At 42.3% G+C, this 270,978-nt stretch overlaps 13 protein-coding genes across 23 annotated transcripts; 9 read left to right on the forward strand and 4 right to left on the reverse strand.

Annotated features, from left to right (window-relative positions):
* The first annotated feature begins 3,271 nt into the window (after positions 1 to 3,271).
* ebf1a (EBF transcription factor 1a) lies at positions 3,272 to 58,778 on the forward strand. Of its 5 annotated transcripts, none has more exons than XM_035911046.2 (17): positions 3,272 to 4,204; positions 5,118 to 5,274; positions 6,406 to 6,469; positions 7,188 to 7,243; positions 8,541 to 8,614; positions 10,081 to 10,149; positions 32,805 to 32,886; positions 34,753 to 34,894; positions 37,266 to 37,396; positions 39,390 to 39,516; positions 46,539 to 46,627; positions 49,995 to 50,060; positions 50,637 to 50,799; positions 52,280 to 52,459; positions 54,055 to 54,252; positions 54,494 to 54,562; positions 55,750 to 58,778. In XM_035911046.2, exons 1-16 carry the CDS (start codon positions 4,071 to 4,073, stop codon positions 54,559 to 54,561), a joined length of 1,800 nt encoding a protein of 599 aa, XP_035766939.1. In that variant the 5' UTR covers positions 3,272 to 4,070; the 3' UTR covers position 54,562; positions 55,750 to 58,778. The 5 variants fall into 5 exon arrangements, with proteins under 5 accessions (XP_035766939.1, XP_006781764.1, XP_035766946.1 ...); XM_006781701.3 differs by having other exon boundaries at positions 55,753 to 58,778; XM_035911053.2 differs by lacking the exon at positions 54,494 to 54,562.
* A 32,161-nt stretch (positions 58,779 to 90,939) lies between these two features.
* Positions 90,940 to 103,185, forward strand: clint1a (clathrin interactor 1a). 2 transcript variants are annotated; one of them, XM_006781700.3, is made up of 12 exons: positions 90,940 to 91,114; positions 95,080 to 95,184; positions 95,923 to 96,019; positions 96,461 to 96,569; positions 96,927 to 97,091; positions 97,244 to 97,418; positions 97,598 to 97,817; positions 97,947 to 98,037; positions 98,598 to 98,657; positions 99,181 to 99,485; positions 100,474 to 100,693; positions 100,800 to 103,185. In XM_006781700.3, the coding sequence occupies exons 1-12, from the start codon at positions 91,074 to 91,076 to the stop codon at positions 101,120 to 101,122; spliced, it is 1,911 nt and encodes a 636-aa protein (XP_006781763.2). In that variant the 5' UTR covers positions 90,940 to 91,073; the 3' UTR covers positions 101,123 to 103,185. The 2 variants fall into 2 exon arrangements, with proteins under 2 accessions (XP_006781763.2, XP_006781762.2); XM_006781699.3 differs by having other exon boundaries at positions 99,178 to 99,485; positions 100,800 to 103,184.
* Positions 103,186 to 105,338: 2,153 nt separating this feature from the next.
* On the reverse strand, positions 105,339 to 107,435 carry lsm11 (LSM11, U7 small nuclear RNA associated). The gene is made up of 4 exons (XM_006781696.3): positions 106,901 to 107,435; positions 106,284 to 106,423; positions 106,126 to 106,209; positions 105,339 to 105,842 (listed from the first exon to the last, which is right to left on the reverse strand). The coding sequence occupies exons 1-4, from the start codon at positions 107,433 to 107,435 to the stop codon at positions 105,516 to 105,518; spliced, it is 1,086 nt and encodes a 361-aa protein (XP_006781759.2). The 3' UTR covers positions 105,339 to 105,515.
* A 231-nt stretch (positions 107,436 to 107,666) lies between these two features.
* Positions 107,667 to 113,922, forward strand: thg1l (tRNA-histidine guanylyltransferase 1-like). Of its 3 annotated transcripts, none has more exons than XM_006781697.3 (7): positions 107,667 to 107,722; positions 107,944 to 108,141; positions 108,228 to 108,404; positions 108,502 to 108,671; positions 108,755 to 108,843; positions 110,506 to 110,613; positions 112,561 to 113,922. In XM_006781697.3, coding segments are annotated over exons 1-7 (906 nt in total). In that variant the 5' UTR covers positions 107,667 to 107,720; the 3' UTR covers positions 112,723 to 113,922. The 3 variants fall into 3 exon arrangements, with proteins under 3 accessions (XP_006781760.2, XP_035765594.2, XP_087708916.1); XM_035909701.2 differs by having other exon boundaries at positions 107,692 to 107,722; positions 108,028 to 108,141; XM_087852790.1 differs by having other exon boundaries at positions 107,703 to 108,141.
* Positions 113,923 to 115,384: 1,462 nt separating this feature from the next.
* Positions 115,385 to 131,857, forward strand: adam19b (ADAM metallopeptidase domain 19b). 2 transcript variants are annotated; one of them, XM_087848375.1, is made up of 20 exons: positions 115,385 to 115,674; positions 115,912 to 116,024; positions 117,555 to 117,625; positions 123,768 to 123,846; positions 124,037 to 124,113; positions 126,391 to 126,592; positions 126,672 to 126,737; positions 127,094 to 127,165; positions 127,267 to 127,433; positions 127,561 to 127,645; positions 127,767 to 127,906; positions 128,027 to 128,204; positions 128,292 to 128,381; positions 128,835 to 129,030; positions 130,048 to 130,156; positions 130,265 to 130,481; positions 130,708 to 130,785; positions 131,174 to 131,282; positions 131,387 to 131,516; positions 131,597 to 131,857. In XM_087848375.1, the coding sequence occupies exons 1-20, from the start codon at positions 115,539 to 115,541 to the stop codon at positions 131,718 to 131,720; spliced, it is 2,439 nt and encodes an 812-aa protein (XP_087704501.1). In that variant the 5' UTR covers positions 115,385 to 115,538; the 3' UTR covers positions 131,721 to 131,857. The 2 variants fall into 2 exon arrangements, with proteins under 2 accessions (XP_087704501.1, XP_087704507.1); XM_087848381.1 differs by having other exon boundaries at positions 115,915 to 116,024.
* Positions 131,774 to 133,314, forward strand: LOC148106123 (uncharacterized). Its single transcript, XM_087848386.1, has 3 exons — positions 131,774 to 132,128; positions 132,215 to 132,306; positions 132,408 to 133,314. Exons 1-3 carry the CDS (start codon positions 131,886 to 131,888, stop codon positions 132,412 to 132,414), a joined length of 342 nt encoding a protein of 113 aa, XP_087704512.1. The 5' UTR covers positions 131,774 to 131,885; the 3' UTR covers positions 132,415 to 133,314.
* A 4,454-nt stretch (positions 133,315 to 137,768) lies between these two features.
* gpr151 (G protein-coupled receptor 151) lies at positions 137,769 to 139,993 on the reverse strand. The gene has a single exon (XM_006782056.3). It carries the CDS (start codon positions 139,415 to 139,417, stop codon positions 138,062 to 138,064), a length of 1,356 nt encoding a protein of 451 aa, XP_006782119.2. The 5' UTR covers positions 139,418 to 139,993; the 3' UTR covers positions 137,769 to 138,061.
* Positions 139,994 to 141,819: 1,826 nt separating this feature from the next.
* On the reverse strand, positions 141,820 to 184,410 carry ppp2r2ba (protein phosphatase 2, regulatory subunit B, beta a). 2 transcript variants are annotated; one of them, XM_006781691.3, is made up of 10 exons: positions 183,311 to 184,410; positions 155,144 to 155,241; positions 153,797 to 153,962; positions 151,829 to 151,941; positions 149,352 to 149,529; positions 148,901 to 149,065; positions 146,881 to 147,050; positions 146,195 to 146,286; positions 145,969 to 146,092; positions 141,820 to 143,678 (listed from the first exon to the last, which is right to left on the reverse strand). In XM_006781691.3, exons 1-10 carry the CDS (start codon positions 183,387 to 183,389, stop codon positions 143,523 to 143,525), a joined length of 1,341 nt encoding a protein of 446 aa, XP_006781754.1. In that variant the 5' UTR covers positions 183,390 to 184,410; the 3' UTR covers positions 141,820 to 143,522. The 2 variants fall into 2 exon arrangements, with proteins under 2 accessions (XP_006781754.1, XP_006781755.1); XM_006781692.3 differs by lacking the exon at positions 183,311 to 184,410 and adding an exon at positions 162,727 to 163,629.
* A 13-nt stretch (positions 184,411 to 184,423) lies between these two features.
* Positions 184,424 to 187,970, forward strand: rpl26 (ribosomal protein L26). The gene is made up of 4 exons (XM_006781693.2): positions 184,424 to 184,522; positions 185,188 to 185,359; positions 185,462 to 185,602; positions 187,805 to 187,970. The coding sequence occupies exons 2-4, from the start codon at positions 185,192 to 185,194 to the stop codon at positions 187,931 to 187,933; spliced, it is 438 nt and encodes a 145-aa protein (XP_006781756.1). The 5' UTR covers positions 184,424 to 184,522; positions 185,188 to 185,191; the 3' UTR covers positions 187,934 to 187,970.
* A 2,575-nt stretch (positions 187,971 to 190,545) lies between these two features.
* On the forward strand, positions 190,546 to 192,439 carry atp6v0e1 (ATPase H+ transporting V0 subunit e1). 2 transcript variants are annotated; one of them, XM_006781689.3, is made up of 4 exons: positions 190,546 to 190,764; positions 191,264 to 191,311; positions 191,883 to 192,006; positions 192,098 to 192,439. In XM_006781689.3, the coding sequence occupies exons 1-3, from the start codon at positions 190,661 to 190,663 to the stop codon at positions 191,974 to 191,976; spliced, it is 246 nt and encodes an 81-aa protein (XP_006781752.1). In that variant the 5' UTR covers positions 190,546 to 190,660; the 3' UTR covers positions 191,977 to 192,006; positions 192,098 to 192,439. The 2 variants fall into 2 exon arrangements, with proteins under 2 accessions (XP_006781752.1, XP_006781753.1); XM_006781690.3 differs by having other exon boundaries at positions 192,101 to 192,439.
* Positions 192,440 to 192,524: 85 nt separating this feature from the next.
* On the forward strand, positions 192,525 to 196,410 carry bnip1a (BCL2 interacting protein 1a). Its single transcript, XM_006781688.3, has 6 exons — positions 192,525 to 192,817; positions 193,752 to 193,844; positions 193,960 to 194,051; positions 194,133 to 194,237; positions 194,689 to 194,807; positions 194,987 to 196,410. Exons 1-6 carry the CDS (start codon positions 192,737 to 192,739, stop codon positions 195,181 to 195,183), a joined length of 687 nt encoding a protein of 228 aa, XP_006781751.1. The 5' UTR covers positions 192,525 to 192,736; the 3' UTR covers positions 195,184 to 196,410.
* Positions 196,411 to 197,511: 1,101 nt separating this feature from the next.
* On the reverse strand, positions 197,512 to 199,749 carry nkx2-5 (NK2 homeobox 5). Its single transcript, XM_006781687.2, has 3 exons — positions 199,496 to 199,749; positions 199,046 to 199,380; positions 197,512 to 198,567 (listed from the first exon to the last, which is right to left on the reverse strand). Exons 1-3 carry the CDS (start codon positions 199,747 to 199,749, stop codon positions 197,954 to 197,956), a joined length of 1,203 nt encoding a protein of 400 aa, XP_006781750.2. The 3' UTR covers positions 197,512 to 197,953.
* Positions 199,750 to 259,899: 60,150 nt separating this feature from the next.
* Positions 259,900 to 265,045, forward strand: stc2a (stanniocalcin 2a). Its single transcript, XM_006781686.2, has 4 exons — positions 259,900 to 260,212; positions 262,205 to 262,347; positions 262,940 to 263,151; positions 263,363 to 265,045. Exons 1-4 carry the CDS (start codon positions 260,071 to 260,073, stop codon positions 263,724 to 263,726), a joined length of 861 nt encoding a protein of 286 aa, XP_006781749.1. The 5' UTR covers positions 259,900 to 260,070; the 3' UTR covers positions 263,727 to 265,045.
* The last annotated feature ends 5,933 nt before the right edge of the window (positions 265,046 to 270,978 follow it).

A 270,978-nucleotide genomic window follows, 5' to 3' on the forward strand; every position in this document is an offset into this window, starting at 1 on the left:
GTCTTTAAAAAAAATAAAAAATTGCTTTAATTGTCTCTGTGGGGTTTACACTGTGGCCAACATATCCACGGAAAGGGATTTTTATAAGCAAAATGAGGAATGATTATGACTGCTAGAAGACAAGGTCATCCTTACTGAGCCCATCAATAGCAATGGGGGGTGGGGGGGTGGGGGGGGGCTATTTCAAGGCCAAGGTCATGTTTTGGTACACTGAGTGTATATTGTGTGCACATAAAAATATTGTTTCTTTCTATATTTTGAACAGTTTAACTTTTAAACACTTGGTTTAAATACACAACGGGATTAGATTAGATTAGATTAGATTAGATTAGATTAGATTAGATTAGATTTGCTTTCATTCATCGCTGCCGTCTTACTGACCTTATCCACTCATTTCCTGACTATGACAATCATGGTACAGAAATACAGCCACATGGACATGCTATGCAAGTGCTGCTGAGACTTGATGGCCCTCTTGCGTCGTGTGATGTCTTTTTTACCCCACTAGATGGCAACATTGCACCTGATACGTGTGCTTTTCATAGGTCTTGACCTGAAATGAAACGAGACTGGGGATTGCTAGAGATATGTAGCCTAAAGGACTGAAAAATGTACAGCACTCATTTCTCATCACAGCAGTTTATTAAATTTCTAGTCAATATTTGCTGACGCTATAAAAGCACTTTAGGAACAACACTTATACTTGTTTTTATCCTTTCATATTTTATGCTGATATTAAAATGGATCGAGTCTGCTGGTGGCTTGACACGTTTTAAAAGGCAAACACCTATATTTGTCCACTTTATGTCGACTGGCGAGCATATTGTAAGACATACGCTCCGCTCTCATAAGCATATGCCCTGATTTTACAACTAGTGATTTTTACGAGTCTTCCGTTCAATCAGGCCATTATTATCATCAGCCCAACCTTTTTGATTTACAGGAACATCTGGCTGTACAAGAGACGGACTGCAGCGCCTACAACTCCTTTCTCATCAGTTACTTCAAAACGTCTAATAGAGATATCACGCAGGGAATTTTAATAGCCTTCCCATATGTGGACACTTGAACATGAGTCCTCGTCAAGTGTCCTATACACACACATATGCAGACGCACCTTTACATCGTTTAAATGGCGTGCGCATTCCTGTTTGCGATTAATGACCTGAGATATTTCGCAAACCTTACGTCCGGGTGCCAAGGAGTTAGTGAATCGCGGTATTAGCGTGGCTGGGAGATCGGGGCCCAGACTGTTTTTGGATACTGGGACAGTGATATTTGGGGTAACCGTGTGCGTTGGTGTTTGGGGATATAAATATACGCCACCCCGCAGGCCTCCAGTGTTCGCGCGGGCCTGCATGCCGATCAAGGCAGACAGATCACTTTGAGGGAGCCACAATCAAACAAATGTGCTGAAGGATAGATATGAACTTGTGCGTGTGTGTGTGTGTGTGTGTGCGCGCGCAAAAAAAAAAACTGAGTCAGTACGAGCGTGAGAAACTTTTTATCACTATTTATTGTATCGTGTACTCACGTGGTAGGGTGCTCACATTTCTCCTCCCACAGCAGGAGACATAAATAAACAGCTACAGACAATGATGAGATGATTGCCGCGCGTTTGGTGTCTAACCTTGACCGTTTATGGCATTTCTCGGCGGTTTGCTGGTCGCTTATTATGCCGAAATGTCACTCAAAAAGTAATAGTTAAAAACAAAGTAAAACTTGTTTGGGGTTATTAGAGTGCCAAAATATATAACTTCATAATTCCAAATAGTGTGTATTTTGTTTTAATTATACGTGAGCTTTTTTTCCTGAGCCCGCAACGGCCAGCATCATCGTGTCAGACTCTTTCATTTGAGCCGTTTTGTGATAAAATCTTAATTTTTCAGATATAGCCTCCTGATAAAAACAACAAAACCAAACGACTCTTTCATCCTTTCCATTTCATTATAATTAAGCAAACAGTACTTAGTGAGCAGATGCCTCCCTCGGACAATTCAATTTGACAATTTAGAAATGACTCTAATGATCGGAGGAAAACCAGGACTGGTGAGCAAAGTGGGGAGAGCTGCAGCAGCATCCTCATTTCCTGCTAGAGCTGCTGGATTTGTTCGTCCGGTCTTCGTGCATGTGAGCTCACCGCGCAGTTTCATGGCTCCGTGAGCAGCCATGCAAATTTTTTGTCACACATTTTTTCTTCATTTCTTTTTTTGTGCTGTTATTGTTTGTGAGCAGTTCCTTTTGAGTGACTGCAAATTTCTTTTTGGGCAGCAGGACGCAGAACAGTTTAGCTGTAATCCTCATATTTATGTTGGATTCAGCATTTAGTCCCGCAAGATTTATGTAATGCATCTAATCAAAGCTAATTTCAAACCACCGGGCTGTAACACAAAATTGTGCGCAGCGGCTGCCAGGCTCTGTTTTTTCTTTTTTCTTTTTTTCCTTTGGTGCGCTGAAACTTTGTTAAGCCCATAATCTGCCGGAGTTGATACTCTGAATGAACACTTGGACTTCTCCGTGCAGTTGATTCCGAATCTCGTGTGAAAACAACAAGACGGAGCTTCAGTTTAAAAAAAAATACAAATAAATGTTTGAATAAAGTCCTTTTTCTTCATAGCACACGCGTGCAGAATGTGGACAATTAAAATGTTGGTTTTTGGTTGTTTGATGTTGAATTAATCTGAGACATATACGCATAAATCTGCGCGCAGATGGTGAGTGCTTCTCGGATTGTTTCACTCCACTAGTGCATGCTTTGTCACATAATAACGAGACAAAAACGAAAAAAAAATGTTTGTATATGATCCTCATTAGAACATTTAATCAATATCTGTTTGGGCTTTTTGCAGATGGATGCGGGGATATTTCGTGGCGTGTCGTTTCTCTCGCTCTTCTCTTTGCTCACAGACGGAAAACTATATGGATCAAACTAACTTCGTCCCTGGAGCTGGTGTTTGATTGCCATGAACATATTAACTGTCAGCTCTAAACACTAAACACAAAAAAGATTTAACACGCACACATCACGCACGCATACAGAGAGAGAGAGCGCGCGCAAAGCTTCAGGCTAAGTGGCTGGGGCGGGACAGTGCGCGGAGCGAGGCGGGGACAGAAGGCAGGCGGGCGGGCAACGTGGTGGTCGGGTTGGTGGACAGATGATTGTCCGCGTTATTAACTATGTTTGAGGCGTGCAGACCACGCCTCCTTCACCTACTAGTCCTCCCCTATGCGTGCAGACCACGCCTCCTTCACCTACTAGTCCTCTCTCCTGTTTGGCATCCCAGAGATGGTCCAAAGTGATTCCTCAGGGAAGGAAAAAGAGCGCAAATCACCCGAGCGGGAGATGAGGAGGAGTTGAGCCGCTGCTGCCCGGGACTGCCTCTTAATTGCGCGTAATCTTCCGTTTCATTCATCTGAGCTGAGAGAGAGAGGAGGGGAAGACTTTGTAAATAAGGAAACGGAGCTAAGGAAAGCGAAACGCGTTTTCATCTCCTCGTTTTTCGTTTTCTCTTTGGACTGTTTGTTTGCAAGGGAAAAAAAGAAAAGAGAGAGAAAGAGGGGGAAACTGACATTTTTGCTCGCGTTTGTGTCAGCTGCACCTTGATCCCGGGGACTGTCGCCAAATAAGTGCAGCCTCTCATCCTGCGCTTCCCCCCTCTTTCATCGTTTCTCACGCTGTTCATCTTCACACAGCTGCTGCTTCCCCACTCCGTTTTCCTTCTGGAGTCGCTGACACGAGGTGCAGCTAACCTCGGATGCTGACAGCTCCCGGCCTCCCTTTATTCTTTCTTTCTTTTTTCCCTTCCACATGTCGCATCTTTTGTTTACTTTGAGAAACACGCCGCAACTAAACGCCGAGTGAAACAGACCACGCCACTTTGCTCGTTCTGACAGCGCGATCAAACAGACACGCAAGAGGAGGGGAGGCAGGAGGGGAAAAGAAGAAGAAGCAGAAGAAGAAGAAGAAGAGAGAGAGTGAAAGGAGGGAGCCAAGGAGAGGAGGAGAGAGAGAGGGGGAGAGGGAGAGAGTGAGTGAGTGAGAGACAGAGACAGTGTGAAGGTGCGTTTTGATGTTTGGCATCCACGAGAGCATCCAGAGGAGTGGGAGTAGTATGAAAGAAGAGCCCATGGTGGCCGGGATGAACGCGGTTCGGACATGGATGCAGGGCGCCGGGGTGCTGGACGCCAACACAGCCGCCCAGAGGTGAGCCCGAGGCGGCCTTGGCGGTGCGCTGACTGCGGGGCGTGGAGACCGGGGATATGGGGGGGAGAAAAGCCGCTCAGATCTGCGGTGTTAAAGACGGGAGAGCGGCTGCATCACTTGGGGCAGCACGAGTCCCCAGAGGACGCAGTTGTGGGATAATCACCGCTCCCCCTCCAGGCATTTCAAGCCCTTTTTTCCCTCATTTTTCTTTCTTTCTTTTTTTTTTTTTTTTAGCTCAAAGTCCGACTTACTAAAATATTGTATGTGCCTTGAAGTTTTGTATTTAACGGATTTCAGGAAGAAGGGCTGTAACAGTGACTAAAACTCCAGGGCGTGCGGGGTTTAAATGTTCCCTCAGCATAACTTTAGTTTGAAAAAGTGAGCGCTGAGTTTTGCTTAGACTTTTCAGCTCACTTTGTTGTTTACTCCTCCTTTATTATTCATATTATTATTAGTAGTAGTTGTGATTTTGTTGTGATAAAGCCGAGTAGCTTATGTGCATATAGAATTATATTTTTCAGGTCTACAATTTCGCAGTTTTCCCACAAAATAAAAGAAAGTGAATTTGATTTCATTAAAGCTGCAGTAGAAAGTAATGACGCTAACATGGACGACAGGCCTACCATCGAGAGAGCAACTGACGTGTCCAAATTATGACTTTAATATTAAATAGTACGTCGAAGCAATTTAATTTTGCGCTTTAACATTTAGCCATATTTCTGTAATTATTGTTGATGAAACTGCAGCTTTTTTTAAAATTCATTTTGCCACCGATGAGGCTGAATCTGAGGGCAGGTTTCTGTCGTGCTGTGATTCTATTTTCTTTATTTTATTCTATTATTTTTTATGTATATATATATATTTTCAATGGCCGTCGTTTTGGATGCTAGTTGGTCTGTGCTTGTGTCCGCAGCGGAGTGGGTCTCGCTCGGGCACACTTCGAGAAACAGCCGCCCTCCAACCTCCGCAAGTCCAACTTCTTCCACTTCGTCCTGGCTTTGTACGACAGACAGGGTCAGCCTGTGGAAATAGAGAGAACCACTTTCGTCGACTTTGTAGAGAAGGAAAAGGTGAGTTTGCAAATTAAATATACAAACATATATATATATATATATATATATATATATATATATATATATATATATATATATACACAAGCCTTATTATTTATTTTCATCGTCTCACCGCGTGTAATAAAATATTCAAAGGAAAGAGTACAATGTTTAAATTGCAGCGAAGCATCGACTGACGCCTGACAATATAGTCAAAGTGATAAATTACCAAACGCACACAGCAGGGATTATTACTCCCGAAGGCTTCCCTGATGTGATTTTTAGACGTGGGTTCCTAAAAAAATATAATACTTGCAGACTTCTGATTATATTTGTCATTACTCTGACTTTCTTTATAGCTGCAAAATAATGAATATTACACATATTTACGGCAACTTTTGCGCTCATCTGCCGAGAACCATATTGACTTTTATATTCTGTGACAGCTCAGCACAGCATGCAGCCCATTCCTGCAGGTGCTCTCCTGACAAGCTTCTTCATTTTCACATGTTTTTTTTTTTTAATTTCTTTAAAAAGGGAACTTTCAATATTAGTCTTTGAAGTCACATCGATATAGGAAAATGTTTTACTTATTAATAAGTGCTGCATTTATTAGCATTTAACACCGACTTCTTTATAATTAATTATAGTCAAATGTTTTTGTGCTGCCCAGTAAGAACACGTTACACATTGCGCGTTGTTGTGTTGGGGGGAGATAATAAATGTGTTGGAAGTTGTATCATTTTAAAAATAGGAAATAAAATAAAATGAACCTGTGGGAGAACAGTAGAATAGTTTAGGTTACAAAGCTTAAAAACAAATTTAAAAAACAGTGTTTTAAAAAAAACCTAAAAGAACAATTAATTGTTAAGAAGTTGGGTTTCTTATTCTTTGTCAAATAGCCTCATTAAAAGTTACGGATTCTTTTTTTTTTTAAATTTTCTAACTCTTCTCTGCAAACTCGAAACGAAGAGGTGAGAGAGAAATGAAAACTTAATTTCACTGTAGATATGAAGTTATGATATTTCGCTGATGTAAAATATATATACATATATATATATACCAAGTTGTAGACATGCAGTCGAAGTCCCAGGACGAGGTGGCTCGCTTGCCTGCTTGCTTTTACCGGGTCTGGTTTAATTTTCATAGGAAATGACTGGGGAAAAGACCAACAATGGGATCCATTATAGACTTCAGCTTCTCTACAGTAACGGTGAGTTTGGTTTCCATAATTTCTATGGAGCAATAACAGAAGCAGCGTGTCAATGAAACGTCAAACGCAACTGAGAAAACTCTGGAAATAAATGTTTTAGGTGGTCACTTGGTTGAGCTTCGGTTTAGAGGTTTTATAGTTTTCTTCTATGGATTTATTAGCTTTCAGCCAACATGAAAGATGATAACTTCAGATATTTTTAAATTATTGCATTATTACTCATAAATGAAAAAACAAAAGCCTGTTTTTTAATTATTATTTGTATTATTTATGTGTTTATTTATTGCTGTTGCTGTTGCTTCTACCAGTAAACGCAGTGTATTCCTCGTCGGCTTGCTTTAGGAGTAAAAAACTCCAAGCTGCAAAATAAAACGTCTTCCTTTTAAACTTTTTTTTTAAAAAAAAGTCTTCCTTCCTTCGTTGAACAATTAAGTTGTATTGATTATATTTTAGTAGACTCTTGCTGTGCTTATTTTCACTATTAAGTTGTTAATAAATATTTATGCAGATAAAATCAACACAGTAAAGACAGCAAATTGAATTTTCAAGTTCCAACCAAACTGACAGCGTGCAACAAATACTGAAAGTCATTATTAACAGTTTAGACTCATCGTTTCCATGAAGTGCCTCGCAGGGGAAATCAGAAATAATACATTTTGTGCTCAGAGAGATTCCCCAGCCCGTAAACGCTTTGACTTTTTAACGTGTGTGTCTGCAGGGATCAGGACGGAGCAGGACTTGTATGTTCGTCTCATTGACTCTATGACTAAACAGGTAAGACGTGCTTCCTTAGACTAAAAAACAACAAAAAATGAACTCTATGATGGTTTGCTGGCTCTGTTCTGATCTGACTGTTGCCCCCCCACCCAGCCACCCAAACCCAGCCACCAACCCCCTCCTCTTGCCCCCCCCCCCCCCCCCCCCCCCAACCTGGCTTTGCTGCATGCCTGTGTCTGAGACCCTCAACTTCAGCACAGCACAGCCTGCTTGATAAACGACCTGTCTTACCTGTGGAATACATTTACAGAGGCCCAGAAAAGTAGAGGACATGTGTCCTCATATTCTACCTCTGCACAGCAGCTAGTAAGGGTGTGTGTGTGTGTTTTAACAGGCAATATATAAGTGTGTGTTCACATGAATGTGTGTGTGTGTGTGTGATTGTGAGTGTGTGAATCTCTCGGTCGTGGCGATGTGTTAGTGTTTGAGAGAGACAGTGATGCATGCCAGCTCACTCTTTGAGGACCTTGACCCTCATTTCCTCAATGTGAAACAGAACAAACTATCCCAGAGTGTGTTATTGCCAATTCATTCGCACAAAGAAATACAGAGCAGCTCATGTGGGCTGGCGCACTACTGAGGGATTTCACCGCTCGGATGAATTAGACAACGAAGAAAGTGAGCCTCTTCAGCGCTGTTTTGATATCAGGTCTTTTGTTTTGCCAATTCTTCCTCTGGTGCCATTAGGCTTGAAGAGAGTTTGTCTGAGATTGAAAAGAGTAGGAGGAGATGTTGTTTGTGCGAAAGCGTGTGTGTTTGCATGTTTATCGGCGCCCGCACGCGTGTGTGAGATTGTGGGTGTGTGTGTGAGATTGTGTTTGTGTGTGTGTGTGTGTGTGCAGGGCGATCACAGCCCTGGAGAGCATGTTGAGTGGGGTTGGAGGGGTAACCAGACTAGATTTTTGGACGCTGTGCTGTATGGACCAGATGGTGCACTATACTCCAGTCTGGCAGTCCAACTGCTCACTGTACACCACGTTTAAACATACGTGCATGCACAAACACATATGCACGAGCAGTAGTACACACACCAACAATTTTGCTCTTACTGTCTCTGTCAGAACAGAGAGTTCCTGTTCAGGAGGACTGGATTCCCACGATACACAGATTTGCCAGATAGACAAACACTACTCCCAGATGAAAGACACACACACATGCACACACATCTTTCTGTTTTTTACTTGCCCCCTGCATCGTAGTTTGACTTTTTTTCCTCTCTTAATACACCACTGAAAAAAATGTAAACTACAATCATTTTAACTTTCTTTCATCTTTCCCCCTCCCCTTTCTTTAGGCCATTGTTTATGAGGGCCAGGACAAAAATCCAGAGATGTGTCGGGTGCTGCTGACCCATGAGATCATGTGCAGGTAAAACGCAAAGCATTTTATACCACATTTCTCACTCCGGAGATGTCTTTGTTGGTGTAAAGAGGGGGCAAGGACATGAGGAGCGCTGCTAAATTGCAATAGAAATCTTATCATTTTCCTCAAAGTGGGTTGGGGAGACGGGCCCTGGCCTATTTCTGTTGTGCGTGTATGTGTCGGTGTGTATGTGCGCGTGTGCATCCCTCTCATGTTCAGCTAATTAGGACAAGGAAAAGCTCATTACTCAAACCCATCCTCCTCAGTTTGTGTAATACATGCAGTTTGCTGTGTCCTGACAGTGAGCTATGTGCAGAGGGAGACAGACTCAAATTACACATAAAATACAGACACACACACACACTCAGTCAAAAGTAGTAAGCTGGGAGGACTCTCACAGTCCCGTTGCATGCATTCACAATCAATAAAGGCATCATACAGCGTGCGATTGTCTACAAAACCAGCCATCTAGAAGAACATGTAAGAGTTGCATGGAGAAAAATGGCTAGTGGCAAAGTGTAGACACTTCCTGGTTATCACACAAGGCAATTTAGACCACTTGTTTTCATATGCTGCAGGAAACGGTCGAGATCAGAAATCTGATCTGGCTCTCCAGTCCTCTTGTCCTGGGGGACTTGAGAAAGCAGGGGGAGGGTCAGTCTCTCTCCAGCCTTCTCTCACTTGCTTCGATGTCTTTCTCCATCTCCTCGCACACACACACACACACATACAGTAGATGCACACATGTAGTCAGACACAGGTACACACAGACATGCAAAGGCTCAGGTGAGCAGACAAGAGAGGGAAAGGTAGACGCAATGATACTTTTTTGGGGGGAATACAGAAGGGGGGGGGGGGGGGGGGTGTCGACGACACACAACACGCTGTTACATAGCGGTGCAGTCAAATGATTCAGAAAGGACTCGTCACATCAGTATGCAACCCCCTTCTACCCGGCATGCACTACTCTCCAGGTCCAGTGGGACCACTCTGTGACCCACTTCTGAGAGAGAGAAAGAACAAGCGAGAGAGAGAGGGAGAGAGGCGGGATAGAGGGAGGGGACGAGCACTGAGGAAAAATAGAGAACATAAGATGTCTGGTTTTGTGATGTCTGACAGAAATGGAGCTAACCTGAGCCCTGGAGGCTAATTCAAGTTTTTATCCAGTCCTATCCAAGCTTGCCGCTTTTCCCGTTCTCCTCCAAACTTTGCCTAAAAATCGCCCGGCTGATCTCGCCTACTGTAGTGCAAAAGCCCCGGTCTTACCTTGACAAGCTAAACAGAAATCCAAGCCTTGCTTCCTCTTGAACTCCACAAAAGTCTCACGCCCCCTTTACTCCCACATCCCTCTCCTATATGCTCATCTGCTTTCTTCTCCCCCTAATGCTGCACCTTATCCTGCTCTCGCTGCTGTTTGCATCCAGGTGACTAACCCCCCATCCTTTTTTTTGTCTCATCCCCATCCCCTGCAGTCGATGCTGCGATAAGAAGAGTTGCGGCAACAGGAACGAGACCCCATCAGACCCTGTCATCATCGACAGGTAAGCAAACTTTGCCCTTTGACCCCCTTTCCGCACGATGATGCGCTGTCACCGCAAACACAAGTGCAGCAGGTATAACTGTGGAGGGGTGTGTGAAACAAGCGCTGTGGGCCAAGTACAGGGGCAGTAAATAATGCTGGAACATACAAAGCATGACGAGAAGCCATTTAAATTTTTAGCGAAAGAAAGCAGTTGGAAGGGGTCTTTGACATGTGATTTGGCTGAGAAATTGCAACCTGCAGGCCTAATAAAGCAGCCACAGGTTGTTTTCTGTTTTTTTTTTTGAGCAGCCATAATTGTCTGTGTAAGCAGAAAGTGTGAAACGGCAGTAAATTATATTCCAGCTGTATGTTTGTGTTAGTGTGTTTGCGTGTGTGAAGTGGAGGAGCAATCATGGAGCAGTCGAGCTCTGCTTCAAGTGTGGTCAAACAGCATTTGTGTGGTCGTGCTGATGACTTAGCTGATGAGCAGTTAGGGTTACAGCTACTACGCTCTGGTGTGTGTATAAATCTCACTCGTGGATGGCTGTTGTTAGCTGGGTTGGTTTTTTTTTTACACACTCACAGTCTTTTGCCTTTCTTCTGCTGTCATAAACTACCTCTGACTGATGCAGCAGCTTGCAGGATTTATAGTCAGAGAGATTTACTGTCCGGCCTCTGCCGCGTGCGTGCGTGCGTGTGGCACACAGGAGGACGAGGGAAGGTATTTTGCTCGTACTCGAGCTGTTCTTGTTCGTGCAGATTTAAGGTGGTTCTGATCAGGACTTAAAGAGAGCTGAAGAGACTTTCCATGAATGAATTTTGAATGTATTTTCTGATATTCAACTTTGTCCTAGCCACTGCGTCATTGGGTAAAATGAGGCAGATTGTAGTCTATCTGATGTCTGATTTGAATTTGTCACATTTGAGTGTATTTGTGTGAGTGTTAATGAGGCAGTGACCTGTGCTATCTGATGAACACAGCTGTCCCGTTCTCACTGCTGCTCTGTGGAAAGCTACTTTTTTACCTGTGCGAGTGTGTGTGTACATATATATATATATATAAATATATATATTTATGTGTGTTCAAGTTTGTGTGTGTGCATGCGCCACCCTTGTTCCGCTCCACTGAAGCAGAAGGCCTCACCTCAGCGCTCCCTGAGACAGCTGCACCCCACCACGTGGCCTCAGACAACACGCCTGCCCATCACTCTGTGCCATATTTCTGATTTTTGTTTTTCATGTGTGCATACTTGTTGAATTTCTCATCTGCGCGCTCCGTTGCTCCGTCTTCACGGACGCCATGTGAAAACTTTTTCTTTGGGTTTGCCGCGGTTTGAGGACGACCAGCCTTAAGTGAAGCGGCCTGATCCTCCCGCCAACAGCTTTTCCAACACTGAGCATGTGTTGTGGTCGCTCGCTGGCGGTATTCCCCCGACGCCCGATGGCTCAGGTGTGAGGGCAGCATTAACGAACAACAAATTAGAACAGGGGGAGGGAAAACAACAGCAATATCTCTGTTTTCCTCTCCAGCGAGCACTCTTTCTGGACAGCAAAATAGGTCAGGTGAGAGGAGAGCAGTTAGGAAAGGTTTGGGGGGGAGCTAGTTTTTAAAAGGGGGGGGGGCAAAGGGGAATAAGCAGAGGAGGGTTTATACGTTTGCTCATTTAGTACCAATATATTCTTGGCAATTGTAATAATCAGGGATTCATAAACAAACAAACAACTGTGAGGCTGAAACTGACTCAATTACCATGAGCTCCCCTCCTTCAAATTCATAAAGAAATACCATCAGCAGCCCCTCTCCACCCTTGAAGTTATTTAGTTCGTTAAATAAGGGCTCGTTAGCCCTCTGCTGTTTCGCAGAGATGATTAGATTTTACAGCCCTAATTAGCTGGGCTAGCTCTAACTCTTCTGGAAGAGTAATGGGTCTGATTGCCTAATTAGCTCTCTCTCGTTAAGATTGGAGAAACAGGCCACTGCAGCAAAACCACGGGAATGAGGAAAAATAAAGTCAGCTAATGAGAAACTTATTTGATTGTTAGGAGAACAAATCTGGTACAGTGTGGATTGGCAACGCTTTTGGGTACTGTACTCGCTCAACGGGAGAGTCTCAGCCCTTTCTTTATCTCGCCCCCCACCCACCCCCTCTGTTGAAAAGAGAATTTGTTTGGGCTTTAAAGCATCTACGAGGAGCAATATGCTTCAGATTTTTTGTTAAGAAGCGTATTTGTTTAGGCAGGAGTCGCTTTAACGCGACGCCAATCTGTACCGCTTTCTTGGCTGTTTTGATTTAGGACTATCGTGGCTCGCGTTGTCATCTCTCTCTGCTGTCTGATGTGGATCAGCGCTGAGGAAGGAGAAGAAGAAGAAGAAAGCAACTCGTGCCATATTTTATGTATTTAACCTCAGTAGCAGCGAGTTCTTGGAAATTCAGTCAGTCCTTGGCATGACACATTGAGTCTGTGCTTGACACTGGGCAGGAGAAGCATCTGAAAGGTGTGATGCTCCTGTGCTTCTGCTCCCCAGGGAAACATGTGTGGTCCACTTTAGCCTCTTACAGAGGCAGGATAATATGAGGGGGAGCCCTTAACCCCTAAACCTCCATTTCCACTTCTCCCCATCACTCTCGGTTAGCATGGGGTTAATCGTATTCAGCCACAGTGTATGATCGCTCTATCACGTGCCCTGATGGGCCCCAAATCACAAACACATTTCCCTCTCACCCATGTAAAGCTTTTTTTCTCTCCCTCTCTCTCTCTGAGTCTTATGTTTGTCTTCTCACTGAACTATTTTAGTATATGCACTTGGTATAATTGTGGACAAATGTGTCAGCCCTATTCGCAGTGGAGGGGGTATGGCAATCCCTCCAGCACCATGTGTCCTCTCCTGCCTCTTACCACCTGTGTCCTGTAGCCCTTTCCTGCTCATCCAGCTCCCATAGGCCTGCTGCAGGGTGTCCCCGAGGCTGGGAGAGCCTCTCTGGAGGGGTGGGATAGAAACACTCTGTGACCAGCGATAAGAATCCACTGGTTATCACGCGTAGCCCGCAATCCCTCTTCCGTTTGCAATGCCAGGAGGGGCACAAAGGGGTGTCAAGTTTACATGTACAGACAATGTTATTTCAGGTTTATTGCTGTTTTTTCTTTTCTTTTTTTGAGGGTGTGTTGGTGTGTGTTTGCCTTTGCACACACTCCTGCAGCCCGCTGTTGATGTGGCCCATTTCCTCGCATGCGTGTCTGTGCTTGTGTATCCGCATCAGTGTTGGTTATTTCCCCAGGAGCGAGTGTGTGTTTTGATAGAGGCCATTTCCTGACAAGTGTGTGTGTGTCTTGAGTGAAGAATGTCGGGCAGGAAGTGCTCCTCCCGGGGAGGGTGATGTCATGGCCGACAGCTTCCTGTTCTCTGAGCCAGTGGAACAGGCTGACTCCTCAGCTTCACGGTGGGTAGTTAGCACTTGTGAACCAGGTTTTGGTTCACCTATCAGCTGTGACGGGTCTACACCTTTGCTTAAAAAAAAACACAAATAAACATTGGGTCAGCGTTTTTTTAAACACAACATTTTTCCAGTCTCATGTATGGCTAGTTTATCTCAGGTCCCTCTCTTGCAAGCAGGGAACCCCCTCATTGTTTTGGTTGTTATGTTTGGATACACTTCCTGGGGTGAGAGGTCATGTGTTGCCTTGGCTGGGCTAACGTGCACTAGTGAATAATGTATGTCATTGACTTTATGTCAGCCCTGCCAGCCCCCCAAGCAGAGCCCACCCATGTTTAATTCATCCATCTCATTTGTGTGTGTGTGCGTGTGCCTGCAAATATGTGTGTGTGTGTGTGTCATTTAGAGGCCCAGTCTGCACCTGTCCAGCCATTAGCCCCCTTCTCATTTGCATTTGATGCTAATGCGGTTTACTGGCAGTGCCTTCCGTCCCCGTAGCTTAGTTTCATTTTCATATCCATGACTGTGTTAGTGAGAAGGTGAAGGCTCACACATGCACCGCAGTGATCCTCTCACTGTACACGCTGACACCTGAAGGTCTTTATCATTTGCTTTTCTTTTCCACATCTTGGGTCAGTTTTATTTTATGCAAGATTGTGATTCTTTTTTTCTTTCCCTTTTTTTTCTCACAGCTGGTTTTCTGTTGTCCACATGACCACCTATCAGTAGTTTGACATTTCTCTAGGAGGGAAAGAGAAACTAGAAACACCCTGGGAGTGACACTTGCACGTTCAAGTTGTCTTGCACTATCTTCCCAGTGACTTTTTTTGTTTCCTTCATAACTTTTATGATCTCGCCTTGGCTTGATTTGTTGCCTTTCTTTGGTAATGTGCAGTTTCTTTTTTGTGCAGTCCTAAGCAGGATGCTATGGGAGGCTTTGAAAAGTACTGGCCCATAGCTGGATCTGGTTGTTTGCAGGGGGCTCGGGGGCAAAGAGGCAAAGTTGCCGGCTCATCGATATGCAAGCAGAACTCCCCTACCTCAGGTGCTAACGGCCTCGCAGAGCTGCCTGAGCTGCCTCCAGCCCAAGTGCACATGCAGGCATACGCATGCCCAGTTGCAAGGAATCCACAGGCGTTCAGAAATATAGCGTGCACGGATGTACACTGACCTGCAGCTTTTTGCATCTGTTTGCTTGTGTTCTCTCTCTCTCTCTCTCTCTCTCTCTCTCTCTCTCTCTCTCTCTCTCTCCCCCCCCCCCCCCCCCCCCCCCATGCCAGCATTGGAGGAAAGCATGTCCCCAGGGTACGGACAGCTACGCTGATTGACAGCAGGGAGTTTGGAGGTCGAGGAGCCTCTAAAACAGCGCTGCCACTTTCTCTCTCATCCAAACCTACAACCTCCCCCCAAAAGCTGTCTCACTTTTATTTGCGATAAATTACCACGCAGTTCTCAGAGTTTATGCCTGGGAATTGTTCTGGGGGGGTGAGTTACTTCATATCAAATTAACCCTGGATAAGTTCGTTTTGTGGAAAGGAAACAATTAGGTACATGTTGAACATATTATTTTATTAATGCTTTTTGTGGGCGTGTGTGTGTTTGTGTGTTTTTGTTTGCTTAATTCTTTCCCCCAATAAACTAAAACTGAGCTGCAATCCCACTTTATAGGTATTTAAGCTGATTCTCTCCCCCCTGCTGAATGAAGGTAACAGCCAGTTTATTAGTCCATATAAAACGTCATTTACAAATGTCATAACAGTGAAAAGTTCATAGTTTCACAACACCAGGGTTTTGGGATTTTTTGTTTGTTTTTTGGCCGGAGCCACATAGCACCGTTGTAAGCTCTATTTTCTCTCCAAACTGCTTTGTCATTACTGCTTGACTTTCCCCGCTTGACCTGGCTGCTCTCCTTGGCTGTTCCCTCTGCCTTTGTGTCAGTGTTTGTTCTGTCCCAGAATGGAGGGGTTTGGCTGGCCAGAACTGACCCAAATGAGTAGCGTCCTACTTCTCTGAGAGCTATTTAAGACATTTTTTGGTGTTGGAAATTGCAGGTTAGAGAGATAGAGATAGAACGGGAGTGAAATAGAAGGAAGATATATTTGCACATGCAAAGGACCTCATGTGCGAGTGTGTGTGTGGTGTCCTGCAAGTGAGGAAAGAGTAACGTTTTCCAGGATTTAGTCCATGATTCGCCCTAGAAGATGCGCTCAATTTGCTTTTCAAATGAGGCGTGAAGAGCACGTGTGTGCGCGTGCCCCTCCAAGTGTGATGCTATATATTTGGACGTGCAAAGCTGTGTGTGTTAGTGTGTGAGAGGCTTTGTTTTCCCCGTGCTCTGATGTGCGCAACCCACTAAGTGCTCTCTCACAGCCAATGTGATACACAGCTGCCCGTGTTGCTGCTCTTAATTGAATAGACACACCAGCTCCTCTCAGTGAAGGATACTCGGGCATCCTTTCGTAGCAGGCTGAGCCAGCGTGTCATCAAGCAGTGTAGCTTCAAGCTGCCCCGATTGCAGCCCTCACTGATGATTCATTGTTTACTGATTGTTTCTGCTAAGTGAGGACACAGACAGTATGTCTCATGCCAGCTCCATACACCTCCCCAACCTTCCTGATGTTTCACTTCCTATCAGCCAGTAGTCCCTCCTCTGGTGTTTTACCTCAATGCCGTTGCCCAGGATGTAAGTCCAGGTGTCCAGGATGAGCGCTTGTGACACGCTGTGCCCGAGCAAGATGTATATTCTGTTGATTGTTTTCCATCAATCTGTCCAGGAAGAATGGATCGCTGGCCAGGCGCTGCGAGCGGTGCTCTCAGTTTCACATGTCACAATGGAAGGAAAACCTGCACGCCATGTGGGAGATTGGGGGGGTGGGGGTTGGGTGGGGGGGAGATGTGTTCTGTGATATCGTCCTTGGGATCCTGCGACAAAGTTACAATATTAAAAGTCATCTTCTGATTATTCTGCGCAAGATTTGCTTTTAGGTCCAGCGTTTTCAAAACCATAAAAAGAAGAAGAAGAAAAAGCAACCAAAGGCTATTTAGTTACTATGTCATCCTCTCCCAGTTAAACCTCTTCATGTCTGCTCTTATATATGAGTTGTGTGACACTGAGCTTGACTAATTTGAGCTGCGATGTTAAAAGACAAAAGGAAATCTTCAAAGTGGCATCTCTGCCATAATTAAATGTAAAGCAGTGGACGTCAGTGTGCAGACAATTATGGTCAACAGCTCAGTTCGATCAAAGGGATGATATATTCTTACATTCCTAATATATTCTTTTCTTTTTAACTTTGCATTAATCAACAACAAATGAGACCTAAGCACATGTCACTGTTCCACCTCAAAAAGCAGAGCTGGATTTAAAGGCCTTTGTTTGTGTTTATGTAACTCATGTGGGGAGACAAAGTAAGGCGTAGGCAATCGACTGAGGCACTTTGTTGTTTTACACCGCCTTCACCCCCCCTCTCTTCTGTGCGCGCCTCTATCGTTGTTTGCTTGTTTACTGAGTGGCTTGACCTCACTCGGAGGAATGTTCACTTGTTTCCTTTGCTTCTGCGTCTCCTTCTGCGATCTGTGTCGCTCCCTCTGCTCTTCTCCATCCATGTGTCTCCCCTATCTTCCATCTCTCTCCCTGTCTGTCTGCCCCTCTGCCTATGTGTCTTTTTCTCTTTGGTCCTCCCACTCAGAACTCCAGATTTAACTCCGGAGGCTTTTCGGTTAATCACACTTGGAATCTTCCTCGCTTTTTGAACGCTTCTTCCTCGGCAAACGCGTTCCTCCTCGATCTGCTCCTCGGCTGCAGGAGAGACTGCGCGCTAATTATCCCCCCAGTTATTGGCTTCCCCAAACACAGGAGCTGTGATTTACATGAGGTGACATTCAGTTCAAACACACAGACCTTTGCAACCTTTTTCTCTGGAAAACAATTAACAGTGCCGCTTTCTCTTCTGCCTCTCTCTCTCTCTGCCGTACCTTCTCTTTTTTCCCCTCGCGCGACACCGCTCCCTCCCTGCCTCCCTCTTCCTCTGGCTATTGTCTTCGCACAAACAGACAAGATTTACTGCCAAACGAATGAAGGGGTGTGTGAGGTGTGACTGGCAAAATTGCTGGTGTATTTTTTATTTTCTTTTTTTTTTTTTTTGTCTTAGCAGGCAATTACTTGCTTGTTAATTTACAGCTATTCTGTCGAGGTAGCTTTTCAGAGAGGAGTTTGGAGGAGCCTTCGAGAGAAACAGATAAGGCGCCAAGTTTAGTTTTGTAGAGCTGAAGCGGACTTAAATTAGGTCACGTTTTTACAAAAAGAAAAAAAAAGATAAAATAAAAGCACTTTATCAGATTCGTCTGTATTTCCTCCATTGACCTGAGTAAATATGACACACGCTCCCTCACACGCACACACCTATGAAGAGACGTATAGCCTACACAGGCACGTTCAAACACAAAGACAAACTTACAAGCGTGCCGTTAATGAAGCGCATCTCTCTTCTGTCATGACGCCCATGTTAGCATGACAAGATGTTTACACACACGATCACGCCAGCACCTCTGATGTGGGCCCGGATCAAAGAGAGATAAGAGGAGAGAGAAAAGAAGAGGCAGGGACGCGACGGTGAGCGTCAGGTATGGGATGCTTTTCTCTGTTTGACAGGAGGACGGTTGTAATAGTACCCCACTGAGAGGCTGAGAGTGAGACAGATAGACAGACAACAGAGAGGGAGAAATGCATTCTGAAAAAGGGAAGACTTTTCTTCTTATTATTCTCCTTCTTCTTCTTCTTCTTCTTCTTCTTCTTCTTTTTCCACTGCAGAAGACTTCTCTGAACTCAACCTCATTCTCAAATCTGGAGGAAAACAATTAGATCCACCCGCTTCCCCTCGTCCCGCAGTGTAGATTACAAATGAGCAAACCTGGCATTTATCACATTACTACAAACATTTATTAAAGCCGGTTCCCCTCTAAAGCTGCAGAGATAACAGTGGGTAATTGCAGAGACTGGCTCTATTAGTTAAGTATGCCTAATGTCACTGCCTCAGAGCATTAATGGACGCCGTAGTATTATGTTCCTGCACTCATTACCACCCCACTCCCCTTCAAACAGATACACACACACACATCCACACACCATTCTCTCCCCCCTCTCCATTGACCCTGCAGCAGGAGTCTGTGCCACTCTAATGAGAAATGGAAAACACCACTCCGCGAGCTCCAAGACACGCACACACACACTCACTCATTCACACATATACACGGACACACGCACGCTCAATGGGAGACATTACAAGGGGACAGAGGGGTACACTATAATCACACACGCCCAGGGAAACAATTGTGCCGTTATCAGAGTGATCACATTATAAAAGTTTAATAAACACCAAACGGCCTAATGGTGAATTAGCCCGCATCTGCCCCGTGTTGTGCCAGGCTATAATTAGTGATTTAACGGAGACAAACAAATGTTTTTTAACCAGAGTTCGTCGCAGCTTTTCACAGTTAACAGATTTTTAGTCAGGCATAAATTATCGAGTTTGTGCCGAAATTAAAGGGAAATGAAGGTCTTTATGCTGCGCTCCTCTTGACTCCAAGACACTAAAAGTCTCACACACACACACACACACATACATGCGCACACACAGAGCCATACAAACACTGAACCACCAAGAGGAGAGTTTGGCTCAAACCCCAGTCTGGTTTTCTAAGTGGCACTTGAGATGTGTATGGAGAGAGGCGGATGGGTGCTTGAGATTGTTGAGGAGAAGAAGAGAGAGAGAATGAATGGGGGTGGTGGAGGGGGTGGAATGGGGAAAAGAAACAGGAAGAGATCGTGGTGAATGACGTGGAGTAAGTCAAGAGGAGGTGGGGGGGCACTCTCTTTCTTTCCTCCCCGGGCAAATGCAATTGTGTGACTGTTTTAATACGTGTGTTTTTGCGTGGACACATATGCATGTGTGCATATGTGGGCAGGGACGGGAAATCGATGACAATTTATAATTTAACAATCACAGGGACCTATCAGTTTTTATACAGCCTCCATACTCATTCATCAATATTACATCAGGACTCAGACTCTCTGTGTTAGGGAATAGGAGGGTGAGAAAACAGCTGAGGAGAGAGAATATGGCTTTGGTCCAGTGTGTGTGTGTGTGTGTGTGTGTATGGTGGTCTTGGGGGTGTTGGTAAAGGGGGGAAGGAGGGCATCTGCTGAGGTTGTAGAAAACATGGCTTCCAGCATACACAAATGTGCAAACGCACACCCCAAGCTGCATGAGTGTATGTGCGTCTGCATCTGTCCGGCTGCTTTTGTGTGTGTGTATAGGTGTGTGCGTCGTTGTGTGTGCGTGCATGTGTGTGCGTGTATGTGTGTGCTTGCCAGCTGAGTGACAGCTTACTATTGATCTGTGGGAGGCCACGGTGTCATTAGACCCAGTATGGACCAGCAGGCACACGTGGAGGTCAGGGCACAGAGTTTGTGCATAAGTGCATGTCTCTGTGTGTGTGTGTATGTGTATGTGTGTGTGTGTGTATGTGTGTGTCTGTGTTTGAGTGTGTCTGTGTTTGAGTGTGTGTGTGTGTGTGTCTGTGTGTGTGTGTGTGTGTGTCTGTGTGTGTGTCTGTGTTTGAGTGTGCATGGAGGACTGGGGGACCAAGTGTTCAGTAGTGACAGGCTCAAGCCTCTGAAAGAAAATCAATCGTGTCATAAGAGGAAGGTTTCCTCCAGCCTCCTTCTCCCTCTTTCTTCCCTCCTCCTCTTTTTTCTCTCTCCTCTTCTCATCCTTTCTCCTCTTTTCTCCCTTTTTCTCCTTTTCATTCTCCTCATCTGAGAGGTCATCCACCCACTGCTCCATTTATACCTTTATCACACCCTTTTTTCTCTCTCACTTTTTTTTTTTTGGAGACTGTTTTTCTACCACATGCTCATACACAGCACTCCCCGTGTCATGCATGTGTGACATACGGATCAATTCAAGAGGTTAACCTAGCAAAAACTGAGCAATTAGTGAGAGAACTAATCCTGGATCAGCCCTCATTAACTAAAAGGGTACGCAAACTGTTTGTCCAGATAAAAGAACTGACACCCCCACCCAAACCAAGGCCAATTAACCGAGAGGGCTGAGACTAGTTGAATTGATGGCACGCCTTGTTTTGTTTAACAGAAGTTTGGTTGTTTTGAAAAAAAAAAAAAGAAACTGATAAGACTTTCTTTTATTGTGAATTTAAGATGTCCTTCAGTTATTTATCATTAAGGATGAGCACACACAGACACACACACACACTCTCGTACACATAGGGCAAGCATCCACCTGTTCTCCTCTCCCCTGTCTCGCCTGAGGGGACTAGTGTGGTAGATAACAGTTTGAGTGGGCCTTCTGCAAAACACTAATCAGACCTAACACTGCCTAATTAGCACAGAGTCCACTGATTGGCTTACAGCAATAATTAACACAGGTGAGAATAATTAGCTCCCCATAGACCTGTTTGTGGCTGCGTGTGTGTGTGTGTGTGAGAGAGAGAGAGAGTGAGAGAGAGAGGGAGGGAGTCTGTGTGTGTGTGAGTGTGTGTGTGTGAAGGATGTTATTATGCAGTCTTGGTCCCTAGTGAGACTGAGGAGGCAGAGAGAAGAATCAAACTCATTACTGAAACCAGGCCAACCTGTGTTAGGTGCTCTGCTTTCCCACACCCAGAGAATTAGCCACACAGAGATCCACCTCGTATTTCTCCTTCTCACTCACTCTCTCTCTTTGTATGCATGTGTGTGTGTATGCTTATACTTTTTCCCTTTTCTTCTTCTTTCTGTCTCCGTCCCTTTCCCTACCAACCTCACCCCTCCCCTCCACCCCCTCCCCCATTCCCCATTGCTGATGAGTGAAGGTACGTTTGAGGAATCTCACCGCTAGCTGAACCTGCTAAGATGAGATGAAACGCAGACGCGGAGCATCTTTCGATCACATCCTGTCTCACCGGTGGTCTGCCTCTTTCTTGTATCCCGCACCCAACCCGTCTTTCAATCTCTCTTTTCGAATAGCAAGAACGTCAGTGACTGCCGCGCGTTCCTCGTCATATAAAAAGCTTTATCATGCGCTTCACCCTCTCCACAACACGCGAAATACCGCCAAGCCGCTCAGCTGCATAAAGAGGGGGACTGAAGAGCCTCATGTTTGTCTTACAGAAACAGAGAGCGAATGGGATAATGAGGTAGACTGGGGAGGAGAGACAAAGAAAAAGAGGACGTGACATTGTTTTGCTGCAAGACTGGCCGTCGTTCATCAGTCTGCGAGCAGCGTGGTGTCCTCCATCTCACTCTCCCCAGTTATTTTTACCAAAGTGCTGCTGCTTTGATCAAGCCGACATCACAGAGAAGGAGATGGGCATAAAGACATTGAGAGGGGGGTTAATATTGGAACACAATTGACGGCTTGTCACTTTTTAGCTCCCAGGCACCAACATCGCCAAGTAGTTAGTTAGAGAGAGTAAGATAGAGAGGGGGTAACACACATATACACCTCCAAGAGCTTTTTGTGTGCTAAATAAATAACAACCACTGATGTAAATTGGTGTTTCCTGTAGTGTGCGGCTGCTCCCGGGATGTATTTTTCATGTCGAGGCATTTTAGAGTGGTTTCGGAGCGCAGCATGTACAACTAATGAATTTAACCCCCCGAAACTGAGTGTAAAATCACACAAATGCACAGTTTCGCTCTCATGCGCACATGCTCACTGGGAAGGGAGTCAACCATTTACCTGACCACAGGTGAGCCACGTACCAGGCGGCTGATTGCCACCCACGTCTTCCTCTTCACACAACTGTTCTCCACCCACCGGGATCCAAGGGGAGGCGCAAGGGGCAACATCAGGCTGTAATGGCAAACTATCAGAGACATTGAGGGTGCAGGAAGCTCACTGCTGGTCGACTGATCTCCGGCGTTTCATTGACAAGGCCTCACATGTTCACTAGATTTGTTTTATTGGGGGTTTTTTTTGTTCTGTTTGCTCGTGGTAAACACTCACCTCTTGTAACAGGCAGCTACTGCCTCTGTCACACCGAGGCTGTCAACACAACATTCAACCTGCAACGTAATCCCCATCACACTGAGCTGCACAGCATACAGATACACACACACACACACACATGCATGCGAGATGTACTGTATGTATGAGCAAAATAGATGTACTCAGAGGCAGCTTAAATGCATATAAGGGCTGTTAAAGCTGTGTTTATGGGAGGCATTTGCATAGTGTTCACAGCGCGTTCTGTTTCCCATACACACACAGGCGCAAGCACACACTCCTAAGAGGCACTTCTCTACCACAAACACTCTCAATACGCCTTCCTGACTTAAAAAAAAATGAAAGAAGCTTGATTGAGGCAAAACAAGAAAGGCTGTTTTTTTTCCCATATTTCCTGTTTCAATAATTAATATGCATGAGTTTTATGGCCGCTTAAGATGCGATCAATTATTCATTAACAGCATGTTAATTGCATCCACAGTCGTGAATATTTAACCAAACACTAAATCAATGAGGTCGAATGAGCAGCAATATGGACACTTTATAAGCTTTGCCAAAAAATTAGGTTAGGCTTTAATGAAAAACAGGAGAGAACAGATTGAAAAGGGACAAAAAAATGTGAAGAAAGAACCAGCTTCACAAAAGGAAGGGAAGTTTGTGTTAGAAAGCAAACAACTGGAATAAATGCATGATCGTTGTAATATTATAGTCAGTAACTCTTAGCCTTTTCTCCCGTTTTGTCTCTTTTTTTCTAATCTCCTTTTTTAAATGGAGAGGATGTAATCTCTTCATCTTTGCCCACTGTAGCCAGCCTTTTTTTCACTCTCAAAGACTCCAGACTCCTTTGTCCTGGATCTTTGTGTGCTCGTGTGTGTGTGTATGTGTGTGTGTGTCTGCGTGTCACAGCGGTGTCTGGACAGTGACATTTCTCTGCTTGGATAACCATCGCGCCCTCTGTCCCTCTGTCCGTCCAGCCATGACGCAGGGTAATGTCACCTGTCAGTCTCAAACTCCTACTTACAACCGCTGTCCCCCACCCCTCCTCAACTCTCCCCCCACTCCATCCGCATGGAACTTCACCACCCGTACACCACCTTCTCACTGCGACCCTAACTGCCCCTTCCCTGGACCTCACCTGGGGTACAAAGCCCTCACCGTCTTCCTTTTCCTGCTCCTTTTGTCCTCTTCTCCACTACCTCATATGACTCCATATCCTCTTGGTCTTTCATTGCACATATCCAAATGGCAACCCCACCCCTTTATTCCCCCTTATTTGCCCCCCTAGGACCCCAAAATATGGCATAGGAAGACAGCACATATAGCACTAGTCAAAGTCAGGGGGGTGGGAAGTTGACTTTTTGACTGGGCCCAGTTGCATTCTGCGCCTGTTTTCAATTATTCTCCTGGCACTGGCAGGGTGGAGGTTTATGCATTATATGGGAATGTAATTGACTATAACTGCCCTCTTAACATTAACCAGGTGTACTAGCTGAGTGTGTGAGATTAGGCCCCGGGACTTGGCTGTTATGGAGTGTTGGCCTGTCTGTGAGGTTGTGTTGTTGTTGATGTATTTATATCCTACTCCTTTGCGGTGCCGCCCATTACCACCGCATTTAGATGTGCCTTTCCCCAACTCTGTGCGTGTTTCTGTGCATGCCTGTGTTTATGCGTGCGTGCACTAAGCTCCCGCTCACTCCTTTTTGTGCAACTTCCATCATGCATCTGCCTGTGTGCGTGTAAGAGTGAGAGGGAAAGTAAAGAAAGAGGCAGGATACAGATACAGCCTGCTTCAAGGGGGGCCTGACTTTACAAGGACAAAGTCAAAATGGGCCCATTCACAAGGCTGACATGCTGTGATTTGTATGTATAGTGGTGTGCAGCCTGCAGGGCACTAGCCCAGGGGCTATCACAGACACCCAGACCAGTACACCAGCAGGGGGAGGTGATGGAGGCGAATCGAGAGTGTGTGCGTGTGTGCGTGCATCAGTGTTTGTGTAGAGAAAGAAGGGTGTGTGATGGAAAAAAAAAAGAAGCATCAACAGGCTGTCAATCAAGCCCTAGCCACAGCTTGTCACTCCTCGATAGAGCTCATCCGGGGGAGAATGGGAGTCCCTGGGACCCCGAGAGGAGAAAGGAGCAGGTGCTGGAGGGAAGGCGGAGGCAGGAGGGAGGAGGTGACTGTCTGCCTGTCTCAGTGACTCAAGCTTGATTTGATATTTGATACCGAGCATGTGGCATTTGAATGCAAATCTATTTTGATTGTCTCACCGTCTGATAGGGTTAAAAGGAATCTATAGGGGATATGCATGCGTGCATGTGTATCAGAGGGGCGGCTGGAGACATTCACATGCACAATATAAAAAAGAGAATTATTCAGATGGATTATATTACTGACCATTTTGCCTGCATCAAGCAATCCCCCCTCTGCTCTCAAAGTGATATACAGATATTTAATAGAATAAATACAAAAGGTAAAAAGGTCAGAGGTCACACAAATGGGCCATGTAGTCATCATCGCCTCCTTGATGTTATAGCAGAACTGAAAAAACTCAACTGTGTGCACACACATGATGTGCACGTGTACATCTGAAAATCTGAGCCCGTGCAGGATAATTATTTTTCCTGTATGCACGTGGAGGATTGTGTTTAAAAGCAAGCATGCCAAGTAGGTAGACAGACGGACAGATAGATCGATGGATAAAGTCGGTATTACTGCAGTATGGAAATCTGAGGCTCAGTTCCCCTCCCAATTAGAGTAGTGACTTCTGAAATGCCATAATACCCATTAATTAGCAGGCTGCTATTTTCTCAGTGATTTGGCTAATTAGTCTGCGAGGCTCTACACTATCTGGACCATTATTATTGGGCTGAAGCCATGCAAGCACACTCGCGTGCACGCCCGCGTTCGAGTTGGTGCACAAATACGAGTGTACTCACTGTGTACCTTACAACTGGTAGCGCAGTTGAGACTAATTTAAGTGGCATCATTATTTGCTTGCGGGACAGCATAAAAGAGTTTTAGCTGAAGAATGGTTTGATGAGGAGGCAGACACACACAAACACGCACATTGCCCTCATCGTTAGCTATATGGTCTTCGTAACATGGTACTGATACTGGCAAAAGCCCATCCTACTGTTAGAAACATAAGGAAAGCTTTTCAGCCCTCTGTAATGACTTGGCATGTATGTGTGTGTGTGTGTGTGAGAGAGTGTGTGTGCAGCTCTCTCTCTCTCTCTCTCTCTCTGCTTCGACAGTCCATCAGTGTCTCCCACCGGACAGACAGGCCACTGACACAGCACCACAAGGCCAGGAAACCTCTTCAATCACTCCCTCACTTTTCCTTCTCTGTCAGGCAGCAGAAAGGCGTGATTGATCTGTTGTTTCATCACCACCATGATAAAAGAAAGAAGTTGCTCTTCTTTCAGTGTGTGTGTTTGTGTTTGGCATTCACCTTCTTAAAACTTTATTAATCATCTTCATCAGTAACACAGCCCTAACATTGGTCATCTTATACTTTGCATGTGTATGTACGTGTGTTTGCGCGCACGTGTGAATGTATGCTCGCACCCCTTGCAGCCCGGTGAACTTCATAAGTGTCCCATCACCACTTTAATCAAATTACTTATGAACCAAAATTGACAGTTTTCATTAATTATAAAGGATTATTCTAATTGCGATTCAAATTTATTCATTTAGAACAGACGGCATTCAGTAATGTTTCAGGAAATTTGCATATTAAATGGAGAGGGTAGGCGATTAGCTATGCTAATGTATGCATGATTCCTTATTTTGTGATTGGTGGGCCATATGTAGCAGGCTGGGGGTGTGCAGGTGAGGAATCTAGAAGGAGCTGTAATATGTTTGATAAACACAGAAGGATGCAAGGCCAAAACATACACGTGCACACATATTTGCACACACACACACACACACACACACACACACATCTGTGTTCAGTATCAGTCTCCCTCCGTCACACACTCTTTCTCTGTCTTGCATTTTCTCGGTCTCACCCCGCTCCCTGTTTCCACATTCCTCCCTCAAGACCCATTGGAGGAAACAACTTTTCACCCGAGAACAAACATGGCACACTAATTACGTTTCTGATTTCTGATCCTGCTGCATTTAGAAACATAACCTTGAGCCTGTGTACAGTCACAGTCACAGTTATGATTTAATGTGGTGTTTAAATGGAACAAAAAGAAAGAACTTTTGCGAGCGGCACATTCATCCCCACAATGTATGGGGCCGGTCCAGGGTTGACACAGTGCTCTTAATCAAGCTATATATAGTCGATGCATTATGCATTAAGTTTAACATGTGCTTAAATCAACAGTATTCAATATGAATGCATCAGTCTTTAAGTAAGGCAGAGGGGAGAACAGTTAAGGTAAATGACTGCACGGGGAGGTACACAAAGCAGGCTGAAGGGCCCGGTCTCACACACACACACACACGCACACACACACGTGCGCGCATGCATGCATGCGGTCACACACACCCTTCGGCTGTGTGGCGGTGTCAACCCAGGCTGATGACAGGGCCATTATTCACTGGTCAGTCCCACGAGGGCAGGGTTTGGGCTGGACAGCGTAGCAGCGCGTCCCAGCATGGCAGGACAGCGGTGAGGTGAGAGGGACCAGGACCCTTCATTACTCCTGTGGTTGGGGGCCTGGAGCCTCTCTTTCTCTCTTTGTCTCTGTCTCCATCAGATTAATGGGCCAGGCCCGACAGAGGAAGTGTTTCAATCAGTGCCGCCTGCCAAGATTGTCCATCACCTAGACAGCCTGCTATTCATCATGGCTTTGATACACAGATGCACATACACACACACATGCACAGATGTTTATTTGGTTGCATTTTTCTGTGGGTGGTTGTGGCGTAAAGCCAGCCCACAGGTAGCGATCTTATCCGGCTACAAGTTGTCGAACCGGGCGCTCTTTTCTCCGTCATCAGGAGGGCTCTCATTTCCTTGTGTCACAGCGCTCGGCGCACAACTTCTCAGCTGAATTTTGAATGATCTTTTTCGGATGAAATGGATGAAACACAATTGGTTAAGTGTCTCTGGGACTTCTGTCCCCAAGCTGGGACTTGAGCTCCGGATCCAGGGGGAAGCAAGGAGAGATCTTTCCCCAAGCAGAGCCTCTCCCCGAGCGGCAAAGGCACAGCGTGGATCCCCCCACGCTCCCTGACCCGTCGTCTCCCTCCTCCTGGGTCCATTTGTTCTGAGAAATATTTAACGACAGGGCAAATTCAACCGACATGACGTGCACACACATCGAGCAGATAAAGAGGAGGATGGGACGATGCGTGGAGTGAGCTCGAAATGAATTTTTCAGCGCAGTGAGATGTTCTATTTGAATAAATCATGACACTTAAGATAGACATGAGGGCAGTATAGAGGTGCCCACCACTACTTTGAGGAGTAGCACTCCAAAGGAATGAAGTGCGTGTGCGTGTTTGGGAACGGGACAGAGAAAAATGGCCTCTCTTTGTCCATTTACTTCAAAGTTTTTGTGTTCAGTATTATTTTTTTTACATATTTAGTTAAATATTTTCTGTTTTTAGTCAAGTCACATCACTTTATCTTGCACTGGGTGTTTCTGTCACTGTCTATCTAAAGTGGGCCATTGCAGACTATTACAGGCTGGTGTCCGAGACTGAGGGCCAGGCCCAGAGACAGACCTGGTTCTGGATTATTAATGTCCCCCCAACCCCGTGGAGCCAGGCCGCCTCCTCCACCCAGTGCCACCCCCCCTTCCTCTGCACTACACCCCTGGGGTCAGCCTGCATGGCTCCTGGTGCAAGGCCCCCCTCATAAATCTCCCTAAATTAGTGTGTGTATGTGTGCACGCGCACGTGTGTGTGCCTCCATGCTTAAACATATACTGCAGGCAGGGAGACAGGTCACCACAAAAACAAGCCAGTCAGGCTCTCGGTTGAAGTGTCAGTGATGCATGGCGGAAAGAGTGCAAGAAAGAGTTGCAGAGGAAAGAAAGAAAATGAGAAATGAAACACGAGGGGAGGAAAAGAAAATATACAAAACAGGAGTTGAAGAAGATATTTGATTCCGTGAGAGCGCCAGACTTCGCTTTTAGTTTGGTTGCCTATTTATTGCTCCTTTACTAGTTTTTTGTGCTGTAACATTATATTTGCTTACAAATATTTACACTTAATTTGAATCTGCCTCTGACTTCATTAGGATTGATTTCCTGAGCAAATCTTAATGCTTAATTGCTGAAGTGCAGGAACTTCCATCCTTCTACCTGCCTAGATTAGTTCAACATGTCCCACGGTGGTAACAGGCATGGGGAAGTGCTGTTGTGTCACTTAGTTAACCCCGGAGACAAATGGCTCCCCTCCGGAGCACAGTGAATTACACACCTCATGAAGCATATTAGGAGCCAGACACAGGGGCTTTTCTTCTGGAGATGATCTGTACAGCAGAAATGGATGGAGGGAGAAGAGAGGGCTGAGTTATGGTATCACCCGCAGCCATTTTTACAGCGCATCAGCATCAGAACAAAACAGAGAGAGAGAGCGAGAGAGCAGCATGTGGAGGGGCGAGGGAGAAATAAACAGCAAAGAGATGTCCAACAAAAGGTGGAAAAGATAAATAAACCAGAGCTGCGGAGGAAGATAAAAAACCCAGAGTTTCAAAGTTATCTGTGTTAGATTTGACAAGGAAAACAACTCTTTACCTCATTTGTGGTTAATGTGGCAAAATTATTAGAAAATATAACAGCATTGTCCCTCGGAGGCTTCATTGCTGTTAGCTAATCACTTAGACAATCTTTATCACCACAGTAATAATATTTAGATGCTACAGGGATTACTTAAAAGTTGTGTTATAATTGCTTTTCCTTGTTTTGTTTTTTATGGGCAGAGGGTGAGTTTGTGTTTAATTGCTCCAAAGTGACAAATAATGCCCCTTATGATATGATGAAAGTGTGAGATCATTAAATTACTACGCCGACTGGCTGCGTGTGTTTATTCGTTCAGGGTTTTTTTTTTTTTCTGCTTTTACAAATTTATGCCATGAGGCTTCAAGAGGCCAAGCAGTTATTTTCACAAATTCACTTCCACAGCCATTTCTAGATTTGGAGAGGGGGTAATTACGTGAAAGCAAAATGGTTTTATTTCATTTAATCCAGCCGGCGCAGCAATTTGCACTGGTAATATTTGTAGCTGTGGAGTCTGCACAGTAAAACAGCTGAAACTCACAAGAGTTTCAAATACAAACAAGGTAGAGGGAGGCTGTAATCGAAGCACGACCGTGCGCGGGAGACAAGGGTGCGTGTAAAGCAACTGAAAATTGATGTCTTCAGAGAAGATGCTGTTTTATTTTTACATTTACTATGTGTAAGATTTAAAAAACATCATATGCTGGCCTGAGGAATATAAATACAGAAGTAAGGAGGCAAAATCCCCAAACACACACACAAATGAGTTGTCAGGTTTTCCAAGTGCTTTTCGGCGTTCAGCTTATTTGTTTCATTATTTTCTATAAATCTTATACACCTACATTCCCCTACGTCTCCCTATAGTAAAAAAGTAAAGAATTAAAGATACTGACTTTGGTAGGACTGACTGTGTGGGTCCTGAGCCTGATAAGATGTAATGTGACCATGATTATTTTGCTTGGTGTTCCCATTTTCTTGGACCAAACTACTCTCACACGCCGCCATGTGCATGGAGAGAGTGAGAAGCAACAATTGTTAAACATCAAATGGGTCCCCTATTGATCAAAAGGCAAAGAAAACAGTATAATAGGGAGCTGAATTGAGCAAATGAGAGAATTACAGGCTATCTGTCCATATTTACCGGTCAGCTGTCAATCAGATTATCCATAAATCCGTATGGTAATCTCCTTGCTAATGCATATCCACCCCCCACTCCTACAGCACACACCCACACTCTGTTGATCCATGTAAATGTGTGCCAGTGGTGATTCTAGTTCCCTCGGCTCTCCCTGGGAGACGAGATGGAGCACAGAGGAACCAGCTCGCTGCAGTTTTGTAATGTTTCCACACGGCTGACTCGAGACACCTTAAGTCATGTAAATAATGAATCAGATGATGCGCGATTGTGGGAGATCCGCATGCTGACATATAGAGCAGCACATGAGGCGCGCTGACTTTCTCTCGCTGTGTTTCAGGAGCAACCCAACCCCCTCCTCCAAACTCTAATATTTAGCCCTCTGATTTGGTCACCTCTGACTCGGCTGACCCTAACTTTTCTCCTTCCACTTATCCATCATCTATCTGTCATGAATAGCAGAGCAAGAGGAGGAGGAGGGCAGTTGAAGAAAGCGTAGAATCGATGAATTAAACAGGAGGCGCAGCTAGGAAGGTGGAGTATGTTGGACAAGTGGAGGTAGGCCACAGCTGTCTGTGAGGCTGCTCCCTGACCTCGAGGAGACAAGAAAGTTGGGAGACCCTCAGTCTGTGGGGTCTAACAGCCACTGTAAAAAAAAAAAAAAAAGGGGGGGGGGGGGGACTCCATCTCTCTGCTTCATGAATTATTGAGATATTGGCCTACAGCTTCTAAAATATACAGGAGGGTGGTCTGTCTCTCCTTTCAGATTTCACATACTGTCTACCTCGTCTCTCTGTCTATGTTTCTATCAGTTTCTCCTCTCACTTTCTGCCTCCTCTGTTTTTTCCCCTCTTTTTCTCCCCTCCCCTTCTCATTTCGATTTGGCCGCTCGAGCCAGCGAGACTGTAAATCAGAGCACAAACAAAGCCAAAGAATAAAACAGAGCATCAGAGAAAGACAGTTTGTTATTGAGAGCACATAAGAGTCTTTTTTTTTTTTCTTCTTCTTCTTTTGCTTCAAGAGGAGCATCTACCACTAACCAGCTGTCACGCATTTAAAAGTTGTCAGGGATAAATTCACGAGTTCTTGTGTTACATCAGATGCTTATAATGCACACAGCAGTAGGCTGGCCCTTGGAATGAGACATAACTCCAGCTTGTCCATTTATCTTCTTTGCTCCTTTCTCTCTCTCTCTTTTTTCGTATCCCTAGATGAAGCAATTGTCCAAGGCACGCTGCTACTTACAGTGTTTCTCTTGACATGTTTCTGTATGTGTGTCTGTGTGTGCCCGTGTGTATGTGTGTGTGTGTGTGTGATGCGCTCACTTGTGCATGATTATATCTGAGGCGGTTGGCTCCAAACGCGCTGCCCAGTGCAGAATCCTAGCCATAACAAATGAACAGAGGGGAGAAAATAAGACATATGAAAGAAAAGCTGAGCAAAGGAGTGATTCTCTCACTGGCTGGTCGAGATCTGTATTGTAAGCAGTTTCAGCTGTCAGCACTTCTTTGAGCTACCTCAAAGGGAAGTGGGGGGGGGGGGGGGGGAATGGGGGGCGGGGGGGTCGGTGGTGGTGGCGTGTGTTGTAGTTTCATTTTTCCCCTTTTGAGGGTTCCTGTTTATTTGTACACGGCGCTGTTTATTTTCGCGGCTCATTTGATTTCGGTGTTTTTTGTGTGTTTTTGTTGTTGTTGTTGTTTTTTAAGACAGACAGACAGCGCAGAAGGGAGAGTGACGAGACGTACAGTAGTGTAGGTTCAGTTAAAGAAGAAGTTGTCAGGCTTCGAGCCCTGAGGTGGGGCTAGGGAATAAATTGTCAGCCGTCCCCCTTCCTGCTTTTCAGCCCACCCCCACAACTCTCCCCTTTACTCCTCCGACCCTCCCTCTCTCCCCCTCTCTCCTTCCCCTCCCTCCCTCCTTCATTAAGTATTGATGCGGGTAGCCATACTTGCCATCTCAGCCTATTAATAATGCATGGCAGGTGCTGTTGATGTGGTCTCTCACACTGAGATTGAGAGAGGCAGGAATGACAACACTATGCTGCAGAGTAGCTACAGCACAACCTCCGTCACACGGCTGTGCAGCTGTGGGGGGGGGGGGGGGGGGGGGGGGTGGTTCTGCGTCTGCCCTGGTGAGTTTATGGCAAGCTGTGACAGCAGCTCCAAGAGATGGATATACAAGGTAGCATCTTACTCAATATCCCGGAGCTGTTTTTACATAGAAAAGTGCCTTTGTCATAAACAACTGATGGATGATGGTGGGATAGTGTATGAGCCTTGTCTGCCACTGCTCTTTTATTTGTTTTATTTGTGTTGTGTGTTTTATTGAAGGGAGCTCGCACTGTTTCAGTGACTCACAGGTGCTGTTGCAACAGCTCATTCGGTTCTCTTGCTGTTTGTTTCTCTTGCACGTGCAGGTTCTTCCTCAAGTTCTTCCTGAAGTGTAACCAGAACTGCCTGAAGAATGCAGGGAACCCTCGAGACATGAGGCGTTTTCAGGTGATACATAACTGTCTGAATGCCTAGCTCAGTATTTATAGTGGACAGGAGTAACACTTCTGTCTGTTTCTTCTTCTTCTTTCTTTTAAGGCTGCACACACAACCACAGCAGAATCTCCTTCCTTTCAAAGAATAACAGAAAGAATTCAAAAGATCTCTTTCTAGTAAAAATGTCCAGAAGCCACAGAGCATAAATGTTCGAAAGTTACAAAAGAATTAATAAACAAATGTCCTGAGGACTCAGAGAAAAGCATCACAACAAAAGAACGTTCAGTTCTAAACCCACATATGGAAACGCCACAAACAAAGCTGCAAAATGCCTCATGAAACGATAAGTAGATGTGAACCCGTTAGGAATGATAAACCCAGCTTTCTATTTGAAAGCTCTTCAAAGCATCTTTCTGCTCTTTGCTTTGACAACTCTACAGTTTTGGATGACTCCTACTGCTCTCACAGCTTTGTTTTTGGTGGCAGCCACTGGCTCCTTTAAGGGAAAAAGCTCTGAGAATCCACTGTGCACACACTTCCTGTTCCTTCTGGAAGAAAGGCTCGCCACTGGCAGCCATCTTGGCAACAAATTTGGTGGTTATTTTGAAGCCCCTGTCTAAGTGAATGAGGAAATAGCAATAACTTTAATTTCAAAGGGACATAAGTGTTGCATGTCTAGAATCACCAGTGAATCAGTGAAGTTTTCCTAACAAGTTACACTTTAACTATTCATGTTATAATAAAAATACAAAATACTTTGCACGTGCATTTGTGCATCTAAACTGGCTAATAGATGTCCAGATGTGAACAACCTCCATATATGCATTCAAGGAATTCTCCTATGAATTTCTATTACGGATCATTGGTGTCATGTGTCTAGTGCAGAGAGCTGCTGGTAAAGGTAGAGAGGTATTTAGCAGCTAAAGAGCACGCCATTTCTATCAGAGGTTGGTGGAGACCAAAGCGTAGCTAAAAGGAGAGTGCTCCACATCTACAGGATGTGTAAGTAGGCAACTGTAGGCTATGGTTTCCTAATACATCACCAACACATACTGTCTGTTCCCAGCTATTTTCTTAAGTGACCAAAGTGGGCTTTTTTTTAACTAAACAAGCACCACAGATATGGTAAAGCAAGCAACATAATGTCAAATTAACCCCTCTGGGACAAAAAATAGTGGAAGTAAAACTTAAAAAGTGTAAAACATACTGGTCATAAAAAAAAACCAAGTCCTTAAAGTCATGAACGTGTGAGACTATACGAATAAATATTATAATGTAAATAGGAGTATTTGTTAAACGTGGGTTAAAGATTATGTAATGTGTGTAAGCGTGTGTGTGTGGGTGGGAGTGAATCTCAGGGTACACGTATGTGTAGCGCAGGTGACTGGCAGGTCATGTGAAAGTAAAATATTGCTGTCATTCATTAGACAGGAAGGAGCATTAGGGTCATATAAGTTTATACTACTTCCTACTCACGTTCAAGCATAAAACTTGACTTACTTATATACAGATGATTAATATATTTGGGTTTTTTAATATTCATATATGTCAGTCGTGCTTTATTCTTTTACATGTTTAAAATAAAAGTATATACAAAAATAGTGATTCATATGTTAAAACCCATTTATTCCTAGAAAATATATGAACCAGTCTTCATGAAGTGTTTGGTGAATTGTAGATATAACAAAAGAAGTATAAACATGTTTACTTCAGTGTGAAAGTAAGTTAATCCACATAGCATTTTTTACTCCTAATGCTTGTCCGGCGTAATCACGACAGCGTTCAATTACTGAAGATTTGTAAGCACCCACAACAGGGTGCTGTTTGTTGTTTTTAACACCTTGTTTCTCACTTTCTTTTGGTTTTCCTTTTTCTCAGGTGGTTGTGTCGACTACGGTGAGCGTGGAGGGTCACGTTCTGGCCGTCTCCGACAACATGTTTGTGCACAATAACTCAAAACACGGGCGCCGAGCTCGGAGGCTGGACCCGTCAGAAGGAACGCCATCCTACCTGGAACACGGTATTTAAAGCGAGAACAAAACACCTCGGCTCTCTTCCCCATCTTTCTTTGTCTCCTTCACTTTATTTCTCTCTCTATGACTCCACTCCTCTCCCTCCCTCTCTCAACCCCTTCCCCCCTGTCTGGCTCCACACTCAACCCTTCCTCTGTCTCCCACTCCACTCCCCCTCCAACCTCCTTTCTTTCTTATCTCTCTCCTGTTTCCTCCTGGATTCTCACTTTCCTCTCTTGTAGGGTTTCTAACTCGAGCTAAGAGAGGAGTGAGTGGTAGCTAGTGAGTCTCTTGTCTCTCCCTTGTGGCTTGCTCCCCTCAGGTCTCTGCCTCTGGGCCTTCTACTCTGCCTCGCATAAGCACTATGTGTCTTATGAGGTCTGTTCTGCTTAAAGCCAACACTGGCTTTATTTCCTCGGAGACCTGCTTTTATCCTCCAGCCCTCCATCACTCCCCATCCCTCAGGTTTTCAAACACACCCATACACATACTGAAAAGCCCCTTGCACACACATACATACACACCCCCGCATGCACAGTCAAACCCAAACCTTTAATACTTCATAATGACATGTGCACATGATTTAGGAGCCTGCACTGATTCCCAAGTCCCTAATCCAGTTATTTTCTCATTTCGATTTCCCAGACATTGAATAAGAGAAACATATTTTTTTTCTTTGAGGAAAGTCAACCTCAGGGATGATAATGACAAAAAAATAAGCGGGGATTTACATGATGGCCTATAGTAGATTGCATTAAGATTGAATGTTATGGTTAAGTCTTTCTAATGACTATTCTCCAGAGGCAAGGTGGACCACTTGTCCCTGCGACTGGTCTCACAGATGATTAGAAAAGTTCACAAAGATGAGACATATTGGAGACGTCAGCGAGGCTTGGATCTTGCACATAAAGAAGAGTGCACACAGGACACCAACAGATGTTTCTCGTGTCGTAGAGATTTGTTTGGGAATTTCTTCCCCTCTGATTTTCAGTTTTCCCGGTGATGGGAGTTAAAAAGGAGGAACAAGAGGAATAAAAGGAACAGAACAGGTTACAGGGAGAAATGTAAATGTGATGAAAGAATGGGGGGAAAGTGCCCAACAGTGTAAAGAATAGAGAAATAATTTTTTTCATTAAAAAGAGGACAGTAGTTTCCCATTTCCCCCCACCCCCACCCCCCTTTCTGGTGTGGGTTCAGTTTGTGTGCAGGATGCGCAACTTTGGGGCCCATTTCAGGCGGTAATAGATGAGCAGTGCATAGAGTTGAACAGATGGCACCGAGGAACACCCCAAAGTATAATCCTATCACATGGATTCACGTTCCACCATCTGGTTAATCCACACACACACAGATACACACATAAACACACACATGCACATCGAGCGCACATAATATCAGCGGCTGTGAAAAGGAGGCATCTTAGGCCATGATTACGGCCACAGATTGCTGCTTGGTGAACGCTGATCTCTGCAGGCGTATCGGGGGGCTAAATATCATTCCAGCTTGTTGGGGAGGATCAACAGAACAGGGAGTCAGGCAAAGAGCAAAGGCTAGGCTGCAGGGAAAAAAGTCAGCCTAGTCTAAAGTGGATTATGCCGCTTTACAGAATTACAGCATGTCTGACAAGCTGCATATCTGTTAAGGAGAGGAGATTTAGCTTGTATAAACATGTATTTTCCCAATGCTGTTCTTTTCTTCAATCACATCCAGCAATCATAACACCAAGAGATAAGGTCAAAAAGCACACTGAATGGCAGTTATTGAAAATGCTGTTTATTGTTGTGGTCCCACGTACTTTGTCCCATAAGATGCGAAGAATATGCTTAGAAGGAAAACACTGGGAGCTTAGAAAAATCCATTACAAATGTACCGGGCAGAAGCTGGAAGGAGCCCATGTGGTCGTGCTCTGAGACACAGGCTACTACACAGATATATGAAACAGGCAGCTGAGCAAGAGCTAAGTGTTTGGCTAATGAAGGCAGTGTATTCAGAGGGCAGAGCTACTGTTGGCTCTGCTGTGTTCCCCGGTCGCATGGCCTTTGATCAGACACTGAGCACACCTGACATTTACACGCCCGCACGCTTTGCCACGTGTCATAAAACAAGTGCACCGCCGCTGCCCTCACATGCGGGGCAGGGGTGATGTTTAATAACGGGGCGAATATAATCACTCTGATTAGTATTCCTCACTCGCCCCCCGACCCCTGGGAGAGAGGCGATAGGTGATATATGTGTATGTGTGTGTGCATGTGTGTTAAAGAGAGGGAGAGATGGAAAGTAGAGGGGACTATGCATGCTGCCAATAGCAAAAGACCTTCTAGGCTTTCATTAGGATAGCAGCTAATCTGTTTTATATATATTTTTTCTTTTTTTCCCCAGCAACCCCCAGCATCAAAGCCATCAGCCCTAGTGAAGGCTGGACCACAGGGGGCGCAACAGTCATCATCATCGGGGACAACTTCTTTGACGGCCTACAGGTCATCTTTGGGACAATGCTGGTCTGGAGTGAGGTTAGTCACAATTTAGTCATATTTGTGTTTTTTTTTGTTTGTTTGTTTTATTTTTATTGGCTTGGTACACTTCTTATATAGCCAGTGTGGGCAAACAGTCTTTTAAATGCTTCATTTGGGAACCATTATTTTTACATTAGATTAAATACATAATTGTGATTTAAAAGTGCTCAAAAGTTTTGCAAAAAAACTTGTAACACTGTAGCATCACACTTTTGATAATGTTGTAATTATTTTATAGACAAATAATATAATCACATAAACCCTTGTTACCCACACTGCATGAAATCAATATTACTAAACAGAGAGCAACCATCTGCAAATAGCCTAATTTAAATTCCACCAAAACTACATCAAATGTTGAAAATGAGGCTTGTTAAGTTGTTTCCAGCATATGGAAAAGCTGGGCAAATACATAAATAAAGATCACCTGGAGGAAAACATGGATCAGTGTGTGACGCTGTTGTCGGATAAAAACCAGAACCCTTAAAAAACGATTTTCCTTTATTTGAACAGAACAAAGCATATGTCGTTGTTGAGTCATGTTCAGCAGTGCTGATCATCTGAAGTCCCGCATCAAGCGAGAACAGGACAACATTTGGCTTTCACAACTACTCGGTTCCCAAACACTTGCATCGTGTTGTTAAAAGAAAAGGTGATGCAACACATTGGTAAACATGTCCCTGTCCCAACTTTTCTAAAACGTGTTGCTGGTGTTAAAAAAAATCTGAAATTTGAGATTTTTTTTCAACAAAGCAAAGTAAATCCTTTTAGTTCCAACAAATCATATCACATGTTTATGCAATTCCTACATTAATACAGGGTTTAGATGAATGGGAAAGCACAGCATTCTGTTTTTGTTTGCATTTCACACAAAGTACCAGCATTTTTGGAAATGCTTTTTAATTGAAATAGCAGTCATGATTAATAAATGATACTATAAGAAAAAACTGTTTGCAGGGCTCTAAATGCATGTTAGAAATACTTAACAATCTCAATAGAAGCCTATTGTTGCTTTTCTCTCTGTCAGCTCTCACTTCTGTCATATTGCTATTCACCTCTCTTCCTGTCTTTTAATACGGTGCTATCTTCCGTCTTGAAATATATTCACATCGTACAGTATGAATCCCTTTGTAAGGAGCATCTGCTACATGACTAAAATGTAAATGGAGTCTATGTGTGAAATTGAAGGTCAGTGAGCAGCGCAGCTAAACAGCTTTCTCTTTAGTAAAGGAATAATTCTATAAAAAGCTCCTATATTATCTCGCTGAGAGGTGAGTGGGGCCAAACAATGCTAGAATGAAAGCCTAGCTAAGTGAGCAATGAAAAGGACAGCTAGAACAACACACACACAGATGCACACATACATGCGCACATACACAAAGCGCTGGCAGCAGCAGTGATAGCTTTTGAGCACTGCTAGTTTTGAGTGCTCGTTCACTACAGCGTGCAGGAAACGAGCACTCAGCGAGGTCTCATCTGTGTTTTGTCTTGTTACCGTTTTCCTTCAAAGACCCTTCAGCGTGAACACACGTGCGTGGCGAGCGGGCTCATCAGCCGCACTAAGTGAGCCTGTTTAAGACACAATTGTGCTTTAATGTGACTAACGGCAGCTTCAGCTGACAGACACGGAGACAGGGGCGGCAGAGGCAGGCGCATTATACATTAACTCGCATTGTTCAATAGGCGTACGCAGAGGAAAAGTGTGTTTTATTCATAAACAGATAACTGCTTTTGAACCCCTCTTACAGAGTCCGTGTCAGCACTGATAACCATCCCAAGCCTCACAGTGACATTGCCTTAGGCTACGAGGCCACCTGAGGGCTCGTAGCCAAGCGCATCATTTTCAGGACGATTATACAAAGAAAAAAAGTCAAAGCTGCAGAGGAAAGGTCCGAGATGAGCCGAGAATACCCCCACCCCCACCAGTGCACATGTTTAGATATGAAGTATCATCGCATTAATCTGCCTGGCCTTTCTGCTTTTCCTGTAGCTCATCACCCCCCATGCCATCCGCGTCCAGACTCCACCCAGACACATCCCCGGGGTGGTGGAAGTCACACTCTCCTACAAATCCAAACAGTTCTGCAAAGGCACACCTGGACGCTTCATCTACACAGGTACCTTTACACTAACATTTACCAATCTGCTGGCTTTTCTCCCAGTTTCTCTCAATTCTACACACAACTCATGTAGAATAAATTTAAAGCTATAATCACATCAAAATCTTCACACGCTGACTTTAAATTTTATAAAAATCTCACTTTAATGTTATATACATATATATATATATGTGTATTCCTAAAGTTTTGTCTTTCAGTTTATAAGCTGTCATTTCTCTGGACGGTTTCTGGTGAAAAATGTGCACGCTAAGCAACTTAAAATTCAATAACAGAACTCAATAATTCAGTGGAAAAAGCCTGCTGATCAGAGGAGGAAAAGCATTTGCCCTCTTTTATGAAGCAGGTGAAGGTCAGGAGGAGGTTTAACCTTTTGATTGGTGGGATTATTGAGAATTGACCCTGCTGAAGACGCGATTCAGAAAGGAAGAGGTCCGTGTGGAGTGTGTGATATTTATTTATTTATTTACTTTATTTTTTGATGGTCAGCACGGGGGCATGAATAGCTCGGGTGTTACATCAGAGCACGCTGGTGCAGAGTGAAAAACGCGCCGCGAGAAGAGCGGCACAGAGAGAGTGAATGTGAAGCTGTGATTAACCAATGCAAGGCCACAGGTCCTCTGGGAGACTGTGAATCACATAAATCTGTCTGTAATCTCAACCACTGATAGACTTAGGCCATAAGCCCCGGCTGGAATTACCAACATTTGACAAAATCACAATTGAGAGAGAGCGCGCGTGCGTCACATTGCTAGCGTTTCCTGCATCTTGTGTGTTCCTATGCGTCACATTTATGACTGTGTTTTGTGTACTTGTGGGGAAGACTGCAATAGGATGCCTGTGTTTGTTTGCACGTAAGTGTGAACATAGTCCAAGCGCACACATGCACGCTGACAAGTAACTGCATTACTAAGACACAGGGCAGATGGGTGGGCAGCCTTTGCCATGCCAGAGCTGTCCAACAGCCCACACTCTGCCAAACCCATAGAGCTATGTGTGTGTGTGTTTGTATAAGTGTGTGTAGGTGTGCATATGTGTATACGCAGCCTTTTAATGTGCCAGACATGTGGCAACCGCATGCATAAACGCCCTATCGCTTCCTAGTCCTCCAATCTTTCACCTTGTCACATTCACTTATTCAAAACTCGGCTTCTTTGAACAAATTCATCCTTTCCCCGCTTTCTGTCCCTCCATGCTCGACTTCCGTGGAGGCGCATAGAAGAATCTCAACAGGTGAGAGGTAGCAAGAGGTCATCCGCTGGGTGCCGAGCGCATGCGCCACGGTGCCACGTGCCAAGAGCTGGCGGTGACAGAGTCAACTGTGTCGAGGCACATACCCCAGTTCTACTTTTCACACACTTCATTCCAGCCACCCCCATGGGCAATTGTACGTCTCAAATATAGGTTTTTGTCATTTTACTTTCTCCCAGTGAGGAGGAAACCTGCTCACGTTTAGCGGCGGGAAAAAAGAAAAAAAAAAGAAGGGGAGGATGAGCAGGGCATTTGGAGCAGAAAAGCAATCGATGTGAGTGGAGAGAGAGAGAGAGGTGGATGAGAAAGAGGAGAGTGGAGAAAGATGGGAGCGAGGGATGGAGGATTACCATGGGCCATGTTGCCCTCCTGGGTCTGTTTGGCACCAGTTTGAGCCCAGTTGCCAGTGGGTACTAATCATGGAGGATTGGCAGCGCTGCGTGGCAGCTGGCAGCCGGCACATACACACACATCAACACATCCCCACACTCACAGACATGCATATACTCCTATATTACATGTGCATGCACGATCACACACACATGCACGCTCTGAATTACATTGGGGACAGCTGGCATTGCTAATCAACTTCTGCTGAGGAGAGGAAAGCGAGCAGCTCACAGACCTAATTAAGTCAACACATACCCAATACTGCTGCTACTGCTGCTTTGCAAACATACCCGACACACACACACAAACCTACCCACATAGCCCTACCTATAGGTTTATCCCTTCCGCCCTTCTCTGCATCATTATCGATACTCTAGAACCAGCCGCCACCAAAATGGAAAAAAAAAGAAGAGACGAGAACTTTTGGTGCAGAGAAAATTCGAAGAGAAGCTATTACAGTAATGTGTCCTCTGCCGTCTCTGAGGACTCCTGTGCCATTAGACTTCAGAAAGCTCCAATTAGACTCATCAAAGGCAATTAAGCTATCCACTGATAAGAATAGAAGAATGTTTTTTTTTAATTCCCTGCTCTTCCTCTGTCTTTTTATCCCCTTATCCCCCTTCTGTTCCTCTCTTTGCCCTCTGCCTTACCCACCTTTGGGGCTGAGAGCTTTCCCTAATCTCCCTCACTTTCCTCTGCTCTCTCTCCCTCTCTCTCATTATCAGGTCAAACCACCCCCCCCCCCCCCACCCCCCCTTGTACAAATGCATCTCCATGTTTGGTTGTGTATCACCTTTTACTAGATTGCTGTCTTTGTAACATTCATCAAGGAAGCTCTCTCTTTTCTTTTCGCCATGCAACATAAAATGATAATACCCAACCAGTGCGGCCTATGTGTGTGTACCTGTACTCATGTGTGTGTGTTTGTGTGACACAAGGATGCCGGCCATAGATTGGGGGAGTTGATGAATCACCCTTGTCGTTCAAAAGGCAATCCCTCCCTCCTCAGTATGCAGCCTTGTCTGCTTAGTGCTTCCACTACAGCTTCTGCTGATATTAAAAGGCTCTGCTGGCTCACATTAAGCCTGGCACCGCGCACGGTGACACGCATCCGCGCACGCACAAACATTAGGGGTAGTTTTTCAGCGCTCAGTGCAGATTAGGTGTGTAGGAAACATCACTCAGTTGCGGCAAAGAGGCGCGGGAACAGTGAGGGGGGGAGAGAAAAGACAAAAGTCAAGAGCAGAATTTAAACCAGCTGCTGCTGACATCTCTCTCCGTCTCTGCACGCCTGCCTGTGTGTTCCAAATTAGTTTTAGGACTGTCAGTTGTCTCTCATTTTATACAGTACAGACACTGTATTGTAAAAGTGTGACACAGGTAAGTGCTGCAAACAAGAGTCTGCAGTTTAAAGTTAGTGCTAGCTCTAATTAAACTGGCCCGCACTGTGGTGAAATCTGCTGGTGATGCACACTGAGAAGCACTGCTTTAATTACAAATCGCCAGAGTGCTTTAAATTCCTAAGTATATGTGATCCTGGTTGTGTTGATATCATAATTTTGGAGAAGCGTGCATGATAATCAGCGGGAAAATCTCCCGCACATGTTGCTGCATAAACAAACTTAACATTAACATAGACAGACGTAGTCTACATTCATATACACACGTGGATCACCGCACGCATGAGCACGTTCGCACATCACACAGATGCACGAATGTGGCACGAAGTCATCTGGCAATAAAAGTGGGGTGCAGCCACGAGCTGGTCAATTACTTGTCTTGCTCCTGTTTGTGAATGCTGTCTTTTATTGAGCCTGGGCGGGATGCCTGCTGTTGATTAAAACGGCTGGTCTACAGCTGGAGACAAGGCCAGCTGAGATAGCTGCATACATTCCCGTTTACGGCGCGCAGTCTTAACTGCGAGGAAATTCACACCTCTATTTGAGATTGAGATTAATTTTCTGCACCATGTGGCTTGTCTTGCCTCTTTAGCATGCTCCGTTCTTATTACGGGAGCATCTGCTCCATGATGATGATGTAAATGAATTTCGAATGTAGATTATTTTGTTCCCCGCCGAAATGAGCGGCGCTCACCGGAGGAAATGATTTCTCGTGTTTTCTTATATCTTAATTCAAGCGCACACTTTTCATCTGGATTTTTCAGAATTTGCATTCTCCCAGCGAGAAGCCATGCTGTCAGGTATTGTTAACTGTCGACATGCACTTTTTTTTTTTTTTGCAACAGATAATTAGAGCTTAGGTTGTAGTAGTATCCACACCTCCATTGATTTGTAGAATCTCTCTGCACACACAAACACACACACACACACACATTCTTTCCCTCCTTCCAGCCCTCTCTCTCAGGCTCAGCCTCTCCTCTCCAAAAGGCTCTACTCATCTGTTTTCTGTGTATGAATTTCCAGCCATGCATTAGTCTCCCTGACATGTTCAAGCGATGCTTTATTTAGCTTGTCGGATTCTGCAAATAAACGCAATCTCAGGGTTTATGGAAAAATGGATAAAAATTAGATTGTAAGGTATTGATCTGGATTGTGAGTAGTTGGTGGGGGTGCTGTGCGTGTATGTGTGAGAGAGGTGGTGTTGGAGGTGGGGGGACGGGGAGCTCTCATTTGTGTGTGTGTGTGTGTGTGTGTGTGTGTGTGAAGAGGGTGGGGCGTGGTGGGGGTGAGCAGAAATGAAGCCGTAATTCAGGGCTATTGAACCCCCTGCCACTGGCGGCATCGATCGCCAGGCAGCGGTTATGAGATCACACCTGAGCACTGGAGACTGCAGAGGGGAGGGAAGGACGGGGGGGGGGAGCTGTGCGGGCGGGGGTGGGGGGAGACGAGGGAAGGGGGAGACGAAAGAGTAAGGAGCGAGGAGGAGAGAGAGAGAAACAGAAGGTTGTGATATGATCAGCTCCTTACCCGCTGTCTGAGGGCCTGTTAAGGTGTTAACATCAAGCCTCAGAGCCAATTACCTAACCCTGCAAGTACACTACCCACTCACCTCCTCACACTCACAGTGTTGTGACACAGAAGGAGAAGAAGACAGGGCAACTGGACGCTGGCTGTTGTTCTCCCCTCCTCCTGCTCTGTGTTTCCAGGACAACTCCACTCTTCTGACCTCTCAATTATCCCTGATTCCCCCCCCCCCCACTCGACCTTCTACTCTTTGCACGCCAAACATCCATCCGAACCCCCCGCCCCCCCCCCCCCCCCCATTCACCCTAGCCCCCCATCCACCCCTTCGTACACACTCCCCCTGCGGCTCTGTGGGTTATTATAGTGAAATATGAAGCGATGTGGATTCTAGGCTTCATGAAATTTCCATGAGCATTGATCTGATCTGATGTGGGTGATTGCTAGGTGAATCCCTCCAGTCCAGAGCTGTTGCTCATCTATTCATTTATTTATGGCAGTTATGTTTTACTGGCTTTGATTTGCTCTTCTGGAGAGCGACAGCTAAGGATTATAAATATACCTGAATAGGAGAGTGTGCTTGGAATCCTGGAGGGCAGCAGCACACCACTCCTCTTTCCAACTTGGAAAGTTGTTTTTTCTTTTTTTTTTCCTTCTTCTAGCATTAATTCTTGGTGTAAAATGTGAGATATTGAGCATGGATATAAGGGCATAAAAAATAAGACAATCCCCAAAGAGGCACAGGCAGATAGTTAGTGATGTGCGTTGTCCCCCACATACTCGTCTTCTGCTTTATGGTCCTTGAAAACGAGCAGAGACAATATCACTTCCTCTCTCAATTACCAAAATTGTCTCTTTATTTGTAATAGGGGTATCTATGTATGTCTTGGGTTTTTATGCTATTGTTCACTCGAGGCTCATTTGGCACATTGTGGGGAACTGATAAAAAATTCATCATAAAAACAAAAGCCTCTGAGACGAAAGAGAGGATGTTGTCGGAACAATCCCCTCCTCAGACTGAAGGCCTAATCCAGGGCAAATCCTCCTTAAAGCTTTAGAGAGATCAGAGAATAGGGAAGTAATGTCAAATATTTGTCCTCGGAAATAATTCATACTTTATTTGTTGCATGTGATCGCCTCATTGTTTTGGCTTATTTTATCAGCAAACCAGCTGGCCCTGTAATGTGTGTCATTCTCTGTAAGCTGAGCCAGCCTCTGGCATCTCTACTTCGACTTTTCCATCTCTTTGCTGTCTTTGCTTCTAGCTATTCACCTTTCCTTTCATTCACTCTTATGGATCGCTGGAACACTCCACTGGGAGAGCTGTCCAAATACATTTGTGTTGCCAAAACAGAGCATCACCCATTCTCGCTCCCGCGCTCTGTTTTTTTCGGTCCGTGTGTTTGAGCGGGCGGGCTCAGGAGGAGCCGTGGTGAAGTCACTGGAGGTCCAGCAGGACAGCTTGTACTCATAGCCTCTAGGGGCCTTTTTTCTGGGGGCCGCCTAGTCAGCCTGGCTGCTCAGATGTGAGGCGAGCAGGGCATCAGCCCCCAGGAAACGTCCAAGCTGCGACCCACAGGGGAAACAGACGGACGGCACAGACGCATACAGGCGATTCTCACGTGTAATGGCGCCTTTTCTTTTTCTTCCATACAAGCGCACATTTACTGTTTCAACCTTGGTCCGGAAGCAGCGTCTTAAAGGCTGTAGCGCAGGAAAGTTGTCAAGACTGTGCCCTGACCCCCCGAGGCAGCCCGCAAAGACAGGAGAGGGAGAGACAGTACATTAGGAATGAATTATGTGGAGAGAGCACTTATCCAACAATCCTCCTCTGAAGTGTTTGTACTATAAGCCTCAGATCTTCATTGTATTTATTCTAATGTTTAAATATTCATGGTAAACCTTCTCATATTCAATTACCGAAGCACGACCACAGCATGCAGAGAGTGCTTTCTCCCTGCTGCCTGGATGATCTGACTGTGTGTGTGTGTGTGTGTGTGTGTGTGTGTGTGTGTGTGTGTGTGTGTGTGTGTGTGTGTGTGTGTGTGCATGTGTGTGTTTAGCTTGTTCCCTGGAGCGATCAAGCCTTTGTTATATTGGAACCAAGCTCTGTAATTGCTTATATTAGTCGCTGATCAACGCAAGACCACAGGACACACACACACATTCACTTTCCCTGATTCCTGACAGTCTTTTTATTAACCACCAAAGCGGGCGACAGAGAGAGATTCATTACATCACAGGCAAACAAAGACACACACCAGACCTAATAGAGAAAACCCACATTTTTCAGCGTGGTTAGTTTAATATTCATGGATTCAGTTATGTCTGCTGTCACTTGCTTCTCCCGCCGTACCTTCTCTGGTGCTTTTGAACATTAGGTGTGTTCATCATTAAGGATCAAGCTGTAAATGTTTTTTTTTTTCTCTCTCTGCCTGCTTCCCTCCACTTCCTGCTCAGCGCTGAACGAACCAACCATAGACTACGGCTTCCAGAGGTTACAGAAGGTCATTCCCAGACACCCTGGAGATCAAGAGAGATTACCTAAGGTACAGTGCCTCTGCTCCTCTCATGTGTCTGCTCACACTAGTTGCCAAGCACAATAAATTCACAAGAATCTGTCTTGGTAACACTGGTACAAAGATGTATTGAAAACCTCTTGAGTTTCATAGTATGTAGGATATACATGGCACAAGGACAGCATGACCTCTTAGACAGAGGAACAAACCATGCGCTATAGACAGTAGGCCATACATGACACTATGCACTATGCACATAAACATTTAACCACATGTTCATGGTCATTTTCTGTTCAAACAAACACTTTATTTGTGCAATGAATGCACAAGCGACTCTATTCATCCTTCCACTGAGTATAAGGTCATTTGGACTGGCAAAGTGGGAAGAGGAAAGGGGATAGATGGAGAGAGGAAAAGAGAGGGAGAGAGAGAGAGAGGAAAGGAGGTTGAGGGGAGAGAGAGAGAGGAAGAGAGAGGCAGAAGCAGGTTAGGTGATCCATCATAGCTGTCCAGTCTTACCTCCTGCTGGGTCAGTGGATCGAAGTCAACCCCGGGTGGACTTTATTACTTCCAACACACACACTTATCCACAATGCAGCACACACACACAGAAATGCACACAGACTTCTCTATGCCTTCATGCGCACGCACACATACACTCAGTGGAGGGAAGTCACCACGAGGCAGAGATGGAGAGCACAGGTAGATGCAGAAGGAAGATAGAGAAATCACTTGTCCTCACTGTGTGTCATGTCTGGTGGATACAAGACTTGTCCCGGTGAGTTCTGGTCTTTAGCCTATCAACCCCCCGTATCTCTCCAAATATCTTTGTATCCATCCATCTCTTTTCCTCTCCTCCTCTTTCTCCCTCGCTTGGCGGTGTCTCTTTCACTTCTAAATGAACAGCGGTAGCTGGCAGGCCTGGTTGTTCATTTCAGCTCTATTGATTTGTGCCTTTATTGAGGTAATAACAGTTTGTTGACCACGCTTCTCTCTCAACTGTTGGCCTCAATCATTAGAGAGGGGCAGGAGAGGGGCATATGCTGGCAACTTCTTGAGCTACAAATGTCCATTCAAAGCTACCTTGGCACAAGCCTCTGTGTGGCTGTTCTTTGGTGGGTCTTTAAACTAGATTCAACTGACTGGGACTATAATATATTCCAATATATTGGCACTTTGACGAACCCGCCCCGCCCCCAATACACATACACACATACACCGTGCAGAGAATAGGCAGGATATATGCCAACCCCTGTTCTATCTCTGTATGTTGCGATAATGATCCAGTGATCCAGCTGAAAACAGCCCCATACTGTGCTGTAGAATAGTCAGGCAGTCAGACTGAGCGGGGACTGCTGGGTAGCCAGACTGCAGGGTGTTTAGCTAAGGCTGCGGTGTGGCTGGGGGTCTGGGGCTGGCTAATGAGTGACCGCCCTGCCAGACGAGGCCAGGCTCTGCTCTGGATCAGGTTCCCCTTCCTGTTGACGTCTCTGTGGGTCTGACTTTACGGGAAGAGACCCTGCGCCCAGGAAATGGTCTCCCCTTACAGCAGCAGGGCTAGGGAGGCAGCACGGCGCTAACCACATTTATCTGTTTATCAGAATGACTCTGGAGCGCTGCCTAATCGCGTTTAGCTACTGGACAGATCCCTTCGCTAACGAGAGACTGATAGGTACAGACAGGGCACAGGAGCATGAGAGAGTGATTAATGGGGGGTGGGGGGGGGGGCAAGTGAAAGTAGTTCAGAGGCTCAGGTGAGGGGAGAGTGAATTATAAATGAGGAGATGCACGCACATAATAGACCTAAGGAGAACGAGCAGAATGGCTGGTGCAGAGAGGGGCAAAAAAAAAAAATTAAATAAAGAGACTGAGGTTGCACGTGTGCTCCCGGAACACCGTTACACTCCAACTGCAGATCTGTTCGTGTCCTAATGCCTCGCACTTCCTTCATTTCCCCTCCTCCCCCGCTTTCTTTTCCTCCTCCTCCTCCTCTCCTTTTCCTTCATCCATCCATCTAACTATCTAGCAATCCCTGGGAGGCATGGGGCGTCGAGGAAAAGCAGAGAGAAGGAAGCGAGGAGCAGTGCATACATACTAAAGAACCACTTACCTTCCTAGGGCCTCTACATCTCTCAATCACCTCAAGCAGGCCTCCTTTCTGGTCTCCCCTCTTCCCAGCTCTCACCCTCCTCCTCCCCTCGCCTCCTTTTCTGCCTCCCCCAGATAGTGCTAGTAATGGGAGGTTAACACAGAGGCAGCGCTCCCATTATTGAGTGAATTTAGCACCTCGGACAGCGCTCTACAATCTTTATTGCTTTGCTGACCCTCTCGTCATGTCCTGGGCGTGCTCGACAGCCTCCACATGTGCATGGCTGCGTGTGCGGTTACATTCGTGTGTGTTTGCGTGTGTGTGCGATATGAGGTCTGATTGAAAGGCGGCGTGTCACGGAACAGAGAGCACACATGCTCCGGGGCTTGTTCACAGCGAGGGATACACTCAGGAGAGTATAACGCACAGCGTGAGTGTGCGCGAGTGGAAGAGAAAGAAACGAGGAGAAGGTTGGAGGGGAGGGGGCTGCAATTTTCTGGTTGTCGCGCCTCCAGCATATATCCTGGCCCCGGCACATTAACTTTTAAAAAGGGTTTTGTAGGACTGTAGGTGTCTACATCACACACACACACACACACACACACATATATATATATATATATATATATATATATATAAAGACTGCCTGGAGTCACACACTCATACACTCAGGGAGGAAAAAAGAATAGAGACAGAGAGAGGAGGGAAAGGGTGGTAAGCGGTGGAAAATGAGTGCGGAGAAGCTGCGTTAGGATAAATGTTTGATGTGGGAAATTCCACTCGGCGGTTTTCACCTGAGCAATGATGTTCTACATTTATCACACAAAGTGGATACAGGGCTATTCACTCGGATCATTACCAGGGTTAATACAGGGCAGGAGACGGGTGTGTCCCGGCTGACGAGGAGAGTTGTATAGCCGTCAACCTGATGATATGTTGTGTTAAATGAGATTGATGCGTGATCATGTGCGGCGGGTTCGTGATCCATCAGCGACTGAGGAGAGAGAGAGTGAGTGAGAAGATGTGGAAGATAGTTGACTGATAGAGAGATATAGGCTCATGTTTTATTCACAGATAACAGTATCTTCCCTCTGCTCTCCCAAACTGCCCAGCTAGTAACAAAGTGCCGGGATGGGCCCATTTCTCTTCCTCTCCCTTCCTCTGTCTACCCCTTTCCTCTCCCTCACACTCTCTCTGTTCTGCATTCACAGCATAATGCAAGGAGTGAAATGTAATAAAAGTGACTGAACTCTTTGAGCCGCCACACTTGTGATCAATCCCCCTTCCTCTGTCTGCGCTTGATTGCAGGAGGTGATTTTAAAGAGAGCGGCAGATCTGGTGGAGGCCTTGTACGGGATGCCTCACAATAACCAGGTAAACTCTCTCTTACCCACACACACAGACAAAAACACAAACAGCAATATCTCTTATTAGACATTATTATGTTTGTGGTTCGGGCCAAGTGGCAGCATCAAAGGCGCTTATCTCTGCTGGCGATGTAGCACCCTGCCGTGTTCGCGCAAGATCTGGGACCCACAAACATGCACGCTAGACTATGTTAGAGCTTTTTATCAATGCAGAGGGTGGAGATGAGATTAGAGGGAACGCAGAAGGCAGTTGAAGAGGAGGAGTGGGATTAAGGCTCGAGTCTGAAGGAGGAAGAATGGAAACGCAAAACAGGGAGGAAGAGGCAGGCTAAAGATCTGATGAGTCTGTTTAATGAGCCTTTCCTCCATTTACTGAACCAATCCCACCACTCCCAGCGACAACTGATAAAAACCACTCAGCTCTGCTAGATTTACACGTGTAGTATCTTGAGTGGAGATCTAGCATTCTTATCAGGCTATAAAGTCAACATCAAGGGTATATTTTCCCACTTCTCTTCTCTTCTCTTCTCTTCTCTGTTACTGACCACCACTCTTTTATTTTTTGTTCCTTTCTCATCGTCAGGAGATGATTCTGAAACGAGCAGCGGATATCGCGGAGGCCCTCTATACAACAGTCCCAAGAGGGCACAACCAGCTAGCCAGTCTTGGCAGCAGCTCTGTTCATGCTGGCATGATGGCAGTAAACTCCTTCACCGGGTCAGAGGTGGCACAAACAGCCAATCAGGGTGAGCAAACGCAACAGGAAACAATTCTGGCCTATTGTCATGGGAAAAGGAAAAGGAAAAAATGTTTATTTGCTGGGGAGGGGGGCAACTGGCATTTTATTTTTCATGTGGGAAATTTAGAGATAGTGATTTAAGAGCATGGAGCAAATAAGAAAGTGTGAAAAAGGAGGACAGGAGGAGGAGAGGTGACAGTAAGAAACGGGGAAAACTTGAAAGAAAGATGGTGAGAGAGTGAAGAATGGAGAAAAAGAAAGCCGTGGATGGAGTACGATGGAGAAATATGAGTGGGTCCTAGGGGTGTGTATATTAGACTGGGGTCGGCCCCTGTCTGACAGAGAGAGATGTGGGTGCAGTCAGTGGTGATTCATCACATGTATCGGGGGAACCAGAGGAGAGTGGATGGACCAGCCTCTGGATGCATCTCAATAATTCCAATGAGCTTCCTCTGCCCTTCATTTTCATCCGGAAACATTTTTAAACTATCGTTTGTTTCACCCTCATATTAGATGAAAATGTAAACTTAATCAGGGAGGAGCAGAGTGGTGAAGAAGTGAGACAACACTTGTGATGAGTAGCCTTTGTTACACTAGAGCAGGGGTGTCAAACATAAAGCCCGGGAGCCAGAATCACCTCAGCGAAATCGGTTTTGACATCCCCACACTAGAGAGTGGAAATTCCAGATGTTCAGTTCCAGCCATTTTTTCCCTCACCTATGTTATCATGTTGTATATTGTATAGATATTGTGTAGGCTCACTTTGTGTCTTCAAAGCAGCTCTGACCCATGGGTGCCCTGTAGTGTCTGGTACTGGGATGTTGGCAGTTTGTGATGTGGAGTGATGCATCCATGAACAGATTGGGCACCATTCATGTGCAGGCAGGGCACACCGTCCTGCAGGGCAATGTGCAGGTGGGCGTTACCATGTCACATGAATGGCAGTACCCGAGGCTTCACAGCAAAACACTGCAGTGAAACAATGATTTTCACTTTGCCCGTCAGCGGTTTTAGTGTTGTAGCTGATCAGTGTGTATTTATAGTCTTCCATTTTACATTGTTCTTCTGTTCACTGCCCCTGTAAAGCATGAAAGGTCCTGTCAGAAATACTAGCTTCATTCTTTGTAAATTACAAGAGAGCCGCCAAGGCCTTTTACCGTTAATTGCCTTATCAATATATCTAATTCTGAAGAGGAGCCAGCAGGGTGATAGTCCTCTTCTTTCAAGCGTGGGGGGGGCTGCATCTAGATCCCTCTCATATCATTCTTACTCCACTCTGTTCATTGCTTTTTTTTCTCTCCCATATGCTGTCTAAGATTTTTCTAAGAAAAAGCAAAACATTTCTTCTGGCTTGTAATGCTATGTCCATTAGTATGAAAAAAGGAGCATTTAGCAGCAGCTGCATGTAGGCTTTCTTGTTTTGGTATGTCTGCCATCTGCTATACCTCTAACACTCTCTCCATCTCCCTTTCTTTCTCTGTCTTTAGGTTTCAGTAGGAGTACAAGCAGTGTGTCCCCTCATGGTTATGTCCCCAGCTCTACTCCCCAGCAGAGTAGCTACAGCTCTGTCTCCACTAGCATGAATGGCTACGCTAACTCTGGCATGGCAACCTTGGGCACCTCGCCCAACTTCCTCAATGGATCTGCAGGCAACTCGCCCTATGCTAGTGAGTAAATACAGTGCATACTAGAGCTGAAAGTTTGGGTTGGGATCAGCATTTTGTAAATGACAGAAGACATCTCTGAGAGGAACAGAGAAGCACGGCAGGAAACAAGAATCGACACGACAGGAGAAAGTATTTCAGTTCAGCTGGCTCATCTGTTTCTTTAAGAGCAGAGTCAAACACAAATCCCCGCTTTATTGGCCAGGGGAGGAGATCACCTAGCACGTCCCAACACCTCCTCGACACACACGCGCGCACACACACACACACACACACCACCTCTGCTCACACACACTCACCCTCTACATTAAAGACTCTTGATTAAATCAATAAACTAATTGCTAGAGAAGCAATTCCATTTCAGCTCTTTGATTCCTGGGTGTTAACAAGTATTTTAACAGGCTCATCGGCCCCACACAGACACTTTCAATCAATGGCCCCTCGGCCTGCCTTTGTAGGTCCAATTTTCATTAATTGATTAGTTAGGCCCCTTCATAAATGGATTATGACTTTATTGCAAGGATTTGTCAGGAAGAGCCATAAAAGCTAAGTGTTGGATAATAACAACAATAAAGGCAGAGGCAGATATCACAGGGCAGGTGAAATACGGCTCAGCTGATTGTAAAATCACTGAAGGGGGAAATGCTCTTAGTGTATTAGCAGACAAAAGACAAACCCGGGAGAAGTGGATGGATGGGATGATGTCAGAGGACATGATTTGGATTGTGAAGAGTTGGGTCATTTGGCTGTGTGTGCCTCTCATGAGGGTGAATTACAGTGGCCACAGTAAATCCAGCTAACGGCTATCTTGTACAAAGCTTTTGATTTCATTTCTGAAGCACTGAGAATCTCTTTTAGATATGAATATGTTCAAAAAGTTTCTCTATCTTACATTTGAAATCTTCAATCCACCGTTCCAGAGGGGATGTCCCAAAAGTACAAATCCACATCTAGCCCTTAAATTACATGACATATGGTTAACAACTGTTTGGAGTGCTTTTAAGGTGGTGAATGATGCCTAATGTGCAGTTAAAATGCAAAGAGCCAGTGGGCAAGCATATTGCTTATGTATTCTAATTTTTTAAAACCTTGTTAGTTAAAACCTCTAGCATAAATATCTGTGATAAAGTAGATGTGTGGGAGCTTTGTTTGTAAGTTGCCCTGAAAACAAATTACAGGTTGCAGCACCTAAAGTTGCTGAGGAGATGTTTATCACCCCCTGAGCACAGGATGAGTCATCAAAACAGATTGATCAGAAGGGGGGAAAAACGACCTCAGGCCATTTTCAGCATTTTCCAACTAAACATATTTTTGTGTAAGATATGGAAAATCTCGTTGCCAAATAATTGCTTAACAGCAGAACAGGTAGCAAAACAAGTCTGAGCCAGTTGATCTGAGACCAACATGTCACCCCTCCTGCCATCATCCATTGACCAGTCCCCTTCTGTTCGTCCCGTCTGCCTGTCCTCTGCCCTCGGCCCTCTCTCTAACCCCCTTTCTGCCATCGCCGTCCCTTCCTGTCCTTCTTCCCTGACATACACCTATGACGCCCCTTCCTAAAACACCCTCTCCTACCCGTCTCTCTCTCTTTCCCTCAGTTGTCCCGTCCAGCCCGACGATGGCGTCGTCGACCAGCCTGCCCTCCAACTGCAGCAGCTCCTCCGGCATCTTCTCCTTCTCTCCAGCTAACATGGTGTCTGCAGCCGTCAAGCAGAAGAGCGCATTTGCCCCCGTTGTCCGACCCCAGAATTCCCCTCCTCCCACGTGCACCAGCGCTAATGCTAACAGCCTGCAAGGTAAGCCGCTAAATAGCCTCACGCTAACTTGCTGATGAATTTGAAATTTGCAGTATGAGCACAGTAAAAAGTTTTAGTAAAAATATTTGCTAGGAATTGTTCACCCTCAAGCTTTAATCCTGCTTTTCCTCACCTCTTATGATAACGTCTCACTTTTACTCCTTCGATTTTCCTTTTTCTTCCTCCACTCCTTTTTTCCCCCCTTTCTTGGCCCTCCCTCCACTCTCCTTCCTCACCATAGATCAGTCTTTTGTGGACTCTAGCAAGTACTCATCAGCCAGCTCTCTGCAGGGCCTGGCCTTCTCCTGAAGTATGTTACTCCTCGCTTTCATTTTTCTCTTTCTCCGTTTTGGCTTTCCACTCCACGCTATCCCAGACCGCTCATTTGCACCATCCTGCCCTGCCCTTCCTTCTCGTTTCTGTTTTTATTTGTCACTCTTGACTTGTCAGATAGTCATCATGCTACCCCATATGTGTTATATTTCCTGTTTTCACTTCCTGCTTCCTGCCCGTCCTCTAGTTGGTGCGTCTGCGGGGGGAGGGTGTGAAGGGAGGTCGTTATGCCACCACGGGTCACTCTGTTCTCTCATTTCCATCGAATGCGGCACGGGGTCTGTTCGTCTGGGCAGGATGTTGTATGGTGCTGAGATCCTGAGAGAGAGAAATGATGGATGGGAATCTTTATCAGAGCCCCAAGCTAAGCACTTCCTCACTTCCTTCGTCGGCGTTGATGAGCTCTGACCACTGTGACCTAAGGGCCAATGGCCACTATGCTCTGATCACACTGACACGCGCACACACACACACATGCACATGCCATTCTGTTAATCCCAACAAGCGGGAGACACTTAGGAAATAACCTGGGAATTAGTGGATTGAAGAGTGGGGGAAATCAATAAGGAGCCAATATGTTATATGAAAAATTTCTATCTGTGATGGTTTCTGTGTAAGAAAAAAAACAGGATAGAGGGAAGGAGTGATGGGGGGAGGTGGCTTGTGGGGAGGCGGAGGTGCAGGAGTTGGTGCTATAGGGAGGTAAAGATGTGAGTATATCTCGTGGATTTCATTTCCATGTTTGAGCCTAATTTTCATCACCTCTGTCACTCCGCATCAGTTCATTCTCTCCCCACCCCTCTTGTTTGAGTCATTCTCCATAATGCACATAATAGGCTTGCACCATGTAGCTGTTAACAATTAACAGCGGCAGCTCTTGCATGAAGCTGTTCAGGAGGCCTGTGAGAAGCTGAACAATGTTGTCGATGCGCGGCCAAGTCAACGGCAGCGGCGGAGGGAAATGTTTTGATTCCTGGGGCCTCGGAATGAAGAGATAATGAGGGAGAGTCATCTTTGTTCGCCAGATGCTGGAGCACATTGCTGTTATGTGACTGTTGTGATGACAGATGAAACCCAGCAATCACATGACTGACCTTTCTCTCTCTTTCTTTACCCCTCAATCTCCCATTCACTCCTTCTACCTCCCCCTCTTTTCCCACAAAGCAGCGATTCCCGGGATGATCGTTCCACCCATGTAGAAGATCTGGGATAGCTGGAGATTTGGGAATGTTGAGAGGGAAAAAAAAGACAGTAGCGGAGTCTGGTGAGTCTCTGTTATGCTGCAGAGCTAAACTGAAGGAAGTCAAGATAAAGACGCAGGACTCTGTTAAACTCAGGCCTTTCCATTGGGATTTCATCTGAAGGCGATAGGAGAGAAAGAAAAAGGGGACAATATGAACCTTTTGTGATGTTATTTCCCTCTTGGTTGAAATAGTGTAGCTTCTCTGACACCATGTTGGATGGAGTGTATAGAGACTGATAGTTTGCCCACAGTGTGACACTGACCTCATGAAAAGAGCATTTATTTATCTTTGTGTTTATGCCTGTAAGGTTTGGGTTTGATTACTGGAGGCACCCACGCCGCCTTGCAATCCATAACTCGCACAAACAACAGTGAAGCGTTGGTTTGGCCATGAAGTTTACAATAACTTCTGTCACAAATAAAGGAGCTTTCCTTAGCGTTTCCATCTCTGTAAAACCGCAGAGCGACACAGTGGCCAAATGGAGAAGGAAAAAAAAAATTTCAGCAACACAGAAAAAAATAGAAAATCAACCATTGATTTTGCTGCTAATTTTCCAATAAATCTTAAAAATTGTCTAGCAAAACTGCCCTAAGCTGTTTAAACATCACGCCTTGCTTTTCTTTTCTTTTTCTTTTTTTTAAATCTCTCTCTCATTTTGGTTGGTTTGTTTGAATTTTAATAAAACTGTGAGGATAGAGCTGTTTGCAATATGCTTTTTCTGCTTGACATGTGAAGACAAGGTGACGATGAGAATTTAGCCAAAACTGACGAGGTTTTTAGTGAAGACTTGAAAAGCCAGAGGATGTGTGTGCGTCCAGCCAGCACTGTAACTGAAGGAGCCTAGCAAATATCAAATTAGAATAAATGCGTGATATATGTGATATATTTTTGTATATAAAAAAAATGTTCATTTTGGGGTTTTTTTTCACTTCTTTACTCTTTTTTTTTTGCGATAGCTCTAGTTTGAAATGTAAACATTAAATGTCTTAAGGCAGCTTCTCAGTACAGAAGATAGATTTACTGCGTCTTGTCAATATCTCATTTGCTAAACATGAGAAACATGGGTTTGGATACAAAAAGGGGATCCCTGTAAAATACCCTATAAATAATGTATTTATCCCTTGTATTTGTACATTGACTCTCACCCTCGTTTAGTTGTGTTGTGTAAGTTTAATACAGTAAGTGAACACTTTTCGCAGTGTTTTGTTTCATTATTTGCTGTTGTCTCTCACTATTTAAATGTGACTTTTTTTTAATCTTTGTTCCTTTTTGTTTTTTGTATGTTGTTTTGCATCAGTATGCCATGCTTCTGTTTGTTGATTCAAAACATGCCATTGTCTATTTTTGTATTATTTGTAAGTTAATAAAAAAATCTTTTTTTTTCCTTATGAAAATGTTTATTGTACGGCAAAAAAAAGTAGCATCCTATTCAGAGTATTTCGTTGAAGTAGATTTTTTAAGAATATAAACACACATTAATATATACTGTAAATCTATATCTTTTTGTTTGAACTCTGAGGCTTTCAGATTGATACTGTTCTTGAACTGATAATATGCATGGGTTCTTCTCTTGAGTGACTCTTTCTTTTTGTGTGTGGAAAACCAAGAGAACAAACAAATTGCTCTGTTTTTCTTTCTTTGTGTTCCTCTTTTTCGCCTCCCTCCTCTTCCTCCTCCTCCTCTGTTCTTCCCTATGTTATTTATGCCTGCTTACATACTGTATCTATATACTCTTTCTTTTATTTCTGTCACTGTAATCTTTACCAGCAGTCTAGATGCCTTAACAATGCAAACCCATTCTTCATTCAATCATGTGTACAGTTTTTCTACCCTCACCACAATTGTCTGTTGCCACAGAGGAATTCATGAGAACTTGGGGACAAAGCACAAACCCACTCTGTTTGGTGGTAAAGCCAGACTAGAATACAAAGAGCCATAATTCAACAATCACACACACACACACACCCCGATGTACTATAATACTGCAGCAATGGCACGCTTTGAAGGACAAGTCGGAGCGGCCTTTCTCAGCTGTGCTTCCTGCACGTTCGGAGAAACACTTTTTGTAGCAATTATGTAGCTTTTTTTTAATGATTTTGACAGCATGATAGTAACATTTCTCATCAACCACAGGATCACAACAGTACGACAACACATGGCTGTTTTTATTGTAGTACAGAGGGGCGCACAGTGAAGACAAGCGCTGCCACAGCACAATTTTAATCTCTACACGGAGTCGTAGGTCTGACTCCAGTATCCGACAGTCAACCCCCCCAGTCCTTCTCCGTCTGTATTGGCCTTTGGACAATACAGCTTCATTTCAAGCTAAACAAGACTAAAAAGAACATGTGATGAACCACAAAAGGGAGCTCCTTGGCCCATCAGACATTTCTGTAGTCTTTTTTTTTTTCTTTTTTTCGTGTCTGCCGTGTGTCTTCAAGCTGTTGCTGGACAGAGAATAGGGCTTTTTCTCTCTCTGCTTTTTCTTTTCTAGAGCCTGGTTTTGTTAAGGGGGTAGAAAGGACCGTTTTAACAGAGGCGCCTGCTGACAGACGAGTGTTTTTCAGGCACTTGTGTGCCTGTGCCGGTCTGGGCCAGGGCGGGAGGGGCCGCAGCATATCTGTTTCAAATGAACTACAGAGGTCTGTTGTCATACAATGGCATCTTTGTAAGCAAAAGTTCCATCCCAAATATGAGTATCAGTAATGGGTGACAAAGTTTTTGTATTTAGGTAACAAACAACAAAAAAAGAAGAAGATGCAAACCAAATAGCTGGTGTCTATTTTTTCCTCTGTTTGTCTTTGACTGCAAATACACTGAACAGCTCTATGATATAAGGGAAGAAAAAAAATCTACTGTATAGATTGTTATTGTTTTTGATGAAAATTGAGCTGTAAGATAACTTTTGGAATCTCACAATGTTGAATTAAAGTTACCTCTTGTCTGTGACTTTGTCAGGTGTCCTTTTATTTCGAAATATGCCTCATTCCTGATTTATTTTATGTTACCGGTTTTCTCTGGGTTTTTTTTTTTTTTTTTGACTGAATATGCCTTCTCCAATTAGCTGACAGGCAGCTGACTAAGAATAGAGGAGGAACGGCGACGGCTTATTCCACAGGTCAGAAACAGGCCTGCATCCTTTCCCCTGCTCGGCTCCTTTCTCTAATGAATCTAATTCATTAATGCATTACTGATGGCATGGTGAACATGGTTAGCCTGACAAGTTTCCTCCTAAACATATTAGTTAATGATGATTCCAAGGTTATTAATTGCAAAGGCACCAGCCCACCATAATTGAGTCATCATTTGCATACCCGGTCATCAGCAGAAAATTAATTTCTTTTTTATTTTTTGCATATCTAATTTAGAAGGCTGCGATTGGATTAGCTCGTGAAAACAGCGGATCCCAGGATTCTGCTGACCTCAAAGTATTCCAGGGTCTCCTCGGTAACTGGAGGCTTCCGCAACACCAAGGGGGGAAAGCAAGACGACCTGGAAGTACTGATGAAATAAGGGCTCGTAAACACTGCGTGTGCGTGTGTGTGTTTGCCTCCCTAATTGCCTAAAGGTTCATAACAACACACAGTCTTTTTTTCCTCTCTCTACTAAGTCTAATAACAGAGTTGATAGTTTGCTGACAAACAGTAAAGTGGGTGGCGGCGTGCATGATTTAGCAGTAAGAGGTGGGATATTGAATTATGGAGGTTGCACACTTAGTCCCGAGGAAAATGAGTCCTGGAGCCTAATGTTTTTGATTAGCAAGCCGAGCACCAATGCCGCGTTGCGCCGAGGGATTCAGCTTCCCCTAAATGTAGCTTGCAGTGCAGCACATATACGCACCTACACACACTGAAACACGCACACACTCATAAATCATAAATACACATAGACAAAAGGTGAACGCATTTTGCTCTTTATTTCCAGCTGCTTTTCAGGCCCCAGATAGACTGGTCAGTGTGGGAGGAGGACAATAGGAGTGGGAGGCCGAGGGCAGCGTGGAGCCAGCAGACCTCAGCCCTCTGGAGACGTAACATTAAAGACGCTATTCCTGGAGAACTACTCCAGTGGATAGAGCTGGCAGAGCCCTCGCACATCAAGAGAGGTGCTGTTCAGGAGCTTCTGTGCTACTAGTACCCTAATGAAATATATTAATGCACACATTCCTCGCTCTCCTACTCCACCTCCTTCTTTTTTCCTCATTCTCCTCCCTGCATGGACACATGAAGGGAGGAAGAGCGGAGAGATGTATTTGAAAGAAAAAAAGGAGTCCCCATGGGGATCTCGGATAAAGAAGAGGAAAGGAAAGAAATGGAAAGGAGAGAGGATGGGAGTGTGTGAGTGTGTGTGTAGGGGGATATTCAGAATGGAGGCAAGGCTTAGACAGCGAACAAAATACAAGGAGAGGAGGGATGAATATTAATAATATTCTGTGTTGGAAAATAGTCACAATGGACATCATTGAAAGACGCAGAGAGGCAACGGGAAGCGAGATCCATCCCCGGCCTTACTTACTGAGCGCGTGCACACCTTCCCGCATGCGCACGAACACGCCTGCCAGTTAGACGGAGCATATTTGAGCACACCTCGAACAAGTGTGTACTCACAGTCGGGTTTTGCGTGCCCGCTTGCGAGGGTGTGTGGTCGTTTCCCACAGTAATTATCCCGATGACTGTGGGTGTCTGTCTATGATCTGTGTGGTACCTGTCAGAGGGAGCCCAGCAGAGCCCGTGCTTTATATTCCCTGTAATTGCTGCTGCTAATTTACTGTGCGTTGGCCTAATGAGTAGGGAGGTGAGGGGCTGGGGTATGTAATGGATGTTAGAGAGATAGAGATAGAGAGATGGATTTCACTACTGGCAGCACACAGAGAGGGAAGAGGGGAGGAGGCCGGCGAACTGTGTGTGTTAAGCAAGCATGTAGAACACTTATCTTTATTGTTCTACTAAAATGAAAAAAAGCAAAAAAAAAAAGCAAAAAAACAAAAACAAAAGATAAGCTATTTGCCCCTCCACCACCACCCTCCTCCTCCTGCTTTCCCTCTCCCTCTTTCTCCCCCCTCCAGCCTCCCCTCCTCAGCTGACGGTACAGTGGCGACTACAGCGAGCGCATTAGACGAGCTTTTTGTTATGTTGATTAATGATAAAAGCAAATCCATAAATAATATAGATTATTTATTCCATTTATTCACATGCTAATTAGAGCTAGAAACAGATACCTCAGAGAGATGGCCCTTTTTTTTTTTTGTACACCCCCCTCATCTGTTCCGGTGCAGTCAGATAGATAGACCAGCTGACATTCACCCACACGCATAGACAGTCACACGTTAATGTCATTCACACTTTGAAGCACCAATGGTATCTTGTGATGGGGACACGTCCACCCTTCATTTCTCCCTAATGAGGTCATGATAGAGGCCAGCGGTTTCGGCACGCCGCACACACCCCTCTGTTTTTCCAGGCGCACACATTCGGCGAGCGCTGGATTGACAGGGTCGTCTTTGATTGATGCACCGCGGCTCTTCCACATGTTCTACAGCTCACTCATTTAATTATGTTTCCTAAGCATCATTAAGTACCATTATATTCTATCATATTGTAATGAGAGAGGTGGCCAGTCACAGGACAAGCTAATTGGTGATTAATGTTGTGTATCAGTGAGAGACGAACGCAAGATTGGCCGTTTAATGACAAAACACTGTATTTAAGTGCTGAATGTGTAAAAAAACACAAACAGAGAGGGGAAATTAGAGAGAGTGTGATTGAAATCAAAACAGATATGGCCTCTTAGAGGTCTAATCTCTCACCTTTCCCTTCACACACACTCAAACACACACCTCCCTCCCTTCCCTCCTACCTTAAACACACACACACACACAAACTTCCTGCATTATTCTGAATTGTTCACCTCTTAGCTGCATTAAGGACACTTACTCAGGTAATGCTGGAGCCTGTCTCTGCAGACATAACTTACCTGCTCCTTGAGATTAACCGCTAACTCAGTATTGATGCACTGGCTGCATCACAGGTACACACACACACACACAGAACACACAGATACAAACATCCTCATCTGGTATTGATACGCCGCGCGGCTGTAGGTGTTTCCATTTAAGGTCAGTCGATTGCCTTAAGTATGTAATGTTAGGAGGGGGGTCCGTAAACATGTCAAATTAGCAGTAATGAATGACCAGGCACTGGCAGGGGGAACTGTCAGGGTGCACGGCCAGGACAATACATTACCCTGAGTTATCCTAGTCTGTCCTCATTGTAACACACCCACAGTGACTGAGCAGACACGGGGTGTAAACTAGTGGGACCCATTCAGCGGTCACACACTCCGCTTTAATGGTCCGTGTGGCTGATTGGTGCCCAGGAGATGAAAAAGACTCGAAACAAGAAGTAGACACGTCACCAGAGCACGGAAAGTTCAGGGTAAAATATTCTCAAAGCAAAGTTTAAAGATTGATGGACACAACCAGGAAGGTAGAAGGGAAAAAAAATGCATGAAAATAGATAGAGAGATAGATAGAGGACTAAGCTAGAGGGAGAGAAAACAAACTGTGGTATTTATTTTTTCTTCTCAGTGTTGAAACAGGAAAAGGACCTCTGGTTTAATAAACCATGAATCCTTTCACAGAGGGTTTGTATGTTATTCTTCGGAGGAACAGATACGTGAGGAGGAGAGGAGAGCGAAAGAGAAGCAGGGAGCAGCAGGGGGGGAAAAAGAGAAAAAAAAGATGCTCTGCAGCCATATGAAATTTGCTCTCCCCACTTTACCAACACACACACTTATACATCCACTCTTCAGCCCACTTCCAGGCTGTATGTTAGTTTTGGGTAAGACGTGTGGGATGAGGAGGGAGGGATACACATCCTTTCCCCCTCCTCCTCCTCCTCGGACTGGAACTGAAGAAGCATAAATGAGAAGTAGAAGATATACTTTCCATCTGTAAACACTTAAATTCCTCTCTCTTCTTCCTCTCTGCATTGTGAAAACGACCTTCTAACATATCCTGTCCACACGGAAAATCATCTGTTCACCACAGCAAAGCGCTCGCACCAGTATGTGGCACATACGCACAACAAGACTGTCCACTTGAATTTCTGAGCTTGTCCCAACTATATGCACAGTACTGTGGCAATGGTGATAAATAAACATGTACACAAGCGTGAACCTACTGTTTCTGTATGTTGTCTCCTCGCCTCCCACACTCCTCTCCACGTCTTCTCTCTCTCCCTCCCCTTCCTGTAACAAAGGTTACATTGATCATGTTTCTAAAAGAGTCTCTGTATTTCCACATGGCCCAGCCTCTGATATGTTTTTCTTGGCAGGTCCGACTTCTACTTTTGTCATTCACTCAGCATATTTTAACAAATTAGAAACATTAGAAACCGGGATCGCGGCAATGTTTTGGTTTGGTTTCGAAACTCTTACAGTCCCCACAATTATATTTCAAAACACGGCCGAATTGTTTGACAGCCTGAGCGGAATAAAACCCCTAAAACAACTTATTCATTAGAAACACATGCTCTCGCAATTACAGCTTAGCATTATGTTAATGTGTGTTTGCACTGGTTCATTTGTTGTCGTGTGAAAGGCTACGTCGCCAGAGTGCGAGCTCGGGTTCGAATGTGTGCCTGCGTACACGCGCGTGCCCTCTTGCGCGATTGCGTGCCGCATGTGTGTGCGTGCGCGTGTTTAAGGGACAAAGGGACACAGTGCTCCACATAACAGCATTACAGATGGCTGTTGTGAGTGGTTGTGACAGTGAAAGCGAGTGAGTTCCCACTCCATACAGATGTACTCTGAGTGACCTTACAAACACAGTGGAACTAAAACAGGCCCCCTACCTCTCGCTCTCACTCTGGCACACACTGTCAATTCTCACTCAGCCCTTGCGGGGCACTAAAAGTTGTTTCCTGAGCCAGGAATACATCAAGGGCCAAGAATATATAAGCAGGGAGCAGGAGAGATGCATAGCTAGGGTCCAGGAAAGCATAACTTGGACTAAGTAAATATTGGACTGAAGGATTAGTAGCTTTTGCCACCTATAAAAGCAAGGCTGCTATGCCAGGCTAAGTTAACGACCACACGCTCTGACTTTACCGTGGATTGTTTTACCAAGGAGCTGCTGTGGACAAAGAGGACATTTCAACAAGATCACGTTATGGAGGAAAAGAGGAAAACAAGAAATGACTTCAACAATCGCCCCCTTCCTTTCACTGACTTTGAGACAATTCAAAAACGACTCGAGTCAGGAGAGGGGTGATCTTTATATTTCACTTTGTGAAAAGCCCAGGTCCACCACTGTTGCTGCTACTTTTAATTTTCTTTTGGATCCTCCTCTCAAGTAAGAGAAAAATATAGCAACATTATTTCCAATGATTACAACAGGTATACGTAAAAGTTAAAATGGTGCTTTTCCATTTTTAATGTGTGTTCAGAGGTCTTGTGGAATACTTCTACATATTGGTTGGGGGAAAAAAAAAAAAAAAATATATATATATATATATATATATATATATCATTTGGTATTTTTTGACAGAGCTGCTTAAACTTTGATAAATTCCCAAGCTTCTCAAATGTGAAAATGAAAAGATCAAAAATCAGGGGATGTGTAGAAAGAAGGCTGCTTACGAGATTTAGCTAGCACCTTGAGGCTACATTCAGATCGGTTAACACTCACTCGTCGTCTCTGGTTTCTTCCGTGTTTTGGGAACATCTCCCAGTGCCCTTTCATTTTGCTCTTTCTTCTGGAAAACTCGCTCAGTTTGCATGACCCCTCAAACTCTATTATGAACAGACCGTTTAGATGCAAAACAAAATAGCTTGCTATCTTAGCTTTTATTTTCACCACTTTTTCTCCTTGCAGCAAAGACAGCAAAGATTAAAGAGCAAGATTTTAAAACACCAAAATAAATAATGGAGTTGTCTAATGTTTGAAACGGAGTTGCACTCTTTGGTAAAGTTTGGTAAAGGAAAGAGTTTTCTAAAATAATAACTTTTTTTAAAGAAAGAAAAAACTGCAGCTACCACTAAAATATTAAAACAAACAGTTATCCTGAGACATGGACAAACAGCACTGGTATCAGGTACTACGACCAAATTTAAAACTTGTTTTTTTAAGATAGAAAATTTATTTTACTTACCCAGACTGCACCCTCCGTCACCATAATGTCAGCGTTACAGAATAAAGCACAGCGCAGCAACTTGCTGTATATATGTACTGTGTGGGTTGAGGTAGTCACTATGTAGCGGAGATGTGTGTTTGTTCACTGGGAAGAGGTCATTTAGCTTTGCCTATGTTCTACCTCTTTGTGTGACCCACATAGAGAGAGATTCGGTAGTGCTGATGTAGCTTGCTTGTTGGCAAAAAGTCAAGGCTGCATTGCTTGCCTCCACTTTTCTGACCCCACCCAGGATGCAGTGGGGTAGCTTGGAGATTGTTTGGGGCATGAGTAGTGTAGGTGGGTAACGTAATGCCAAAAACTACCATCTTTAAGGCCTTTTCAGATTGGGCTTTGAATCCCAACAAGGGTCCCTAGGCTAGCCCCTCAATCCTAACATGGAATATGAGCGAGAGATAATTGAAGGATTAACAAGGTCTGCATCCATATGCATCAGGTGTTTAGGAGAATATAACAATGGGAAGTAGTCAGTGTTGGGAAGGTTACTTTTAAAATGTATTCCATTACAGAATACAGAATACATGCCCCAAAATGTATTCTGTAACGTATTCCGTTACGTTACTCAATGAGAGTAACGTATTCTGAATACTTTGGATTACTTAATATATTATCATGCTTTTTACAACTGCTTTCACAGCAATGTACTATTGCTGTGATTTATTACTGTTACTGAAGGTCCGCGGCTCCGAACCGTAGTAAAGGGACCTCTGGCTAATACGTCGGGTTCGTGTCGGGCTCGTAGCCGAAAACTAGCTTTACTTTGTTGTCTGGGTCAACTCTGCTTGCGAGAGACAGAGAGAGGCGTTGAAAGGCTGCTCCAACGGAACACATAACACATAACGGGTATGGTCCATTCTCCCTGCAGCACGGACTACGCTGCCCATGATGCTACATTCTTTAGAGCTATACCTGTAGCATTCTGCCTATTAGCTTAGCACAACAACAACAAAAAGGCCTCTCTCACCCAGGAAACACAGAGAGAGAGAGAGAGCGTCACCCTGTAACCATGGCAACCGTAACGCTGCCGCCTGGAACAACAGAACGTAGCTGTCAAACAAAACCCAAACAGTCCTGACCCGCGACAATATGAGACAGGGAAGTACCGCCGTGTAATCCATTTATTTCAACAAAGTAACTGTATTCTAAATACCACCCTTTTAAACGGTAACTGTAACAGAATACAGTTACTCATATTTTGTATTTTAAATTACGTAACGGCGGTACATGTATTCCGTTACTCCCCAACCCTAGAAGTAGTACACTCGAACAAGGTTACATGCAGAGGAGTTATATGCAATACGTGAAAACTACTGATGGATAGATCATTTTTTAATATAGAGCAGGCGTTTGTGTTAGCCTATGTATTAAATCTTAGCATATAAATATTGAAGTATATATTTCCTTATTTGTTCGCTATTTATTCTATTTAGTAGGAGATAGAAATGCTTGATACATTCTAAAACATGCAATAGACCACGGTTTGGGCGAGACACAAGTGTGTCTTACGAACATCGCTTGGAGAGCAGTAGGAAGTGGCTAAAGCAGCGGTCAGCTACATCGATGCTACATCTTTTCAGCGAGAAAACAAAGTTCATGCTACCTAATGTCAGATCATTAAGACAGAGAACAACCAGTGGTTAGTGACATTACCCTGATGTTTTACTGCTGAGAACGCTACATTAATGCTAGAGTCACTGTCTGTGTGGGTCACCCAGAGACAGTTGGAACCATTGACTATAGAAAACATGGACGACGCGACAGCTCCCCAAAAATGAAGCCAAAACGTCTCTATCGCCCCCTGGTGTCTGGCTGCAGTATAGGTCATAAACCCCGCCTCCTCCATGTTAGCAGATGGGACTGGGGTCAGACTAAAATTAATCAATTCTCCTTAGATAATTTTTTTCCAAAGATTCTTTCTTTTGTTTTCAATAGTTCTCATCACGCTGATTGATGTTCAAGGGGTCTCCTTTCCCATAAGTTTGATTCTAATTCCTACCGCGGTGATGTTAGATTGGGGTGAAACGTCATCATAAGAGCTTTGACTGACAGCTGCAGTCACGGAGAAACTTGCGTATCTCTGTTCGCGAATAGCAGATAGAGCGTAGGCTCTGAGAGGACGCCCAGCGTTTACGCTACGAAAACACGACCGAGTGTTTTAACCTGACAGCCTGAGGTGTTCTTCAGTAAACTGGACTACCCGACAGAAGGACCCGAGGCCCCGCTGCACTTTTTCGGTAAGTTAAATGTATTTGTAAGCTAATCCGTAACTACCGTCCTTAGCTAGCTCCTGAGACCTAGCTTGCTAAAATGACCACTCGGCTGTTAGGGTTCGTTTAGCTGTGCAGGGGAATGAATTTGCTAAAGAAATCAAAAGAAACGCCCCGGGCTGCTCAGTCACTAATTACTGTTACTGTACTTTTATTACAAGTATTATACTGTAAAAGCAACAGGCTGCACCCTGCTTCAATTCCTGTGCAGAGCTGAATATTAAATATGTGCAAACAACAGCATGTTTTCAGTCTCTTGCCACATCTGTAAAGACAGTAACAATTTTTTTAAAAGCTTGTACTTCAGTAACTCCTCATTAATCAGGAACTATGGATTAAAGTACTGTAGTGTAGTGTAATACTGAAAAAATGTAAGAGAAGAACTTCAGATCCTGAGTGTGTGAGGACAGAAGAATCAGCTTTATTTCAATATTGAGGGATAAAATTTATATCTGAGTTTGATGGTTCTGTTGTCTTTGTGATTACAGGAGCTGCCCTCAGATTCAGACCTCAGCACCACCCAGTGACAGCAGACAGATCATCCAACATGTTCACATGTTAACTGCAAAATGAACTGATGGAAGCGGCTACCACTACCCACACAGCAGGTATATGTCAGCATTACATCACTCTGCTGTCTGGGTAGTGTACCTTTATCAGTTAAATCTCTTCACACATCACTGATCCCCTTGATTACACCTTGTAGATTAGTTTTTTGGGGAAAATGGGCTTTTTCACACTGGAAAAGTCACTATCACAATGTTTCACCAAAATCGTTTCACGTATGTCTTAAATTAGGTGTTCCTAGCCTTAACGCAGCTAAATCAAACACTAAACCATTGGTGGATAAATTCTTAGTGGGTATAGAGAAGGACAGAATTATTAGACCCCTTATGTAATTTAAAGTTTCTGTCAAAAAATTTTCCAAATGCTTTTTTAACAGCGCAAGGGAATTTCAACATAACACTCCTAAACATACTATGAGCAGTGATGTGCTTTAACTTTGTAATGCTCAGACCTTGTAAAATCAAGTTAAAACTGAGGGTTGGCTTCCAATTTACACACAGTGTAAAAATTCCAGCAAGAGTTTGAGCTGTAACATGAGAAAGCAAGAAATCAGATTAGACTTCAGAAAAAGAATTGTTGATGCTCTCCAAGCAGGAGATGGATGTACAAAGTTATCGCAGCGAGTGTCAAGAACTGGAGTGAGAAGCCACACAGTATTCTGTACTGTGTGGCTTCTCACTTCTCACTCCTCACTCAAACCTGAGGTAGGAAGTGAAAGATTTCGAAGAATGTGGAACAAAAGCTAGTGAGAGATATATCTAAAGACTCCATAACAAGTGCCAAGGCACTAGTGAATGACTTAGCCAAGCTGGAAACTGTCTCAAAGAAGGCAATTACTAGAAGCGTGCATACCAATGCACTGAGAGGTTGCACCCTAATAAATATTTTAACTTCTGCAGAAAAGACACTTTCAAGCCAGATTGAAGTATGCTAAGGACAACCTGGAGAATGATTATGGATGCTGGAATTGTTTTTTCTGGTCAGATGAGACAAAACTACAGCTTTTTGGCCACAGAGTTGTTGCTTATGTTTGGAAAAAGAAGGGAGAGACATACAACCCAAAAACACCATCCCCACCGTGGAACACGGTGGTAGGAGTATTATGCTGTGGGGATGCTTCTGTCCATCTGGAACTGGAAATCTCAACAAGGTGGAAGGAATCATGACGGAGATGGATGTGTGAAGTTTTTTAAAGAAAAACTCAAGCAGGCAGTAGAAAAACTTGTTGATCTCAGTGCTGCAAAAAAATATGAAAACTGGTATCTATTGGAAAGGGCATAAGCTTTCTGAGAACCCATCAGAATTCTCAAGTTAAGGCTTGCTTTGTGTATTGTCCTTGCTCATTCTTGTCTCTTATTCTAGAACCAGGAGTACTTGCATCCATCTGATCTGGTTCACCTTCATCTAATTGTCTTCTCCATGTATATAAGCTTTTTCCCCCATGTACTTGCCCCTGTTTTGTCTCCTGGTTTTTGCTTCTGCTTGCTCTTTTTGGTTTTGCTTGCCAAATGAAATTGATCAATTATGTCCCTTTCCATGTGCTTTTACTTCACACAAATTGCAAACTCTAACCTAGTCTGTAGAATCGTGCATTTGAGTGCATCCTGCTTGTCATCACTGGCTGAAAATTAGTTGACAGCTACTTCCCTTGTGCTACATAATCAAAATGGTGATCATGCAGCATATGGAGCACTGCATATTTGGAAACAATTAGCACTCCATACTGAACCATCATGGATCTCATATTGTTCTAGGAGTGCAATGAAAAATGTCTGTTACAATTATGATTAGTCATGGCATATGGCTAAATACACACAAGGGCCATTTAATGTGTATCTTCTTGAAGACTCTCCCAAGACAAGGATAAAATAAACAGTAAATGTAAGTAGAATGAGGAAAAAGACGATTCCATACGTCCCTAAGAGTTATGACTCTTGGTCTCCATCAAAGTACAAAAAGATACTTTTCCAACCCCCTGTCATTTCTGTGCAGTCCCTCATTGTGCCTCTCTGTTTTCTTTTTAAATACAAATATATTTTTAAAGGGTATGTCTTGGAGCACTCTTCTGCTTGCTGTGATGTTGAAGCTGATTTTGATTTTTGTTTTTTTTTGTCTTTGCTTGCTCATTCTTTTATTCATCCTCTGAGCCAGCTCTTTTTCTGGTGGTGGATTGTGAAACAACAAGAATGTTTTTTATCTTCGTGCGGTCTCACCCGCAACATTTGTTTCCAATTTGACAGATTTTGGAACAGAAATTCTTGGGAGAGAAACTGATGGTTGCATGATGGTTCAAAAATAAGCTCTTTGCAAAAGTCCTCCACCTATTCCTCAAATCTCCCCCCCCCCCACCCCCCCCACCCCCACCCCCTCTCATCAGCGCTCTAAGGCTCTCTCCACTTTACTTCCTGCAGCCCTTCTCCGCTTTCCTCTATTGGTTTAAGTCCAAACAAAGTCACCTCATCGTGTATTGTGGGAGAGATTGTAAAGTTTTCATTGAGTCCATGTGGAAGTGATTTGGCTGTAATCTCCAGTAATTGTGACTGTAACACAGAAACAAGCTGGAACAGATTGGCCTCATATTTTTTCTTCAGGGTCACTATGGGCTTATCTCAATATTTAGCGACTTGCCTGATTGAGTTATCATATCACATTTGCTGTTAAGAGCTGAGTGATGTCAACAAACGTAACTAGAGAGTGCAAGATGTTGCTTTAAATCACAGAGAGGAAGGTTCCTGTTTGAAGAAAGCACACACATCAATGTCAGCATGACCCGCGGAGACCCGGCTTTTTAAAATGCATGACATTTAAGAGCGTTGGTGGAGATGTGAAACAGAAATGCTGTTAAAAAAGGCACCATTACAGCATGACCTATCCTAGATCTGAACCCAGTTTCCCCCGACCCATGTCACACACACACACAGAGAAGTCAAGAGCACTCTGCTCAGTTGCTGCTGAGGTGCAAATGGTTTGCCTCTATGCATCATTGACCCAACGCTGCTCCTTCACCTACTCTCACTCCTCTGCCTGCTCCTTCTTGACTCTGTCCATCAGTGCTCCACCTCACTCACCCCTCTCTCTTCATATGCACTTTTTGTCTCCTGTGCCCTCTTCCTCCTCTTCTCCCCATCATTTGTCTCTTTGTCCTCTGTTTGTGGTACTTTTTTCTTTTTGCCATTTTTCCAACTCATGAATTGTTTTCTCTATGCTCCCTCATCTCAACAGCTCTCAGTCACACGTCCTGATGAATGAGTAATCTTGTTTCATTGTACTCAGCCATGCCTTGCCCGTGTTCGATAATGGCTCATTTGATTCTTTCCCACTAGCGTTTGGTGGATGGCAGAGACTGGGAGCTGGGAGCCGTGCAGTTATCATAAAGAGCATGTCAACTGTGAAGCCACAAAGCCTGCGAGTGATTAAAACCCTTCAACTCAGGGTTACTTCATCACAATCATTAGTCTTTTCTTGTCCTACCTTCTGGCTGTAAAACCCACACAGCCTAACCCTCCCCGTCCGTTAATAATATTCACTCAGCTTCTGATACATTAGCCAGTGAATGATAGGGCAAAGCCCTGGCCTAATTGCTTTTCTTCTTGTAAAGTCTCAATTCATTTTTGCTGAGATGTGTGCCTATAGTGTGCACACGTATGAGCCAACACACACGCACGCACAACCTGAAGCGCATACTTTCACACACTTGCACTTACACACAACCCCACCTTCCCACTGCTGTTTTATGATGGATGGGGCTGAGGATGCACGGGGGAAGGGGTGGGGGGATAGACTGTAAGGCTGCGTGTATGTGTGTGTGTCTCTGTGCACGAACAAGTGTGTGTGTTGGTTGGAAAGAAAGAAAAAAGGAGAGGGAAAGAGAGAGAAGCTGAGCTGAGGAGCTCTGATTAACGACACAGAGAAGAGGTCCCAGAGGAGTTGGGGGAAGAGCAAAACTATCTGGGGCCAGCTGAGAGAGAGAGAGAGTGTGTGTGTGTGTGTGAGAAAGATAGAGAGAGAGGGCACAAAAAACAGGTATAAAATGGGGGCGGGTGGGGGTGGTGGGGTTGAAGATGTTTTCTTTTCATGCCTTTCATTACAAGAGACTCACAAACACATGAAACTCTGCATATCCGTCATGATCATCTGCAAACCGGAGTATCAGCTTTATCCACTTTAGCCCCGCTGCTACCCGGTGCGTTCCTTCTCTTCTACCTACTAGATTCGACACCCACCCATCAGATTAAATCTTCTCACTTTACCTTACTTAGGATCCTGCAGCCCAGCGCCTCCGGCTTCTGTCCACACAGCTGTCAGAAGGAGAAACAGGGTGTGTGTTGCCAGAATACAGGCCATCACCTCTCTCTGATTGCACATGAGAGTAGAGGTAATGGGAGTGTAATAGCACCTTAAGTACCCTGCTCTCACTGACACTGGCTGTATAGCATTACCCCTTGGTCTGACTGTGCGGCAAAGTCTATGTGTGTGTGTTTGCTTGAGGGGGGGTGTATGCATTGGCATATGCACAAGTTTTTCTTCTGTCAATCCATTTGTCTGCTGTGGATATGTGTGTGTGTGTGTGTGTGTGTGTGTGTGTGTCTCTGCTAACACAAGTCTGATCCAGGTTTGAGTGTGCTGTGTTTTCCCTGAGGGTCGTCTGAGCCGTAGCGATCAAAGAGAGAGATGGAGGTTAACTGACCAGACCCGAGAAGCTCCACAGAAGGACCGGAGGGACTCCTCTCTGTTAGCCCAGGTACCGATCATCTGACACATAAACACACACAATCAGTAGAGCGGTGAGTGTACAAGGGGGCAGTTTGAGCGATCCGGGGGGATTTTAAAAAAATCTGTAAGGCCCAAACTAACTTTGTCACTTCACTCACGCAGCCGTACCCTTTCACACAGTATCCATTACCTCAGATACGTTTGCTACAAAACATCAAATAGCTTTATCCCAACTCCTACCTCAGTTCTTTCACAGAGAGATGCCTTCCACTGATATGGAAGTCCTGTAAAGTGAGTATAAGGTATATAGCAGTGCTCCCTGGAGAAAAACTCAACGACTAGTCTTGTACTAGAAAGTTAGACTGTATTCCCGAGCAGCTCAAAGTGACGACTTGTGCTGAAGGACTAGGGAGTGGCGCACTTCTGCTGGAAGTTAAGCTGGAAGTTGTGTTCTTGAAAAAAGAAAGAGGGAGAAAAAGAACAATCGCGTTCGTGTGCGCGAACGTGTGCAACCGTGCAAACGCGGGTGCGCAAACGTGCGTTGGGTGTGGGCGTGTGCGCGTTTGTGTTTGTTTAAAAATGAATGAGAGATAACCATCACAGGCAGCTGCCGCAGTGAGGAGAGACGACTAGCACCAGCTATGCGGCAGAGAAGTTTCCGTGGAAATAACATCGGCTACTTGTTGATTCCACGGCTGCTTACATGTCTCGTACATTTTTATCGCAAGAAGGCAGATCCTTTAATTGCTCGCAGCACTACAGTTTAATGCTCTGCTCTACACAATTTAAAGTTCTGCATTTTCAAAGCATGCTGATAAAGTGCAGAAGTGGTTGCAGCAAAATGCAATTGAGTATTAAAAATAAAGCACTCATTAAAGTCCTTTTCACACTGAAGTGATGCACTACTGAATTCCACATCGCAATGAACTGTAGTAACAGTATTGGTCTGTGTAATCAACACTGTTTACTCCGCTGTCCCACTCAAACAAAAATCATCAATAAAACAATAATGAGCCACACTGTTGGACTGGGTGGCATTTTTTCTTTATTGTGAATAAATATAAATATTGACGAATACAGACATTTGTTTGATTTAATTCTGCTCATCTTTAAAATTTTATTCTATTACATATGTGTATGAGTTGGCATACACAATCAAATGATGGGGGAAAAAAAGCTACACAGAATTCAAGCCCAATGAGCCTGCATGTCATCACAAGAGCCACAGGAAATAACTTTTGCAACTGTGAAGGTGGCTACAGTCAGACAGAGATTACACTAATTTATTTTACATAGCACAAAAGCCAGGAGAAAACTTTTACTGTCTGAAAAAGAACATGAGATGAAGAATCCAGGCTAAGAACAGACATTTATGAATAAAGGTCAAAGATTTTTGGTCACAGTAACAGAGGATCTGCTTGGCACAAATGAAAGGTGATTTTTCTGGATAAGAACCTCTATCCATATCCAAATATGTCAAAGAAGAAGCCACCTCAACACAAAAGATCAAAGATGCCTTATCCAAAGATGAAAATAGTCTTCAACAAATGCACTGTTTAACTCCATTTTAGACAACTCGTGCAAACGCTACAGTGGCCATGTTTGCTTTATAAGAAAATATATTAGTCAGCTGTATGACAGTAAAAATTAATATCTTAACTCTTAGAAAGAAAGAAATTTGCTTTGAAAACCATAGGCAAAGCAGAGAAGTTGTGATGGAAAGTATTGAGAGACAGATTAAAGTCTTTTCATGGAAAAGAAAAAGAAAAATATAAAATAATGCCAACAATAACAATGTGGTTTCCTTGAAACTAATTCAGATGCACTATAATGTATTTTCCAACAACACTCAAAAATGTACCTATTTCGTGCAGCCACATTCAAAGATGGGACTTTGTGCGGCTCGTTATGGGTGATGTGAAGAAGTCTCTTTCTCTGTGTCTGCAATTTACGAAGTTGCAGACACACACACACAAAAAAAGTAAGTTGTAAAAAATAAGAATGAGAGAGAAATACTATGCTTGCTTTTACTTTCATGCCTCCTCATACCCTGTCAATTGCTCCGTAATGTGAGAACGGATGAGGTCTCGTCTGTTTCAGAAAGTTGTTCAAATTGCTGGATCTGGCACCACCTGCAGAAGCTGATGAACAGAGACCCGCCGAGGCTTTTGACTTGTAAATTTTAACATTTTCAAATAGATTGTTAGCCTCAATGTAATGCTTTTATGACGATATCTAAAAGTGCATTTAAAAGTGTACCGCAACTTGAGATGTCTATATTCAGAAAAACAAAGAAAAAATACCAAATTAATTTGCCCATTATATATAAATAAAATTACTTTTCTGGCACTGCTGTGGCATAACCTGAATATTGCTGTCCCGTGCAGATTGCATATTAGCTGTATTTCCTGTATGTGAGGAATTGTCAACTGTCCTTTTCCTGGAATAAACAAAGTGTATCCTTATCTTTCAAGTTAAACATGACCCTAATGGTGGCATTGGAAGCCAGGTTCTTTGAGTAGGTGATGGTAGTGTGTGTGAGAATTCCTGTGTGTATATGTGTACAAAGAGGGGGGGCGGGGGCCACAGGATCCCGCTGCTGGGTAACATCTCTGTCAGGACGGCTTTGCTCCATCACCACCCCGCTTCCACGCACACACACACGCACCCTCCATCAGCACCCGCTCAGGGCTCATCAGTCGCAGTGGCGCACATGTGGCCGGAGTATTCCAAACAAAGGTTTATAAAGAGCTCAACTAAGACTGGCCGACGTGACAGTCAGAGTACTAATGACGCCTGGAGACCGCTAAATACACTACTGACAGACCAACAGCCTGCATGCCATACACACACACACATATCACACACAAGTTTTCATTTTGGCATGCAGCAACAAACTTTTGCAATCACTATGGCAGGATGGAACACATGCTCACTGTGGCAAATACACAGATCCACACAAACCCATACAAACACACACACACACACCTTGTGCCCAAGGGCATCTGTCCGCAGCCTAAGAGCTCCCAACTGTTGAGGAGAAACAGCTCAATTAGCTCAGTGAAGGAACTAACGAAACACATCTATCTGTGCACACACACACACCATCCACCCACCCACACACACACACACTCGGAATCGCATTGATCCTTTCCCAGTCTGTGGCTCTAATTGGTGTGTTGATGATACTGTGAGAGTGTGAGATCCTTCAGGCATCTATAGAATGACTTCCAGCTCTTTATTTCTCATTTAAAGTTAAAAATACACCCACGAACCCTTCCAGTTACATGCTGCAAACTATATTCTCCCAAAAATTCCTTCTGAGAATCTTTTTCTTATTGCTGGGTTTAAATCTAATTTTTCTGGTATGCACTAATGCCATATCTGCGATCACAAAAAAACACACACAGTGCAGCCAAAAGAATCCATTCCAATGCCATAAATATCTAATGGCTTGATGACTTTGTTGCTCCCAGTAGATTGAACAGTTGTAAAAACCATCTATCCATTATGTGCATGTCCATTAAAATTACGCACGCAAATGCTCAATGAGCACCTTCGATTCAAATACACACCACCCACACCTACCGGCGTGCACACATACACTGCTACGGCGAGTTATCGAGAGCAAATGGGGTAGAGTTATTTCCATAAAGGGTCTCAGTGGGTCTCAAAGATCTCTATTCCTGCCGACTGGGAGCGATTTAGCGCACCACTCTCTGGTATATTAGTAACTAAAGACGTCTGGGGACAAATCTGCTCTCTCTAAAACCCTATCCCTCCACTGTGACCTCTAGAGCATTCACAACTGGGACTGGGAGCCACTCTTCATCTTTTACCTTCTCTTTTCTGCTGACTATCAGTGTGTTTCCTCTTTCTTCTTGACTTTTACTTCTTGTTTTTTGTTTTGTTTTTGTTTTTGTTTTTTTTTTTTGGGGGGGGGGGTTTACTATCTTCTTCCCTTTTTGAGTGGAGAGTTTATTTTTTACCATTTTATATATATAATAAAAAAATATTTCTTTCTCTTTTTTGCATTCCACTCATATTCAACCCTATTTTTCCACATTTCTTCTCTCTCTCTTACATCTATCCCATCTCTCTCTCTTTTTCTCACTCTCTCTCTCTCCATCTCCCCCTCCCTCCCTCCTTGGCCCCAGGGACGGACTGCTGATAGACTGTGTACACCAGCTGCCCAGGGGCTATTTTTAAGGAGCATTTGTCCTTCTCTTTCTCTCTGGAGACTGACTCAACCCAACAACATCTCGTCCGTGCACATTCACATGTGCACACAAACACACACAGGCATTAACACATGCACTCATTAGCCCATGAGCATGCATGCCCCACACTTTTTTCCTCTCGCACACATCCTCCGTCCAAGGGCATTCTGTAAATGTAGGGGCAGCTTGTAGAGCTGTAGCCTACTGCTTAACTGCACAGGAGCCCAGGCGCTCCCCAGCCAGCCTCAGAGGGCTCATAAAGCTTCCCTCCTCCCAGGGCCTGGCTAATATTCTCCCTTGTTCTAACCCTGCCTTACAATAGTTTGTAAAACAATACTGTAAAACACTGTTGCCGACTATTGCGTCAGGCTGCTTTCATCACTAAACCCACAGCAGCCAATAGAAGCCCTTGAATAATGCATACAGGAAGTCGGAAGATTCAAGTTCCATGGCGCCTGGCGTACTGCAGCTTAACTTTGCTGTTGTATGTCTTATTTGACCCTGCTTACCTATCATTTATGCAAATAAAAAGTGATATTTAAAGCTAAAAAATACAGCAAAAATAGTAGTTGGGTCTGTAGTCTGCTTACTCCAAAAACAGTCCTAAAAAATCCAAAAATGATTTCAATTCCCATTTGTAACCTTGGTAATAATTGTAAAGGAATTTGTTAACAAGCTACTAAATCATGTTCAAAGCATAAAATCTAGGCTGTGAACCTTGCTTTTGTGTTGTGTTCAACCACTCCTGCTCAAAGCGAATGTAAAAGATAAAATGAATCCTCAAACAACTGCTCCAGCAACCTCGTTAAGACATTATTTACTTTCATCGTTAGCCAAAGAAGAGGACACTAAAAATCTGTCAGCAGCCTGAAACGCCTGCTCGAGTGTCTGAGCACTGTTTAATTGTGCCATTTATCAGCCAAAAAAGCCTACACACTCATAAATAAACACAATGCCTGTGCTAAGGAATTATAAAAATGTCACGCCAAGCCCACAAGTGAGGCCAGCGTTGATGCATATTAAGCGATTTAGTCAGTGAAGGAGTGGAGCAAAAAAATATGATGGTTAATTTAAGAGTCATTAAAATTGTATGAATGCGCCTGCTTAGAGTGGGATTTTCTCTGATCGGTAACGAAGAGGGAGAAAGAGCAATACAGGCTGCCACACAATGTGGTGTATAAACCCGCTGATTGACCATGGAAGAGACAAGCAAACCTGAGAGAAGAGGTCCAATCAATGTTTCTGGAAGCAGGGAGACAGGCGGGTGGGGGGCATGTGTGGGTGCAAGTATGCATATTTATGTATACTTACATGCAAGTGTGCACTGTTTTGCCTGTATATGTTTACAAGCTTGTGTTTCATGCATATTGAAGCGCATGCTTGTGTGCGTGTTTGTGTGTGCGCATGTGTGCAAAGAGACTGTGTGCTTCCCTCATTTGAGGAAAGACAATGTTCTACATTCCACAGGGGAACAGAGTCATTACCGAAGCAGGAACTCAAGCCTGGAGGCCACGGCTCTGCATGTAGTGTGAATAGATCGAGCTAGTTTCTCGCTGAGACGTGCTGTAGAACACTCGCTCCGCCATTACCAGTGCCCCGCAGTTCAAACCTCACTCCCACCTTATTTCAGCTGGGGGAAAAAAATAAAAAGTTGACAAAAACAAACAAGTGTCTCACCGTGGCAGCTCTGAGGTGGTTTTATCGTTTCTTTACATGCAAATACTAACTAAATCATTTGCATTTCATGTAAAATGACTGTTTAGTGGACATTTTGGAGATGGCATGCAGATCTAAACAGTCTGATTCACCATGAAGCAGAGCTTCTTTGGCCTGGCCTCTGAGGGATACGTTGGCTCTGAAGCCCTCTGCTGCCCTCTGTTGGCGGCTTAATCTCAATCCTAACCACCATTCATTCACACACAGAGTAGGTAAAGATGGACATATGGCAGCTGCCTGTCAATAAATAACAGGTATGGGAATGACTCTTTGTTCTCACACTCCGCTTTTGTCCGTTTCCCTCCTGACATAAAGCAGACTCGGGGTTAATTTCCCACGTTGCTGATACACTCAGGTCGTTAGCATGCCCCACAGGAAACTATTGTTGCCTCATAATAGACAGTAATCAGAGGTGAGGTCTGATAACGCCTGCTGTCACCTGATGCTCCGTCTGTTTGTTTTTCTCATCCTCTTTTCTTCTCAGTTTCTTATAGCATGAGGAGCAGATGCTGTGTGATGCAGTCTACTCGCACTTACAGATCTATTCTAAATGTACATTTCACAGCAATTTGTAGGTTTTTTTCACCCCTTTTTTCTCCTGTACTCTTAGCCACTTAATTAGGCGTGACATATCTGGGTTGCGATAACCTTATAACACATCTATACGATGCTGAATCTCTTTTGATAACACAAATACACGCATATGCACACACACTTTTAAAAGAAATGTCTGTTTCTTTCTAAACCTATCAGTGAACTTCTTTTCTTACATTTATCCAAACTTTAGGACCTTTTCCTTCTTTGGTCCAGATCCCATTATGCATTTTCGAAACTAACTCTAGCACCAGCATCTGGTCCAGGACCTTGCAGTCATAAACATTGTTGTAGACTTTCAGTGCCCTCACAGTATAGGCACAATAGCGTTGATTTTGATTGACACCACGGGTGATGTGCAGAAAAAAAATGAATATTTACAGTATTAGTATTAGTCATGGTAAAAATTCCAGTCACATCACATACATACGCTTAAACCACCCTTGATCTATAAACAGACTGAGAATGAAGGGCCTTGATTGGCTGAGAGAATGATTGACAGTTGAACGAGTGGAACCTTTGAATGTGGAACTCAAAGGGAAGATGGGAAGCGTGTTTGTGCAGGTCCCAAGGGGGGAAAAGCCTGGATTTCACACACACACACACACACACACACATGCGTGCATGCATGCATGCGCACACACATATACACACAAATGCACACACATTGTGATCTTGCTCTACTTTGGGCTGTGCTCCACATGAAAGCATAGATGCTTCCTGCTGTTTGAGACGAGCTGTGTGTTGCACTGCAAAAGAACATACAGGTCTGTATATACATGTAGACGGACAGGTCTGCGTGGAGACCAGAGCAGGTGAGATTGTATCCATCTTGTGCTTTGTGGAATATCTCTCTTCCTTTACCTCTCTCCATGTCTGTTTTTTTTTTCTTTTTTATATATTTTTTATTTATTTTTTATTTGCCTCTTCCTTCTTCTTTTTCGTCCTCTTCTGCTTCTTTTTTCTTCTTTTTATTCTTCTCCTTCTTCCTCTCCTCTTCTTTTTCTTCTTCTTCTGCATGTCCCCAGAGAGTAAAGTAAATGAATTTCCTTCTTCCTTCTTCAGATCAAACAGCAAATATCATTTCTTCTGTCAGTTTCTTTTCTTTACTTTTTTTAAAGAGATTTTTTTAATCTGGAAATTTAAATGAAATACAAGCATAAAAAATTCCAGGTTTCGTTGTAATCATATTTTTGCTTTTTTGAGGGAGTGATGCTCCTGACTCATCACTCCCTCAAAAAAAAAAAAAAAAAAGCGAATATAGAAAGAAAATGTATCATTGTGTTCTACAAATGGCACTCCACAAATGTGGAGGCACTGTGCCCTTGACTATCCCCCTGCTGAAAGTAAGTCTTAGCCAATTAACAACGTCTTCCACTAGGTCTACATGTGCACACGCAAACACACATGTGCGTGCACTCAAACACACCCAAACCTCGCAGCTCATGGGACTAAACCTCATTAACTGCTCTGAGACAGACACTCTCTCTTTAATCAATCCTTTTCTAAGACTGCGTGCGCACAGAGGAGCGTTGACAATACAACGTGCAAACGCACACTCGCACACAAACACATATATTTGGGAAGGGGGGGGGCTTAGATACATTTCCACACTGGTCTCCCAGAGAGAAAAACATGGTCATTTGCCAGGGTGATTCAACTCTAAAACACCCTAATTACATCGACAAAGCCACTTTGTTTTGGTGCTGGATGAAATGTGAATGATTTTGCATATTATTATTATGCCTCTGAAATATTAACCAACCCCAAGGGAGTTTATCTGCTCTTTTAAATATATGCAAATTATTTTATTTTGGTTTGGTTTGTTTCCAATGACTTTTGTGAATTGTGTTTGGATAATTAAATGAGTGCGTGCAGATGTAGAATCGCAGGCAGTACCTACATGATATGATGATCCGCCAGATTAGCATACAAATTAGGAATGTTGCACCTCGACTGCTAATCGACTAACTTTTGTTTTCGCTGTAACCTTGACCTATTTGAAACATCCACCCAGTGCTTCACCAACCGAGAGGGAATGTAAACACTGCTCCCCCAGCTTATGAATTGATAAGGCTCGTTTGATATTGTCCTTCATCCCAAACACTCCTCGTTTCACGTGTGTCAAGCTCCTTCAATTATGACTTGGCCTCCTATCTCGCTGATTCGCGTAGCTCCGCTGGACTGATGCTGTGCAGGAGATTTACTGCGAGCACTACAGGTACTGTGGCTTTCAAATGACGTATTGGACCTGGAAGAGTTGATGTGCAGAGCGCCAACATTTCAGCTCTGTCTTACCTCACTGATTGCCTTGTGAATCCCTGATGGGTTCCGCTTCGTACATAATCATTTCCCTAACATGGGATAATTTGATTCTATTACTCTAACAACAGCGCAAACAAATTGCCTACGTAATTTATTGTGCCAATAATAGCAAAAACAGATGTGGTAATGGCACTGCAGTTTTCCAACCCCACATTTATATGGACTTAAACCAAACTGCATATAATTGTTAAAATACATTTATGAACACCCACCCAACATTTTCATTGTCCAAACATGTCTAATTATGGTTTGGCAGAAAGGGGGTAATCTCCAGCCCCCGTTTCTTAATTCTTTTATACTTTTATACAGCTTTCCAAACTCCCCCTAGGTTTGTTTTTTCCACAACTTCCCCCATCAGTTCCACAGACTCGTCTCTCCTTGTCCGAGTCGATTCCTGGTTAAAGGTTCAAGAGGCAAAACAACCTCAGATACGCTGTCTTTACTGTATCTCAATCCTCTACAGTAGGCCTTGCCTCTTGCTCTCCTCTGCACGCTCTACCTCTCCTTTCACTGGTGTTCTTTATGCCCTCTAAAGCCCTCTGCTCTGTCCCATTTCTCCCATTGCCTCGGGTCCTTTTTGACACCACTGGCATGTTAATGGCCCAATCAGAGCCACTGTCCTTGAGAGTCTCACTTTGGCTCATTTTCATACACCTCACCACCCCACCTCCCCTCTCAGATTTATAACCTCTGCTGCTTACTGCTCCAGATGTTTTGTTCTGTTTTTTACTCTCTGTAATTGCTAATTCAATCTGGCTGTAAAGGAGCAGATGCTCTCAGGACTCGAGCATACCTGTGTGGGTTTCACTCTGTGTGTGTCTGCGTGCGTATGTGTGCGCGAATGCTTTCCTGCCCGTGTTTAAAGCAACACGATCGACTCTAACACCCCTGACTCATAAACATAACCCCCTCACAATTACGTCTAGCTCACTTATTCTTGCAGGGAGAATAAGACAACAGCAGTTTTAACTTGCACACAATTGCACACTGGCATCAACTTCCATTACACCCTGCATTACTGTCACCCTTAAATCACCACCGCTGAGGTTATGCTGGTTTTGCAGGACTGACAAGTTGGCTTTGGAGGTCTAAACTGCGGTGGGAGCCTTCTCATCAGCCTCCTTGTATTTTTTTATTTTTTTTTATCATCTTCCATCCTCTTTCTCACCAGAGAAAGTGGCAATCCACTCCGGTTTAGAGAGAAAAATAAACAGACTGGTTATCCACAGGAATGCGAATGCTACTCTCGTCCCATTAGGAACATCTGCGAGTGTGGCTTGAGATCACAGCGGGTTGTCTGTACGACTTTGAACATGTGACAAGCGGCCTCATTGTTTAAGCATATTCAATACCTACACACTGTGCCAGATACGCTCTGTGCACTTGCATAACATATCTATGCAGGGCACACATATTTACAACACATTTACATGAAAGCAAACACCCACATAAAAGCGCACACCCATCATTCCTTGCTCACATACCCACACGCACACACACACACACACATGAACACCACTGTGGACCTGTCATGTGTCATGCAGACAGGGGTCAGATACTGTGTGATGTGTGTGGGGGTTATATCGCTTGGGAAAAAGGACTAAAGATCTTACCGGGGCTGCAAGAGGGCCAACAATAACAGCCTGAAATATAACAGCAGCAAAAGAACCCTCGCAGTGACAGGAGGAAAGCCGGGCCCCAAGCCAAGCAACTCCACAGATCAGAAACTCTTCCACGGGGCACAGAGATGGGCAGGATCACTAATTCATTGCTAATGTGCAAAACAAAGAACATTGTTTTATAATGACACTGTAAAACAGCAAAAGAAAAAGAGCGCCAAGTGTTTCTGCAGATTAGAAGCACATGTTTGAGAAGGAAGAATAATGGCAGAGCTGTGCGAGTTTTTCTGCGCGCATTCCCAGTTCAAGATGATGCTCTGACCACATTTGTCATGGGAACTTCAGCCATGTAAACACACAGCCTTGACTCCCAGTGGTTGCACCGACTGACACACACACACATGCACACACACACTTGAACAGCACTGAGCACACTCACCCATGTGCAACACACAAGCGTTCTCCAGTACCAGAAAAGTCAGAGTGCCCCCTAGTGCTGCTTGCTTTACCATTACCATGTGTTTGTTTTCCCCAGTATTTCATCTCCTAAAACTCACAAGTCGTTAGTGACAACTTGGTCTCAGTAGACCAAATTGATGATCAACTGAGGAGCAAGATGATGAATAGAAGACATGGTTACAAAATATGAAATATAATCAAGAAAGGGTTTCCTTTTTCTTTTTTCTTTCTTACTTTTTTTTAACATTTTCCAATGAGCTTGAACCTGCAGGTGACCATCTTCACTGACCACACCATGTGTGAGGGAGAATGTCTACACAGATTCTTGCAAAATATGTTTTTTTTTTCCTTTCTTTTTTGAACTTTGAGTCTGTGCAAAGCTTTCTTTGGCATCACCTCTCAGCCATGAATAATGCTCAAGATTATACTTTTACAATTAAGTCTTCTGCCAGTACCTTTTTTTCCCTCCCTGTGCTGCGCAGCATTGCACTGTTTTCACAACAAAATTCTCAAACACTCACATTCACCCCTTCATACGGGATTCTGATCTTTAAGGACACGGGGCTTTTTCAATCAAAGCTTTGATTGAATACTTTGCCATCCTCAGCACTCGCACAAACGCAAATACACACCAGTTGTTGACAGAGAGTGTCTCGAGCAACATCATTTACCACTTAGGCCCCTCCCCGAGGACCATGCCATTCCTAATGCGAGCCAGATAGTTTGATAGCCCTGGTTTCTGTCGAGAAGTGCACGTCAATCAACAGCTCGTGTCAACGTCACCAAGGCAAAGTGTTTCTGAAAGATCTTTTTACTGAGTGCCTTTTTAGCCATCCCTTTCCCACCACACCCCACCCTACACACAGTCACACACACAAACAAAAACACACTCAACACATCCACAAACATACACACAGCCATTTCCATCTCAGCAATCACTTCTCCTAGAGTTCTCCTTTTTCGGACGTGTAACAGTAATTGAGGTTTTTCCCTTGGGTGCAGTGCATTCTGGGCCGTTAAGTGCTGTTTCTTGTTTTTTTTTTCCTCAAATGGGTTGTATTTTGGCTATTGTGTTGTTTCTTTCTGCTTTCCTATAGAAGTGTAAGCAGTGGGCCATATTTACATGTATCATTAGAGAATAGAAGCCCTGTCGAATGCGGGGCATGCGTGGGTTTATCTTGCCCCGTGGAATATCAATCAATACGACAAAGAGGCTTAACACTTTTTGCACACGCCCAGTCACTGGAGAATCAAGAAAAAAAAAAAAGATGTTTCAGATAAAATGACTACTGCCAATCATTTAATTCATCCCAAATAAAAACTACCCTCTGGAATACATATACAGGTAACTCATGAGCCAACTGTGTCTATTAAATATAATACACAGTCTTTCAAGGGTGTTCACTTGCTATGCTGACCTCCCTGCACTCCACATAAGGCCTGGCTTGAGTACACTCCGTGACCTTTCTGCACGTTGATGACGTTGTCCGTCCAGAAGAGGGAGTGATTGATCTGGATTGACACAAACAGCCAGTGCCCTGCCTGGCCTGTCACACAGCATCACTGGGTCACTGTAGCATGCCTGAATGCCAGATGAGGAGGGATGGTGAACACATGGGGTGGTGACCCGCTGTCTGTGATGCAGCCCATAGTTTGGGGGAAGCTGGAGTTCATCTGGACAAAGAAGAACACCCATTCCAATAGTGCAGGAAGCTGTGTGAAGTCAAAGCCAAAGAATTCCACTATGAAATAACAATCTGAGGAAAACGTGTTATAGAAATGGTAACTCTAGACAGTATAACATTGTATTTTGGAGATGTGTGATAGCATAAAATATCTAATACTGAACAATATATTCAAAGATCTCTTACATCCAGTTTCATCTTCATGTTTGTTTTTGAGTTTGTTTTTTTAAGGAACTGAAATTGTTTGATTCTCAGTGCTCTCTAATAGGAAAAAAACAACATTTTGTCACTACTATGGCAACACTGGCCTAATGCAGCATAATGCATCTTGTCTCAACTTCCTGTGAACCTTAATGACTATAACCTGAAAGCACAAGTGATATAGAAGAACACATCTTTATAGCAGGAATGTCAAACTAATTTTAAATTGTGGCCCACTTTCAGTCAATGTAAAAAAGTATACCTATACAGTCTTGTCAGTTTTTTTTTATACATGATAAAGCAATGCTGCTGTAGCAACAAGGAAATCTGTTAGCATGATTCTTTGGGCTTAAACTATAAAAAATAAATGTGTTTTTAAAAAGAAGCTCTGGTAGCTCATTGCTCAGACTGCCCTGTAATTATTAAAGTTTTTGTTAATTCACAAAAAAATGTGTGTGACTCAGAAAAACCCCCCATAGACATTTCTATAGTTGATCGAAAAATACTGCTGGCTTCCAGTGTGACCCCTCAGGCTCCTAGTAGATGCAGACATGTTATCAATTTGAAAATCAAAGGTGACTTTTTTAGTGATTTATCATATTCACAAGATTTTCAGAAAACTTTACCAGTGGCCTTGACCTTGAGCTCACGATCACCCGGATTCAAATTTGCCGAAGACTTTTAGTAAATGCACCTATGGTATGAATGTGAAAATCCTAGGTGACTAAAACCTGACCTCTGACCTTCATTGGGTGTCAAACTTGTCCGCAAGCTTTATTAGATGCGCCTATGGTATGAATTTCTACATCACCTTGTTCTCAAGTTATTGCATTCACAAATTTTGGCGTCCACTCCACACACCTGGCTGACAACAGACAGGCTTGTTACACACTGTAAAATGTAATATTGTGTTTAATTAAAAATATTAAATTGGCTGAAGTCAATTTTTATCAATTTGTTATTAGAACTCAATTTAAATAAGTTGCAAGACGTTGCAAGTTGCAAGTTGTTTTATGCAAAAACGCTGATAAACTCAATTTATTTGAGTTGTCTTAACTTAGAAAAACTAAATAAGCTGGAAGTTTTGCTTCTCAGGGCGGAAGGATGAAAGATGTGTTTTGAAAATGCCACGTGACTACCGTCCTCCTCCCTCTCGGATCAGTCCGCATGTTCATGGTGCCAGCATTTGTTATGCAATATGTTGAGCAAACCTGGAGAAGCGTCAGTTCAAGAGATTATTGTCATTGCTGTGAATCTTTACCTGATACACTGACTTGGTGAGTAAATGTTTACTCTTATTAAAACTGATTTTGTGGCTTCTCTTAGTTTAGCACCAGGTTTATAATCTTGCTAGCTAGTTAGTGTTAGCCTAGCGTTGCTGCTGCCGCTGGGCTCATGTTACTTAAAAATTAACACCACAGCCTTAAAAACCTTACATAACACTATGTCTGTGAAATTTTCTGTTGATTGTTTGAAATAAAAAAGTGATATAAGAGCCAGACAAAATTCTTCAGGGGTGTGGTGTGGGGGGTATTTTCAATCCATAGCCATAACTAACTAACTAACTATATATATCATGTTTAACCTGAGTAGCAAAAGACCGCAGGGGGTTGAAAACAATAAGCCGGGAGTTAGCTGTGCTCCCGGACTCTATCGAGCCTTGACCTCCCGGTCAGCTATCCACTGGTGGATAACAGAGCTCTCCGAAAACGTGGAAGCACTTTTGCAAATATGTGATATTTTGATAAATTAAGTAGATATTTGAGCATTACACAGCTACATTCTCGCCTGAAAATATCTTAAAAGGTTATTTTGTGACCCAGAAAGGGTAGTTTGGGGAAAAGGAGGATCGCATTTGTGGGCTGTGCATACTTGTAAGCGCTGCAATGGCGAAGGAGCGCGGCTAAAAAACGTATTACTTTTTCTGGGTCACAAAATAAACTTTTAAGATATTTTCAGGCGAGAATGTAGCTGTGTAAAGTTCAAATATCTGTTCAATTTATCAAGACATCACATATTTGCAAAAATGCTCAGACGTTTTCGGAGACGTCCATTTATTTCATGCTTTGTGGCAGCTTTTGAACATCTGTGGGATCTATTAATGTCAAATCTAGCCTTTATTTAACAACATAAGCAAACTCTATGTTATAATGATTGCACAGCCATTAAGGATCAAATTAGTTACTGAAAAATGTTCTGTTTTTTCTCCCTCTGCTTGCTTCTTACTGTCTTTGAGGCTCCGGACCAGCACTCCTGCTGTTGGACAGAAAGACATCAGTAAGTATTTTGGTTTTCCAATATATTAGCAACTGTCAGTGACATTTATATTAATCAGGCTGAACTTTAATCACACTTTAGATCAGCCTGTTTTACTTATTGTTTTATTTGTGCTTTGGTTTGGGGAAGTTGTTTCTTTACTGATCTTTTCCTGTCTTCTGTTATTAGACTTGAGATATGACTGCGCAATGCTGTTGCTGGTGACTCCAGTTAATTCTACAAGACATGCTGTGTAAGTAAACAAACAACAACAGTTTGGTCTGCATTTCTTGAAAGATCACATCCCCCTAACTTAGTTTAGAGGGTCTACACTGTATATAGTGAAGTCTGCAAGTTTTCTAACAACAAAATTGGTTTTGTTCCCAAATCATTTTGCACATCATTAGAATGAAAGTTATTGGCCATGTTTGCATAGCCCTTTTTAAAATAATGCTTTCATGACATTATTGTGTGTTGAGTGGTGGTCAGGGCTATCCAGACTGACAATTGGGACACTGAATGTCACCTCTCCGGTGGGGAGGGAGCCTGAGATTGTCTAAATTTGAGTTTGTTTATACCAAATGCAGAAAAAATGTTTTAAGAAAGCAATTAAGTTCATGTTCCAAAAAATATGATTGTTTGCTTGCAGGACAACAGGAGAGATGAGTCCTCCCTCACACATGGTGTGGTCAGTGAAGATGGTCACCTGCAGGTTCAAGCTCATTGCATCTCCAACCCACATCCACTGACACTGTACTTAAGGGAAGTTAAAGACTTTCTTCTGCACCTACATTTGGATCACCTCGATCCATGATAGTCATTCAGGCAGTAATGCCTGGACTGGAAACAAGCCATCCTTAAAATAATACAACATTCCAGCTCATGTGTTGGAATGCAAAACAAATGTGTTGTTTAAATCAGAGACTGCACTTGTGACAGAACAACAAATATTTTATTTTGATTATATAAGTAATGTAAGTACAAAACAAACTTGTGGTAGGCCTAAACTTATTTTCAGAATAATTACATCTGAGACTTTGTTTCATTGTAAAATTATAACAGTGATAGCAATATAATTGTTTGTTGTTCAGCAGAACAGTGTCCAGTATGTTGGCTGTTATACTTTGTTGTGTTTGAAAATAAAAGTTGGGCTGATTTTAACATCATTACAAAAAGTGTTGTTAATTGTTTTTAATCATATTCAGGTTACCACAAATTGTTTTTTCATTTAGTTGAACTTGAAATGTTTGTCAGTGGGTAAACAATTATTATTGTACAGTCAGAAATATCAAGTTATTCTTAATACTGTAGACTTGCACTGTATAAGTTGTCCTAACAGTCATCTTAAGTAAGCTTTACTTAGTTTTTTTTGAGGCAACGAGTTTCCTTAATTTTTTTGAGTTCTCTGAACTAACAAGTAGAGCTGGGCGATATATCGAGTTTTTAAAAAATATCGATATATTTTTATACGAGATATAAGATGTGACAATATCCTTTATATCGATATAGTCTATGTTACGCTATAACTATACTTGTGGAGCCGCAAGTTTGCCTCTCTCGTCCACTTTTGTCTTTACGCAACATTACTCGGCCTCGCCCCTCCTTCACTGAACACAACTCCCCCTCCTCCCCCATCGCTTCACCTGCAGGAAGCGACAAGATGGACACGGCAAATCTCCGTTAACGAGTTACTGCGCATTGCCCCGTGCGTGGGGCTGGACACCGTCAACGTGTTAGCTAGCTAACCACGCTAACGAGCTAACCACGCTAACGCCATGCAGCCCAGAGGCGCTGCACAGCCTAAAATCCTTTCATTTTCTCAAAAGTTGACAGCGCGCCTTATGTATGAATTCTGGTTGTGCTTGATGGCCGCGAAGCGATTTTATGTGGTACACAGCGCTCAGCAATCTGTCAAAAAATGTTTTAGTACGACTTTGGTAAGCTACGGTGCTGCACCGGTTGATGGATTGTCAGAGCATTACGGCTACCGAGGACCCTCGCGGAGTGATACGTACTGTGTATAAGGACCATAAATGGCACCTATTAAGAGACGTGGTTACGAAGAGGATTTCAAACTCAATGCTGTCAGTCACACAGTAGAAGTTGGGAACAGAGCAGCTGTGAAATCTATCTTTGTTACTATGCTCTGCGTCTTTTAGTTTACATTTTGACTGCACAATTGTGAGCTTTTTGTTATGCACAAAAACAACATTGTTTTCTTTTATTTATGGAGCATTATTATTTAATAAATGCTCATAATTTATTTTTGAGTAAATTTTATGTACATCTATGCTCTATGTTAATAAAAGTGCCCGTGTGACATCTGGGACACAGCTTTGACTAAGAACTCTCTTTTTGTTCTTACTTTATGGCTTAAAAAAAAAAATCAAGATATATATCTTATATCGCCGTCCAGGTAAAATATATCGAGATATGAATTTTGGGTCATATCGCCCAGCCCTACTAACAAGGCTGTACAGTGTACTCAAAATGAGTAAGTTGCCCTAACTTGGTCATCTTACGTAAACTTGATCCAATTTTCTTGAGTTCTGGGAACAAATGAGCTTGTACAGAGTACTCAAAATAAATAAGTTGTTCTAATTTAGTCATTTTTAGCTAAGCTTTACTCAATTTTTTTGAGGCAACGAGTTTCCTCAATTTTTTTGAGTTCTGGGAACTAATTAGATTTTACAGTGCAGCTGATGGGCAAGAATTGTTATTTAATTGTTATCTGTTACTTAATTACTTTGGTGTAGTATGAATGGTGATTATGGGGAAGGTCTTTATTAGTAGAAAAAGTTGTGAAAATACACTTAAAAGTCTAAAATATATATCTATATATATATTCTCTTTTTTCAAAGAGAATATCAGCAGAATTCCAGCTGATTTGTTGGCCCAATTCTGGCCCCTGGACCTTATGTTTGACATCACTAATCTATTGCTAAATCCGAATTACTATAGGTACTTTATATGGGGTCTTAGTGTGTTTTACTTGTTATGTTTTGTTTTTTAACTTTACTGTTTAATTTAACAATTTCTCAAATTCAGTGAGAGGTCCTTATTCTAAAAATATGTCTACGTCCTAGAACGTTTTTCCCATTATTTAAATATCCCCGTAGTCATTAATAGATGTGAATAATTTGCGAAAGCTCCTTCTCTAACTTTATATAAAGGTTAATGTAATTATGTATCAAGGTGGTGTCCGAATACATGCTATAAACTACAACTCCAATCCTGCTTTACGCAGTTTTGATGACGTTGCACGGGCATTTCCCGTAGTAACCTTTCCTGTCTGCTTGCTGGTGCGTTTGCGCCTCCTGTCTTGAAAGCGAGGTGAAGAATAGTTTACTTTCCAGAGTTCAAGGTTTGGTGTCGGTGTTCGTTTGGAGTAAAGGCTTTTGCCGAGGCGTTAAGCCCCCTTTCTCAGAGCCAACATGCTGAACATGTGGAAAGTTAGGGAGTTGGTTGACAAAGCGTGAGTATCTTCTAATCACAGTACGGCTGTAACGAGTTATTTGTGCTTGTAGTTTACCTGTTTGAAAGAGACACGTACCCAAAACTTTGACGTCACGTCATTCTTTACAAGTTAGCTAGCCTGTATGCTACTAGCGAATTAGTTAACTGACTTTTACAAACACCATACTTCTTGTTTTAAGTGTGGGTGTCTTGTTTTTCTTACAGTTCTTCTTGCCTTGTCGTTCAGCTAAACTGTAACTAAAAGGATATGGTGTGACTGCGCGTGTCATTTGTTCGTTTTCTCCGAAAGCGCATGCTAACCTGCTTGGCTAACAAGCTAATTATGTAGCCTGTTGACTGGGTGGGTAGCTAGCTGACCAGGCTAGCCAGCTAAGCTAGTTTGACAGCTCCCAGGCTGAATAATTAAACAATGGGTGTTTTTGGAGTTATGTGAAACAGACTTGTCGACCAACCCCTTTTTAGCTGCTACTGCCTGGAAATACATTTTAATTAATTAATTTAAGGTAGAAGTGCTTTACTATCGTCTTGACACTTGTAGCTAAGTTACACACAACGTTGTGGTAGTTGCACGAGAGTCCTTGAGTTGTAAGTTAAATTGTTCGTCGTTATACAACAACAATACAACAATTGTCTAGATTGTTGTAGATTTTCCACCAGCGTCACGCTAGCATACACATAAATACATAAATTAACACATCGTGTTAGTTTTCCCCCTTTTATATTTAGTTTAGATTCCGTTATCTTCGTGTGTGCCTTCATTTCAACATGTATTGAAAATGTTTAATTTTAAGTTATTAGTTAAGTTGTTGTATATTAATAATAATGATGGTGATAAAGTCAATAAAACAATGAGGGATGTTTTTCGGGGCAGGAAGAGCAGAGTGTGTATTAAAATAAAAACGCACCCTTAAAAAAAAAAACAACTACCTTTACACTTTTGGCTTACAATCATGTTGGTGGCAACTAGTTGCCAGTAAACGTAAGTGTGTGTTAAGAAGTTTGACCACAACTTACGACAGTTGTTATTTGAGTTGGCTTTACTGTTATTGAGGGTGCTTTATGTTTTTATTTATTTTTCTACTTAAAAGAGCCACTACACAGCATTTATTGAGTGACCAGTCATCTGCTGGGTTTTGTAACTTGTTGGTGGATGTCAAGCTTTCTCCCTCTCTCTCCCCCCCTCTCTCTCTCCCTCTCTCTCTTTTGTTTGCTTCCGGTGCATTTTTGCATAGTTTGATGGGAGTGTTGGTCAAAGCTTCCATGGCAGTAATTTATTACCTAGCTTTATCAAAGAGCAAGCCAACACCTTTGTTCAGCACATTTGTTCTCCTTTGGCTGCTGGTTTATTTTCAGCTGATGACTGTACTCTGAAGCTTTTGTAGGCTATTGCACGATTTTCTTAAAAATGTATTTTTATTTTTTGTTCTTTCAAGGGCTTAGTGGCTTATTGTGCACAGTCAGACAATAGTGTGTTAAGTCTATCCAAGAATGCAATCCTGTGGATGCACTTGACTCCCCTCTGTGTGTGACCTCTTGCAGCATGTTTTACTTTTGTTGGAGCGAGTCAGACAAAGAAGGCAACATTTACTTTACAAAATTTAACTCAGTAATTCCACATTTGAAAGAACTTAAGTCTCAATTGAGATAAAGGAGACGAGGCATAGATGTATAAAGATGCCGCAACTTGTAAAAACAGTGGTCATGACGTGCCAGACACATTCATTCATCTACACACACACACCCAGAAGCATGTAAATTATTTACTAAACTTAATGTTATATAGATCACACTATCCTGCAGTATTGTATAAATACTGTATATTGTTGCATATATTTATTTTCTGATGCATCTGCACCATTTTTATTTTAACTTATAATATAAAGCAATTTGAATTGACAGACTAAAAGAGATTATTTTTATGCCTGAATGAGTGCGCCTTCATTCTAATCTGGCTTTTTTTTGAAATACTGGGTGGTGTAAGAGCTTGTGTCTTGAGACCTTTTAAATTGGGAACTTGTTGACTTGTTTTCATAAAGTGTCAATAAATGCTGAGTCATTAAGACTGATTGTTGCATTCTTCCTCTGATTAATCAGAGGGTTGTATGTGCATTTTTTAAATATGAGTAAAATGCTGATTTGTTTTTGTTATTTTTTTTTTAAACTTTTGTAATGAGTAAAGTTAACACTAATATGAGAACTAAAGTGCAATTGCACTGAAGAGCAAGGGAAATGCTTCAGCAGTATAGCAGCGGAAATATGTGTGATTGTGTGTCACTGAGAGTATCACAACTTCCGTTTTATCTAGCTGATATCTAGAACAGCAGCAACCTCTGTGTGAAGATAAGCAGTTGCATCAGTGCCTTTTATTTTTTGTCTGTCATTCATGCATGGCAGGTTAGCATTTTCCCTAACTAGCTAGAGAAATTCTGGATATATAAAGTTATAACTACACATGGAGTAACCAGAATCCTTTGAAAACTCTTGGATATAGAATGTTTGAATGTCTGTCTGGGACTTCTCAGCAAATGTTGACTGTGATCCATGGTTGGGCCCAGAGGCTTATTTTAATTAGCTGTGAAATGACTCTGGCATGGTAATTTTCAAATACTTTTCATGGCTTAAGCCACATTTTACAAAAGAAAGTATGTTGTCAGAGTTGTAACCATACCCTGCAACTTTTAGCAATGCAGTCTGCCTGAAAACCACAGAGAGGGTGTATCCTTGTTAACAATATGGCATCAAATCAGTGTTGCTCTGTCAGGCGCTGTGCTGTTTATTGCTGATGTGGCAGTAGTGAAGGAGGAGGTTGTAGAAATTTCAAATTGCTTATTTGCCTTGCCACATTTTACTGCTAAAGCTGCAGCAGGGCATGCTTACTTATTTTAAAGACGATGCCTGTATGATTATTGATCATAGTTCTGCGGTTCTGCAACAAACAAGTTTATGTAAGTTAATACACTAAATGTGAATAAGGTCTCAGGTTATGGCTCAGTTTTACATTGCATATACAATTTGAGATAGTGGCTATACTGCTTCCCTTAATGAAAACACTGCAGGAATTGTCTAGATAACCAGTTTATCCAGTTATGACTGAATAGATGCCAAATGACATGTTGAATTAAATCCCCTTACACAAACGGCGATTAGTCAAATAAGGATGCAAAATCTCAATTAAAAAACACAAGGACACCATTGTCAAATAATGCACAGCAGGTGATGTAAATAGAAATTACTGAAGCAGAAATGAACTTGAAATGAACTGAAAAAAAAGGTAAAGAAGAACTTATAAAGTCCTTTGCTTTTTTTCAAGATCTTGGTGCAACCCTTATACACACTGAAGCTAAGACGTGATATTTTTTTCTTTCCCTTACAGAATGCTGGCTCTATTTTTAAGTAGAAACAAGATTTGTAGACTCTAATCCTGGATAAATATAAGGCGGAGTTTGATTAGCCTTTGTTAGTTCTGTACTGATTGTGATTGCATTTTTTTATTTCTTTAGTCTTTTATAATATATGAAGTCCTATAGATTTGGAACACAGATTTTAGCCTGAAATGCTTAGAGAGATTAATTGTTTTGATTTCTTCCCATTTGAGTCTCTGATTCCCGTTGTACTAGTTTCTAACTAGAGTTCAAAATCAGTCAGCAAACTCTTGTTTTATTCATTGCCATTTTAGCCTGCATGTATGTGTTTACACTGAACGCATTGTGCATTTGCCTGTGTGGTCAGCTGTTTTAGGTTTTGACAAGCAGTTATAGAAAACACGTGATCCTTTTGTTCTTTTAGCCTTTAAAAGGGCACTTGTGGTTGGCTTAAGCACTTTTAAGTCTCTGATTTTATATGATTTTTGTACTGTCATTCATGTTGTTCGTCTTGCTGGGCTGAGGTGCAGGTGCATATTTTGAGCAGAAATGACAAATACAATGTATTATAATTGAAGTTTGTTTTTGTTTGTTATTATAGAACCAATGTGGTGATGAACTACTCCGAGGTGGAGTCTAAGGTGAGAGAAGCCACCAATGATGACCCTTGGGGACCATCAGGACAGCTGATGAGTGAAATTTCTAGGTAAGGTTTATTGTTTATTTCATTTATGTTTTACTGAAAAGCACCCACTGTAAATAAAAAGAAAACCTTACATCCCTTTATTTGCATGTCCATGAACATTATTTTTTAAAGATCAGGCTTCTATGACAAATCCAGCTCTTACTGGATTTTAAGCCTCCTCGCTCATCAAAACAGGAAACAGGGCTTCTTTGAAAGTCAGCAGAACGTTTCTGAATAAACAACCATAAACAATTATAGTTTAAAAGTTAAGCTGTAAATTACCTGCATCTGAATGTCTAAGAACTCCCGTGAACTACCTCTGATGTGTCTTACGTGACTTTCTTTAAGTGCAGAAAGCTTTGTCAAAAACGTATGAGCCCCGAAGTTATGAGTGACACGGAAGTTTCTAATGATTCATTTAGAAGCTATTTTTAGCCTAAGCTAAGTTTTTACAAAAAATGGTTTTTGATGTTCAAGCGTCCCGTTTGACCTCTTCAAGTCTTTTCCTGCACAGAACTGCAAACAATGAGAATATTAAACCCCCAAGTATACATTGTTGATTATTTATCATATTCAAAGTGGACATCAGTGTTTGAGTTCATCTGGCTTTTACTGTTCTTGCTTTCTTGTTATGCAACTATGCATACACAGATATGCTTAAATGCAGATATGCTTCTTTTTTTTTCTTTTTTTTTTTTCTTTTTCATGAAAGTAAAAACTCTAATCTCCCCCCTCCCCCCTGAATGTTTTTATAAACAGAGCCACCTTCATGTATGAACAGTTCCCAGAGGTGATGAACATGCTGTGGGCCCGCATGCTGCGGGACAACAAAAAGAACTGGAGGAGAGTCTACAAGGTCTGCCTCAGTGCTGTTGCAACATGACACAAACCCATGTTCTTGCATTAATTGTGAAACAAGGCTTGAAGACCTAAGTGCTGAGAACATTTTTCATTATGTGGAACACTTTGGACTTGCTAAACTGAAATTAATAGATTTGATTTAACTTTAAAGTCCTTTCTCCTTACTTTTAGCAATAATCGGGTATCAGCAAGAACTTTAAGATTGGGTTAAGCTTTTTTACAAATAACCTACTGATGGATTTCACTCAGCAAGAGATGTGAAGACAAACCACATTGTTTGAAACACTGTGATTGAGAGTAAACGAAAGTCTGACACAAGAATCACAACTTGAACAAACTGGGTTAACTCCAAACTTGAAGTTAAAAATAAAATCCTAAGATTTTTTTTTTTTTTTTTAATTTCCCATTTCGTTTTTTTCTTCCCCCCTCCCTTCAGTCTCTATTACTGCTAGCCCATCTCATCAGGAACGGGTCTGAAAGGGTTGTGACTAGTGCCAGAGAACATCTGTATGACTTGAGATCACTAGAAAGCTACCATTTTGTAGGTAAGGTATCATTCTGGTCTTTTTTCTTCTTTTTTTAAATTTAGATCTTCTCTCAGAATGGCTAGCCATTTTGTTTGCTGAATGTTTTTGTAATCAGGTGAAAAGTTCTGTATCAACAACAGCTTTAATGTGAGCTGCAATGAATGGAAGGAGGCCCTAAGCAGTGCTTAGTCCAGAAACTCTTAGCATACTACTGTAAAGCTGCTTTCAGTGTCCCAAACCGAGTGTGTATTTTAGGTTTTGTTTACAAGGAAGGACACAATAATTATTATTCTTTGTCTGTATCTGGAATTTGTGTATTACTGTTTTTAAGTTAATCAGTTTTGTTATTCTTTCTCTTTAAATTGCTACCCTTAGATGAGAATGGGAAGGACCAAGGTGTGAATGTACGTCAGAAGGTGAAGGAGATGGTGGACTTTGTTCAGGATGATGACAGGCTTAGGGAAGAACGGAAAAAGGCAAAGAAGAATAAAGACAAATACATTGGTGTATCCTCTGACAGCATGGGATACAGAGGCTACTGTAAGTCCACAGATGTGCACATATTGTAGTGTGAAAATAGAGGTGTTGGGAAAAGAGCAGCTGGAACTGATGTGATTACTTTTTGGTGCGGAAGTATAACCTGATATCCTATGATGTCCAACTCATGTTTGCTTCTCTTTTTCCACTAATAGCGGGGGACAGGTATGACTCTGGTGATAGAAAGTGGGATGATGACTGGGAGAAAAAAGGGCCATTCCCCTTCAGTGATAAGCTGGGGGAAATCAGTGACAAAATTGGCACCACCATTGATGACACCATAAACAAGTTTAGAAAGAAGGACAGAGACGACTCACCAGATCGATTCAGGTAGGATACAGCCTCCGATCTGATGCAAGGAAACTAAACGCAAAAGGAAAGTTTCTTGTTGCTATTTAGGACAAAGACATTTGAAGATATGATCGCAGAGCTTTGTGTTTCTTGATGTGTAGAATGTGTACAATGATTGTGTCTGGTCACCTTACCTCTCATGTTGTTTTTGTCCCTAGTGACAACGAGGAGGACAGGGGTCGATCGTCTCACAATGGCCAGCAAAGAAAAGAGTTCAAAGATGAAGAGGAGACTGTTACCACAAAAAGTCTACAGATTGTCCAAGCAACAGAGACGACAGCAACACGGAAGAGAGGAGGGCTGCCATCCAAGAAAGTAGACCTTGGGGCCGCAGCCCATTACACAGGAGACAAGAGCCCAGATACCACCGCCAAACAGGTAGCAATAGCGCTCTTCAACAAATGAAATGAGAGAAGATTTTATTGATATGAGGCTGGTTATGTTTACTCTGAGTCTTGAGTTTTTAGCTTTCTTATTTTATTTTTTGGTTGTTTGTTTTAATTCCAGATGCAGCCAGCCGCAGCCCCTCAGCCAACCAATGCTGCCCTTGCTGATCTACTGATGGTGGACACAACACCTAGTCAGCCTGCTGCCACAGGTATAATGTCGCTAAGTTTGAGAAACCTTTTGTGAAGCACACTTATAACCCGTCTTATGAGAAGATTGATGAGACTATTATCAGTAAAAAAAAAATTTCCAGTAGACAAATTGGACAGGATTTTTAAAGAAACTCCTGGTCTCTGCCCAAAATGAAAAATACCTTTCAGTCGCTGCAATTGTGACATACCAGTAAATCCAGGACTAACCTTTTTAGTTCAGCGTTACAGTACCACAAAGAAAAAACTCCAGAGTAGCTGCACGAACACACTAGACTCTACTGAAAGTGTGGTGCCCAGCTGCTGATAGCAGCTTCCCATTTTTTGGGGACAGCAGGAGGAGGGAGTTGATGTATAGGAACTAAGTGCACCAGATGTTTTTGGAGGAGTCCCTAGGGAATGGAGAGGGCAGAAGCACTGAACAGATGTTTGGTCCCCTCCACCTATTCACTGCTTCCCCCTCCCCTCCCTCCTACACTTCTGACACTAAGGGAATGCTAACTATGGTGGAATGACACCTGGAGCTCACTTGTTTTAAATTTATTTCTGTTTCTCAATGCAGGCCTGATCGGTGGATTTGCCGACTTCTCCTCACCTGCTGCCTCTGCTGGACTGTCCTCGGGTTGGTTTTAAAAGTTTTTGGAGAGTGTGTGTGTTGTTGGTGTGTGTGTGTGTTGTTGGTGTGTGTGTGCATGTCTATGCTGTCCTGTTGCAACCATACCACTAGAATATTCAGAGGGATTCTGGGAGGGAGCCCTGGCCATATGGAGCCTGCTACCTGCTCTGCATAATAAGAACAGACACACATCAACTCCTGTTATGGATGACAAGGAGATGGGGACAGAGGAAGAAGTTGGTGGGGGTGGAGAAAGATGAGAGAGACTGAGAGAGGGAGAGAGACATCAGGCCAGGCCAGTTCAATAAAAATTTAAAAAGAGCCATCAGTGGTCACTGAGAATGTCCTCAAAAATATAACCTCTTAAGATTTAGCTTTCTATTGTTTACTGTCAGGCTCAGATTTGTGATTTTGCTGAATCATATATTTGCACGGCTCACAGTACAAATATCACTGTTTCGATGGCAAATAAAGACACTCATGCAGCTGTCTGTTTTTGGTTTTTTTTCTGCCTTTCTTGTTGCAGCAGCACAACCCAATAGCCCCAATGGAGACTTTGGAGAATGGAATGCTTTTCCTGGAGGTCAGATGCCAGCATCTGCTCAGACTGGCAACATGAGTGGAAATGACCTTTTTGCACCCATGAATGCAGGTCCTTCTGTTACCACCCCAACTGCTGCCCCGGCCCCAGCTTCAGGCTCTGGTCTTGCCTCAGCAAACCTGTTTGACTTGATGGGGCCAACACAGTCTCTCACCTCCTCTCAGAGCCTCAGCTTTAGCATGAGCAACACACAGAGTGTGAGCACCACGGTCCTACCCCAGTCTAAGTCACAGGTATGCATGATTGGTCTCATTCATACACACATCCTTGTTAAATTATTGATTGTTCTACATATCTATACAAGACTCCTATTGGGTGTAAATAGAATACAGGTGGAATCAAAATCTCTTGGGTCACAGACCTTCAGGCTTCATGGATACAGAGCTAGAGATATGGATTAGTGTGTGGTATATAAAGCATAGCATGAGATATGAGACATTGCTAGCTCCAATAGTAAGTTCGAGTGATTAGATCTGGATTTTCCTCAGCAATATTTTTAGATCTTGTCAATGCCGAAGCTGAATTAAGCATGTTTTTGTGAATTCAAAATGTTTACCTTTTATCGTACCACATGCTTGTTTGCTCTTGGCCTTCAAATTCAAATGCTGTGCAAAATTTCTTTCACATGCTGTTTATAATAGATTAATGCCAGATGTGACAAGCTAGATAACTATTATCACTAAGGTTCAAATACTTCCATTTATCCTCTTACTCCCACTTTTTAACATTGCACCTTGACCTCCTTGTGTGATGGAGACATACTTCATGTGATTGAAAGACAAAGGACAAGCGGGATGGTGGAGAGTTAATGTGCAGCCACTCCAGATGCTCATCTTCCCCTGAGACCTTTTCATAACCACCCACTCCTCATTTTACTGACACCGAATGAGAAAAATGAGATTTGAGTCACAAAAACATTAAAAGTCCAAGAAAAGCTCACATATGTTGACTGTATCTTCATGTAAAAAGGGTGTTGACCTACTTTAAAGGGAGGAAGACATTCACCTCTTCCATTTCCTCTATTTATTTTAAATGTTATGTTTTTATTGAGTTAAGAAAGAGACTCGGTTAGATTTCCCTCTGTCGAGGTTAAGTGGGTTATGCTAAAGGTTTAGAGGCTTGAATAATGGAGTAAAAACTGCATCTCTTAATTTTTTTTTATGAATTTGGCACAAATGAGCTCTTTTTCTAACATTTTGCCTGCTTGTTTATCTGTGCCAGCCCCTCCACACAATGGGGGGTCCTCTTCAACCACAGCCCATGCAGTCTATGCAGTCTCTCCAGCCTGTTCAGCTGGGAGTGTCATCTCAAGGTGCAGGAGCCAAAGCATCCCTTCCATCCACCTGGTCAGATCACTCTGTTAACATCAGCCTGGACTTCCTAGGCCCTGGAATGCAGCCCCCCAAACCAGCCCAGCCCAGTCTCAACACTCTCCAACAAGGTGAGAGGATTAGTACTTCAGATCTGACATGAATGGCAACAACCTCACAGTCCAGGTTCTGGCTTAAGTCTTTTTAAAATTTGAATTTGTCTTTTGTTATTTCCAGGCAACCAGGCACCCGGCAACATGCTCTCCCAGGGATTTTCCAATATGAGTCTGGGACCTACAGCTGTCCGACCTCCTGTTAATCCCATGATGCACCCTGGTGCTGGCATGGGAATGGGTATGGGAATGGGCATGGCCCCCAATCAGGGCATGATGGGAATGGGGATGAACATGGGGATGCATCAAGGTGGGATGAACATGGGGATGCCACAGGGAGGTATGACCATGGGGATGCCTGGTGGGATGGGGATGGGGATGAACCCTGCGATGGCCCAGCAGCCCAAACAAGATGCCTTTGCTGACTTTGGAAATTTTGGAAAGTGATGGAACTGGAGAGCAAAGATTATAAGAGGAGCAGTGGCAGTCTCCCTCTCCGTCCACTGGTGAAGGATTGTTAAGAGCTGCAAACAAAGAGTACTTGAATGTCAATAATGTCAACTATCATAATACCAACACCCTGCAATCTCTTTTTTATAGTAATATGATTTGGATCTAAGTGAATGAGTGTGTGCGTGCGTTTGAACGAATGATCTGTCAGGTCTGGGTTCATGGTCAGGCACTCTGATGATGGTGTGCCTTGTAGGTTAGTTGTCTATCAGTGAGCAGAAAGAAGAAAGTGCCACTGAGAGAATGTCGGGGGGATTTGCTTTATAACCTCAATCAAATGAAATCACCAGAATTGCAAAAAAACACGACTAGCTGCGTTTGTTTTCCTTTTTTCCTTTTGCTATATAATGTCGATAACTTGATGAATCATGAATTTCGATAGCTTAATCTGCCATTTTAACTTCCTAACAAACATTGAAGAATGTCAGGTTACCTCTTTCTTTCTTTTTTTTTCTTTAATGTCATCGTTCTTCCTTCAACGTGTAAATAGAAATCTGAAGCCCTAACAATAAGTTATGAAGCTCATATATGAGAGGCAGTGACAATGTGAAGAATTGCATCATGTAGACCAAATCTGATATGAATTAAGAACTATAACAAAGCACATTGACACCTTCTCTTTGTACATAAGTATCCAGACTTCAAATGTGCCTGCAGCTTTAGTAATTAATTATTTGCAGTGAACGCTATCAATTGAATTTGAGGAGTTGCACCTGCAAGACCATGAATTTGCCTTTCTTATTGGTATATAGCTATATATTTTTCTTCTGATAATTATAATCAGTTAGCATCCAAATGAGATAATCAGTAGGTAGAAAAGCCTTATACAGGAGTACAGAGTGCCTGAAAGACCTTTGCCTTTTCTCTTCAGTCAACCTCTTTGAAGGAGACAATGTGACTGTGCAGTGTTGAAAATAGCTGCGAGGATGGAGTTTTTGTGCTTGGTACAAATATGCCTGTGCCTCAAGCCAAGTGTACTGTCTGTTCAGATGGCGGGTGCAGTTGTTTCACTAGTTCTGTTTGTTCATCTGATTCAACTTTTTTTTTTCTTGTTTGTTTGTTTTGTTTTCAATCTGTTAAGGCCAGTGAGAACTTCAGAGCTACAAAACACCAAGATAAATTCATTCAAACCTCAAGTGTTGATTCAGACTGTTAAGATTGTAAAATGCAGCTGTCTGTTAGATGTTCATCAGTGCATTTTGGTACATGACACCTTCCATGTTGAGTAATGTTGCACATTAAAGCAGGAGCAGGAGTCCTGAAAAGATTTTCTGTCATAGCCACCATCAGTCCGAGTCTGTGTGTTTAGTGACTTATCAGGTACAGACGATTGTGTGAGAGGAAGCCCTAACCTGCCATGTTTCAGATCAGCGTGTTGGTTGGATTTCATTTGTATCATCGGGTAGCACATCATGAACAGTCCCATCCAGCTGTATGCCAGCTTCATTATGCTATAGATGTACACAACGTTGCACTTCAGTGGTTCAAGTGCCTGCGGGTGGTTGCCTCCTGATCCTTGTGATGAGTGATAGATAATCAAAATTGAATCTTGACTGCCTGACATTTTTGGTGTGTCGACGCTGAGATAAATAATTCACTGACCAGAGGAGAAGGCGGTGGATTCTGCAGCCTCAGGAGGATTTAAGTTGTGTTTTCTACTCTCCACCCTCCTCTCAAGGGCTCATAAGGCTGAGCACACTAACACATAGTAGCCTTGCATCGGTGTCTGAAGCATTAAAATGACCAAAATCTGTTTGCTTTTTTTTTTTTTTTTTTTCCTATTGTATACAAATATATATCCGTAGAGGTTTGCTTTACGCATTTTCTTTTCTACTTTAAATCCTCTTGGTCCTCTCAAAAATGGGATTGTTGAAACACTAGTATATGCAAATGTAAGATCATGGAAATCCTTCTAGAAAATGAAATTTTGCATTATTCCCATTTTGATTTGATTTACACATCAAGATTCTTTATCTACAACATTAAACAGTTGATTGAAATTTGCTAATGGTGTGTGTTATTTGGTGTGTTGTGTCATTAGCCTCATTCAAAACTGCTTCAAGCAGCAAAAGTGAAGCATCCGCACTTGGCTTGGAAATTACATTTACTTGATGGGAGTTTAATTTGTGCCAGTAACGAGACGGTGTTCAAAAGGCCGTCTGTAAATCAAAGAGAAAAGTTACACGCTGCCAGATGCATTATAGCTCAGGTAGATCCCCCAGCATTTAATCTTTTTTGCCGGCCAGTCACAAGGACTCCTGTACCACTTCAAATCTTTATTATGGATCTCTTGTAACACTGATATAATGTTAAAAAGGTCTTTCAAAGTTTTTCTCTGGACACTTGTCTGCTTTTCAACTCATTTTCAGTCCAGTACCTGACCATTTTCAGAGGAATGTTATTTTTGCCTCTTGTGGTCAACAAGCAACTTCACAAATAATCAGTATAAAATTAAATTTTTAAATACAGTTTGAGAATTTTTTTTATTTTATTTTTTGCAACAACAAGGTAATTTTCACAGATCTATAGGTGAAAACCTGACATCGCAGCATAATGTGTCCTTAAAAATTTTAAAATGAGAAAACTGCCCAAGTGGAGGGCAAAAGGAGAAGTGGAACTAAACTATAGATTAACAGTATCTGAAAGTCATGTCCTTAAAAACTAAAGTCTGAGCTCTTATGCAAGCAGTCCTCTGAAGCGTAGAAGTGGTCATACCAAATATTTACCTTAACGCTTGTTATAACTGTGCAAACTCTGATTTACCTTGCATATTGTAACCTTGTATGTTTGCACGTTTGAATAAACCTGTTTCCAGGTTTCTTAGCAATATATAAAGAAATGAGGTGACTCAAGACTTTTGCACAGGACTGTATTTCAATTGTTAATCCGAACTTAACAGTTATAACTCTAGCTCTAATTTTAGCCAGTGAGTTTATCACTTTTTAATCATTCAGCCTGTCCATTATTGCTGATTAAGTAACTTTTCTTGTGAAACCAGTTGTGGTCCACGTAGGTCTTTAATTAACTGCTTCTGTGTTTTCTGATAAGTTGAGCTAATTCCAATTTACCCGCCGGGTCCTGCAAAGGTAACCCAGGCTGAAAAAACGCTGATTATAGAACACAAGAGACTAAATCAAGAAAGCAACGAGCCAGCTGCAGCTCCTGAGCTCAACACATGCTTTGAACCTTTTGCACTTTCAGACTATCGGGACTTGAGGAATGCTACAAAATCCTTTTGGTGTTACAGTTAGGGAAGCGCTGGATTCTTTTATTTGTCAAATTTATAGTCTCTCCCAGTGCAAGTGATGGCCTCATTACTCTGGTATAACACACGCAAGAGACAGATGTTGCAGTTGTTGCCACAATTAGACCACACAATCAGTACTGTGCCCTGCTCACACTGCATCAGGGATTGTTGGAACACACTTTTGTGACAAACACAGCTTGCATTAAACAATTGACCCCATTTTTTCCCTCTCTGGAGAGGCCTTTTAAATGGGCTACACTAATAATATTCTGATACATTATATGAAAAGTAACGTTATATACAGTAAATGAATAAAAGCTCACCTTACTCATAGAACATGCCCCACTTATGACATAAAATATATGGAAAGAGGGTCAGTCTCGAAACAAATTAAGAGAAGCTGAAATGCAGAAAGAAATCTGACGCAGACCCAGAAACATTGCAGCGACGGTCGTTCTGTGCCACTCATCATCCAAAACTAACCTCTGTCATTTAAAAAGGAAAAAAAAATGCAACATCTTTACAACTTCTAAGAGATGCAGTAAATCGTGCTTTTATGGGTAATGTGCCCATTAAAGAGTAAAAGCAATCTAAGACGTCAAGACAAATGACAGCTTTTGAGTGCCATCTGCAATCTCGAGCTTCACAAACTCAATTATTCATAATGCATTTATGAAGTCCGCTGAGACTGCGCTGTCATTCCCATTCAAACTAGCGGGGAAACGCAACATAAAGGGACAAGCTCTTTGAGATGACAATGGCGTGTTCGATGGCTCTGGTGTGTTTATGGTGCCACCTGCTGGGAGACAGCCATTTCACTGGGTTTCCTTTATAGGGTGTCAAATAAACTAAACAGGCAAAAAACAAAACACACACAAACACACTTTTCTGTAATTACAACTGGAAAGCTTTTATTTATCAAAAGCAAAATAATTTCTCTGGTGGGCAGAGACAAACCTCCATATCAATATGATATAAATCATCAGTCTGTGATCCATCTGAATCTCTAGAATTTGTACCAGTTAGCGCAGATGCTCCAAAAAAACCCCTGCTTTGTTGCCGGGATCTATGTAAGAGTGAAAATCAGAGCGGCTGGGGGTTAACCAGGATGACATTCTCACCACGGATGAACAGCTGGTTGATGTGGCGCGTATGGACCTTGCCGTACGTCTTGGTTTCTTTCTTTTGGCGAGCCTGTGGACTTTGGACCACGAGCAGTGTTTTGTGTGCATCCTTTTCGGTTTCAGCAGCTCCTGACAGCTCTGAGTCTGCTGTCCTGCCGTCTCCTCTCACACCAACGGCATGAGAAGAAGAACGACTTTCTGGAGTCTCTTTGGGAGACTCTGCAGGCTGCTTCTTCACTGACTCAGCACATTCAGAGGTTTCCTGGAGACTTAGCTTCTCAAAAAGCTGCAGATACAAAGATTTGATCATTCTTAAGATTTTCATCCAACTGAACCACATAAAAGCGCTCCGTGTGCTCTATATGTATATGTAAAAAGACCTTTACAATTTAAGCCAGCAATACTACTGTCAGCTCGCTTGCAAGCTCAGCAAAGCACAGATAGCTGTTATTATGACGTAGTCATTAGAAACTTCTAAATGTTTCTAGCTTTCCTTAGAAAATCGAAGGACAAAATTTTACTCATGTGTATATACATATATATATATAGAATGAAAACTCATCCATTACCCGTGTAGTGGTGAGGGCTTTCTCGTGATAGAAAGCCTCTCCAAACAGAGGCTCTCTGTACGTTTCATCCACATCCACCATCGCCTGTCAGCGCGAGATAACCAACGATTAAGATACGAAATTTGCGTAGTTCAAGAATGCAACATGAGATCACTGACCATGTTCCAGAACTTGTCGAAGGCCACGACAAAGCCAGAGCACACTCCCCTCAGACCTTTGAAAGTCCTGACGTGAACTTTGACTCTTATCCTCTCCTCCACGCAGCGGTACAGCTCCCCCAGAGGACTGCCTTTACACACTGAAAACACAAGACAAGCAGGTCGCACAGCTGCTTCTGCCTATTATGATAAATGATACAGGGAATTCAGCTAAAACCGAGGCTTCTTTAAAGTAACAAGTAATGCTAAAATTATGAATAAATTTTTTTAAAAAATGAAAATATGAATATATATGTGTGTGTGTGTAATGTTGTAATGTGGTTTTCATTTTATTGGGGGCAAAGGGGTTCAGGGTATACGTAAGCCACAGCTAGGAACCTGCCAACCAATACTGAAGCCATTCTGCCTCTTTTATTACTCCAGTAGCCCTATTTTATTGGGACATTTTATTTTATTTTATTTGTCGGTTTATTTGGGGTAGTCTGTCAGTTCTTAGTGTATTCTAATAAATACAAATATCGTATTCTAGTCTCTCCTTTAAAGTTTAAAGCGGCTCAGTGAAACTGCCCAGGCGGGACTAGGTCTCCAACACATTACACGATGAGTGTTGAACCTACGGGGCATTCTCGTCAGGACATTTTTCACAGGTTTCTGCCTCCTCTTCCTCCGCGTCGTGCCGCTGCTGCTTTCTCCCTCCTCTGACTCAGATACCGGGTTGTTCACCATAAGTTTCTTCAGCCTCTCGATACGCTCCAGGTCCACCACGCCTTTCATCGCTTTACGCTGCCTTTTCTCCAGGTTCTCCGGTTTAGCTCTCCCGCGGCCGCCCTTCAGAAAGCTCTCGTACTCGGCCACGTTGTTGAAGCACTTGATGTTTGGGAAGGGAAGCTGCACTGTCGGTGAGTACAAGGCCAAGAGTGGATCAAACTTATCCGAGCAGATGTCCAATTTATCTGCGCCATCGTCCTCGGCTTTACTGCCAGCCTCCGGAGCTGAGGCCGGGCTGGAGCAGGGTGCTGACAACGTCTCCTTACTGTCTGAATTTACACTTCTTTTTTCCCTCTCCTCCATGTTCAAAACAACCGCAGAAGTGTATAAAGCGAGGAATTCTGGGTATTGTCTCGTGTTTAGCAACTGGACTACAAGTCCCATAGCCTCCTAGATGTACAGTATCTAGTTTAGTTTCTATTTAGGCACAAGATGGCGCTAGAAAGCAAATTACTTTCGTAAAATCTTTAAAACTTGAAAAAAAAAATTCCGCAAAGCATCCAAAAAATTTGAAAATTGAAGCATTATTTTTAAGGTGGCTGAAGAAACGGGAAATTATTTGCGTTTTATTTTAAGTCTACCGTAGCTCCGAAAATTTGTGTTCCGAGTGATTGTAGTTCCGCTACGACACAATTTCTGGGCGGACTGTATACAAACCAACGTGTTTGAATGTGCGGAAGAGAATTATTCTTATTATTTTGATATATTTAGTTTAGATATTCTCTAAATAGAGAACTGACATACGTATAACACAGATCATTTTAATAATAACACTTTCCGTCATTTGAAGTTGTTGAATTTAGTTTTTCATATCATAGTAATTGTTGTCCGTTTGACTGAATATTTTCCCATTGTTGACATATAATTTTCGCTCCTTGTGCTTTCTCTTCAGGAGCATCCCAATGCTAATTAGTACAGCGAGCAGATTTGGTCTTTGGTGCTGTTCTCTTACATCTTCGGTCCGTCTTTTCTCCAGATCCAGTAACATGGCCAAAAGTAAGTTTGAGTATGTGCGCAACTTCGAAACAGATGACACCTGTCTGCGGAACTGCTACATTGTCGTGAGACTGGATGGTCGCAATTTTCACAAGTGAGTATTCTTCATTTGCGCTAAAACACCAGGAGCTATTTGATTTGAATTGTTGTTTTGGCGTCTTAATGCATTATGTGTTTCAGGTTTGCGGAGCAGCACAAGTTTGCAAAGCCCAATGACGACAGGGCCTTGGGGCTGATGACAAGGAGCGCACGCTCTGTCATGGAAGAACTGGAGGATATTGTTGTTGCCTATGGCCAAAGTGATGAGTTCAGCTTTGTTTTCAAGCGGTCTTCTACCTGGTTCAAAAGAAGAGCCAGGTGCTGATGTTTTACATAATGTTGAACAACATCATTTTCACACAGACCTTCTCTAGCATTTTATCTGACTTTATTTTGTCCCCTCTTTTCCTTACAGTAAGCTCATGACCCACGTGGCCTCCCAGTTCTCCTCCTCGTACGTGTTTTACTGGAAGGAGTTTTTTGAGAATCAGCCCCTCCTGTACCCTCCGGGATTTGACGGACGGGTGGTCCTATATCCTAGCAATCGTAACATTAGAGACTACCTTAGCTGGAGGCAGGCAGACTGTAAGTGCAAATGATGCTCTGAATGGTAAATCACACATTTGTTGTGGTGGAAATATGTCACATTGTGTCTCTGTTTCTTTCAGGTCACATAAATAATTTGTACAACACAGTGTTTTGGATGTTAGTGCAAAGAAAAGGACTCAGCACAACACAGGCAGAGGATCGCTTAAAGGTGAAACACAATTGATTAATGTATGTTTGAGTGTAAACTGGCAGATGCAAGTGCTTATTAACAGATATAAATATTTGAAAAAGGTACCATCAAAAAATCATATTAAGGTAATGCCCACATATTTAAGGTTGTAAGCATCGATATGTTAAAGACTGTCACTTATAGTCAAGGTCATCCACACAGTATTCAAAGTGTACCATGTCCCAAATGAAGACACACTGGCTTCTACCTACCAATAGATTCCAGCAGCATGTTTTGTAGATTCATATCAGCTGATCATGTGTCAGAAAAAAACAACAGTAAATGCTCACATCTCTCAAAATGTGCCATATAAAGGATAATTGATTGCCATACTTGGTGATTTTTTTCTTTCTGGCTACAGATACGTTATGGAAGGTATAAAGCTTTTCAACTACGAGTCTCTGGACTCCTAAACAGCATCAGGAACAAGCTAGTCGCAGTGATGGCTGGTGCTGATATAGTTATGTATTATCTATTACTTGTAAATTAAAAGGTTAATTTAGGGTATTGAATATTGTGAATTAGCCACAGTAAGCAAATCTGCCCTTTTAACATTTCCTAGAAGGAAGGTGAGGTCACAAAACTATTAGGAAAGGGAAAAATTATTTCCCCACACGCTATAGAAAACTGCCAACCAGAAACAAATAACTCACCAGACCACCAAAAAGCAGGGAAACAGACGATGTGCCCCCAGTTGGCACAATATGAAAAAGGCATCCCCTTCCCCTGAGTCCCAAGTAGCCATAAGAACAACTTCTTAGTTATGTATTAGTGTTATATTTATTAAACAACAGATTTCCCAAAAATCAGAGTATAAAATGAGTGAGCCAAGACCACAATAACAAACAAGTAGAGCTATCCATCAACACAAACTTACATGACCATGCAAAAAGTAATAAACCCAAATATATAAGTTTACCTACCCGGACTGTGAAAATGAATAAATTGGTTGATTCGTTAGCTAAGAATGTCTTAATTGTAAAAATTCATCTATCAAATTTCAGTTTAAAAACAAAACAAACATCTTCTTCATTTAATAATATCACTTATATACTTACACAACACTTGGCTTTAGGGGCCGATAAGTTTCAAGGTACTATTTCTGATATTTCATCCGAGTAAACAAAGAGGTTATTTAAAAGATGTAAGCTTTCAGCTACGTCATTATGAACAATTTATTACTGTGCATTAAAATAGTGTGTACAGGAACAGGTCTGTCACTAGCTATGACAGCTGCTACAGACTGACGCAGCTGTCCTCTGGAAATCACCTCATTCTTGTGGGGGCTGTCTGGAACCAGCTGATGGGTTTTGGGTGGATGTTTAGGCAGCATGAGTTATTTATTTATACCTCATCCAACATTCATGGTTCATAATTCCTACGTAATAATAACAACAACAAATAATAACAAAAAAATGACAGAGTGGTTTACTATTTATTTCTTGTTGATTTTCTTCTAGTTTTAATTCTGAAGTAAAAGAAACAGCCACTATATATAACCAGCGGTTTGGTGGGCGGTGGTGTTCCTGTCATGCTTTTGTTGCAGCTGTTTATAAAACTGTACTATCTAAAGACCATGTGAGGGATTCTGTAGCTACACACCTAAGTTTGGATGTCTCACAGTATTTCTGCCTTTTTCAGGGAACATTGGCTGGAGATAAAAATGAGATCCTCTTCACAGAATTTGGTATCAACTACAACAATGAATCTGCCGTCCACAAGAAAGGTACCACCCTCATCTGGGAAAAGGTGAGGTGCTCAAGAAGGGTTTTAAATCTATTCCCCTATTCAGTGGGCTATCTACTTAACTCAAAGGATAGAAACAAAGTATAGATCCTATCACGCAATTATCAGTCCGATACCGATACAGGCATTTGTGTCAATACTATTGATATTTTGATCAGTCCGCCCACCTCCATTCATCAGGTTAGGTATGCCTCTCAGTGAAGTGCAGGGACACGCTGATCCAATCAGTGCGGTACATGTGCAGCCCTGGACATCCATGGCATGAAACCTATTATTGCTTAATCTAATGTGCATGAACGCCACTTGTCCCTGTAAGAAATTGGACTCAGTCTGCATGGGGGTTCAGTACCTAGTTAATATGTCAGAATTTGTTGTTGGAATTAACCAGACGAATTGCTCCACCTGCGGCAATGCACCAAGTTCTGTGTCAAAAAGTTAGGGCAAAACCTTTTAACAGTTTGAGGTGACGTCAGAACCTGTACATAGAAGTTTGTTGTAGTCCAGAAATTGAATCCAAGGTTTTAAAAAATGCCTAAAAACCTGAATTCTTTTAAATAGCCAGCAGGATAAACTCTTGTGCTTGCCTAAATCAATTCCCTTGTTATGAGGTTTCTCATTCACATCATGTAGACATTGCTTAAGATTTGTCTGCCATATTGGACCAGTAGGGAAAAATGTGTAATCTTCTACTGGCTGGCAGTGGAGTACCTTGAGGTTGCTGGATCTTCCTTGGTGAAATATTTGCAAAGAAGATGCTGCACTCAAAAGCTCATAGTGATTGCTTTGGTTGCTAGCAGGTTTCCAAGGTTGCCTGCAGTTCTTCCTGTTTGTCCACAAGCTTTTGCTAACTACTAGCGTAACAGTAATAACTTGAGAAAGTGTGACGCAAATTGGATAGGGGGAAGATTAGCCTTCAAAGTAAAAGTCGCACCTTTTGAAACTTTGAAAGTGCTACCTTAACATAACACATTGTTTTATTTATTTATTTTAAGTTATTTCCAAATTTGCAGTGAAATAGATGTTAAAGCAGGGAATGCATTTTAGAATGGCTGCCTTGTGGTTGATGGATTGCTATTGTATGGTGCAACATCAGTTTTCTTCTCAGTCACATCCACCCCTCGCTAGTCAGATCAGGATTTATAACACCAGTCAAAATGCCTCTCTCAAACTCAAAACAGTAGTCCACAAACCAGGCCATGGGTGTGACCATATTTTATATAGTCTGTGGTTGTTTTTGCATGTTTAAGCACCCTAACGGCTCGCTTTTTCAAATGGTGTCTGTTTTTCTTCTTGTTAGAAGCAGTAAAGTCTGAGATTGAAACATTAAAATCACCACACTGCCTTTTCCCCCCTTTATTAGTATTTCTGTTGTTGTGCATGAAAGAGAAATGTCAGCAGCTGCATACACTTTTTTATTGCACATGACCTCACATTGTGGATGGAGTGTAAGAGAAAAGAGTTCTGCCACTAACATAACAAGAAACCATTTTTAGAAATTTCTTTTTCATGTAATAGTAGCATTTCCTTGGTTTAATAGGACATTTATTTATGCAGTTAGATGCTCCTTGGTTGTGAAAGGAAAATTTAAACTCACACAAAAACAAAGAAAAGGAAAGAAGAGATTTTCATAGGATCAAATGTATAAATAAATAACAAAGTATAGATCACTGTAATGTGTAGTGTGTCAGGCTGCCACTTGCTGTGGCACCGGATGTAGATCTGACACTAACTCCAGGAAACGCTGGTTTCATAGAAATTTAAGTTAGGTTGCATCACACTGCACCAGTTCCTCTGAGGGTTTTTTTTTTTTTTTTAAATGCACTCAAAACCAAATCCCACAAAATAATTTTACAGGGTTTAGGTACCGGACTGATTGCTTATGTACTGCTTATCTATTCTCCAAATGTTGGACTACTTATATTCATCAATTTTCTCATTTCTCTTATCTAGCGAGATGAGACTGTCATTAAACGCATGAAGCTGCCAAATGGGGAGGAAAAGGACATGCCCGTCACACGCAGCAGGAGGAGGGTAGAGGCCTACCATTGTGACCTTATAGGAGAGCAGTTCTGGGAGGAGCACCCAGACATCCTGGAGGATGACAACTGCTAACCGAACTTTTCCCGTTGAAGGAGAACAACTCTGGACGCATCTGACCTCAGAGGTGGAAGCGGACCCTTTTAAGCAGCGACTCCAGAAATACAGCTTTATATTGACTTTGTGTCAAATGACATGTTACCCATGAAGATCCAATGTATTCTTACTTTTATATATAAAAATGTTTCTAAGATGTAGGAACTTCCCTTCTTTGACTGCATAATGATGTCTGTCATGTTTAAAGAAAAGCAGATGTGAGTGTTTTAATAGTGTGATATCTATTTACTCCTGCATGTGGCTCTCCTAAGGTTGCCTTTCCCAAAATATGCCCTCATCAGATACCATGAATGACATTTAGAATACTACCAACACTTGATCTTTCAGTACATTTGACATATTTTCTCTTGGCCTCCTGCTCTCATTACTCAGGGGTATTCAGCATGTGTCAAATCTATTTTACCTTAAAATTCGAATCCTTGAGTTTTAATACTACTTCTGCAAAGCATTCCCTTGCAGTGTCCAGTAAGAAAAGAAATAAGCAGAGTAAAGCAGAAATCAATACCTTGACAGGAACTCCCGGCCTTGTCTTGAAGCCAGCATACCATTTAGAGACGTGAATGGGCTGCACTGTCATCGGAGCTAAGAATACCTCACACACCCTGCATACACTTTATCCTTGACATGTGCACTGTGGGGTAGTTATCATCACACTTATAAATGACCGGCTCAGTATGAATGGCTGCTGGAAGCCTAAACTAGTAGGAGCCTACTGTATGTTGTTACTTTAGGTGGACTCGGTTACTGTTGATATTTTTGGTTCTGTGACCTTGTTAAAAGCATTTAGCTGTACTGTATTTTATGTAATTAGAATGTAACTTTCTACTCACACATGTGGAGCAAATTCTAATACGGAGGCCTTTTTGTTTCAAATATACAGCGGTCATTATCTAGAGTGACTTCATGAACAATTATATACAGATACAGTTATATAGTAATTAAAATATCAGCATATACTATGTTATACTGTATGTTACTTTAATAACATATATAATCTGCATGCCTGAGTCATTGGCAAACAGTCCGTCCAGTGGTTCAGCGTGTGGCCTAGAAAGTTCAGATAGCAGAACATGTTAGAACAAGTGGTGCAGTTATTTAAAGACAGCATATGCAATGCCAAACATTTACTCGCAGGTCTACTAAGTTAGACAATAAATTCAGGAGTGACCTAAATTGAAAGCTTGTGTTTATTTGTTTTTTGTTTTTTTTGGTTAGTCCTTCAGTTCTGATAAAGTTACTAAGCTACTGGTAAAATGGCCAGATGGTGTGTGATAACGCCAACTAAATTTAAAACACAGTCATTAGGTCATTTAAAAAGGAAAGCACACACAGCCACTGGACCCATGTGGGTATTTTATGGCATTTTTCAAAAGGTCTAGTAGCTCATTGTCCAGACTATCCTTTAATTATAACACTGAAAGCTTTTTTTTTAATTAACTGAAAATCTTAAAACAAAAGAAATTTCTGTATTGTATAGAGAAAAAAATTTAACTTTTCTGTCATTTAATGGTTTATTTATTACCTAATTACTTTGGTGTAGTATGAATGGTGATCAGAGAGGTCTTCATTAGTAGGAAAAGCTGTAAAACTTATGAAAATACAGTTAAAAGTTCAAAATTTATACCCTCCTTCACATTTTCCAAAGCAGTCCAGAGATTCTGGTCCCCGGGCCTTACATTTGACAACCCTGCTGTAGACAGTAGTTTTTAATCTTTAGCAGCTGTCAAAAAGCTTTACATTTGAAACTAACATGACTCTGCAGATGTCCTAATGGTGTCATCAGGAATGTCTTAAATTGGAGTCTAAGTGTATTACTGTTTTTAATAATTTCATAATAATTGTTCATAATTATTCTAAATAATTATCAAAAACATATATAGCACAGCTAATGTACACTTATCTTTTCATTTATATATTTTCAATGTATAACATGAATGCAACAGTCCATTGTCTAGCGTATGGTGGCATTAAAGGTCCATAACTTGTTCTGAGAGACACTGCAATGGATAAGCATGTCAGAGAACAAGAGAAAGCCTTCATTAGAAATTGTTTTAGTGGAAAAGAAAGTGAGAAATGAAAATAGTAGTCAAATAATGGGAAGTACATTCTTATTAGTGCCTTTTGTCCTGTCTTCCTCCTTTTACCTTTAACTGGTGGCGCAGATGGCTGGCGTGGTTCTGGCGAAGGTTTCTTCGTGTTAAAATGAAGTTTTTCCTTCCCACCGTCGCCAAGTGCTTACTCGTAGGGGTCGTCTGATTGTCGGGGTCTTTTCTGTGCTATTTTAGGGTAACCTTATAATATAAAGACGAGTGTTATTGTGATTTGGGGCTATATAAATCAAACAGAGTTGAATTAAACATGATCTGGTATTTCTGTCAGTTTTGCCACTGATTTGTCTTTCAAATTTGTGAAAGTACAGTAGAATATCCTTTGAAGTGGTGCAAATAGTGCTAAAATAACCATTTCAAGACTTCTAGAATAAATTAAACGCGCTAAATTGATATATATATATATTTTTAAATAATCCCGTTTATAGATTTTCACTTAAAAAAGCGCTGTGATCGTGATTTCCTTTTCGCTCGAACGTTTGTTCCTGACTGCAAGTCTGCCTCGTCTCGGCTCATCGTCCTCTCTGTCTGTCGAAGGGGAGTGGTTAGGCAAAATGGTGTGCCAGCATCTCACCGTTTGCCTCTGTGATGTGAAGCAACCGGGCCGGATCACCGCACATTTATGCCTCTGCTGAGCGACTTCACCGGGAGCCGTTTGTTTTTAGAATGCGTCCAGGAGCGCGTCCTCCACCACCACCATCACCACCTCCCTATGCCGCGCGGTGCTGTGTGTGTGTGTGCCTCATAGTTGTCCTCTACTGTGCCGTCGCTGCTGCTGTGTCTGAAGCCGCTGTTTACAATGGTGAGTCCAAGTGTTCCCCGGCACAACTAGAATCAGGATGCCTGCTTTGAATAGACGACTGTTGTTTTGCGCAGGGATGCATTCCTGTTTAAATGGTTGCATCAGGTGTGTGTCGGTTATGTAGACGACAACGTGGATCTCCAGTCTTGTTTCTTAACTAGCAGCAAAGATAAGACGCTAACTCTCATTCTGTGGTATTTTCAACCTTTTCCCTCCGTTCCATGTGTTTCCAATCAGAAGAAACCAAACAGGCTTCGCTGGAAAGCATCCTTGAGAACGTGGAGAGTTATGAGATTACTTATCCCATATGGCTGCATCCTCTCAGACACAAGAGGTCTGACAACAAAGAGGTGAATTTGTCTCGCTCTTTGTCCTTCTGACAAACAAAATGCTTTAAACGCACTGACACACATCCAGCTTTCATATAAAACCTTTGTGTAAACCATTGCTGTGAAAAAGTGCTTGCCCCCTTCTTGAGTTCTTATATTTTTTGCATATTTCTCACTCTTAAATGTTTCAGATCAAACAAAGGGATCAGGCAAAGATAACCAGAGTAAATAAAAAAGCAGGTTTTAAATGGTTTTAAATGATTTTAAACGATCGCTTATTGAGAGAAAAAGCTATCAAAGCCCACCTGGTCCTAAAACGAATAACTAGTTATGGCACCATCAGATTGCAAGAACTGCAATCAAGCGTTTGCAATAACATCACTGTGGAGGAATTTTGCCCACTCAACTTTGCAGAATGGTTTTATTTCAGCCAGATTGGAGGGTCATGTCAAAGCATCTCCATCTAATTTAAGTCCAGACTTTAACTAGCCCACGCCAAAACCATCATTTAGTTGTTTTAGGCATTCAGAGGTGGACTTGCTGGTGTCTTGTAGATAGATAGATAGTCCTTCTGCATAACTCGAGTGTGTTTGAGCTTCAAGGCACGAACTGATGGCTGATCGTCCTCCTTCAGGATTTTCTGGTAGCGAAAAGAATTCATGGTTCCATCAATGAGGGCAGTCGTCCTGAAGCAGCAAAGCAGCCCCAGACCATCACACTACTACCACCACCACGCTTGACTGGTTGCTGTGATGTTCTTTTTATGAAATATGAAGTACTGCGTTAGTTTCATACCAGATGTAACTGGACTCAAACCTCCCAAAAAGTTCTGCTTTTGTCTCATCAGTCCACAGAATGTTTTCCCACAAGTCTTGGGGATCATTATAATATTCTTTGGCAAAAGTAAGACGAGCCTTTGTGTTTTTTGTGGTCAGCGGTGGTTTTCAGTTTGGAACTCCCCCATTGTGCCGTTTTACCCATTTCTTATTGTTAAATCATAATCGCTGACCTTAACTGTGGAAAATGAGGCTTGCAGTTCTTTAGATGTTGTTGTGGGGTCTTTTGTGATCTCCTGGATGAGTCAAGTCTGCGCTTTTGGGGTAAATTCGGGAGGCTGGTCACTCCTGGGAAAGTTCACCACTTCAAAGTTTTCTCCATTTCATCCATACAATGTCTCTCGCCATGATTCACTGGAGTCCTAAAGCCTTAGAAATGGCTTTGCAACCCTTTCCAGACTGATAAATGTCAGTGACTCTGTTTCTTTAGATTACAGTTTTATTTGTTGCTTTTTGAGATCTTTTAGCCTACTTCACTTTTTCAGACAGGGTCTAGCAGTAATTGGGGCTTATAGAGTGTGGCAAATAAAATTGAACTCAGCTTTCCAGAACACGTGTTGAATCACAATTAATTCATGATTTGAAACATACAAGTGTGACAAATATGCAAAAAAAACAAAAACCAACAACTAAGAAATCAGGAAAAGGGGAAATACTTCCTTGGCACTGTCACTTCTTCTCACTGATTAGTATGCATTTAATGTTTTGCTTCCAGCATCCAGCAGAGGCGCAGGTTCTCATCACAGCTGAGGGCCAGGAGCTCAGACTACTATTAGAGAAAAATGAGTGAGTAACTTGAGTTTTCAACACCAGCCTTATCTTTCCATGCAAAATCAGTAAAGCAGTAGTTTAGAGGAGCCGATTAAATCACTCATCGACATTGTTCCTTTGACTTCCACAACATGCCCTTTCCATACCTCTGTTTATTTGGCCAGATGTTAACTGTCACATAGACGCATTTATAAGGTCAGCGCCCCTTGAGGGGGTGCTGAGAAGGGGGATGAGCAGAGGAAAGCAGGCTGATGGTTTTTGGACACTAGAGGGATGACACCCGATCCGTTCAACCAGGGCATGATGAGGCAATCAGGAAGTGAGGATTGTGCCTCTGCATCTAACGCCCTCTAATCTGATGGAGCGGTTCCTGTCCAGTAACAATGGATTGGTGATAGGAAGGGAGCTTGGTGTCTCATCTGTTTAATAGACTGTGTGCTAGCTTGGGGGGGGGGGGTGCGCAGCTCTTGAGATATCAGTGGTAACAGCGGAGCTGCGGTTTATCACTTTTGTATTCGAGCCAGCGCACAAGTGGACCGGGAAGCTTTTAGGAATATTAGGAATGAAGTCCGTTTTTACCCTCGATTGCATACCGTCTCTGTCATTCATTGACTCCTAGGCACACAAATACTAACAAGCCCCGACTCCACCGTGTCTGACTGACTGTCCCCTGAGGGGATCTTGCCCCCTGTTCTCCAAACCCAGCAGGTGGTCACTCACTTACATTTCCTCCTGAGTGAGGTATTTCGCCTGTGCATGTGTGGTAAGAGAGTAACTGAACAAGATACGCCACAAAACCCTTCAACAAGGTGTTGAATGGTGCAAATAAAATATGTTACAATTTTTTCTTAAGAAAGAGGAACTACAATCCCCGCTTGGTACTCAGGACAGGAAAAAATATTGTGAAACATGTGTTCTTTTGTGAAACTTCTCATTTTTTGTGCAACAGAGAAGCTGTGAGAATGGATGAACTCATAACAGTTTTTTTCTGCCGCAGTCAGAGTTACAGAGATTTCTGTAAAGATATTTACTTTTTTCTGAAAAGCTGAATTTAGTTACTGAAGCAGTGTATCCTGTGATGCACACACTTTAGTATAAAACCAAATGTTTTGATTCTTTAATGTACTGTGTCTGAGAGCTGTATTGAGCTGAACAAATGATGCAAATATTCCATCCATGCATCCAGGCAACCATTTTCTGCTGTTTTTGCTTATGTGGATGTAGGTATTGAAGTCAGAAGACAGTTTAACATTCGTTAAAACAACAAACAAAAAACGAGGCTTCAGTTCACCTCAGCTCATATTTCCTGTACAGTGCACTGCATGAGCGGTGCTGCAGGTTCAAAGAAAGCTTGCAGCTTCTTTTGTAGATTCATTGTTTAGCTGAGGCTCAGCAGTGTTGCCCACCAACTCTGTTGCCCCACAGAGAATGCTATTGTGGATTAGCCTACCCTGTTTCTATTTATCCTTTGCTGGTCTAATGTGGGACTTGAGTCAGGGCTAAGGCAGAAAGCAGTTTATGCCAAGGGAGATTAATGTCTGATTTTGGAGACAAGCCAGAGAAAATGCTGCCAGCGTCCACCCTGTGTCCTGGTTACTCCCTTATGTCCTCATTGCACCTAAAACCGGACGAGAATTCAATTCAATTAAATAAAAAAAGAAAACGATGTGAGAGCTCCAGCTGTCCTCCTTAAATCACTTATTCAAATATTAGGGGAAAACATAACTGTGAGTTTATGTGGGCATCAGCCCCCTTCCCATGGCTCGAGTCAACACTCAATCCATTTCTGTCCTCCCTGGTCATGTTTTTGAATGTGTGTGTATCTGTGTGGCTCTTTAGCATTTATACTTCACTGGTGTGGTTGTGTATAAGTGGCTGCCTGAGCTTTTATCCTAATGAAAGACTGTAGTGCACCAGCAGAGGGTTAATTCAGTTAAGAGCAAGGCAGGGGCTATAGTGAGTGCTGACTCAGGTAGCAGGAAAAGGATGTAAAAACAGAGTGAGCGAGGCAGGAAACAGTAAGAAACTGAACGATGAGCTTGAGGTGTTGAAAGTCATGAAAAGAGGAAAGCAGAGATTCTCTGGTCAGTTCTGGTTCAGAATGTGCCGACACTCTTGCTTCCTCCTCCGCCTGACTTTCTCTGTTCTCCTCTTTAATGTCCTTCCTGCACACCCTTAAGTGCATTAATCTGAATTAAGCACTCTCATGGGAAGATCACACTATACTGTTTCTCCTCTCCTTCCTTTCCCCTCTTGTCCCTTGTCATCATGCCCACACCTTATGTCTTTCCACTGGCCAACTTAAAAAATGTGCACCCCGTTCTTTCTCCTTCTCTCCCCCCTTCTCTCACCTCGTCTGATATCCCCCCAGGGCTTTAATCCAAATATACATTCCCACATGTTCCCCGCGGTCAGGCTTGGGCGTCTGCGGCCACACGCAGACAGACGACACTCGCAGACACATTTGTGCACCCCCAAAAAGAACACAAACATGACTTGAAAGCGCAGATCTGATGGATTGCAGGTCTGTTGAACAGAGAGTGGGTTCATGGATTTGCTTGTCCTTGTTTCCCTTGTGTCTATGTTTAGTTTCACAGGCGTCCTGTTTGCTTAGATGCATTAATCTAGGCCTCCATGTTAGCCTGTGTGTGTATTCAACCGAGGCTCCGCACACGCAGAACGTTAGCCTCCATCTGCAATAAAAGCCTCTTCATCATCTGTTGCTGAGAGGTAATTTGACTTTGCATCAGCCTTCCCCCTCCTCCCCGTCTTCCAGCTCTATGTGGTGATGTCATCTGATACTATGAGAGAATGTGACCCACTGACCCTTAAAGCATTACCCCAAATTCCCTCTCGCTCCCCCCTTCTTTATCTCTCAAGTACATTAGCATTACTCTTCCCCCATCCCTTCTTTCTCCTCTTGAGGCTGAACCAGGCCTTTGTCTCAGCTTCACTGCCAGACCGCCGTGATTCAGGCATCGCCAGGCTCCTCAATCACAGCATCTGTCCAAGCGCTGGATGACATCCAGTCGCTGCTGCTGACCGCCATTGGACAAAGCTCTTTTTTTTTTTTTAATTCCAGTCTCTACTTGAAAGCTGTCACAGTATTCAGCAGAATACATAAAGCTTTGGGGTATTCCAAAAGTGTTGCTGCAGAGTTTCACGGCAGTTGACTCAGGGCTTTGTGGTGCCATTAAATTGCATATCTGGCCAAATTATTACTGATTTAATAAAGGGTGTAAAAGCTTTTAATTATCTGCAGTATTTCATTTAATTACAATTACAAATGACTAACTAAGTGATATTTATCTTTCTATTTCAGTTATTCTAATATGTTTCACCACCCTGCAGGTTGTCCATTTACTTGAACCCTGTACAGTATTTTTGTTTCTTTCTCTCACTGAGCTCCAACTTCTGGAGACGTTGGTGATTAGAAATGAAACTCAGACACACCCGCAGGTTGTTATTCTCTGGTTTCTGTGGTTGTAACAAGCTCATCATTAATGCACACCTTAGATCTTACAGTTAGAAGTGCTGTAAAGTCAACTTTTATGTCACGATTGCTCAGTCATTGACTCTGTCTTTTGAGTTCATTGTTTTTTGTCCTCAGTTAAGAGTTTTTCAGTGTTGTTGTAATTATAGATTTCTGGAGTTCTATGTTTGTGGTTATGATTAAGTCCTAGTCTAGTGTATTATCGATTAGTATTTTGGGCGTTTTGGTTTTGTCACCTGTTATTTTTATCAGCCTCCCCTGAGCTCATGTGTAGGCGGTGTAGGCGTATTCATGTTTTGTTACTTCCGGTCTTATTTTGCCAGTCCCTAGTCTTGTGTGTATTGTGTTCAGTTTTGGGTCCCCTTGTCTTGTTACTTAGATTCTTTTCACCCATGTTTCATTTTCCTCAGCTGTATAATGGTTCCCTAATTACCTCATGTGTATTTAACTTACTTTTGGCTGGAGCCCAGCTTTGTTTTGAATTTTTTGCGCATTCCAGTGATAAATTTCCTTATTTTGAGTTCAGCCACGGTCTCTGGAGTCCTGCACAGTAGTTAGTGATGGTGTGATAAATCACCATGAATGTGTTGAATCTTTCCAATTGCTTCACCAAAAGGCAGAGGTAATATCACAGAAGCCTCTGTACCGTCCGCTCTGAGATTGATTTGAGAAGATGTATGTTGTTATTGGGAGATATTATATAAAATGCCCCCAAATTTGTGGATCCATAATGGTCACGTGCTGCAGAACGATACGGGCCTCGACACAGGCTTCATTTGGACACGCCCCCCTTTGCTCGACACAGGCCTCGGGGCTTCAACATCAGATGTAACATCACGAATATTGGGTCCTAAATCTGTCTACCGTGCAGCATATTGTGAGATTTTTAGTTGTTATTTTGCCATGTTTTAAGTCATTTCTATTTCTTAAGCATAGGCTACCATCAACAATACCAAAGTAACTTACAAATACATTGCTGGGATTAGACTTTTCATTAAAACTTTCATTAAAATGAGTCCCCAAGGAATAGCAAGATTCAGCTCAGAAACTGCAGCTGACTGTCAAGTGAGGATAAGGGAGAACAGAAGTGGAGTACTTATGTGGTTCCATCATGGAAGAAATGACTGTGGAACAGCAGCAGGCTAAAGTTCAGTCATCTAATGTCATTAATTGGCCTACAGTTGACACAGAGGATGATGGGAAATGTCTTCAGGAAGTTAGGGAAGCTGGAAAACTGGTGGAATTACAGATATAAATGACATTTAGCTCAAATCACAACATGACCCTGTTCATGCTGACATCATACCTCCCACTGATCGTTTTGAGGTCCCCCTTTAGAGTTCCTATATGTCTATGTGGTTAGCCAGCCCCTTCTTCCTGTGAGTCCTAATCTGTTAAAAGTAGTCATTTTGTGTCTTTGCTTGTTTTATTTCAAATTCTCATCAGCAGGCTGTCATTGTCTTAAAAGGCTTGTTTCCTTCTTGGCATCTAACAGGGATGGAAAAGAAAATTTGCATCATCCTTTCAATGAGTTTAACACTGGTGGATCTGTGCTAATTTGCCTTCCTGGTCAGATAGTCAGATTAGAAGCCATTCTTATCCTCGATAAAGCTTATAGGTATAGTTAGGGCTAAATCAAGTGACTCAGAAACATCCCTTAGGTACAATATCTATCCAAGGTCTTGGATTGGGAGGTAGATGGGCTTTTCCTGCCTTTGGGCAGAACATAATTTCCAGCAGTTTAATCATTTGTTCCTCGTTGAAATATATGGCAGTGATAAGGATCTTCTCATTTAACTTCAGAAATCAAATTTGGCTGAGGCATATTTACAAGAAGATTACATTTTTATTTTTCTATTTCCCTTAAAAGCCACCAGATTAAAAATAAATGAAGAAGCATTGATAATAAGGAAATCTTTAAGATCTTTGGTCTGTTTGAGTCAAACTCCTGCAGTTTAATGCTGCAGGAAACAACATGAGTAGATGTGCTTGAGTTTCTCTGCAGTTACAGCCAGTTGCTGAGTTGGCCTGAGGAGATGAAGATGACTTAAAGTTTAAAGTTGACTGAAAACAGGAAGAATGGTTTGCAATAAACAATGGACTTAATTGTGCTGATACAGATAAATAGAAAATAAGAGGATTATGATACTTTATCCAAAGAAAGCTTTCGGTGTCATGCATATGCATGTTTCTGCTTCACAGCCTGAAAAATAGCAAAGAAGCTCAAGAGCACTTGTAAATAATCCATCTGTCAAACAAATGCAGTCAGGACATGCCAACAACTGAAACTGTCAGCATAGTGAAGTTATCATCTCTTGCTTCAGCAATAGACTAGTACTCTCCAAGAAGTAAAAAGGATCACTGGGGGAAGGTACATATGGCTTTGATTACAGTTTCCCACATTCTCCTGTGCTTTCTTGTCACCAATAGGCTCTTTGTTTAAATCTTTAAAGCACTTTGTTTTTTTGGGGAGCGCCTGTGTTAGAATGAATGTTTCACGAGCTGTGGGCTGTTGCAGAGAGTCTGTCCTCTGCTAACCTCTCAGCTTCCTGCAGTTTTGTATTTCACCGTCTTTTCACAATATTGTTGTTTCCATAGACTGTATTACTGTCACAAAATACAGAATATTTTGTTGTCCCTGAGTTTGTGGTTTTTTATACCCAGGCAGCTGTTGGCCCCTGGATATCAGGAAATATGGTACACACCCAATGGAGCGCGCAAGTCCTCTTCTCGACCCAGCACTGTGAGTCTGCGAGATAGTTTCATGCTCTTAAGCTGCGGAGGGGAGTCTTAACTGATAAACATCAGTGTAGTTGATCAAGTCAAGTGGGAGGAGGGTAATAAACAGTTAGTGACAGGTTTTGGCATAAATACTACTACTTCTGCTTACATTAAAAGGTCAGTGTGTGATGAATGAAAATGTTGTTTTTCAGGGACACTGTTTCTACCATGGCGAGGTTCAGGGCATGGAAGGCTCCAGCGTTGCTGTCAGCACTTGTTCAGGGCTCAGGTAATAAAAAATATTTCTTATTCATATTTCATATTATTCATATTCATTATTATTCATTAAATCCCTCCAATGAACAAGCCTTTCATTAAATTACATTGGTCTTGAATAATCAGTCCCATCCTATCTTTAGGAACTCATAGTATTGTATCACCCAATTAGAGCACTTTGCTCTCAGACTGCAGGCTTACTTGTGGTTCTTAGGGTAGTAGAATGGGATCCAGAGCCTTCAGCTTTTAGGCCCCTTGTCTGTGGAACTGGCTCCCAGTTTGGATTCAGGAGACAGACAGTCTCTCTATATTTAAGATTAGGCTTAAAAGTTTCATTTTTTTTACAAAGCATATAGTTAGGGCTGGAACATGTGACTTTAAACCCTTGCTTAGTTATGCTCCAACAGGCCTGCGCTGTTCGGCTTCCCATGATGCACTGTTTCTTCTTCAGTCACCTCTTTTTACTCTGTGTGCATTTAATCATTGGGTATCATTATTTATAATTAATCTCTGTTTTCCCCTCTCTGATTCTGGTTCGACCAGAGGTTTCTTCCTGTTAAAAGTTTTTCCTTCCCACTGTCACCAAGTGCTTGCTCGTACAGTGTCATCTGATTGTTGGAATTTGATCTGTATTAAGGCAGCATTTTTGAGGTGTTTATTGTTCTGATTTGGCGCTTTATAAGTCAAATTAAGTTGATTCAAGACAGGGGAAACCATGCATCTGAACAGGGATGTTATATGAACAAGCTTGTTCATATACCATCCCTTTAGAACAGGGGTGTCAAACTCAAATACACAGTGGGCCAAAATTCAAAACTGGAACAAGGTCGCGGGCTAACATTAATATTTATTGGGAAAAAAATTTTCCTCCAGATTTAAGAATGAATCTCTTCTTATGGACTCAAACAAGTTTTGCTGAAAAACTGAATATGGAACAAGCAAAGCTTAATACTAAACAATATATATATTAGCTGTGTAATACCAGTAGGCCAGCTCTAATAATAATTTGGTATGGCTTCGTGGGCCAAATGTAATTAGGCTGCGAGCCAAATTTGGCCCGCGGGCCAGAGTTTGACACCTATGCTTTAGAATATGAAAAGTAATAAAACTTCACAGTAACATATATTTAAGTCCAACTCAAGTATGGATGGACGTAGATGGCTCAGAGTAAGAGAAAAGTTTCTCAAGTTTGTTTGAAAAAACAGCATTTAAAGCTACATGTTCCATCCATAGATAAAATCTTTAAATTTATCCGGCAAGGAAAAGAGCTGAAAGGACAAAAAAGAGGATGTTTCTGTAAAGTCAACAATTTCTGAAAAAGCACAGGTAAGAGCTAAAAGACGTGATGGCAGGGGAAAGAGCTGTGCTTATACAAACAGGAAATTGTTTGATACCGACTAGATTGTGCAGAGATTATATTGATCAGCTGGTCGCTCAGCTCATTCATTTGCTTATCTATAGTAGCAATAGGTTGCGTGCTTTTAAAAAAACTGCTAGAAACAAGTTTCTAAAACTTCCTGTCTAAAACATGTATTTCTGTTTTATATACTCAGAGGTCTATGAAACAAAATGACAGTGTGCTTGCACAAGTATAGGTTTTTAAATCCAAAAGAGACGTGCTGAGAATTTGACAGCTGGGCAGTGGGAGTAAAAGATGTATGAATTTGACTTTCTTCCGCTTGTGATCAAGCTGTGCCTCAATAAATAATGTTACAGGAAACAGCCCTGTGTACTGTCTGATGTAGTCTCCGAGTTTATTAGGTCACTGGCTTCAGTGTTGGTTCATTGAGTACAGCTCGGTACTGGAGATCTTGTGTGTTCTCCTGATGCACCTCCAGAGCAGCTGCTGCTTCCTGCTGGAGACACTCAGAGAGAGAGAGGGAGGAGAGGCAGGCAGCAGAGGAGGAACTAGTGAGGGCTGACAAACATCTTAGTCGTGCGTGTGTGTGATTTCTTTCTGGGTTAATGTTCTGCATCTGGAGGATGAGCGAATAAATATCTTCCTGCTAATGTAGATTCTGCGAGGGAATGCAAATACAGCATAAAGGGGTGTTGACATGTGGGCGTCTGACTTCTCCAGATGTTTTCTGCAGCTGCACGGCCTGCTGCTCTGCATGCAATCGTGTGTGTTTGAGTATAGGTGTCTGTTAGTGGCTTTTTGAAGAGGATTGTTTATGTTAGCTGATCTCTATTTACACAACAATGGAGAAACAGAGAAGCGTGACCTTCTGTCGCACAAATATTAAGACATCGCTGATTTTCTGAATATGACTCTGTTTTTCCCTCCTAGGGGACTAATTTCCCTGAACACGAGCATCAGCTACCTGATAGAGCCTCTTCCCGTTTCTACGGATGCTGATCGGCATGCTGTGTTCCGAGTCGAGAGTGTTCGTCTCCCCAGGGGTCACTGCCAGCATCACCATGGCAAAGTGGAGCATGAGGAGGGGCTTAATGACTTTATCAAGGGAATGATGTCACCACAGGGTTTGAGGGTGAGCTCAGTAGCAGTAACCTCATCGATGACATTCTTTGAGATTTACTAAAACATGATTATGTTGTCTTTCTCATCAGGAAAAAAGGGAAGTGAGTCAGAATATGAAGTACGTAGAGCTGCTCATAGTTGCAGACAAGACTGAGGTGAGAAGACAGTGGGGAATGTACTCATATTGGGTGACTTTGCAACCACACTGGGGGGGTTTTGCAGTGAACCATTAAGATGTGGTAGCGGGGAGTGTGGCTTTTCGTATGTGGGATTAGGTGTGTGCCATCATTATCATTTATGACCTGTAAAGTTTGCATTATGTATAGCTTCCCACTTCATGCAGTTGCTAGTAAACCCAATTGTGGAGAACGCTTGCAAAAAAAAAAAAAAAGTTCACTTCCTGTTTTATTTCAAGTGTGAAATGTACCCTTTATAGGAAAGATATTTTAACAGATGTGTAGACGTTGAGTTTCTATTTCTGTGTGTTCATTGTGGTTTATGGTCGTTGCAGTTTGAGAAGCACAACTCTGATCTTGACAAGACGAAACAGAAATTAGTGGAAGCAGCCAACCTAGTTGACAAGGTAACATCTGATTTGAAACCAGAAAAAAAAGAAAAAACCCCAGATACTGGAGTTTAACATGCCTATTTTTATTCCTGATATTTCCCTGCCGACACCGATAGTACTACAAAGCTTTAAATATCCGTGTGGCACTAATTGGTCTGGAGGTGTGGACCAGCCAGGACATGATCAGCGTCTCCGATAACCCGCACAGCACCCTGGCAGCGTTCCTGTCTTGGAGACAGAAACAGCTACGCAGTCTCCCCAACGACAATGCTCAGTTGGTCACGTCAGTGTTTCTCATTCACTCTAGTACATTTCATAATCATTGTGCAAGACAGTAATAAACACCGGTTGCAGTCCAGCGGGATGCTCTCGACTTGGAACTAATTTCAAGTGCTCTCTTTTGTCTCCAGGGGGAAGTCATTCCGGGGCACGACCATCGGGCTGGCACCTCTCAAAGCCATGTGCTCTGAATACCAGTCCGGCGGAGTAAACATGGTGAGGGACGAGTGTGTTTAGATTTAAATTTGATGATGCTACGCTACATCAGCATGCATCAAGTCAAAGAATCACACGTTGATTTCTGCTGATCTTAAAATTCTCGTGCTGTGTCGAACAGGACCACTCAGATTTATCAGTCGGCGTTGCTGCCACAATGGCGCACGAGATGGGACACAACTTTGGTATGAGCCACGACATTCCAGGTTGTTGCCAGGCGAAAGCAGAAGACGGAGGCTGTATCATGGCTGCTGCTACTGGGTATAAAATTCAGCTTGCCACAATACAAGAAATTGCATTCATTAAACTAGGAGAACGGGGATAAATGATAGAATATGAAAGAAAAAATCTAACCTGATTTCTTCCTTACCTCGTGCTCAGGCATCCTTTTCCTCGAGTGTTTAATGATTGCAACATGAAGGAGCTGAAGAGCTACCTGAGCTCTGGAGGAGGAAAGTGTCTCTTTAACCTGCCCAACACCAGGACAATGTATGGAGGGCATCGCTGTGGTAACGGTTACCTGGAAGACGGAGAAGAATGCGACTGTGGAGAAGAAGAGGTCAGTGGGTGTTTCTGTGTATGCACTGCGGGTTTTTCTTTTGATGGTTTTGCCAGGCTTCATGACTCTACAACACGTTTTGCCCAGGAGTGCACAAGTCCATGCTGTAATGCCAACAACTGTACCCTGAAAGCTGGAGCTGAGTGTGCCCACGGAGTCTGCTGTCAGAACTGCAAGGTACATTTATTAGCGCAGCGGTCCCCAACCCCCGGGCCTTGGACCGGTACCGGTCCATGAGTAGTTTGGTACCGGGCCGCGAGAGTTGAGGCTCAGGTGTGAAATGTATGGTTTTCAGCATTATTTTGTTATCATTTTTATCGTTAACTCGGTTTTCCTGGGTCTTTTCACGTGTGTTATGAATAAATCTTCTTTTTTTGGTACCGGTACTAGTTTTATTTTGTTGTATTTATCCGCGACACCCTAAAGGCCAGTCCGTGCAAATATTGTCGGGCATAAACCGGTCCGTAGCGCAAAAAAGGTTTGGGACCGCTGTATTAGTGTACATACTATTTACATGGGAAATCACCAGCCCTTATTCTCCCTAGTACAGAATAAATGTTGTACTCTTCTAACTTTATTTATGTCATTACTCACTCTTTTAAAACCTCCTTTTTGTCTTTCACTGTGAAGCTGAAGAGCCCGGGTGTGCTGTGCCGTGCTCCCTCTGGGTCATGTGACCTTCCTGAGTTCTGTGACGGCAAAACAGAGTCTTGTCCTGCAGATTTTTATTTAGTGGATGGCACATCATGTGCAGGTGGGAAGGCCTATTGTTACACCGGCATGTGTCTGACCCTTGAGCAGCAGTGTCGCTCACTTTGGGGAAAAGGTGGGTAAAGCGGACTCTCCATCTATAGCTAACTGCTGTTTATTCTCACTTAAACGCACTTGGTTAATTGATCATCAGCAAGTCTGAGCACCTCATAAAAGCAGAGGTTTTGGCAGTTTGCTGGTCTGGAACATGCAGGTGTGTTTTAACATAATCCTACAATCAAGAAAGTAATCAAGATGTTGGAATAGTCCAGGCAAAGTTCAGAACTCAGTCCGAATGAAATGTGGTGGGAACTTAAGAGAATTTTACATAAACAAATTCAAACAAACCTCAGTGAACGGAAGCAACATTGTAACAAAGAGTCGTCCAAAACTCCTCCACAAAATGTTGAAACTGATGAACTCATACTGAAAATAACTACTTCAACTTATTTCTGCTAAAGGTGGTTTTGCTTCTAAAAATGGTCTTTATTATTAAAGGATTATTAAAGTTTATATACATATATTTTATAGACTAACTAGTGAACAATAAATGAACAAAAATAAAACAGAGACAGTCAAATTTAACAAACTGTACATGGTTTGAAGGTGCATGCCCTCATGCTTTGAACTTTAAAATGGTCTTGGTATTATTTTAAGATACCAAAACCACAGGAACAATAGCTCACTACTTTTTAAGGAAGTGACTGCACAAATAATATCTCTTTTCTTTTCATCTGTAGGGCTTTGAGGGGTTTGAGTCATACCAAGTTTCTGGACTTTTTTTTAAAATAAAGAAACGAATGTTAAAGAGATAAATATCCAGTCAGGCTCAGTGTATTTAAAGATGAGTCCTTGATGGGTCACAGGACTAGGGATTGTTATTGGACAGCGTCCATGTTCATGTGGTGACAGAGCCTTTGTAGTACCACAGGAGCCACATTGAACAGTAAGGGATGCCATCTGGTCTTCATCAGACGGTCAAATAACACAACCTGACTTTATGTCTGCATGTGTGTTATTGTGTTTGCGTGAGCTCACACTTTTAAATATGTTTCTGTGCATTTGTTTGTTGTTGTTTTTCGTTAAACCACAGATGGTCGTCCGGCCCCTGACCTGTGCTTTAAGAGGGTAAATGAAGCTGGCAATATGTATGGGAATTGTGGCAAAGATGAGTCTGGGAATTACAGGAGCTGTAGTGACAGGTGAAAACCAAAACATTCAGCAACAAACTAATCACACTTTCATTTACTTCTCCCTCAACTGAAGTCTAACTTTGTTGTTTTGGGTGGGGGGTTCTGTTTACATGACAGGAATGCTAAATGTGGGAAAATCCAGTGTTTGGCTTCAGCCTCCAAGCCTATTGAGCAAAATGCAGTTGTCATAGAAACCACGGTTACTGAGGGCTACAAAAGAATCATGTGCAAGGGGACACATGTGTACAAGCTTGACAAGGAGGAAAAGGAGCCACAGGGTGACACTTTGGATCCAGGTCTGGTCATGACGGGCACCAAGTGCGGCGAAGACTTGGTGAGAGAAAATGTACTAAACAGTGTTGCAGTAGTAGTAAAGAGCATGTACCAGTACTACTTTTTTTTCACCCGATCTTAGGTCGCAAACAAAGCAGACAAAACTGTTTCGATCAGACAGAGAAAATGGATCATCTGTGATTTCAGTTTTCACCTGAAAGGGGATAAGCAACTTGTCTCGAAGCGCTTCTCTAATGTTCTTCCTCACGCTTCTTTTGTTTGAACAGATTTGCTTTAACGGATTATGCCGCAATGCATCTTTTCTCAGAGCGGGGGAATGCAACGCCAAGTGCCACGGACACGGAGTAAGTTTCAGTGTGTCACAGAAGAGATGCTGGTTTGATGGATTTCTCTGGACTTCTGAGAAAGATTTGGCAGCTAGCCTACAATTACTGAAAGCTGGCAGCCCTAAGCAGCGCTGCAGGAACGGTCCAGATCCTTTGCTTAATTAAAAGTAGCAACACAACAATATAAAAAAAATATATCATAAACAAGTAAAGGTTTGGCATTCAGGCATCTTACTTATGGGAAACCACGGCTGTATTATGCAGCAATATGGTCACCTCTGTAAAAACCATAAACTATACGATTTTTTTTCGGCAGACCCTTTTTACTACATTTTGTTACAAAACATTGACTTCCTGTCCCCGATTCTCCTTCAGTCATAAAAAATGTGACTTATTCTCTTACCAGCTGTGCAACAACAACCGTAACTGCCACTGTGATCCAGGCTGGGCTCCTCCTCTCTGCGACCAGAAAGGATCAGGGGGTAGTGTGGACAGCGGGCCTGTCATCAACCGCAGTGAGACCCATGCGCCAATCATTCACGTGCAGTTAATTAAAGTTAAAACAATCTTTTTGGTGTTTGTTTATTTTCTGACTCTTGTCTATTTTATATTCCAACAGGAAGCGTTGGTACAGCCCTCCTTACTTCCTTTCTGCTTCTCTTGGTGGGTTTGGCTGCTTTTGCTTTTTGGCGCTTCGGCAGACATAAGCTCCCCTCGCTGAAGCCTTCTGCTCCACCACCAGTGCCAAAGTATGTAGTTCTGAAGTTGCTAAACACTAAAAACTTACTTCGCAGATAACGTTTTTGCTTTGTGTTGTGCGAACATCCAGAATGAATGAAATCCACACTTCCGAGCCACCTGATGTCAAGCCTCTTAATCCGGAAAGTCGTGCCAACGGTCATGCCAACCCAACATTCTTGCTAAAGAATTCGGTAAATAAGCCCACTCTTTGACCACCTCAGTAATGTCTGTCATGTAATACCATATAAAATGTTGAAAATACTTGTCACCTTTGTGCTTTTCCACATGGGAAGCCTTCTCCGCATCCAAGCCCATCTGCCCCACCTCTACCTAGGAATGGTATTGTATGTCCTGCAGGGAAGCCTCCTCCTGTACCAATGTGTGCAGGAGAGCAGCGAAAGCAGACACCACAGCCCCAGAGAGTGATCTCTCCTCAGGGCCGCACTCCCCCTGTCCCTCCAGGACAGAAACCCAACCAGGCTTCTGCACTACCTACAAGACCTCCACCTTTACGCTCCCTGGATGCCAAAAACTCGTCACAGCTTTCAGCAGTACCCAAAAATAGACCAAATCCCCCAAACAGACCTCCACCGCCTTGCCCTATCAAAAAACAATCAGGGGTAAATCCTTCTCTTCTGCATTAATAAGTAAAGTGTGTACTTTTGCAACAGTGAAATAAATGCTGAACGTCTCGCTTGTCTTGCAGGACCCTGTGAAAGGCCCACAGGTTACCACCAATGCCTTGCAACGAGGAAAACCTGGTTTGGCTCCATCTGCTGGACAGAAAATGCCAAACAGGTAAGTGGTCTTGTGTTCCCAAATGTCTCTCTGTAGGAATAAACAGACCTTAATAACGTCCTATATTTTATTAAATTTTTTTTTGCACTTCTTCTCTCTAGAGCCTAATCTACAAGCTCAGGGAGGCATTGGGGACCACTGCTTACATCCAGTGACAGACTGCCTCAGAATATCTTTTCAGTGCGGTGCCAGGTCGTAAAAAAGGTGATAAGCGAGGAATACTTGACGCCGTACACTGGTGTGCAATATGTGGAAAATTATATAATTACAGCAAGTTATAAAGTAGAGATGTTTTAAGCCTAAGATTTAGGCTTAATAATGAGTGCTTTGTGTATTACATGTGTCTGCTTTATCAACTTTGAAGCTAGAGCTCTGAATTGAACCGCTTTTAGTTTCTTTTACTTATGTTGGTAGAATTATAAATGAAGGAGTATTTATTCACAAAATCAATGAGAAATGAATGTTTACAGAGAAACCATTGTACCAAACGTGATGCCTCTCAAAGCGAATTAGCCATGAAGGGATGTCTTATATTAAGAAAAGATGCCAGTAATGAAGTTCTTATCTGTGAATAATAATGGGTTTTAACTGGACTGATAGTAACCAGAGAAAGACCTGCATGCGTGCTGTAAGTTTATTCTTATGGTGAAAAGTGCATGTCTGATATGTAGCAGGAGCTGTGAGGGACTTTTTTCCGTTTCTTTAGTTTTTAATTTCTTTAATTTAATTTTTTTAAATCGTCTTTTTGAGTTCTCATGCCCTGAAGGGTTTAAAAGGTGGTCGTGTAACCGCAGGCTTTGGAGCAGTAATAATTTGGCATTACTGTTAGGTGCTTCTAAATATTGTGTCATATTGTGACTGCTTGGGGAATTGTAATCTGTAAAAGGGAAATGCAGAATGCCAACTCCCATGTTTTACCTCATTATCAGACCTATGCAAACACAGGGCTTGTGTAACACTGTGTCTGAAACTGAAATTCAAATGAACACATGGGTAAATAAAAAGATATTAAACATTTTAATAGGTTGTTGTTTTTTCAGCTTTTTCATCCTAGCATTCGCCAATACAGCTGCCAGCAGCAGTTCTTGAGCTCAGATACTTGCTATGTTAGATTAAAAAAATCCCTTTTTTTTATAAAACCAAAAAGTGTGTGAAAAGTGTCAGTGATGAACATATAATCTGACTTTTCCCCTTCATTGTAAGTGCTATGTACAAAAACAGCTCTAGAGGTACTTTTAAACCATAGATTTGAACATGACTGCATCATAGACAACTAGATTGTAAATTATTTTCCTGTGCATTCTTCCAGTGAACTGGAAACACCTTTATTCACCCTGTTCACAATTCTCTTAAAGTGGTTCAGACTGCATTTGCAGAAGAAAAATTTACATTCATACTTTGGCCACCAGGTGGCAGCACAACATGCTGGAATCAACACTGACACATTATCACATGACCAAAATAGAAACACTTCACAGCCAAGGCTTATAGTCTTACAGTGAGGGGATCATCATTAGTATTTCTTTGGGGAACTGATGACCACCAGACTACCAGTTAACCCATTTAGTCTAATCTCAATGCTGTTGTGGCGTGTTCTCCTCATAGAAGGATGTTTTTTGAACATATTACACTAAAAATAGTCGTCCATATATTTGATTTATCATATCCTGTTCTTCCTGAAAACAACTTGGTAGTAGGAGCAGAGTGGAATAAGATGAGCCAGTGGCTACGTTTATCCACGTTCTGTGAACTGACAGCCATGAAATATAATGAACGTGGTTTTTTTTTTTTTTTTTAACTGTTTTTGGGAGCTCCATCAAAGCAAACTGTATCCAGGTCTAAAATATTTTTGATGTTTCAATTCAATTCAATTCAATTTTATTTATATAGCGCCAAATCACAACAAAAGTCGCCTCAAGGCGCTTCATAGATACAGAGAAAAACCCAACAATCATATGACCCCCTATGAGCAAGCACTTTGGCAACAGTGGGAAGGAAAAACTCCCTTTTAACAGGAAGAAACCTCCGGCAGAACCAGGCTCAGGGAGGGGCGGCCATCTGCTGCGACCGGTTGGGGTGAGAGAAGGAAGACAGGATAAAAGACATGCTGTGGAAGAGAGACAGAGATTAATAACAGATATGATTCAATACAGAGAGGTCTGTTAATACATAGTGAGCGAGAAAGGTGACTGGAAAGGAAAAACTCAATGCATCATGGGAATCCCCCGGCAGCCTACATCTATTGCAGCATAACTAAGGGAGGATTCAGGGTCACCTGGTCCAGCCCTAACTATATGCTTTAGCAAAAAGGAAAGTTTTAAGCCTAATCTTAAAAGTAGAGATAGTGTCTGTCTCCCGAATCCAAACTGGAAGCTGGTTCCACAGAAGAGGGGCCTGAAAACTGAAGGCTCTCCCTCCCATTCTACTTTTAAATACTCTAGGAACAACAAGTAGGCCTGCTGTTTGTTATCTAGAGATAATTTGAGGCAAATGCTGTGGGGCAAATTGAGTCAACAGTCCAGTTTACATTGTACAGCAGTACATTTTCATTGTACAGCTTACTCATTTTCCTGTATCTTGGATATCACGAGTTAAAAAAAGAAAAAGGCTCTTTTTACCCCAGTCTCCCTTACCAATTCTGTGCTGAGACAATCCACTGTGCTAAATTGGAGTTGAACTGTTTTTTGTACATTTCCCTCTGCTTTCCTGTCACTCACCTGTCACCAGTGTTTGTATAAGTGTAAATGGCATCCCCTCTTAGTAGGGCTGGAAATGCTGAAAGGTGTCTACCTGCCCTTTAGATCTCTGCATCATTCACTGAGATGAAAGCACTTTGATTTATTCTAATTAAAAGACCGTTAAATACCAGGACCAGACGCCCCAAACCAATCTATCCCCAACACAAAAACAGCCTATCACATGCACACACATATAGACACATACACAGTAGTTGACTCTCTGTGGACTGAAGAGCCAGGTGATCTTCCACAGGCATTGGTAGGCAAAGGTTTTAGCATGTGGCTTAATTGCAGCCAGCCTCCCCCTGCTGAGCGTAATTAGTGTTCGCTAGCATGTCACTTCCTGTGGAGGTTCATTTATTAGAGATGATGATTGGCTGTGGGATGAAACGCGGGGGTGACACCCCCGCCTCCCCTCACAGTGGGAGAGGGACCCAGCCAGGAGGCCAGTAAAGAGAGGATCTCTCCTGCTGGATGCTCCCCTGCCTTGTATAATGACCTCATTAAACCCAAGTTGTTTTGCCACTTGTCATGTTGATCATTTAACACACGCAAAAATTCACTTTTTGCCCAGTCGGCCCGAAAATTCCTCTTTGTCCTGACTCTGTTATCAAGCTATTTCACATTTATTATTCAACACTGACACACCGATGCTTTTTTATTGCTTACTTTCTTTCAAAAGTAAATAAGCTGAATTCAGGCTGAACTATTTATTGCCAAAAATGGCATACACTAACAGGCAAACACAGGTACTACTAATCAAATTAATGAAGGCTCTATACCTAGATGAGAATCTTTATTAATGTCATTAGTAATACCTGAGTTTATCAAATATTACAGTTTGTGAAATAAAGGAGCAGACACTGGGAGGCAATTGCAGTTTCCCCCCACTGCAGCATAATGTTGAGCTGCCTCTTGGTTTATGCAGTGTAAGACTGTAGATCAGCACACTGATATCAGAGTGAACACAAACCGTTTCTTTGTGGTTATCCATTGTATAACAGAAATGTGGGTTATTATCGCCGAGAGGCTAATTTGTGCTATGACAATGGCAGTCACTTCACATCGGCACGCGTTTACAGTCAGTCTCTTAATTGCATGCAGTAAGTGTCTCCATTCTCTCATGGAAGAAAAAAAGATCAGTTAATCTGTTCCATAGATTTTTTTTTATTATTATGAAGTAAACACCTGACTGGGGGCATGATTTCCAATATGACAAGTGATGTATGTAAGCTCTGTGGTCTTGAGCAATCACACAGAAGCGTGAGGGAGTTGTTACTTGGGGAAGGTGCAGTCTGATCAGGCACAATAAGTAAAACAAACTCTAATGCACGCAGTAAAAAAACGTGTGCATGACACCATTAAATATACAGCTATACTATATTTTGTATATTCGGTCTACATTATAGCATGTAGAGGAAGTGCACAGGCTCCTCTTGGCTGAAAATAAAATTTAATGGTAGCATGCAAATCTTGGAACAATACAAAAAAAATCTTATGAAGTTTAATTGAAGGTCTGGGTTCAAGCCTGGAGTTTGATTGTTGTGCACATGCTTTTTGGAAATCACTTCACCTGCCAGTAACTGTGCCAAATGAGCAAGCGAGATGCCTGCCAGATATTAGCAGCTCCTGGGGTTTCTGTTGAAATTGGATAAAATCCCACAACTGCAGATTTACTGGCTCATTTACCAGACTAAATGCTACAGACAGAGGTGCCAACAACCAAGGCTGTAAATAACGTCCGCGTACTTTTGTTAAAGATAGTACAACAGCTATGATTAATGTTCAGTTACTGTTTGTTTTTGTTTTGCAATAACATTGCATTATTTCACTGCTGAAACAGCAGAGGTGAAAACTTCAGACCACTAATGAGGGTCTAGCTTTTTGTTGCCTTCAGTGTTTATGGTCGGGTCACTACCCCAGGGACTGATGGTGGGTTCTATAGTTAAGTGTTGCTCTGATTGATGTATTTTGCCTCTGGCAATAAAAGGTCAATATAAATGATTAATGAGAGGAAAATGTCATGAGGGAGGGGAAAGAGAAAACAGGGTGATTAGAACCTAAACTTTCCTCAGCTCTTTCTTTTTTTTAACCTTTTACCTTCATTTTAGGATGTAAAACCCTGAGATTTAACTACATGTAAAAAATAAGAATGTAGGTCTTTCATTAGGGAAGAGGAGGAAGATTATTCAGAATGGGCTTGAGTGTTAATCACAGCAGCAGACAGACAAATTGATTACAGATCAGCAGAGTTTCCACTCGTGATGTTTATCCCTTTTACTGTGATACCTGTTATGTGTGTTTAAATCAGTGAAGAGAGAATTCCTTGTGAGATTCCAGTAAAACTGCATGTGAGTTCAGACGACAGCTCTTTCTCTCTAATTATAAAACTTCAGCAAATCTAATGAATGCCCTTATGAAAATACATTTAATGACCCGATCAGCTTGAGACATGTTTGATGTATCCCTTTAGGAAGCTACTGTATGTGTGTGAGTGCCACTGATTAAACCAATAACAAGAATATTTTTGACACCACAAAAACAGCCACACTTGAGGTACATTTTAATACTTGTCTTTATTAGATCACAAAACAATCCCCACAGATCTTTTCATTTTTGTGCAAAAAAGCTGGTCTACTTTAGCTTTACTATTTACACGCAGTTATTGCACAGCTGCAAAAATTATTTTTTATATGTTCAAAGAGCAGCATGTAGTCCAAATAATATAAGCTGGCAAATATTCCACAGAAACACCATGACATACAGGATATACAGATCTGTTCTACTGTGTAATTTACATAATCATTATTGCCAGGAGCTTCTATGTACAGCCACCAAAAATCACCTTACTCTAAATATAGTAATGCTAACACATTATTGTGAATTCGGTCATTTACACAGATATAGATGTAGTCCACATTCACACTGATTGCACTTCTTACCTTTGAATAATACTATAAACACACCTGACAGAATTACAGTTATTTACAGTTCAGCACTCTGCAGTCCTCTCAGCTTCAGTCGGGTGATGATCGGCTGAAAAGGTGGCAGCTATTTTTTTCCTCTATGCTTTGGTTCTCCCACGGCACAGGGTCGTTTTCCTGTGTGAGTGATCCACCTTCCCTCTCGTGCCAGAACTGCTCCACATCAGGCAAGACGCTCCCATCTTTAAGACTCACCGTGTCCGCTTCCCTCCCTCCTCCTTCTGGTCCGACTTGCTCCGGCTGAGGCTGAGCCTCCCTGGTGGCTTCCTTGCTGCAGCCTGATTGAAGGCTTCTCTCCCCCCGTAGCTGACCTGAGGTCTCTGGTCTAGGACAAGGGGACTGGAGAGTGGTGGGGTTGTGGGGTCCAGGCTTAGGTGGCGGTTGCTTGCGCAGGGTGAGGCGCCTCCAAAACCCCCTGTAACCCTCTCTGAACTCCTCAGAGAGAGAAAGGACAATGAGAGGGTTTACCAAAGACAGAGAGAAGGTGAGCAGCTGAGCAGAAAGGATAAGGAGAAGGGGAGGAGAGGAAATAAGGGGCTGAGCGCCAGATTCCTTTTCTGCAATCTGGCACTCCCAAAGCCACACAACCCAGTGAGGAATCCAGAGGACAGCCATGGCCACAGTGAGGCTGAAAAGCATTAAAGTGAGCTTCCTGGATCTGATCTGTGTACGCAGATTCTGACTCTTACTGGAACGGCGCTGGCACTGGCCATAAGCCTTCCAGAAATATATCAGGGCAATGCTCAGAGGTGCACAGTAGACCCCCAGAGGATACGCTTTCACATACACAGACATGAAATCCTGGGCTTCAGGAGGAACCGTCATTACGCACACCAGCCCAAGGATCTCTCTCTGCAGCCGAGCAAACAGCCAGTGTGGGATGGTGACAGTGCAGCCAGACAGCCATATGAAGAAGAGCACCACCAGGATGGAGCCCAGGTGTATGCTCACCTGCTTGTTTGGATTTGACACGTAGCGGTAGCAGGCTTTAGCCATGATAGCCACGGTGAAGCTCTTGACAACCATGCAGGATTGGAGAAACCAGTCGGCTGTCTTGCACACCAGCCAGCCTAGATTCCAGCTCGTCTTGGAGTATGAGGCAGCCCTGAAAGGCACTGTAAACATCAGTACCAGCCCATCTGCAAACATCAGGTTGAAAATGAGGGAGTTGATGAGAGACAGTTTGCCTTTGTGCGCATTAGAGAACAGGATGACCATCGCAGTGAGATTGCAAGCCGCGCCCAGGATACAAATGACTCCCAGAATAGCTGGCACCAGGACCCTGAGCTCAGTCGTGTCCAGGTGCTGGAAGGAATCGTGTTCACTAAATGACCACATGTCTACAGAGCTGTTCACCACAGTGCCATTGGTCCCACTAAGCTTATCCATTGTTTCCAGAAGACGCTGATCTGGTCACAAGAAGATAATAAATGATTTTTAAAAAATAATCGAAGGCAGGCAGGAAATGTAGGGGAAAAATGCCCTGGGTGGAAAAAATGTCCAAAAACAATGTGACAATATATCTTGGAGTTTACACCTGTTCAAATTTAAGCACCAGAGAAGCAATGAATTCGCAGTGTACAGAGCACCTGACAGTCCTCTGGTTTATCCCGAGATGCGATGATGCAGCATCTCGAGCAAGTTATAAAGATGCTGTTTGATTGACAGCTGCTGTCCCCAGCTGGCAAAATGTGTGGAGACTACACCCACATGGGGCCAATTAGGAAAATCTCCGCACAGATGAATATACTGGATTGGTGCAAATGATTCATTAAAGTTATGGTCTTAACAGTAATCAGATTCCTTAAATAAGAGTTAAAGGTAACAGTGCCTACCCAAGGCACTACCATAAACTGTGACCTGCATTCACTAGACATCCTGACAGAGTATGTGATTTATCAATGAGGTGGTTGGGACATCATCACAAACTTCATTTAAAATGTTTCTTTTGTTTTGTTTTTTCAAAATTTCATCATATATAAATAACAATAGATATTAATATTGAGCTTCCTCCAACGGGTGGCTGGCCTCTCCCTTAGAGATAGGGTGAGAAGTTCAGCCATCTGGGAGGGGCTCAGAGTAGAACCGCTGCTCCTCCACATCGAAAGGAGCCAGCTGAGGTGGTTCGGGCATCTGACAAGGATGCCTCCTGGGCGCGGTGTTCCGGGCATGTCCCACCGGGAGGAGGCCCCGGGGCAGACCCAGGAGACGCTGGAGAGATTATATCTCTCGGCTGGCCTGGGAACACCTTGGTGTTCCCCCGGATAAGCTGGAGGAGGTGGCTGGGGAGAGGGAGGTCTGGGCTTCTCTGCTTAGGCTGCTGCCCCCGTGACCCGGCCCCGGATAAAGCGGAAGAAGATGGATGGATGGATATTAATATGAATAAACCAACCAGAACCAATCAGAAGAAGTCTCTTGTAAATGTGCTCAGATGAACAGTTTTTATAATTTTGTCTTTGTAAACCACCACAGTGAATTTGAAGTTAAACACTCATGGCATTAATTGTTTAAGAAATACAGCCCCTCATTTTCAGCAACTCAAATGTAACTTCACAGACTAACATCATTTTAATTTTAACACGTTTTAATACTTGGGTGAAATTCCTTTGAATCAATGAGTGCCTGAAGTCTATCACCAAATGTTGTGTTTCCCTACCAGACCTTTCATTGCAGCCACCTTTAGTTCCTCTAGTTGCATTTTCTTACTATCAGGCTGTCACAAAAAGACATAATTTGTTAGAGTTTGACATACAATCATACTAAAGATAAGTTTGAGAGGCATAAAATTATATTTTTGCAACAACAAGATCTATTAGCTGGAAATTTTTATAGGCAAGTTGAGGACAAAAGAAGTGTCAGTCCAAAAAAAAAAAAAACCCAAAAAACAAAACACTATCTACAGCAAATGAACAGTCTCTGAAAGTTATGTTCATATGAAGTATGTAAGATTCAGCCTGACACAGGACCTGAGAAATGCTTTTGGGCACCTCTTGACAGAGAGCAGAGCAAAAGGCAGCCAACATCCAAAGAAGAGCTTTGAATGTCTATACTACTCAAAGAAATTACAGAAAGCTTGCCTCAGGGTGTTCAGACTGTGGTGAAAAATAAAGATGGTCATAGCAAATACTGATGAAATGACAACAAACAGCCTATAATGTAGGAGGGAATATGTAGTATGAGGTGTGGTCCCGAAATTCATGTGTAGTGAATTAAAGCTGAAAATTGCATCTTGATTGATTTAAAATCCAACATAGTGATATACAGGCACAATATTACAAGTACTTATGGACCTAGCTGTAACTTTGCTTAACCTCCTAGGATCTGGCGTCCACATATGTGGACATCACATTATGGGTTATTTAGACCAAAATACCAAAGACCAAAATTTTGCTCTCCTAAGGCCTGATATCCACTTACGAGGACATTATACTGCTACTGTTCTATCAACATTTTAAACAAATATCCTTATATGTGGCTCTTATTTTTCTTAAAAACAAAAATAAGGTAAAAAAAAAAAAAAATCTGGTAATTCTTTGTTTTTACATTCATCAGGCCCCAATATGCCCAAATATCAAAGAGAAATTAAAAATGCATGCTGTGGAAGAGTTTGGGTCTTAGGAGGTTAAGGAAAATCCCATTTCATCAGCTGGACTGCCTTTATTTGTCTTAATTTATGTCCACATGAGGGCGCCCTAACACCACAAGCAGAAATGGTCTTAACCAATAAAACATCTTACATAAAGTTTGATAATTGATTCAGCAGGTGTTAACGGAGAAAGTCCACCAGTGCATGATTTGAACTTGCACATCTTTATTCTTTTTTTTATTCAAAAGAAAGTCCAGTAAGCATAAAGACTGCATGGTCTGCATTCATTGCATTTCAATACATTCTGAGCTATAAAAGTCTTTTTTTTTTTCAATTAGAGTGTCACAAAGGAGGTTGTTTAGAAGACATTACTGTTTAAAGGAATCACACTTAATTATTCCCTGATTTCACAGAGTTCACTTAGACCTTTGACTGCTTTGCTTTACGGGAGTTGGCCGGTAAGAGCCGAGTGCTGAAAGACAATCTGCTACTGTTCCATGTTACCCATTTTCAGCTTGATGAGAAACATGGAAAGGCATTGCAGCAATCTAATATATATATTAAAAAAACTGAATAGTGCCCCAGATGATCTGCAGATGTTCAAATATAGCTATACGCAGGCTGTCAGTTTCATCAGAATCAGATCCAACACATGCAAAGAAACAAAAAAGCTATGCTAGCATTGTTAGGCCAAGAAAATCTCAAGTTTTAAATTCAATATGTCAACACGATGAGTCGACCAATCTACCGTCTACAGATCATTTTTAGTACTATCCAAATAAAGAGAAAATGTGGCAAGAAATTTAGAAATGAATGTGACTTTGTTTGTGTCTCTTGCAAACTGACAACATCAGACTGACTTACAAGGTGAGAGCAACAATTACTTTGTACATATCACAGCATTCTCCCCTGAGCTCACAAGCATGAAACCAGTGCTCTAATGTATAATTGTGACTACATTGATTCAAGCACTTTTTCTACTTGGGACCTGTGTGGAGCTTTTTTTGTGTGTGTTTGTTTCTTTAGAGAGAAAGAAAGAAAGAAAAAGAACCAAAAAAAATCCCAAGTTAACATTTCATTTGAAACATTCACACACTCCCTCCTTGTAGCCATTACCCCTCCTCCCCACCCGACCCTTCCCTCCCCTCCCTTCCACTACATCGAACCCCCACATACCAAAAGAAGGCACCACAGCTTCTAAACAGACTCATTGACCGAGAGAAGGACTCAACAAAAACAAAAGCGTTAAATAAAACCCAATGACACAGCCTGGAAGGGCTTCATTCACATTACAGACTACAGCAGTCTCACAAGGAGACATGAGATTGGTACTAGAAAGACTGAGTGTGTTGTGTCACAGGCAGCGAGAACTCAGTTTCTGCGGGTCAGAGATTAACAGTCTTTTCCTCTTCTGCAGCACATTGCGCTGTTCAGGAATTTTGCCTCACGTAGAGGCTGCAGGGTTGATCACATGCATTGCAGCATGAGAAGACCAAAAGACAGGGGGCACTGTTGCTACATGACAGTGAGCCACCATCACGTAGGCCTGGTTTCTGTCAGTGTGCTCTATTTTCTGTTCAGTGTGCCCACATCTGCCTCTGTCCTTAGGGTCCAGAGTGCTGCTACGTCATAATGTGATGGTAGCAATCCTCTTGTTGCATAAACGCATGGGAAACAATTCTTCGGGTGTCCGCATGGCTAAATAAATTAAATTATAAGTCAAATTGAAGAAGTTCATTCTTGATTTCAAGGAATCAAGTTGTTGCTTCCTAAAACATGTGCTGTCCACTTCCCCCACTTTAGTCACTGGATACTTTTACTCTGATCATCATCAGCAGAGTTGGGGAATTCAAGACAGCAGCCCCTTACAGGTGCAGGGTCAGGGGTCAGCAGGGGGCAGGCTGCCCTTTAGTTGACCTTGTCCTGAAAGATGTATAGGTTGTTGGTGGCTGCTACAGCAATGATATTTTCATGTGGGTGCCACGTCGTGTGAAGGATCTTCTTGCTGAAGTCAAGGCTGTCGACGCTGATCTCATCCTTACGCCGCTTCCCACCTACACACACCTGGAGGACAACAACAAAAATGAAGAGGCATTAAGAAGTGGGAGTGTGGCAGCTCGCACGTTTCACTGATGTCAGTCATTTGAAAGATGACGGGGTGGGTGGGGTGCTGACTAGGCTTGTAGCTGCCTGCTAGGCGTCAATGGCGTCACTGAGCTGGACCTCTAAACCGTGTTGGTGCTAAGCGTTAAGAGGCCCATGCTCCAGTTTCGGTGAGTTAAATTCTGGCTGTATTTATTAGGTATCTGTGTCTGCGAGATATAAATGGATGTATCTTGATAACGAGCCAAGCTAGTGTTAGCTGATAGCTGATAGCTTTGCACCATTCCAGATATGGTCAGTTTGGTTCAAAAACTTCTAATGGTGATAGCCAAAATGCTAAAAAATAGGACTTAAAAAGGGCTATTACCAGCATTTGTTTCAGGTTTGGTCACTTTACAAAGTTGATATAAGATTGAGTTAGCAAATTAGCTAGCCCCATATTTACACATGGAAGAACAAATCTCAAGTCTTTCATGGGCAGAAAACAGAACCTTGATGAGAGCAAGCAAAACCTAAAGTGCTTCAAAACCTAAACCTAAAGCTGTTCTTTACAGCTTTGTGTATACAAAAGATTCTTCTCTCCGTTGAAAATATGTATCCAGTCTGACGTCACTAGCCATGTCTGGGCCCAAACTTCGCTGCAAGTCCCTAAGTCAAATGATCACTGCAGCATTACTGAGAGTTGAAAACTGTCTAAATTCTCTCATCTGTAATAAAATGATCAGTGTGGCTGCTCTACCAGGTGTAACAATTAAGTTTAACATCCAGGCATCCATGAAAACAGAATTTATGATATTTAACACAGTTAGAAGTTAGCAGGGAGTTAGCTTGCTAGCTTCCATCTAAATATAATATACCATGTTCTGACTGAGCGATTTATGAAACCAATTCAAACGTACAGCTCTGCTATCACTTCCAACATAAATGAAGACAGAAAACTAAACAGCAGTGACATTTGTAGGGTTACTGAAGTTGGGCTAGCTGGTATATAATGATGTGCTACGTGATCACTAGCATGACAAAGCTACGTTAACATAGCATAAACAGTAAAGCTGGAGGGCAAACGCTAACAAACGGAGGACTTTTTTCCACACGATAAAAGTTAACGTAAGGGTTCCCAATGGTTAGGGGCAAATGCAATTGCATGGCAGAAGACATTACTGTAAACTGACCAAACGTCAGTCAGGAAAACCACCTAGATAATCCATCCACAATACGAGGTTAGTCATTAATATACTGCTGCACGGGCTGGGCTGTAGTTACATCGTAAAAGTTTAAAAACTGAGCTTTAAAGTGATTAGCAGTAATAAAAACCGACAGAAGCCAACAGTGATCACTGACTGTTTTTAGGGGCTTGTTGAGATTAAATAGAACAAGATACAAAGCATTAAAACATGTTAAAACACATGACAGCCTTATTAAATGCAGACTACTTTGGGCCCGGAAGCAGTATTCATCACGTCATCACTTAAAGACCGGATTACTGCAGTTTGAAACATAAGACTGCACTGTGTACATATACTAAACACATTTCTTTTGTTCATTTGTGTGTTGTATTCACTCATGATTGTCACTGTTAAGTCAGGTCTGTTTTGATATTAAATTTCTGGACTTGTACAGCAGATTTCTAGTTTCTTATATTCTGTAACTTTTTATCAAAGTTACAGAATATAAGGAGGGGAAGTGAATTGTTTTTAGCGACACCACTACTTTAAAATCTCAAAACCGACTGGTCACAAAAACTGCTGGTATTTACTTAATCCTTTTTTGTCATAAATGAATATCATAGATGAACTCAAAGACATCTGGAGGTGCCACTTTCAATCAGTGAAAATTACAGCAGGAAATTTCACTATTGACCAGCTTTTTATAGATATTCAATAAATCATTTGGCTTAGGAAATAATTGACAAATTAATTGATTATGACAATCATTGTGTAAACCCTGAACTAATTACATTATCAATGAGTCTGTTAATGATTGCCTCTGATACCTTGGTGAAAACATGTCAGAAAATAGTGAAAATAATGTCAATCACAGGTTCCCAAATTAACAAATTGAATACTTTTGCTTGACAAATCAAAAGATATTAACTGTCACAGATCCACACAATCCAGCAAGAATCACAATTTTGGAGAACTAGTGAATAATTAGCATTTCTCCATTAGAAACTAGCTTGCGGTGAGGCATTATAAGACTAAAACCAGATGTCTTTGAATTTAAAAAGGATAACTTGTGTTGGTGATGGTACCTTGCGAGGCTTCAGAATAGCTCTGGGTTTGCTGTTCTCTCTGGATGCTTCCAGCGTGACATCGCGTTTGGTATTTCGGTCGAACATTCGGAAAAAATTGTTGTAAGAGCCGGTCATTATGACGCTGAGGAGGGAAAAAAGAAGAGAGGGGGTGTTATCAAGAGGGGTGGCTGGATGGACCAAGCGGTTGGTAGATCTGGTCGATGGCGCTGAAAAGAAGTCTCACCTGTCTGATCCATTCCAGACGCACTCAAACTTGTCAAAGATGCAGTCGTTTTCATACAAAGAACACAGCTTACCCCGTAAATAGTCGTGAACCTGAAGAACAAAACCAAAAACATGACAATCTGCAGTACTTTTTGGATCAGTCTTTATAGGCCTCTTGAGTTCTACGCATTTTCTTTCGGTGGGCAAACACACCGAAACCATAAGCTGCACCACCATATGCTCTGCTTTCAGTAATCCCTCAAAACCTGGTGACCTGTGCTAAGATGCTAGGTAGCAGGTGGAGGCTGAGGTGGAATTGGACAGAGAATCCCTTGAGCCCGGTTGATGGCCTTATCAATCATGATCTGCCCTAAGATGGCTTCCCCTGATCAGACAGCGTGGACGTGACTGCCGTGACCACACAGTGGGAGGTTCTGCCCTCCGGGTTCCATCAGCGCCTATACTATCCGTCTTCATACGGACATTCAGCTCAATAAGCCCTCCTGGGGTAATTGCAACACATGACACGGTTACAGATTGGCAGGGTGACAGTGAAACAGGATTATAATGAGTGATAAGCCTGAAATCAATAAGTTTTTATTTGATCTGGGCACAGCAGTTATTTACTAACTTCAGCAGCGGAGCATTTCCTTTGGAGCCCTCAAGCTATCCAAAAGGCACATGAGAGCACAATGAAAAGCGTACCTGGTATGTCTCGAGCGGCTTGTTCTCCATTTGAAGGTCCCACACCTTTACAGTGAGGTAGTCTCTTGTCATCAGGTAGCGTCCGCTGTGGCTGAACTTCACGTCAGAGATGGATGAGATGATTTCAGAGAAGAAGGAACGAGTGGATGGATCCTCTGGCTCCTCAAAGTCTACATGTAAAAGAAAATGTAAAAAGACTATATCTTTCAACAGAAGATTTTACACTGTTGGTGCTCGCTGCTTTAAAGACTTTAAATCGCTTCAAGGAGGAAGATTCGGTTTGGGCAGTGGAGGCTGCCATTAGAAAACAATGACAGCCACGACAATGCCTGGATGCTGAGTTTTCTGCAGCAGCTGCATCTCCTCACAGAATTACATGTGTGTTTAGGGAGATAGTTGTGGGTCAGCATGGTGGGTAAATATTGGTTATGATTCATATTGATTTTGGCAGCTGCTGTTCTGTGTGTAGGCCAGCACGCTGGGGATAACAGCCAGGCATTCCATCGTTAGCTGTCAAGTTATTGTTCCTCCTCCTCCTCCATCTCTTTTCCTCCCACCCTTCCTCCCCTCTCTCTCTCTCTCACTCTCTCTTTAAAAAAAAAAAAATTCCCCCACCATTCTCCCCCCACTTCCACTCAATCCCACTCCTCAGCTGAGGCCTGGAGAATAGCTCTGTGATGTGTCAGTGGGGAGTCTAACTAGGGATGCAGTGTGAGAGATGAAAAAAATGGGGGGATGAGGAAGGGATAAGAAAAACAAATCAATGTCAAAGTGCTGGGTCCATATGAGCCCTGCTGGATTTGTATGTGCGCGCGCCAGCGAATGCGTGCGAATAAGAGCAAGTGTAATGTGTGCATGTATATATGCATGTGTTGTGTGTGCCCCTGCCCTCCCTCCCATCCAGATCCACGGGTGGATAATAGGGTCCCCGGGGAGTCAGCAGGGGGGCTGTTTGGTCCCTCTCTCTATCTGTCCTGGGGCTCAGCTCACTGGCAATCCTCGGTGGCCATTCATCCTTCCTGTAAAACTGACTGATAGCAGCGTGCTCCAGAATTTATATATATATCCTTCTATATAGAAGGAGATACACTATGATTGTGAGTTTGTGTTGTGTGTGTGTCACAAAAAGGAGGAGTGGTGTGTGAGTGCAGGAGAGAAGGCTTTACATCGCTCTGAGCCGTAAACGTTAATGCAGTGAGACAGTAGGTCGGTATTAACAGACCTCTCCTGGGGCTAACAAGAGCACCTGCCTGCTTTGCCTGTGTGTGTGTGTGTTTGCTGCAAGCACCTGTCTAGGAATGGCACACACATGCCAAACAATCAGAGTATGAAGCCGACAACTTCAACTGCCCAATGCCTCCAAATGTAAACATTTTTTTTCCAGCTCATGTGAAATTCAACAGGCCGTGTTGGTGCTGGGTCCAGTGGATCCATCAATACGTCTGAGGAAATGAGTGACATTATTGAACAACAGGGTGTGTCCATGAGGGACTAATGCGATTGCTCTTAAGCCATTGATTTCCCAGCGAAAATGTCAATGTATTCATTATTCATTCAGCTAAAGTGTATCCATGTGATGTCAAGCTTCGGAGAAGGCCATTCATTGTTTGAGACGCGCTACAAGATTTATTCGTGTGTTATCAATCGTGGCATATTGAGCAGGGGAAGCCCACATGTCACAGCTGAAAAAAAAAAGGTGGAGCTGAGTGTGAATTTACAGCCAAGGTGTGGAATATTGGAATCGGGCTATATTTCCCTTGTTGACTACATCACATCAATGGCAATAAAGGCATCGATGGAAATGGTCGATTTTTGCCGCTTTGTGTCCCGTGAATTTTGCAGTTTGCAATTCTCCAGTATCTAAATTTTGTCTGCCTTAAAGGAATGAATTAATACAATAGAACAAAGGTGTTCAGTATTTCAGTGAACCTTTAAAGAATTGTGGCTAGATAAAAACAGCCATGTTTCTGGTTGGTCTACCTGAACACTAAATCTGCTCCCATGATGCTCTGGTACTCACATTTGCAGTGTTTGTCGCAGAGTGCGGCCTGTCTCATGTCACAGAGGCGTATTGAACCTTTGCTGCTACTGTAGGCAAAGGTGTTACACTCCTGCGGGTGGAACTCTGCAGAGGTGATTACTTCCGTCAGCTCCTCCATGTTGGCTGGTTTGATGTCCACAATGTCTGAGAGAGAACCGCTAAGGAACAGAAGACTACAGTGGCCATGTAACCCGCAGAGTAAAATGAAAAATCGTGCCACTACTGAAATGCAGCCCTGGAAAAAAAATACATATTTTATGTACAAACTGTTAATAATAATGATTTTTTAGAACCTCAAATCTATTTATCACCCTATCATTATTAAAAAGAATTAAGTGTGACTTACTGAGTGGTTTTTTTCTTCTTTTTTGTGTTTTTTAAAAATGAAAACAATGATAATCATAGAAAAAAAAACAGAACAAGAGGATACTGAAGCTGCGGTCGGTGATCTCCAGGTTCCACAGGTTTATCCGAAGGTCATCGGTGGAGATGAAGGTCTGAAGGTCGGAGTTGACAGAGATGGAGTTGATGTGGTAGGTATGGGCGTTGCTGAACACCCGTCTGGCTGTAGCCTCGACCATCAAATCCATAGGCTGAAGCACCGGCACCTGGAGCGAACATTTAAGGGAAAATGTAAAGTAATGCAGACAAATATGCAAGAATAGAAAAATCTGCTTGAGGTTTTTGAGGGTAGTAATTACTAGGCTGTATCTGTGTCTTTGCTTGTGTCGGTGTGTGTGATTGTCCAGATATTTTAGTGAGGACCATTTGGGCAGTTTTGTGTGTGGGTGTGTGTATGTGTGTGAGGCACAATCGGATGACTCCGGGGATTTATTTGACATTTACTCCGCAAATCTTAATGACACAGAAGCTCAAGGGCTGCTTGATGAGTTGGTTCAATCAGACCGCAAATATCTCTCTGCTACACAGCTACCCAGCAATCACGCCTCCTTCTCTTTCTCCAAGTCACTCCTGCTTTCTTGTTTGTGTGTGTGTGTCATGGAGAAAGAGAAAATGGAGAGAAATCGAAGGAGGTGGAAAAAAAAAAAAAGACATGGCCCGAGGGCATCGGCAGGCCCTGCTGAGGAATGATAACTGAACTCTGCAGAATTAAGACAAGCTTGCACAGACACACACACACACGCAGACACACAAGAACCCACAGTTGCACATTGCTGCTCGGGCTTCAAAGAAGCCCAGTACCAGTCTGCATGCAGCCCCCCGTTGGCCAGATAAAACCCAGACAAAGAGAAGAGAGGGGAGGGAGCGAGGAGAACAAATCGGCTGCTTCTTCCCTTTTTCTCTCGTCCGTTGCTGGCACTGACAGAGACATGGCAGCCCAGCAGGCTGCTGTATCTCCATGGATGTCACTTTATTTCCATGTCTTTCACTGGCTGTCCAGAGAGACACAGAACATATTAACCCATAACCCCCGAACACTGACAGTTGTGCCGTTCAGCTTGCCCCTTGCAGATTCGCTGTGATCTGATAGTTTGTCTTTGTAACACAATATATTTATACATTTCTGCTTTAAAAATAATACTTCAAAGTAAATCAGTAGGTTATAATGTTTTATATATGTCGTTATGAGATACTGAATGATAAACTTTAAATCATTGTATGAATTCTAGGATGAATATTAGTGAATTCCTCCCTCTCCTCCTCTGCTTTCTCCCCCTGCTGAGATTTCACAGCCTCTAAACAGGATTGCCACAGTCCCGGCCTGTACTCCAGGTTGCTATGATCCCCTGGCCAGCCAGACAAAGAGGGACAGACACGCTGAACACAGCACTAATCTGCAATGGCAGACACACACAGACACAGTCCTGTGTGTCTGTGTGTGCCCTCTTTTGTGTGAAAATTAAATAGGTAGCGGAGTGATAAAAACGAGAGAGAGAGAGGGGATGATCCCTTCACGGTGTTCATCTCAGTGCACATATTGATCGCTCATTCTCAATTTCTTCTGCCAGAAGTTCAAAAGAGTCCAAAGATAGCAGGTTGCTTTGTTGGTGTCAGACTCTCATTTATCGGGACTGAAACTGATCACAAATGAAAAAACAACTGTGACACACACAGGCGTGCAGCATATGTCCTTAAGAAGTTTATGCTGGATTAAAGGCTATCATAGCATAAAAGGCTGAATGCTAAATTTTGACTTAATCAGCTTATCTGAACTCTTCTTGCTTGGATTCCATGTGCAGGTCTTTCCAGAAAGGCTGGTTCATTCAAAATACGTGAGCCTGGGTTACAAGCAGCTGTTGTGGGATTTGTAAAACAGGAATCTACCAAAAGGTTAAATGAAAGATGCTACTGCTAGGTGATGCTTGTGATGCTTTTAATTTCGTTTTTAAACTGAGCACCACAAATATTCTTAAATATTTCTGATATCCATGCATAAATAAATAGTTCTCCATCCATCTACCCTCTATCTGTTATCTGGGTCATGGGGGTGCTGGAGCCTATCTCAGCTTCCACAGAGCACAAATATTCTTCATTTTTATTATTTATGGATATAGTGGCAGTAAGTTGTCATGTTTTACTTTTTTCCTATAGTAGTTTTTTCAGTCTTAAGCCACCCGGACCACTGATGCATGGCTTCAAATATTTCATTTTTGTCAGATTTATCGCAGTCTCGTTCGGTCATCCAGCCTCCGCTCAAATAGAAAATCTGTGGTTTTTAGTGACAGAAAATAAAATCTCTGCTATCACTGACTCTAATTTTCACGTCCATAAATTGCAGTCCATTTCATTGTGGACTAATTCAAAGTAGTGCCATCGATGCAATGTTTTCATTCCATTCAAATGTTGTGCACTGTCTAATAAAGTGAGTGTAATCTAGTCGCAGCCTATTTTCACCACAGTGTATGTGACATCATGGGTGTTGTGACGCTCGACAGTTTCACATACCCGTAGAGTGGTGATGGTGGATGGGTCTCGGATCCGTCCGTCCTCATCCTTCAGGTTGTAGCCTTCAGGGCGCTTATCCCTCTCACTGATCTTCCACAGCTTCACTGTCTTGTCTGAGGTGGACATGTCACAAAGGCACACAGACATACACAAAATACAGTTAGATCACGGCTCAGCAGAGTGAATCTCAGATACAAGATGGATGCAGGGGGCTGGGGATACAATCTGGCAAGTAGCTGGGCAGAAGCCAGCAAGGATGATGAATGGCGACTCCTGTGTAGATTCTGATGTCACCGATATCAATCTACAAGTTGACTTAATTTCCCTGCTGCTGTTTATACCCCCGCCCCTCCCCTCCCACACCCTGGAAAAGCCATCTGGGTTGCTTTTCATTTTTGCATCATATAAACATCGATTACATCTCATCTTCTCGGTCTACTGAAGTGGATGGCAGCCGCAGTCAGGTTGTCTGCTTTTTTTTCTCCTCTCCCCTCTTTTAATTTCCGCTGCGATGCCGGTGTCAGAGCAGCGAGGCCATCGCCACAGGACTCTCCACCATCTGCTCCAGCCACCGCAAGCACGTCTGTAGCAGCCATGCGTGAAGCCCACAATCTGCAAGACGTCTCTCAGCTGATGTATGTACTTGTCTGCTGTGGCTCTCGTACATGTACAGCGTGTGTGGTGGCACATGCCTTAATATGTGGCCCTGCTGTGACAGCCATGCATGAAGCCCTTAATCTGAAACTCTTCTGCAGGTGACACTTGCTCACCCAAGCAAAACAAGCAACACTGTGTTCTCCCAAAAAGTCAAAAAGACACGGTCAAGTGATATTCATCACACCTCCTTTTACATCAACTGCAAATCTGAGCATTCTGCAAAGTGATGAATGAATCATTTTGCACAGTACCTGACTAATAACACTAGCTCACATGTAAACATACTCCAGTGTAAGGCTGGGCGATATGGCCTAAAATCCCTATTGCGGTATAATTTGAAGCACGTGCGGTAACGATATATATCGCGATATATTATTTTCTACTGTATAAGGTATTTTCCACAATATAAGGCACACTTAAAATCCTTTAATTTTCTCAAAAATCGAGAGTGTGCCTTATGTATGAATTCTGGTTGTGCTTACAGAGCTCGAACCGATTTTGGTGTGCAGAAATCTGTTAAAAAATGTTTTAGTACAACTTTGGTAAGCCGCACTGCTTGATGGATTGTCAGAGCATTACGGCTGCTGTAGTGAAGAGCTTCGCGGAGTAATCTGGGTCCAAAACTCCCAAAGTCAAAGGAACACAGAGTTAAAAACTGTCTAAATTCTTTCATCTTTAATAAAATCATCAGCGATGCTGCTTTACCAGGTGTAACAATTAAGTTTAACATCCATGCATCCATGAAAACAGAATTTATTTAATTTAACGGAGTTAGAAGTTAACAGGAAGTTAGCCCGCTAGTTTCCACCTAAACATGACATACCATGTTCTGACTGAGAGATTTTTGAAACTAATTCAAACGTACAGCTCTGCTACCACTTCCAACATAAATGAAGACAGAAAACTAAACAGCAGTGGTGTTTGCAGGGTTACTAAAGTTGGACTACCTGGTATATAATATTGTGCTACGTGATTGCTAGCGACACAGCTATGTTAGCATAGCATTAGCACAGTGAAGCTGGAGGATGAACGCCAACGTTTTTCCATTCGATAAAAGTTAACGTGAGGGATTCTGGTGGTAGGGACAAATGCAATCGCTGCGATGCTTTCAACCAAAACAGGCGCTGCTTGATGACGTCATCAACATGCGCCATCGCGATAGAGTCAAAAAAATCTCTATCGTTGGCCAAATTTATATTGTTTCTATCGCATAGCGTTTATATCGCCCACCCCTACTCCAGTGATAGATTATTGGTTCTTTTGACCATTCTGATAGTTGTGCTGCTCTTACAGCACCTTAGGTGTACTGACCGTTGGTGGAAAGCAGGAAATATGCTGCATTCTGCTGAGGAAGCCATTTGATCTTGTTGATCTTCTCCTCAATCTCCAAACTCTTCAGGTAGTCAAACTCTGGCTCATGGCTCTGGAATGTGCTGTAAACATTGTACTCCCCACGACGCTGGGGCTGACTCTTACTCTGCAGAGGAAGAAAAAAAAGAAAGTGAAGCACAGGTAGACGTTGGTGTTTTTTGATGAAAGTTTCAATAGATTCCCGTGATTAAAAGACAGGTGTAAATGATTCAATATTAGATCTAGCATTTTGGAAAAGATGTAATTTATCTTTAATTTATCTTAAATTCCCCCTTAGGAAGCTTACTACTAATAATAATAATGCATTTTATTTAAAAGCACCTTTCAAGACACCCAAGGACACTTAACAATAGAATAAAACACATAGTAGAACAATGACAAAACGTAATAAAACACTTTAGTCAAGCTTTGCATTTGGGGATCTCCTCTCCTAATTCTGGTTTGACACAATTACATCAAGCCCCTACCTCCACGGATGAAAAGTAAAAGTTACATGGAAATGATATCCCATTCTGAGGCTGCGAGATAAGGGTTTTGGGGGGGGTCACCATCTTGTTTGGAAAAATGAGATATGACCAGGAGGGGCAGGTCATTCACTGGCTAACAACTTGTGACTGAAACAACCACAGTTGTTAGCAAATGAGCTAACGGGTAATACCACAGATAAAATAATTTACAAAAAAGACTTAATTTTTTTATTCCGTATGACCCATAATATGAACCATAAACGCAGCAGGTAAGTGTTTAGCATTTCCTATATGTAGGAAAATGGGAAAATATAGGATCAGAAGTCTTTTATGCAACCACAGCAATTGGCATTTGGTGGCCCTCAGACAGTATACAGGATAGGTTTAAGGAACTTCCACGAAGACTTCATTTCCCGACCTGGAAGCTATACTTTTTTTTTAGTAATATTAAAATGTTAATAATAACAGGAAAAATTAATGAGCAATGTCATGGTGGCCACATCCTTTTTTTTTTTTTATACAGTCTATGATATATTTACACAGATACTGGAATATTATATGTTGAGTAACAGAACAGACTCAATTTTCAAATTGGGGCTTTCAACAGTACTTTTGTGCCACATTGTTACATGTCTTCATAATGTTGGTCCAACAAAAGCTTTTTGTTTTTTAGCATATTTACAGCTGTCCTTTTCAAATACATCCTCTTGCTTGCTAGTTATCTAAAAAACAAACAATCCAATGTTAATGCTTTAAGGCTGTCAAATCCTTTACAGCTGAAGGACAGCATAATTATCACTGCATTGTTGGCATTTCCTACCTCCTGCTCCCTTTGGAAGACAACCACTCTGCCTCCTTTATCCCCAGTGGCCAACAGCTCCCCCGATGAGTTAAACTCCACCGTTGAGATAATGTCAGCTGCAACACAGGAAGCAGAGAAGACAGGGGGAGAAAATGTCAGTGTGAACAAACCTGTCAAGTATCTGACAGGAAAAAAAGGAAACACTTTTCAATGGGATCTTCTAGAAAACACTTCAGGAGAAAAGGGAGGGGAATCTCATGACAGTCCCACAGAGGACTCCTCGGTGCAGACAGCCCAGTTTGGAGGAAATATAGGTTAGGAGAAACCACTGGATGAGTCACTGCATGATAATTGAGACTCTTGTCTGATTGAAGTGGGCCAATCTGTGTCATTTAATTGCACTTCTGCTTATTAGAGGACTCTGCCACCGCAATCTTGCTCATCACAAAACACATTCAAAAAGCTTTAATGTGTTTTAGCAACATCAGTTATCAGTTGCCTGTATTTTACATTTTGAAGCATCTCTGCATAGCTACAGGTTCACCAGAAAGTAAATATCAGACACCTGCCCTTAAGGTAGGTTTTCCTCTCCTCAAAGATATACAACTGCCTGAATTTAGGAAAGGCTAATGGTGACTGTAATTATTATACAGCCCAGGGATAAACTGTCATATCATAAAGGCTGTTTCACACACACACATACACACACACACCCGCACACGCAAACCACAGCAGAGGCTAGCCCGCTGTTAAACAGTGACAATAATATTAGACAGAGAGAGAAAGAGAGAGAGCGCTTGTTGTTTTGTACCCCCCACGCCCTCTGTGGACCTGCTGCTGGTGGAGCTCTGAACAGGAGAGGGGAATGTTGCTATGGAGACCGTTTCCATCTCTAGCGGCAGTCAGAGAGAGAGAGAGAGAGAGAGTGTATGTGTGTGTCAATAGCTCTCTGACTTAGTTGCTGATGCTAGCTGTAATTCAGCAGACAGCGAGAGAGAGAGAGAGAGAGAGAGAGAGAGAAAGAGTGCTGCAATAGAGGGAAAACCTGCTACTGCATCTGGGGGAACGAGTTCAGTTCAATGCAGCACACAAGTTCAGACAATAGAGTCCCCGTAGACGGACTCATCGCTTCACAAAAACCTGCCGTGCATGGTGGAAATGACCATGCATCCTGTCTGTATGTATACTGTGAATCTGGCTCTGTCCTCCTCCAGTTTTAATTTAAATGTTAGAGAAAGTCACATTCACAGATGAGGCCAGAGGGATTCTTACAAGCACGTGTTGATAATGACATGATGTGGGAGGGCAAAACTAATTATATTTGAATGAAGAAATAATAACCTTTCACAGAGAAGACAAAATCTGACCTAATTGCAGCCTGGGAGAACCCTTCAATGCACCATGCTGGTGTTGCATGTACTGTAGCAACACATGCTAAAGGTGCTCTGTAAATGCATTTGTACACCTCATACATGAGGTCTCTCTCTCTCTCTCTCTCTCTCTCACACACACACACACACACACACACACAAAATAATGTCTTCCAGTACCACCAGGCCAAAGTCACTCATGTGAATCGAATGGAATCGGCTTAGCATTCAGCATTCTTTAATCAAAGCTGGTTTTGCCCTTTTTTGCCCTTCTCCTCTCTTTTTCTGCCCCCTCCCCACCCCCCCCCCCCCCCCCCCCCCCCCCCCCCCCCCCACTGCCTCTCTTCTTTTCCCTTCCCTTCCCTTCCCTCATCATCATCATCCACACATTAAGTCACTGAGGGGAAACAGTAATTGATGGATGCTATTTAACAAGTTTACACACGAATACATCCTTCAATCATCTCTTTGAATGATCAACCAGGCAGAGCCAGTGGAGCTGAAACACACGCTAACGTGATGGAATGCTCCCTTAAATGAGTTTTTTTTTTTCTTTCATGCAAATGATTTCAGACCAGACATGACACGCGGCTTCGTAATTGTGTTTGTGAATGGCAAACATCTTCTTCAAATTAAACTTTATGACAATAGAAAAATAAATTCGCAGCACTGTCACAGGTGGGCAGGGTCTCTCGAATGATTTCTGCTGTTGTCAGATAGGATTTTTATTACATGACCAAGATGGACTTGAATTAAAGGGAAGCCAGACACTGGACTGATCAAATGCTTACTTGGATGGACACACACACACTTTCTCCCTCACACACACACACACACACACACACACACACACACACACACACACACACACACACACACACACACACACACACAGCTTCATCAGCAGACCATAACCAGATGAAGCCTATAAATCCTGTGGCCAGCCAGGTCTGACAAAGACAGGTCAGCGCTTCCTGATGCATCAGAGGGATGCTTGAGATAACACACATCCATCACCAGTAATAACTCAGACGAGCCTGCTGGCCTGCTGCTCAGATGTCTACATGGAAGACTGAATTAAAACAGGCATGGCACAGTTCTTATCTGCTTCTATCCAACAATCTGACCCCCAATAACCCCTTCACTGTGCAATATAGAATTGGCAATCAGACCAGCTGGATGGAAACATAGATATGCATCGATTCTGGAATGAAAACCCCGTACAAAGAGCCAGAGACACAGGAAAACCAGGAAGGGAGGGACAATATTGAGTTTATTTATAGAGGCCTGTGCACAGCACACCACCCAAAAGAGAGAGGTGCCACTAAATGCAATCACAGAGAAAGGAAAAGTCTGGAGAGAGAAGTCGGTTTCTCAAAATAGCTCAATAAAAGCTTGTACAGCAAGATTCACTGGCACAGACACCGACAGAGGCCAAAACTAAGAGCGCCCTGCCTAACCTTTAGACAACGCATAATCCTGTCAGGAGCTAAGGCAACAAGAAAGCAAATTGAGGTTGATCTCGTGGCACTGCGGAGTTGTGTAAGACACAAAGATTTGAAAAAGGTGTGCCTGAATAGAAAGCAAGTTGCATAAGGGGTGTGCAGTATTTCCAGGTAGAAGGAGGGACGTGAGCAACCTGGTGCTGTGCAAAAGCTTTGTTAGAGTTAGAGGTAGAGGGGAAAGGATTACAGCACTTGTGCTGAGCTGCCTGCGTCAAAGGATCAAGCCGGAGGATAATTCAAGTCTGTTCTCACACTCCCTTTCACCTGCCAGTCTTGTTCCTTCAATGACAATTAACAAATGTATCTTTAGTGCCATTCTTCCTAGGGAATGAATAAACACATGCTAGTATTACATGCTCTGGAAATGGAGACCATTCATGTGCTGAACAAGCAGCTGATAATAACTTCAATTCACACCACCAACAATAGAGATCAATCACATTTTTGAATAAACCCCACTACCTACTGGTCCGGTACCCCGTCAGATGATTAAGGGTTTATTTAACTCTATTACCTTCACATAAAGCAACAGAGCACAATGCAGGTCTCCTCATCAGAAGAGAATGACTCTTTGTAAGATCTGGAGTGAACAAGCCAATTAACCTGGTTTCTCCAGGATCAGCCCCATGAGACTGAGACAGGGTGTGTGTATTTTGTGTTCCTTTTTCTTGCATGTGTGTGTGTGTGGATTCTTTTGTGCATGTATCTTTTGCGTGTGTGCATGTGTGATTTTTTTTTGTATCCCCACGCTCCAGGGAGTTGAGGGTGAAATGGGCAAGACGTGATACTGCTTCTCTTCTCACACTTCATTAACACATCGCCGTGGTACACATCTGACTATAGACACAACACGGGGCAAAAATGGAGCAGAGGAAGAGGGGATAGATGAACCAGCATTCATCCCCTGCAGGCCATAAGCTGAATACCAAGAAGAGTGATTTCAAATTCTTGTTATTTGGTATTCTTTTAGAAATTGAAAATACAGAGCAGGGGGGATGGTAGGAAAGCGAGGATGCGCAGTATTATAATCCCCCACCAAAAACAAAAGCTGACACTCACGCTCGATCTGTCTGCCTGCGATGCTTTGGTGAAATCCCTTTCATCTTCCTGTTTTCAAGGCTGAATCAAAGATTAGATGGCTGCTGTACAGACTAAAACCTCACATTTATTAGTGACCTTATCACCAGCACATGTAGCATTCTGAGTGGTGCTGCTTCCTCGACAGGACACGGGAATTAGCTATCAAAACTTACAAATATATCCCATTATAAAATCCCAGAAAGGTCAAGAACTGCTTAGCCTCAAGGCTAGCTGCACCCCGAATGACTCACACAGTACGTCTATCCCAGCGCTAACCCATCTACTGACCAGGAAGCCATATCACAGTAGAAAAATAGGACATTTTTGTCATCGTCCTACAGTAGCAACACCACGGGTATTCTTTAATAAATTCTCATTAAATTTTCATGGTGCTTCAGACTTAATAAGAAGCTAATCAGGGGATGAAAGCAGCTGCTGAATAAGGAGTGCGACTCGCCCCAACTTCACAGCTTGCCATTAAGCCTCCGCTACCCCCGCACCATCTCCATACATGCACATGCACAGTCTTTCTTGCACTATGTGGCGAGGCGGGGCGAGGCGTTTTGAGTGCTTCATAGTAAATAATGGATGGGACCTGAGGGTATGGTGGGCTAAGTCTTTTTATGCCGGGGTCCTAAAGTGTGGCCCCAGGCCGTTTGCCTTGGCACAGCCGACCGAGCTCTGGCTCTGTTCTCAGCAGCAGCGGCGGCAGCAATAAAGGCTGTGAGCCCTCTGTAGTGGGACTGCATCAGTATTCAGTGGGGCTAGAGAGGTCACATCACACACAAGCTTGTATCAGACAGATGTATAACAGCAAAGCAAAGAGCAAGAGGTAGAATGTGAAGAAGAGGGGGGCAGGGGAGAGAAAGAGGAAGGGATTACATGTCCGACCAGTTGTTCTTTAAGTCATTGTTCCACTGGCAAAATTGTAAAGGACCAGAAATCAATACTAAAGCAGGCGTTATGTTAGGTCCTGCCTCACAGCCAGAAAGCTATTTGCATTTTTAAACCCAGTGTGGTGCTATTTCATCCATTATCACAACATCCAAGGAGGAGGTGGCTGAAAATGAACTGTTGTAGGAGCACCACAGTCCACTGACTCAACACGCGTATACACAGCCACAGTGAGAAATCATCCATTCTGTCACCATTAGCAACGTGTCATCTGCAGGCGGTTGCCAAATGCAAATCAGAGTGTAATACAATTTTCTCCCCTCTAGATAATAACGATGACTCTGGAAACTTCACTTTAAGATTGAGGAGACTTTGAAATTTCATGCCTGACTACGAATGACTACAGCGTGTTCAACAGAGTCAGTGTAACCACCCACAGACCCACCGAGCACTGAGGGGTGGGATTGGTGCAAGACAAAGGTCAGCGTGAGTGACATCATTAAAGTGTCCTGCTTTTGTGGACAAGGATTGCCTGAGGGGAAACCCAACCAACTCACTGCTGCTCATCAGAACCATTGTGTGTGTGTGTATATGTGTGAGTGAGTGAGTGAGTGAGTGAGAGAGAAAGTGTGTGTCTGTGTGTGTGTGGTCTGCACATACTGGGTCTGATAAAAAATGTGCAGTTTGGGGAATTTATAGAGATGGGCAGCAGACACCAGCCCGTAAGGCTGCAGACTGACTTTATAGCACTTAAGGGTGACAAGGATTTAGAGGTTGAAAGGACACACACACACACACACACACACACAGTAATTCATGATATATGAAGTGTGATGATCAGTCATAAATTACAGCAATAAAACATAACAAAAGCAGACATCTGAAAAGCACAGATGGGCTTCAGACTGGATGGTCCTTTGCTTTGGGGGGACATATTTGACAGTCCTCGTGCTGAATGAATGAGATGGTAGATGGAAGAGTGGGAGAGACAGAGAAGGAGCGACAGGGAGATGAAGATTCCCTGCCGTTTTTAAATCTCAGCGCACACATCAAACAAAGATATTCATCACACCCTCTCGCTGTGAACCGGTGGCAGTGAGTTTAGTTGTGAAAGAGAATCATCTAAGCCCTAGGCAAATAATGGTGCTCTCCATTTGAATGAAGAAAAGGAAGGAAAAGGGACGAGGGGAAACGGCACAAAAACGTGCAAGAATGAGAACGTACGTTTGTCTTTTGAGCTCTGACTTTGTTTCTCCTCCAGCCTGCAATGGCATCTGTAACCTAAGCCCCACAGAAGCTCTGTGGCGGCTCTGACCCACCCTGAAGCCACTCATAACCTCCAACAACATCCATCCTATTCAACTGTGTAGAGTGTGTCCATAAATATCTTATCCCATGTGGAGCTCCATAATATTTGAAATTACACTCCTCTTTCCACTGGTTTTGTTCCTCACCCAATCTTATGGTAAGTGGGTGGCAAAATGTGTCTGGTGTGAAAAAAAACTAAAGGATTTCCCAGCTCTGCAGTAACTATTTATACAATTGGCAAGCCTTTCACTGAAACACTGCATCAAACTGAACAATAAAAACCACTCAACAGAACAGGACAATTAAGCTGAAGATGGGAGATGCCCACTTATTAAGGAATTGAAAATTGAGCTTAATCTGTGGTTAAAAATATCAAGTTATTCATATGTGGCCCTTGGCATTTACAACAAATACAGTACAGAAGGGCATTTAGCCTCTATGAAGTTTGATTGTACTGCAATAATTTTAAAAACAAAAAGCCATCAGACCTCGATGTTTTTGTAATCTCAATGCTATCAGTGCAGCAGATAATGTCTATGAGCAATCTGCATAATTGCATAATGAGATCAACCACCATTTTCACCTATAAATCAGTGTTTTATGTTCATTAGCGATCCAAGGAGCTCATAGAGAAAAGCTGGAGCTAATTGGCAGAACATAAGGGAAGTATTAAACATCACTTTTAACAGGTTGGAACTCAAAAGGCTGATGTGTGTGGTCAATGAGGAGAAACACATGCATGGAACAGAGCAACATTTGTAGCTGCAGGGTGGGGAAAAAAGGTTGCATACAGTGAAAACGTGTGTCTGTGGATGCATGTGTGCTAGAGAGAGAGAGATGGAGCCATATTTTATTGTGTTGTCTCCTTGAATTAGGGCACCTTGCCTGCTCCTTTTTTTTTCAACAAGTGCACACAGAAGGAAAAAAAATACATTTTTTTCACTACTTCACACATTCTCTTTAAACTCAGAAACTAGGGAATAAAACATCCTGTACTGGTGCCTCTACAAGGAAGAATCCAAACAGATTAAAAAACCCTGATTACCCTGATCAAGATGCTTATTATAGCGCTAACCGGTGATGGGAAACCACCCCATCCTGCCCAGTTATTACATTCTCACTGCATCTTTCCCACAAATGACCAGAATGTTCCCGTAATAACCCCAGCTTATTCTGTGACTAAGGTGATTAAACGAGCTTTAAGTGATCCCACCTTTATGCATTTAATAGTCCCCGCACAGCATCATTATATAGCCTAACATGAGGATATTTATTTTTATCATCTATTTATGCCATCTTATGTGTAACCTGCTGTCATTTACAGGCTACTTAATAATTCGATTGACCAATTTCTTGCTGTGATATTAGCATCCCTTTAGCTACAGCCGCAGGTTATTTACTGTCAAACACCTTTAAACTGTGTTTCTTTTCAACATCAAAATACCTTCGGTTGCATAGTTGTGGTCGCGAAGGAAGCTGTTGTTGATTTTCCGGGTGTCACTCTCCTCCTCCATTGAAAAATCGGCTGATTCGAAATCCTGAAAGCGGCAGACCTGCTCCCATCCTGCCCGGTACCGTCAGCAGGCGGGCTGTGGGACCAGCGGGGGGCCTGTCATGGCTCCAGATCTCCGGTGTAATCAACACAATCGCGATCAAATACCTGTAATGACGACGGTGCACGGGGCAGGTCCTGTCCACACCTCGGGTGGCATCCAACAGACCGACCGTCCGCAACGCAGTGACAGTGTCGACTCCAACAGTGGATTTAATAGCCTAATTATTGCAGCGCGTCATAGGTGCGTCTGCCTCAGGGAACTCTTCAAACGCGTATCTCCCAAAAATGTCAGCACGGAAAACCTGCAGCTTAGAGCTGATGATGATTTCAATAAACGTCTTCTTGTAGGTTGAACCTGAAGTAGCAGCAGCAGCACGGGCGCACTCCGTAAATCTGTTCTGGAGGATTGGAGTTTAGGCAGGCGAGATTTTCCCCTCCCAGTGCCAGCGGGGCGGGCGGGATTATGCGTCAACAAGCTTGCTCCGATCACCTCCGCATTTCCATGTCATAGCCTACAGCGATGCATCTTCACTTTTTTTGGCTCCAGATTCTGCATGGTCTCCTCGCTCTTTCTCATTCATTCATTCATTGATCGAAACGGCCCGGCGCCTGCGATCCCTGCAGCTCAGCTGACTCACTGTGCCGGATAGCGCAGAGCTTCACTGTAGCTGCCCACTATGCTGCGCTTCAGCAGGGGCCCCTCCCTGCTGCTTGACGGCTGGCTCTTTAAAAACCTACAAGCAGCAAACGTGACGCTCAGTTGAACCACCAGGACTAGTAAAGACTTCAAAATCTGTTCACAGATTTTTGAACCACCAAGGTTTGCGTGTGGGTGGGTGTAAAGTCACTGGTAGCAGGTTGCTCTTAAACTACCATTCCTCCATTCTGCTTCAGAGGCATCTATGCACTGCAGTGGCTTGTGTTACTTTTCTTCTAATTAGGACCCTAAAAACAGCTATTCAAGCCACAACACTGAGGTTTGGATGGATGTGTTATGAGGTGCATGGCATGGCACATTTCTGTCCAAACACATGACAGAGGTTTCAGAAATTAAAGGCAGAGAGGGGTCACAAAGCAGAAAGACCGAGACAGAGAGAAGGAAAGGTGAAATTAAACTAGAGAACAGAGGTGACTAGAAAGAATAAGAAAAAATAACCAGAGGCTGATTAATTAGATTAGTAAGGTCACCATCTGCGGCTCTTTCTGGAAAGATCTGATTTCACTGCTGAGTTTAATGACGACGTACAAAACGAGGCTTCTTCTGGTCAAATCATAATCTTTAATGAGTGTGTGTGTGTGTGCAGCATCAGAGTGCAATGCATCTCAGCTCTATCTACTCACTTTACGCTAAATCTCTTTGGTACCACAAAGGGACTGGGTATCTCCCCTGCACGAGCCTCAGCGCACATAGCATCAGCAGAGATTGTGGAGCCCCCTCTACTAAATGCATTAGCTCTCTAATCCACAGGACCATTTGCACATCCAATCCTCTTCTCCTCTACTAATGGGGATCTGGCTGTGAGGGAGGCATGCTGCACATAGCAAAAAAACAGGGGCCTACTACACATGCTGTTTTACACCCCATCAACCTCCAAACTCCATCTCCATCAGAATACATTACGGGGCATTATCCATGCAGGGGGATAATGAAGGCTGCTGGAGCATCCGCGAGGACTTGTGGTTCACGTTTCCATATTTACAGTCCTCCGCACCTTTAATGAAATCAGCAGAGAAATGCTGCCATCCTTGACCCTCTTAGATTTAACTGAGTGGTCAATAGCATTTCCCACCTCTATCAATATTTAAACAGGATATACAGGGACAAAAGAAACACAAAGCCCTCCTCTTCAACAAAGACTTTGGCTAAGTCACAGCTGAGCAGGCCGAATAAACTGAAATGGAATTGGCGAGACAAAAGGGTTTTATAGATTGAAGCCACATGGATGAGAGGTTCAGTTTTGTCAGATTTTGTTGGGAGTTGAGGGGGGAAATTATGAGGCAGAAACATGGTTAAAGCACAGATATTTGACTGTATAATGAAGGAATAAGTGGAGACTGCTGCTTGGAGCCAGAGCCTGAGATCAATGCTACAACAGCCATACAATATGCTCTCTCCCTGCCTTTGTCCCATTCGCTGTGCATACAAGTCCTTACCTGCATTCCATTCCCCTCCAACACTTCATAATGTGACTAAGAAAGTGATTACAGGTTGATACACTCATATTCTCAAAGCCTTCACTCAAAAGGCCCCAAGTTTCTTCACCCCACGGCTCATTTGATGCTGTCCTCCTCCTCTGAACACCAAGCTACTTGTTCTCCTCTGCTACCTCAGCTCTCTCGCTCATTACACCCCATCTCCCACTCCACTGGGTAAGACACTAGTGACTGAGCGTCTACAGCCCAGCTGCTGCGTGTCAGACTTGTAGGAAATGCTCTGGGGGGCGGCCAGAATTGGAGAGCGTGTCCTCAATTCTCCTCGATCGTGTGGACAAAGTGGGTTAAATTAGACTCCAGCAGCACCCAACATAGGGACACAATCACGTGGCAATGATATTTTAGTCATGGCCAATTGCTTTCCTTGATGTGTTGTAATTGCTTGACCCGGGGATTCCGGTGAACGGCTACAGGAGGCAAAGACGCCGTCTGCATACCAAAAAAACGCATGCATACGCTTTTACATATAGATACTTGAGAACACCGCAGCTGTTCGGCACAGTTCCCTATACTTCCACACCTTCATTGCAATTACCTCATATCTCAGAACTTCAGTCAATAGTGCATTGATCAGTGGATAATGTCAGGTTTAAATAGGCGAAGATATTGACTATTGTCATCAGTTAATCCAATAAATAGGAGGTTGTGGTAAATAAATCCCAAAGCATATACAGAACACAAGGTAACCATAGTTTGGGCTGAAAATGCAATAGTTTATATTACACCAGTTATCTTGATTGTAAATTTTTCATGTCAAATCTTAGACACAATGCTACTAGAATACCTTTATTTGTTATTGTACGGCTATACAACAAAATCTAGATCATCTCTCTGAGTGATTTGTTAAGTCCTTGATCCATCTGCATGTGTCATCACCGATAGCTAGATTTAGCAGTTTGGTCATGATTATATCAAACGCAGAGCTGAGGTCTACAAACAACAATCCTGCATATGTCCCCAGGTGTTGAAGGTGAGTCAGTGCAGCATGGAGACTACGTTTATAAGAACCTCTGTTGACCTGTTGGTCCAGTGTGGCTGGAAGTGAAGCAATCTAGTGATGCTTTTTAGCATGTTCACTATTTTATTTCAATGTACTGACATGCTATCGTTCTTCAACTACCAGTATACACGAGTGTGATGGTATGCCACACATGGTAAGCTCCACACCTCACCACCAGTTGATTCACTTTAGTTTAATTTACAGTCACTACTTTAAAATATTCTACTTATTGTTCAATATTGTTTCTTTATTAAATGTATCTATTTTTCCATCACACCTTCCAATGTTTATATGGCATGCACACATATTAACCTTGCAAGGTCAAAGTTCTGTTTTATGTTATATTAATACATCTTTCTTTGTTTGAGTTACCTGGGAGTCGGCTTCTCCTCCTGTCTGACAAAAGGTGTGGCAAAGGGCTGGTAGACCTGAAGTACCACTGACAGCCTAATTGGATTGCACCACATGCTTCATGGCCTGGGGGGGTTTCATGTTTGTTTAATTGTTTTGTATTAGTTGGTTATATGGCAGCCATCTTGTTTTCCCCCGTGTGTGTCATTTGGTTTAGCTTAACCAGTCATTTCAGCAGGTCAGTTTATCTTATGTTTGTTTGAGGATTTGTTAATTATTATCTTGAGTTTAGTCTATTGAGTTGACCTCTTTTATTGGTCTGCCTGTTTAAGTTTTGGCTTTGTTAAATATATTTTCCTATTTTGGGGTCAATAAAACCCCCTTTTTGAATTAAAACACCTGTGTCCTTTATGCTTTACTGCTTGGTCCCTAACAACAAGACTGGAATGTTTTGCAGGGTTTGTGATTCATAAATCAAATTGCCTATAAACATGACATTTTCAATTGATGGTGCAAGAGGAAGAGGTAACTAAAGTTATTACAATTATTCCAGAGGGGAAAAACAACATCTGTGCCACATTTCATGGAACATCATTGAGTAGCTGTTGAGGCATTTCAACAGAGAACCTCATGGTTTCACAGAGGGAAATGTCAAGAGATGATCAGTCATAGGGACACGCCATTTGGAAACATAAATGAAGACGCAAAAAACTGTGCCCCGGGCCATCAAGCTGGTTTATCATATATTTCATCAGATGTCAAAACTCTGATGTGCTGGCAGAATAAGACTAAAAGTCAGCTTTTTTTCCACACAAGTAATTTCTATCATTCATTTTATGTTCATGTTCATCACAGCTTCACTGCAACATGTCCATGTCAGAAGGCAGAACACAAATGTTATAGTCTTACCTGTTCATTTAACTGGATGCAGTTCAGTGGAACATGACTGGGGCACTCATTCAAATATGAGGAAACATGTTCACGTGACATTTGATTAATGATGAACGGAGCATTAAGATTGAGCTGCTGAGCAATAATAATATCTATAAAAGATTTCACAGCATGACATGTTCAAAATTTCTTGACAATTTATTTGACACTTGGAACAAGTGGTGGACTGACCGACTGAGGCTGCCTAACACTGCTCATGCTGCTGCAGCTTCAAATCCAATATTGCCATAATTGCTAATTGATTTACAGCACTACCCACAATGCTTTAATACATTCAGATATTTTAAATGAATAGCTGGCGTCCCTTGAACAGCACAACAAAATCTGTGATGGAAAGCAAATCTAAACTGCCTGAAGTCATACAATCATGCAAATTGAAAACTATGGATTATTTTACTCAGGAAAGCTGTGGTCTGAGAAACACGTTACAGAATTAAGATTTAACCCTAGGCAATGTTTGACCTACTTTGTTTCAAGATTTATTGTAGAATTATGAAGCAGGTATTCTCACAAAACAGCTGTTCCTAAAAACTGCCAGGATGCTTTAACTGAGCATAAGAAAGGACTGTATTATTATATTATAATAGTCCAGAGGTTTGAAAGCACAAAATGCAAAATAAAACAAAATACATTAAAACATAAAAAAAGGCCATTTTCTTCCTCTTTAAGGTAGAAAGGTAAAGCTGTAATTCAAAATATATACAGTAAAGCGTATTTAGTAGTTGAGCTGATTTCGTATGACATGCCTCAGTGGGACAAGCTGTATCAGAGCACAACATGCTGAGCTACAAAGTTGTTATGGTCATAATTTTTAATGTCTGTTCACCGGTTTTAGATTTTTTCTGTGTTACCCAACAAATCAGGATGATAATCATTCAATGGCATTAAATTCCCTCTCCAAACATTCATTGCCTGCCATTAGCCATGCAACCCACCCTGGCATTAAGAGCAGCTAAACACACGGGGGTAATAGGATTGGCCTGGCAGTCCATCTGTCAGGGGACTGAGTAGCGGCAAACCCCAAGGAACAAGTACCTGGCCTGGATACGCTCTCTCCTTCTGCCCTTTCTTTGCGGTCTACTACAGAAATATTTATACGGTTTTTAAATGTAACCTCTGTGAAACTAAAACACTGCCATTCAAGCACATAAATGCCAGAAGGAAAAGGTAAAAAGCTGGAAAATACAGTCTCTAGTGGGAGTTTATAACCTCCTGGCTTTAAGTAATATAAAATGCTGCTACTCTTCTGTTAATAGACTACAGATGGAGATACATGTAGTCGGCAAATGAATTGAGTCAGGGTGGGGGAGGGATAACAGAGGAGAACTCAGGGCCTGGAAGAAGGAAGGGGAGAAAGATAAAAAGATGGATGTATAGTTTTGGTTGAGGGCATTAAATCAAGCCTAGAGGCTGTCCCTAAATCAGTAGGCTTTACTCTTGGTGTCATTCCAATTACATCAGGATGAGACTAATGCTCCATTGCTCCGAGACTTCAGACCAGCAGGATTGGATTTTCTGTTTCCCCCTGACTCTCTAGTCCCCTCCCCCAACCTCCCCCCCTTTAGCTCTCTATCTCTCCCTCCTTCGCTCTCTCTCTGCCTCCCTTGATAATAAATTAATTGAAAAGAATGCATGTACAATGATTAGCGCAGGACGTAGCATTTTGGTTGAACATTAATCAAGTGAAATGATTGTGTTTGCATGTACACACCTCAAGAACAGAGGCATGGATGCATGACCCACATTGGCATCTATATAAAGCAGGTACCCTAATCACAAAACACACACATATACACACTTATAATAGCCTTTGTTGCGTTAAAATGTTACGAGCAATAAAGCAACATACAAATTGGCCGACAGGTGAAGAATCCTACAACGCTGCTACACATTTTGATTTGTTTTCTGACTACACGGTCTAGTCTTGCTGAGAGGAAATGGTGCCACTTAACAGAAAATCATTGCATTGCGCTGCTACGGTTGCTAGGTAACTGCAATTGAACTGGCATTGCAATGCAACACAACAGCTGTCCACATAATTGGACAATTAAGATCTTAAAATGTCATTATTTTGGTTATATTCATCTCTATAAAGGCTCAAGCACGTCCCAACACATTTTGTACTAGTTGGGTTAATGGGAGGAACACAGAGGGCTCATGTTTGGAGGAAAGCTGGCTTTCATTAGTGAAAATGATCAGCGCTTTATTGGGAGAAAACAGCAAAAACAAAGTCTAACTGTGCGGCCCTGAAACACTGGACAAACACCGTGTGTTGTCAAGTATGCTATATTTAACCTACAGGACTTTCCTCTATGTGTGGACGCATGAAAGACCGACTGGTAGAAAGTAGGTTAAGCAGGTTAGTGAGTGCCTACAAAGCCACCTACCCATACACAACTAGGGATCAATGCGCAGCTTATGTTCAGGACCGTGGACAGCTCTGCACTGTGCTGAAGCTAGCAGAAAGTGAAAAAGGCCTAAAGGGAAAATACAATTTCTATAAAATGTTTCTCAGATGTCGTATAGCTCGGCTTTCATTTGAACAAATCAGAGAGAAAAGCTAGTGGAGTTAGTTCAGGAGCTGCTTCTAATATGAATTAACTAGTCAGTATAATAAAAAATGACTATCACAAGTTCTCACAGCCTTTTGTGTCTTCAAATATTTTCTCTGTATCAAACTAACAATCAAAAACTAAGAATAACAAAACAAAGAAACTCTTTTCCAGCTTTCACACAATTATACGCTGTTGTAATGTACATGCCTACTGTGCGTGCTGTAGTACCATGCTGAAGCACTGTTATGTGCCAGCCATACAGCATGTAGGTAATCACGCTTGTTGGACAGGGAGTGTCTATTCAAGAAGAACTCCTGTTACTAACAAGAAAAGCAGCAGTGTGGAAATAGCCTGACCCCACATCTGAACACGTTGCCTCCCCCCTTTTTTTTTCTTTTTTTTGCTACAGCTTGCCAGAGAGGGTTCCCTGCAGCCATTCAGTCATGTTTCAACCAGCCCCATGTGACAACAGAACATGTTCTCTGTGCACCTCGGTTCAAGAGTCCCCCACCCACACACACACAGACTCAAGCTCACACACGCAAATGCACATTGCTTTATTACAATAGTCCACACACACGCACTCCGTCAACAACAAAGACAAACACATGCAAGCATGTCACACTTAGAGGCTGTAATCTCCAGGAAAATCCCATTTGGCAGAGCAGCTGCCAGCGTGGATCACAGATAGACTGTAGTTGTGGTGCCCACAGGGTAGCAAGCTGTCCATCCACACTTTTCTATCAAGTAGAGTCGCCAACCACCCACCCACCCCCGAAACCGACACGCACACCTAAAGATGAGCTTAAGATAGGATCAGGCCCTACCACTGTGATGGTAAATTCTTGCCATTTGCCACTCTAATAGGTAGGTGTCAATAAGCTCAAACAGTCTTTTTCTCATTTAAACAGGGCTTTGCTTTGTTATTTAATTTATTGATTTGTTATGAGTGGGATTTATGTTGCAACGTAGCTGCCATTTTTGATGTAGCATGATGTGAGGAGACTTTCTGGCAAAAGTGGTCCGTCCATCTGTCTGTTTATCGTGCTGGCTGGCTGTCAAAAACACTTTCTCTGTTGATGTGAAACGAGACTTGGATAATAAAATAAAATATTAAAACCATTCTAAATCTTTCATATGCATTACAGATCTAATAAAAAACAACAACAAACTATATCCACCCATCACAGCATCCACAAATGTATACAGAATAAAATTAAACATACAATGACAGCATGTCATGTGCTCGAGGCTCCAGCATTAAAGGAGATAATCTTATAGCACCACCAGCTGGTAAAAAATGAATATTACATGCTTGAACCTAGGCAATGATTTAAGATTGATTTAGCTTATTTTATAATCTTATTTTATGATCCCTAAAAGCTGTTTGTCCGCCTGTACAGTTTACAGTACCACAGTTATGCATCTGTGTAATTTGGGTTTGTTTACTATTACATTCACATATTTATTTACTTTTTTGGACATAAGTGTGCCTACATTGTTAAAGATAAATGAGGCTGGGTCCTGTCTTTGTTAAGACCAGAAGAGCAGGATGTGCATGTGCATTGTTGAGCAGGGATGCACCCATCTTATTCGCCCTTTTGTATTCACTACTCATTTACTAAAGTGTCTCCATGTGATGCTAAGCTTAGAGAAGGTCATTCACTGGAAGAGACCTATTGACTGGTTGAAAGTCGTGGCACATTGATTGCATGTGTGTGTGTGTATGTGGTGGTGGTGGTGGTGGGGGGGGGGGGGGGGGGGGGGGGGGGGTTAATTTGTGTTCAACATTCAAAGATGTAATTACTTTATTTATTTGACACTTGTCTATCTGGTGCAAAAAGGCATAAATAATAGTCAAAACAATACAAAAAAACATATTGCTATTGATTTTGTAATGTAAGCTGGCAGGCAAATGCATTTTTTCAAACACTAAATTTTATAGTGCATCCCTTGTTTTGAATATATTTTGTGGAATAAATTAGTCAAAGATAACAAAAAGCAGACCTTAACCATATTAGAATTCAGAGAAATATACCAATATTAGCACGAAAAAGAAAAACGTCATAAACATATAATGTAATGGATGTCATTTTAACAAGTAATTTTGTGAATGATCCAGTATAATGGGTCATAACACAGTTCAGACATTGAAGCGGACATTAACAGTTATTTATAAATGATTAAACAAACAGTTGTCCTTTTTATTGTTCTGCTCTGAATGAACCAAATTAATTAAACACACACACAAATAAAATATATTAACAGTCAAATACAGTAAGCCAAATTAAGATAAAAGTGAAATTCACCGTTGACTCTTTCAATATAACACGTCATCAATTCATAATTCTCTGAAAAATGTGTTTATTATTTCCAGCACACTGATTCTTGAGTTATTTCCTAGAACTTGCTTTGTGAGGTTAAAACTGAAATCTAATCATTTTATCCTTGAATCCCAAGAAAGTTTGTGGATTTTCTTTTTAATAGATTCATGACGATTTGAGATGCAATTGTTGCCAGGACAGCAGACGTCAATAGTAGTTTTCTCTGATAAAATATAGACTGCATATAAAAGATGGCTGTAGCCATTAACAAATCTCTCTTTGGTTTGTGAGGCTGTGTAATGCAGCCTCAAGATATGATGAGCAAGTGGTAGATGAGACAGGAAACTACCCATTCATGGGAGAGTGACTTTTCAATCACAAGGGTAGGCCTGCCATAAATCATATCCTGTTTTATATTTAATAATACATCAATGTGGCGATTAAGGCCATAGAGCAAGAGAACAGGGTTTGAGAGCTGTTTTAAATTAAAGATTTATTGATTTTTTTTTTAATACAATCCACCTGCTTTTGTAACCAGTTAGTTACCCCCTGCTGTATATATATGCTTGCTTGTATATACACATCTATCTATCTATAGATATAGATATATATACTTTGATCAGGCGTATCAGCATTTTAACTTCTCGTTCTTTGTCCCACATTGAGAAAATGTCCCATAATTTTTATGGACTCAACCCTAGGGACAGGAACTTTTCTAAAGTCTACATGCTTCCAAGGCCACCCTCATAAAGTCACCAGGTACACTGAACCTTGTGTGTTTGTTGTGGACCAGCCACAACAAACACTGGGAATTTGCTTAGGACTTGAAGCTGGTGGAAGGTGACTGTGTTATTTTTCAATTTCACAAATGGAGAATACACAATTTAGACTCACTTTCAGCTTTAGTGTCTCAGACAAACACACTCTTTGCTTCAGATTTAGTTTTAGTTTGTTGGGATCTGGTCACGCTACTGCCATGTGATATGAATTATACATAAATGTGTGTGTGTGTGTGTGTGTGTGCGCGTGTGTCTTTGCATGTGTATAAGATGTGGGTCACATGTCAGTAGGAACAGTTATCATATACCGTATCATCAAGTACATGTGAGTATAAGATTACACATTTTTCATGGTCATGCCAGGTTCGTGCATGTGTGCATGTGTACTGCTCTCCCTGCATGTGATGTGACAGCATCAATATGGAATCTATAATTTGCTCACCCCTGGCCTCAGAAACAAAGCATAGCTAATTACTCTGGTGACACAGAGGGCACAAGCTGCCAGCTGAGGGCCTGGAGGAGAGCTTTGAGCTGAACTAGCTGCGAGAGGTCGACGTGTGGAAGCGGCCCTGTGATCTGTGATTTCTGAGTGTTCACCACAGATGTTAGAGGCCATACACGTGGCTGCACAAGTATGCAGATAAACACACTCACTCGGATTTTTGAGAGCAGTGGCGCTAAGAGGACCTCCATCTCCTCTGACAGACGAGTGAGTGAAGCCGCCGAGAGAATGTGAAACGAGGCGGGGAGTCGGGCTGGGAGTTTTGCCTTACAGACATGCTTCAGTAATCACACAGCAAGGAGGCAGACAGATAGGATGTTTCTTTGTGAAACAGCCATTTCCTCCATGCGGAGGTTCTTCCTGGCAAATCTACCTCCTGGAACCTGACCCTGCTGCTTACAGTGAAAACCAGTACGCTCAGACAATCACATGTTACATGTTCAAACTGTTGCTTTTCTACTTAAGTGCTATGTGAATGTAAAATAGCAGCAACCAGACACACTGAAATATGTCACACACATCTGCGGGGCACACGTACTAATCTCACAGCTAATGGCTTAAGTTTGGGGTAAACAGTAAACAGCCCTGTGTGCCAGGACCGCTTGGTCTAGCGGCACACTGTCAATACTAATGACATCAGGACACAAAGTATCACTATGGAAACCTGGAGGCCCTGGTTCTGTCCCACACCCCTGTGTACTACCGGAAGGCTGCAAGAAAAAGAAGCGAAGGTAAGGAAAATCAAAAACAGAGAGCGCTAAAGGATGGAAGCTAGTGAATGAGATTCAGTAAAATGAAGACGGGTGAAATCAAGGGTGAGCCAATTGCCTGAAAGAAGGAAAGAGAAAGAGGGGGAACGGGTGAGTTGCGGGGTTTGGAGGCAATGGTTGGTTGAAGCTGGTTTGGAGCCAGAGGCGAGTGCTTGGTATGAAAACAGGCAGAGCAGTGTGAGGCAGCCAAGCCCAAGATTTAACTCTGCCGGAAGAGAGCTCCTTCCCCCCACCAAAAAAAAAAAAAAAATCTGCACTCTCATCTTCTACCCCTCCTCCTGCATGCATCACCCTATCCATCACACACTCCATTCCACAGCCCGACCACCTCTCCTTTTACTCAGCCACACTTTCAAACAGACCAGATGGGCTCAGTACACCCCACTGTCTGCTGCCATCGACATCACTGTAATGCTACCAGCCTCCTGAGCTGCTTTACTTCCAAGTACAGTTTTGCTAAAGTGGCTGCAGCAAAACCAGCTTGGCACTGGATCACTGTGAGCAGGTCTAACAGTATGAGTTAATGTGTGGCTCATTAAAGGGCAAAAAAAGCAATACCTCTCATGTTAGATCAGTCAGAGCATGTTGAGTCTTGGCCTTCAAAAATATTTACTATCAAGCGTAAAATTGGCTGCTGGAGGGAAACTTAATTTAGCCTCAGTATTGTGCTTTGTCACCCACCGGGCCGCTAAACACCTTTTATGCTACGTGGGTCACAGAGGCATTTGGTCAGAACAATGTGAACTAATCACAGGAAGCCACGGTTAAGAAGGAAATAAACATTGTAACAGAATGGGTACAAACCCACTGTAGTCTCAGTTAAAGTCAGACTACAGTTGCTGGAAGATTAATAACTGCCTCTTGCACAATTTTATATGTAAGAAATGCAATGTTTGAGCTTTAAAATGTTTTTGAAAATTTCTTCTTTACAAGCAATTATGTAAATTGGGGTTTAATAATATGGGCTGATTAGACTGAGATTTAATCAGTAATGTGATTTGGGAAATCGCATTGTCTAATTTAATTTGAGTTAAGCTTTTTTCTTTCCTCCTTTTTTTGGACTCATTGCCTTCTGACTCAAATCAGTTTCTGTTGAGCCTCAGCAGGCTCGAGAAATGGCGCCTAAGCAAATGAGATAACAAGTGCTGAACTGACAGACTGTCATCCAGTCACGTCTGCATAATCCCAGAGTATGGTACTGGTGTCATGGTGGGATTTAAAATCTGGTTGCAGTGAGACAAAGGTGGTCAACAGAACACTTGGCTAAGAGTTATTTAAAAAGCAGAACTACTGAAAAATATTCATGACATCCTTTACTTTTTAAATTATTTTTTAAGCATGTGGATATAGTACATGTGTTGCATTCATTTCATTCTTTTGTAAAATTAGTTTAAATGTTATGTAATAAATATCTAGTACAAATATTTTTGATTTGATATTTTTCTTCTAGAAACAAATCAAAGCATATTCAGAATGTATTCAAAATTTAAGCTGTTATAACCTGTTACTGTAATGTACATAACAAAGTCACAACAAAGCAAAGTGATATTTAGAGTCCTCATATATCATCCACCATATACTTATATGTTGTCAGTACAAACAATGGCAGTAAGAAACATAGTTTTTAATAGCCCTGTATAGCATAAATCATTAGCTTGACCCTGAAGACCTTGGTGGATTTAAACCAAAGTGTAAGGGACTGTTGACATCACTCTACACCTTCAACTTCAAATCTTTTATTACACCCAAGAAACATATAAGCAATCATAAATACTAAATTGCTCACTTTAAGTGTAGCAGATAGCTGCTGTTTATCACAAGTCGTTAATATCAGACGTGACTTATAGGTGAACAAAAATATAAAAAGACTGAGTTCTGGTTTTCATGTGACATCGTGTGTCGGAGAGCTGGATGTTCTGTACTCTGTGTGCACTTCTATGTGCAGGACTCGGGGGTTGTGGGGTAGCACAGTGAGTGAAAAGAGACAGCAGGGAGAGGTTGACTGGTACTCCATGTACTGCTGCTGTCTGCTGCCTCATACTGTAACATCTGGCTACATTATTTATCCAGTGCCATGTCTTCAGTGTATAACACCATTCAGATAGGACAGTAAAAGCTTTCACTGCGGTATAGCACAAGCAGTGATGAAGCATTCCTCCCTCTTCCCTTCTCCCTCACACACACACATGCAACACTATACTCTGAGGTTCTGACAGATAGAAAACATAACAGATGACTCATAAACATCCTGCTATCTAAAGCTGTCTCTGCTCCAGACAATGTTTTGGTTTTGATTCCTGCCTCTTATCGACCCTAATGCTCAGGTTGTTTTGTACAAGTGCGATGACTCTGCAACGGTGGATGGCTATTTTCAGAAGGATAGAGGAAAAACTATGCTGGGAAACCATAAAAAGGGCACCTAAACCAAGATCTAATTGGATCACAGCTATTGCTTCTATGGGTGCGGTTGGGTTTGGGTTTCTACAGGCAGCTGAAAGGAACACCAAGTCATGTCTGCTCCTTAAACTGAATGCTTACTATCCTCAGAGCAGATGACATTGTCACCTCTCCTTCACTGTTTTCCTGCAGCTTTTAGGTAGGATTCATGTGTATGTAATCAGCATTATTCTGTTATATTTTCACTATTCCCAAAAAAGAACTATAGTACAGTAAAACTACAATTTTCATGCAGTTATATTGTTAGTTCAAATTATTTTCTGTATATTTTCGAAACCTAAATAAAAGGATTTTTAGCCACTTGGGGGCAGTGGAAACTACATGTGAATACACAGGTATAGATATTCACTCTAGCTTAATTATTCTGGCCTCACCAGCTAGCCTTAACTTTGTATTTTAAGTGCTGCAAACTATGCAGTATCAAGAAAAATAGATACCTGCCCCAGTATACACATATATATGTTATCATTCCCACTGCACTCAGTATACATATGAAAAAAATATCTGTGACTCTATTTACTGTATATAGCAACCATTTTTGTAAACCATTATTTATTTATTTTTCCGTTTTTTTCTAATATCTAATATTTCTAATAATTCACTTTTTCTCGTTGAGCCTTGTGCTGCTGTAACATGTGAATTTTCTCCAGTGTGTCTTTATTCATATGGATCCATTGCTGAGACTGGACCAAAAAATAATGTTGTAGGCTATGAAGCCATAAACCTTATAGCTCTTTGTGGTTTTATTATTATAATCCCTCTGATAAGCATCCAGTTATGATCCATTAATACAGATACATTATTTATAGCTACTTTAAGACTATTAACTGTAATAAAATTGGACATTGTTAAAAGTGTCAGTAGTTTGGTTTGCATTTGTGCTACATGTGGGTTAGGGTTTGTTTTAAACCAACAGTAAGTTCTATTTTTTTCCACATTAGCTCAACCCCTACATCTGAACTGTACAAAAAACCCCACTGAACTACAAGTGCCAGTGTGTACCTCAACCCTTACACAACAAATACAACAACACCCACACAATCGGTACGTCTGCTTAAAGTGAAAAACCTGATTTCTTCCATTTTGGGTTGCATTGTTTCAAATACGCGCGGTCGCTTTGTTTTGTCATCTCTTGTACCATTTGTGCTTCTAATCGGCTGTATATTCTTGTCACAGCCGCAGCACAGTCTCATTAAAGTTTCATCCGAGCTAGTCTATTCTTCCAGTCGAAATTCACAAAGCTTTAAAAGGCTGCAGCGCAAACAAGAGAAGTCTGTGTGTGTCACCTTGGCATGCTGAAAACTTGTTATGCCTTCCACTCCGGGAAGTCTAATTTTAATCGCATTGTGTGCGCATCATAATGAAAATCACCAAAATAGGAATTAAAGACGAGAGCTAGGTATCAAAACTATTTTAATTACACCACAACAGTATCAAACTAATACTTCCTCTATAAGCTTGTTTAGCACATCCAAGACTATATATTGCACTGACTGCCTTATCTTTTTTTTTCCAGGGCCTAATAATAATACAAGATACGGGAGCACTGTCATGCCAAGGGTTTAATGAATTGATTTTTATTGCACCACTGTGAGCATGTTCACAATAACCTGCCTCATTCAACATCTCTTTTATAAAACCACACAGGCAGATGGGCGGAGAGAGGGGGCCTGAAAGGCAGAGGAAGCCCATCCTGATGTTCTATATATACCTCAGTCCCAATAGTAGTTGTGTCTCTGCTGCAGCCTGTCAGCTGGAGCACAAGCCCAGCAGTCAAGCTTGCAAAGGAGCCCCTTTGTCTGGCTCCCAACAGTCGATGCTGTTTAACAAAAATGAAGGGGGGGGGGTCACCGTTAAGTTGCAGGCCAAAGGATGTAACATAATGTTTATTCTACTTCCACATGTGATGAAACAGCGATAAAGAAACAGGACAAAGAGACCTTTGTCACTGTGTTTGCTGTAATAATACACTAACCCCTGTGAGGCACAGAGTCTCACTCATACTGTAAATGTGCGCTTCTTTTCTTGTTTTCCTGCAGATTTGCTGCGGAAACTTAGCAGGAAGTGTTTGCTGTAAAGTGAGATTACGGGAAAATCCTGTGTGAGGAGGACACTGATATGTTATGGTGTTTTTGTCTCACTGTGCAAGAGAACGTCATGTTCCTTTCAGTTGTCAGTGGCTCCTGAGATCCTCTGCTTTTTTCCAGATAGTGTATTATCTGCCATTTATTTCCTTCTGTTACAAGCACCCAATTTGTCTCGCTCTATTTAATTTAGTATTTAAATAATTCTTGTATACTTCATATTCCTCACCATTGTCTATCTAGGCTCTCCTTTTGTTGCTCTTTCTTTCCTCTCACATCCATCAGGTTGCAGCAGAAGCTGCCCCTCTTTGAGCCAGGTTCTGCTTGAGGTCTCGTCCTGTTAAAGTTTCCCAATATTCCGAGGTGACTGATTATAGGGAATTTTCCTCTTAAGGCCTTCTCTCAATAATTGTAAATTCTTTACCTTGCAATATAGAGCAACCCGAGATGGTTGTTGCTCTAAAGTGGCACTAAACAGAACATAACAGTTTTGTTTTCATGTTACTGTAAACTGCCTGTGGAGCAGAAGCTGTCAGGAACCAGGCTAAGATACATATTTCTAAGCATAGGCCTAGGCTGCCACTCGTTTGACAAACCACCTAATTTATCTCCCATTTAGGACGGGCCAGTCCATTTACTGGTTAAGAACAGTGACAGTGAACCAAAGCAATACAGGTCATAAAACATAAACAGTGCACTGAATGACACTAAAGGGATCCGCATAATTGTTTAGTTACTTGGAGTTGCTCGGCCCCATGTTAAAATACATTTTTATTTAGTACAACTTTAATCTTTACACAGCTGGGGAAAAAGAATGGATGCATGACTACAGCTTTGGACATTCGTTTGCTAAAACCAAAACAAATCTGCTACTTTGTCATTCTAATCCTTTGCATGCAGCCACACTTCTTTTTTTTCTTACATTTACACCACTAGGCCTATGTCGTGAGAGCACCTGCAGGCAAGAAGCCAGAAAAGTGTCTTGCTCTAGGGGAGATACAGCATGGGACGTCAGAGGAGCAATCCAGGTGGGAAGAAAACCTTACCGATTTTACACATCAAGTTTACTTTACTTGTCATTAGGGTACTATTCAGTCTTTGAAACCTCCTATTAGTTGTCTTCTCTGTTTTAGATAAGCTTTCTAGGATATGTGGAAATAACCCCATTTGATCTTTCCTATCTCAGCTTGGATACTATTTAATTAACGAGTTAAAAAGCGAGCTAATGGACATGCGATACTAACTGCAGGAGTATCCTATCCCTTCAAGGGCTGTCTCCTTTTTGACAAGCTGAAACAGAACAGTCACACTTGTAAGTGTGTGAATTATGTGAGTTTGGTATGTAGGGTGTTTGTCCCCAACGGCATGCAAGGGCAGGATGATTACGACAAGTGTGTTTTGAGCCGTGAACTGGGTGTCTGCCAGGGTAACAACAACAGAGCAGGATGTAAGATAAGGGAATGAACACACACACACAAGCATATGCGATGTTCCTCAAACACACAAATACACGCTGTGTTCTTCAAACAGAAAACGCCAACTCAGTGTCATGTTTTGTCAGACTGTCGACAGAAGTTCCCCTCCGGCAATGCCACGAAAAGCTCTTACAAATAAAATAACCACGATGTAGCAAAAATACACAAATGCACATGCGTGGCACGAGACACGTGTCAGCTATACCTAATAAACACAGAGACTTGACACAGATCTAATCTTCAAAAGATTAATTAATTAATTAAAAATCACTTCCCTTTTCAGCTTCCCCCCCAGCATAATAATGTACCACAGGTTTCCTCTTAGACACTACAGCCAATAGACGAGGAAGCTGATGCAGGACTTGCTCTGCTGATTGATGGCAGTTTGAGATGTGGTGAGATGTCAGTTGGGGGTTGCACTTTTTCTTTTTTTTCCTGACTCAAACACAAAGTATCCGCAAAGAGAGACACACATATGCAGTCCCTTCAGAAAACTTGAAGACTTAATCCATCACACCCCTACTGACAGACTCATGAAAAAAAGAGAAAAGTGAACATCAAGGGACAAAAAAAGACAGATAAAAGCCACAGAGAGACGTATAACGTATAAACTTATACAGGGAGGCAGACAAAAGCTTGCAGTGTATCCCTCAGAGACTGGACCCAGGTGAATCCGAATGATGCTGGCACATTGCTCTCTACAATGGCCCAGATAAACAAAGAGAACACACACACACACACCGACACACACACCATGGTCAGTGCAGTGCTTATATAATATATTTTCCACTAACATGGTAACTGCACACTCATCTTCCCTGCGGTGAACTCCGCTCAGCTGGAGCGGACATGAAGGAAGACTACAGTGATGCACCACCCAGCTTCCTTCAGACCAGCATGTCTGAATAAGGGGCAATAAATGCCAACAAGGTCAAAATGGGACACGCGAGCAAAAGCTTTTACGCAATGCAAGCGCATGCATAGATTCTAGCACAAAACATCTACCTTCTCTTACTTTTTAAAACACACCCAAACACATAGTGTGCAGAGGTATTTATCTCTCTTTTTCTTTCTTTTGTTTTTAACACATCATATTTCTAAGGTGATCTGCTGTGTCATCTCACTCTGCTGGCCTCCAGCACATGAGATTCAACATCTCTCACTCCTGCTTTCTCCATACAACTGTTTCATAATTCTTCACACAGGGAGCAGCACAGGATCGTGTATCATATTACGGAGGTTTTTTTCTTCTTCTTCTTGATCTATCACTTCCTCTATTATACCACTCTCTCATGTCAGGCGGAGGGATGGAGACTCAGAAAGTGAGTAAACAAGCTTGGAGTGAAGGCAGTGAAAAACATTTTGTATGTTGGCCGCACCTCTTAACATCAGGGAGCTCAAACTGGGTTGTATTTGCGATCAAATGCAGTAACAATAAACATTTCTATCATATTTATGCCATGTGATCATGGTGAGAAACTAGGCTACAGGACAAGCAGGTCAATTTATATTTTACAAGATAAATATAACAAATGTATTAAAATCCACATATGTACACTCTGAGTATAAAAGAAATGTTTTCCAAACTCATTTGTTAAAAACCTTTTTTGTAAGTTATTTTGTTGTTGATTCACATTTTGTGCAATGCATTGCTCCTGCGCTCGTTAATAGCCTGCAATCAGTATTAGATAAACACAATTTAAACCTTGGACCTTGGATTTTATACAGATTCAACAATAGTGTGGCCGATATAAATAAGATGAAGTTTACTGACGTCAGATACTGATGTTTATCTGACGTGTTGTGTCACTTTTGTGCTGATTAAATGTTCAAAAGCTGTGTGATGGAGATCTAAATGACTTTGAAACAGGTACATGTTCAAAATGCACTCAGATTTACTTCCACTGCACAATCAGAGCTAACAAAAAACAAAATAAACTGGCACTGGCTATGAGGCAAACTGTTAGCCATAATTTCACAGTCAGTGTCTACAGCCGACGCCACTTTAAATGCTGTAATTAATGTTTGATAATCATACTTTAAATGGCTAATCAAGATTAAATTAGCCAGAAGGATGGGGGAAGAAAAATGAAATTTAGGACCGGCAAAGATCTGTGATGAAATAGAGAAGACATGTAAAAAGTGCAAGAGTAGGTAGCCTCAAGTGCTTCTTCTTCTTTGGTGAATATATACAGTATATAGGTCAGCTCTACATGCTGTGAAAGACCTTGTCGATGCCCACAACATACTGGGATGTACAGTGTATCACACTATCTTCCCTTCTACCAGAAGGCTGAGGGCAGAGCGCACACAGGAAAGAGGGCAACCATGCAAAGCTAAATAATGCAATGCCTCAGTCTCCACATTATGACCTAGTAAATGGTTGGTTATACAAACACTCAGACCCTCTTGGGCTGTGTCTGACAGCACAATCAGCAGGATTATGAAGTCATTTCTCAGTCAATTCACCATTTTAACTTCAGGGACTCCAGAGGAATAACAAGAATGGGTGAATGTGAGAGGTTTGGGCGATATGTGGAGATGCCTAGATGCTCTTGAATTAAGTGATCTAGGCAGAGTGTGAGCTGGTGAAATTAATGAGAGAACCATGAGTAAGGAGCAATGTGGGTACTTGTCATGCAACTCCACAAACTGCCTTTCTCTCTTGGCATCCTGTAGGCCTGTGTGTTGACACCTTTAAAGGGAGCAAAATGCGAATGGAGTGATACTGTTTACAAGACACAGTCACACACACATGCACACAGCCTTGGAACACTTTCTATAATTTGCATCAGAAATTGAGAAAGAGCTCCTTCAACTTCATGCATAGTGTCAAATCTGCATTGGTCTGGGTTAACTACTGGTTAAGCCTTAGCCCTTCAAGTGGCCAGCCTAACTTCTGCACATGTGTATCATATGTGCAGCAGCATAAAAACATTGATGTCACAAGGCACAAACTAAGCAACTCACAGACCCGTGAAAGCCACCCCCGGTTAAGCGTCCCACCCTACCTTCGGTGTGGCAAGTGGAGGACAGGATGGTGCTCGGAGGGCGGAAGAGATACGGGAGATAACGGGAAAAACATTTCATCTTCTTCTCCGGTGCTTGCTAACGGGTGTAGAGCGTTGCGTTGCGGGCTCCACATCCGCACTGCTGCCGCCGACAGCCAGCCACAGAGGATCCGGGGAGGTTCGGAGAGGAGGAGGGGGGGAGTGAAATAGGCTCTGTCCGCGGTGCAGGGGGGCTATGACAGCATCACTTTTTCACAGGCAGGCAGGGAGGCAGGCAGGCAGTAGGCTCCGGTAGATCTGCGCTTCACCCGGGGAGCGAATAGAGCACGGTGTCAGCGCGTCTCCGCTTCGGCAGGTCTCTCCGTGTATGTGGGCGAGTTTGTCTGAGCAGGACAGGGGGTCGCTTCTGTCCTCGTATCATGGGAGGTCAATGTATGTGTGGTCTGTTGGTGTGAATACCCTCCTCGTGTTTATTTCTCAGTGTATTTGGGTTTAAATAAAATTTAAAAAGAGCAGGAAAAGCGCAATTACATCTACGAGAGCCGGGAAGTTTTCCCTTATAAATTTGGTAGTCTGTTTTATATTAAATGTAGCTAAGGGCAAATACTTTGCTTGGAAATTACACTGAATGTTTTTTGGGGTGTGCATTACCGATAGAAAATGTGTTTTGCCGATCTATTAATGCTACTCACACTTATCCCTGATGCTTAAAAGAGGGTTGTGTGGTGCACAGAGCCCAGAACTTGATGAATCATAGACAAAACTTGTTTGTAGACCAGGTTACCGATTAACTAAGTTTAGCGCCATCTTGTGGAAATATTTATTGTAGCTAGAAAACACAAGTTATAACGTCACAAAAAACAAACCTAGTAAACATTGTTGTGCTTGTTTACTAAAAACGCCCCTGCTATTTTATCAACTAAAAATTATTACGTGGCATTATTTTAAAAATAAATGTGTTATGGTGAATAAAAATCTTAAAGGTCACCTTCTTTTAGTCGAATTTAACTCCTCGTAGCACACGCAGCACTAAAACAAGTTTCAGTACGACGAAATTGTGTCATCTTTGCCAGACCCCTCTGTGTTTACGCTTGTGTTTATCTGTGTTATCAGTTTAAACACTGACTTCTCGCGAGACTTGAGTGTGAACTAATGCCAGCGGAAGTAGTTTGCGAGTCTCTTTTCCGCCGGCCATAGAGGAGCAAAGGCAGGGTAAGAATTCCCGGCAGATGAATTCGCCAAAGTTATCGTTATCCATCCTGCTTTTAATACCACTGTGTATCCGTATACAAGTGTAAACCCCACATATACTTCAGTACAATTAAAAATCAGCGAATATTGGCTTCATGTTGACGATGGATTACTAAATAAACGCTGTCAGTAGTTGGTCTCCCTGTTAGGTCCTTCAGTATCCGCATGTCGGTTAGCGATAGTGAAGCAGCTCTACTCCTGGTGCTAGCCTTTAATATTTGACCTATTTTACATTCTGTAACTGTAATGGGCTTTTAAAAACATTTTTTTGGAAGTGTGTAGTTTGTTCAACCACTGTACCGAGTTTATGTTGCAGAAATATCCCGCTTCGGTCTGACGGCTATCTTATGCTAACTACTTGAGCTAGCTTAATAGTTGCCTTTAAAACGTAGCACAACCTAGCCAGGTACCTAATGCAGCAAAATAACACACATAGTGGACATTCTAGGTTTGGGTTCTCAGTTGCTTTATGTGGTGTCGGAAGATAGTAGTGTGTACTTTAACCCTACATTCTTGTATTTTCTTAAAACTGTCGATCCTGATCCACAATTTGAGTGGACTGTTTTGCAAGCAAGTGCAGCCTTTATCGCCTGGGTTTGTCATTGCCATTACTTGTTTCTTTACAGCATCATGAAGCTCAATCCCTTTGTAACATCCTCCCGTCGCAAGAACCGTAAGAGGCACTTCAATGCCCCCTCACACATCAGGAGGAAGATCATGTCTTCCCCCCTGTCTAAGGAGCTCCGCCAGAAGTACAACGTGAGGTCCATGCCCATCCGCAAAGATGATGAAGTCCAGGTAATGTGGTTTGTATTGCTGAGGGGTTCTTTTTCATAGCTGATGTGCCATATGTTAGGCGGATTAGTCTGACCTGCTTGTGTGTTGTGCATTTTCATACAGGTTGTCCGTGGACACTACAAAGGCCAGCAGATTGGCAAAGTAGTCCAGGTCTACAGGAAGAAGTATGTCATCTACATCGAGCGTGTGCAGAGAGAGAAGGCCAATGGAACAACAGTCCATGTTGGCATCCACCCCAGCAAGGTGAGACGTAATTAAATAGATACTGAGTTTGTGTGAGTAGACTTGTTCCGTGGTATAGTCACACATGGCGCTTACTGGCTTCATATCTGTTTGGTTTGTTTGTGTCAGGAAGTGGACCTTAGAGATGTAGTCTTGAGCTTTTAATGTCACAAGCTCTTGAGCTGATCAACACAAATTCAATGTGGAGGGTAGCTATATAAGTATTTCTTGGGTATTTTGGGGTTCTTAGTGTGTTTTATCTATTGTAATTTTGAAAGTTGAGGTATTTTAGCTCTTGATGTTTGTTTCTTTTCCTAACTGGCTCAGAGCCCTGTTCCAAGAAGCATGTTCAACAAATAATGTTTATATATAAACTTTGAGTTTAAGTCTAAGATCTGCAACTCTTAAGCTGTGTCCACACTGAAAACGATTGTTGTGTTGTGCTTTTTAGCAGTATTCTTCATTCTGTGGTAGTCTTTTCAGTCACTGGTCTGAAAGTGTGAGGGGTCCCACCTACTTCACATTGATAACAGTTACGTCACTCAAAGTCGACAAATATCATTCACTTTTTGTTGTCTGCTTACCAGATTGCTGTGAACTGCTAAAGATTTTGGTTCCAGAACAGCTGATCAGAATATCTTCATTGAACTTGAGTGTTCACCTTGAGTTAAGCACATGTATGAGTAGAAAAAATGTAAAGGAAGCCATCAGTGGAGCTCTGACACCCAGAATCATGGGATCATGGGATTCCAGCATTTTCCACATGTCTGGATTAACAAACCGAGGGATGTTTGCTAAATCTGCTTCCATGAGTAGGGCCCCAGTCACTACTGTTGTAAACTTCAATAGCATTCAGGTGCTTGACTCTCTCATCCTGCAGTCGGACAGACTACTTGTCTAGTTGTCAGTGTGTGGGATGGTAGTTGCCAAAGGCGGTGTGTGTTGTGATCTGGAGATTGTAAGCTGGTGTTATGGTTGATGTCGTTGGCATACTTGCTGCACATGTATGCAGAGAGCAAAGTAAAGTGGAGTCAAATTCCTTACTTGTGTGCACAAACCAAATAAGGGTGACTCTGATGTATCTGATTCTGCTCATTGCACTTCAACGCCACCTTAGACCCATTTAAATCTGGATACTGGGTGTTGTCCAGTCGCTGTAGTCCGCTGCTAAATTGATACATTTTCAAGACTCAATCACTGCATTAGTGCTGGTAAAGAAGAAGCCAAAACAAGTAAACATTTTTATTATGGAGAATTTTTCAACTGCTGCGTTAGTGTCCCGCTGTGCTATTGGGAAATCCCTACGTTTCTGAAGTTAATTTATCAAGGGACCAACTCACTCCCACTTGTCTCCAGTGGGGCTGCAGTGTTTTCAAAAAAAGAAGCTTTACAACAAGCCTAAAGCTCACTATGCACCAGCAACTCACCAAGGTCTTCCTTTGTGGACAGTCTAGGATTACTAGATATAAAAAGATGCCACATCTAAGCCAGACTTCAGGTCTTCAGGTTTCTATATTACACGTGTGTAAAGCTGCCTGTTGGGTTAAGATTTGCTTCTAACTAATTATGTCTTAATCCTGCTCCCGGGTGCACACCCTAAACTCTGATTACAGGTAGACTGAGAGAAATTTCACTTGGTATTTGACACTGTGTTTCATCATACTCTGACACTAGGTATTTTGAGCACTGAAATTGAAAAATCAAAGTGACCAAATAACATTTTGTGGAGTGCAGTTGCTCTAGTTTAGCTGGATTATAGATTTTTTTCTTTTCTTTTCTTTTTTTTTTTAAATTTGCTGATGCTGTTTAGTTTTAAATTGCAGTGTAAGGCATTAAACAACCAAAAAACCTCTTTCTGTCAGTTCTGTAAATGTGTAAACACTGGTGGATAGCTGAAGCAAGTACAGAGCTAATGGGAGAGCATGTGACATCTTAGATGCGTAACATTGGTAATTTAAGAAGAATTGAGATTATATTTGAATTTCAGCATGTCCCTTTTGATTCAATTTTTTTTTTTAATTTTTAACGTAAACTGGAAAAGCAAGATTTTCCTTGTAGATTAAAAAAATAATCCTTGGTTACAAAAACAGTGGGAAATTTTTAAATTATTAAGCAATGTCTTTTTGTTTAATTTTATTAAAGAGATTTGAAGGTAATTTCAGACATATTGCTGATGTATCCACGAGAGAATGTTTGTTTACCAAGATGTTTTTGTGTCGGCAGGTGGTCATCACCAGGCTAAAGCTGGACAAAGACCGCAAGAAGATCCTGGAGCGCAAGGCCAAGTCTCGCGCTGATGGAAAGGAGAAGGGCAAATACAAGGAGGAGACCATTGAGAAGATGCAGGAGTGAAAATGATCTTTTGCTATCAATAAACTCTGTAAATGGACCTCATGTTGTCTGTCATATTTTCATTGTAACGCCCTAAACTCGGGAATGTTTTTTAATGTTTTATTTTGAACATGCTTGTCTTTTTTATGGAAATTAACACTTGGGTATACTGTATGCCTTCAAAGTCATGTTCAAATCTCTAAACAGCACACTGTATTACAAGGAATGTAATGAATTGGCCAGTGCTGCTGCTTAATAAATTAAAAACAAGTGGTGGCCAAAATTGCATAATTTTATTGTTTAAAGATGTTAAAAGTGAACTACACAAAGAAATCTTCTTTAATTGCACAATTAACTGCAAATATGAGTAGTTTTATTACAGGCAAGGAAATTCATGTGACTGACTACACACCACCTCAGCTTCTATGTTAATTGATTTCACTATAAAATGATGAGGTGAAAATCCAAAATACTGTGCAAGAAACAAAAAAATATTTCAAAGCATTTAAGCAGAAATATGGAAACCCAGCATTTGCTCTATACTTTATGGATCCTGCAAAGGAAATTACTTTTAAGGCAGGATAAAGGATAAAAATGAAATCTTATATCCTGACAGGTGTGTTCACCTGTCACAGAAGAAGAGCTGTTTTATAGAGAACAGTAGGAAACCATTTTGGTTTTAAACAAGCTGATGAATGAGCTCTGCAGAGAGGACTGTGATGACCGTGATGGGTTGTCCATGATGGACAGCAGGTAATTCAGTGACCTCTTGCTCCTCACTGAATGCCTCTGGGTTCCTGCTGCCATCTCTGACAGTGTTCAAGAGACAAGAAGAAAAAAATAGATTTTGCAAGAAATTTTACATTAAATTTAGCGAAAATAAAACATAGGAGGAGAGGCTAACTATTGAATGAAAAAAAAATACAAGTGAAACTCGAAAAATTTGAATATCGTGCAAAAGTTCATTTATTTCAGTAATTCTACTGAAAAAGTGAAACATAATAAAGACTCATTACATGCAAAGTGAGATAATTCAAGCCTTTATTTGTTATAATTTTGTTGATCGTGGCTAACAGCTTGTGAAAACCCCAAATTCAAAAGCTCAGAAAATTTGAATATTGTGAAAAGGTCCAGTTGTAGGCCCACTCTGATTAGCTAATTAATCCAAAACATCTCCAAAGAGTTCCTGAGCCTTTAAATGGTTTCTCAGTCTGGTTCAGTGGGAATCACAATTATGGGGAAGACTGCTGATCTGACAGTTGAGCAGAAAACCATAATTGACACCCTCCATAAGGAGGGAAAGCCTCAAAAGATAATTGGAAAGTTGGATGTTCCCAAAGTTCTGTATCAATGCACATTAATAAGAAGTTATGTGGAAGGGAATGGTTTGGAAGAAAAAGGTGCACAAGCAGCAGGGATGACCAGAGCCTGGAGAGCATTGTCAGGAAAAGGTCATTCAAAAGTTTGGGGGACCTTCACAAGGAGTGGACTGAGGCTGGAGTTGGTGCATCAAGAGCCACCACACACAGACGGATGCTGGACTTGGGCTTCAAATGTCATATTCTTCTTGTCAAGCCGCACCTGAACAATAATGTTAGAAGTGTCTCGCCTTGGCTAAAGAAAAAAAGAACTGGTCTGTTGCTCAGTGGTCCAAAGTCCTCTTTTGTAATGAGAGAAAAATTTGCATTTCATTTGGAAACCAAGGTCCCAGAATCTGGAGGGAGAATGGAGAGGCACACAATCCAGGATGCTTGAAGTCCAGTGTTAAGTTTCCACAGTCTGTGTTAATTTGGGGAGGCATGCAGGTGTTGGTCCACTGTGCTTTATTAAGTCCAGAGTCAACGCAGCTGTTGAAGCTGAAGCTGACTTCATTTTCCAGCAGGACTTGGCACCTGCCCACACCTACAAACGTACTAAAACCTGGTTCAATAGATTCTCTATGGGGCATTGCCGAGAGAAAGATGAGAGTCGTGAGACCGAACAATGCAGAAGAGCTGAAGGCTGCTATTGAAGCATCTTAGTCTTCCATAACACCTCAGCAGTGCCAAAGGCTGATAGCATCCATGCCACACCGCATTGATGCAGTATTTCAGGGGCCCAAACCAAGTACTGAGTACATATGCATGATTATACTTTTCAGAGGTCTGACATTTCTCTATTTAAAATCCTTATTTTATTGGTTTCATGCAATATTCAAATTTTCTGAGCTTTTGAATTGAGGTTTTTCATAAGCTGTAAGCCACGATCAACAAAATTGTAATAAATAAAGGCTTGAAATATCTAAAAGGTGAACCTATATTAATTTCACCTTTTAAGTAGAATTGCTGAAATAAATGAACTTTTGGACGATATTCTAATTTTTCGAGTTTCACCTGTATAACAATGTGTAATATTCATATACTATTTTTCACGTTAATGAGAGAAATGTAGTAATAGAAATAAACATAAATATGGCACAGTTTGTCTTCCAGCTTGTCCGCTTCATTGTATGCATATGGAATATAACCACAAATAAAAGTTGGGTTAAAACGCAAATACTTTTCGCCATTTATTTAATTTAAGAATTAATGAAAACGTTTCACAACACAAGCACTTTGAAATTTGCAGTGCAGTCCCTCCACTTCCTCTTTCTCTGGTTCACAGTCATGTGATACGTGTTGCCTTCTGCGTGTCGTCGTCGGCTGGGCAGCATAAATTTAGTTGAAAGTTTATACCTCTGAAGTCTTGTGTTTTTAGACTAAACTCACAATGGCAATAACTTCGTTTGCGATCGCGATTTCCGTGATGACTGTGTTCTGGGGTATTGTTGGAGGAATTGTGCCTTGGTTTATCCCCAAAGGACCAAACAGAGGGTAAGTTGGTTAGCTTCGCTCCGGCTGGCTATAACGAGTTTACGGAAGGTTTTTATGTCAACGTTGTATTATTTTCTTAGTTTTTATACAAACAGGTGAAGTGTGCGTGAGCTAAATTTACTGTTGGCGTTGTGTAAAGCTGTTTATTACACTTACATATCACCTTTAAACCCTGTTAGCTACTCTAGTTACTAAAAGTTAAGAATTAGCTAACTAAAGCTAATTTTACTTGGCTTCGTGCTAAAGTTCCTCGCATCCCTTGGCAGTGAATCCTGCTCTTGTATTCCAGTACATAATACGACCATTAATGGATTCGATGTTTGGAAAAAATGCCAAAGTCAGTACAACTTCCTTTATTCGTCTGATTTTCAGTTGCATCACGAGATCCAGCTCGTGAATGTGGATGAATGGCTGGATGTGTTTTAAATCCAAAAACTCGCAGACATTAAATATTAGATGTGCTGTTTATATATTTAAAATGTATATTATTTCCCCACAGTGTGATAGTGACGATGCTGGTGCTAACTGCAATCTGCTGTTACCTTTTGTAAGTATTCACCATCCGGATTCCTTTTTTTTTCCACAGACGGGCACACACACACACACACACACACACACACACAGTGCTACTATATATAACTAAAAACAATAGAGGAAGCCTGCAATGAATCAGGCCTATAATATAAATGGCTGAAGTGAGTAGTCAGTTAAATATAAGAGGAGAACTATCTTCTTGATAGGTGATTAATGCATTTGGATAATTACAAATTGGTCCTCTTCTGTTGCTCCAAGTTAATTGATGCACGCTGTTTGAAAATAAAGCAGACTATGGTATCTTATTTAAGTCATAAATTATTTACATTCACAGTTTTGAATGCATCTGGTGTTATGTTGCATGCTGGCAGACAAAAGGGGGCAGTATAGTCACAGTAGTGTTGCAGCCATGTGAGGTTAATCTCCCAAATGCCCCCCCAAGCTTGATGCTGTTATAATAAACCCAGGAGCTGGTTGCAGTGTTGTGACAAACTGTGGTGTTCATTCAAGATGACATTTTTATTAGAGAATATGAAGTGAGTGTTTTGTTTGTGATCTTGATGGTGTCCTCTCTGTTCACCCAGCTGGTTGATAGCCATTCTGGCCCAGTTGAACCCGCTGTTTGGGCCTAGTCTGTCCACTCATGTTATTTGGTACCTGCGCTATCACTGGCCTTAATTTGCATTTCTAGGGCTCCCAACCCTTAAGGTAAGCTTAAGACTATACCTACATGCTACTTTTATGTAATATATTAATACTTGGATGCCTCTCGTCTAATGTTGTGTTATTATTCTCTCAGCAGCAGACGACCTTACAGTGCTGCACACCAGTGAATGTCTGCCATTGCAGAGATCAGTTGTCCCCGATTGCCTTAAAACTCTGAACCCTGTATGATTATTGAGTGGCACCAGTGCCTTGTGTATATAATGACTCCCAAAGGGCTGTGAGATCTGTGTGGATGTGCTGTGACCTAAATTAAAGTAACATTTTCTTGTTGCAGTTTTGTTTATATATTATGTACATTGTGTTCAACAATATTGTTAGCATGAATAGCAGTTGTTGTGTGAGTGTGTGTGTGTATGTGTGAAGTTTGTGTCAGCTGGTTCATCAGATAATTAATAAATAAATCATTCATCCATAATTGTTTGTAATTATATATTTTTTCAAATATAAAAGTGTTCATTTCTACATAATTATGTTGAAAGTCATTTACACATTAAACACATTTATGCCACTAAAATATTTTCATAGAGCATAGAAAATGCTGTTGTTTTTTGTAGTTTTTCTGAAAAAAATGACCCCATAAAACATTTTTCATGCAGTCATTATTGATAACGACGTTTTTTGCGTAACAAAACACGTCAAACAGCGACGTTGACGTACGGACTTCAAATTGGCCTCTTTGCTTTCCGTAGCTCCAGCCGGCTACGTTGGCAACATGGCGTCGTCAGATGTCCACGTCCGAATATGCGAACAAGAAATACTCAAATATGACTTGGAAATTAAAGCTCTCATCCAGGTGCGAATATTTCTTTGGTAAGACTGCTTAGTGCTGCGACAGGACTCGTTAGTTTTTGAACGTGTCACATAGCGGAGTTGTATTAAATTGGCCTGATTTTATGAGGTGTAGCGACCGTCTCCGAAAGCCTGCACCGGAACATTTTCTATCGAAGTTACAAAGAGGCTGTAAAAAAGAATATTTTCAGCCAAGTTTTTATGAACAAGATGTAATAATAATGTAGATAACCAGCCGGTGTTGTGTTGCGCCAACTAGTGATTTCCGGTATATACCAAAAAATGATCCGATGTTTAAACGGTTGCAAATGATGATCCTCCCAAAACAGGTCACTTTTTTATTTTATATATAACCCCTTCATAAATCCAGTTGACTGCAGCCCGTTTACATTATAAGCAAAAAGAATACTTGCCATAAAAACACATCTGAGATCACTTTTTGGTACATCACCTGTATTTAAACTGTATTTTTTTTAATATATCTTTCTGGTAGCAGGTATTTAGATGTTTTCATTTCAAGGATTAATGTAACTTATGGACCTAAATAAAAATGTACCTTCGTTAATCCTTTTCAAGTAGTCAATGGGCGGAAAAGCAAGCAAGTAGAAACGATTCATATTTTAAAATGATTTTAGAGCATATTTAAATATAAATGGGTAAGTTAAACTCTATTCTGCAAAACTTGTCAAAAATATTAGAAAGCTGGTTAATTTGGGGGGAAGTGCCAATAAATAAATACATAAAAAAAATCCACTTTGCAGGAAAAAGTGAAAATAGTTAAAAGGTGAAGAGGAGGTCTAAAACAATGCGAATTCCACAGTTCAACTTGAGAAAGCAGTGTTAATATGCAGAACAGCTGTCGTTTCAACATGTGAACAGTAACAGCAGTGTAGCAATGAAATGTCATGACTTTTCTCCTTGGTTCAACATTTTACCAGGATATCAGTGAGTGCACAGGCCCTCAAAGCAAGCTGACAGAATTAAATGGAGAAGTGAAAAAGAACTTCCTCAGCTTAAGACTACGGATTCAGGTGAGAGAGTTTTCATACGTCACCTAATCCCAATTAATAGGCTGTGCATCGGTTGCTTGAACTTTTTTTTTTCTTTTAATTGTAAGCCCTTGTGGTTGTTTTGCTTCCATGTTAGGACTTGGAGCAGATGGCAATGGAGCAGGACAAAGAGTCAGACAAGCAAGCCTTGATGACTCAGGTAGAAGGCCACAGAAAACAGATGCTCAGGTAATGCCTTTAGCCCACTTCAACACTTTAAAAGCCTACTTAATAAAAGTTTATTAATTTAGTTTTTTGTATTTTTTGCAGTAACCAGACAACCTGGAGGAAAGCCAACCTGGCCAGCAAACTTACAATCGACAACATGGAAAAGCAGGCCCTTCTTAATGGAGCTGATGATTCTGTGAGACAGAGGTGAGCTGAAGATTGTCCTAATATTTAAAGACCACTAAATCTCAGCTTTGCACTTAAGCAACATTTGCTTAAATGCAAAGAAAAAAGACTATCGGGGAGCGTGCTTTTTCTTTACGTGCCCCATTTTTGTGGCACAATCTCCCTCAAGATATTAGGCAGGCATGCTCGGTGGAGGTTTTTAAAGCTAAGTTGAAGACCTACTTGTTCACCCTATCCTACTTGTCTTAATTCTATGCCATTTAGTTTTTAAATTTTTTATTGTTTTTAACTTTTATTATGTTTTTAACTTATTGTGTTTTTAACTTGTATTGCTGTGTATCACTTTTATTTATTTATCTCTTTATTTTCAAATAAAGAGATAAAAATATTATTATTATTATTATTATTATTATTGTTATTATTATTATTATTATGTGATGCATTCTGTTTGCATGCATTCTTTTTAAATCAGGAAGATGACCAAAGAGGGTCTGGCCCAGACCACCAGCGACATCACCGAAAATCTTATGAGCATCAGCCGAATGATGGCCCAGCAAGTTCAGCAGAGCGAGGAGACCATAACGTCACTAGGTTGGTGAATGAACAGTATCCTGTTGTTTTGATATACTTGTTTAATTTTAAATGGCATTAAAGCATTCTTGTTTACTGCGAGTAATTTAACAGGTTACACTGTGTTAATGCACACGCTCAGAATATAATGTCTATTTATATCAGTGCAGCCCCACATTTTTTTTCTTTTCTGTTTAAAGCAACCTCCTCCAGAACGATCCAAGAGACAAATGATGAGTTTAAGACCATGACAGGGACCATTCAGATTGGGAGAAAACTCATCACCAAGTACAACCGGAGGGAGCTCACCGACAAGCTGCTCATCTTCCTGGCGTTAGCTCTGTTTCTCGCAACAGTGCTCTACATCCTAAAGAAGAGACTGTTCCCCTTCCTGTAGACCAGAAGGGTTCTCCCGTGAGCATGAATGGTACTTTCCATAGTCAGTGGGAATGATTTAAACAACTCTGAATGCTGCGTGCCATGCTAGACGCATTACGGCGTCTGCACGGCGGAATGCGAACTGCTTACTTGACTGAACTGAGACGCTGCTGAGAGTGAAATATTGTCCACGCAGAGGGAGAGCGACCTACAGGCCTGCAGCTCAGAGGCAGACTAAAGGAAAAAAAATATTTTGGCTTCAGGATGTAAAACGTGTCTTTGTGTGAGGGAAACTTGTTTGCTGATTATTATGAAACATGAAATATGGTACAGTATGAGGAATATCATGGTTTCATTTGGAAAAAAGAAGTCATTTTTAGCTTCAACAGTTTTTTATTGGCAAGTCAATCACTGAACTATTAAAGTAGCATGCAGTGCTATTAATTACTGTTAATTCAAGGCAAAAAATGCTATGTAATGACATTATATTACAGACATATATATTTGGGATCAAAACAAGACCTGTACATGTTTTTGCATCACCAGTGGAAACCAAGCCATTTACCACGATCCAGTTTCCCACAATTACTTTTAATAACGTTCCAGCTTTATATGTAAATGCTATTTGTCGGAATGCACTGTGCAACTTACATTACTGTACTCCGTAATGATGAATTAATGTTGTTTATGAGAAAAGAATATTTAAGTACTTTTTAACTTTATTATGATTCAGGCTCAATTGCACTCACTTCTCACTGTGTTTTCCTACTTGAACAGCACTTGTAGGGTGTATATACACTTCTAACTGTCCCTATGTTTATTCACTTGGCATGCAAATCAAAGTAAAAAAATACCGCTTTATTAAGTGTAAGACTGGATGCAGTCTGCTCCGTCTCTGCCGGTGTGGCTCTGCAGCAGAGCAGAAAAGCTCCGAAAAGCACCAGCAGTGTTCACACTGGCAGAGATAGGACCGCATGCAGCCCTGCCTTTCTTCAGATAAGACCCGGAAAAGCAGATTATTCCAACCTGTTTCCCTCTCCCTTTCCAGCGTGAGTGGAGGGTGAGGGATATTTTTAGGTTTGTGTGGCGCTGTTATCTGACGTTCCCTTTTCAACACTACAGAGGAGAGGGTGGCCAGAGAAGCCACATGACCTTGCCACCCTTTGGGCAATTGCCTGGCATTGCTGTTTCATTTTTATTATCTGTAAATGTCATCGCTAATTATTAATAAACACAGTGGCTCCCATCTTCTTTAGTGTGTCTCAAATGTGCATTTGTCACTGTATTGTTTACAGTAAGATAGCAGACAATAGAGTATGTGTGAAGAGACCTGAGAGATGCCTAAGCATCTCTTACTTGTGTAAAGTGGCGGCAGTTGGACAGAGCCAATTTCCAGCCTGTTCGTATAGCCGCACACTTAGACAAAGCCTTTGGCTCTCTGTCAAGCAAATTGGACCATTCTTGCATTTAGCACCAAGATACTGACAATTGAGTGTTTGGGTTTGTATCTGAATAAGTGGGCAGAGGTCTCTGAAGTGTACACGACACCACACTGATGGTGTAAACACGGGGATCGGGTGTCTAATGGGAGACCTCGGCAACTTCACATTCATTTAGTAAATTTGACTTTGTAGAGCTTTGGTATTGTTAGTATTTAATACATCATTTTGATGCTGGGTGTATGTTCAATTGGAGAGTAACAGCTGTGTTACAATAAAAAGCGAAAGGTTATATTACAGTAATTTTCAGTAATCCAGTGTACTGTCCATAAAAAGTTACATATCTTTGATCTGGTCACACCTTCTATTTGCCACCATGTTTCCAAGTTCAGGGAATAAGACTATTGACTTTCAGGAACAAAGAGAAGATGAAGAAATAATTTATATAAAATTTATCTACATTGAAAAACTGATCATTCGTTTCAGGTTTTCCTATTGGAACCCAGTTTGAAACATTTAAAAAAGGTCAAGGTCACGGGGCTAGTCAAAGCAATCTTATAAACATGTGTAAAAAGTACATGCGGCTGACAGTGGGTTGTAAAAAAAAGTGTAAACATTTTACAACCTTTTACCTTGTTGAAGCCTACTGAATGAAGCTTTCTAATAGGTACTTGAGCAGTTTAACCAGAAACAAACCATGGGGTGGTTTGATAGATGTCAGATTTTTTATTTTATTTTTATGCATGTTTACCAGTATATAACCCACAGGTGTGCATTATATGTGCTGTTAAAATTATAGTTTTTTATTAGATGATTTAGTTGAATTCTTGTGAGGGGGGGGGGGGGGGGGGGGTGTTTGTGATGTACAGTTAGATAACAGAGCCAAAACAGACACGATGAGGATGTGGTTGTATGCTAACAATTTTAATGATAATGATAATGGTAGTAACAATAATAATATCGAATATATATACAATTATATCATATAATTAAGTTGTAAGTTGTTTTGTTTTCCACCGAAAATACTTTTCGTAAAAAGAAATATGTAATAACCACCTTAAGGAAGGTATGGAAAAATAGAAAGTGAAATCTGGCAATTTTTAAAATTAAAAAATGGCATTTATTATTTTGTTTTTCGCTCCAATTAAATGTGCGCTGAAAATAACTTAAAACGTAACACGTTTAGAGAAAAACTGGTGCTGAACTCAAACGGAAACTACGAGAAATAATTCATCAAATATAAGTAAATTACACAAACTCCTCAATGTTTTAATTCGTTGGTATACACGCATGCAGTCATAAAATACTATTAAGGTAAATTAACTTCTTTTTTTCTTCTTCTTCTCTTGTTTACCACGTCCTAATGCCGTGTAAGGAAGACACCCCGTTACTGGAGGAGTATGTGTTCTGGACGTTACTGAAATCCCCTACCCCAAAGTTCATGTAATTGCCGTTGCTGGAGGTTCCTTGCATAGTCTGCATTGCGGCTGCGGGGTAATTGCATGCATAGTTCGTGTTGCAGCTGGAGCCGGTGTAGTTGCTGAAGGCTGTGTAGTTGTTATAACTAAAATGGTTAATGTGACCCATACTGTAGGAAGGATTGTAGCTGGTCGCGTCACCCGCGAGACAGGGCTTCCCATCCCTCACCAGCACCGGCACCGACACCCTCCTGGGCGGCGGCAGGGACACCATCTCCAGGCTCTGGTCCTGCTTCTGCCGCTTGCACTTGTACCTCCTGTTCTGGAACCAGATCTTCACCTGCGTCGGGGTGAGTTTGAGAACCCCGGCGAGGTGATCTCTCTCCGGGGCCGAAAGGTACCGCTGCTGTTTGAAGCGGCGCTCCAGCTCGTACACCTGTGCCTGGGAGAAGAGGACCCGGGGCTTCCTGCGCCTCCGAGGCTTGGGCCGGTCCTGATCCTCGGCCTTTATGTCCTCCACAGACTCTGACGGAACACTGAATTCATCTGATTAAGGCAAACGCAGACAGAAAAAGCAAAGAGAAATAACTGAATTAGAATTCTTCGCGATTTTAGAATTTATATTCATATTTTTTATTTTGCGCTGTTATAAAGATCATAATAACTGGCACAGGTTCGGGCAGATTGCGACCAATCATGCCTAATATGATTTACGCACAACGCTATGATTTGTCATTTCATACCAAAGATGTCAATGATAGTTTGGATTTTGTTACATTTTTCAAATTGATTTTCAAATCAGTATTAAAGTTCACCAACTTTCATTTATGTTTAAATTTCAAAGGTTTAATTTTAGGGCCTTTGTCCAGCAGCCCACGTTTTTCTTGTATACTTTCTTGTGGTACTTATTGCTTTAGTGCAGATAACATTTAGAGAATCTGCCATTATTCAAATCAAGCACATGTGTATCCAGGCCTAGGTTTAACGGGCCTCCAAACTAAAGACAATTCTTTCTTCAGCTCACCTTTTCTTCTTTTCCCCTCAAACGCATCAGATTTTCCATCCTTATCTATTTCCATCTCCATGAGGGATTTGCCATAAAAGGTAGAAGCAAAGTTAAGTGCATTGCCTCTGCCGGCTCTGGAGTCGTGTGTGTCCTCTACAAGAAGCGAGGCGGCGGTGGACGAGATGTCCCGGAGAGGCTCCTGCTTCATTCGGCCCAGCATACAAGAGGAGGAGGATGTCGCCACGGTGCAGCAGTCCATGCGAGAACAATCGTCCAAAGAAGACGCCAGAACGTCATGAGTCTGCTCCAAGTTTAATATATCCTTAACAGAGAAGGGAGTGGACGTGCTAGGGCTGGGAAACATTGCCAAAAACCAGAAAAAGAAAAATGATCTGTTAATCTGTCACATGGAGGCCAAAAAGAAGTCACAAAAAAAAAAAAAAAAAAACCCCAAACAAAAAAACCCACCTTTCCTTCTTGACGGTGTGTAATGGATTTACGTATAAGTTTGGTTTACCGGACTGTTCTTGAGTGAAGTGTGCATTTTGAATGTCAACTATGACTCCAAACTTTTTTCTTGGCCCCTCTCTCTCCCTCCTTTCAGTGACGCAGAGAATGAGGGGGGGACGGGGGGATCCAGTGGGACCTTGAGCTCTGGTACTCCCATTTACTGACGTAAAGTGATGCCTGGTAGGCTGCATGTTAGGCCTGATGTTGGTCATAGGCCTATTTCTTAATTTGCAGCAAAGTAGCCTGCTTAACCAGCCTTTATACTCTGCCCAGAGCAAATAGGATTGCTGTAAATATTCCACTAAATCAGTACATCCTTTCATCCTGTTGGAGAAACACATCTTATTGTGCTTTGATTGAGGATGTCACTGGTTTATAAAGCTTCTAAATGAAGTATCCATCTCGCCGGATAGTGTTTAGCACTGCTGTAGTCCATTACGCACAATACAAGCTCCGGATGTTTATACAGGTCTTCAAGTACCAAATAAATAATTTATCTGACATACACATCAAAAACTTGCATTAGCGACCACTGGCTTGCATTGTTTAACTTTCTGGGTGGAATCAAAATCCATTAATGCGCCTAGATGGTCGTCTGCGCGTGTGTGCTTGGGGTGTCGGCCCGTGGCTCTTCTGAGGGGAAACAGAGCAGACAAGCGTCAAGAAGGAGGGAAGCAGACAACAGGTTGGGTCCCTGAACAAGGAACCTGAAACCAGGAGTGACACACTCTGCTGTCTGCCTCTAAGAGATTTTTGGAGACGCTGTCTGTCTTATCGGGACGTGATAACAAATGACAACAAGCTCCCACCCAAGCTGCAGGCCAGGTTATCCTAAAAAAGTGTCATGTGTGACACTTTTGTCTTATGGCAGTCAGAAAGTCCCAATTCGTTCAGCCGGGTTTAAATTTTCTGTGCATCTTCTCTGCCCTGTTAAATACAGGCGCACTGAGATATCAATTAAGCATACAATCATTTAGTTCTTAATTTAACAATGATAATGTGGGCAATATGACTTTAGCTGTCAGCAGTGAAATAGAGACAGCTGTGCGTAATGACGCGTAACCTACATGGGTTCCCCCTCGCACCATTGGCACTAAACCTCCTATTAATGCCTGTGGAGACGGTCACAGGAGACAGACAGTATTATCGTTTGTTTTATCTTCAGCGTTTAGCGCAGCCACGGGGTAAATGGGTCCCCCCGTCTCCGATCCAGCGATTGTGTTTATAGTTTTAAAGACTATTTGTGCGCCTCGCGAGCTGATGAATGACCATAAAATCTTTCTCGGGCCCAGCGAGAGTCAACACTGGCCCGGCTCTTGTCGTAATAATTGGTTAAATAAAGTAAACGCGCTTCGGGGAGGCTCAGAACCTGAGGGAAACGTTTTCGACGTGATTAATTTAGACTGCCCATGCGCAGTTAGAATGAACGTTTCCATATTTTTTATGGCATTAATTGCAAAAAGAGATTTAAAGAAAGGAGCCATATTATGAACATGCATGCAGAATTAAGTAAAACTCTCAGTCCTACTGGATACTAACTTATTCTGTCAACTGTAAATTGGACATGACAGGTCTGGCATGTGTTTCATATCCCTAATGCTTCGTCCTGCAGAAGCCCCGCGGTCCCCTTTGACCTGTCTTTCTGCAGCACATCTCCAGCTCAGATAAAGCTTCAGATAAGGTTGCTTAAAAACTTCCGCTGCAGGAACGTGTGGGTATTTTGAGGGTTGTGTGTTAGAGGGAGGCTCACTGCGTGTGTGTACGAGAGAGAAAGAGAAAGAAAGATAGCAGGATTTTGTGGGGTCTTAGACCGTTGGCTGGTGCTCTTTGGCCTCGAGGATAATTTAAATCCTCTAACTGGCTGATTTTTTTGCGTTTTGCTATATAATAGTTAACAATTAGATTACACTTTCCCCGTTAACATTATTGTTTCAAATGTCCGAATATTGCAGTGGTGGACAGAGTAGACCGATACAATTAAAAATTGTCCTTCAGCTGACCTTAGCTGTGCGTGCATGTATATAAAGTCATGTTTATTTTGCGAACGCTGAATGCACTAATGTAAATAACTTTACCAGTCAGTGATGAAAACAAAGGACATTTCTAGGAATTCTTCAAATAAAATAAAATTCAACATTTTATTGAAATTTGTGAGTCCAAAGACTTTTATCCATTAATGTTGGGAAGAACAAAGAAATAGTATAATCTACATTATATACATGATATATTATACCAGCTATATTATATTCTATAATTTGTCTGTTATTCCAGTGGTTAAGTAAAAAACAAAAAAGGAACCAAAACAAAAAACCCACAGAAACTACTGTCAATACATGTAAATATGCAGGTAAGCATGCACCTAAACAATTATGGCATATATACACTAAAACACAAATATGTGGTCAGTTCTGAATAGTGCTTATTGAAAGACTTATTTAAAAAATAGAAAGCAAATATATACAAAAACTGTATTACTGTGCAAAAGTTTATGTCAGAGTCTGATCAGTCACACAAAGTCTGTTGGAAGACAGCAGCCCCAAACATACAGGAGAACAATGCCTGCGGGAGATTTGGTCCGCTCCCTGCAGAGGCCAGATCTCAACATCATAGTCAGTCTGGGATTATGTGAAGAGACGGAAGACAATTAGAAATTGTGGCAAAGCTTTCCAAACTGCTTGGGATAACCTGCTTACTGAAAACCTTTGAAGACACTTTTTAGGAGAAATGAGTCCTTCTTTTTTCTTCTTTTTTTCTATAAGGGAAAGGTTTGTGACACTGCATCAGTTTAATTTTTTTTTAATCCATGTTATGTAGTTTATTATTAAGCTTTATGTGATTATATGATGTTTATTTATAAATACAAAATGTTAATGTTATTATTTTTAAATGCATCCTAATTATACATGTAGAGTATGAAACATTTAGATAGCAACACACCCAAGTTTACACACTAGATACACATAAATGCAAATCTTTGTGAGGGACTGAAATCAAATCAAACTTTTGTCTTACTTGCTAGAAATAAAGGCAGAGAAAAGTGAATTAGTGTGGTGACTTTAACATGAAGGGTCTATGCAAAGTATAATCGGCAGTCAGAACAGCAACACACCCGAGTTCATACAGAGGTAAGGAATGGATGATGCCGAACTCTGTAACAGCTCTAAACTTCTTTGAAAGTTGCCATTTAATTAGGGGATATCTGATGTAAATTTAAATGTGAAACAATAATTTACACAAAGAAAAAAAAAGAAAAAGAAGCACTGCTTGAGAATTATTTATTTAATTACAAAAAAGCTCTTTCAGAAAATTTGGAATGTAAATTTGTCATAGTCTGTTGCTATATTTTCCAATCATTAACATTTTCATTACAGTTACATTTTCCTACTGTTACAGAAATGAAAACAATGAGTGACTTGTCCCATAGGAACAAGACATATCTCCTACTGTGATACACTAAGTCAAAATCAAACTAATCCAACCAACCATCTAAGCATACAACAGCATGTTATACTGCTCCAAAGGAGAATATTTTCAGCAAAAATCCATCAATTTTACATGAACAGCAGTTAGTTCAAATTTGTGAACCATTAAAAAACGTTTAACTGAATATCTTCAAAGTCCCAAGACTCAGAGTAGAGTAGTAGTTAAATTGAAATTCTGTATCCTGTATCCTAGTTCAGCATAACTGTAGTGTAACCTTTTTATGCAGAGACCACTTAGGCTGCTCCACCCTGAACTTGTATGTCACGTTTTAAGGTAATTCATTGTAACTTACAACTAGATTTCAAATTGCAGTTTTTTCCAAAACATTTAAATACATCTCCAGAAACTGTGGCTCAGTTTTTCAATACTCCAAACACAGACTGAAAAGACTTAAAGAGTTTGTTAAAAATCCACACACCTCTTAACAAATGAAACACAGCACTCAACGGTGTGCTCTCTCTTCTCGAAACAAATTTCTTGCATCACAACAACAGCCTACGCACAGCAATTGTATGTCTGTCTTATAGAGTATCATAATAAACACTGACGTGATCAATTGATCTATGTTTTAGCTTCATGCGGCTATGCTACATATTTACATCCATACACAATTGAATGGTTCTTCCAATTGAGATGAACGGATCCAACATGAGTGAAGCTAATTGGTAATCAGGGTGTGGTATGCCTGTGTCTCTAGGTGAACAAAGTGTACTAAATGATGCAGTTTGTGTTTGGAGATTTGCAAAACCTCCACAATGTTATTTGAGTGAGACCAGTGGAATTGTGCTTAGGGTTAAAGTGTTGTTAAATGCGTTTCCATTTTCAGAACTGTGTGCACAGTTGCATTTTTTTCTGTGTATATAATATGTATCTCCTTAAAATTCAAATTACAGATAAGCCCTAAAGTATTTTCTTCTCCCGGTCTTAATATAACACATCACAGTTCTTGTGTGGCCCAGAAGACCTACAGTGTCAGATGCAGCTGAAATTCATATCACCACCTGTTTTTCCATCCTTGTTTTCAAGACCTAATTACATATTATGTTTCCTAGTGTACTTTCTTCTTCCCCCCATGTATAACCCATAATGGGTTATACAGTCCAATTTGCTTCCAGTTCAAGGTCAGGTCTTGGCAACTCTCATGCTGTGTCTCCATCCACGCTGCACCCTGGATGTTTCTCACAACATAAGTAAGAGAAGGGGACCTGATTATTATGTAGATAATACTGGTGTGGTTTACTGATCAATAAGTCAAATCTAATTCTATCTCTTAATTTTAAGCTCTAAGACTTCCATGTGGTTCCTACAAGAAACAAAAAAAGTGCTTGCTGTCGTGATGAAGTGGGGTTTTTATTAGTGAATTAAAGCAATAGAAGTCATGCTGTTGCAGGGATCATTCAGGGGTCAACACTGTCTCATTCATCAACTGACACAAGTGTAACCATAAGCATCCGCTGATCCAGATTCAGGTTGTTGTAACTGGAAACTATCTGAATATGGCAGTGATGTTGAGTGCCATCTGTCTGTGGATCATTTATCTTTTTTTGTGATGGAGAGAGCAGCATCCCCTTTATCTACCCTCCATCCTCTCACCCTCCTCCCCCTTCCCTCATACACACTCCCCAGGTCATGTTCATAAGCTTGGCAAGGCTTCACACAATCTTTTGCTGGGTTCAAGGTGATGTTCGAGCCCCCAGGGGACATAAGAGGATGGATCTAACTCTGCGCCTAATTTAGTTTTGTCTACGGCCCTTCACAGCTGATGTTTGAGGTCAGTAGTGGGATACTGTGTTGTAGCTTATGAGCTGATGAATGGATTTTAAATGGGCAGATTGTGCTTTGCTGACATATACAGATTGTACATGCTACAGTGATTTTAATGGGGGTAATCCAGCAGTTTAGTACTGCACTTCCATAAATTTAGGAGACTTATGAGCAGTAGAACAGTTTAGGAGCCACTCCTAAACTTATGCACTTTTCTCTGCAACCAAGTCCTTTTTAACATCCCTCATATATATATATATATATATTTTTTACATTTTATTATACATCTGTTACACAAGTTCCCTCCAGAGTCATAAAAAGCCTTATCTTGTCACACTTTATTTGTTTCTCTTTTTCACTTGTCTTATTTCATGTCCATTCTGACCAAGGGTGATTTCCTGCACTGTGTTTACCTGCTGTCACAGTTTTTTTTCTTTCTTTCTTGCTAGTGTATTTTGCTTGCACCCACCCACCAGGTTTGCAGTCCTTTCCTGGTGTTCATGTGATTGCTTTGTCTTCTGGATTCTCCCTTACCCTTCCTCTTGTCCTGCTGCCTGACAGTTTTTGTACTGACTTTTTGTGACCGCTGAGCCATGCCTTTGAATCCTATGTTGCCTTCACCAACTGTTGAGACTGTTCAGCGACCCAGTGACACAGGAGGTTGCAGGCTATAAAAACTGCCTGTTATAATTAGTCTAAATAAATCTGTTTTCTTTTTTGTAACCAAAAAGAGATTTCTTAGTAACACAAGATTTTACATTTCATAGTAAAGCACTTCTTGTGTAAAAATGTCTTAAATAAAATAAAATAAAATAAACACTATTCCCTGACCTCATCAGTTTGAATGACTTATTTATTGTTATCACGAAAACTGGCCACAGGGGGGCAGCATCACACAGTACTTACTAACTGTCACACATCAACATCATATTGTTTATCTAAATAAACACCATGACATATTTCATCTTATACTCCAGTCAAATTTAAATGACAGATTTTTTTTAAACCCAAATTGTTGGAAATTTCTGAATGCAGGGTGGATAAACATCTACAGCCCTGTTCCTTAAAATCTCCCTCTGTGCTGTGTAAAATATGGGGTTGTGTATAAAAGTGTATTTGTCTGAATTCTGCATAAATTATGTATTAGGAGCTGTATTACTCCCCTAATGTTTACCTATTTATAAATATATATGAATTCTGTGTTCTCCCTTCTTTAAATATTAGTTTTCGTGATCCTCAGCTCATGGGTCCTCAAGTGAACTGGGACCAACTACGTGCCCCGAGGTTTGTAGGGTCTCACTGCCAGCCCGTTTGTGCTGCATCAGCTGCCATTGCTTTATGGTCCTTAAATTACCCAGAGTTTACCGAGCCAAGTTCACACGTTGAGTAGTCTGTTTTTCACACCACTGGAGTTCACCAAGAAATGAGGTAAGAGCATTGCTAATAGGCTAAATGACCAACATTATAATAAGTCTTGTTGGTATAGCTTGAGTTACACACATGACTAAATGCATGAAAATTCATGTGGAGACAAAGAGTGCCGATCTCTCTTTACGTTGGTGGTCAAGGATGAGTGATCTGCCACCCATCAGATCCTGATATGCACATAAACACACACACACACACACACACACACACACACACACACACACACACACACACACACACACACACACACACACACACACACACACACACACACACACGATACTGTCAGCTGTAACATATTCCTCCAGAAGCTATCACGTCGTTGGCATCTTCATGACTGCTTCCTGTGGAAAAACACATAAACACGTCATTCACTTGTTCTGAATCAATTTTTGTCACCTCTAATTGTGTGGCAGGTTTTGCAGCGTTGAGGGGTTCGATCATTGTGTTGTTATCTTGGCAAACAGATCCCGCCGGGCAGGTCTGGACACTGATTCATCCAACTCTGGCCTATTATTTTCAGTATTTGACAGTGGACTTCTGGGAAACCCATGTGATAGTGATAGGGCGTCTTTTAAGCAGGTTAAAAAAAACACTTTTTTTTCAGTGCTTACTATAACATACTGTACTGTACTGTTGGTGCTTCTGAGACACCATGCTTACTACCTTAGTAAGCATATGTCTGTATAAGGTTACTGTACGGCCACTGTGTGTTTATAAGTGGGAGAGAGAGACTGTTATTGTGTATCCTCCTCCTGTCTTCCCTCACTGCCTGTCTCTCCCTCTTTAATGGGGACAGTATGAGAAGAGAGCTTGTGCTCCGTCTGGACCTTTCTAATTGCCCCTGCCACACAGGCCTGATACAGCAAGACCCTGTGTTCCCAGCAGGTCAAGCATGTGTGTGTGTGTGTGTGTGTGTGTGTGTGTGTGTGTGTGTGAACGAGAGAGAGATAGAGAGAGAGAGAGGTAGCTAGAGAGACTTGGGCAGACAGACTCATCACTCAGGTGGTGATCCCTTGAGTCCACCACACATATTCAGGCCCCACATAGAGAACACCATTCATTATAAATTTCAGAGCAGAGGAGGAGTGGTTAGGAGAGACATGAGAGGGGGAGGAGAAGGCGATGGAAGAGAGTACAGGACAGAAAGATGAGCAGAGGTGAGCATGTAGCACAGGTAAAAGTTAGTTATCTGTCACATTATAGCCCAATGAATTCTACTTAAGCTTTTGAATGCCCTTATTTGCCACTCTGGTGAGCAAAACCTTCTTGGGATGCACACACGTAGACACAGGGATCCATGCAGCTCTATATTATCTTAACATATAATCTTCTCGCAGCCCTAAGGCTCTCTGCTACTGCCAGGCCAGGTTATGAAATCCACCCAGGGCCAGGTTACAAAAATCCTCTCTGTGGCATCTGCCAGGGAAGGCGGCTCTGTGTTGACAGATGGGCACAGCATTCCTGGGCCTGGACCTTGCCAGCACACTGCCAGGAGCTGGACTGAAGGAGCCATGGAGAGGCTGGCTGGCATTTCTTTACACCTATGTGCTTAATTTCTGTGGCAACCTCGAGGCACGTACGACAGGAGTTACATTCCCTGAATGCTGCACGTTCAAACTGGCACGTAGAGCCAGTGATGACTGTTACTGGGAAATAAATAGATGGGTTCGCATTCAGGCATGTGTCCATTAAACAGACACTAAATTGATTTGTCCACTCTCTCGTGTCATGTTGTTCTGAATTTGTGTAATAAGGCTTGACTTTCAGCCACAGAAGTGTCTTCATTCTTGTTTTGATTTCCACGCAGCACTGAACTTACACTGATTGGCAAGTTTCTTTCCCCCCCCTTTCCTTTATCAAGAGGTTTACCTCCACAGCCGACTTAGACCCATGCTGGCCCAGTTATGTGATCTATGTCTAGTCAGGGAAGAAAGTTTGACCCCTTCCCCCATGCCTGCCTCGTGCTTCCACAGGGATAGTGTTTTACATGCTCAAGGTGAGTGTAATACCAGCGCAGCTCTGTTAGCCCAGCGTTTTACTCACTCAGGGTACCTACGTCTTTGCATAACTGGCCACCTGCTTCAGGACAATCCAGGTCACACCAATAAAACCCGCTTAGCAATCGCCCATGCTGCAAATGACTCTGAGTTGCAACTCAGATGTTTATGAAGTCGATATGCAGTTTTTCATTTTAATATTCCAGACATGGGAAAACAATGTACAGTGCCTTGGATTGTAGAGCAGCAGAGCGTTTGGAATGCAAATATAGCTCTTGGCGTGGCTGAACTTATTAAGCTGACATTCTGCAAAACCATGCCACATTCTCTGCAATCACCACTCTTTAACATCTAACACTGCATGAACACAATGTACCAAGACACAGTGTACAGAAAGTGCCCTGCCAAGTCCTGCAACAGTGAAAGATAACAGTGTTTACTCCTGTTTTCCTAAAACAGTCCCAGTATGGACCGATGTATGCATGGGGGTCAGAAAGAGAGACTATTGGGGAGAACGGGAACATTGGCAAGTTCCCTACTGACAGCCCGGAACAAAAAAGGCTAGCAAACGTGAGCGAGTTGCTGACCTCAAAAATCACTGTTAAAACACAGTGTCCCCATTTGGTAATTATCCTCCTCCAGAGATGAGGTCAGGCTGAAAATCAGCTAAAAACAAAGTGGGATGATAATGGCAGCGGTGATGAAGGAAGCGAGCGAATGAAAAGAAGAGGACATACAGGGTGAAAATGAGAGAGAGAGAGAGGAGAGAGTGAGGTGGAACTCTCTGCTTGGTGTGAGTGAGCATGGGAAATGCGTGGGACTTATGGTCCATCATTGGCACCAATGATGGGGATCTGTTTGGTCACTGATGCACATATATGTATGGAAACAAGTCATCAAATGACATTATATTGGCTTACCCTCATCCAGACTTCAGATTTAGTCTTTTTTTATTAGAATTATCCACCTCAAATGGGAATTGCTTTTTGTCCCCGTAAGAGGAGTAAGGACCCTGTTGTGGAAATAAGTTTATGTCCCCGCAACATTAGTAATACAAGGACACGCAAAGATAAACACAATTGAGTTAACAGCAAGGCAATCATTTTTCATCTAAGCTACTCGCCTGCAATAGTTTTCTTTTGGAGCCTTACATTTCTTTAATCATTTAAACTCATCACTCATACACAGTACACAAATGTCCTTTTCACTCAGGTGGGTGGGAGGCAAAACCAGTGCTGCCTAAATTTTACCACCAGGGGGCAAAATCTGGTCAGAAACCTTAATGTAGTGTCTCTGGAGCGCACGTGAGCAAACGGCACAGGAATACACATATTCTCAAACATAGGTGCATAGATGGCTTTAAAATGTCAGCAGCCCTTTTACATATACCAATGTTAAAACGTATACAGTCAATCTAGATTTCTAGCAAGCTCGCTGAGCAGTGTTATCACATGAAATAGTCCAGCACTGGCTTAATAAACTGACCCAGCAATTAAATCCACTAACATCTGCACAACTGTCATGTTTGAGCTGCTAGGGCTCCAGTCTATTAGCTCAGCTCATGGCAGATTATGGCCTGTGGTATGCTTACGTTTAGGCCAAATTTCGGCAGGATTCAGCATGATGCAGTCTTTTCTCATGTCTAGGTTATTTTTATGGCTGAGGTGGTGGTGAAACCACTGGGAGGTCTGATTACCCTTCAAAATAAGCCAACACAGTCAAAGCTGTCTGCAGTGGTTGATACAGAGTGCTGCACTGAGAACCCAGTTTTGATGAAGCAAGGCTGCACAGGGCTGCTGTGTGCAATGGCAGTATGTTGTTAAACAGCATTTTACTGTATGCTGCACGTCTGGCCTACGCAGCTTTCCTCATGTTATGTTTTTAGTTTTCCTATATGTCTTTGCAGAGACATTAGCCATAGGTGGTTTAGGTCAGCTGTTGTCAAACCCATGCTGAGGGCTGAGGGAAACAGAGCCTCTCAGGGCCATGACGTGTGCTGTGTTACTGCATGCGTGTGCACTTTTATACGGCTTTAATTACAGGCTGTGAACACAGACAGACTTGTTTATTCTGCTGCATAGTATACACTGAGGCCTGGTTGGCACCACAAACACACGTGCCACACACACACAGACACACGCACTCACACACACTGCTTTGTAGTAGTAAAAAGTATCTATTCTGAACAGGTTGTACCTGCCAGTTGAGTGACTCACTTGTGTTTTATGTCCAATAATTCAGTCATTTGTGGATATCTGAGTGCAGGACACCATCGCAAACAAGCATTAAAGTGTTCCTCTTTTCATCATTGTAGGACGAATTGCTCACATCTTTTTCTACTTTTCAGGCTTTAAGCAAATTAAAGTTAGAGTATAATAATTATAGCGAGCGATCGCCACCATGGAGTTGTATTCTAATTCCCTTAGCTTAAACTAACAGGCTATTTAAAGAGCATCAGTCTAACATAGGCTGCTTTATTTTGAGTAGACGGAGAAAGTATAAATAGACTTTGAGTGCAACAAGCGAATGCTTCATATGAAATGGCTGGCGTTACATCATTGCCTGTGAGAGTGAAGTTCTGGAGAGGCACTGGGCTCTTTGGGCCAGCCATTATGGTTTGTACTAATGTTCTGGTTTCACAATCCAAACATTCTAAGAGCTGTTATTTGCTCTCTTTTTCCCTTTTACTCAGTAATTCTACTGCTTTTTTTCAGTCAAGCAAAGCTGTCAACAGAAGAGTATAGGAGGCTTTAAAGTGGGAGACAGAAAAGCGATGGATGAAGATGAGTAGATAGACAAGATGAAAAAGAAGGAGAAACGAACGGAAAGCAAAGCGACACAGTGGCCTTGGCTTTCAAGTTTATTAACCTGGATTAAAAGTTATAGCACGTCCGTGTCTTTCCATTTAAGCACGAGGGGTCCATTGCCCACAAATCTTGATAATTAAAGCATAAAACATCAATAGTAAGGTGTATCTCTGTGCAGACAGTATGAGGTCTGAGGAGGCTGCTAGTAAGGCAGCAACTGCCATGTGGTTGTACTGCAACTCATCATTACTGTTGGCTTCAGCTGACGCTACTGAAATGACTTGTATAAGTGAATCAGTGCCGCTGTGAGACCTTCCAACTGGTAGCTAAATCACAGGACAAACCATATCCCCCATAAAGCATCTCTCCTGCATTTATCCTCTGTCATCTGTAACAGACCCTGCTCTTTTTCAAGTGAAGTATGGCTGAGTCAGCATTTTCAGACACCAGACTTGTGTCTCTGCGTTGGCTCATAGCTATGTTATTCCCTACAATGTCTGGTATTTGAAAGAAGTTTAATTTTGAAGTGCATGGATAATGAGATGAAAATATAATTTGTGGCGGGGACAATTATGATGGGTGCCTGTGTGCGCTATATATGAAGTAGGACTGTGTCATACCCAGCTGCGTTTATACACTTTCTGTTTTTTCCTGTATAGTTAGAGAAAAGAAAAGTTCATTAGATAATTTCAAATCGTCATTTAGGCTATTATTACACAATCCAATACACCAATTGAAATACGGACGTTCTTATGAAAGGTCAAAAGTAACATGTCAGCCATGTGTGAGACAGTCACACACACATCATTTTTGTGCCTAAATACATGAAAAAAAGACCTTTTTTAATGATTATCCTAAATGCTAACAATGCAGCAAGATAAAACTTGGAGCATAGCAAATGCAAACAGAATCACGCTAACCTTAAATTTACTTTGGTTATTTAAATAAAGCTCATGATCCTTATTTCTAGATCATTTTCAAAAATAAATCTATATATTAAACAAAGAAAAAATCAGAAGATTCAGATTTTATTACATCATTATGGTCATAGTTCAGCTGTGGATTTAACACAGCCTGTTAATGGCTCAAAACAAATGGATAACACACAGTTAGTTAAAATTTACACAATTATACAGTATTAATTGTCAGTTATCTATCCATCGATCTTCTTCTGTCCATTCAATTCATAATCGTAGAGCCTATCTCAGCACTCATATGGCAAAAGGCAGGGTGCACCCTGCAGAGGTTGCCAATCTATCATAAGGCTAACATTTACACCTCCAGCCAATTTAGAATCACCAATTAGCCTTACATGCATGTCTGTGGGAAGAAACTGGAGTACCTGGAAAGAACCCTAAACATGGGTACACATCCACACAGAAAGGCCTCAGGTGGCCAAAGATTTGAACTCAGGACACTACCTGTGAGGTTATTCTAACTACTGCTCCAAGATGCCCTCCCTGTGTTATAGTACCGTGCAAGTCTGTGCAAAAGTAGTGTGTCACCCATATTTCTTGATATTTTGCTAGAAAAGATGGGAAATAGATGGAGTGATATGTATTCTTAGACAGGCTTCCTTGTAATTTCTATAAGAAAATTTCAGGAATAGTTCTCCAGAGATATTCCAAAGCTCTGGATGCTGGTTGAACACAGTGTTCCGCTATACATGTATACATGTATACATGTTTATACATTTACAAAGAGGAGGCCACATGTACGAAGCACACTGTGCAACCAAAGTGACACAATAAAGGAAAATGCGCAAATATTTCTCAACTTTAAAAGATCTCTGAAATGTGATAATTAAACGTTCCCAACAGGGTCAGTTTAAATCATTCTTATTCGTATAATTTTTGCTGAAATGGGAATGTGTTTGGGATCATTGTAATGCTGAAAAATAAACGAAAATATTGCTAATCAGATTCTTTCCAGATGGTATTGCACAATGGATCAAAATCTGACTTTTCTGCATACATAATTCCATCAATTCTGACAAGATCACCACAAGATGAAATGCAGCACCAAACCAGGAAAGAGTCTCCATCATGTTTACAGATGGTTTTAGATACTTCTTGTACTTCTCTCCTGACCTCCTCAGAACGTGACGATTATGATGATGATGAGTTGGGCTAAAAGTTTCATATTTGGATTCATCACTCCATCAGATCTGTTGCCGGTGATTTTCAGTCCAGCTCTTGTGTAATTTGGCATACATCAGCATTTTCTTACTGTTTCCCTTTCTTAAGAATAACTTCTTGAAAGCCACTCTTCTACTGAGACCATTTCTGACGAGGCTTCAGTGAACAGTAGATGGATCAGCTGAATGGCCAGATGCATCTCTCAGGTCATGTGTCAGGTCTTTGCAGGAATTTTTTCCTATTTCTTAAGGAAATGACATGATACTGTTCATGTGCTGTAGATAGTTTTTAAGCCTGCCAATTTTTTTTTGTCCTTCAGTTGTCCAGTTTCTTCAAATTTTCAAGGACAGACTGCATACCATTCTCAGCCATGTTTCCTAATAGCTCACTGGAATCAACTTATTGGTGCAAAAATACTCAGTCAAACTGTGTCATCTTTTCATGATCTGGTAAAGAAATGGGAACAAAATTGTGTGTTTTGGAGACAGTACTCAAAGTACTTAAAGACACAATTAGATCTTTGCTAAGTTGTCTGCAATGTGTAAAGACAACACCAGTTCATCCCTTGAGTTGAGTGGATTTTTTTTTGTACATGAGTGATTTATTCGTCAGTGTTAAGTGGTTTAACAGACGCACAGAAACCAAAAAAAACATTTGTCTGAAAATAGTCAGGTACAAGGAGTGGACTGAAAATGACTGAAAAAGCAGCAGGTGTGCAAAGAAAAACTTCGAAAGAGCTTCAGAAAGCCTGGAGAACTACTGCTCAGATCACCAATAACTATCAGACAGTAAAACTCCTTGGAAGCATAATATAAAGAAATGAAGGGTGGCTCAAGGCTTTTGCACAGTTCTGGGCTTTATCATTTTATTGTGGTGAAGGAATGTGACAAAAGGACTGGACAGGCAAACATTTGAGACAGTGGGGGCCTTTAGATAACTGATTCAGAAAGGGATAAACTATGATTGAGAAGTTGTTACATACAGCATGTGCACAACTGTGTTTGTATTTGAACACACAAATCAGAGGATGCACAGTAGGAAAAGTGTAAGATTTCATTTTAAAACAAATTCTGCAATTAATAAAGCAATGCACCGTTGCACCTTTATAGAAAACATAACAAATTCAAGAACATTAAGAAAAAATATCAGGAAAATGTCAGTGTAACCCCATTTTCAAAAGTCTTAGGGAGCACAGTGTACAAAGCAGGAGAAACACTATCTCAAGGTGCACAAGTGGATTAGTGAACTCACCACACACTGTGACAGCTGGAGTTGCCAAATTTGAGGGCAGGATCTCCTCAGCAGATTTCCATTTGTTTTGCCATTTTCAGTGAGCTCATACTTTAAAGCTAGCCGCACAAACTGATGAATGACTTCTTCGTAGTTCCAAATAGACATAAGGGACATGAGCAAACCTGACTTGCTTTGGCTCAAACGCTACAAAATCATTAGTCTAGATGTGATTTCAATCAGCCACCTATCCCCAGTGGGATCAGTTTCCTCAGTAATGCTAGTTTTGTCAGAGGCATTATGCTACAGTTAGCTAAATTAACACAAGCTAGGCAGTTACTGTAATGACTTTTTGCCAGTGTAGATGTCTATATTACTAATTTGTACTTATGGTTGTTAGAATATGTCAGTAGAATTCACAAACTGGACAAGCCTAGTCCCTGCATGGACCATACAAGTCCATACAAGAATAGAGAAAAATTTTAACATGTGGTTATTTGCTTTCTGTCTGACTTTTATTTTGATAATGTGCTTTTTGCTAAACTTTCGCTGGCAGATGCAGTTATCTCTGAAAAGAGCCTGGACATTAATTTCCCTATATTTTAAATTAAGTTAGCTTGTTCCAACTTATTTCTACATGCTACATGTACAAGAATGAGGGCTAGTCAGTTAACAATTTGTTAAATAATGAAAATGGCTTAATGATTTATGATTTATTCAACTACTTTTTAACTAAATAACGCCTGATAATTCATACTTACTGGGATATGGCAATACGTTTGCTGTTAAACAACACAACAGAAGAAGTATGTGTTACTACAGGGAAGTTACAACCCCTGTCCCACTGTGATATTACATGTTGCTATACAAAAAGGGGATAAATGCAATGTCAAAGACTACAACATCAGTCAAAGAATGGCAGAAGTCCTTAAAAGCCCTTTAAAAAATAAACAAAAGCATGCTCTGCCAGGTAAAAAAAATATCACAGGCCATTTGAAAGCACGTGCACTATTGCTTGAAGACCTTTCTGTTTGAGATTCCCCACTTTCATAGCCACACAGATTAACTAGTCCTGTGTTTAGAATGAAATAGGGCCAAAAAAAAAGCAAAAACTCTGGACTGTTAAGTCAAGGCCGCCATCAATCAAGTCACCAACTCAACTGGACACTGTGATTGTACATGCAGTCCTCGCAGATGGAAATGTAATATTTTGACTAATAATGTGTGAGTTGAAGGAAAATCAAATCACCTCTGGGTGATTGAAAAAGTTATTGGAACATAATTTGTTTAAGCATGATACAAATGGCAGGTCCAAAAGAAAAAATGTTGGTTCATTACAAGAACTAATGTTGGAAAAATGAACCCGCTGTGTTTTTTTTTCAAGCTGGCATGCAGTTAAGGCTAACAATTGGTCTTTCACCAGTTGTTGGGCTGCTAAAGACACTTTTGTCAATGGCTTGCCATTATTTCATTGACATAAGTCATGTTTTCTTAATCTCTAATTACTCTGCAATTGCAAACCAGCTGTAAAATCACAAGTGTGGCCCTTTTCTAAATGCTGTTGGCATGAGCTGCCAAAAATGTCCCAGCACTTTCTTTTTTTATTCTCTATATAACTAAAGTGAAACTGCTGGAGGTCATTGAGAGCATTCTCACTGCATATCCACTGTAAATACAGATCCATGCATCAACCTCATATAAGGCCACTGATGGAATCTACACTAATCAAATAAACAGCTTTATAGTAATGAATCTATAAACGGCTTCAATAGGAAATAGTAAAGCTTTGGCTAAGCGCTTGATTGTAGATGGCTAGGTTTTCCAGGTGCTTGATTGCAGTTCCAGTGAAAACAACTTTTTTGGATAATTGTCCTGCCATCTCTCTACCTCCCAAGTGATCCATTTTGTGAGAGACAGAGAGGATAGAGAAGACAGAATCCTGGAAAAAAAAATTAGGCATCGGACCGTTTTCCTCCAAGCATTTCTCATTCAAGTTAGACAAAAACTGCAAGACTAAGTCACATAGAAAGATACAGATACTATAGTCTAGCACTTCCAACACAAGGCGCATACTGGAAGACGTTTTGAGGGAGTGCCTGGCACGGTTGGCACAGTGCCGTGGCCTGTGCTGCCTGGTGCATGCCACTCATTTCTGCGTGAAGCTGAAGCTGTCGCCACATGGACAGCTGGCTGAGGCCTGTGCAGCCCCACAAACAGCCACATCCTTTTTACAACATCAGTTTGAATGCATAATGCCCATAGATCTGCATCAGTTTACCCTCTCTAAATCACTACCATAGACATTTGTCTCGAGACTGTGAAACTGACTTTAGACTAGTGCCTGGAAACAAAATGACACCCTCCGGCGTTCCACAGCAGTGCAGCAGGACTCTGTCCTGAGTTAGATGAGCCTGCTTTCAATCAGCACACATCAGGCTGTATATCAGGTCTAATTAGTGTATGTGGGGCCTGCAGCACAGAGCTTGTTGTGAGACATGAGCTTTCCGTGCACTGCAAGCTCTCCCCCGCACGGCACAACCAGACCTCGTGCCTATACAGCATGTATTGCGTGGGATGTGACGCACAAGTTTTATGGGCTCTCTATTTCTCATCTTAACAGCACATGTGTCACAGTCTGAATAAGATTCCACAACAACTGGATCAAAAACATGAAACACGGACAGCCGTATCCGTGCCGCCCTCGCACACACATCACGGTGCTCATCAGTGCTAAACGTCTTCCAAAGCTTACAAGAGTGGGTGGATTTAAACTTTTAAAAGACAACAGAGGGCTGCAAGGAAGGGGATTTGTGGGGAAAAGTTCATATGATATGTCACTGTACAATGCACACATTGTAAAATAAACTTTAAGACTGCAGGGGGAAAAAAGCTGCGAAGCTCTGAGTAACATAGGTGTGGGTTTCTTTAAATGAGAATGGAACAGTACCTAAGAACTTAACGCTTTTATCTGTTAGGATAGATTATTTATGTTTATTTTCAGGAAAACACATCCTTAAAGCTCCACTTGTTGGTATTTTTGCAGTTAGTTTTAATAATTCCTAATCAGATTTTTGTGCTGACAAATGCACAGAAAACCTCTGCAACTCAGCTGTTCTCAGTAATTCAGAGCTGTTTTGTGTCCCTCGGTGCATTGTTTTGGTTTTATGATCCAAATTGTTACTGCTTTGCCTCAATCTTACCGCTGTTATGATGACAGTGAGAACTGTTTGTCAGAAGTTGGCAGAGACTGAATGTTAGACTTAGATTCGGGTGGATACAAACATGACTCCAGATGACGCATGCTGGATGTGTACATAAGACACCCTCTAACATTTTCATCACAAAATCATAAAGGAGAGAGTTATGCTAATTTGCTCCTCTGTCATTTTATTCTTGGACCCTGCTGGTTTAGCTTTGCATGATTTGGTATTCAAAATAACTTTTATTTATCTTAAACAGACCCAGGCTGCAGCTCCTCAGTTCATATACTGCTAAAAAAAAATACATAGAAAAACTTGTTAGTCAGAGCATAGAATCAGTCAGTTAAACTTCTGGGATATTGATCTGGTCAGTTGTTGAGGGGTTGGAGGTGGAGGCCTCTGACATTTTTCCCTCCTCTAGTTTTGCATTTGGTTAGGGTCAGTGTCACTACTGGTAGCATGAGGTGATGCCTGGACCCTAAAGAGCTTGCACAGGTAGTCCAGGATGGCACGTCAATACCTGCCATTGACAGAAAGTTTGCTGTGTCTCCCAGCACAGTTTCAAGAGCATGAAGGAGATTCCAGGAGACAGGCAGTTACTGTAGGAGAGCTGGACAAGGCTGTAAAAGGTCCTTAACCCAGCAGAAAGACAGGTATCTGCTCCTTTGTGCAAGGAGGGACAGGATGAGCACTACCAGGGCTACAAAACGACCTCCAGGAGGCCACTGGTGTGAATATCTTGGAGCAAACAGTCAGAAACAGAGTCTAACATCCTCTAGTGGGCCCTGTGAACTGGCCACCATTGGCACCCTGTGCTTTTCACAGGTGAGAACAGGTTCACATCTGTACATGTGACAGATGTGAAAGGGTCTGGAGAATCTGTGAATGTTACCTGCAGATACATCGTTCAGCATGACAGGTTAGGTGGCGGGGCGGTGATGATCTGAGGAGGCATATCCATGGAGGCACACACAGAGCTTTACAGGTTGGGCTGTTGCGATTTCATCCCAGTACCTCTTAGACACTGCAATGAAATCCTTGGACCCATTGCCTGACCTTACACTGATTCAGTAGGTCCTGGGTCAGCCTCATGTGGTAAGACTCTGCAGGCAGTTTGGCGAGAGCATCTCACAGTTCCTGGAGGATGAAGGAATTGATATGGCTGACTGGCCCCCATGCTCACCTAAATCCAATAGAACACCTCTGGGACATAATGTTTTGGTCCACCTATGGTGCTGGGTTTTTACCTCAGACTGTTCCGTAGCTCAGTGACGTCCTGACCCAGATCTGGGAGGAGATCCTCCAGGACACCACGCTTCATTTCATTAGAAGCATGCCCTGATATTTTCAGGCATGCATACAAGGACATGGAGGCAATAAAAACAGCTGAGGACCAATTTGAATTGCTGCAGTGAAATTTCATCAAAATGGACTAGCCTGCTACATCATTTTTTTTTTTTACTTTGATTTCAATAATTTGTAAGTGGATAATGTTCAATTTCCATTAAGCAATGTGTCACCCTTTCATTTCATTATAGAGATCCAGCATGATTTCTATTAAATTAAGATCTGATGTGTTTCCAAAGTGTTTCTTTAATTTTTCTGAGCAGTGTACACTATCTGCATCGAGTTTTTTAAGCTTCTCTCCCTTTAAGTCAACTTTCTTCTGATTGGCTGCCCCTCACAAATAGAAGGTTTCAGAGCTCTGTGCCTCTGATGATTATATTAAGGCCCTTTCACACAGGAAGTGGCATGCACCGCGTTCACCGCTAGTTTGAGCGAATGGCCCAGAATTTGTGTTGAGCAGACCGCTGCACGGTGCCTCTACTACGTCTTTTTTGTGGCCACTAATGGTCTCCATGTGTTGTATATATGCCCACTGTACGTCACACCGCACCAAGTGTGCACAAGTGTTCCCTGGCCGACACAGTCGCGCTGTGCTGTACTTTTCAGAATTCAGGCTTTTGTTTTAATCAAAGATTTCTGACTTTAATTTCAGAATTTTTACTTTGTTTTTGTCTTTCACAGTTGTAATAAGCCTTCTCATTCAAAAGTAGAAAAGCTTTTTTAAAACGTGTAAAAATAGCTTCTTCTTTTTTTTAAAACTTATGTAGTAAGGAATTACTTATGAAGTGACCTCATTATCAGAAACCTTTTTAAAGGACTTCACATTGTCTCAATGTGAGCTCAACAGTTGTTTTTATTTGCACACAGTGATCTTGTACTTAACAGCATGTGATAAACTTTAATTAGCATGAAACTCTGGGTTTTTAAATGTTTAACACGATGGTATTACCAAAGCCAGGATGAGGAATCAGGACAGTACAATGGAAAGGTGTGTGCAGGCTGGAGACATGTGTTTTGAACCAATCCACTGTCCCCCACAGCGTCTGTGTACTTCCCTGGCTAGACGCTGGCTGAGTTGTGTGACTTTATTGGGAAAATTAGGGTAAGTGGTGTGGTGGGGAGCATGTGGGTGGGGGTGAGTTACTGACAGCGGAATTTACTTACTGGCCTTCGGGAGACGTTCCTCAGTTACGCTGTGGCTGTTGAAAAACTAATCCTCGCTGTAAATCATGACATTATACATCCACACACCTAAAATTATCCAGCGAAGGTCAGGCAGAAAATTGTGACCAGGGTTTGGCTGCATTCTGACAAAGTGGTAGCAATCCAAAAGCAGACAAACATCCAGATAAACATAGTTCTATCACTCTGGCGACTTCACAAGGCTCTCCGACAATGTCCAAACATTGCAATTTCAATTTGCACGCCCTGAATCATTACACAAAATGCAGGTATTTTAGGTAGGCCGAAATTGTTTTATTATTTTTAACACAGTAATTGCAAGGCAAATGGTCTTAATTGTAACCCCAGCCTCTGAAATAAACAAGGCTGAAAAATGAAAGTGGTGATTATGGTTTCCCAGGGCCTGATGTGGGATTTGTGAAGCCACTGCCAACTGCATTTTCATGTCACTGTTTCGAGTTCCTGCTGAATATAGACACACTGAATCACTCATCAGAGCACATGCCTTAATGGAGGACAATTCGAAGGCTCCATCCAACACAGGGGAGATGCTGAATCTATCCACCCCCCCAACATTCCTCCCTCGGTGGAATGTTCCATATGTTGTACCCTCCACAATTACTCCAATCCCTGTGATTAATGGTGGAAAAACTGGACTTGACAAATAATATCTATCAGTGCTCCGTTTTTTCCCACAAAACAGTTAAATATTTACAGCCTGACCAGCAGACATGTACAAATTCCATTATAACATACAGGAAGGATTTCAGTGCTTGAGTTTGATTAATGCTCAGTGAGAGACAAAGTCTGTGGACATGGATCTCTGCTCCTCATGATATACATTTAGCTACCTTTAAACAGAAGCTTACATTTTCCTTGAAGGCTTACATCGGAAAATATGACCATGAAGTTAGGATGCATTATGCAAGCACTGGTGTGTTGATGGGTTTTAAAGTGAGATGCTAATCTGTCATTGAAGACTGTTTTGTGGCAGCTTGCAGTGTGCAGCAGAGGTGAGGGTGTGACCTTTTCCTGCGTAGACTTGATTCTTCAGCTTGGCATTCTCCTATTGGATGGCCCTGCCCTGTTTATGGCCATTTTGTTGCTGTGCCAATGTTATCTTTGGCCTGATGTAGGAAAAACTCAAGTGATGGCAGCAGGCAAAGCTTCACCCACACATACACACAATAACCAGAGAGCCTGTCACAAACAGGTGCAATGGTTTAAGACCCAAATTAGGTTTTAATTTTGCTTCTGGCTGACTTATGTTTTTTATGGATCATTTGCAGGCTGATGTGGTGACCACATTGAAATCCAGGCTAGTAAAAGCACGCAGACACATGCACACACACAATAATGACGTACCTACATGGCTTTAGTGAGAGATAAAAACAGTACATTAAATAAATAGTTGACGGTTTTGTTAAATATGCTTATTCAAATTCACCACAATGGCTAGTTATGCGACCACTTAAAGACACCTGGGAAATTTCATAAACTGCACTTCATAAAATGACCACTTGAGGCTCACTCCAAAGAAAGAAAATCAGGCAGGATAAATGTCTTGGCCCCTGTATGGACTTCTTCATTCTCAGCTTTTTGAAGGACATTCAACGCTCTTCTTTGGATGATTGCTGTCGTTTGCTCCTTGTCTGTCAAGATGATCATAATTCAGTCAAATTAGGCAAGATCCCTGATACCACTGGCTCAAATGCAGCTCTGAACATTACAGAGCCTCTACTGTGTTTTATAGATGGGTGGAGACACTCGTTGTTGTACCTATAGTACATATTGATGATGATTTGAACCAAAAATGTCAAATTTCATCTCTCCAGAAGACATGTTGCCACTAATTATCAGTACAGTTCTTGTGTTATTAGGCATAGCTCAGAATTTTTTGTCCCTAATTCTCATAATGGCTTCTTGACAGCCACCCTTCAACTGAAACCATTTCTGATGAGGCTTGAACTGTTTACAGTAAATGCATCAACTGACGGATCAGTTGAATCTCTCAGGTCCTGTATCATGTCTTTGTTGTCCATTATGTGGACGCAACACTGAATCATCACTTGAGCTAGGTGCCTTTTTTTAGCGCTTGAATGACTGACTGGCTGGTGTCAAGTGGCTTTACAAACCAAAAAAAACCATTCCTCTAAAAATGGTCAGGTACAAGAACTTGATTGAAAATGAGTACAAAAGCAGTACAAAAAAACCCAACTTTTGAAAGTTTGTCGAAAGAGGCTGGAGAACTATTACTCAAGACCACTTTAACAAAAAAGTCTCTGACTTACTGGAAAGTTTTTGTTTTTAAGTTTTTGCTTATAAGGAGCAAAGCTTCCTTGCCATTTCATACGTCATTGCCATAAAAGGGGGCAGTTGCTAAGAGCTGTCTGCTAGGCTTCCGAACTCTACCCTCTCAGCCATATTTGTGGCATTTGTTTGGAACATTTGTAATGTATTTACTAACAGTCTATCCAAGATGTCTGAGCTTCAGTTTTGCTAAATGTAGTTGCTTCTTTTGGTCTGATAATTAGCACTAACTAGGAGCTATCTGTGTATGTGTGATGCACTCATGCGGTTTGCTAACCAAGCAGTGAAAGTAAAGAGTGAGGGAAAGAAAAGCAAAACAGGGAGGGAAAATAAACTGAAATCAAATGCAAAACACAAAACTACTACACAAGACATGAACATCAGCGTCATGGCCATCAAACGTGTAACTTACTCCACAACCAACCTTGTAATTTGGACTTTATTGCTCTCTAAAAGAGTACAATTATCTCTTGGAGTCTAATGTTGTGTCAAGGCCAACACCTTGTGTGCATCTCTGCCAGGTCAAACACATACTTGATAGTTTGGTACATAGTGTAAAAGCTGGTATTGAATAGATCTTGGCTCAGATCCTGTTTTGATGCTAGCATAAATAAAAGCCAAACCTAAATGGAAAAGTAATTGTCATGCATCTTTAGAATCCTTAATTTGTTATTCATATTGTTTCAGCCATAAGTTCTAACTTAAAACTCATTACAGAAGTTACACATGACCACTGAGCTTGATATTCAAAAATGAATTTCATAAGTATGCATATCAGCTGCACCCACCTTCCAAATTCCACATTCCTTCAGTATTTTTCTCCCTCTGTAATTAGCAGCGAGTCTGATAATGAGAGTTGATATCAGTGGGCAAATCCCTGAATAGCCAGTGGCAGCTTATCTGTCACAACAGGAGCTACCTTGACTAACCCTCTCTCAGCTTGTCTCACTTGTGTACAGATTTTCACACACGTTTCCCTGCAGCTGCAAAAACACTCACTCCTCCATGGTTGCGCACACATTATTAAGCTAATTTGGAACTTTAAAGAGAGTGTCTTGCTCCCTTTAAGCTGTCCACATCCCGTGGTGATATTTTAATGAGGGAACTCTGATCTACATAAGCCAATAAGCAGGAGGGCATTAGACGTTACCTCAGTTCATCCCTCATGCTTCCACTAATTTCTCAGCTCACGCATCTTTTTCTCTCTTTCCCTCTGTATTTTTCATGGCTACAGAAATATGTCATTTACTTTGTTTTGCTTTTTGTGCCATTTAGTTTTCTGCTCTGTTTTCTGATCCTCAACCTGTATTCGTTTCCCCCCCCCCCTATCTATTAGAGTTTCATCAGTGCAGAAGAATGACAGCTTTTTGGCTCATTCATGCAAGTCAGCGAGCAAAAGTACCCCTTGCCGGTACTTCTGCCTGGACCATATAAAATTAGCCTAATGACAGTTCTGGAGTCGACTCAAACATCAACATCAGTCTCCCAGCTAATGTTTTGTGACAAGCCAAAGAGTAGCATAATTTTCACCACCAGCCATACAACACCCTCTCAGTGTGAGAATCTTTAAAGCATCAATTCACTGTCATGGTGGAATGTGTGTGAATATGCACATACCTTCACGTGTGTGCGCGCAGAGGTGCAAACTTGGCACCGTGTCATTCCAACAAAAGTGTTCTGACAGTAGACATGGATATCCAGTATGACCTCGGGTTTTCTGACTGACCATTGTCACTTGAGGCTTTTAAAAATAGTTTTGGACTCCAGAATGGTGTACGTTTATCCTGAGCTTGAGTACAGAAATCTTTTCACTGTTTGAAACACTGATGAGCCAAAACATTGTGACCAATTCCACCTAATATGCTGTTTTCCTTGTCAGTGCCAGCAAAACAACTCAGACCTGACAAGGCATGGACCCTAAAGGTGCCCTGAAGTATCTGGTGTTATGATGTTAGCAGCAGATTTTTTTATGTCTCGTTAGCTGCAAATTAGAGTTGCAGCACATCAGACTAACCCCAGTCCTTTGCTGACGTTTGTTAATTAGATATCCTGCTACTGAAACCACTTGTTTTATTTAGCTCTAATTAGATCTTCTAATTTCACAAAGTGTATCAGTTTACTGTTTTGGAACAAATAACTATGTAATCAACCACTAGGAGGCTAAAGAGGCTTATAGCTGCAATGGATTTGCAAAAATCCATGCTAGGGTCTAGAGCCGTTTGCTGCCATTTATTAAAACACTGTCAAGCAATAGTTTCACTGGATAAACTAAAGAAAAAAGTGACGGTCAGCAGAACATTTTGGAGCCCTACTCACCTTCTTTGCCTCCAACACACCGAATAAGTGAACAGGTAAGAAATGTAAAACCACAACCCTCATGTCATTTACAGAAGGGACAGAAAGGCCTCAGTCACACAGATATGAAGACCAGGTGCCTGCCGCCTGGAAACCCCTGTGGTTGCTAAGAAATAACAGGGTAATTCCCAACTGGTTGGTGAGTGGTTGCTGGCAGTTGCAAACAGGGCACAGCACCAAAAACCTCCTTGTGATTGCTTTGGTCAATCACAGATTCCAGTGGTACTTTGCAGGGAAGATGCCAACCAAGGTTATTATCGTTAACGAAAACTAACGAAATAATGAAAACTAGAAGGGAAAAAACATTTTCGTTAACGGAAATAAAAATAAAAACAAAAACAAAAAAAGGAAAACTAACTAAAACTGTAATGAGTGTTCACAAAACTAACTAAAATTAACTGAATTTATAGCAAAAATGTGTTTAGTTTTCATTGATGTGTGCGTGTCATACAAGAGTCAAGGGTGAAAATGAAGTTTAGTTTCCAGATTTTTTTCTTGCTGTGTCTCATTATGCCAGCAGGTGGCAAGTACGTTAGTCGAGTCGTCTGTGTTGCTGCTCCGTCCACGCGCAGAATCATGTCAGGAAAAGTTGGGAGAAAGCGCCAGAGTCCAATTTGGGATTACTTTGAATATGACTGTGTTTTGGATAAAGCAAGCGTCTTGTAGTGGAAAGAGACAAATTATGAGGGACATTTCTAAAGGGAAAAAAATCCCACAAACCTTAAAGTGCACTTGAAAAGCTCGCACAAGAAGGCTAACCTAGCTTACCTTGAGAAGGTAAGGGAGCACGCCCAACCCCCATCCCCAGAAACAGAAGCTAGTCCCAGGCAAGGCAGCATGATGCATCCCGAGACAACAGGACTGGGATATCTACATAACTGTGTGAGTCAATTGCCTTCAAAAAGTTTATCAATTCACTTGAACCAAAATTACGAACACCCGGTGCTGCAAGAGTTAATAGTCTCATTGGGGCCAAGATATACATTTTATAGTTGCCTGGTATCAATGGTTGTTCATCTGCCCTAATTTATTTATTTAAAGAACCCATAGGTGGGAATGTGAGTTGTCTGTCTCTGCGTTTTAGCCCTGCGACAGACAGGCGACCTGTCCAGGGTGCAGGGTATGGTAGCTGGAATAGCAACATACCCAAGGATGAGCAGAAGAGAATGACTGATATGATGAAACTGGGATTTTGTTACACTTAATTATTGCAATATATGTTCTTCTTCTGGGGCAAGGTAATAAAGTTACTGTCATCACTGACAAATATCAGTCTTCCTGTTGACCCATTACTACATCTTCTGCTTGATGACTCTAGGCTTCCAATGACAATGAAAGCGTGTAAATTGTGGCTGGCAGGCATAACTGCGGCCAAAAAGCGAGCGGTTCAGAGGTGGCTACCACCACATGATCTCTCGGTGAAATACTGGTTACATGCCTTCTTAGATATCTTGAACTTAGATCTATCCTCAGCTAGGGTTAATCATGCAAACCCCTCAACAGTCCAAAACTGGCTAAAGGGAATTAGAGAGACCAAAAAGTTATTCAGGAATGTGCAATAGGGAGTTAATACATGTAATTCTCTTTTTGTCTTGAATCACTGACCTATTGTACCTTTCTCCTTGTTCATTATGTTAACCTGTAGTGTCATTGGAATGTTATGGTTATACTGCAAAGGTGATATGTGTTGGTAGGAAGGGCGGGGGTGGGGAGGGGGAAGAAAAGGACTTGTATGGTTTGGGTTTGGGGTTATGTTCTCAGGAAACCCAATAAGTTGTATGTTTGTTGTGGGCTGTATAAGACAGTTTCCCTTTGTTCTAAAAGCAAATAAATATTGCATTATATAAAAAAAATAAGGCAATATTCTCTCAGCCACAGACTTCAGGCTCTTTCTCTATCACTGCAATCGCCATAAATTGCAAGTGAACACTCATAACATGGACATAAATGCATGTGAACTTGCTTATCTACAGGTAATGTTAGACAAGTCGTCTGGTGAAGCTGATTAAAGAAAAAGAATGCTGGAGGAAAGGGAGAGAGAAGGCATGCAACTCAATGGTGAAAATAAGTGCCAGTCAGGAATCTGGTCTTTCTAAAACACTGCCTGTTTTATATTGTTAATGATCAGTTTCAGTCAACGTGTGGGAAATGTTTTTCGTACTCTTGCTTGATGCTTGAATGCAAAGTTGTTTTAAAGCGCTCTCTGACTGGCTTGTACACTGGCCTTCTACATTTCTACATGCTGTGATTGGTGTACTCCTAGATAATTTCAGACCTTGCACCCACCGACATGACAGACCTTGAAACCTTCTTCTTTCTAACATGCATGTGCCTATTAATCCCGATGTTTTGCATTTGTAATGTGGTTCACGTTCCTATGGGCTCAAAATGTGGTCATAAATATTTTGTACTTGTAAATCAGTTTTGCATGTGTAAAAAGAATTTGTGTGTGTGTAAAAAAGTTTTGAATGTGTAAAAAAGATTTGTGTGTGTGTAAAAAAGTTTTGTATGTGTAAAAAAGATTTGTATGTGTAAAAAAGATTTGTGAGTGGACTTAGCCCAAAAAAATCCCTGCAAGTTACAAGTACGAATTTTGACCCTATTTTTCTTCCTTTCATCTGATTGGTCAATGTCATGTCAACCACAAATGTAACAATCCAATCAGAGAACAGATGGGTTTGGCTGTTGGAGGGGAGCTTTTTTTGAACTGCAGGTCTTTGAAGGGAAAAAATGCCCTTTTACATGCCAACCCAGCGTTTTCCTTCATCACCACGAAGGAAAACAGTCTGTGGTTGTCCAAGTTTGGTGATTTTTGTGTAACAGGTCTACGTGTTTAATATAGGGACTTCCACAGCCTTTTCAACAACGCTGCGGACCGCGGGGTGCGGGCGGGCAGTGTTTTGGAAATGACAGTCTTCATTACAAAGCTTTCTTCGTTATGAATTAGCATAGATGTTTTTATTGAACATTTGAAGAACTACCAAAAAAACAGAAACTCTTGTAGAGGACATAAAGTCAGAGATAGAAAAGACAAGGAGCAGGTGCATCTAGTACAGGTAGAGCTGCTGCAAAAACTCACAGAGCCCAGCAGCCAGCCCAACAAATTCTGGATCCTTTGCTTTTAGTTAGCAGTTAGCATTAGCAGCACATCCTGCGACGAAAGGACTTTTATGCTGCGCACTGTGACTCACAGCAATGGTCCCGGGTCAGCCCTGACTTTGTGTTAAACTAATCCTAAAGTAATAATGGTATTTCTAACCACTGATATACCACAACTTTATCCTTTCAACAGCTACTGAAAGTTAGGGGACCTAACTGCTATCGGATATTTATATAGAGATCCTCCAGCTTCAAACTGTGGCTGTATCCCAATTCAGGGTCTGCAGCCTTAAAGGCCGCATTTTAAGGCCGATTACGTCACAGCGACGCGACGAAGGCTGTCCCAATTCAAAGGCTGCTCGAAATGCGGCCCCCAAATGCGTCCTTCATTTCCCTGAATTTTAAGGACGTGGCGGTGTCACTACCCGATCCGTACCGGAAACCTGATCGGTACCCCGCATGCGCGAAAGGTGTCTACTTCCGGTTGAAGCATTTTACGATAGTTACGGGTCAGAGTATCTGTTAAGATGTTAAGAATAATAAGTATCTTTTAAAATGTTTCCGATAATGAAACATTTAAAAGTCGGACCGTACAAATCGGGTCTACCCGATCCGTACCGCGCATGTGCAAAGGTTTTCTTCTTCTTCTGTTTGTTTAATGGCAGTTTACACCCCAGTGTTCGAGGATACTGCCACCTGCTGACCGAGCAAATGAACCCTATTGTAAACTGAATTAGCGTCATTACAAACTTGTGTTAAATTTGATTTAGTGATAGTCGAGTGTGTTTATGCTTGTCTGTGTGGAGAGGATTGATTGGAATAGTGATGATGATGTCCGCTATCACTGTCAATTGCCAGTAAACACTTCATCTGGCTGCTGAATCTTCACGTGACATATTACAAAGTCTGTATTATTAATTCTGTAATTAGGCGCCATTCTTCTTATTTTACGGCGCTGTTGTTCAATCGGGGAACGCTCTCTGTTGAGGAGAAAAGCATAAATTTGTTTGTATATTGTTTGTAGATTATCCATAGTTTAAATGTCCCGGTAGTCGAAAAGGAGGCAGAGCTGTTGAGACATGCTAAGAGCTAACTGGGCGCTAACCATGTCATTCAAATATATTGAATGTCGCAATGTTGGCAAAGAGAGGAAGTGACGTAAGATTTGCGCATGCGGGGTACCGATCGGGTTTCCGGTACGGATTGGGCGGTGTAGACTTCGTGGCCCAACATATCCCAGAATGCAATTTTGCCAGAAAAAAAACGGCGGATGAGGGGCGCCCGAAGAGTAAACTTTAAGTAAGTACTGAATATTATGTCACTTATTTATGTGCAAATGTTTAATAACGAAGAACATTAAAACATTACTGTACAAAAGGCCCCGTAGTTATGGTTTTATTCTGTTCAGTTGTTAGTTCACCTGTAGTTTTTAGAGTGGCCAGTAGAGGTCACCCCACCGCTTTGTATGAGAGAGACTATGTCCAGGGAGAAATGTGGGCAAAGCACCTGAGCTTTTCTGCTCCAGATTACCGGCAGAGAATTGGTTATTCCATGAGAAGTGTGCGTTAATGAGCAACGTAAGTTGGTGATGTGTGAGGATGTGATAATAAGATGTGTTTGGGACTGTAACCAAGGTTAGGGGGGAAATGACTATGTTTCTGTCTGTGCCGCTAGCGGGTGCTAAGCTAAGCTAAGCTAACTCTCCGTGTGGTTGGGTATAACTGTGTACTGTGTTAGCTCTCTCAGTGGGTTTATACGTGAGGCGTGGGTAATATATGGCCTATGGTATTAAAGGGGATGTTAGTTTATTTCCCGCCTGTGTTTATGTTGATGTACTCTGGAGATATTGTTGTGAACACTTTAGTAATGTAGTATTTTCTTTCTGTTCCTTTCAGAGAACACACACACACACCCATGCCCACGCACCTAAACCTGTATGCAATACCTGCTCCTCTGACAATCCCTGTTACCTTCAACTGTGTGAAGTCAATACAAGAGTCTGCACTATCCTCGTTGTCTTCATTGTCTCCCTTCTGGCCGACACTCCGGGGAGTGGTAGCTGCAAACCTGAACTAGCACCTTACAGTCCTCCCAGTACAAGCTATCTACCCAACATTAATGGTCCTTCGAGCCGGATGTAAGCTGCTTCTACCCTAACAAGGTGGATGATATTCAGAACTTCTCAGCCCTTGGTGCGCGCCCACGTCGTAATGTACGTTGTCCCCTCCGCTATGAAGCTTATGAGACTGACTTCCCCAGGCTTGGTGCAGATTACCAGGAGGAAAGTGAGACAGGAGGCGACACCCGTTCTTTCCACCATCCTCCGTCTGACCCCTCTGATGACCGCTCACACAGCCATGTCACACCATTAAGAGCAGAGTTAGAAGATATACAACGTGAAAGGTTCCTGTTCCAGCAGTTGTATGACTAGATGAGAGCCGGGCTGGCTGATTTCCAGGCCCTTCATGCTAGTTTGCTGCAGCTGCTGGACCGTGCAGAGAGTCTGCAGCTCAGTCCACCGCCCAGAGCCCCTGCTGTTCATCTCCAGCCACCCCCTGCTGAAGAGGAAGAGGACTGGCCTCCACCACCTCCTCCTGTTGTGTTCAAGGAGGAGTCTGTCTCCAGCCAGGGTCCAGTTGCAGACCGCATCGATACGATGATGAAAGAGCTCCAGGATCTGAAGAGGGAGTCTATGGCTGCACAGGAGAGTCAGATCATGCCCCCACATGAATCTAAGCCAGGGTTCACTTCTCCTCAGCCAAGGACCACCTACCCTCCAGCACCGCCTCCGAGGGCACACCCCCCTCCATTGCAACCACTGCCAGCTCCACCTCCGTCCTCATCTACTCCTTTCTTGACCTACAGGGGGCCTCGTCCAAGCATTCCCAAGCTCACACACTCCTTCGAGCCGGATGTAAGCTGCTTGTACCCTAACAAGGTGGATGATATTCAGAACTTCTCAGCCCTTGGTGCGCGCCCACGTCGTAATGTACGTTGTCCCCTCCACTATGAAGCTTATGAGACTGACTTCCCCATGCTTGGTGCAGATTACCAGGAGGAAAGTGAGACAGGAGGCGACACCCGTTCTTCCCACCATCCTCCGTCTGACCCCTCTGATGACCGCTCACACAGCCATGTCACACCATTAAGAGCAGAGTTAGAAGATATACAACGTGAAAGGTTCCTGTTCCAGCAGTTGTATGACTAGATGAGAGCCGGGCTGGCTGATTTCCAGGCCCTTCATGCTAGTTTGCTGCAGCTGCTGGACCGTGCAGAGAGTCTGCAGCTCAGTCCACCGCCCAGAGCCCCTGCTGTTCATCTCCAGCCACCCCCTGCTGAAGAGGAAGAGGACTGGCCTCCACCACCTCCTCCTGTTGTGTTCAAGGAGGAGTCTGTCTCCAGCCAGGGTCCAGTTGCAGACCGCATCGATACGATGATGAAAGAGCTCCAGGATCTGAAGAGGGAGTCTATGGCTGCACAGGAGAGTCAGATCATGCCCCCACATGAATCTAAGCCAGGGTTCACTTCTCCTCAGCCAAGGACCACCTACCCTCCAGCACCGCCTCCGAGGGCACACCCTCCTTCATTGCAACCACTGCCAGCTCCACCTCCGTCCTCATCTACTCCTTTCTTGACCTACAGGGGGCCTCGTCCAAGCATTCCCAAGCTCACACGCCGTGATCCTGGGGAATTCGCTCGTCTGAAGATGGCGCTAGAGAGCTTATTGCCCCCGCAGCGTTCAGAGCTCTTCAGGTACCAAGTCTTGTTAGATCACCTACACCTAGAGGAAGCAAAGTTGATAGCAGACGCTTACCTCCATTCTCCCACGCCCTTCAGTGACACTATGAACGCTCTTAACGACAGGCTTGGGCAGCCCCACCAGCTTGCCCTGAGAAGAATTGCTGCTGTCATGGACTCACCTGACATCCGCCGAGGGGATGCAGCCGCATTCGAGTGATTCTCTCTCCACATCCAGTCGCTCGTGGGCATGCTCAAGACTTTAGGCCCTGATGGGGAGGTCAAACTCCAGTGTGGCTCCCATGTGGCTTGACTCCTTAGTAAGCTTCCTTCAGAGCAAAGAGCTGATTTCCGTCGGTGCATGTACAACCATTCTGGTCAGGCTTACACCCTGGACGACCTGGCTACCTGGTTAAAGTACGAATCCTGGTGTCAGGACTATGATGGCTTGCCCACTCCAGCGATCACCAGACTGAAGCCTGATGTCAGACCAAGCAGACGCTCTGTTGCGGTTCTTCACAGTGCAGAGAGCTCACCCGGGTCACTAGGTACCACTCCAAACAAAGCTAGGTAGCAACCCTACTGTGCCTTTTGCGATAACCGTGCCCATCACCTGAGTCAGTGTCAGGAGGTCATCAGGCTGAGTCGCGAACAGCTCACAGACTGGATAAAGACCAACAAGAGGTGCTGGCGTTGCGCTCACTCCCATCAGGCAGCACAGTGTACCCTCAAGAAACCCTGCAGCCTGTGTCAGGGTCGTCATCTGCAGGTCCTTCACAACGTGAATTCTAAGCCCTTAAAGACACATGGCCCAGTGTCTGCTCCCCCACGAGAAGGTGAGAATCCTACGGGCGTCCTGTACCTCGATCGTCCTACAGAGAGCGGCCAAGTCCTGTTAAAGGTTGTCCCAGTCATCCTTCACCATAATGGCAAGACTTTGAGCACTCACGCAGTTTTGGATGATGGGTCAGAGAGGACTATGCTGCTACCCACCGCTGCCCAGAAGCTTGACCATCAAGGCATCCTAGAGACACTTCCATTGTGCACTATCAGGCAAGATGTGCAAACTCTGCATGGATCATGTGTCTCATTCGAGATCTCCCCTGGTGGCAAACCTAAGCTGAAGTACAAAGTCCGCAACGCCTTCACCGCCACCCGTATCGACCTAGCAGAGCACAGCTACCCGGTGGAGTCCTTGCAGCAGAAGTACAGACACCTCCGAGACCTTAAAGCTAGCCCTAATGCTGTCGTTCCCAGTTTGAGAAGTGTGGAGAGAAGGCTCCAGAAAGATCCAGAACGAGCTAAGATCTACCGGGCGGAGATAGAGAAGTTGGTCCAGGCCAGTTCAGTGGTTAAGGTGTCCCCCTCTGAGGTTGCTCAAGCAGATGAGTCATGGTACATCCCTCACCACCTTGTTAGCCACAATGGCGAAGATCGCCTTGTGTTTAACTGTTCGTTCCAGTTCCAAGGCCAAGCCCTCGACGAACATCTTCTACCTGGGCCTACCCTGAGCGCATTGCTCCTTGGTGTCCTCCTTCACTTTCGAGAGCATGCCGTAGCCATTAGTGGTGACATTAAAGGTATGTTTCACCAGATTTGCCTTCTTCCCGAGGATCGTTCCCTCCTGCGGTTTGTGTGGCGGGATCTGCACCCCGAGGAACCGGTGGCCGTTTATGAATGGCAGGTCCTCCCCTTCAGTACAACCTGCAGCCCATGCTGTGCAACCTTCGCTCTGCAGCGCCACGCCAGGGACCACACGGAAGGAGATGATCCGCTACGTCACTCTGTGGGACAGTGCTTCTATGTTGATAACCTTCTCCAGAGTGTGCCAACCCCTGAAGAAGCCCAGGACCTAGTGGACAGGCTAAGAGCCCTCCTGTCTTCTGCTGGATTTGTCCTTCGCCAGTGGGCCAGTAATGAACCCAGCACCATTGGCCACCTACCTGAAGACCTCAGATCCACAAGTGCAGAACTTTGGCTCACTCAAGACAAATCAGACACCTCTGAGCCAACTCTGGGCCTTAGCTGGCACTTCCCCACGGACACCTTGGGTTACAAACACCGCAAAATCAGTTATGGCGCCCCCACTATGCGGAATATTTATAAGGTTCTCGCAAGCCAGTACGACCCACTTGGCTTTATCCTACCGTACACCACCCGAGCCAAGATGCTGGTGAGGCGCCTTTGGGATCAACAGAGGGGATGGGATGACCCGCAGCTTCCGCCAGAACTACTCCAGCAGTGGGAAACCTGGGAAGAGGAGTTGCCGTTCCTTGCACAAGTCCTGCTTCCTTGCCCGTATCTCCCAAAGCACATCATGGAGTCAGTTAGTGAGAGAGAGATTCACATATTCTGTGATGCGTCAGAGCAGGCTTATGGCGCATGACTTATGGACATAAAGAGAATAGTCTGACTCCACAACTGTACTCACCTGGTTGAGGTCCGAGTCATGCCACTTCAAGGTCTTCGTCGGCACCCGCGTGGCTGAGATCCAGGAAGTAACTCACTCACACACCTGGCGTTATGTGGATTCAGCCCAGAACCCCGCGGATGATATAACTCGTGGGAAGTCCCTTCCCGAGCTGACCAGACCCAACAGATGGAGTCAAGGGCCTCCTTTCCTGCTCCTAGGTACAGAACAGTGGCCTCCAGAGCCAAGCGGCACCCTGGCTGAGCCTCCAGGCCCATCTGAGCTCCGTAAAGAGACCTTTTGTGGATTTTCTACCACCTTTGACCCCGCCACCTCGAACTTCAGCAAATATGACACCTGGACACAGCTACTGGAAGCTGCTATTACGCAGTTGCATGGAGCGGCCAAAGGCGGTGGAACTTCATCGGCTTATGACTATATTTGAGCAGAGATGCACGTTCTGAGAGAAGCTCAACAGGAGAGCTTCCCTGAGGAGTATCGACTCCTTAAGCAGGGGAAATCTATCAGTCGCAGCAGTCGTCTCCTTGCACTATCCCCTGAGTTCGACCACGAGAATGAGGTCATCCGTGTAGGTGGATGTCTTTGCCGCTCTGAAGATCTCGCCTTTACCAGCTCCCATCCTTTAGTTTTGGATCCGACACATCCAGTCACCTGCCTGTTCATCCAGGACGTCGACAGTCGCCTGCGTCATCCAGGGCCAAAGAGGGTCTTCGCGGAGATTCGGCGCACTCATTGGATCCTGAGAGGCCGGGAAGCAGTTAGGCGTTTTCAAAGGACCTGTCTTGAGTGCCGCAGATGGAGAGCCCGACCAACTGTTCCCAAGATGGCTGACCTGCCAGTTGTGCGCCTCTGCCTTTACAAACCTGCCTTTTATTCGACAGGCTTGGACTGTTTTGGATCCTTTGAGGTCAAAATCAGGCGCCGTGTGGAGAAGAGGTGGGGCATCATCTTTAAGTGCCTAACTATCAGAGCGGTCCACCTTGATGTCCTAACCTCCATTGATACAGATGCCTTCCTAATGGCACTTCGACATTTCATTGCCAGGAGAGGAACTCCGGCTGAGCTGTACTCAGACCAAGGGACCAACTTCCGTGGGGGAGAAAGGGAACTCCAAGCAGCTTTTGCAGCCATGACCTCTGACCTGCAGAAGCTCCTGGCTCCCCATAAGATCGTCTTCCACTTCAATCCACCAGCGGCTCCTCATTTCGGGGGAGTGTGGGAGCGGGAGATTAGGTCTGTCAAGACGGCACTCTACACTACAGTAGGATCCCAACCCCTTCAAGAAGAGGTCCTCCGCACGGTCCTTGTGGAGGTGGAGGGCATCTTGAACTCCAAACCACTAGGTCATGTCCCATCTGACATCAGTGATCCTGATCCAGTGACCCCCAACTGCTTTCTGATGGGGCGGCCTGACAGAGCACTTGCTCAAGTGGCTTACCCCAGAGAAGAGCTCCTGAGTCGCCGGAGGTGGAAGCACTCCCAGGTGCTGGCTGACCACTTCTGGTCTCGATTCATCCGGCTGTACCTTCCAAGCCTGCAACTTCGGCAGAAATAGCCATATCTCTTCTTATCAAAACAAACAACATCCTAATAGCAATTGTTCCTTTTCTATAGCTCTTGTACAACTATGGTTACATACTGCCCCCCCCCCCCCCTTTTTTTTAAATCTGTAATTCACTTTCTAATAAAAATAAATTTGACTAATAACACCTTTACTTACCACAAATTCTCTATAGACATCTCAATAACAACATTAAAGAACATTCTTTTGGTTATGACAATTGTGCAGCAAAAACCTGGACAATTGTGCATCCCTAAACAGCAAAATTAGCCCAGCTGCCAGGGATAATGTCAGATTCCCACCTTGAATGACTGTCTTAGTCCTTCTCTGGATAGTAACCAAAGCAATGTGAGCAACCCAAACAAATAACAATTAATTTCAGTACTTTGACAAATATTGAAACTAATAAAAATCTATATAATCACAGTAAGTTAACAGCAAAAACTTTGTTGATTGCACCATAATTCTCCATTTGCTGTGCTAAACTCTGTATTACAGCTGCATTGGTTCTATAAAATGGTTTGGAAGTTTAAAGAAGTTAAGAAGGAGTCTAACAACTCAGAATTACAAGACAAAGCTAACAACAGGTTTCTCTTCAGTCCCAGCATAATTTTAACAGGCAAAATGAAAACTGTGGCTTTGTGTTCATGGTCTTTATAATTATTTTGCCATCTCTTTATGTCAAAGTAGTTTTGAGGCTGGGAAGTCTTCATTATGCTCTGGTTGCCCTTGAGGATAAAACACATACATGAGCGAAAGCACACACATTAAGAGAAGAAGACTGAAAATGAAGGAATTTAGCAAGTAGACAAACACACACAAATACCCTCACATATCCATAACACAGAACCATCTGCAAAGTCATCCTTGTAAACTGGGAAAGAGTTGGCACTTTCAAAAAGTGCTTGGCTGTTGATTGCATGAGCCATCTATCTATCAGCACCTACCACGGCCTAATTTCAACCAATCAGATCAACAAACCGCAAGACACACAGAAAAACAAGCTGCTTAAGGAGCTTTAAAGGCTGTCAGTGATTACAGCCATCATTGTAAGGAAAATTTATCTCTAAAAGGCATTCACAGGCTCTCACAAAATACTTGGCAAGTGTTTGGATTAATCATTGGCCTGTTGTCACACCAAAAAACACTCCTGTTCCAGCCAGAGTACAGGTTGGTCTGAACTCACTCCATACATATATCTTGCAGGCTAGTAGGCTGGATTCAGTCATGATCTTGCCATCTAACGAGGATCCAGATGAAAAAGCAAAGAAAAAAGTAAAGTACCAGGACATGTGATGGGCATGTTAACATGATGATGTTTCTGTCAAGTCAGAATTTAAAACACGTGCCCTCTTTATCCAAGAACATCTACTTTGAAATCGGCTGCATTTTTCTGTGCTCTTGGATTGTGAAACTCCACCATTTGTAATGACAAGACACCTGGAACTATATGTGGACAATTACTAGTTCATTTTTATGCCAAGCTAATTATCTCTAGCCTGCAGCCTCATATTTGGCATGAAGACCAAAAGAGGTGCATTAAATTTATCACCTAACTCTTGGCAGAAGAAATATAGCCGTTTCTCAAACTATCGAGCTGATTTTTTAGTATCTTTGGAAAAACGTAATCTGCATTCACTTCAGGAATTGATGGTAGCTATCCATCTGGCTCCGCTGTCCAGCTGAATAATGAAAAGGTAACAGAGAGAGACAAAAGCTGCTGTCATTGCTGAGACCTCAGATTCAGGTATGAGGCAGTGAATGGAGTGAGGTCATCTTGGACCTCAATGGGTAACAAACAGAAAAGGAGTGAGAGCATTCAAGAACTGTCCCCTGGCTGAACTTTAGTTGATCAATTAACTCCATTATGTTAATCTGGGATGCACTCCATGTTCCCTGTGGCTCTTAGTCTACACAGGAACCTACAGACGAGCCAAGACACAGAGAAGTTTATTTCCCCGCTTATCGGTGAATGAGGTCACGAAACGAGGAGCCTGGGGGCATCTGTCCTTGTGTGAGGTCACTCAAGGTCCAAAAATACAATGCACGTCCTATGAGTGACCGCTTAGATGCTTTGTCATGCTCAAATGAATATTTAGCAGACTGTCTATTTTTATTGTGTTGTCATTTGCCAAAACTTTAATGAGCTTCAGATTTTTCAGTGCATGATACCATTTAAACCTGATGGAGTGAGGGGCAAAATCAAACACACACGCCTTCTTGTAAATGCACACCCAAACATGAGCCGTCACACGGAAGAGCTAAAAGACAGACACATTCTTGTTTCCCAACAGATCCAGGTGAGTGGTCACATCTGCGGCTTTTAAAAGCAAAACAGAGCTCCTTTTTGTGTTGGTCGGAAAGGTTGTGACTGTGGGGAAGAATGCATCCCAAAGGTGATTCATGACAGTTTAGGATCTGTCGCTTTGAACTAACACACCACATCAAGGCCATTTAAATGACCCAGAGAAGCAGCCCTGACTAAAAATAAAGAGGCAGCAAGGCCAAGAATAGCCTTGGCATGAAAGGAAGGAGTGAATTACTGCCGCGATAAGCCATGATTCCTACACATGCAGTTGGATCACGATGTGGCGGGGGAATGCAAATTGGTACCAGCTGTGTGGCCTTGGAGTATGCCGCTGCAGACAGGAGACAGGGTCCAACTATGCGGATTAATCATTTACTCATATAACACAGCCACGCTGGAAACCTCAGGCACTCACTGCATTTATCTCCATTCATGTGTGGTGGCACTCAGGCTTGGCTCTGGGCAATCGTCGTGCGTGTGCGTGGATGTGTGCATGCGTGTGACTTCGAAAACAATGCAGGCCTCAGTGCCCACCAACTAGTCCATCAAGGTTACCAAAGAAGAATGCTCACTCAGTTGATCAGTCATTTCAGTGCTCCGTATCACAAGTAATAAGACCCAACCACAACCCCATATCATCTTATTTGCAACTATAAAGTTCTCTATTGAGATAGCCCAAAATGTCTTTGTGTTAGTCCGATCCCAAGTTTGACTTTCGTAGAAACCATTTTGGTTTTTGAGACATTCCAGAGATTTTGCACCCAGTTTTCTAGGAGCAAGGAATTCTGGGAACACTTCACCATGCTGTATTTCAGAGAACTATACTTCACTGGAATTTTTGATTCAGGGACCTGTGATTTTGAAAGTCAAGTCAGTGGGAGAGCCAGCCAACACATAAAGTTTATTACCATGAGAAACCCAGGCCTTCAAGGAAAAGCTGAGATGTCAATAAGGAGTTTGCTGACACAGTGCTAAAAAGACTACAGATATGCAGCATCTCTTGTCAGGTCCTATTAACTGCTGTGATCCTGTATACACAATCACACACCTGATTTTATAGATTAGGGTTAAACTCTCTGCGTTACAACCGAATTTTAAAGGCAGCACACACACATACAAGCAGATATAGTAAAACCATTGCCTTGATGAGTTGTTGGTTTACAGGACGAGACCCCCATGTGTTACTCAGTGAAGCCTCTGTTTATGGTGCTGTTTTTATAGGTCTATAAAATATTATTCTGAACCACTCTGCTCATGTGTGTGCAAAAAAGCCACATCTGAAGCCAGCTGGTTTGTCATGAGTGGCTGTGGGGAATAGGAGCTAATGCCGTGGCTTGGGACCCTTCCTGTAACAACACAGACTTCTTCAAGGGTCCCACTGTGACAGCCATGACCACTGCTTGGACCTTGAACATCAAACACTCTACAGGGGACCTGTGCTGTGTTTACCAACCAACCTGTCTGGTCATTTGCCAGGAGCAGGCTCTCAGACATAAGACGTTACTCTGACATCACTGCACGTTGCAGCCTGGGAAGGATGGATGGTAGTGCTGTGTGAAGCTATAAGAAACTATGATCAGACTAAAGCAATGCATGCAAATGTCTGGTTTCTGGAGAAGAAGGGGAGGTTTGGTATGTCCCTGTAAAACCTTCAGCTTGTCTCCATCAGCATTCTGTCCTATGTACAGTTTTGTTACTGTAAATTACACTCTTTTGGATCTTAGAAGCCTCAAAACCTTCCTTAACTCTTGGTAAAGGAATATCATTGTTAGCTGACTGGATTATAATAATCGCTGAGAGGTAAAGCAGCTGCAAAGTCTTTATTTGCTGGTCTCTATTACTTATTCATCATGCAATAATGATAATAATAATGTATACTTTATTGATCCCCGTGGGGACATTATTTGTTTTTCTCTGCATGTGACCCATTCACTCAGTGAAGCACTGGGCAGCCCCTAAGCAGGCGCCCGGGGAGCAGTGTGTAGGGACGGTACCTTGCTGAGGGGTACCTCAGGGTAACCGATCATGGGGCGACCACTCTCCCTACTGAGCTATTCCTGCCCTAATACACAATCATATCCGTTCAGACACAACGTATATGTGTGTGCACAAGTTCTCCTTGGATTTTTCACTTGCATAGCCAAGATCTCTGCTCATTTACAGTCCTGTGAAAAGCTAACACGATTCAGTAGTTTGTAGAATCACCATTATTATGAAATAATCATTTTCTATGTGACTTTATCAGTTTCTCACATCATTTTAGAGGATTTTGGATTCGTGTATTCACAGCTTTTTTGCTTTTTAGGTATTGCCAAATATTGCATTGTGCATTATAGACAAACATTCAGATTTGTCCATAAACATGACTTCTTGACTTTTTAAACATGTCCAAAGGACATTGTTTAAGAAGTCTTGCTGTTTGTTCAAATGCAACTTTGCAAACCTTATGCAAAATTGGTTTGCATTAGGTTTGCAAACTTAATGCAACATACATATGCAACAGCTTTAAGGTTTAACATACTAACTGGGACCTGTAGAGTGTGAGACATAACTCTCTGGCTTTTTACAGTTTCTCTGAGCATTACACAGTATGAATATCAGGTGAATTTGCCAGGACATCCACTCCTGTGAAGATCGTGGTATTATATTAACACACTCGAATGCTCCAGACTCCAGAGGTGCTCTCACTTACTGATGATCAATTAACCAAGTGCATTTGATCATCAGTATCTGCTTGCTACTTGCCCTCTCGATTCCTATGAAAGCAGTATGGGTGTACTTACCTTTTCATTCACAGAGTCTTGTGAAAACTGTCTTTTTCACATGACTGATATTTGGAAGTTATTTATGGAGGGTGATGCTAGCTCATTTCATAACAGGTACACTTCAAACCCATACCAGCAATGTCAGCCAAGCAGATGTTGCTATCTTTGCTTATCTGGAAAGTGTGCAAACAAGAGATGTGAAAAAGCACTTTTTTCCTAATGAAAAGAATTCATCCTCTCTGGAGACAGGCACAACTAATGCAGCTAAGGCTTTGCACATCATTACAAGGTGAATGTTTGGAATCTAACATACACACAACATATAAACAGACTGAGCTATATTTGTATATTCAGCAAATAACTCAGTCGCTGAAAAATGTAAATAACTCAAAAAGATAAACTGAATCTGTACAGGGGATATAAACCATGAGAAAATAAAGAAGTGAGAGAGAAAGGGAGAGCACTTGGACAATTAGGCATTACAATGGAAGATAGCCCAAGGCTTTGAATGTGGTGGTACACACCATATGCAACACTTTGAGTACTGAATGCATGCATTTACCACACACACGCATGTGCGCGAGCACAGACACACACATAAAGTGCATCATAGCCACCAACCCAGCAGGAGGAATGCAGGTCCAGTAAATATCTAGAAGGAGAGTTGACAGATTGCAATGCTGAACACAATAATTACCACATACTCCCCACCACTGTGCATGTCTGCTACATCCTCAGCTCCTCAGGCCAACTCCCTCTAACCCAAACCAACAGCACACATTCAACCAGCAAGTAGCCCACACAGCAAAGTCATCCAGCTTAGATCTCATAAACAAAGCCTGGCTTCCAATTATCAGCTCAGCTTTACCCACTGCGCATATAGACTGGCTAGCTATTAACTAAAGGCACTAGCCCAAAGACATATAGGTTTAACCTAACTTGAATCATGTGGTACTGCAGCTGAGATCAGCTCTCACTAACCACAGAAGCACCAGAGGAGCCATTGTCTGTTTCTCTCAACAAACCTACTGTGACAGACTCCACTAAAACCACGCTTAGACCCAGGGCTGCTTCTCACACCATAAACACTCAAATTCAATTCACTAGCTGTCTGCATCTCCCACCCAACCCACAGGTATGACTGTACAATCCTGAATGGCCGAGACAGTGATCATTAGATTTGGGGGGGGGGGGGGGGGGGGGGGGGGGGGGGGGGGTGTTGAAACCATGAGGATGAGTGGCGCCCACCATTACACTGTCATGAAAACTAAGCTGCACCTCCCTGAGGCTCCCTGGATTTTAAAAATGTCTTGCTCTGCTATGTGGTCTCCCAGAGGCAAAAAAGAGGTCCGCACTGGAGGAGGAGGACATTAGCGTTGCAACAAGTACTCGTTGGTCCAGTTTATTTCAACTTGTTGCACAAGAGCAACAGAGCTTTAAATGTTTACACCAGAGTTATGAGCTGTGGGGTCAAGATGCTATTTGTGGTTGTTTAATTTGCAAACACGGTTGCAAGAGATTTGTCAAATTGATACATAAATGTCTGATATATTTAGATGAAAAACAAGAAGTTCTGAATAAATCCAAACACCCAAGGGATCTTTTTAGGAGATTCCACTTTACTCTTAAAAAACAAAAAAACACCCCCAAAAAACAGAATTCCGACATACAGGATTTCAGGACCTGAAAACTGGGTCAAAAAGTTTCAAAAACCTTTATCCAAATGTAAGAAATAGCAGCCTTTTATCTCCAACCTCACACAAAACAGATTTATTTCATGACTCAGTAAAAGTGGTTGCTCACAGGCAATGGAAAAGAATGGGTTTAAGGGATAGATAAAGGATTGTGAGCAGGATAAAAGTGTGCTCTGTGTGTGCACAAACAACTAAAAGCAGCCTGATCCCTCTGTCTTACTGTCATCTTTCAGCACAAAGTAATGATGAAGGATGAACTGGCCTTCCAGGGTTCACTGAGTTGGTCTAAAAGTCCTCCGCTGGCCCCTCCTCTCGGTGCACTCAGCTCCGATGCGTGCCCATGCCAGGAATGTTCACACATACAGATACAAACACAAACACTCAACAGGCGTGGCTTTAAAACTGGTAGAAGGTTATCAAACATTCCTGACCTGAACGGCATTGGCTAAATTTGGAGATTTGACCTCACCAGAAAAAAACTAGAGCACCGGTTGTTTGTTCGAATGCCTTAAGTGATTTATGTTTATGATTTTTCTGAGAAGGATCTCGTGTGGCTGTGCGAATTATGACTGTTGTCTGTCAGAAGCGAAGGTGGAAGCTGTGTGATGTTGTTAATGGACCACAAAAAAAAAAAAAAACCTTCTTATGGAAGAAATCTGGGAGACACCAGGGCTGTTGTTTACGTTCTATTCACTACCAGCTCTCAGCACCGTGACGTTGATCCTTTAATATCCTGTAATTATTATTTTTATCAAACCATACCCTTTTTCTAACTTTAACAAAAGCACCATGCCATGCTGGCTCTAGTCATTCATATATTTCAACAAACTTCCAAACGATTTTGTACAAGCAAGTTTAACCTAGTTTATATGCGAGGAATGTGTTTTGGCATTGTCCTGCTGAAGTTTGTAACACCTTCCTTAAAAAAGATATATATAGCCACATATGCTGCCTTGAAAACTGTATATATTGTTCCGTAATAATGGTGCATTCCTAGATTATTCCTAGACTTACCCATGCCACAGGCACTAATGCACCCTTATTTTTGCCAGAGCGTTTGTGCTCTGTGCTGATAAATGATAGTTCCCTTCCTCTTTATCACTGAAGCTGTGTTTCTCATGATTTGCAGAAAGAATTTAGAAGTTTGATATATCAGGTAGATTCATCATCCGAATTTGCCTCAGGCTAGAGAGAGCAAGAGAGAGAAAGTGACAGCATTAATACATCTTATTTATATGTGGGTTTTCTTTCTCTGCATTTTAGAGTTTTAAGTTGCATTTCTGGATGAAAAGATACCATAAATTGTCTATTGAGAAACCACAAATTCTCTGCAATTTTACTTTGAAAAACACGATGTTTAACTTTAGGTGAACTACATTATGAAATTTAAAAAACACAAGCAAACATTTTTTCTTGGTCCTGGGTAGTATGTGTGATTCCTTATATGCTTCCAAATGAGAATAACACATATATTCAGCTGCCACTTTAGTAGGCACACTTTGCTAATATGATTTTGCCTTAACTCTTCATGGTGCAGATTCAACAAGGTGCTGGACACGTTCTTCAGCAATATTGGCCCATATTGACATGATAGCATCAGACAGTTGCTGCAAATTTTATGGCGCATTTGTGAAGCAAATCTCATCATTTCACCACATCAAACAGTTCTCTATTGGACTGAGATCGGGTGACTGAGAAGCCTAATTGAGTACAGCGAACTCATTGCCCCGTTCAAGAAACCAGTTTGAGATGATTTGTATTTTGTGACATGGCACTTTATCCTATTGGAAGCAGGCATTAGAAGATGGGTAGTGTGGTCATAAAGGGATGGACATGGTCAGCCACAAGACTCGGATAGGCCACGGCATCTAAAAAATGCTCGGATGGTACTAATGCAAAATTCCGACCCTATCAAATTTGCAGCAGAAATCAAGATTTGGCAGACCTACCCTCGGTTTCCTGTCCTTAGCTAAAAGGAATGGCACACAGTGTGATCTTATGCTGCTGCAGTTCATCTGCTTTGAGGTTCAACATGTTGTGCATTCAGAGATGCTTTTTTGTATACCTTGGTACACCCATTCAACTCCTTGTTAGCATAAATATCTAGTCAGCCAATCATATGGCAGCAACTCTGTACATTTAGGGATGCAGACATGGTGAAGATGACCTGTTGAAGTTCAAAGCGAGCATCAGAATAGAGAAGAAAGGTGATTCGAGCGACTTTGAATGTGGCTTGAATTGTTTGAATTGTTGGCGCTAAATGTGCTCGTATTTCGGAAATTGCTGATCTGTTGTATTTTCCCACACAGACATCGCTAGGGTTTATAGAGAATGGTCTGAAAAAGTGAAAATATCTAGTGAGAGGGGAGATCATTATGATATGGCCATGTGCATTTTGAAAGGCAATAAAAAAGTTGCCATACTACCAAAAAGGGCATGGAATCAGTAAACACCATTATCAGTAATTTTAGAGTTGGATTGCATAACAAGCAATAAATCACCCAAAACTTCTGATGTAGGCTAATATAGCACTGGCTTCGAATAATTAGTAGCTTGATTTTTTTCATCCAAAAGCGGTGCTCAGAACTTTTATAAGAAGTTTAAGATATTTATCCAACTACTTCTGTATGATCTTGGTCCAGCATATCTAGAATTTGCCTTCCCTTTCTTTCTCTGTCCTTTAGTTCTGCGTTTATTCTGTCTCTTTCCTTCTCTCTCCATATGTTTCTCTGGTAGAGAGAGAAAGCGAGTCTGCCTTCCAACCACGTAAGACTGGACTCTATCAGCCATGAACCATCAGTGATGGAACCACAAGCACTGGTAATCACACTACCAAATGCTTATGTCAGATGTTATAAAGTGCCCATGTGGGCCTCATGAAGGACTCCTCTGTGCCATCTCTAATAAAGGGCCCTTTTATTCCCACAGCGACTCACTGAGTGGTCTGGCCAAGGCCTCAATCCTAAAAATAAAGAAACATACATATGCATTTTAGGCACTGGTATATTTTGGTCATGGAGAATTCATGCATACTCATTGGTTGTTATATTCATTTTGAAGTATTTTATTTCAAAAGTGGAACCTCATCTCTCAATTTAAGTGATTCATTAAAACTTTATAGTCTGACAAAAGCACTAAAATAGGCAGTCTTCTGACCCTTTTTTCAGACAGCATTGGAATGAGGTTGGAAACATGTTGGTCAGTAATGCTGTTTACAGAACTGCCAAGCACATAAATTCATCTTCGCTCCCTGTGAGTTGACATATTGTCAAAATAGTAGCACTTAATCAGTGAGATTTCCCCAAGGAACAAAATGTACAGAGCAAACAGAAACACCCATGCTCAGTTCATACCTCCCACGATTCACACCAGAGAATTTGAGTCCAAAAGCATTTCTGGCACATGAAATGAAGAGGCTGTACGTGGAGCCAAGCCTACAACACAGTTAATAAGCCATACACTGGTTGAAGTGAATGAGAAATGTTGGAGCTAGAAAATATTTTTTTGGAGAGACTACATTACTTTGCCTCCTTAGGGTGGTCGATTAACATTTCTTTAGTAACAACAGATCACATGACTAGAAAACTTGGGATCTTCCCTTAGTGAAACCACTGAAAGCCATTAGCAAAATCTGCAATTTATCATCTGTGTTTTGGCAACTTTTGGGTTATTGTTTTTAGCATTCCAACTGTCTGATTGACTGTTACTGCTCTCATCAAAAGGCTTCACATTTGCTCCTATCCAGGTGCAGGTGCATTTTTCTGATAGGGTTGGACTTTTCAAGAAGAGACAGCACCCCAGTTATGAGCAGAAGCTCCATCCCGGCTATTTCTTTTGCTGTCCTGTTGAACCTAATTACATACGTTTCTTTTTCTAAAGACACCCTATAATTCAGTAGCTTGTAGAACCATCATTAGCAGCATTAACTTGAATTGTTTTCTGTATAACTTTATACATCCATCATGTCATTGTAGAGAAATTATGGTCCTTACTTCTTTTCAGTGTTGCCTTGGTTCATTGAGGTTCGCAGGTATTCATCTGTACACAGTTCTCTTAAGGTACCACCACAGTCAGGGTGGTCATCTGGACTCTGACTGGGCCATTGCAACATTTTTATTAATTTCTTTTTCAATTTTTCTTTCTCAGCCATTCTGTTGTAGAGTTGCTGCTGTACTTGGGAACATTATTCTATTGCACGATCCACATATTACCAAGCTCTAGTTGTCAGACAGATGACCTCACATTTGACTTCACAACACTTTGGAATACAAAGGAATTCATGGCTGACCCAATGGCAATGAAAACAAGGTCATGTGGTTGCAAAACAAGCCCAAATGATCACCCCACCGCCACCATGCTTGACAGTTACTACAATTTGTTTGTCCTGATATACTGTGTTTGGTTGATGTTGAGCATTATGACCAAACATCTCCACATTGGTATTTTCTGTCCAAATGACATTGATCCAGAAGTCTTGTGGTCTGTTGAGTTTCAAATCTACAAACCTAAGTTGTGCTGCTATGTTATTTTTAGAGATAGGGGGATTTTTTTCTGGAAATCATACTTGTTAAGCATTTTCCTGATAGTACTGTCATGCAGTTTAACAGTTAACATGTTAAATAAGTCTGTAGAATTTGAGTTATAGCTCTTAGGCTTTTTGTAGTTGATCTGCGCATTGCATGTGGTGAATTTGCTGAGGCATCCACTCCTGGAAAGATGCTATGCTGCAGATCAGCAAACTGCTCAAACTTCTGCTTTTATGGAGCTGGACACACATGCTGATGATCAATTAATCAAATGCATTTGCTTTGCAGCCCCTGGCTGATACTTACCCTCTTAATTCAAATGGAAGCAGTAAGTGTGTACTTGTATCCATTAAAAACAAACAAACTAAGAAATAAAGCCAGTATTTTTTTTAAAAGCTTTGCCACATTCCTCTGTCCATCATGCACACTTGCAGTTTTAAGCTTTGAAGTAAAACTTCAAACAACTTCAAACAACTTTAAACGACCTCATTTTGCTTTTTAGCACATCTAATTGAAAAGCCTGGGCTTTTTTCCTCCAAAAAGCTGAGCGAAAGGATAGTGTCATGGTCCGTGGGTTGGTGACCCAGAGTTTTGAGTTTTCAATTCAATTCAATTTTATTTATATAGCGCCAAATCACAACAAAAGTCGCCTCAAGGTGCTTCATAGATACAGAGAAAAACCCAACAATCATATGACCCCCTATGAGCAAGCACTTTGGCGACAGTGGGAAGGAAAAACTCCCTTTTAACAGGAAGAAACCTCCGGCAGAACCAGGCTCAGGGAGGGGCGGCCATCTGCTGCGACCGGTTGGGGTGAGAGAAGGAAGACAGGATAAAAGACATGCTATGGAAGAGAGACAGAGGTTAATAACAGATATGATTCAATGCAGAGAGGTCTATTAATACATAGTGAGTGAGAAAGGTGACTGGAAAGGAAAAACTCCCAAGGCAGCCTACGTCTATTGCAGCATAACTAAGGGAGGATTCAGGGTCACCTGGTCCAGCCCTAACTATATGCTTTAGCAAAAAGGAAAGTTTTAAGCCTAATCTTAAAAGTAGAGATATTGTCTGTCTCCCGAATCCAAACTGGAAGCTGGTTCCACAGAAGAGGGGCCTGAAAACTGAAGGCTCTCCCTCCCATTCTACTTTTAAATACTCTAGGAACAACAAGTAGGCCTGCAGAGCGAGAGCGAAGTCCTCTAATAGGGTTTTATGGATTCAAGATTTATTCTTTGGGATTTGTGATAGTAATTACATTCATGCTCCCTGTGTATGATAGTAGTGCTTCTGAGTTTGTCATCTTGGACTCTAGTTCTAGATTTCTCTTTAGATGATAATTCTTTTCTGTGTCCCGTCCATCCTGGCCTCATCTCTGTTTTCCCTCTGTCTGCATCTTTGTCTCAAGCATCTTTGTCTGGGTCTACGTGTTAGTCATGTCTCCATGTTTATCTTCTGTTATCTCCATGTCTTAGTCTCTATATTTGTTCACCTTCAGAGTCAAGTCTGGGTTTCTGCTCCCGTGTTCTGTTACTTCCTGTTTTATTTTGGTACCCTGTGTTCCACGTGTATTATGTTCAGTTTTGCTTCCCCTCTCTCCTCAGTCTGATTAGTGTTAGCTGTCTTCGCATCTGTGGCCTGTTCCATGTTGTTCTCTGCATTTATATATTGTCTGAGTCTCTTGCTGTTCCTCGTCGCAATCTCCCTTTTGCTGTGTGATCCATTTGAGTCTAGTTCATGAATCCCGGCTTCTTCCTTCTCAGAATTATTTTGTATTTTGTTTTCTTTAGTTTAGCAATAAAGCCACCTGGAGTTGAAGTTTGTCTCGCCAGTCCTGCATTGGGCTCTTTTTCCTGCCTGTCACGCAGCAATTCCTGACACATAATAGATACTGGACTTTGGTTTGTATGATTTATGTGAATAATTGCTCAAATGAAAACTGAACATTTCAGATGGGGTTTTTTTTACAGTTATTTAAAAAGTACACCATGTCGAGGTAAAAAGTGATCATTTGCTTTTTGTTTAAAGTTTATTGCTACTACCACCATGTGGCCAAAATAGTCAGACATTACAGGCTTAATTCAAGTAAAAGAAAGAAAAGTAAAAATGTAGTTGTCATTTAAATTCTATGTAGCAAGGATTGACAGCTAATGTTAGCTTAGCTCAGTAGTTCAGTGAGCAGCTCTGCTTTATTAGAGAACAGTTTATATTTCTAAATGATGAATGACTAAAACAAAGTATATTTTAATTCTAAGTACTTTATATGAAATGTTTTTAAATATAATAGGTGCTAATAATATAAATATAAATATAAACCGTGCTGCCTTAGGCAGCACGGTGGCACGGTGGTTAGCACTGTTGCCGCACAGCAAGAAGGTCCCCTCCGGGTACTCCGGCTTCCTCCCACCGTCCAAAGACATGCAGCTTATGGGGATAGGTTAATTGGATAATCCAAATTGTCACTAGGTGTGAATGTGTGAATGAAAGTGAGTGCGAATGGTTGTCTGTCCCTGTGTGTTGGCCCTGTGACAGACTGGCGACCTGTCCAGGGTGTACCCCGCCTCTCGCCCTATGACAGCTGGGATAGGCTCCAGCGCCCCCCGCGACCCTGAAAAGGATAAGCGGAAGCGAATGGATGGATGAATATAAATAATAATATAAATAACACAAATGGTTTGTATACTGTTACGTGCCAAGAGAGGTGGCTTTGCTTTTGAGTTCTATTTATCTTTCAGGTGTTAAGCCTCCACCTATTGGCCAGTTCGAAGTTGATTGGCATGTGTCTATTGGCTGGTCTGGGCCCAGTTGGCCAATCACACGCCGAGGATCACTACAAATGAGCAGCTCCCTGGCCAGCTGGTGGCTGCTGGCTTCTGCTATGACAAACATTTGTGAACAGGCTTCTTTGTATTATTGTGTGGTGGGAGGCTGGACAGGTAAGCTGGGGTACCCTATACACTGATTGCAGACGTTAAACTGTTAGACACACTAGGTTATGCGGTTGATGCCACTTTTGTATGTTTTCACTGACCTTTTGTCGAGCAGCTAGGTAGGCCTTTAGTTTTGCATTTTTGTTTTAGTTAGGCCCTGGGAGCTCTCGACCTCTTTTTGTGTTATTACTTTCTTTACACATAAGAATGTTTTTACCCCTATTTCCCATCCAGATAGGCTCACAGCCTTGCGCTCAGCACGGCTTGAGTCGAGTTGCTCTGTTGCGAGGCCAGTGAGGCAACCTTCTCCTCCCCATGGTGAGCGTGAATGCTTTTGTTGCCAATAAAATAGATTCCAATAAATCCTGCCTGATTCTTAACTGTCCTGTTGTCCTCCTCCTTCATTGATTGTGGTTGTCCAGTGTTGCTGTCTCCTTCCTGCCTTTGCCACCACCATGGTAGGGGGACGTAACAAACTGTCAGATATAATAAGTATATCGTTATATAAACAAATACCCATGATATGGTTTTTCTCAAACATACCTCCAGAACTGTTAAAAATCATGGAGAGCTAGAAAAGCAGAAATAGAATTAGCATGTAATTAGCTTTTCATGGGTACACTACGCAGATGTAAAAAGTGTCATAATTCTCTCAGTTGCAATAACTAACAATAATTAGCTAACTTATAACAGTCCAGTCTGCTGAGTTGGTGAAATTAAGCTAGATGGCATGTAATGATCTGCCACCATGTCGCTAGCTACAGGGGGACTGTTTAGGTTAAAAATACCTATGTATCACCACAGGTAATGCCTTTTTAGGGTGAGGCTTAAATAGTTCTAAATAACAGTACACTATACACTGAGGTCCAGTCAGCACAGCATTTTGCAAGTTCTGACAGACAAGTACCAAGATCGCACCAATGCCACATGGTTGGACATATATTCTACAAAAAGACACGGGTAAGCTTAACATTCATTATGTGTCCTAGACCCTGACCCCAGATGCTCTTTTGCACAAAATGCTTCCTGTTTTTGTGAAGTTTTACAAATTGAGCTTAAGCACACATAGTGCTAATAAAAAGCTGTGAAGGGTTGAATGAAAAAAATTTTTTTTTTAGGTATTATATCTTTTAAACAACAAGATGAGGGAACTGTGGCATGTTGGGACAAGAGTCCAGCTAAACAGAGGAGGCTTGGACCTGGAAGCATTATTATCTGAGCGTTCATAAGTCATCACTTAACAAGGAGACCCTTCAAGACCAGTTGCTCTTCCTTTGCCTTCCTTTGTCTCTGCATCCTTTCCTTTGTTGTACAATGCCACTTTCAATCTCTCCTCTGTGATGATGCTAGAAGGGTGGTAATTAGTATAAGTGCACTTTTGCATGTGTGCGCATGTATTTGCACAAATCTTTGTGTGTAATCTGTGTTGTAGTGCTGCTGGTGGTGGTGGGGTTGTTGGACTTCTGCTCTACGGATGTCATAATTAGGAACTGGAATTCTGTGAATTCCTGGGAAGGCTACACAGTCCTAGAAGGCTTTTCATCTGCTGCATCAGCCCTGCCCCCTCTCAGCCTCTGGCCTTATGGAAAAATACAACATGTTCCAACACACACCATCACGGCAATCAATTACCCCTAACTGTAGAAAACACATCGTAAACAACAAATATCCCAAAACATCCTACAATTGTAACCTCATGGCACTGAGGTTCACAAACATCTGTGACATGCTGGTTTGATCTGGACTCAACCACTAATTCATGAGCTGGCTAATTAACCTCAACTATTCTAAATATATTGTGTGCTTTATTTGTACCACTATAAGAAAATAGTTCCTTACTTGGTGTTTTTGTTTTCCAAACAAGAAAAAAGTGGTAAATGCATCCTCAGCAATACAATAAAATGCTTTCCTTAAAGACAGGTACTCATATATAAGCCGGTTATATGAACACAATAACAGTCAAATGCTTTCTGCATATGCAGGCGCCAGAATAGAAACAATGCTTTCCAATCAAGCCATGTCAAACAACACTTTTCTAATGAGCTGCCTACCAGGGTTATTATTGCTCGCTGATGTTGCATCCAAGATGTATCTGAGAAGCATAAGCTAATCAACGACCCAAATAAAAGTGTGGCTACAGAAAGTAACTGCTTATATACCAGCGATTCTTCAAACCCACATAAAACTAAGCTGAGAATTCGGCAAAATTCACTATTGTTACTTTGAGGTTTGGCACTACACACCAAGAGTGAGGTAGCTTTTCTAGACATTTTTGGCTGCTGATTTTCAACTTAAATGGGGGCTTTGGTGAAAAGCCTCAAAATTATCCTGCTGGTTATCGTGAGGTTAACTAAATTTTTTTTGCTTCATTCTGCCATGAAGTACTCGTATTGTGATTTTTGGACTTTTATGCTATGGTTAGAAATGGAACAACAGAGGGTTTGTTTGATATCACCACAATTACTGATACTATTACACCTGGTGCTACTATAAAAAAGACAAAAAAACAATAATAATAAGAGTAATACGTATTTAAGCAATTTTAGTTTTATACGTTTTTGGATTCTGGTTTTTGCGTTATTGTAAATTATAGCAGCAAATATTGCTTTACACCTAACATGACAAGTGGTAACTAAATTGCCCATAGGTGTGTATGTGGGTGTGAATGGTTGTCTTTCTCTATGTGTTAGCCCTGCGATAGACTGGCAACCTGTCCAGGGTGTACCCTGCCTCTCGTTCTAAGACAGCTCCAAGACCCACGACCCTGAAAAGGATAAGGATAATGGCTGGGGAGATGGATGACTAGTGGGTTTGTTTTTAAGGTGTACTGACATCTCTGACATGACTGACATGTCAGTTTGTCCAAAGGTCGTGTAACGCGAGAGTATTTGCACTGGGAGAAATGCATGTATCTTTACATTTGGTTGCCAATTATTTAACTGCCGCTGATCAGCAGTTGATCAAGTGCCATTTCTTGGAATATCTCGTTTGAGCCTTGTGTTTAGGGCTCTGTCAAGTTGTTTCCTTTGTGTTTTGAGTAATGAAATTGATTTAAATGTCCCTTCACATTTGGATACCTTTTAATAGCCCTGGATTGACACCCAGTGCCCAAGACCTCACAGTGCCTTTATGTGACAAAAATCCGAGCACACAGCAAAATTCAATTTAGTTTGCCAGCCTTAGTGATGCTGGAGACATCCAACCTATTAGTTTTTCACAGGTTGGCCTAACATCAGGTTTCACTGGGCTCCATGTAGGCTGGTGTTACTATGTGATGATAATTACACATTAAACATACTGAAAAGTGTAAAACGTATTTCAGCATTAATACAAAACCCTATTTATAAATCCATCAAGGTGAGGTTTCAGCCACTGAACAAAGACCTCTGTAATTCAATTACATTCAGTTCTATTTTATTTATATAGTGCCAAATAACAACAACAGTCACCTCAAGATAAAGACTCTACAATAATGATGTAATGACAGCAAAAATCTAATTGTACCGAAGCAAGATATGCCACAGGATCACGGACTGCAAGAAGTGTATGTTCGTGTAGGTTTGTGTGTGTATTTTTTTGCGTGCACATTTTTATTAAAGGGCAGTGATCAGTCACTGCTTTCTGTCATGGTAGGCGTGCTGCCAGGAGATGTGGTGACAGATGAAATGAATGACACGAAAGAAGCTGTGTGGTTGAAAAATCCTTCAGAAACTAAATTAAGTCAATATGACTTCACCTCAAATATATATGCATACGTCACACAGTCAGCTCATTCACGTAGCTTCCATATTACCAGCAAGTGAATAAATTGATAAATGAGGTTGCCATATGCCCTCTCAAACACATTTATATGCCAGGACCAGCATTTTGGTCTTACAGTGGAAAGAGGTATTGTTCCAATGCAAGAATACTGTGAGCCAGCTTGTCTTCTAACACAGTCTAATGAGGCAGCACCAAATGACTATCCACTCTAACACTCTTTCTCTACGTGCACTTCTCTGAATATCCCCCGTGTCTTGGCTGACCTGACTCTGAATATGGGTCACAGGCTACACAATCACCTTGTAATTACCAGAGAGTAAACAAGCCAAGCCAGAGGAGAAGTTTTAATGATTGTCAGGCTGCCACAAAGGACCCTTCATTTCTAATGAGGGGTAAGTGTGTCATATTATGTTGCACAATTGTTGGACCTGACCACCACGATAAATATAGTATCCCTCCAATATTATGGGATCAAGGACATTTTGGGCGATCAGTGCAATCAAACAGAAGTGTAACCCAGAAAGACTTCCTCTGCTTCGACGATGATGTCAAAGCTGACCTTACATAATAAGCACTTTGCCCAATTCTTGAATCAGATGATTAATTGCTCACCAGTCTTTTCAGCAGCTATGACACTATGTGCCACCCACAGAGTCCACTCTGGCCTCATGTCTCACTCTCATTAAACGGGGCCTTTGTGTCCCAGCTGCTCTCGTTTTGTCCCAGCATGCCCACCTGTGTCTCTAGCCATGATGACATCACCTCTGACCTAATCGAGGTTAGAGCAGCCAAGGTGAGGGCTCTCACAGGCAGCTACAGTCCATCTCTTTCCCCTTATCACTCAATAACTCCTTTGTGCTGGCGAGGCCTGTGGGCTTATATGGACAGTAATGAGACGGGGCACTTTGTAATCTGCCAGCACTGTAGCAATATAACCCATACAGAGCAAACTCTATAATAGCACATTGTTTGAGGCAAGTTAAGTGATGGTCTGCGATGTGGTGCTTTCACACCACTTGGAGTCAGAGCCCAGAGCTGGCCTGCTGAGCTGGGCCAGTAAAACCTCTCTTTTCACAAGTCAGGTGAGTTAACACACCAAGAGACCGGGAAAGGCTTTGCAGCTTGATGCTGAAATACTGCGAATTTTTATGCACACTCACAAAAAAAGTTTAATCTAAACACACCTAAATGATTTCATGGTTAGAGAAAAAAACTGCACTGTCATCCCGCTAAATTCGGAATGGTCTTATAAAATACGTTTTGAATGTGGTCAGGGTTTGGGAGATGCAAGGAGAGGAGGCAACATCTCATGCACACACACACACACACACACACACATAGAAATGCACACAGCCATAAACTGAGCCAGATTTAGAAACTAAGATATCATATTCAGGTTCCTCGAAGACTTTGGTATGTGATATTTCATAGCTTCTTCTTCTCACAGCCCAGCACTCCTGCTTTCTCGTGCGCTTTCTATTCTGAGAGAGTTACTGAGTTATGTTTACACAGCAAAGTTTAAAATTCTGCTTTGATTTACTGCTTAGATTTTTTTTTTACAGCATCGTTTTTATTAAGGTTTTTTTTGTGGCTTTATTTAACAGCCCTCAGACAACGTAGCAAGTAAAGACGTGGTATGCTTGAGTAGAATTATGTCAGTGATATAGAGGTCATGTCATCACACAGTTCCAGTGGCTCACTGGTTGGGTTGGTTTGCACAAGCGACTAACTCAGTATTAAAAACTGTTATATAACAGTTTTATTAGCATATATTTTGGTTTTAAAGGCATAGTTTACTTTTTACCTCTCTTGCTGGGAGTTATTTGAGAAGACTGGCACCACTTGTGCACATGTCTGTACTCAGCACAAAGAAAGAAAAACAGTGAGATAGTCTTGTATTACGCCCTCGGGGGAACCTCATTTTGTCAGCATAAAACTGCACTTTACGTGTAGATTAAAAAGAAAAAATATGACACAAGTTGCACGTTCAGAAATAATATCACCTGAGGTGACTTTTTTTTTTTTTTAAGTTACTGTTTTGACAGCACGGGATACCGTAAGGTTTCGAATCAATCCTCGGTGGGGTCACTCAGGAGTTATTGTCCGGCAGTTTTCCACAACAAAGCCTGAACTTGTAACCAAATTACACACACATGCTTCCCGTAAAGCACCGTAAAGAGTCTGTAAACTAGTAACATTAATTGCTGTCACAGAAGCCTCTCTCGCAGTGAAGCGTCCCCCTAATTCACACACAAATGCGCACACACTTGCACACACACCCCAGCTTGGCCTCTCTGTTGTGGTTTCATTGGTCGGTCACTTGCCAGGGCCCCAGGGGTCCCAACTCAGAACACATGTCCGCTTTCTGTATGTTTACAGTACAGCAGTCAAAGTGAATGAACGTTACGGCTGTCAAAGCACACTTGTCTCTTTTCTGGACGCTGTCACTGCAAGAAGACAATGCCTTTGTGCAATGTAAACATGAAAAATATTCTTAATACACCAAAAACAAAACACAGTTAAAAAGTAAAAATAACAGCTTTAGCTGCCATGTGAACCAGACCACAATGATGCTCACACTTTAGATGTCTCTCATCCACACACCGTCACTGCTCTGCATGCATGCATGTAGATATACAAGTGTGCAGTCAAGTTGGAAATGACAAGTGCTTGGAGGCTGATGTGCAGCATCACTGTCACATCCCCAAAATGTGAAAATAGCTCAAATCAGCACTGTAGACTTTATAGATGGGAAGACATTACTTAAAACATAGTATGTTAACCTCTGTAGTGGGTACCAAGCAGTAAACCTAACCTGCTACTGACAAAGTGATTGGACTAAAGGTACAGATTAGTCACTAAATGGAAGTTTATGTGAGATATTTCAGTCAAATTTACAGCTGTGTTCTGAAACTATACTGCAGCTGGACAATGTCTGATCACAGCATAAGATTATCTTTAACCTTGTGCACAACATTTTAAGTCGTGTCATTCATTTGGTTTGTCAAACCGCTGAATGTTCTGGCTCTCTGTGCCAATGCTTGGTGTTTTGTGTTGCATTCAAGTAAAACATTAAATATGCATTGTGCGATAGAGGTCCTCATCTCTCCACCATTCACCAAGTAACATATTTTTTTCATTGGTTGTACTTATTTGTATTTTTGTATTTCCTTCAGATATCTGTACCTGAGCTGAGGTAATGCAAAAATGTCCCTGTCGTGGGATCAATAAAGTCTTATCTTATCTTATCTGTAAATACTGGGATGCACAATTATATGAAAAGGACGAAAATGCCACAACACCTGTGAACCAGCTCTTGAGTTGCGATATTAGCATCAACTGCATTTATCTTGTAGGTAAAAGAAATAAATGAAAAAAATTTACATGTCTAGGTGTCCATCAGCTGGTGATTTCTCTGTTGTCTGTGTTTCTGAAACTGTATGACAGGCCCAACTAGGCTCCACATAGAGCCACTGCAAATGGGGTGTACACAGTGAAACTAAGTGAAACAAATGTTGACGCTATTGTATTTGCCTAAATATTTCACTTTATTCAACTTTGATCCTTTTTTTATTCTTAACGACTGATTTTTTTAATGTGGTGGATGGTGAACGAAGTGAAGTTGTTTCTGCTTCCAAAGCGAGGCATGCCAGAAGAAGTTTGCAAACTGCTGATGTGCACTGACTCGCTGAGGACTCAAGTATTCCTGTGAAAACGCTGCAGAAAGAAGCAAGTGCACGTGCCACGAGTGACACTTTTGCTGAAAGTGACTGCGGCTGTTAAAATGCCAATGATCACAGCAGAAAGGTCGTTAGGTTTTTGTGCCTAAACTCTCCAGGGGTTATTTTTCCCATACGGCCTGAATGCAGCGTCAGTAGGCAGCGGTGACGCACACGCTATTACGAGCCTGTGGTCCACTTCAGTGCCCTGATTGGGCCAAATCGAGGGTGTGTGGACAGCGTGGGCAGTTTTTAACAGACGTGAATTGAGCAGGACTCTTCACTTTGTGGTACAGACACAACTGGAAACGGATCAAGCTCGTCTCCAGACACGTGCCACCGCGCGCAATACACCCTCCTTGATGGAACGTGATGGACGTGATGGAAGTCGGCTGGACTTTTAAAATACTGGAGCGTTGCAATTTCCATTCCGTGCACATCAAGCTTAAGCCAATTTCTGATACTATGTATCACTGTATATTCTATATAGCTGTGTGTTTGAATTGAATATTAATAGCATGTTTTTTAAAAAAATCGAGTATTAGGACAAGTAGAGAAGACAGAGTGGGGCAAGATTGTCATAAATTCATGGCAGAAAAAAAAAAGTCTACCACATCCACCAGAGGAATATAATGGGAATATTGAAATGCTGAGGTTTTCTGTGCTGCATCATCTCCTAGCCAAAATACCTCCCATTTCTCAGCTGTGGTGACTTCTCCAAAACTCATTCCACTGACTAAAAACCTCAATTAAAACGATAGATACTGCAGTCTCGAGACAATAATTATCTATATTTAGAGCTATAAGTGATCATCATTTTGGTTTAGGTTAAAGCGGGAGTCCAGTTCCCACTCTAGGCTAATTTCATTGATGGTCTAAATATAGCCTAGGTTCTTTTTTTCTTTTAGTTTTCTTTTTTTCCTTTCAGTTTTTTCCAACAGTCAGAGCCAGAGCTTCCCAGGAAAATGATTTTTTCTTTCCCTGAAAATAAATTAAATGTTATGATAAACAGATTTCAAAGTCACAGATCTATGAAATTTGGTCTGCCACAATCAGATGCCTGCTTGTCTGTCTCTTCCTCTGTCTGTACTTCACTCTCCCACACACACGCACACACACGCACACAACTTCCAATAGTTTATGGGGCATCTGAGCAGTGGCGTAATGTATTTATCTTGGGTTCTGGTTGTAGATGGGCCGTTACCACCCACCCTTCCACCCCCAACGTAGTTTGTTACACACCTCTGGGTTTTAATAGTCAACCGATGCCTGTGGTTTGAGGAGGTCTCCTTTCCTTGCACGTTAGGCAAAGAGGAGAGTTGCTCAGGTTGTGGACGTGAGTGCGTTCATCCTCCTGTGTGTGAGTGTAGACAGCTGGGTTCATTACAGAATGGTCGCCCTAGTGCTGTGCTGTAATTAAAAATGAAAAGGAACAGACAATTAGTATCAGTGGGCCCCCTGGAGGCTTCAGATATAAGTGCATTTCCCACATGCTGCACCTTGATGGTAATTTCCTGCTGTCCTTGCCATTTCTTTTTTTCCACATGTAGCAGCCCTCTGGCATCCCAAGCCATGCACCCATGCTTGCATCACTGTACCGACTCCTATAGAGGGCTTTACCTGAAAAGCAGCAACGCCATTAGGTCACTGGAAAAATTTAGAATATGGAGACTTAATGTTCCTTCTGCAGTGAGCTTGCAGTCATTCCACATGGCATCCTCAAGTGTTGCTCTTGAAAAAGATTCCTCAAGCGTCTCCAAATGCGCAACCTTGCCAGTGTTTGTCCTCTATTCTTAGATCACTCCCTGTAGTAGTGAGTAGGAACTCATTGTCACAGACTAAACTGGGAACTGTGTAACAGAGCTCTCTGTATGTAGTTCCCCATAAAAAAAAGTTAAGGAATTCTATTTATAGCAGTCAGCAGTCAGTCATAAAAGTTATTATAATCTGACCTTAAAATCAGTGTATATTATTAATAGGCTGGTGTGCAATTGCCAGGCAGTTAAATTTCATTAAGCGTTTCTGTCACAGCAAACTTTGCACCCACCTTCTGTGGAAGCAGCGTTCTCACACATGTTGTCGACACTGCGCTTAATTTAAAAGCTGCCTTGGAATAATGAGTAGTAAGCTGCAGATCCACTGACATCAGATTGCTTTTTTATTGCAGTGTTTGGACATTACACATGTTACATTTTCCAGCATATTGGTAAGCGTAATGCGTCTTGAATCTCCCACTGCTCTGTGTATCCTATGTAAGTGTTTCCATGGCATAAGCAGACTTTCTGTTTACTTTTCATTGCTGCAATAAAAAGCAGGAACTGCAGCTTATCTTAGATCAAATCAACTAGATAAAGACTATTAAACGTCTGGTTGGGATATTGGATGTCTGAGGGTTATGCTGATTGTAGAATTCAAGTCAGCTTACTCATGAATATTGCCTTAGAGGGCCAGTTTTTATGGCAAAAAGGGGACTTTTCGCTGGACACTCCCCTAAAACCTTGGACGTGGATTTCTGCGTCTCTGATTGGTTGTAAAGCCCCGACCGACAACACCTGCTTAACTCCTTCATCCAAATTGACACCCGGGGCTCTCAGAAATATAGGCAGCATCACTTCCAGCTCGTGCATTCAGTCCAACAGCTGCCCCATAAGCCACCGAGCAGCAGCTCCGTCGATCCAAGGTGCACCCTCACCCACGCAGAGACACTCGCACTCGCCGGATCTTTGCAGTGGGGATAGAAGCTCATTGTCGGAGAAGCAATGTTTGTCAAACTGGCCGTGCTGCTGCTGCTGGTTTTGTCAGTACTGGAGCAAGTAGTGGGAACGGATAATATTGACATTTATGACACCCCCCCGGAGAAACCTGCGAGCCAGAAAGGACGCCTCTCCCTGCAGAACACAGGTAAGAAATGAGTGGCAATAGAGGTAAGAATCGTGTGGTTTGTCCGGACACGTGTTTCTCGTGGCTGCAAAATTAAACCATGCAGGAGGCACGTTCAGTCGGTTTTGGCAAATCCGTTTTTTTAAAATGTTTAATTTTTATTTATTTATTTTAACTTAAATCCCGACGTTTCACTCGAGAGACGTTTTTCGATACCCGCGAAAGACGATATTTTGTAAATACTCAGATAGAAATTCAGTATGTTAGTAAACTATTAATAGAACGGCGCAAGGTAATAGGCAACGTATACGGCAGCGCATCTAGGTGTGCGTGCGCGCTTGTTAATGTGTGCGCGCGTGTCACAGCTGATTATTTCAGTGGTTAGCTGCTTTAAAAAATACATGTAAATATGTATGTCTGCGCTGTGTAGGCTGTCTCCTGATATCAGTGCTGGGTGAGGTGTGCAGGTTAGTAGAGCGGTAATGAGTGCAATAGTGCGGTGCTTGGTCTGCGCTGAAGGCAAGCTGGAGTTAATTTACTGAACCAATCCTCTGAGGCAGTAGTGCTTATTAAATACCATAAAAAAGGGGAAGTATGCTTCACCCAATTAACACAAAGCCCCAACACCAATACCACCATCACCTTCTCGGACTGCTGCTCTTTCCCTGGAACTTGCACTTTATATTGGATGATTTTTACCCTCACAGACCGCAAGTCTTGGTCGAGACCGACCATGTGAACCTGTGTCAAAATATTAGAGCCTAGTTGTTATCTTTCCTCCACGCTGAAAAAAAAATGGGGACAAACTCCAATGCAGGTCTCTCTCTCTCTCTCTGCAGAGACCCTGGTAACACCACTGTGTAATTCAATGCAAGCTGCGGCCAAGCTCGTACGATCCAAGCACATTCCCGTGATGCCAAAACAAGCACTGCTGACAGCGGCTCACTTTTCCTGCGCACTAAAGTTCAACTCAGTGCCTACAAAACCCCCGTAGCAGCCCCCCGCCCCTCTCTCCTCCAAACACACACACACACACACACACACAGCCTCACCACCACCACTACCACGAAAAAAAGAGGCTCTTTGTTGACAAGCGGGATTTCTAATAAGTCACACTTAATCCTTTATTTGCTGCGGTCGAGACAGAGTCTCCTTTTCTTGCAAACGGGGGCACAACTCTGACTGTGAGACAAAAACTGTTCTCACGCCCATCAGTTACCAGCTCCAAAACTTATCACCTGTGTAATGATGTATTACTTAAGTTAACAGTTAACGGTTGTCAGAGCCAGACTGAACTGTAAATGCTCTGTTGCCTCACGAGGTAACTTGCCATTTGCCACATTAATCTAAAATTGATACGGGGTCCCACTGTGATTTGTGATGTGATTCTGCCCTTTTTTTGTTTTTTTGATACTTGTATCTGATGCCTGCAGTTAAAACAAAAGAAAGGGGGAAAGAGACAAGCCTTTGATATAAATGTGAAAAGTTCTCTTTTTTGTGCTTGCATCACTGCTGTTGCATTTTCAGTATGCACACTTGATTGGCTCTACAAATATAAGAGTACAAGACTTGTTGATGCACATTTAGGGGGGACACTGAAATGGCTGCTCGTTTTTCCTCCACAAGTAGTTAAGGCTGTATCTGCAATGCACCATCCTATCTCAATGCTAGGCAGTGCAGATGGATTGTGGTGCAGAATGACACAGTAATATCTGTCACCAAGTGTTCCTCTGCAGGAGGAAAGGCTTGGGGAAATTAAGACTTCCTCTCATCCCTGCACACACCCTCCCCTGCATTCTTTCTCTCTATTAGAGAGAACGCACACGAACAGCATCTGTGGAAATAGTTATACGCCACATCAGCTTTATGATTTGTGCAGCAATCGGTGCTGAAGTGGAGTTGTGCCTCCAAGCTGTATGGTCTTCGTTGCCAGCACGCCTGTAACGGTCTGCGTGCTTTCTATGCTGAGAACAGATGATAAGGGCCCTCCTCTAACCTGTTCTCTGTTTCCAGCTGAGATTCAGCACTGCCTGGTGAGTGCAGGGGATGTCGGCTGCGGTGTGTTTGAGTGCTTTGAGAACAACTCCTGCAAGATACGAGGGCTACAGGAAATCTGCATGACGTTGCTGCACAACGCTGGCAAATTTGACTCTCAGGTACTAAACGAATCTGTCTGTTTGCAAAAAAGAAAATGGTAAAACAAGAGGCAGCTTTCCTTTTTATTAGTCCATTGCTTCTGAATCATCAATTTTCTTTTTAGAAGTACGATCATACATGCCCTGAACTAATCATCATTTCTTTTTCCCTTTCTTGACAAGTTCACATGCCTTTCAGCGGAGTGATGTGTGTACAGTTAGGACTAAGCGTCATGAGCCAGCTGGCTAGAAGCCCAGTGAGCTCCCTTTTCATACATAGCAGAGGTTGAAGCCTTGCCAACTCAGGCTTGACTGGGGTGTTAATATGCCTATAGGGTCACATACTAGGAACTTACATTGTTGGCAGAAGATTTCAGCAGAAGAACGGCGGTATTTGACTACTATTTTCCTTGTGAATAAAGTGTAGTTACCATTTATAGAACACAACCAAAAATACACTCCAAAACTACTAAAATAGATGTACGGTACCCACAAAATGCCAAAGCTATCTGTGTAAGTAATATACATGTAAGAGAGAAGGAACACCACATGAGCTTGCTCTATAGCTGATTTTCTAGGAACTTAAAGGGAACCCGTATTTATGTGTACATAGGGGAAGTCCTTCATCAAGGATGCTTTGAAATGTATGGCGCATGGTCTGCGACACAAGTTCAGCTGCATCAGCAGAAAGTGTGTGTCCATTAAGGAGATGGTGTTCCAGCTCCAGAGAGAGTGCTACATCAAACACAACCTGTGCTCTGCCGCTAAGGAGAACGTGGCCGTCATGGTGGAGATGATCCATTTCCAAGATCTGTTCCCCAAAGGGTAAGGGTCTGATCTGGACCAGGTTTAGATTGGTATTTTCTCTAAGCCGTCCCTTCTCTTTAATCCCAGATCTTTTTTTTTTTTTAAATTAAGATTTTGTGAATATTTTTATTTGTTCTTCTGTTGATTGTAAAGATGCATCTCAGTGAAGTCTATCCATTTGCTAGACGCTTATTGTACTTCCAAACCTAATGTGCCTCTCTCTGCTCAGTCCATATGTAGAGCTGGTGAATATTCTCCTGAGTTGTGGAGAGGAAGTGAAGGAGGCGCTGACACGCAGCGTCCGACTACAGTGTGAGCAGAACTGGGGGGCCCTCTGCGACAGCTTGAGCCTCTGCACCTCAATAGCCCCGTCTCCTGCCAGCACCCCAGTCGAAAACCGCCGCCACCTCATGCCTTCACAGCCTGAACCAGAGCACCCTCGCCTGCCGCGGCAAGGTGAAAAGGAGAAAGCTGGTAAGGCAGGCTTCAGCTCTCACCCACGTAACCGCAGCCAGGGACCCCGCCGTCATAGTCCGGAAGCTGGAGTGGTGGCTGAGGAGGAAGACCCCAAGGCCACCGACATCCGGAGGTGAAAGCTCAGGAAATGGACTTTTGACCTCCTACACCATTTAAAAGCCACACTTGCAGACTTGTGTACACCTTCACACAACTACAAACACACACATATTCACACACCTTTCAACATATACACACACACACACAAATTCCCATAGACTGAGCTGAAGGAAACAAGCCCCGACTTTTCCTATCCTTATTCCGCTCTTTCTAGTCATTCCAGCAGTCCCACATGGTAAATGTGCAGGGTAATCATGGTGTAGCTCATGCCAGACTGTAGGCCACATTATCATTATTATCATTATTATTATTATTATTATTATCATTATTATCATTATTATTATTATTTTAAAAATGAATAACAATTGTTGACTATTTCAGCTGTTAGGACTATTTTGGCTCTAATATAGCATTTTCTCAAATCATACTTACTGTAAGATTTGATTATATTTGTATTATTTATTTTATTCTTTATGCAAAGTTGAAATATCAATATGTACATAGAATATCTATATTTATATGAACATGTATAAATATAGTTACAATATGCAATACTGATATACTATAGGTGACATAGTATATGGTGTGCTGTCTGTCATTCTCTTCACAGTATTGCACCCATCACACAAAGGTCTGTAGATATGTAACATACACTATTTGCTGTTTTCAAAGTGGAGATATGTATTATAACTATAGATACTTGATGATTAATACAAATTGTACAGGATTTAAGTCCAGTTCTGGCACATATAAATTGTAGTGCATGACGGCCATTAAATGTGTGCATTCTTCAAAGTGTAAGTCCACTCGGAAGAGAATGCAAATGTAATGCTACGAATATGAGCAGTTAGTTCACACTTGTATGTATTGATAAGTCTCTCGCAAAGCTAGAAATAAGAGCGCAGAGACGCTTCGTCGATGTCACCCTGGCACCGCTCTCTGGGCAGCAGTCAATGGGGATCTGTATGCTTCACGAGTATTAGATATATTCTATTCACGTGTCTTACTTTAAATGCAAGTATCACACCACTCTCATTCATTGTTAATAGAGCTCTGGAAACTGTGTGTCAGAGACATTGCAGATCGGTGTCAGTGTGTTTGGTTTCAGGAGCCGTCACTCATGTTCACAAACAGCAGCTGAACTGTCAAATGTGTGACTGTCAGCTATCAGCGGCAAAGAGGATGTTCGATTTCAAATGCCCCCCCCCCAAAAAAAAACAAAAAAACAATCACAAACATCAGCGTGCCTAAAGTCATTAATGTCCACCGTGACCGCTTCTCTGTGATTTTAATTGAATCGATGATACTGTGTCATGAGGGAGGTTTTAATGTTAAAGGTGTTGAGCCACAAAGTCTCGGATTTTGCATTGTCGGTTTGTGTTTGACCAGTGCAGCTTGAGAAATAAGGCCACATTAGCTCAGTAGTCACCCTCTAGCCAGAGACCGTTTCCTTTAAGCAGCCTGGATTTCCTCTCGACGACGGCACCAAAAAGGCCTGCATCCTCACTGAACCAGGTCGAGCCGTGCCGTCCTTCCTCGGTGTCCCAGTGGGTGTGAAAGAGGCTTGACAGAAACCCTCCAGATCTCCTGGCCCCTATAAATTAGTCCTTATTCATCTCTGGTCCCATACCTAGGTCAGACATGAAGGCCTGTTATTCTACCCGTTAGAGCCGCAAGCAACACAGCGAGGACCCAGGAACTGGGTTAAGTCCACACACGGGGGCTCTGGCGCTGTTATTCTAAATGTTATATTTACAGAGGCCACCAGAGAATTCCTCTGGGTCACAGCCAAGAGCCAGCAAAACAGAGAGGCAGAGACGAGTGGAGCAAGGAGTGAGACGAGCCCAATGTCTTTCTTTCTTTCTTTCTTAAATGTGATGATTCACTCTGTCTTTCCTTCTCCGAGGACTCTTCTTTTCCTCCTTTAGGGCACAGACATGCAGATTTTTGACCATTTCAGGCCAGTCACATGCTTCAGTTGTGGAAGTGCAGTTTATGAACACATTTCACCACATGCTGAGGAGTGCTTTGTGCAAAAATAAAAATAAGACATGTTCAGATTTTGTGGCTCAGTTAAAGCTTTTTCACAGTTTTTTCTCCTTTTGCTACATACTAAAGATAAAGATTTATTCTCCCATTCTCCCACTCATTTAGACACGATCTTAAGTGCAACTTTGAAGCTTTTTTTAATCCTTATTATTATTATTATCATTATTATTATTCTTTTGTGGAAGTTGGGATTCCTGTGACATCCCAGCATAAGACATAAGCTAATCCTATGAGAATGTACTGTATGTTTGTAACGTGACAATCTGTTAAGCGCTCTGTCATTAGGTTTGATATGGCTTTTTGTAATACTATAGTGGCTTGAATGGCTTTTTTTGCCCTGTATGTGTTCAGAGGAAAATAAAACTAACCAGGTTTCCTGTATTCTTAGTGCTCCATAACTACATCACAGGTTTTCCTCTGTTAAGCACAAAGTCTCTGCTTTCACTGCTTCAAACTACAGGACATCATCTAGAGACTTGTAACTTACTTGGGTGATGTTGGGTTTATAACCCTTGAAGTATCTTTGGACTCTTTAAGTCAGATGAACATTGTTCATTAAAATATTTTTGTCTGCATTTTGTGTTCTTCAAGGCAATTTTCTTTCTTTTTATCAATGTTAAAGTTGCATAAAACTGCAAACAGATGCCAGAGGCAAACCATTAACCATTTACTCAGCTCTAAGTAAGTTAGCAGAGAAGGCCTTGACGTCTCAGGTGTACCCACAGGTTAAAAGACACCCTATTCTCATTTGACTTGCTGCCTCCTTTCTGACAGTGAAACACGGGCTGTGTTTAAAGTTTCAAGGACTGGAAATATCCTCTCTTTTGAAAGGGCCCAAACATTTACGTCAGCAGCTCTGGATTGTATGCAATGCCGGGGCTGGGTTTAGGGTGTCAGTTTTTATGAGAAGGCCCAACAGTGTACATTGCCTCACCAAACATTTAGACAGAGCTCTGATTTGAAAGGTAGACTTTCACCTTTTATTCAGGTGCTCAAAATCATTCTAAAGTCACTTGTAGGTCATACACAAAGGTGGTAGTCACACAAATCCTGTATTCTATTTTTCCATTTGTCTTACTGTGTGGCAGGGGAGAAAGGCAGCGGCATGTCTGTGATACTATATAATTTGGCTTCATTCAGATATGGACACTCTGCAGTTCTGTGTGATTCTGCTTTGCACACTGTGCACTGCTGCATTTCTCAGTTGGTAGTGATAGGGATTAACCACTGGGTGGCGACATCTCTCTGCTTATTGACACAAAACTAACTGGAGGAAGCAGATGAGTGATTATTAAAAGTTGAGATTCTGAAAGGAAACTACAAATTGTTTTATAGATGAAAGAAATAAAGACAAAATATTTCCAGGTTTACATTTTACTTTGACATCGGCAGCATACAGAGAAGTCGTCATAAGGCCACGGATTAGAGTCTAAATGTCAAGAATGGGAATACAGCTTTAACCTCTTCATTAGCTTTAAGTTAATTTCTGACTTAAAACATGGATTTAAACCATCGTGAGTTTGTGTATGTCTGATACCAACCTCATTGATGTATCTTGTTTTTGCACTTTATTTATTTTTTATTCAAATAGGTATGTGTCTTTAGTTTTTTAATATAGGTTTCATTGCAAATCATAAAATGTCCCTTCTTTAGAAAGAAGAGTCACCTTCAGATCATTGCATGTTATATGTTAAACTTCTCCATATGTTCATATGTAGTTCATACCACACCTAAGAGGTAAGATGCTGGGCCACAATGTGTTTCAAGAACAGGTCTAATGCACTGTGGTATTGATTCTGCCAGACTTCCATTTTTCCAGTTTTCTATTTTTCCATTTTCTTAACTGCTTATCCAAGTAAGATGTGGACAGTTTCCACACTTTGTTTTTTGCCAGTGATAATAATGATGGTAGAGCATGCTGACTAATGTGTCAGTCCATAATTGTGACTCTAAAGGCCATTGCGCCATTTTCTTCATACTTATCAAACTATATGTTGAAACGTCTTATCATTCAGATTAAAAGAAAATGATTCCAGAAGCCGGTCACCGGTTCTGTTCATAATTTTTATGGACAGGATTTCTAGGCGCAGCCAAGTGGCGGAGGGCTTTCACTTTGGTGGCCTCAGGATCTCATCTCTGATCTTTGCGGATGATGTGGTTCTGTTGGCTTCATCGGGTGAGGGCCTCCAGCTCGCACTGGAGCGGTTTGCAGCCGAGTGTGAAGCAGCGGGAATGAGGATCAGCACCTCCAAATCTGAGGCCATGGTTCTCAGCCGGAAAAGGGTGGAGTGCCCACTCCGGGTCGGGGATGAGGTCCTGCCCCAAGTGGAGGAGTTCAAGTATCTCGGGGTCTTGTTCGCGAGTGATGGGAGAAGGGAGCCGGAGATCGACAGACGGATTGGGGCTGCGGCTGCAGTAATGCAGACGCTGCACCGGTCCGTCGTGGTGAAGAGGGAGCTGAGTGTAAAAGCGAAGCTCTCAATTTACCGGTCGATCTACGTCCCTACCCTCACCTATGGCCACGAGCTGTGGGTAGTGACCGAAAGGACGAGATCGCGGATACAAGCGGCGGAAATGAGCTTCCTCCGAAGGGTGGCTGGCATCTCCCTTAGAGATAGGGTGAGAAGTTCGGCTATCCGGGAGGGGCTCAGAGTAGAGCCGCTGCTGCTCCACATCGAAAGGAGCCAGCTGAGGTGGTTTGGGCATCTGACAAGGATGCCCCCTGGGCGCCTCCTGGGTGAGGTGTTCCAGGCATGTCCCACCGGGAGGAGGCCCCGGGGCAGACCCAGGACACGCTGGAGAGATTATATCTCTCGGCTGGCCTGGGAACGCCTTGGTGTTCCCCCGGATGAGCTGGAGGAGGTGGCTGGGGAGAGGGAGGTCTGGGCCTCTTTGCTTAGGCTGCTGCCCCCGCGACCCGGCCCCGGATAAAGCGGATGAAGATGGATGGATGGATGGATTCCAGAAGCGATAACTCCCTTAATAACAGAAATGTATCATCATAGTATAAAGACTTTCAATCAAAAGATTTCTTTTAACTGATTTGCAGTGAGGATTTCTTCAAAGGCAGGGGAGGGAAATTCATTTTCCCAAGGAGCCACATGGAAAACTTGGACTGTTGTGGAGGGCCACACCACTAAGCTTATAAATAATTTATATTGAGCAATTCAGCTTATTGGTGCGGCCCTCCAAAACAGACCCAGTTTCTCATGTGACCCCTTGGGAAGAGTAATTGCCCATCCCTGTTCTAAGGGGACAAGTGGACCCAAATCAAGTTAGTAGGGATCAAGGGGGTTTGTGTTTTTTCTTTCATTTGTCACATATCAGTATGTACAGTGAACATATTCCCTACTTTTGATTTTATGTGGCGTATAAAACATTTCTGCTAGCATTAACTGTACGGTGTGGCGTCAAACAGGATTAGAGAGCATGAGAGAGATTATGCGGTGCCACGCTAAGCTTTTTACAACCATGCTTCGAGTCAGAGATGGATGACCTCCTGGACAAACAATGGGCTGTTGACTGGACCAGAAATCTCCCAGCTTTCATGGTTGGTATGGCAACTGATCTCTGTCAATATGGAAGCGACAGTCATATCTCAGACAAGACTGAACAGAAGCAAGAGAGGATGTGCCTCCGAGCTGCGAAACCTGAGAAAGCTGGTTCCAGGCGCTTTGTGAACGTCTGCCCCGTGTGCTCCAATGTGAACTAATGAATAAATGACTGGGTGCCCAAGTTTCATGGATGAATCATTTAAGAACCATCTGGGGTTAAAGTGTGCACACCACCTCCTTCTACTGTTGGGTTTAAAAAGACAGATGTCCTGTATGTGTGCTACAGCTATCAAACACGCCAATCTATTTTCTGAGCTGCATGAAACACATGAAACCTCCGCAGCAAGGCCTACTTTCATTTGGAAATAATTCAATACACTTTCAATTTGATGCAATTCACTTTACCTAAATTGAATTCAGGTCAGTTTTTTTTTATATAACAGTAATTCAGAACAACAGTTATCTCGAGGCAGTTAGAAATTGTGGTCGCTGGCCTTAACTTTGAAGAAAATACATGCTTTAATAATAAACACTCAGCAGGCTGGACGGGCCAGGACAGAAATGAGCCAGAAATACCTGAAAAAGTCCCAGGGAAAGAAAGAATAGAGAGGACAAGGACCAACGAGAGAGGACACAAAGAAAACTACATGTAATAGTAATGTGGAAATAGCATATGAGGCCTGAGTTATACCAGCATACCTAAGGGATCATCCAGGGTCATCTGAGCCGACCTAAACTATAATGTTTACCAAATAACACAGCTCTAAGCCTAATCAGAGGTGCCTCATAGCTGAAGGCTCCACCTCTTCTTATACTGTCAATACAGAGCATGTTGCTCTCCAGACAGAAAAAATGATACAATTTATATTGCTTGAACTCTTGATGGGCACAATGGCGTAGCAGATGGTTGCACAAAATGTGCAGCATACATTAAAACACACAAATAATATAACATTAATATAATACTGAACTAGTAACACTCGGATCAGCTGCCTGTTATTTTTCACAAGACTCCAAAAGCTCAACACACACTGCAGTGTTGTTAAACCAACCCAACAGGCCCTGCAGGACATGGGTGGGAAGAAGTGATGTGTGTCACTACTGTTAGCACTTCCAAATGAAGGGTGGGTCTGCGTTGGGGGTTTAGGAACACTGTTAAGAGGACACACTGAAAAGGCAAACATTAACTTGTAATCTGGTTGGAAAGGAAGTGAAATGGAGTAGTTATGTCTGCTTGTTTGGATACTATTATAAAAACCATTAAGGTTATGAATGTAAGCACATGTTCTTAAAAAAACAAGCCCTGTTTCTTGAGTAGGTTTAGCCTAAACAAAAGTAATTTTACTACCACAAGAGTAATGTATACGCTGTGCAAGCAAGTGCACTCCTTTTGAACAGGACAACCTTTCATCTCTCGTTGAATGGCCATTTACATTGTTAATGAATCAGCTTCTCCAGAGGGGAATTAAACACCTATGTAAACTTTTGGTTTGCAGGAGGATAATGGGTGTAGAAGATGACATTCTAGTGTAAAAATGTGATCTAGTAAGTGAAAGTATGATATGATGACATGATCAGAGGACAACTGGCCAAAGTGAAATGAATGAACCTCTCAAGCTCGATTACATTCTGAAAATAGCAGCAGCTTATTTTAACGAGATTGCTA

Source organism: Neolamprologus brichardi, chromosome 2, assembly GCF_056152115.1.
Source record: "Neolamprologus brichardi isolate AB-2024 chromosome 2, ASM5615211v1, whole genome shotgun sequence".
NCBI classification, from domain to species: Eukaryota; Metazoa; Chordata; class Actinopteri; order Cichliformes; family Cichlidae; genus Neolamprologus; species Neolamprologus brichardi.

Coding starts and splice junctions, on each gene's coding strand:
- ebf1a (XM_035911046.2), top strand. CDS start 4,071: ATGTTTGGCATCCACGAGAGCATCCAGAGGAGTGGGAGTAGTATGAAA. Junction 7,244..8,540: donor TTGACTCTATGACTAAACAG/GTAAGACGTGCT, acceptor CCCTTTCTTTAG/GCCATTGTTTATGAGGGCCA. Junction 52,460..54,054: donor AGGCAACTCGCCCTATGCTA/GTGAGTAAATAC, acceptor TCTTTCCCTCAG/TTGTCCCGTCCAGCCCGACG.
- clint1a (XM_006781699.3), top strand. CDS start 91,074: ATGCTGAACATGTGGAAAGTTAGGGAGTTGGTTGACAAAGC. Junction 96,020..96,460: donor ACTGGAGGAGAGTCTACAAG/GTCTGCCTCAGT, acceptor CCCTCCCTTCAG/TCTCTATTACTGCTAGCCCA. Junction 100,694..100,799: donor TCTCAACACTCTCCAACAAG/GTGAGAGGATTA, acceptor TGTTATTTCCAG/GCAACCAGGCACCCGGCAAC.
- lsm11 (XM_006781696.3), bottom strand. CDS start 107,435: ATGGGACTTGTAGTCCAGTTGCTAAACACGAGACAATACCCAGAATTC. Junction 106,210..106,283: donor TCGACAAGTTCTGGAACATG/GTCAGTGATCTC, acceptor TCGCGCTGACAG/GCGATGGTGGATGTGGATGA. Junction 105,843..106,125: donor AAGCCCTCACCACTACACGG/GTAATGGATGAG, acceptor TTGTATCTGCAG/CTTTTTGAGAAGCTAAGTCT.
- thg1l (XM_006781697.3), top strand. Junction 108,405..108,501: donor TGGTTCAAAAGAAGAGCCAG/GTGCTGATGTTT, acceptor TTTTCCTTACAG/TAAGCTCATGACCCACGTGG. Junction 108,844..110,505: donor AGGCAGAGGATCGCTTAAAG/GTGAAACACAAT, acceptor TGCCTTTTTCAG/GGAACATTGGCTGGAGATAA.
- adam19b (XM_087848375.1), top strand. CDS start 115,539: ATGCGTCCAGGAGCGCGTCCTCCACCACCACCATCACCACCTCCCTAT. Junction 127,907..128,026: donor ATCATGGCTGCTGCTACTGG/GTATAAAATTCA, acceptor CCTCGTGCTCAG/GCATCCTTTTCCTCGAGTGT. Junction 129,031..130,047: donor TCGCTCACTTTGGGGAAAAG/GTGGGTAAAGCG, acceptor GTTAAACCACAG/ATGGTCGTCCGGCCCCTGAC.
- LOC148106123 (XM_087848386.1), top strand. CDS start 131,886: ATGTGTGCAGGAGAGCAGCGAAAGCAGACACCACAGCCCCAGAGAGTG. Junction 132,129..132,214: donor CTATCAAAAAACAATCAGGG/GTAAATCCTTCT, acceptor CTTGTCTTGCAG/GACCCTGTGAAAGGCCCACA.
- gpr151 (XM_006782056.3), bottom strand. CDS start 139,417: ATGGATAAGCTTAGTGGGACCAATGGCACTGTGGTGAACAGCTCTGTA.
- ppp2r2ba (XM_006781691.3), bottom strand. CDS start 183,389: ATGAAATGTTTTTCCCGTTATCTCCCGTATCTCTTCCGCCCTCCGAGC. Junction 147,051..148,900: donor CTGCGACAAACACTGCAAAT/GTGAGTACCAGA, acceptor TTTTACATGTAG/ACTTTGAGGAGCCAGAGGAT. Junction 146,287..146,880: donor AGCCGCTCGAGACATACCAG/GTACGCTTTTCA, acceptor TTTGTTCTTCAG/GTTCACGACTATTTACGGGG.
- rpl26 (XM_006781693.2), top strand. CDS start 185,192: ATGAAGCTCAATCCCTTTGTAACATCCTCCCGTCGCAAGAACCGTAAG. Junction 185,360..185,461: donor GCAAAGATGATGAAGTCCAG/GTAATGTGGTTT, acceptor ATTTTCATACAG/GTTGTCCGTGGACACTACAA. Junction 185,603..187,804: donor TTGGCATCCACCCCAGCAAG/GTGAGACGTAAT, acceptor TTGTGTCGGCAG/GTGGTCATCACCAGGCTAAA.
- atp6v0e1 (XM_006781689.3), top strand. CDS start 190,661: ATGGCAATAACTTCGTTTGCGATCGCGATTTCCGTGATGACTGTGTTC. Junction 190,765..191,263: donor CCCAAAGGACCAAACAGAGG/GTAAGTTGGTTA, acceptor ATTTCCCCACAG/TGTGATAGTGACGATGCTGG. Junction 191,312..191,882: donor GCAATCTGCTGTTACCTTTT/GTAAGTATTCAC, acceptor CTGTTCACCCAG/CTGGTTGATAGCCATTCTGG.
- bnip1a (XM_006781688.3), top strand. CDS start 192,737: ATGGCGTCGTCAGATGTCCACGTCCGAATATGCGAACAAGAAATACTC. Junction 194,052..194,132: donor CACAGAAAACAGATGCTCAG/GTAATGCCTTTA, acceptor TATTTTTTGCAG/TAACCAGACAACCTGGAGGA. Junction 194,808..194,986: donor GGAGACCATAACGTCACTAG/GTTGGTGAATGA, acceptor TTCTGTTTAAAG/CAACCTCCTCCAGAACGATC.
- nkx2-5 (XM_006781687.2), bottom strand. CDS start 199,749: ATGACCAACATCAGGCCTAACATGCAGCCTACCAGGCATCACTTTACG. Junction 199,381..199,495: donor CACACCGTCAAGAAGGAAAG/GTGGGTTTTTTT, acceptor AATGTTTCCCAG/CCCTAGCACGTCCACTCCCT. Junction 198,568..199,045: donor TGAGGGGAAAAGAAGAAAAG/GTGAGCTGAAGA, acceptor TGCCTTAATCAG/ATGAATTCAGTGTTCCGTCA.
- stc2a (XM_006781686.2), top strand. CDS start 260,071: ATGTTTGTCAAACTGGCCGTGCTGCTGCTGCTGGTTTTGTCAGTACTG. Junction 262,348..262,939: donor CTGGCAAATTTGACTCTCAG/GTACTAAACGAA, acceptor ATGTGTACATAG/GGGAAGTCCTTCATCAAGGA. Junction 263,152..263,362: donor CAAGATCTGTTCCCCAAAGG/GTAAGGGTCTGA, acceptor CTCTCTGCTCAG/TCCATATGTAGAGCTGGTGA.